Source organism: Ambystoma mexicanum, chromosome 2q, assembly GCF_040938575.1.
Source record: "Ambystoma mexicanum isolate Mex_15411 chromosome 2q, UKY_AmexF1_1, whole genome shotgun sequence".
Taxonomy (NCBI): domain Eukaryota; kingdom Metazoa; phylum Chordata; class Amphibia; order Caudata; family Ambystomatidae; genus Ambystoma; species Ambystoma mexicanum.
The window spans coordinates 1,339,246,731-1,339,535,088 of NC_090924.1; positions in this window are offsets into that span (position 1 = coordinate 1,339,246,731).

Below are 288,358 nucleotides of genomic sequence, written 5' to 3' on the forward strand. Positions count from 1 at the left end.
ACCTTATTTGATGTGAAGAAGCTGTGTTATCATCTAACATAGTGTGTGGACATTCCTTTGTGTGGGTGTGGGGACTCACTGTACTTAAGAACCTGCCTGCATCACCTTCTGAGTGCTTAAGCCTTGGTTGCTGGTCCAAGCTACCATATAGAGAACCTTGATGGGGCGCTCTGTGCCTTTGTCCCAACCAAATAGAGGACAGAAGTACAGATACTCCCCTCCAGTCTTAACATTTGTCCACCTTAATTATTTCTTCATTCTAGGTACAATAAGTAAGCAGTGTATGCTGATCCGAGGCCTCGTACAGGATGATACTTTTTTACATGGGTAGATACGATTGTTGGTCAGGAATTATATAACGCCTTGTGAGCATTGGATAGTGATTTGAAAAAAAATGTCTTCTATATATCGGGAGCCAGTGTGGCTATGCTAGCCAAGCCAAAATTGATTTGCATCTGTTCACTATAAGAAGCAGTCTTGCTGCTGCATTCTGCCCTCTCTGTAACACTGATAAATGTTTTCCCAGAGGCCAAGGTAAATGTGTCTATGGATACCGCTATCGGTGGAGGACGCAAGTGCCCAGGGCCCTACAAGCCTTGTGCAGTAAATGTCTATGGTTACAATCAGATTGCATAACCTGGACTGCTGCAAACAGCAATCAGGTCTGTCTCAGTGGTGCTTCTCCTGCTGTAAGCCAGAAAGCTTCACCCCGTTCTCTGCTTCTCAACAATGGAGAGTGGGGCATGGGCAAATTGCCCATTGAAGTGGTATATTTAGAAGATGGATTTCAAAGATCCTCCATAACACATAGGCTCACACACCCTCCACTCTACACATAACCTGAGGGTGGGTGATCTATACCCCCTGTATCCTCCCTTGGTCGCTTGTACACCTCTTGCTTCCAGGACAGGCTGCCTATGCCCCATTGTTAGCTTCCTGCTCCCTTGTATTGATCCCATGCAATCAGCTTCCCTCACTGTGTACTTTCCCCTATGACTTGTAAAGTGGAAGATTCGTCTCTCAGGAAAACAGAATTCGACGTGGGTATTTCTATGTTTGAGTTTGGTGAAAAATGCTCAATAAAAAGCTCACATTTCTCTACGAATTACATTTTCTAAAACATAATTAAAATAGTGATCCATTGGGTCTAGCTAAAGACATAGGGCCTCATTATAAATGTGGCGGTCACGGTATGAATGGTGCCGGTAAGGCACAAGCACCGTTCATACCGGACTGCTGCATTACAAGTTCTGCTTGCGGGTTCCTGGCAGCCCACCAGGTATTACCTGGCGAGCAGAACTCGTAATGACGCCGGCACCATTATTAACGGTGCCGGCGTAGCCATGCTCTCCACCCTCATTCTGCCCTATGGGGCAGAATGGGGATCGGTAGCCCGGCAATACCGCCACCCGCGAATGGGCAATTACAAGCCCAATCATCTCGTAATGGGCCGGTTATTGCCCAATTGCGGAAGGCAGTGCCGGTAGCGAGCATGGCGGTAGCCGTGCCATGCCATACAGGCACGACTACCGCCATGCTCGTAAAGAGGCCCATAGTTTATCACTAGATAAGCTTTAATACAGACCAAAGCTGTGGGTGGGCTGTTCTTAAAAAGAAATATGGCAATATGCCACAGGGTGGCAGTGGGTGATAGAGGATGGTTCTCTGCATGGACTTGCACCAATACTGGACCTACTGCAACGTTATGTTCTAGCTCCCAGCCTTTTTAAACTATATGGGTACAAAATCCCACTTGCTCCTAGGAAAGCTAATGTATTTTTCCTTAGTTCTCAGAAATTCCCCTTGCCTATACCTCTGTAAGCATCTGACTGTGTACCTTGACAAATTGTGGCTCTTCTGGAGGATTTAAATCGAAATGACAAGAAAACAAAGATTATGGTGGCAAAGATGGATATGAGAATGTTCTAATCAATTGCAATTATCTGGCTTCACCTGGTAAAGGAGTTTACCAATTAAGGGCATCTTTCAGATAGACAAAATGTCACTGGCTCTACTGCAGATGTCTGCAACCTTTGGATCACCAGATGTTTTGGGCTACAACTCCCATCAACCCTAGACAGCATAGTCAATGAAGCCACAAATTGCAGCCACTGCTCTACTGCATTAAATAAAGAACTAAATGTAAAGGTGCACTCTTTGGGCAATTTACTGTCACATATCGGGGATTGCATTGTTTGACATTTCCCAACATGAATAGAGAGAGGTTAGGTGATTGCAGTGCTAGTCTATGGAGCAGGGAGTTGGTATCCTCTGGGTAAACATGACCTGAATGGTATGGAGTCTAGGTCCTAGAAGCACACTCTGGGTCCTAGCCAGATTGTGCAGATTCAAATGATCTGACTTCAACGTGGGAAACCTTCACTGGACATAGCTGCACAAAAGGTGTATCTCATTTTCTTCAAGAACATGTAAATGATTATGCAAGAAGCAATGTGGGGTTAATAAAACAGGTGGCCATGAGTAACCCCTTCCTGGATTTGGCATGCCATATAAAGTAATATGAGGTATGAGAATAGACCAATCTAGAAAGAGTAAAGTGTATGGCTATACAAATGATGATTGGAACTATAACATGGTTGTTGACACACTCCCATGACAGGAAGGGAAACAGAAACAAAGACTGCAAGCAAAAGAGACAATGAGACAGAGGAAAAGACAAAGGGAAACATATGGAAGGGGAAAATAAGAAAAGACAGATGAAGTAACACAGAGTGGGGGCTAGAGCATGAAAGTCTTTGTCTGAGAATGTGCCTGTAGCAGTCTGATTAGGATAACGTCTAGGTACTGTGATGAAAAGGAATCTAGTAAAGGCGTAGGGTTGTATGAAATGACAAAGGGGAAGCAGTCTGACAAAGCACTGTGGTGTAATAAAGGAGAAGAACTGACAAAGGAAGACTGTGTTGAAGGAGGATAGTAACAGAGGTATATTATAAAGGAGAGTGTGTGTCACAAATGGCAAGGACTGTGATTAAGGACTTTGAGAAAAGAAGAAGCACTATGATGAAGATGAAGGACTATGACAAAGGTGAAGTTCTGGGATGAAGGAGAAGGACTAAGAAGGAGGACATATGGAGGAGGGAACATAGAATAGAAATATGAAGCGACAAAGGGGGAAGAGAAAGGACGCTTGTGACTGAATGAGAGACTGAGCATGAGACTGTATGATTAGGACCAGGTCTATTACAAAGTGTAAGGACTGTGACAAAGAAGAAGGACTGTGATGAAGGGGAATGACTGTGATGATGATGGAGCACTGTTAAAAAGGACTGAAGAGTGATGACAGAGAAGGGATGTTACGGGGAGAATGAATGTGTTGAAGGACTGTGGTGAAGGGAAAGCATGTTGAAGAGGAAGAACTGTGCTGAAGGAGAACAATTGGGTTGAGGGAGAACAACTGTGTTGAAGGAGAATCAAAAGAGGATTCTGATTAATGACAAGGAGCCTCATGGAGGAAAGTAACTGTGACTAGGTAATGTGACAAAACAAGAGGGACTATGACACACAAGAAGGACTATAATGAAGGAGAAAGACTAGGATGAAGGAGAGGGCCTACAATGAAACGGAAAAAACTAAGATGAAAGAGAACAATTAGAATGAGAGAGAATATTTAGAATGGCCATTACACACAAGAGTCCCACCTATCTCCTAGAATCCCTTCTAAAAAAAATCAGCCACTGGACTACTGAGATCTAATGAGAGCAATTTGCTGCTGGCTCCAAGAACTAATTCAGTTATAGTTTGCAAAGGTGCTTTCCTTGTGGCCCCACCCATTGCAAGGAACTCTCTCCGTCCCGACCTCAGGGTCATTGATTCTAAAGACCTATTTAAACAGAAGCTAAAGACACATATGTTTCAGTAATGTTTGCCGGCTATCCTAATATCTTCTAATGTCTTACGGTGTGCCCCGCCCTGCTTGTGCGTATTATGTTTGTTGGATACGTGCCCTCATGCCTTAGGGCCATTGGTTGCATGCTATAAATAATTTAACATAAAATAACATAACATGAAGGGGAAGGCCTTATGTAGGACTGTGATGAAAGGGAAGGGATTTGACGAAAGAGAAAGACTGTGAGCAAGGACTTAGACAAACAGAATAGAGTGTAATAAAGATTTGTGGTGAAGGAGAATTACTGTCATGAACACATTACTGTGATGGAGGACTCTGGCAAAAGAAGTGGGACAATAATGAAGGTATATGACTATGAAGAAGATGAAGGACTTTGGTGAATGAGAAGGTTTAGCACAAAGGATGACTGTGTGATGGACAATAATGAAGGGGCAGGACTGTAACAACTGGGAAGGACTGTGACAAAATAAAATGATGAAGAAGAAAGACTGTGGCAAATGATGGTGATGAAGCAGAAGAAAGGTGTTGAAGAAGAAAGTCATATGAAGAAGAAGAACCGCCGAAGGGCAAGGGCTGATGGAGGTCTGTGCTGAAGGAGAGAGAGAGACTGAGATGAAGGCAAAGAAGTGTGACAAATGAGAATGACTGAGGCAAAATGTGATGAAGGAGAAGGCCTTTTATGAAGGACAAGGGCTGTGATGACAAATTGTGAAAAAAGAATGTGAAGGAGCAGGGTAAATGAGAGGTACTAGAGGAAAGGAATACAGTGGGAAGGCACTGGATGAAGGAGAAAGACTGTGGCAAATTAGAAAGTCTGTAAAAACAGACAACTGTGAAGAAGAAGGATGATGACAAATGAATGTAAGGAAGGAGAAGGACTTGGAATACGAAGAAAAACTATGATGAAGGTGAAGGACTGTATCCATGGGCTGTGATGGAGAAGAATCACTGTGAAAAAGGAGGACTAGTGTGCATAAGGAAAGGTACTATGATGAAGGACAGTGATGATGGCAATGTAGTGTGACAAAGAAGGACGCGACAAAAGTCTGTGAACAAAGATAATGACTATGACTAAGATGAAAGTCTTTGATGCTGCTGAAGGACTGTGATGATAGACTGCGATGAGGAAGAAGCACTGCAATGGAGGATTTTACTAAATGCAGAAGACTGTTTGGAAGCAGAAGGACTGTGGCAAAAGACATTGATGAGGGAAAGGACTGGGATGATGATGAAGGGGAAGGGCGGTGAAAAAGGAGGACTGTGAAAAAAAGAACTATGACAAAGGAGGAGGACTGGCTGCAAAGGAATGTGAAGTAGGCTCTGAAGAACAAGAAGGGCTCTGATGAAGGACTATGACAAAGGTGAAGGACTATAACAAAGAAAAGGTGCTGTGATGAATAAGAAGGGCCATGACAAAGATCTATGATGAAGAAATTAAAGGTGATGAAGATTGGCTAAGACAAAGGACTGTTATGAAGGAGAATAACTGTGATGAAAGAGTAGGACAGTCACAAAGGACTGTGATGAAGTGGAGGTTTAGTGATGAAGATGGACTGTGATGAAGGAGAACTCAACAAAGGGGCATGACGAAAATGCATGACTATGATTAAGTTAACATCTAGGATGAAGGATAAGGACTATGGAAAAGGACAACTGTGATGAAGGACTGTGATGAAGAAGGACTGTGATAAATGAGACGGACTGGGATAAAGGTGAAGGACTCTGATGATGAAATGTGTTGAAGGAGAGCCATGTGATGAATGTAAGGAATGCAGGGTATCAAACAGTAAGACTGACACAAGTGATTACAGTTTAAGGTTATTGAACTTCAATTGGGTTTGAACAATGCCTATCTAATCCTAAATCTAAAGATGGGAGCAAGCTATGATCATCAAATAATAATAACGCAGTCCTAATAGAGTCTGTCACAATTAAAGGGCCTATAGTAATAAACCTATTGCCAATCCTTACTTCCAAATACAAATAGTGCGGGAAACAATGTTCTGCAAAGGAAAAGTGTTCAAGAAATGATATGTCAAGATATTCAAGCCGTTGGCCTCCCTTCCCCACATTTTCAGCACGGGAAAATATGGCACACTCGAGCTTAGCGTCTCTAGCATGAGGATGGAGCTCAAAACATCAACATCAGGGCCTTCTGTGCCAAAGTCTATTTGTCATTCACAGTCTCTTATTTTACAGGGCCTGATACAACACAACAAACATTAAAGTTCCGTTCTTCTTAGGAGCTCACACAGTACAATTTCTCAGGTGATTTTAGGTTCACCCCAGGTCCCCCTGTGCTGGGCTCAGACCCACTTCATCACAAAACCTTCAATTGTTCTCCTCTGCCAGGTTCGGACCAAAGTTAACTACTTTTCCAAATTTCTCTACTTCATCAAAATCGAAGACTTTCAACTGTGAGCAGGATTTTGCTCGACCCATTGCAGGACCACTTCAGTTCACAATTACACGTTCTCTTCTTGATATAACCTTGTTCTCACTTTCACTTTTGCCACTCCTCAGCTGGATACCGTAAAGAGACCTTCAATTGAGCACCCACATGGTGCCGGACCACTCTGTCAAAGGTATTGAATCTTGCTTTTAAAGTTCAATCACTCATCAGCAGTTCAACCTTGGTTGTGTCTCTTATCACATGTGTTTTAGCAATGTTCATTCCAGCATTTGCAATACAATGTTGCTGCTTGCAACCTTGGCTCCAACACGGACCAGTCATGTATCGTCTCCCCAACTCACCGGCTGTGTTGATTTCACTGATGCTATTTTGTTTTTGGAGCCAAGGACAGTACCACAGCAGCTGCTGCTTCTCCACGCCTTGAATATTGATGCAGGAGTGGCCCGGGTGTATCTCTGACACACAATGCACGATTCTTCAGCCTGGTTTCCTGGTCTTACGCTTTCTATTCCTGAGGTTTCTGGAAAGTAATAGTTCCTTGTGGAAAAGGTCAAGGGAACTCCCCTCCTTGTGATCCCCTTCTGTTTTGCCATCTTTCTTCTCTCGTTAAACTGTGTCTCAAAACTGCTGTTTCCTCGTGTGCTTTGTTTCGCTCAGAGTGTTCTCATGTTCCGCCTTTTATCCATGTGGGGAAGCTTAATGGAAGTGAGGGGTGTGTGATGCTCAGTAATTGCCTGACCTCGTCTGACCATTGTATTGGGACATGGCAGGTATGCTGCTCAGGTGATGTCCAGTCATACTTTCTAAAAAAAAGTTTCGACATACAAAAGTTCCTAATACAAAGTTTCGAATAAGAAAGTTTTGAATCTATTTTTTTCATGCTATGGTTTTTTTGTTTAGTATCGTGTAGAAAAAAAAGTTTGCTTAAAAAAGAAAATGGGGGTTGGTGGGGGGAAACCCCCCATGAACAAAAAAATGCATTCAAAACTTTTTGTGTATGTTGAAACTTTGACTGTCGAAACTATCACTATGAACTGCTCAGGTATTAGTCTGTTTTCTCTCATAGCGGGCGGTCTGTGTGAAAGTGTTTGTGTTGTAAAAGGGGACGGGGGCTATAGTTCCTAAATATCCTACCTGGTAGGATGGGTAAAGGTGTTTTTAGGAAAGGGGATACCGCATCTCACCATCCAGTGTCCCACTCCCCAAAGACCTCTCACCCAGGTGATCCTCCAGCACTGGTCCACCCTCAGGAACTGGATCCAAAAGCAATGGCTGTGTCCCGGTCACCTGGATGACAAATCCCTGGGGACTAGTGGGTGAGACACCTTTGGTTTCTCACATGAAGGACTATGCCAAAGTAGAAAACCTGTTGAAGCCCATGAAGGAGCAGGGCTTTGACACAGGAGAGTGATGAAGGGAAAGGACTGTGATGATGGAGAAGGACTATGACGAAGGAGAAGGACTATGAGGAAGGAGAAGGATTTTGATGAAAGACTATAACAAAGGAGATGGACTGTGACAAAGGTGAAGTACTGCAATGAAGGAACAAGGACTGTGACAAAGGACTATGATAAAGGAAAACGGTGGTGATGAAGACCTTCTATGCAAAAGTGTTGCAACAAAGGATTAGGACTGTGGTGAAAGTGATGATGGACTGTGCGAAATGAAAAGGACTGTGACAAAGGGCAGCGATGAAGGTAAAGGACTGCAATAAGGGAAGATGGTGACAAAGGAGAAGGACTAACGTAAACAAGGACACTGATGAACGAGAAGGACTCTGACAAAGGACTGTGATGAAGGAAAAAGACTCTGATGAAGGATTGTGATGAGGGTATGTGATGAAGAAGAAGGACTGTGATGAAGGAGAAGGGCTATGATGAAGGTTGATGAAGGAGAAACAGTGTGACAGAGTTGTCCTGTGACAAAGGAATGTGAATTATTTCTGTTATGACAAACGACTTTGAAAAAGGAGAATGCCTCTCATGAAGGGAATTATTGTGATAAAGGAGAAGGACTATGATTAAGCACTTTGAAGAAGTAAAAGGATTGTGACAAATTAAAATGACTCTAGTGAAGAAGTACTAAGGAAAATAAACAGGACTGAGATGAAGGAGAAGGACTCCAATCAAGGCGGAGGTTTGTGATGAAGGAGGAAAATTGCAACAAAAGGCTGTGATGAAGAAGTGTAAGAACTGATGGGGAAGGACTGTGACGAAGGTGACAAATTATGATCAAGGAATATGATGAAATGGAATATGGGAAGATGAATTGTGATGAAGAGGACTAATGAGGAGGATTGATGAAGAAGAGAAGGGCTTTGATGAAGAAGACGGACTGTGATGATGAAAAAGAATTTCATCTATGACTATGATGAAGGACTGTGATGAAGTACATGTGCTGCGACAACGATGAAGGAGATGGGCTGTGAGGAAGAAGGACTAATGAAGGACCATGACTAAGGAGAATGACTATGATAAAGGGCAGTGAGGAAGTAGAAAGAATTTCATGAAAACTAACTATTATGATGGAGAAAGACTGCAATGAAAGAGGGCAGTGATGATAGAGGAGGACTGATGAAGAAGGAGAAGTTGTCTGTTTTAAAGTATAATTATTATCAAGGTCTATGATGAAGGATTGTGTGAAGTAAGACTATAATAAAAGAAAAGGACTGTGATGAAGGATAAGCACTGACAAAGGAAGGATAATTACTATATTGACGAAGTGGGACAAAGTAGATGGAATGTAATCAAGATGGTCTATGATGTACAAGTACAATGATGAAGGAGATCTGTGACGTGGAAGTACTGTGATGAAGGAGTATTATGATAAAGAAAGACTGTGAAGAAGCAGGGGCTATGACATAGAAGGACTGTAACAAATGAGTAGTACCATGATGAAGGACCTAGACAAAGAACTGTGACAAAGGAGAGCAATTAGGATCAAGAAGTTCTATGTCAAAGGAAAAGGTCTGTGACAAACAACTATGAAGAAATATGACTATGACCAAGGACAAGATTTACAGTACAGCTCCACAAGTTCTGATCGCTACAATTAAACATGCACCACCCTCTGTGGGCCAATGGGAACATTGTGCTGTATTTCGGAAAACGCAGCTCATTTTGCAAGACATGCACATGGCAACTTTACGAGAGGACGACACAGTGGCGATGGCCAGGTGGGTTTTAGTGGGACATAAAATAACTCTCTAACGATTGCATTTATAGCCGATAAGAGAACACATAAAATAAGACAAGCTAAAGTGGATGCTGCAGCGATAACACGTCGCAGCAGATTAGACTCTGACGATTCCTAAAAAGGAAAGTGACAGACGCCATGTGCTTACAGCAAGATTCGTCCTTAATGGCTGCAATAACTTTTAGATGGATTGGGGATAAAAGAATGATTGGAACGCCACACATACTTTGCCAAAGAAGATACAAAGTGCACTTTATGCAATTTATTAATAAGGCACGCATCTATTCCGCAAACCCAGAAGATTTACAAGTCATCCGTTATTCACAACTGGCCTCTCTGCGATCAGACTGCGGTCGGTCGAGTAGAGCCCTCGCTTTGACATCCGTGTAGAGCCATGCGAACCAGTTTGAAATACCGGCAGGACCAAACTCAGCATTTCATACTTTCCGAGGTTGATAAAAGAGCACCACACACCGCGGGCGTGCATTTCCCCACACAATGGCAATTGTAAATCCCACACAATGGGCCTAATTATAAGTTTGCTGGTCCGGGAACTACAGTACCGGTAAGCTTGCCGGTACCGTAGTTCCCGGACCGGCAAACTATGAGTTGTGCTTGCAGGTGCCTTTTTGCCTGCACCCGCGAGCACAGCATGTCATATGCACCGGCACCGTTATAAACGGTGCCGGTGCATCTGACCTCCCCTTTCCCATTCAGCCCTATGGGGCCGAATGTGGAGCATCTTTTTTCCGGCGCCCGCGAATGGTCAATTACCGGGTCCGGTGGGGATGGAATGCCCCAGTAATTGCCCATTCGCGGGTGCTGGAAAATATTGCAAGTTTGGCGGCAGCCTGCCGGTTTTACCGGCAAGGCTACTGCCAAACTTGTAATGAGGCCCCATGTCCTTTTGCGGGAGGAGAGTGTAAATGTTTATTTCTGAGTCTCTTTGTATGGTGTGAACACAATTATCCAAGTTAAAGAAAATATAACTGGGTAGCGGCCCAGCCCCTTGTGGTATGTGATTATTGTACTAGAGCCAGAAGACACGAACTCTCATCACCATACAACTTAGACCTTGCAATTGCCCATCGTGCATTAGGCATCATTCCATTGTAAAGTTGCATGTAGAGAAAAAAAAAAAGACACCTTGTTCACCATTATAATTCCAGGACTGCAAGTCCCAGAATGTAAATACAATTGTTGCCCAACTTTCTCCCCATGCTGAAAAGGCAAACTGAGTGTTCCAGACTTGATAATGATATCATTTACAGAACACAGTCTGGGTGTTGGTGGGTAGTTGATGGCTGCAGTACTGTAATTTAAGAACTTTACTCATAAATCACATTGATTCAATCTTTTTGGATGTGAATACATGGAAAATAGGGAACTTGCTTGAGGTAATCTGTCGACCAGAGAGCGACCATGACCCTGTATGTGAATCTAGACAGGAATTTCTTCATTGACCCGATAGCCACAGTACAGCATAGTAGTGCTGATATTGATCTCACAAGGAACTGTAAGAAGATCCGGTCGGTCGGTTGTGATTCTGCCAGTAACTCTCCCCTGACCTTTGAGACTCTTTTTCCATATATTCAAATCAGCTTTCACTTTAGATCAGAACCCCCCATTTACAATGGGAGATCTCCATTCCGCGTTGATAGCATTGTTTACCCCCATTGTCAGAAAACCCTCAGCAACAATTATCACACAAGTGCAGTTTTGTTAGTCATGGTACGACTCACGGAGATAAAAAACAACAGGCAAACTGATCAGATTCCTGCCCTGAGAAGAACATATAAGGACTTGGTCAGTGAAAAAATGGGGCTGTTGAGGAATCAAAAGGGAAACCTCTGATGGACGCATCAGAGAATAACAATTCCCGTTCCTTCTGGAATCTTATCTTGGACATATGATCTGGCTCTCCAACAAACTGAGGAGTGGAATCTTTCATCCCTCAGGACGTTTGGCTCCAACACTTCAGCTTCCTGTTTACCTTGGCTGAAGAGAAATATATGATTCCATGCCCAGTACCGAATGGTCCCTGGGCTCCCTAGATTTTGAAGAAATCTAGTTAAAGAAACACGAACCACACTGGGCCCTGATCTTTGCCCGCTTCTTCAATTGTCTGAACATTGTTGACTATGTCCCCTCTAGTTGGTGGCAGGCAGCGATTGTGTCTATTTATAAACACAAATATGGGCTCTCTGGGGTATATGGGAAAATGCTTGTATCCCTCTTTGAGAGATGCGTGGAGGATGAGAGAATTATGTTAGATCTGCAAGCTGGCTTCAAAAGGGGCTTGGGCACAAATGACCATGCATTCTGCTTATTTTCCATCCTAAGTAAATATGATTATTAAAAAAGAACCCCTTTCTTTGTTGATTTAAAATCTGCATTTGATTTTGTGGGATGTTTCAGCAAATTTAAAATACACCACAAAATCTTAGACCCCATAAAAAACTTTATAAAACAACACTTGTATTCTTAAATATGGCAAGGAGGAGAAAAAACGAATTCATTTGATGTTGAGAAATCAGTGTCCCAGGGCTGTATGCTCACCCCCTTCTTTTTTTAAATGTATGTCAACAATCTGATTTTTAGAATTTTAAATATAGATGTTCTTAAGATAGCTAAACGTACAGTGGCAATTCTGATGTGCGCAGACAACACTGTCCTTATCTCAAAGACAAAGATGGGTATTTTAAAACAGCTATATGTACTAACAGACTTCTGACCACTCAAAAACAGTGGTAATGGTGTGCAACGCCTCAAGCAAAATCAAAACTAATATTTGCATTGAATGCATATTGTTCCAACAGGTCAGCTTTCATGATTATATGCAGGTTCGGTTTCAGGACAACGTGAAATAGTGGACAACTGTATAAGAGTGACCTCACCCTCAAAAGACAATTTGGAGCAATACACATAATAAACGTGCATACTGACCACTAACTTCCACTAGCAGTGTTAGAGGTTTATGTGGTACAAGCACGGTCTGCTGCCTTATGGGGCAGTGTAATTTGGGGGCATGATTCTGTCTCTACTAGGACTATAACTGAAAATAAATGTATGATGAAAACTCTAAGTCTTTCCACAAGAACATCAGCAGTTTAGTTAATGACGAAAACTGATGTTAGACCCATTTGTCTGGCCCTGAGCAGACTCCTTCACTTCTGGCTACTATTAGCCCTAATGGTAAAACATGGAATTCGTATAAGCATCTGACTATAGCCCAATAGTAAGAATAGGAATGACACACCTATTGGATGACTGTATATTAGTTACAGTTACCGAAAAGCCTGTGAGGGTAATCAAGTCAAAATTGGATACCCTGTTTTTAGAGTTAATGCTCTTAGACACTTCTAACTTAACCAGTTCCCCAGACTACAAAAGAAAACAACTTCCCCTTCAGGCACCGAGGGTTAGGGGACTGCTACTATGTTGTTGCTGCAGGGTTTGCCAATCTAGACCCAGAGTCCCTTATGGGCCTAACAAGTGGTATATCAACAAACAAAGTATTGGTTCAACCACTGCGCATAAACCATTATTCAGTCCTTATTTCCAAATCTTCCCAAACAAAAGTTTTCAATGAATTCTTCACGTTCAGTTGTAATCTCAATTAATGCAAAACAAGGGGGGGGGTCTGGGGAACTCTCTACCAGCACGAACACAGCCTATTGACTTGTTCTTGGGTGGATGGCCCCTGGGAGAGTCTCAACCAAGTCTTTAGATCACTGTTCTTTTCTCAAAGAAGAAATGTCCCCGCATATCAGTCTTTGTCCTGCCCAGGGGCAGTCCAGCTGCGAAATGCTAGGCAATTCTCCTCTGAACAAGGGTCCCACAGCAACCCCATACACGTGTTTCAGCTTTGCTGGGCATCATCAGTGAGGTGAAGCTGTGCCTCTCTAAGAACAGTGAGCAAGGGGTCCACGTCTGGATTGCCCTGGTAGCTTAGGGTTAGACCCAAAGTTAATGTATGCAAAACAAGGGGGGGTCTGGGAAACTCTCTACCAGCACAAACACAGCCCATTGACTTGTTCTTGGGTGGATGGCCCCTGGGAGATTCTCAACCAAGTCTTTAGCTCACTGTTCTTTTCACAGAAAACAAGGGGGTGTCTGGGAAACTCTCTACCAGCACAAACACAGCCCATTGACTTGTTCTTGGGTGGATGGCCCCTGGGAGAGTCTCAAGCAAGTCTTTAGCTCACTGTTCTTTTCACAGAGAAGAAATTTCCCCGCATATCAGTCTTTGTCCTGCCCAGAGGCAGTCCAGCAGCGAAATGCTAGGCAATTCTCCTCTGAACAAGAGTACCACAGCAACCCCATACACGTGTTTCAGCCTAGTTGGGCATCATCAGTGAGGTGAAGCTGTGCCTCTCTAAGAACAGTGAGCAAGGGGTCCACGTCTGGATTGCCCTGGTAATTTAGGGTTAGACCCAAAGTGAATGTATGCAAAAGAAGGGGGGGTCTGGGAAATTCTCTACCAGCACGAACACAGCCCATTGTCTTTTTCTTGGGTGGATGGCCCCTGGGAGAGTCTCAACCAAGTCTTTAGCTCACTTTTCTTTTCACAGAGAAGAAATTTCCCCGCATATCAGTCTTTGACCTACCCAGGGGCAGTCCAGCACTGAAATGCTAGGCAATTGTCCTCTGAACAAGAGTACCACAGCAACCCCATACACGTGTTTCAGACTTGTTGGGCATCATCAGTGAGGTGAAGCTGTGCCTCTCTAAGAACAGTGAGCAATGGGTCCACGTCTGTATTGTCCTGGTAATTTAGGGTTAGACCCAAAGTTAATGTATGCAAAACAAGGGGGTGTCTGGGAAACTCTCTACCAGCACGAACACAGCCCATTGACTTGTTCTTGGGTGGATAGCCCCTGGGAGAGTCTCAACCAAGTCTTTAGTTCACTGTTCTTTTCACAGAGAAGAAATGTCCCCGCATATCATTCTTTGACCTACCCAGGGGCAGTCCAGCACTGAAATGCTAGGCAATTCTCCTCTGAACAAGAGTACCACAGCAACCCCATACACGTGTTTCAGCCTTGTTGGGCATCATCAGTGAGGTGAAGCTGTGCCTCTCTAAGAACAGTGAGCAATTGGTGATTAATATGCTCCTTCCCCAGACTATCTAGTGTTTAAATCTAATTTAAATCCTGAGCCTATCCTCATTTTATATTCCCAGGCACTAGCAGAGGTTTACACATCAAGTTTTTTGACTGACCATTTTACCAAGCACACAATTAACTTGTACATTGTCCCAGGGCTCCACCCCAGTCTTGCCAATTTTCCTCTACCAAAGAGGAATCAAACATGCATTTTCTATTAACATGCGCAGCATACGTACATTTGCAGTTGAGATAGGTCCATCCCATCTTCCCTAAATATCAGGCCTTATAAGCATGTGATGCATATTTCCTATGCAAAAGGACTAATCATGAGGATACCATATTTGCAGTTTTCAGCTTTTTAAAAAGCCTGACGGTTTCGATCAATTGCAGTGACTCAGACCGAAGCCATTTAACCATGTTTACATATTTCCTATCTAACTTCTTTTGATGTGTTTCGTTGATGATTATGGTTGCATGTTGTTGCATTTTGTGATTTATTGTCTCATATTTGGCCAAACTGCTTTTTTCTTTCTGTACTTGTATGGACTTTTGACCAAAATAAAGTTGATTTACTGAATAACTACTGTTAAGATATATTTATACTGGAACATTAATGGTTATTATTAATAATAACAGGCAGAAGAACACAAAAGAATATTACATAGTTCCTTAGTGCAGAAGATATAACCCAAAGCGCCTGCAGCTACTACCTTCCCAGGTGAATGTTCCGACATGGTGACCACTAACGCTCTGGCAATGATGTGTGTCTAAGTGCATTTGAACCTTTTCTTCCAAGACTGGGACCAACATTACGGCACAGTATGTCCATGAGCACTTAGAGGGCTCCACTGATTAATGCACACACACCAGGTAGCACCTCACTTATCTGTATCAGCCGCAACTCGGGAGACTTTGGAGCGAAATGAGTGGAAACATGTGGATGAATCAACCATTTTGGTCAAGATCAAAGAACGACATGGTCAAATGTTTCTCTTAGGTACACAACTATCAACATAATCTGGTGGCATAGTATGAAGAATTTTAGCACCTGAACAGCATAAAATAAAGGTATATTACCAGCCGAAAGATATTTAAAGGGAAGTAAAGGGATTGTTATGCTTTCCTGACAAATTGTTATCAGTAAGCAATAACCCCAGCAGTGGCCAATCAATACAGGACAAGGTAAAAAAAACAAACATTGGATGGCTATTGAGAGAAAGCAATAACATTAACTCAGACAGTACTAAAGTGGGGCTGTCATAAAATAAATAGGCAATAAGCCCCAAGACTGCGGGCCATTACTGCATAAGGTAATGTCCCCGGGTCCATTACCATATGCGGTAATGGCCCGCAGTTGATGTGCTTATTGCCATTAGTTCCCCGGTCCGTTAGACCGGGGTACTAATGGTGTTTTCTCTTACAGCTGCAAGATGTGTTGGCAGCCATTGTGGGATGTTTTTACCCATTCATCCAAGCCCTACCACAGAACTGTGCATTACTGGCATTGAAAACATCATGATGGCCAGAACTCCCCAGGGAAAACATGAAAAATAGGTTGCCATCCATTTTTGCCTCTGTTAATATTAATACAAGAGACCATTGCCAGGCCCTATCCTTTGGCTACACACAGAGCAAAAACCAGTGCAAAGAAATATGGTGCTGTTCAAAATCTGAAATGTATTAATTCAAGACAGCTACCAAAAAGGGGTGCAGCACCGGTGCTCGACACTAACTGGCGCTAGCGGTCTAAACTCTGACAGGAGGCCTCCCTTTCAGGAGCTGACAAGGAACCTGAGTTAGCTGGAAACTTCAAAGCCTTGCTGGTTAATGAGAATTCTTAACACCTTCTGTTCCCAGGCCTCACATCAGAAGGCAGTCTGATCTAATTAAAATTCAAGAGGCTTCTGTCCATTGGAAGCATTCCCACCTGCCCTTACCAGCAACAGAACACGGAGATCACAGGTTTCTGTTAACCATATGCAGAGTGGCACCCTGCTCTGCTGACCTCAGTCAACACAATAGACTCTTCAGCTGAATAGGATATGCTGATTTGAGGTGTAATTGTCAACAGTTGCTCTGGGGCAAGGAAGACATTTGATCTCTGAGTCAAGCCAAGCTCCTGGGGGCGGGCCCAGACTTAGATGTGAATTCCATTAAGGGCAAATGCATGTTTTATTTAATTGCTTATAAAGTATTGTATTAAGCTTACAGAAATGTACAATTTGGAGATTCTTTATATGAAAAATGTACCTACAATTTGAGACTAAACTCAACTCCATACAATGTTCTGAGACCGAACCCTGTGATTTATTAATCTTGCAGACACTGGGTTTATGCTAGAGACATGATAACTTATATTAATATGCTCAGGGAGAGGGTGCAGGTCTGTGTAAATCTTGAGGAAAAACCAATATGGCAAAAGTCACTAAAAAGCGCAAAATGTTGTCGTTTCTAAACCCAAGCTTGTAGAAACATGTGCCTTGAACCAAACTGTACCTTAAGCAATCTGTGATGTGTACATGTAATTTCAACGACGTGTGTATCTGGGAAACCTGTTAGTTATGAAAAATTCATTTTCTAAGTAAAAGCAAAGGGGCGTTTCTTCAATAGATTGTAAATTGGTAGCCCTGGATGACTCACAACTCTGTTGCCCAGTCAGGCGACAGAGAATCCTATAGCCTATCAGGATCCTCAGAGGGTTAGGCATAGAAAGTCAGCCTTCCCACCCACTTTCACAAGACATAAAAAGACCCACTGAAACCCAGGTAGGGAGTGACTTTCCACTTTCTTGCGAAACACTTTGCCGGACCCGACAATATCCAGAAGGACCATAGACTCCAGATAGACTCCAGAACTTGAAGCAGAGAGGCCTGAACCAAAAGCTGAATCCTTCTCAGCAGGCCTCAGAATTCAGCCACCTAACCAAACTATTCAACAGCCAGGCTGTGCTGTTCGCTTCTGGCTAGAGCTTGTGCCGGAACCAGAGACCCAGACCAGACCGCGTTGCCAGTGCCAGAACCCAGAAAGCAGAGCTGTATCCAGACCTCCGTGCAGTGCCAATAGAAGACCAGACCCAGACCAGACCGCTGTGCAGTGCCAGAACTTTTGCCAGAACCAGAGATCCAGACCAGCAGAGCAGAGAGAACCGCAGCTAAACCTGTTGACCAGATCTGTGACGAGTCCCATTCCTTCCAAAATTAGGAGTGAGTATCCAGCCAGAGCTGTGCAAAACCAATCTCTTAGTTTAAACTAACCTAATTCAGACTATTTCCACCTATTTAGAACTGCATAGAAATCGTGTGTCCATTCTGTGATTTCGAACCTGTGAAAGTGACATTTGTCATTCTGAGCTTTACTTTAATTTTGAGAATCAACCTCCACTAAATTGTCCATGTCTTTTGAACCGCACGTGCTAGGAATGAGATTTAAAAGCTAAGATCCTCAGCTTTCCAATAAGCCCTAAACCGACTTTCTACTCCTTATAGTTTTTCCATAATCGCGCTTTACGCACTCGGAAAAAGTGCCACGAAATGAAAACTAGCTCAATCTCACCACACGTTAAAAAATGGCTGTCTCTTGCTTGCATTGCTGAAATTCGTTTTCAACCTGATAATCCCTCCTGAATCATTACTAGTGTTGACCTGGACTAATTCAAAGTAGCTGTCACCTACCCTGAATCTCCTAAAGGGAATTAAAATCATTTTTAGCATATTTTCACTTCATTGTAAATCACATTAAAAATATTTCTGCATGTTTTAAAAGCATACCGGTTGCTCTAAGCTTGCTAGGGGGGAACTGAATTGGTATTGCATTTGATTGTATTCCTGAAAATTGTGTCCTCCTCTTCCATCTCCTTATATTGCATAGGGTGGAAGTGAATTGTCAAAAGAAAAAGTGATCATATTATCTCTTGTGGAAACCATCACAGTTTATTTCTGTGCTGCATTCTTTTCCATCATTGCATTTCCTTGAAACCATAAAAGCATTCTCAGCTACTTTATCCTCTCTATACCAACTCCTAAGTAATTAAAAAAGTGTGCTAGTGTAATATTATCCATTGTTGATCACTGTCATATTCATAAGTGTGCTATCAAATATTAATTTATTTATAAAAGTGTGATATATATCTTGTTTAATTTTTCAAATAAATCTTTTAATTTGCAAAACAAACCTACTTCTTGGCTCAGTGAGGTCAGGGGGATTCAAAGAGAGGGGCGTTATACAAGGGTTTATCATCCAGATCTATGAACTTGTCATACAAATATATAATTAAGGGCTTCCCTTGGGCATCCCAGACTCAGCATTGACTTAGTTGGAGTGCTGAATTGAGGTCACTTAACACCATGGACAGGAAAATGTAGTCTGTTCTCTCTTTCCGTGGCTGCCATAGTAAACAATGAAAATGGCCACCATCCATGGAAGGGGAGAAGGGACTACATGTAGCCCCTTATCCCCTTCCATGGTGACCAATGACTCACTTGTAAAAAAAGGTAAACAAAAATAATTGCTGTCATGGAACGGGGAGAAGGACTACCTGTAGTCCCTTCTCCCTTTCCTTGCCGGCCTGAATAAACACGGAAGAAAGGCGAGGACCGGCACGAGGGATTCAGTGCGACGTGAGCAGGATTACCAGAAGGTAAGGCTCGCAAATTTACCAATAGCTAAGTGCCTTTCTTTTTTTGTCATTGCACCGGGCTGGTTACCAATGTATTATAAAACATTGAAGCATTTACCAGCGCTCTCTCATAGAAAACTAACAGACTTGCCGAAAAAAACGGTTACAAATCCCCAAAAATGGACACACGAGTTGGCTCCAAATCTTTTTTTACAAGTCTGTTAGTTTTCACCAAGGTGCCACTGGTAATTACTTCAGTGTTTACAAAAAACTATTCTATGACAGTTTCCCCTTAGAGGTACTCTCCTCCAATACCAGGAATGCATTTTACATTTCCCAAGTTCTGCTTTGCTTTTAAAACCTGTGCAGAGGAAATTTGTTTTCTATGTGCTAGTTGCTGCTTCAGCTCTCCCATGATTTAAAATGTCAAATGGGAGCTGCTTGTCCATGCCTGTTATTATAACTTAGGATTTTGGTACTTGTAGGTTTGATTTCTCCATTGTAAATGGTGGACAACAATTTCCAGAATGCAAAGAAGAAATTAGGGCGGTGTGAGCTACAGAGTATAAAATCAAGGACACTACTGTTCTTTTTGCTAAATCTGCAAGGGGTGGATCCAATCCATGGTATGATCCTTCCAATTTCAATAGCTTGCAGACAGCAGGCAGCAATCTGACATAGTGCGTAGACCGGGGTTACGATGGAAAAGGGGTGCTACCAAGATCCTGTCAAATGTACACCTGGGAGAGCAGATAATTTATAATGAAAGAATCATTAATGAATTGAAGGGGAATAGGTGGGAACAAACACCACAAAGACGCATTTGACCATATACCCAAAACACGTTCTGTGTACATCCACTCCATGTGTCGACCCCAAGGTGCTTGCGAGAGAGCGGGAGCTCAAGCAGCCTGCATTATCAATACCCAATCAGTTCACTTGGGAGTAAAAAGCAACCTCAAGCGTGGAGTTGCCGAATAACATGCAAGCCTCATACTACTCTCAAGTCTGTTATTTTACAACAATCCCCAGTCCAGGATCCATGCTGGGCATAGTTATAGGATTATAGGTTTTGATGCGACTCTTGATGGTTCCCTTTGCTCTGGTGGCTTTATGCCCTCCTTAGGATGTGCCTCAGACTGAGCTGGGCTAATACACGTTAGGATAGGTTGGGGTTGAGAGTGCGTTGCATTTGGTTTGCTTTAGTTTCTCTTTTATTCTAATATAATGGTAATGGTAATGTTTATTTGTAAAACACCCATACACAAGACAGTGTTTCAAAGCGCTCAAGGATGGAGGGAAAAGGGGAGAAAAACAACAGTCGTTCAGAGCCCTTGAATTCCTCAACATCACACATCTGCAAAGGCAGGGTAAGTGCATAAAGTACAGTTAACAGTGTAGAAACCAGCAAACACGTCTGTCGACGATTCTGCAGTTTTTCCAAGTGCATTTAGGTGCCACCATGCAAGAAGGGGAGACTGGGAGGATAGATAGATGATCTTCAATAAGGACGATACGTTCAGATTGTGCAAGTCACAGACTTTACAGTGGAGGGAGGGGGGAAAGGAGAGTACAACTGCAGGGGGGTGGGAATGGTGTAAGTTCACCCAGTCAGTCAGAAGCTGGGTTTGTGCTGAGGGATGACACTCTAGTGGGTCCTTGGCCATGTGCAGTAGTGATGAGGCAAGTGCAGGCTCAGATGCAAGTGCGAGAGGACTGGCGAGGGTGCCAGGGACCTGTGAGACTCTGAGGTACACCAGGGGGCAAGTCAGCAGGCTGTGTGGAAGGGGAGGGGGAGAGGGATAGAACATAGAGGGAGGTTAACAGGGTAGAGCGAGAGCAAAGGAAGATGAGAAAAGGAATGTCTTAAGGAGTTTCCGGAATTTAAGGAGATCAGACTCAAGATGGAGGGCGGAAGGGAGTCTATTCCAGAGGGAGGCCCCTCCTGAGGATAAGTATCTCCCTCCAAATGTCTGCTTGGCGAACCGGCTCACTCGCAGAAGGTTGGAGCAAGATGAGCGGAGGGCCCGGAAGGACAGTATTTAAGTTTGCAGCTTGCAGGTAGGTAGGTCCCAGGCCCCAGAAAGCCTTGTTTACAATGCAGAGGGTCTTGAACTTGATCTTTGCAGCCACGGGGGAGCTAGCGAAAGGATTTCAGCGGTGGAGAGATGTGGTCCCTGTGCTTGAGGCCAAGGATAAGTCTGTTAATGATCAAAGCTGTTAATGATGACAATGTTGGGCCCTGCAAGGGCTCCTCTTGTCTTTTTCTGATTTAATTGTTTTTTAATTATTCTGTCAGTGGTGCATTAGTAAAGGGCTGTTACTGCTTACTCTCTTGTCATTCTTATTCCACGTTCCAGTCCGTGTGTGTGTGTGTTTTATTGTCTCTTCTCTATACGGCAGTGCTCCTGAGTTTTGTGCATGCTGCAATAGTAGGACTTATATCACTTATATTGTCTGCTTGGCTTTATGGACTACATGATGAGTGATGAGTGTGATTTGGGTGACGATATATTTTATCCCGGGTTGGCAAGATGACAAACTGCTCGCATTGTTTGAGTTGGAATGTGAAGTCCTCTTAAAAAGGACAAAGTACTTACTTTTTTAAATAGGAAAACGCCCGAACTTTCCTTTCGGCAGGTAGCTCACTTGCAATTCCACAGGTGTAGCCATTTTGCTCAAGAGAGATTTAAGATATACAGTAGAGAGAGTGGATGTGGATTCGGAAGGTAGATACGTTGCAATTAAACTACATGTGGAGAATAGATGCTTGGTGCATTTGAATGTTTATGCATGAAATCTGGCGCAGGCAGAATTTTAAAAAAGTACTAGCTAGTATCTGTGAGGCAGAGGTCATAATTGTAGGAGACGTTAACTCAACTTTGCATGTAGCGTTGGAAAATTCGAGGGCAATTACCTACTGTGCTGAAGTTAGGGCTAGGAAAGGTAATGTGGAGCTTGTGCATGCATGGGATTTACATGAGGTCTGGCGTGATTTGCATCAGGGAAGTAGATAGTATATGTTTAATTTGATTCCTCATGGATATTCATCACAAATAGATTTATTTTTTTGGTTAGTAGGGAGATTTGTGGCAATGTGTGTAGTGAAGTATACATAATGTTGTAATTTCTGATCATGCTATTATTGACCTGGCTATAGATAAATGTTGGAAGCCTGAAAGAGTGGAAGCATTGGAGATTAAACACAAGCCTCTTATTGGTTTTGGATTTCGTTAAGTATATTGAGTGGGAAATTTTGCGGTATTTCACAAATAAGGGACGGTTGATAATGTATCTGTTGTTTGGGATGCTTTAAAAGCGACACTACGAGGCAAGGTGATTCGTTTTGGATCTTACAAGAGGCAATAGAGAGAGGCAGAACTAGTAAGGCTTGCAGATAAGTGTAGACTGACTGAGGAGCAATATTACTGTTCTCCTTCTGCTGTTACCATGTCTTCTGTGCTGAATGCTAAGTGCTCCCTTAATTGTGAGCTGCATTGGAGGGCATAGAGGGATTTGTTTCATACCGGACAGATTTTTTGGGAGTGGGGTGAGAAATCAGGTACGCTGTTGGCGAGCTGTCTGAAATTTAAAGATAAGGGGAGATGTCCCTGGTTTAGAGGAACATGACAACATATGTCTTGATGCGGAAATATCCACTCAGGAAGTTGTGGACTCTATGGAGATGATAACAGCAGCGAACTGCCCGGGACCAGATGGGTTCCCGATGGAATGCTATAACACTTTTAGCCACATTCTTGCTCCTTTTGTAATGCAATTGTACACAGAGATTGTTTCGGGATTTATTTATTTATTATTTGCTTGTTAGGCGCTTATACAATAAGAAAATAGTGTTTCAAAGTGCTCACAGGGCAAGGAGGGAGCAAAGGTGGGAAAAAAATTAAAAACACAATATTTAAGAGCAGGGGTGAGGTAGAAGGGACAAACCTACTATGCCTTGTGAGTATCCAGAACAAATGATTCCATTACTGATTCCATGCCATCTGCGTTGATTACAGTTATTCTGAAACCATGGAAAGATCACTCTGATTGTAGCAACTTTTGCCTGAGTTCGTTACTGAATGTGAATGTGATGTTTTTGGTACAAATGTATGCTAGGAGACCCAATGGTTTGCTGCCATATCTGGTCCACAGGAATCAAACTGGGTCTGTGAGTGGTAGGAATAGTTATGACAATCTGAGCGAGCGGTTCAACATCATTCACCACAAGAAACATTCTGTAGATGCTTATGCAGCTGTCAGTATTGATGACGAAAAGGCTTTTGATAGGGTATATTGAATTTATCTCCATCAAGTTTTACTTCAGGTGCTCTATGGCCAGTGACGTATGCAGCTTTTTAACTCCTTAAGTACTAAGGATGAGGTATCTCGTCCTTTTACACTTCTTCTGCAGTACGTAGGGCGAGATTACTCGTCCTTTTAAGCACTTCAGGTTGTGCGATCGCTGCAGCGCAGCAATCGCTCAAACTGTAACTCCAACCCCTGGGCTTTGTAGGAGGAGGCTTTAACGTTCGTAATGAGAGACGGTTTGTTATTCACACACTGCAGCCATGTTGGCTGTGGCGTGTGAAGGAGAAGGTAGGTTTCTCCTTCAACCTCTGCCATTTTCATGCTATTTTGATTTAGGGGGGGTCTCATTTGAAAGGGGAGTGATGCACCTTTCCATCCACACCTACCCACAAAAATGTGCTGAGCTCAGATCATTCGATTTCCACCCAGCAATATCACATGATCACCGGGGATGCCTCTTTTGAGGGGGGAGTGGTTTCTTAGCATAATAATAGTAATAATAATAATAATAATAATAATAATAATAATAATATTTTGATATGTATATAGCTCCTTGCTGCAAAGTCCTTTACTACATACATTATTATGACATTATTATTAATAAGTGGTCCTCTCCCCCTCCTGAGCCAAAAATGGTGGGGCAGTAGATTTTATCCTCCCTGGGGGCAGACTCGCAATATAATCTGCCGATCGGCCCCTAGAAAGGTCCATATATGCTATTTATTTATTTATTTTTTATTGTCAAGGCTTTTACTGGGAGCGGTGTGAGGATTTTTTAGTAGTGTGTGGGCAGGACTGGGGCCCGCATAGTGAATTGTGTGCGTGAAACTGGATGGCGGACCTATTTGTTAAATGATGTGTGTGCTCTGAATATTGGATGCTGGCTGCTTTGCTTAAAAAACAAAGTGCATTTTGGGAAGATAAGAATGACCACCAATTTATCAAACATCTCTGTGGTAGTAATGCACAAGTTAATTTCTTCTGAGCATTCAATGCCCAGTTGGTATGGTGCTCATTTCCTCTGCACACTATTCTGAGAGAGGAAAAGTGTGCCATACCAACGGTGCACTGCATGCTCAGAAGGAATTCATGTTTGCATTACTAGCACAGACATTTATTTATTTGCATTTTTTAAACGCTCACACAGCCCGGGGGCATCGAGGCACTATTACAGGAATATGTCTCTTAGTTGCATATTTATAACGCGCTTAGTACCCAGAGGTTTCTAAGTGCGGACCCGGGGATCGAACCTGTGTTGTTTCGTTTCGTCTTGTTTCCAAGGCGAGCACGTTGCCGCTGAGCTATCTTCCCGAGACATGTATGTGATTACCCCCTACTCCACAGCATAAACACATGAAACTATGTCTCATGCTTGTGCAAAGCATGATACATACTGTTCAATGTGTTTTTGATGTTTTGGTACTGTTGTGTTTGCCAGTGGTTGCTAATGCTGGGTGATTCCTGTCTTTCCAAAGCAGTTGGCATACTGATGATTTACCCTCTTGCGCTCAGGTGTTTTGCGAGTGTTTAGTTAATTTCCCACTGGGAAATGTGTGAAAGTATTGTATGTTATGTCACATTCAAAACTTTGCAGTGCATTCTGGGTGCATTCTTACATGATTCATGCAAGGGATGCCTCTTTGGATTCCCACAGGTGTCATCTTCTCAGAAATGCAGAGGGCTCCTTCTTATCATCTCTGGGTTGTCTACTGATTCAAACACAGTATGGAATTAGGTTGTCCAAAAGCATTTGGTGTACCAGTGTTTTAGCCTTTCCCGATTTTTCCCCAGGTCAGTACACCCACACATTTGAGGTACCTTTTTCATCAGGACACGTGTGGGAATGTGAGAATGTAGGACATACGTTCTTGCAAACGTGTTTTAGTGGTTTCCTGATCACAAATATCTCAGAATTGCTTGATTTTCTACATTTTGTACTTTGCTGGGAATTCAGGGTAAGAAATACTTGCCTGATCCTCGCCGGTTAGGTGTCTTTGGATTCCCATGGGTTTCTTCTTTTCCGAAATACAGGCGGTTCCCTGTTATTATCTGGGGGTTGTCCAACTAAAGTATATATTTAATCTTCCTGGGTCATTTGGTGTACCACTGTTTTAGCCTTTCCGATTTGCCCCTACATCAGTGCACCCACACATTTGAGGTACCCTTTTCATTGGGACACATGTGGGAACATGGGAAGGTAGAACATGCATTGTTGCCCATGTGTTTTGGGGGTTTCCTGGTCTCAAATATCTAAAAAGAAATTTGTTTTTTCCCTATGTTTTGGACTTTGCCGTTCATTCTGGCTAAGAAGTTCTTGCCCAAATCTTGCAAGTTAGGCATTAACGGGTGTCTTCTTTTTAGAAATGCGAGGTGTTCCCTGGTTTCCTTGATGGCTGTGACAACCCCAGGCCACAAGGCCAAAGGCTGGATGAATCTTGTGTTTTCAGAAAGTGTTGACATACCAATAGTTTTCGCTTTTCCTTTTCTGCTCAGTGAGTACACCCACACATGTCAGTTCTGGTTTACTCAGTACATCTGTGTGCATGTGGAAAGGTAGGGTATGTGGTGTTTTGAGGGTGTTTCGGTCATTTCCCACTGGGAAATTTGTGTAAATAGTGTATGTGTTGTCATTTAAAACTTTGCAGTGCATTCTGGGTGACAAATTCCAGCGCGATTGACACAAGTGATGCCCCTTTGGATTCCCAGAGGTTTCTTCTTTTCAGAAATGCAGGGAGTTCCCTGGTTTCGTTGGTGACTGTGACACACCAGGGCCAAATCTGTGGGGTGCCAACAAGGCCCAAGGCAGGATGCATCTTGTATTTTTAGACCAGTTGGCAGACCAATGGCTTACCTTTTAATTTTTCACCCAATGTGGGTACACCCACACATGTGAGGTCTGGTTTTCATTGAGACATCTGTGTGAATGTGGGAAGGTAGAACATGTGGTGTTTTGTGAGCGTTTTGGTCATTTCACAATGCAAAATGCATGGAAGTAGTGTATTTTTTGTCACATTTCCAATTCATGCAGGTGTTGCCTCATTAGATTGTCAAGGGGGTCTTCACTTCAGAAATGTAGGGGGTGCTACGGTTTCCTTTGTGGCTGTTACACCCCATGCCCAAATCTGCAAGGTGTCCACAAGTCTAAAAGCAGAACAGTTGACATACCAATCGTTTACCCTTTTCCACCCAGGTGCACGCATCCATGCATGTGAGATCTCGTTTTTGTTGGGACACCTGTGGTAACGTGGCAAGCTAAAATAATATTTTATTCCCCGGGCCTCATTAGGACCCAGGCGGAGTGGGTTTCCGCCAGCGCTAATCGCGGCGGACCCGTCCGCCGTACTACGAGTTCCCTTAGCGCCATGGAGGTTTTCTCCGCCTGGTTTTACCAGGCGGAGAAAACCATGGCGCTACGGGACCTCGTTGTTAATTACGCCACCGTATTTTACGGTGGCGTAATTAACTCCTTCCCCACTCCCATTATACCCTATGGGGCAAGAATGGGAATGGGGAAGGGCAGAATGGGGATTGGGGATTTACCGCTCCGCCGAGGTCGGAATGGGGCGGTAAATCCGCCAACCCCCATGGCGCTATCGACGGCTTTCCGCCGTGCTTCGCGGTGCATTTAGCACCGCGAAATCCGCCTGGGTCCTAATGAGGCCCCCCGTCTGTTGTTGTGCTTTCCAAATGGAAAATTCAGCGGTTCCGATTTGCTATGCATTCTGTCTAAAAAAAAAATGATATGCAATCAACAAAAGCAAGATATGTTTGGATTCCCCTGGGTTTCTCCTTTTCAAAACTGCATGGGGTTCCCACCTTTCCTTGATGGTTGTGATGCCAGAGCCCGCAGTGCATGAGCTTGCCACAAGGCCAAATATGCACTATATGGATCATCTCCATGCTGGTGGTATAGCCATTTGCCTTCATCCAAAGCCAGTGTACCCACACATGTGAGGCACCATTTTCATCGGGACACCTACGGTAAAGTGCAAGGGTAGACCATGCACTGTTCGCTGAGCATTTCATTGATTCCCCTGTAGCAAATGCCTCAAAATAATGTATATTTTCCACTTATTCAAATTTGCTTTGCATTCTGTGTAAGAGATGCACAGCATCTGGGTGTATTTGTAGTGCACGCTTGGTGTATTTGTAATTCCCACATGTGTCTACTTTTTGAAAATGTATGTGTTATGTGTTCCTTGTTTTGTTTTGTGGCAGTGATGCCACAAGGTCCAATACACTCTACCCAGAGCGTTTGCCATACCCGTGGATTAGCTGTTTCCTTTTAGGCCAGGGACAGTGCGTCCAAACATGTGAGGTACCATTTCTATCGGTACACTTGTGGGAATGTGGGATGGCAGGACATTCATTGTTTTCTCTTGGTGTTAATAATGTTTTTCATACATGTGCTACTGCTCTTTGTTACGCAACTCTTTTGTTTCCCCAATGTCCCATACATTCAGTTGTTGCTTTAGGCACTGCATGTTTTTGTGACATGCGAACGTCACACACCCTTCAAACTGTCAGCCTGTGTTCTTTCCAAAAATGTATGCTTCACATTCTTCACCACATTTTTTTCATTATTTTCAAATGCTAAGTAGGTCACTTAAGGCCGTCAGCATAAACATAATGTTTTCATAAACATTACACCAATGTGTGCTTTCCTAACTAGAAGAGTCAGGAGAATGTAGTGATGCATTGCTTTTCTGAATATTCATGGAAGGCATTACGTTACAAGTGCAAACATGTCCAGCACATACTTTTGCTTCAGTCAATTTTGCAATTTTTGGCAAATAATGGCAATTATGTGTAAATAGGTCTTGTCTGATCTGCGATCTGCGCAAATGACCCCTTCCTAAACCTGGAATTGTATCTACTTTTCAGAAATGTATGCCTTTCTGTCTTCCCATTCAGCTTGAATAAAAAGGGACGAATTGCCTACACACAACTGAAAGTACACTTATGAAAAATATTTTATTTTGTTTCTACTCAACCTGTTCTTGAAAGCTAGGAAGATGGTGTATTCAGAACCACAAAACATTTGCTTATAGCTCTTAAAAGAAAAAAGAAACAAACACAGGCTTCTTTGTGCATAATTTTATTACCATTTTCTGAAAAAGCACAACATTTTGTCACTTTCCTTTCTCACACTCCACTACAGCAAACCACAAATCCTTGGTGGAGTTATTTTGTATTTGTATTTTATTGAATCTTATATAGCGCTTTTGTCCAAAGCGGTGCACAAAATTAAAACCAAATGTGCAAAAATAATGAACTGTGGAGTAAATCAAACATCAATTCTGCTAGCGAACAATCATGGACAGTGGAGAAGATGATTTTTCAAAGAGACCCGAAAGAGAGAGTAGACCTTGGTAGACTGAAGAGATAGGGGAAGAGTGTTCCAATGAAGAGGAGTAAGAAGCTGGAAAGAACGAAAACAGGACTGGGAGCAGAGAGGACGGAGAACGGTCAACTTAAAGACAGGAGGAGCAAGTGATGCTGAGATAGAATTACGGTAGAAGAGAAGACAGAGTACACAAACAGAGGAATGGTAGATTTGATTTCAAAGATGAGAGAAGAGATAAGAAGTTTAGTTGCATGGAAGGTGAGGGAGTAGCAAACTTTATGAATATTATAAAGATGAAAGCAGCAAGAACGGGACGTGAAGGAAATATGATGAGTAAAAGAGAGATTAGAGTGCAGATAAAGACCACGATTGTGTGCAGTAGGGGAGAAAGAAAGAGTAGAAGGGGGAGCTAGACACTAGTGTGGGGTTGAGGAGGAATTGTGTTAACGGGGAAGAATAGGACCTCAGTTTTCCCAGCATTTAGAGTGAGGAAGTGAAATGCCATCCATGATTTAATGGCAGAGAGACAGTTACGACCACCTACTTTTGGGAAGAAAAGGGTGCGCATTTGGTCAGGATATCGTTTGTAACAAAAAAGCTACAAGGGATTAAATGCCAATATATTGGAATGTCTAAAAAATGGATTAACACTCGGAGTGAAAGCTCTTAGCAGTTAAGGGGGTTAAAGCTTTGTATAATGGTGCAAGGGCTTTGATGACTGTTAATAGCTGTGGGCCAGAATTCTTTGAAATTCAGAGTGGTACAAGTCAGGGTTGTCCTTTATCACTTCTATCGTTTGATTTGTTTATAGAACCACCAGCTGTTGTACTTAGAACACACCCAGGCATAAAAAGTATTTCAGCTGAAGATTGCATTTCCAAAGGGCTCCTTTATGCTGATGACCTTTTGATGACGATTTTGGATCCGGAGCGTTCCTTTGAGAGCTAGTGTCATTGCATTTATTTGGCGGACTCGGATTATGAGGTTAATGGGGGTCATTAAAAGTCTGGCGGTAACTTAATAGCCTCTGAGGTGGGATGAAAGAGGCATCTAATGGGCCAAACGTAGGTGTAATAGCTATTCAGCCTCCTGGGCTCAGAGGGCGGGGCGGTCAACAGCACAATGGGTTAATGGCCCTAGCCACAGCCAGATATAAAAACTGTCATGGAGCCCCCTAACCTCGAAACATTGGCTGCGTCCTTGTAAATCTTACACTGAACCTGCAGAGTAGCACTGAGTTTGTTAATAAAAACAGCAGCTATCATTCATAGCCCTGCCATGTTTCTTGTCAAGTATAAGCATTTTATCCAGCTATGCTATTGACTTTGCATCCGGGTTCTTAAAGTTGTCCCTTCCTAAGATTTCATGAGCACAAGGCATAATAAGGTAGGAGGGCACAAGAAACCATCGGGGATCAGAGGGTTATTCATGTTATGTTATGTTATGTTTATTGTGTTTAAATAACGCTTTCCGTCAAAGCACTTTACATTATAACAAGGATACAATAACAACAGTAGAAGCAATTACAAAATATGAATCAAACCAGTAATGCAGTAAGTAGAACAATTTGCCAGTGAAGATAAACGAGGTAGGAGCGGGTGGAGAAGGGGGAGGAAGTGGGAAAAAGGAAAAGGAATGAGCTGAGGACGACAGAGGAGGAGAGGGAACTTAAGAGGAACGGAGAAGGGAGGGAGAGGTAAGAAGAGGAGGGTAAATGGGAGGATAAGGTAAGGTGGAAGGAGGGGATAAGAGTGTCAGGGAGCGGAGTGGAGAAGCAGAGATTTCAAGGAGACACAAAAGGAGGAATAGGTGGGAATGGAACGGATAGAGAGAGGAAGGGACTTCCAGTGGAGGGGGGCAAGGAGCTGAATGGAGCGAAAACGAGAGGAGGCACATGGGGACGGGGGAACAGATGCTCTCTTAAGGTTACCAGCTAATTCTTAATAGGGCATTCCTTGTTTTCCTGAACAACAAATGACAACTACTATTGGCTTTATCTGCTTTCAGATCTCTAAAGCATGGTGCTGAAGCTTTGTATTATGAAATCAAAATACTTATTAATATTGACTATATCTCCTTTGAGATCTCTAGTATTATAAATCAAAATGATTGGTTCAAATAAATATGCCTTCTAATCATTTAAAAATATCATAATGTATCTTAAATGTGATATACATCCAAGGTAATTGTACCCTCGGTTTCATACGACAGTCTAGCACTCTCGTTCTGTCCATCTATCTCTCTCTCTTTCTCTCTCTCTCTCGCCCTCTCTCTCTCACAGAGAGAGAGAGGGCTGTCGTAGAGAAAATAAAAATGCAATTGAAAAGCGTCAGCAGCAGAAAGGCAGGATGCTTAGCTGGCTGGTATCTCTGGTGTCGCCGCGTTTGTGGCCTCCTGTCTCAGCTTGCTCTGCAAATGAAAAAACACAGCAGAAGGACACATGCATTTCTGGAAAGGTCTTCCAGGGCCGAGGGGGTCGGTTCAGCCCTGGATTAGGATCCATGTCTCAGACTGGCAAGGGAAGGGTCTGCCTGCCTCCAAGCAGGAGCTTCCTTGCTAGAGTGCCATCTAGTGGTGGAAAGTATGTTTTTAAATTAATAAACACAGCGTACATGGTACGCAGTAGAAACAAAAATCATCCGTATTTCCTATAATTGCATGTGTAAATGGGCACAATACGCTCCTTATCTAGAGGGCTGTATACAAGACCATACCCATTTACTGGTGTACTAGGACCACTGTATGCATTAAACCGTCTGTATAATGTAACTCTATTTTGGTTGGAAGAGCCCATGACCAGACTAGGTCCCTCTTCAGGCTCCTTTTGGTGATCTGTATGGTTATGAATGCTGCAGAGTACATGACTATCCTGTAACATTCTGCTCACATTGTGGCACGGTTTGCTACCACCTCGGGCATGGACTTTTCCTGACAAACCTGCTGCACATTTTAGCAAGGGGCAGGTCTTCCTCGTGATGCTTTCCAGGGAATCATTGGCTACTTAGTATCTTGCATCGGACTAAGGAGAGGGCAAATTGAGTTATTGAGCTCCTATAAGCTTAGAGCCTGTTTTTTTTGATGAACGCTCTGACGAGCTACTTTGTCACCAGTCCTTCCTGGTAAAATGAAGTAACACCCATGTGACACATTCTGTTTTGGGGGTTGTGTTCTAAGAGCACTAGGACTACAAGTCTGATCTTGTGCTTGGAAACCACACGTTGGTATTAAGCACGTTATAAAACAACAATTATAATAAAAAAGGTATAACTTGCATCTCCCATGCAATTTAGGTTTGTAGCCTGCGATGTACTGGCTCATTCTTCCCCCAGAGCTGCTTTTAAGCTCCTGCTGGTAAAGTCTGTTTTGATCCTTGTTAAGGATGCTTGCGATCAACATAATATTTCTTGTGATGTACGTAATCTCATCAGTGGGGCTGAACTGATAAATCCTACCCTCCTAAGACTTCAGTAACCAACCGTTCATCAGAGTTGTGTTCCTGCTCTGCCGACGACATGTTATCACATCAAGAGATTTAATGATTGTACTTGCCTCATTCGTCATGCTTGAGTTAATAATGCAGAACACATTACAGGATGTCCCACAGGGAGATTCGTCTCCCAAAAATCCCTCTGACACTAGTAGCCCTGATTGACACTTGGAATTCTCCTAAATGAGTAGGAAGTGTTCTCTGGCCTCCCAGGAGATTCCTTTCCCATCAGCCTACTTTTCTTCTGTGGGTTTCTACAAATGTGATGAGGAACAGCTCCTTAATTCTGGTGGGACTGCTCGTCTGCACTGGCTTTGGTCGTTTGACTTTACAGGGTTGTGGACTTTCCATTAAATACCATCTTGGTGCATTAGAGGGGAGCAATTCTCAACCCGACTCACTAGTTTTGGCCTTAATCTTGTTTTTTTTAATGTACTTGTCCACCAAACCCTGAGGTGAATTTGCAAGGTATGTTTGACTTCTGATACATTATTTCAGGGCACTGTAAAAGACCAGTGGTGATTCTTGCTCTTGTTTCATGGATCAAAGCCTCAACCTTCTCACTTGTGATAGCACTCTGGCAAAAACAGTTGTTCATTAGATTTGATCCAATAGCAGCACATATTTCATGGGTGGCTTTTTAGCACCTCCGGCTATCCAGGCGATCACATCTCATCTCCAAAGAACAGGCATAACTTGCACCTGCTCATAACATGTAGATTGGGGCAGCAGCTCTCATCCCAGACACCCTCATTGTTCCACCATAGATTAGCTTTATTGAAGCGGGGCATACCTATTTGCCAAACCTACAGATTTTGGTTGGCGTAATGGTGAACTGCCACCTGTGCACACTCTACTGCACATTTGTCTGCATCCAAGCTGTACACATGTTGCCTTCCTAGATTTTGTTGGGGGTGGGGCAGTGGAGTTAGTTGGGGAGCAAAGTAGGTGGCGGGAATACTTTCTGGCCAGTGACTGGGCAGCTCGTTTAGACTGCTTGGAATGCTGTACTTCCATACAGAAATGATCATGTGGAGTATGGCACCAACATTGTCTCTTACAAAGCAATTTACCTTGGCTATAAAAATACATAAAAGTACAACATAAAGAAAATGGTAGACTGCCACCATGCCCTCCTGGGTTACCTTTTAATGCGCCTTGTCCCTCATTAAAGAAAAAGGGATGCATGGTACTCCTGCAACACTTGGCTGTAAGGTAATGTGTGCTGCAGTAAAAACAATAGTCTTCATGCACTGGTTACCAGAAGGGCTGACCACTGCCCTGACAATGGGTGTCGAGCAAGGAAAGTAAACAAGGCTACCTTCAAATGTCACTGCAGGCTTCAAGCCGTACTAATCAGCTGGGGTTCCATTGAAGTCCATGGAAAGAAAGTTTCCAACAGATAAAATAAGCTATTTAAGATAGTCCAGTAGTAATGTACTTGCCTACCTAGCCATGAGGCCAACGTGTGTGTAAGAAACCTGAAAATGGCACCAAATGGTGGCGGTTGGGGCAGAGGTTGGTTGGGAAAGGAGTCTCATTCATGAAATTTTCCAGATTGCCAGTACTACCTTTTACAATTATTCCATGCCTATGGTATAAGGTTCCTGGAGGTACTTTGTGTTTTGCCTGAAACATCGAAATTTATTTACGATTAAAGGATTTGTAAAGTTTTTCGTTTCTTTAAAATGGTGTTGACTCTTTGTCCAGGTAAAAAACGTTTGTGCTTTCCACTCCTTGCTTATATTAAAGCTGATGTAACAGTACTGGTCAACTCCCACAATGCCGAAGAGAAGTCTGGGTATTTGCACAATTTTGGAGGATTAAATTCGACATGCAGCTATGGCTGGATTCCTTGATAACATAGAACACGACAGGCAGTTGAAACCCTGGTTCCTACCCCAAATCCTCACCACATCTTTAAGGAGAATCCGATAGTGTTCTGCTGTACCACTGCCCTTTCCATGCAAGAACTCGTTCATTTGGAAGTTTAACTTTTTATCATCACTCTTCTGTGCTTTTACCTTACTCAGCTGAGTTCTCATGGTTCATTTTTTTTGTTGCACAATGCATTTGCCAGTTTTGCATCGCATCTAGACAGAAATGTGACTGTTAGCATGTGCCACACCTAGACGAACTCTCAAGTTTAGTCTGCGCCAAATCTAGACAGAAATATGATTACTAGCATGAGCCACACTTAGATGGAATTTCTCAAGTTTAGTCTGCGCCAAATCTGTTAGCATATGCCACACCTAGATGGAATTTCAGAAATGTGATTGTTAGCATATGTGATTCTTAGCATGCACCACACTTAGAATTCTGAACCTAGCTTGCGTCGAATCTAGATAGAAATGTGACTGTCAGCATGCACCACACTCAGGATTCTGAACCCTAGCTTGTGTCGCATCTAGACAGAAATGTGACTGTTTGCATGTGCCACTCTAGTATGGAATTCTGAACTTTAGCTTACACGGCATCTAGATAGAAATGTGACTGTTAGCATGTACCGCGCCTAGATGTAATCCCACAATTGCAAGGACAGCAATGCCAACTAACCAACCAACTAACAATGCCATCCCTCTGCATACACCTCTCAACCTATAACCAAACACAACCACAAGCCTAAAACGCAGCAATCCGTACAAACTTCACAACAATGCAACAACAAAACAAACCACACATAGACTTGCACAACAGCACACGACGACTACGGACCATAAAACACCCCAAGCCCAGCCAACGGACCCACCGGGCTGAGGCTGCCAACAGCACATCACTGCTCTCTTGCACTTTTCCAGCTTATTCCCACTAACCCACCCCCTCTCCTCCCTTTTTTTCAGAGCCGCCAGAGCGCCAGGGGACCACTACGATGGTGATAGTGCACAGTACAAATGTCCTTCAACATTAACATTAACACACACACACACACAGACACTCTCTCTTTCTCGATCTATAACTATCTTCCCTTTCTATGTGGGTGAAAGTTGTGTTGTCAGGTGCACATTTGCTAAAGCCCCCCCAGACATTGCTGAACATTGCATAGCCACAGAATGACACAGCTCTCTTCAGTAAAGCAGCTATGAAAACATGCACAGCTTAATTGGACAAACAAGGGCAGCTGGCCAGCTGGCTATTTTCTTAAATTGTACCGTCTTACACCTGTCTTACTGAGTAAAATATAGTCATCACGTCATCAAAATATATAATAACCACGTAAATTATTTTCTGAAATAATGTTATGAGTCTTGCATTCAGAAAAAAACGAAATACAAATGTGCAAATCCAAATATCGCAATCCCATTTTGAAGAATGTCCATTTTGATCTTACATACTGGTTGAATTTCACAGGTAATGGTAAGTAAAAGTGTGGAAAAGGGGAAAAAAAGAGAAACAAGTGGAACAAAGAGAGAAACAAAAAGTTTAAAATGTTGGTAAAAAGTAAAATCATATGTTAAACACATTTTTCTGGGAGTGGCAAAAACGTGCAATTCACACCTCTGACATACAACCAAGTTGTCGTTCCAAGACGGAGTGGGCCTCATTACACGGAAGGCGGTAATGGTTAACGGCCACCGTTAATGGTAACGGTGACCGTTAACCATTACCGCCTTACTACGAGGTCCCTTAGCGGGTTGGTGCTTTAACGCCTGCTCTTTGCAGGCGTTAAAAACCAACCCGCTAAGGGACCTCGGAGCTAATTACGGCACCGCAAAATTGTGGTGCCGTAATTAGCGCCTTCCCCATTCCCATAGAGCCCTATGGGGCAGAAATGGGAATGGGGAAGGGCAATGACGGAAGGGGGATTTACCGCCCCACCAACCTTGGAATGGGGCAGTAAATCCCCTTTCCGCCAAGGTGGTGCCGGTATTTTACCGGCATGAGCCATGGCTCTAATAGCGCCATGGCTCACCGCCTTCCGTGTAATGAGGCCCTATAGGGGAAGGCGACAAACAGCACTAGTGAGGTTTCCGGTAGTGCGCACTTTTCTGAATAAGGTGTGTAGAAAGTGGGATAAGGGGGGCGGCCAGGCAAAGTGGGAGGTGTTCCAAGGCATTTTGCTGTAAAATAGTGTGGTACAATTCATAAAAAGAAAAACAGGACTGTATTTTGCCAAAAAAAGTCTGGAAAACCTCAAAGATCCAGGTATCCATAGTGCATTTTGGGAACATACTAATGAGAACAGATCTTTATAGTAGGCATATATTTAAGGGTTGGATGTTTAAATAACTAATTAAACATTGGACCTTGGGCTGACTGTTTATTTCATTTTTCACAACGTTTACCTTAATATTAAAAACTTCAGTCAGCACCAGCATGTGACGTGAAGATGGAATGGTTATGACGTCACTCCAAATGGGGTCCTAAAGCCCTACCTGACCACCTTCTAAAGTGCGAATATTGATTACTAAATTGCTTATCATGTGTAACACACTGTCCAGAATCACAAATTAATCGTATTAGGACAGATTATAAGATTGGTTGTATAACCATCAAACTCAAACTGAGCTTATATTAATTCATGTGGTGCTGGTACCAGATTAGTTTGAGTTTTTTCAGTAATTCTACATTTTAAAGTCCCCTCTGACCCCTTTGGGGACATGCAGTGGTACCACTGAGGTAAAACCGTTTGAGGCAATACTGCTATTGTAAGTGGAACTAAGACCACCACTCACGAGCAAATTGTGTTTAACACAAGTGTGTCAGATATAGGCCATGATGACAGTTTCCATAACTTCCTGTGAGTCACAGAGTAGTTTCTATTATCAGAATGGTTCAGAGTCACAGCTAGGGATAGACTTCTTGCTCTGTGAGCATACACTTTTTTTTATATATACAAAAAGAAAGTCCAGTATTTCAACCGGTGTTGCTTAACACTCTTCCCCCATCAACGATGGAGTCAAATATCCAAAATACTTTATTTAAATCTCATCTATTTCATAAAAACAATCATAAAAATGATCATAGTACATAAAACATATATCATATGTTAAAACCACACAAGTAAGAACACCATAAGTGAAAAATGTTATAATCATTTCTTTAGGATCATACACTCTGATTCCTATGCCACACAATTGATGGCCTATTTCCTATTGGTGTAATGTAAACAACCCGACTTGTACAAGTTTCTGTCCTTCAGATACAATAATGTAGGACATTCTTCAGGGGATTTTTGACTTGTGCCATGGATGAATCTCCAGATGAGGACGCAGACACAGTAATAGTGAGGCAGGAATAAGGAACTTTTGGAAAATACTAAACCTCAAAGAGTGGTGGAATGGGTCCAATTACCACGGGTGTGGAATAATAAGACACAGGACTGAGAGCGCTTACCTCACTATATTACAGACCAACAGTGAGATAGAAAGGAGAGATTAAGGAAACGCAAGAATTCCTCAAGAAATTGGGAATCTGCGGTGATTTACAGAACAGGCCCAGGATTTATCAATGGGATGAAAGGTTTCTCCCCTAAAGAAGAATTATTAATTCCGGCACAAGTCAAAAATCCCCTGAAGAATGTCCTACATTATTGTATCTGAAGGACAGAAACTTGTACAAGTCGGGTTGTTTACATTACACCAATAGGAAATAGGCCATCAATTGTGTGGCATAGGAATCAGAGTGTATGATCCTAAAGAAATGATTATAACATTTTTCACTTATGGTGTTCTTACTTGTGTGGTTTTAACATAGGATATATGTTTTATGTACTATGATCATTTTTATGATTGTTTTTATGAAATAGATGAGATTTAAATAAAGTATTTTGGATATTTGACTCCATCGTTGATGGGGGAAGAGTGTTAAGCTACACCGGTTGAAATACTGGACTTTCTTTTTGTATATATAAAAAAAAAAAGTCACAGAGCAGTGCCTGTTCCCTCTTTAGAAAACAGTAACTGGCCCACTGGGTTCTAACACTGGGGTGTGCTTCCTGTAGTGCAAACAGAAGCGGTTGGTGTAATGCAGTTCTTGTTAGGGGGGGCACTATTGATATTGCGGGCTGTAGCTGTGGGGTACAGATAAAAGAATCATGTTTTATTACACTTCATCTACCACAATCCCCCTTGTTTCCCTTTGCACAATTCCTTACCTAAACACTCTGCCCCAGAGCTCGAAACACCTCTGGTGCCCTTGAATATCCTGTGTTGTTCTCACAGTGGATGCAAAAAATAGCAGTATAAACACTGCTTCTATCAAACATGGAGAGTTCTACTGTTCGAGTCACAATGAACTCGTGAATCTGCACGGAGGACTAAATGTCAGGGAATACGAGTGTGTGCATTCTCTCTAGAAAGTGAAAATACACTGTCACTGATTTCTGTAGAAAGGTCTGAAATAGTCAATCTGTAGCTTCTCTGGAAGTAGCATGTGAAAGGGTTGCAAGTTGCAGCATGTGGAAGGGTTGCAAGTTGCGTGTTTCAGGTCTCGTTTTGTATGGGAGGTGATCGCGTAAGTCAGCCATCTTGGAATGGACCAAATGTCCATAATGGAGTGCAATCTTGAATGTACCATGTAGTTGCAGTGTTGCAAAGTGACTGTGAGCGATTGGGAATTTGACGATGATCAGTCAAGTTACCTATGGCAGTCAGATAATGTTGAGTCCACCTAGGTTGCCACCTGCGACCTGGCAACAACAGAGCATGTCTCGGAAGAGGTACATTCCTAATAATATGGATTACATAATAGTGCTGAGTGGTAAATATTGCAGCATTCTCAAATGCTGCCCATTTTTATATTACCACACATTACATAATGAGGTCTATGGTGTAAATGTAGAGCTCAGCTGTAACATTCCAATAGTACCCATTCTTCCAAGCTTCTCACAAGCTATCTTTCAGTGCCTAGGTCTATTTCTGGCATGGACTACCGTTAACAAATCAACATGTTTCTGTCTGTAAATTGCTTCAATAGTCAGCCATTCGTCAGGGGTCAAGTTAATGCTAAGCATTCTTTTTTCATTCAATGTGGCATGATATCTGGATTTTCATACCTCTTGTCATGCAACGTTTAAGAGGATTTAGTATGCCTTGGATTGTCTTCCCAGTCTTGACCTCCACCTGCTTTCACTGTAGATGAACACATGTACTCATTACGTCATGAATTTGGAGGATGGTTCATTACTTGTCACTTATCTTTAATGCATCCTCAGATCACTTAATACCACTCCCAGCGGTTGGTTTATATGTGGGGCGTGATGCAAGTGAAGACTCACCCTCGCTACACAATATAATGTTCATACCCATGCCAACAAAACATATTGTTTCTGGACAGAAAAAATGGTGAGAGGTTTAATGCTCTGGATGCTGGCAGTGCTTTGTTATAAGAATCTACAAGCAGCTTCCATTCTTGAGAGACCCCCAGCAGTTTTTCAAACCATTAAGAAGGCAGAAGCCAGCCAATGCAAGGTTTGTGAGGGGACACTTTCCCAAGAGATCTCATAAACAAATGCACTACCCCACAAAATGATAAAGGTACTTTGGACAGGCAACAAAAAGCCCTGTGCTATGTTGGAAACGAGCCCCATGAGCACAGGAAACTGCTGTAGTGGATCAGCTCTGACTAAGCAAGTCATTTCTATTCTTAGAGAGGCACAGTTCCACCCTACTGATGAGGTCCAACCAGACTGAAAACTGTGTCTGGGGTTGCTATTGGTACTCTTGATCAGAGGAGAATTTCCTAGCATTTTGGTGCTGGACTGCCCCAGGGCAGGACAAAGACTGATATGTTTTGGATATTTCTCCTCTGTGAAAGATAGTGAGCTAAATAATCTGGGTAAGGCTCTCGCAACCAGGACTAATGTCTGGCAGAGAGACTCCCAGGCTCCCCTTGTTTTTTGCATATGCAAGCAACTTTGGGTCCCACCCTAAATTACTAGGGGAATCCAGACGTGGACCCCTTGCTCACTCTTCTTTAGAGAGGCACAGCTCCACCCTACTGATGAGGTCCAACCAGACCGAAACATGTGTCTGGGGTTGCTGTTGGTACTCTTGTTCAGAGGAGAATTGCCTAGCATTTCGGTGCTGGACTGCCCCAGGGCAGGACAAAGACTGATATGTTTGGGATATTTCTCTTCTGTGAAAGATAGTGAGCTAAAGAACCTGGCTAAGGCTCTTGTAACCAGGACTAATGTCTGGCAGAGGGACTCCCAGGACCCCCCACCCCCTTGTGTTTTGCCTTGCAGTATCAGGCAGGTCTGAAATAGCAGATACCAGTTCCAGATCTTGGAGGACACCAGCAATGAGGGGGTGAAGTGCTACAAAAGACTGATATGTTTTGGATATTTCTCGTCTGTGAAAGATAGGGAGCTAAATAATCTGGGGAAGGATCTCGCAACCACGTCTCCCAATACAATTGAACAATATACTGTGTTGTAGAAAAGTGTATATTTAGCATTCATTTCTTCAATTAGATTAGCATTGTGTTCTCTGGGGATATAGTGATCTAAAGTACAGATTATGTTTCTAGGTTTTGCAGTAGACTGTTATGGCTAGTTCTGAGGGATGTAGTTATGTGTGCGTGAGTAGGTTATACAGTTGTGCTTTTATTTCTTTGAATTCTGGAACTTGTAGAATTAAAATAGAAGCAGCACAGCTACATGTTCCAAAATGCAAAGAATAATACCAGGGCTGGCATACTCCTGCATGGAATGGGGAAACGTGAAAGCTCTTTTGGAATCAGGTGTTTATGGCTGGTTGGTTTCCCATATGTGTAAATGTATCGTTTCTTACATTTAGTGGGCCAGCATTGCACTTTGAAATGAATATAGAGTTGGTCCAGGTTACGAGTTTGAATTTTGATTCCCAGATTCTGTCACCTTAAATATCACCGTGCGACTGAATCCCCTGCGGTTTAATGTTCTTCACCTGAACATTTTGCTATTTTTCTCTGCTGGTTGAATTGCCGGATTAGCCCTTACACACATCCTCTGATGTATTTAGGGGAGTTGCTGATATCCACACGCCGGTCGGATCGTGGATTGCAAATGCCGTTTCTCTCGCAGCTGCCTGTCACTGATTGCTCTTATCAAAGGCTGATGCGGCTCTCTGGAAATGACAAGGGCCTATTGCGGCACAGTTTATTAAGAGGTCAGCGAAGGCTGCTTCGGAGGAGAGTGTTTGCAGTTAAAGGCTCGGGACAGGGATTCTATTAAGCGAGAGTGGCTGGCATGATCTCAGCATGTCACTTCTCAGAAATCTCAGAAATAAAGAAGCATAGACGAGCCGTGAACCTTGCCTCCTCACCTCAATCAGAATTGGATCCCCAATATTTGCCTACTCGAGAACATGAGGGCCAATTTCGTTGGTTAATAATGATTGTGCCTACCGGAAGTGCTTAGAAGTCTAAATAAGGCACTTTTTAAATTGATGCCTATATGAATGGGCAAACCATCCTAAGTATCCTAAGTATCACCAGGTGTGTGGGTGTCCTGCCCTGTTTGTTTGGGGTGCTAATCTGTGGTGCAGGACACCAGGCTGGCGACAGCTGGTATGGGCAATGGTGGCCCATGACATTGTAGATTTCTGCACCTTTCCGGAATGGCTCCTGACATATACCATTGTGTCTTGGCTGTGGTTAAATTGCTTGGGAGGCTCCCAAGCCATCAGGGCTGTTGCACTTTTTCCCTCATGTGAAGTCTTAATCTTTCAAATGTGTTCACCTATATCGTTTATGTGCAATGATGCTTAGTGTGGTCGCCAAAGAATTGGTTTGGCTATCGCGGGCCAAAGAACGTCCGTGGCCTGGTATATTTCCCAGACATTTAGGAAGATAGCCAGAGATTTTGGGGCTGATAGAAGAATTTGAAAAGAGAAAAGAAAACACATGAGAAAATGGCTCCATAATAAAACAAATCAGTTGCATGAGGTCAGCAGAAAATGCATTGGTTTTCATTAGTAGGTCACTGTGTCGCCTTCTATGAAAGATCTGCATGGCTGTGGGGCAACGGAAAACCCCCCTTCCCTAAAAGCTGGCAATCTCTTCAAGTCTTCTTTGATCGAGTCAGTGCAACACACCCATCCATACCCCAAACCTACTCCCTTGTCATCAACCAATGAGAGTATTGGTGAGAATTTTGGGTCGGACTGGGAGGGCTGAAGTGTTCCCTTTATGTGCTGAGGTTCAGCATTCTCTCTTCTGCGTCAAAGGAATTATGGGATATGCAGTGAGTTGAGGCACCTCTACCATCTGCAAAGTTCCTCTTGGGATAGGTAGATAAGTGTCTCAGGATCACTGCGTGTAGCAGCAGAAGATGGACTCTTGTTTGTCAGTTCAGGAATGGAGAATTTCTGCAGCGGGTGTCGGACCCTAATATACAATAATATATTGAGCCATGTAATAGTTCAACCTTTCGTTTCTTCGTAGTTCTCACATCTTCCCAACTCCTCCCCTTAACGGTGCATCACTTAATTTCGCTCGTTGCAAAAAACAGCGAGAGATGATGCTGCAAAGTCAGCCTCCCCTCTCCCAAGAAGCCATCACCAAAATGTTGTGTCATGCTCAAGATAAACGTACTACAACTCCCAACATGCACTTTGTCTACTGCAAAACCTGGTACCAGAGTATTTACTTGTCAGCACCATCCCCCACAGTCTGAAATAAGCTTGCTAATAATTGTCACATATATTTAGTGCAATATGTTAGTTTGTTTCATTAAGCGGGAATCCCTGGTTAAATGCCCCTGACGTACCATTACACCCCACAATTCTGGTGACAGGTGAATTTAGGAATCAATATTTTATTTTATTAAAATGAAATCAATGGAAAGATAGTCCCCATGTTTTATGTAGGTGAAGTCACTACAATATTACACAATTAAAGCAAGCTTGTCTACACAAAATAATCTGCATGCATAAATCTCGCTATTACTCACACACATGCTTCCGTTTACATACGGACATCTCTATATGTTTAATTCCTGAATAGCAATAGTCATTCGAGCCATATTTCTGTCGCTTGTCAATCACTTTATCAAAACTCTTTTGACTTCAAAACATCTCCAAATTACACATAAAGTTATATTTACAAATGATACAAACAATTTGCCTTTCCCTCATATCACCAACAAATGTGTAAATCAGTGAATTGTTGCATGTTTGCCCATTTCGCATATACATATGATGCTGTGGTTTGTTAGTATGTGTATGCAGTTTAAAGTAAACTTATAATGAAATGCATCACAATTCTTCAGGTTTTGATTAGGGAAGCACTGCTATCGCGTGAGAATGCACAACAAGTCGGTCTCTTCAACCAACCTAGGGAAATAGTTTTGGGATATTCTAACACAATTAGGTGTGCCCTACCCCTTTATTTTTGCAGATTGAGGCTCACTGGCATTAGATCCTTTTTTTCTCTATTATGTAAAGTCAAGATTGAGGGGATGCATGGGATGAAGTTTATCATCATTTTCTATGGGAGTAGAAATGAGATAATTCAACTTTTTCACATTTCCCAACCATTAGAAAGCTGTGGCCTTCACAGAACACACATTATCAAGCAAATCTTCATTAGGCTATGGTGCGGATGTCTTTGTATCACAGTTTATTGTTAACTATCTCTGTGAAACCCCTCTGAGTACCATTTGTAATTGTAATTGGTTACTTATAACGCGCTTAATATCCAGAGGTTTCTAAGCACGGATCCGGTGATTGAACCTGCGTTGTTCCTTGTTGTCTTGCTTCCAAGGTGAGCACGTTACCCCTGAGCTATCTTCCCAAGACAAAGTTAATGAGATTATTATTTAGAAAGAGCTGTGTGCAGGCTAAATAGAAGTTCTATCTCTATCAATGCATACAGAACTGAGAAATGTATGTTGATTGGATTGAAATGACATCTCACTTTATTTTAAATGCAGTGAAAATGCACTGTTAATTTCCGATTACAAAAACACTTTATATTTGTGGAGTCCCCCTCCAAACCACACCTGTCTGGCCCATAACAATACAAATAGTTCTAGAGAGAATACGTCATTTCATTTAGAGAATTATCCTATTCCTTTGTGTAATTATTCAAAGGTTTGGAACAAGCAGAGACCCTCTCATGTTCCCAGGGAATTCCCAGTCAGCAGGCCCCTCCTGTTCCCTTCCTCCCTTTTTCAGCTAAGCCTCAGGTTAAGTTGGTTCCAACTCCTTCATGGATAAGGCTTAGTCATCTCCAGATAATATACATATTCAGCACCCATCCAATAGTAATGGCCAGTATTCATTCCTGTAGCATCTTCCAGAGTCAGAGTGCCCTTCCCTGTGTGTTCATGCTTTATAAAAAGTGCTATATTCCCATGCTTATGTCACACTATTTAATCTGTCATATTTTTCCATTGGCTTTCCCAACAGTCAGATACTCCCAGAAAATGCACACACCCAATTTCCATTGAATGTTCATATGTCTGAATATGAAAATTAAGGGGACATATTTTCTATGGGTAATACTGAATTCTAATTGAGTTTTTCTTTTATATCTAACAGTACCAATATGGTACAATAATGAAGCATGGATTTATGTAACCCCCTGGCCCACACGCTCATGTAGCTAAGCAATAGACATGTGGAATATTTATTCATAAAGCTATAATCTTCATTATTGTCTCATTATTAATAGACGTAAAAGATGTGTTTATACTCATTAAATAGAGAAGATGATCACTGTAACAACACATCCACCCCAATGTGTTAAAGTCACATGGATACAAAGGTATAGGCCAAATTATTTTCTGTATCTAAAACGTAATATTTTATTCATGCATAGGACAGGCTCTTGTATTTCAGCAAAATTACTCATGCAAATAAGTCTATGTTAATTGCTTCATTCAATAATTGAGTAACATGAAATAAATGGCACTCTCTCTTCTTCTACATTAGGCAGACCATCTATATGACTTTAAGACAATGCAAACTTTAAAAGGCATCACTGTAAAAAAAGAATTTCCTTTGGATGCTTGGCGATAAAAAAGTACAGCCTTTATTTAACCAGCAGATGCTAATCACCAATCGCACTGCAGTTCTCAGGTTGTTGGTATTTTTACATTGTTTTTTAAGAATCGTCTTAAAAGGTGATCCCATGGGTTTTGGCTAATTTGCTCTAAGGTGAAATTCTGGTCAACTGAAATCAGCACAAAATTAAAATTAGAGGACCACATTTGTTATTCAAGGTCAAGAAAAACCATTGCTTTTCTCTTCATTTACATTGCAAGGTATTATTTAAAGTCTACCATGTTATTATAAGCTTTGTATAGTAATCTGACAGAGGTTAGAGACATTAATACACTGTTACATTAGGAAAAACAAATAGAGTGATGGTTCATGTTGGCTTCATTTTCAGGTATAGCATGGAAACTTCACTTCACAGTGGAGATTTCTGTAGAAAAGGCCATGTTCTATTTTTGATATGCAGTAACATGATTTGCAAGGAATGAGTTTGGATCCCAACCTGCTGTTGATTTAAGGGCATTTAAAACTCAGACTCTGCAGTCAGTTTACATGGGAGTTCCTGGTGTATGTGTGAAACTCTGTGTAATTCATGGGGTTCTCTTTGCCAGTGGTGCAGGTAAGTATGTGTATCCCATAAGTGCACATTTGTCATGGTGGATAGAGAGTAGAGAAATCAAAAAGATTGTGATGCATTTTTCTGGTGCCTCTCTCACTTCAAATTGAGACAGTTTCCATGTCCCATTTTCTCCCAGCAATAAACCATTTGCCCCACACTTGGAAGAGACAGAGCAGTTTCTTGGCATTAGCTTACTTTAGGAAAACAGTCTTTCTTTACATTGATGTCGAATTAACACACCTTATACTGGAAACTGCACTCATCAGCACAACATCCACCGTAAGGCATTGTGGTGTTCTACAGGAAGACTTGAAGCCTTTTATTGAACACGTTGCCTCGTTGCATGTTAATACTCTCCTACAAGTGATATGGGAGTACTGCGCAGCAGATCTACCCCACATGTTTTGCAGTAAAATATGGTAATAACAATTTGAGCAAATGGGTTGCGAGGGAATGGCTGTGCGGAAATCACACGGATCCCAGATTGTTACCAGAATGTTTCACCAGAATTGTTCCCTGGCAGCTTTGCAATGCTGATTGCAGTCCTCCTTTCCTGTTACTCACTGTGCTTTCAGATTCCAGACCAAAGAAGTTATATTGGAGTTAAAGTGGAGGAGTTACTCCCAGAATTAAGCTGCAGGTTAATCTGCCACTTCACCCCAAAGTCAGCGGTCGGTGGTGTAGTTCAGCTGTTGACAATTTCATTACCACCAAAAAAGTGGTAAAGCAAGCACTTTCAGGCTCATAATGAGTCCATGTGGTGCCTGAATTCTCCCTTATAAAAGGTTTGACAATCTGCTCGTGGCCTCTTAATGAAGGTGGACGTATTTTCTATTTTCAAGGTACATTTTGTTTTCTTTCACCAAGCAATGCCAGTTCTCTGCAATAACCCAGTAGTCGTTTTTGCTGTCCATGGATAGTATGTTCTGATGGCAAAGATAACCCTTTACAATTCCCAATGTTTCCTTGTGATTTCCAGTCTCATTATTCCTTGGGCAGGTGGATTATAGAAAAAAAGTTACATTACAAGTACTAGAACCCAAAAACAAAACCAGGACTTGCGCAACTACTCACATCGACCAAGAGATGTAAAGTAGTGGTTCTGTGCATTATAGCTGTTTCTATTAACCTATAATATCAGTGTGGGAATCAAAGAACAACAGTGGTCTCGAGTTGTCATTTCCAGTGCTGACTTCTTTATTGTATTCTGGCAGCTCTAGTTCTTCAAAACCAGTAGCAAAAACAAAAGTAGCAGAAGGAACATTGATAAATGCAGCCCTTAACAAGACACTTGTGGAGGACATTGGGCAATTTAGGAAACCTTTACCAGAACACCGCACAAAAGCAGAAACTAAACTCTCTTTTCACAGGTCCTAGAAAGCAAATGCTGACTCCACTTAACGGCCCACCACCCGGAATGATTTTTACGTTTAGCAATTTGCTCTAAACATGTAGACAAGTTTAGCTTTTTTTAACAAGTATTTTCCTGTATTAATTGAGGGGACATGGGCTAATTGCTTAATTTCCACAATCTGTCAGAATTGCAAGCAGACCTCCGCCCACCTGTTTAGCTAAACATTGTTCTCCTGCTGGCGTGAGTTCATTTTTTGTCATTTAAATTGTACACGTTGTGCATGTTTTGCCACTGGATGTAGTTTAAATGCAATTGCTTGTTTAGTTTGACTCGTAGTCACAACTGTAATCAGCCCTCAAAATTAACCTTTGAAAGTAGCTGTAACATTCACGAGACCAGACAATTACTGCACACTACAAGTAATTTTGTTTCTTGCTGTGAAGTTTCAGCAATTTAAAACTAAGCATTTTTTTTTACATTTCAATAGCGAGTTTAGCGGTGCAAGTTGATAGGTTGTTGTCTCCAACTTTCTGACGGATTTCTGGCCGAACTGGAGCAAACTTTTCAATTTCTTTAATAGAAGATGCAAAGCCCGCACTGGGTTTAGAATTTGGCGTTGCTAGATGTGCTTTCCCATAATCGTACATCGAAGACGGCCCAATCCAATCGCAAGATGTTTATCCGGTCCTGTTTTTTTTTAGCCGTCTTCGGTTAATAGTAGTCCCGGATTTCTGGTGAGAAAATAAGAACCGCAAGTCACAAAATGCAAAGAAAATCCATGGAAGGTACCTATTTAAGAGTGTTGTGCCGCTTCCTACCAGGGCCTGATCACGAGTTGGGCAGTATCCCGGTGTGGGATACCGCCCAACTATATTAGCGTTAACACCCACCAGTCTGGCGGTATTATCTCCGGATCACAGGTTGGGCCCTAACTGTTAATCTCCATTCTCCATGGGGTTCATTGGACCCAATGGCGAATTTAAGGTGCAATTACTGTACGGTTATACCGCCAGCGGTAATTGCACCGAAAATGGGAAATTCTTCTGCAAATGTTCCCCCAGCTTAGAACTGGAGCTAAATAAGCCAGTCCTGTGATAGGGCCAGCCCTTAAATGCTGCAGTAATACAGTTACCACCGCATTTAAGGGCTAACACCCAACTCGAGATGAGGCATAAAACTGTTATTAAAATATATATATATTTTTTTATTGACTTTTAGTTTTGTAAAAGAAAACACACTTTTTGTCATTCCCATTTCCAATCCCATAACCCACGTCGTTATGCATTGCACTTCTCCACTTTGCAGACGTGGGCTAGTCAAGGGTTCCAGTTACAATTATCGTGGTAGGATCTTGTCCATGAAGTTAATCACATTACAGGTTAGTTGCACATTTGTTCCCATTATCAGATGGGTCCACCATTCTGCCATGTTGCCATTTTTAGGGTATAACGTTCAAGATACAGGGAACATTGGCCGTTTATCTGTGGACATTCAATTATTAGGTGTTTTTCGGATTCAGACTCCTTCTTGCAAAAGCGACATTTATCGTTCCTAGTCATTGGGTCTTTTATTCTCATCTGTCGCTCCTTTGTGTTATAAAGGTTAAGGCGTAGCCGCAGAAATTGATTCCGGTGGTAGTTAGATGGAAATTTGGCCAGATACTTTGGCAGTACACCCATTTGTTGCGCGCTCAGACCAAGATCTATTCCTGAGGTTAATGCGACTCGCTTTTCAGCATTTTTGATCCACTTCCATTGTTTGAATTTGACTTTTGCCAATTGCGGTATCTTTATGACCAAAGACATTTTTATGTTTGCTTCCTCCAAATTGTCTAATAGTTTCTCTTCCCAGCTGTTTATTAAAGAGGCAGATGTGTCATGATTCTTGGTGGCCAGGATTGAATATGCCTGTGATGCAGGAGATAATCTAATTTTCCTTAACAACGCAATGGATTTCCACAGTACTGTGGAATGTAGGGAGTCGAGACCCAATTTGTGCCTCAATGCCACCATTGGGACGCATTGTGGCAGGTGAAGAACTTTGCGCCAAAAACAGCCCTCTAGTTGTGTCCAGAGCCTTGCACTGATGTTCCACCCCGTTTCACTGCCGAAGCATACTGCTGGTGTCACTTTTTTCAGGTAAAAAGTTACCACTGGGTGAAGTGAAAATCTCCTGTAGTTTGTGTGCAGTTTTCGTCCTTGCAAGGCAAACATTTGCATACGTGAGATGATTTCATTGGCCCAACTCCATTCTCTAATCGATATATTAAAGGAGACACCCAAGTATCGAGTGGCATCTGTTTTGGATAGTATCTCATTGTCTATTTTCCAGTTTCCAGTGAACCTCGCTTTGTTTGATTTAGTGTTCCGTCCCAAAGCCATCACTTGAGATTTCTTCACATTTATCATTAGGTGATTTGCTGTTAAGTAGGACTGTAAAGCTGCCAGCGATCTTTGTAAGCCTATTTCGGTGCTGTCGAGCAACACTACGTCGTCCGCATAGATTATATGGCTTACATGAGTTCCATTTATTTTCGGAGGAAAACACTGTGTTAGTGAAAGAGCCTCAGGCAGATCGGCAATGAAAAGTTTAAACAACAGGACTGCAAGAGGGCAACCCTGTTTTACGTCCTTTGTGGTTTTTATTTCATCTGATAGTTTGCCTTCTGCATTTAGGCGCACGCGAATGCTAGTATTAGCGTGTAGTGCCATCAACGGTGATAGTAGCTCGTTTGGGCAGCCCCACCTCTTCAGTTTTTGCCACAGGAGGTTGCGATTGATGCTATCAAAAGCTTGTTTTAGATCGATGAAAGCCAAAAACAATCTTTTTTTATGTTTCAATGCATCTAATTTAGCCAGATTTAATAGCAGCAGATTGAGTTCCACACCAACACCTTTGGTGAACCCAGTTTGTCTCACGTCATAGATCATATACTTTTCTGCCCATTTTGAGATTTTCTTTTGCAGGAATGTTGCAAATATCTTCCCCATAGTGTCTAGCAACGCTATTTGCCGGTAATTTGCTGGGTCTTCTCGATTTCCTCTTTTGAACACCGGGACTATGATCGCTTTAGTCCAAGAGTCAGGGATCTTTGTTGTTTGGGCAATTTAGTCAAATAGAATTTTGATGAATTGTGCCCACTTTCCTTTGTTCATTTTTAGCATGACGTTTGAGACACCTTGCTTGTGTAATTTCCTCAACTGATTCAATGACATCCCAGTTGCACTCTTCCATTTTGGGCTTTAGAATGTTGTCGGCACTGTCATTGTTGAATACTGCATTGTAATGTTGCTTCCAAGTGGCTGCGTTCACACCATTTGCTAGAAAGCAGTCTTGTTTTAAATGGCCACTATTTATTATCTTCCATATGTTAGTGCTATCTTTTTGAATTAGGAGGCGCAACATTAGTTCTGCTTGTTCCTAGTCGCGTATGTTGTTAAAAGACTTTATCCAATTTCGGTACCATTGACGCCTTTTGGCTATTAGCTGAGACAAGTTGGTACCAACAATTGCCTTCAGTTTTTTCAAGTCTCTAGCTAATGATTGTTTTGCTTCACATAGTTCAGGACTAAAGGGATGGATGTAATCTCTAATCGTCCTTTTATTTGTGTTGGTATACTGTTTTAGTAGGGATGCATATTCTACATATAGGTTGGTAGAACATGTGTGAATAAAATCCGTTGTCAATGTGTCAATCTGCTTACTGTTTTTTTGCAACCGGTTTTAAGTATTATTAATGTCCAGTTGTGCAGTATGACTTGACTGAGTTCTTGTGTTGCTTGTATGCCAAGATAGAATAAGAGCATTATGGTCACTTGTGGATGATTTCTTCACATGTAGGTCTGAGATTAAAGCATGTAAATTCTCAGACACCCAGATGTAGTCTAGGGTTTTGTTTATGCCACCACGGTGCCACGTTGCGGCCGCAGGGATATCACCTCTGGTACATCCATTCAACAGTACACAATTTCGTATTGATAATTCATAGGCCCATTTCGTACTACGATCAGAACCTTCAGTTGGAATCTCATGCAGGTCATTCAGATTACATTTTTTTGTTTTGTCGAACCAAGTGTAATTTAAATCTCCACAAATGAGTATGAATGGATCGACGAACGATGCGTAGCAGCTCTCTATCTGCGTAGTTACTGACGTCAGGTAATCTACGTCAGAAATCATTGCTGAGTTCCAATAGGTGTTTAACAACAGAAGCTGTTGTTTTTGTTTATTTCCCTGTTGGTTGTGGGTTGAGGATTGAAGAGTGATCGCTTGTACGAATAAATTCGGATTTTGGGTTCTAATCACTTCCCATCCCGAGGAATTTTTTATCATTGCAAGTAGGCCGGAGAAAGGACGGCCCATTTGGTTTTTACCGGCATCATTTAGATAAATAGTATAGCCGTCACAAGAAGGCATTTTTCTGAGCCAAGTTTCTTGCAGGCAGATGAACAGGCTTTTAATTTCTTGGGATTTTCCTTCTTGGAATAAATGGGCGAATCCTCTGGTGTTCCATGACGTTAACAATCGGGTTGTGCAATTTAACCCTGCGTCATCCTATACGTTGCTTCTTCGTCTGTTAGCATCAGTAGCATACGTCGATGGATGTTTAAGTTGCTTCCTCAAAACTTCCCTTTTGGTAATGTTCGACATTTGGTGCTGGCCTTTTTCGATGGTCAAATGAGGAGTGGATTGTTGTTCTATTGCAGTTGTTAAATTGAAGCCAAAGAACAATAAGTCATCCTTTGCATCCAGTAGTGATCTCGCTACAGTTTTGGACCTCATGTGCAGAATTACCCAGTCTGATCTTGACTCATTTTTGTATTCCACAATTCCGATATCATCCGATCGGATGTTTCGCAATGTAGGTACATTATGCAGCAATCTGATCACATTGGCTCTATTTAGATTTATTTCATTTATGTCTTCTAGGATGTTTTTGAGTTCCAGTTTACACCTACTTCCATTAGTTGGCATCTGTTGCTCAGCTCTACTTTGAGTGCTTTGCTGGTTTAGATTTCTCATTTGCGCATTTGTATATTTAGGGTTGAGTTTCAATACTGGCTTTTCAGGCGCTCTGGAACGTTTTCATTGTGTATCAGACCTATTATTGGAAAATGCAACTTGATCCTTTGTGCGTCCCAACGACCGTACTCTGACTGGGCCCAATGGGAAACGTTCATGTTGCACAATTCTCTCATTAAAGGTAGGTTGTTTTGTCCCATCACTTTTCTTTGTCAGATCACCCCTCGCTTGTGAGTCACCTTCTAGTTCATTCTCCTCGTCAACTGTATAAGTAGATAAATCACACAGATCGATTGAATCATCAGTAGATTGGCCAACAGATGGACTGATGTCGTCGCATCCACGTTTTGAAGTTTCTCCACGGTTGCCGACTTTATCATTTGCTTGGTTGTTGTCGACGAATTGGTCAGCGAGTCTTTTTGGCACTACTGTGGCTTTTCCTGCTTCAGGGCGCGGCGGCGTGGTCAAGTTCCTTATGAATTTTTTGGCCTCATTTGTACGTGGTCATTTTGGTGCTGGACCTTTCCTTGATGTTTTCAAGGTATTAGATGGTTTTGCCTTCGGCATGGCCCGAGTCTTTGTTAAGTTTATTGATTTTGCCGTTCCGGTGAATATGTCAAAGGAGACTTTTTTATTCTCTGTTAATGTTGCATTATTTGATGAACCAGTCTGCGAGATTGAGTTCGTATGAGCCACATTGTTTGTAGTTGTGGTGAGATGGACATCTGTTAAGGTTGTGGTGAAAGGGGCATCTGTTAGGGTTGAAGCGCTATCTGTAGATCTGGTTTCGTTGGTTGTCATAGCAACGGAGGTGGGCACAATTGCATGTTCCTTGGTTATATTAATCATACTCATGATTTTTGAGCCACTGATCTCTTTTTCTGCTGCTTTTAGCTCGGTTTCATTAAATGGCAACAGAAGATGTTCAAGTTGCGCATTAAGCGGTGGCTTCGTACCTTGGTCGGGGTTGTCGTAATTGCAGATACAAGACTCTCTCATCATGTTGCCTCGAGGTTGAACAGCAACATTATGCCTAATCCACTTGGTACATTCCACGAGAGCCTCAGCAAGATCTATTTTTTCATGGGACTCCCTGCTTGTTATTTCATTTAGACGAGAGTGCCATTGGTGTGTAGATGCAGCTTCTAAGTCTAAACGACTGCTTAACTGCTCATAACATTTTTCCAGTGCCATCAATTTGTTATTTAGCCGTGCCAAAATTGAGTTTTGATCACGTACTGTATCATTCAGTGTTTCCTACAATTTCATGAATGGCATCAGTGCTATTGATGTTGCTGCTAGGACATTGTTATGAATCTGAATTCCAGCTGCGATAGAAATGTTTCCTTTCGAATTTGTGGAATTATCTACGGGTTTACTTGCACCAGTTTCAAAGTGTCCTCTTCCTGAAAGATTGCATTCATTTTGACCTAGTTCAGGTTCCTCGGAATTTTCTTTATCTGTTCTCTGTTTCCAACGATTTTTTTGCTGGGAGTCATCCAGCACGTCCAGGTTGAAAGCACCCACTGTTGCACTCAAGTTAAGCGGATCTACAGCTTTGTGGACTAGATGGTTTGCTTCTTTCCGCTGGGTGCTTGCTTTGCAGGCTGGGGTTCGCCCGTTATCGGGATCAATTAAAAAACTGTCATTTAGACGTTCACTCATAAGATTAAAGTCTGCTTTTAGGCGGGCAGTCAGCCGTGCTTCGCGAGCAGCAACATCATGAGACAATGAAGTGCTCGTATTAGAAATCGGCAACAGTCTTGGCAAGGACACCGCATTCTGTTTTATTTCCAGTGCGTACAATGTCGTTAAATTTTTCTCATTGATTGGTGCATTTCCTGCATCGTTGTTTGAGGTGCATGATAGTTTTAATTCTGTTGCACTCAATTGTAAAGCACCCTCTTGGGTGTCAAGCCCCATGACAGTCTGTGTAGTAATTTTTTGGTGTTCCTGTGTGTTAATGTGACCATGCTGTGCCACATTTTTTTTTTGTCAGTGTGTCAGACTGTTTGGGACAAGATTCCAGTAAAGGTGATTTCAGGCTTCCGACTGACGGGGACCGCATTGCCAGCAGGTCGGCATCAGTTATATCGAACGAAAAGGTTTCAGATGCATCTAAGTGTGCTGTAGGAGGAGGCCCCAAAGGGTCTTCTAAAACGAGTTGGGGATGATTTGTCGGTTCACACGTTGAATATTTTCTTTCACATCTTGATAAATGTTCCGTGATTGCACTTAGGTCCGAAGTCAACTTTGGCTTCAGTGCTGGTTGCAACAGAGTTTTTGCAATCGATTGGTGAGCCGCATCAGTTTCAATGACAGTAACCTCAGTGGCAGGAGCCACTTTACCTGCGTGCGCTGAGTAGTCGACGGTGGCTTCGACAATTTCAGCCCCAGCCTCAGCCTCAACCTCAGCAAATTCAGCTTATACCGCCAACGTATCGGTCATGTCTATCTGAGCGATACTCAGTCTTTCATCGATTCCTTTTGGAAGCGAGAGCGCATTCTTTGAGGATATAGAGCCAATTGCTCGCGAGTCGTCTTTCTGCGGCAGCACATCGGTAATAAGGCATTGCTCGCTTACCTTGCATTTTCCCGATTTGGAGTGCTGCTTCCGTAGCTGATGTAGACGATTACGCGTGTGTGCTCCCACTCCCAGTTGTGGTGTCTCCGCACCACCTGGAGACATTTCCATCGTCTTTGGCGTTCTAGGGTGCTCTGCGGGCGGTCTGAGGCGGACTGGGCAGACTGGACTCACTGCCGGACTCCGCGCCGCACTCCGCGCGGTAAGATGCTATATATAGTCGCCAGAGAAAGAGAACTGGAACATAGTAGCTGAAGCTCCTCTAGGAAAACCACCAGAGTTTCTGGGCAGACTGGACTCACTGCCGGACTCCATATACCTCTCAGGAGAAAAGCTTAACACCCTGGCTCCCACACAATTAACCATAGAACTCTCTCAACTGTCCCCGTCACCAGCCCCTGCCAGTTCCTGTTACAAGGTACCACCAGTTTACTCAGTGGGGGCACACCACATAGGATGGGGTTCAACCCATATCATGAATAAACACATGCCTTTCAAACAAACATGATTTCAATAAGCCCAGCGGCCCTTTATAGGGGCTCTTTGGACTCTGTCCTGGCGCCGTTGGCGCCAGGCTCATGTTGGACATCAGTCCTGGCGCCATAGGCGCCAGGCTCATATGGGGAAGTGTTTGGGTGCACTTACCTGAAGCAGACCATGCTGCACACTCACCTGATGCAGACCATGCTGCATGAAGAACCAAGCCAAATGAGGCTTAGGAGGGACTATTTTTCTGAAGGAACTATTTTGTTACTTGGGTGGGGCTGTGGAAGAACACTCACCTGGAACTTCTTCCAAGGCTATTTAAGCCACGCCCGGACAGCCACACGTGCTTCGCGTTGTTCTGCATCCCAGCAGCTGAACGCTCACCGTGTCTGCTCCTGCACCTGGACTCCAGCCACGCCCGCCTCGAACCTGGAACACCTGTAAGGAAAGAAGAGAAGAGAAAGGTGAAAACCAAGAACTTATTCAACCTTCTTACCTGCATCCGGAATCTTCACGCCAGCATTCCTGAAGGAAGACTTCCATTTAAAAGCACCGCGTTGCTCGCTGCAGCACCACGCTTCACTCACCTGTTCCCGAGACGCCGCCTGGCTCCATCGCGGCTCTCAGCACCGGTCGCCACATCTCTGCACCTAGGGGAGAGAAGAAGAGACAAAAGGTGAGCAAGGGAACACAGGAGGAAAGCCGAATTTTCAGCGTTATTACTTACCGGCTTCTCTTGGTGAACCATTCCACATCTCGGGTCGGCGCCGCATCTTTGGCAGGTACCGCACCCCGGCCCCTATGGGGAAAGGACAAAAGACATTACTGGGGAATTATAAAGACATTTAGAGGGGTCGCCCTCAGCACTAACTCACCAGATTTTACCACCGGCAATTTAACCCCTCAACGCATCGCCTTTGTTCTGCTCCTGAAATAAAGGACAGATCACAGGTTAGGAAAAACAACATAAAAGGAGGCTCACACTTGAACTTTTGCATCTTCATACCTACGACGTATCACTCAGAAAAGTCAAGTGGATTTGCCAGCGCCATTCTGAAAACCAGTGAAGTAACTGGACGAACGCGCGCCCCTGCACCAGAAGCAGGATGGAGAGTTCATCCTTCCAAACCATAAGGTGAGCTTAAACCGGGGGTTTGGAGGAAGTGAGAGAAGAACGAAGGGGGAAAGGGGGGAGCAAGCACACTATTCAGCAGACAGTTAATCCCCTTTCTCATCTGCAGAAGGATATTCCTACGGGCCAGACAAGCAAGATTTGGGGGTCCTGTTCAATCGATGGTCCGAATTCTGCGCATCACGCTTGAAGAGGCCACAGCAATGCAGACCAGACCAGCGCCTCCGTGGGAGCCAGGTGAGCGTTACATCAGCCCTCAAAATCTTCACAGTAGGTTTGATTCTAAAATTGGCTTCGATGGAGGTGGTATCTTAAGGACAGATCTTCTCTCCCTTGAATGACTGTGACAAATTGAAGTCTGCTGCGCAGGAGTATAAGGATGAGTAGGGGTACATGGCCGACTCATCCCTCACACTTCTACAAACCAAAACCCAATGCAATCATAAAGGTAAAACAGGGACAGTTAAGAGATATACCTCCTTCGCCTTTTGTGTTAACGTAGACCGGGGGAAGGCTATGCTCTTAGAAGGGGTGTGTATGCAATCCAGTAGTGACCGAAACAACACAGAAGCACAGCTCAAAATAAAGGGAATGTCCAATCAAGGTTCTGCAAACACATAAGTAATTTAATTTTTTTTTTATTTATTTTTTTTTTTTTATTTTAATTGTAAAAATTAGTTTACAAATAAACTTCAATTACAATAAACAATATACCATCCAACTTTCACGTATTCTGCATAGATATCTAAAACAATCCCCACAAAGAAACTATGTAGATATTGTACACCACTATCCAAGTTCCCAATGAATTAACTAACTAATTAATTAATCAATCAATCAATTAAGGCTGGTCCTCGCTTAGAATACTTTCTACAAAATCACACACAGCACATGTGAGCGACACGTTTGTTCCTGAAAGTATCCAGTACCATCATTTGACCATGTCCTCATCAACTGGAGCAAAGGAACCAAGATGATGAGTTTGTTGATGCGTAATTTTTGGACACTCAGTAATCAGATGTTTGATTGATTCCACTGAACTTTCACAGAACCTACAAAGATTGTTCACAATGTTAAACGCTCTTCGTCTCCATTGAATCTCCTTAGTTTTATGGGCGTTCAAACGCAATCTCATGAATTGATTTCGATGTTTTCTCGATGGAAATTTTTGGAGATATCTGGGCAGACAGTGTAAAAAGTTTGTTACAGGACCCAAGTCAATTGACGAAGATAGGCAGTTTCTTTGTTCTAAATTCTGGATCCAATTCCACTTCCTTCATTTCTTTTTGGCAATCTGTGGCGTTGCTATAAGCGTTTCCCACTTTATATCAGCCGAATCAAGAATCTTTTTTAAGCCACTGGACCAGTTTTGCATGATACTGCAACGCTGTTGTTGAACCATGTTTATGAAAATTTGATATGCCGGAGCCTGATCTTTCAATGACATCTTCCATAGCATTGCTAACGATTTCCATACAACTATGTTGTTCATCGATTCAATTCCAAGTTCGTATATTATGGCAGTCATTGAAACGCCCTTTGGTAACTTCAGGATACGTCTCCAGAAAGTACCCTCGAGGGTGGCCCAAATCTGGTAATCTAGATTCCAACTAGCCTCTGCTCCAAATGTACTTGAGTGAACCACCTTTTGTGAATAAAAGGTTACTACTGGTTTTAGTGAAAATTTACCATATTCAGCATGTAGTTTGGCCCCTTGCAGCGCAAAGGTCAACATGCACTGTTTGAGGTCGCAGATCCAGTCGTGTTCTCTGATTGAAGTGTTATACACAATGCCTAGATATCGTATGGATGGTGTATGTTGGATCTGTACAGCATCTAGGGTCCATCTGAAGTTCTTCGTCAGTCTTTTAGACGTGTTCCCGATCATCACAATCTTTGTTTTCTCAAAATGTATTTACAGCGAATTGACGCTCAGATACTTTTCCAATGCAGATAGAAGTCTCTGCAGCCCAATTGGTGTTTTGTCTATTAGGACAATATCACCTGCATATATTGTCCAACTAATGTTATTACTATCAATCTTTGGGGGAAAACATCGAGTCTGAGAGAAATCTTCAGATATATCAGATATGAATAGTTTGAATAGCAGAGCAGCTAAAGGGCAACCCTGCTTGACTCATTTGTTAGTATATATTTTCTCTGTAAGCTCGCCTGCTTCATTAATTCGCACCCTGATCGAAGTCTCATCATATAGAGCCATTATGGGCTGCAGTAGTTCAGGTGGACACGACCAAGTTGACAGTTTTTTCCACAATTTTGCTCTGTTTAAGGAATGAAATGCTCGTTTCATGTCAATGAAAGCAATGAAAAGATTTTTCCCTTGATGTAAGGCTTTTAATTTCAGCAGATTTAGTATCGTCAGGTTTACTTATGTTCCGACTCCTTTAGTGAAGCCTGTTTGGCGTATATCGAAGTGACCAGAGTTAGTCGCCCACTTGGACAACTTTTGCTGTAAAAAGGACGCAAAAATCTTACCCAGGATGTCTAAAAGGGCAATTGGTCGATAATTGGCCGGATCGTCACGGCTCCCCTTTTTAAAGATAGGCACTATAATAGCCGTGTTCAAAGATTTGGGGACCATCTTTGTTGTGGCTATCACTTGAAATAGATGATATATAAAGGTTGTCCAATGCTCGTTATTTGCTTTTAGTGTAACATTGGAAAGGCCATCAGGTACGGCCGCACAAGAGTTTTTTAGTTGTCTGATTGCTGTAGAAATATCTTCTCTTGATTCGACAACGTTCCAAAACTGACTAGTTTCCGGCGTTTCCTCTTTCAGCAGATTTGCAGTGCTTCCAAAGACTTTGGAAAAATGTTGTTCCCAACTAGACTTAGAGATGCCATGGTGAGTCTTTGCCTGCTGGAATATTTATTTATTATTTATAAAATTCCAAATGTCCTTTGTTCGATGACAGATCATCAACTTCAGGATTCGTTCTCCTCGTTCTTGGTCTCTCATCATTTTAAAGCTCTTCAGCCAGTTTCGATATTTCGCCTTAAGCTGTTTCATTTGCATCCATTTTTTTGGATCCGTCTCTTTTTTTTAGTTTTCGCAGTTCTCGTTGCAATTGTTTTTTTTAAGCGACGCTAATGGACTAAACTCATGTTTTTTAGTGTAAGAACAGGTATTTGGATGTTTATATTTGATGTGATAATCTGCCAACAGAGCCGTATAATTTATTTTGACACATGCCGCTGTCTCTTCCGAGACTATCATTTCATTTAGAGCCCTCAGTTGTTTATTTATTTTTAATCTATTTCCTCTTTCATTCACTTTTACAGTTTGATTAAAGAGCTCTACATTTCTTGATGAATGTGCCTTTAAAGTCAATTTAAGTGGAATATGGTCGCTACTTGATGATTTCAGAACCTTCAACTGTATGATCTCATTTAGCAAGGTGTTTGAAGCACAGAAATAATCAATAATTCTTTCAGATCCATCACGCTTCCATGTATAATTTGGTGGGCAGTCTCCTTTTGTTTGCCCATTGAGCATAACACAGTTTCTTGCAGTCATAGCGGACTGAAATTGAAATCCTCTACAGATTGAGTAGGCAAGGTTCATGTTATTTTTTATTTTCAGATTTTCGTCAAACCACGAGAAATTGAAGTCCCTGCAAACAATCACCTGCAAATCTGCCAACGATTCCATGTTATCATCAATTAAGTCTGTTATCGATCGAATAAACTTGGTTAAAGAAATCATGGCTGTGTTCCAATAGATGTTAAGAAGCAGTAGATGTTTGAATGTCGAGCTAGATCTTCCGTTGTTTAAAAGAAGTGTTCCTTGAACGAACAAATTGGGAGAAAACGATTTAATAATCTCCCATCCCGAGGAATTATTTATCATCGTCAGAAGACCAGAGAAAGGTCGGCCGAACTGATTTTTTCCGGCCGGATTTAACGTAATTGCATAGCCATCTCTTATTGGAGCCTCCCGAAGCCACGTTTCCTGTAGACATACTGCAATGTTGTTTCCCAGAGAGATGTCAAACTTCTGGAACAAATGCTGGAAACCTCTGGTATTCCATGAGATCAAGCCATTTTCCTCCTCCTTTTTGTTTTGCAATGGCTAAGATCTGTTTGAATAGTTCTGGATAGTAGCTTTCGGGGGGATATTTCGGTTCTCTGCTGGTCTTTCTTTGATGTTAAAATGTTTCCTTAGGGCTTCTCGATGATGTTCATGAGTTTGCTCTTGGTCAACTAACACGTCATTTCCGTTTTCTTCTCTCTGATTTTTTGTTTCGATTGTCAGGTCGAAGCCATATGACATCACCTCCTCTTTTGCTGCTAGGAGGGTATTTTCCACTGCTTGAAAGGTAATGCGCAGATAAACCATGTCGAGAGAATCCTCATTAATATATTCGACAATGGCTATATTGTTAGTAGTTATCGTTCTTAAGGAAGGAAAAGTATGTAATAGGCGCATCACATTACGCCGGTTTAGGTTTACTTCGTTTTCGTCAGAGAAGATATTCTCGAGTCTTATTTTCCAGAATTTTTGTTTTCGTACTGGTTGTTCAGACACCAGATCTTTTAAGTTCTTTTATTTTTTCCATTGTGCAGTTGTCATTTTAGGATTCAATTTTGTGGTGGTCAATTTTTTGTTGTTGTTGTGTACCCACATTAATATCCTGTTGATATGCCCTCAACCTGGGTTTATTTGTTTCACCATCTTTCTCTCTTTGGTCGTGGATTGATTTTCTCTGCTCTTGAGGAATTCTTGGAGCAGGACAAAATCCTTCCTCAATTTGTTGAGACTGCTGCCAATCAGCTGAATCAACTGAATAAGTCGACAGGTCACATAAGTCAGTGACACTTTGATCAGATATCTTCGAACCAGTGTCAGATTCGAGTCTTTGTCTTTTATTTGGATTAGGCGGTACCACCACCTTTATTTTTTAAATTTCTTGTGATGCCAATTTTCTTGTGGGAGCACCTTCAGGCTCATCTATTTGCATATTTGATTGATTACGTGAGAAGAGTCCCAGCTTTTGAGGTGTAGACAGATTTCTCACAAACTGTTTTGTTTTGTTTCTGGCGGTACTCGTTGGCATTTGCCGCTTGTTTGCTGTTCGATTTTTCACTTGAACTTTTGTAGATCTTTCATTTGTTTTAGGCTTAATCGAGGGAACAAACATTTTAGCTGCGCCAGTGAAGATGTCGAAAGAGGACACCGCTCCTTTTGCTAGCGGAGCTAGCACCTGATTTGTTTTATTTGCCTGCACCGTAGCAACCTCAGGTATGTTGCTGCACTCGTGCTTTCAAGTGGTTTGGTTAAAAGAGAGACACCAGACTGCTCTTCTAAAACGGGTCTCGGCTGAGAATCTGTGGGCTTAGTAGATTCAATATTTGCTTTTCTATGCTGCGGTGTATCCGAGCCCTTTGTAATGTCTATGCTAGGCGTAGTGGTGATAATTGCCTCACATTGATTTACACACTGCTTAGCCTCAGGGATAATTCTTCTCGAATGAGGTAGGACGCTCTCTCTAAACGGACCCTCTAGGTCACCCTTATTCCGGGAAAACGAGTGACGACACCACTTAATCATTTCTAGAATGGCCTCCATTTGATCATTTTTGTCTGTGTGGTCTTTCGATGCCAGATCTCCAAGTCGATTTTGCCATTGGAATGAGATTTCCGCTTCTCGTTCAACTCTTGATGTCAGCAGGGTATTATTTTCTTACAGTGAAGTCACTTTGTTTGTTAAATTATGCAGCAAGGCATTTTGATTCTTAACAGACTCATTTAGTGATTCAAAGAGTTTGATAAATGGGATCAGAGCTAATGATGTTGCGGCCAGAATGTTATTGTGGATCTGGATTCCAGCTGCCACTGAAAGAATTTCTTTACTATTGGTCGTCGACTCGAGCTCCGGAGTCGGAGTATCATCAGGTTTGTCAGAACATCCATCATTTCTTGCTGTTTATGTGGCGCTTTTGTGCTACAATGAAAACGTCAGTTTTCAATCAGTTCTTTTGAGATGCTCGATTGTGTTTTATTTGTTAGAGTTGTACTCATCTTTTTGACAATCTGTATATCTTTTTGCTGCGGTGTACTGGTCCAAGATTTCGGCATCTCATTTGGATTAAGAGCATCTTTGTTTCTTTCTCAGCGGCTTATCTTTTAGAGAGGATGCACTTTGGGAACCTGTAGAAAAGCTGTGTATAAGTTTGTTTTTAACAGCTTGATAGTCCGCAGTTAGCCTCTCCGTAAGCCGTGCTTCTCGCCCTACTAAATCTGTTTCCAAGCGTTTTTTATGGTTGTAAGTGGATAGTGCTGTCAAGGGAGGCAAAAGAATGGCAGTTTCCATTGAACATGACGTCACTCTTTGTTGTGAATGTGATTCCTTTTCAGGTATTTCAGTCTCATCTTCGACTCTGCTTCCTGATAGATTGCTTAATGTTTCGCCATATAACGGTGGAACAAAAGAGAAGTTTTTATGAATATCTGACCCATTAGGTAATTTTAGCGCCATGAGTTCAGTATCCGTTACATCAAACAGTGACAAAAAGGAAGCAGTCTCAATTTCAACCGTCATGGTTGAGTCACGAGAATACGGACTATTCGCCGTTTGTGCCACCAACCTTGAAACAACTGCTGGGAGAACTATGTTTTGGATCGCCGCTTCCACAGCTTGTTCACTTTTTTCACAGTCTCTTCCACACGCCTGAGGTTGCCGCCGAGTTTGATCAGCCGTTCCGGCTGCCACTATAGCAGTTATGTTTTCTTCTATCGGCAGAGTCATCTTCTGCGCTGCCCCACTAGCTGCTTTTTTACTCGCGACATTTGCCGGACAAAGTCCCTGTGGAGTCTTGTCTTTTGACTCTGTTGCTTCAGACTCAGCCGACTCCTCACCCACGCACACACCCACCGGTACCACAGCCTGATCGAAAGCAGCTGGTTCTGCCTTGCCCTCGTCAACCCCCGAGGACCGCGACGGGCTGCGAGGCGGACCCCCTGCATCCGGCCAAACCGCAAGGGCACAGGAAGAAGGAGAAGGAGGACCTCCGAGGCCACGGGCGGCAAGGAGCGGGGAGGAAGGAAACGGGCAGGTAGGTAGGGTACCCAGGGATGCGATGGGCAGGGAGGGGGAGGAGTGGGGAATGGTTTCAGTCACGTTCTGCGCAGGTGAGGTGACTTCGACATAAGCGGAAGGCTCGCCACGATTTCGGGCATTTTGAGTCGTTTGCCGCGTCTGCGGTCGAATGTCAATAACCATAGTTAGTTCTTACAGGTACCAGCCGTCAGCAGCCACGGATGCCGGTCTCAGATCTACTCTTTGTTTTTCACGTTCTCGATGACTTCCTCGACGTTGAGGACGTTGAAGGCGGACTGGAGGCAGACTGTACTCTGCTCCGGACACAGCGCCGCGCTCTGCGCTTTGGGAGCGTTTTTAAACAAACATGTAGTGCCAGTAGAGAGAGGACTGAAACTCTGTAGCGCGTCATGCAGCTCCTCTCAAGAGAAAAAAACACAGGGACTGGAGGCAGACTGGACTCTGCTCCGGACTCCGCCGTAATTTAATTAAACATATCATCTGTAATACAATGAAATAGAAACACTGTCCAAAAACCGTTCCGTTCGAAAGACAGAGAGGAAGTAATTGACTAGAGAATCCTTGAGGATGGTACAGAGTTGTAGGCAAATAGCATCCAAGAAAGGATATATTTTACCTGAAGAAGGTGCTGAGGTGACCAAACCAGTCTCAAGGGTCCCAGTGGACGAGTGGGCCATTTGTGGTCAACAGTGCCTGGTTTTGGTTCTTGGGTGGGTTGACAGTGTTGACAGTGTTGAACCCTGGTGTCAAATGTAGATGCAAGCAGATCAAGCTAAGTTATGGCACCTTGGATCGGGGAGGCCCATGCAGCAAGCTAGCATCGAGTAGGAGTGAATGTGGTCGCTTTTTGCAGTGAAGGAGGGCTCTCAACGATGGAGGTCTGGGCGGTCCCAGAGTTGGGCCAGGCAAAGTCAGGCTTTAGCTGATGGGAGGGGAAATGCATGATTTTCCAGTGGTTCAAGTCATTGGGTGATTGTCGTCAAAGAGTTGATCTTGGGGGTGTCCATGTACAGGTCAGTGAAGACACAGGTCCATGTGGCATAACAGAATGCTTCAGCTGATCTCGCCCTCTGGCTCCTGTGAGGCCCACTCAGGGGCACCTGAGGACACAATGTTTAAATTTTGGATCTGTTCTCCCAGCTTTAGGAGATTCTGGTGCAGAGTGACATGTCCTTGTCCTGGTCCACAGCAAAGGTCGCTTCCAATGTGCCCTGTGAATGTACAGGGGGCAGATCTCTCTTTTGACTTTGACGGTGTTCACCTCAGGCTGAGGACTTTGCAAAGTGGAACTTTTCCAAATGAAACTGTGCCTCAGAGCGAATTGTGATGTCTTGAAAAAATCTGAAGAAGGGCATGGAAACCCTTTCTTTTAAAAGCAAAGGTCCACAGGTGATTGGACTAAAGCTAGCATCACTAGTGGTCCAATCCCTGCTCTGGAATGGAGTCGACATTGCCATTCTGATGCAACACCCAAAGTGCTTTGCTCCAGAGGAAGTGGATGGGACAGGAAAGATAACTAGAGATAGAGAGAAGCAAAATTGTAGAAGTCTCCTTCCATTGAGCAGAGCACTCCATCCTACTCTAATACCGCCCCTTCCCACCTTGCTAAGAGCAAAGACCTTTAGAGATGCAGCACCCTGATGTACGGCTATTCCTTTTGAATGGGTCTGCTCCTTTGATGCCCTGGCCTAGGACAGCTGTCTGCTGTGCAGCTGTCTCTGGCAAAGAGTGTTAGCTACCCTTCACAAAGAGATTAAAGAAGTGGCACGGCCCTCCAGGTAGTCTCCACCCAGCTGACCAGAATACACATCATTTCCACAGCAGAACTGACTCACAGGAGCCGGCACATGTGTAAAATCAATTGTGAAGTGCCATCCATGATCAATAGGCATAGCTTTATTTTAGAATTTACTCTGCCACCATCATGGGTTGCCTATGCCCATCATAGTTTTGGTACAGCGGGCATATCTTAAATGCTGCTACTGTGGTTTAGAGTCTAGGCCATTGCTGTGGCTGTTGAGTGCGAATGTCTGAATCTGCTCTTCTGAAGCAGCAGGGCACAAGTACACAATGTTCTTCTAATGGAGCTGACGAAAAGGGGGATCTGGTTGGCACCTGTTGTTGATGGAAATGGCTACATCATTTTATTTATTATTAAAAATAAAAATGCCAGGGCTTTGCACCCTTGCTAGCAATTCCTCACAATGACAGACTGTAAAAGAAAATGTAAACCCCCAAATGACCACTCAAAACAAAGTAAGCAACCTCCCTTCCACATTCATAATAGTAAGGTAGGTGTGCATCATTTGTTTCTTCATATGCTTTGGACTACAACTCCCTTCAGACCCAGCTAGTATAGTCAGAGATGAGGTATCATGGGAGATGAAGTCCAACACATCTGGAGCACTGCAAGTTGTAGAACTCTGTGTTAAAAGCAGAGTACCACCAAAGGCTCATTTCCAAGATATGAGGAAAGGAGCATAGTCTTCTTAGTTGGACATCCAAACATAATGGTAAGGCAGGCATATACAACATTTGATTCTCTATATATTTGGGACTACCACTCCCATCAGTCCAATCCAGGATCGTCAGTGGATATCATGGGAGTTGAAGTCCAACACACCTGGGATACCACAGATCGCAGAGACTAGTTTTAAGAGCACAACACCCGTGAATGTTCATTTCCAAGACATGGAGACGGGATCAGGGTCTTCTTAAATGGAGATCTTTAAGCTTTAACAACACATTTCAAATAGATATCCCTGTTAAGAGGAGATATGAACATTTTTGTGACATGAACGATTGCTACCAAAGTTAAAACAATTCACCTTGAAATTGGGGTTTGCAAGCTGTGCCCTGGTGGAACGCCAGTAGCCAAGACTTTGATGTTGTTAGGTTAGATGCATTGGGCCCGATTCATGAAATATTTGCCCGCTGTCTGCAAACATTATTTTGCACGGATTTTGCACTGCAAAAATACACTTTGCACAGTTCCATGAATCAGGATTTGTGTCAGCAGTGCAAAGTCACTGTTCAGCAGTGCAAAGTCATTTTGAACTGTGCAAAAATGCATTGAATCAAGCCCTAAGTATCTGTAAAAGGAAAATGTGCAATTTGATTGTAAACTAAAAGAAAAGAAACAGGCCCTGTATAGGTATTCGTGTGGACTTGGAGAATTCCTCTGGCAATGACCCAACACAATTAATTGCTGAGCTGCTGACAGATGTTCATAAAATCAAGAGCAAGTGGCTAAATGAGATTGAAACAGCATATAGAGAGCAGAAAGAACAAACGAATCTGTCTCCCACAGACACATTTTGGCCAGCGTTGTTCAATTAAAGGTCAGAGTCCTCGCTCTGGGAGAAGTCATTATAAAAAACAATTTGAGAGACGCAGAGACCAAATTGCAATGTTTCAGTCCCTACCATTTCAAGTCTTAGCAAAATGAAAAGCAAGCAAGTTTTGCACCGGCAGTGAAAATCAAAACTGCCTATGTAACCCCCAGCAACAGGAAAAAGACACACAACAGCCAAACATAAAAATACATGTTCACCTGAGGAAGCTTCACACAGTAATAGAAAGGCGGGGGGCTCTCCAAGACTCCTAGTCAGATCTTTAACCATTAGAGTGTTGCAAACTCCATGTGGGGATTTTGGAGGTAAGCCAAATTACTTCCACTGTGTTTCAGCTCTTGCAATTGGCAGAGCAATTGAAGCATGTGTGGTGCGGAGTACCGGGGCCAGATTACAGAATTACAGAACCTGTGTAAGTGCAGATTTGCATGGTATTAGCACTAGGGCAAAGTGTGCCCTATTTCTAAAATCACTGGGACATATTAGGAACCCATTGCACTATGACAACTGCAGTTTGACTTGGTAGAAGCACCAGGGCAAACATTGACCTAGTGAAAAAAGATACATTTTCACTTAATTTTTGCACTTGGGCAAACGTTGCCCTGGTGCAAACATACATTGAATTTATTTTTTTTAATTTTTACAGGAGGCACATTTTTGCCCTGTTGCCTCCTGCCTTAGCTCTGCTAAACGTTCCTACTATTCTAAAATTCTCCACTAAGCCTCTCATCCTCACTATATCTTTCAAACCCTCTCTCGTCTTCCCTCCCCGCCCACTCCTGTCCCCTCATCTACATCTTCCCTCTCTCCTTCTGATTTCACTGACTTCTTCTCCTCCACAATTCTCTCTCTTCGCCAAAACTTCAACTGCTCTCCTTCATATTCCCCCCTCCCCCTTCCCCCACTCCCCTTCAGCTTGCATGTCTGACTTCTCGCCTGTCTCCCCTTCTGACGTGTGTCCAAATCCCATCCTACTGTGGCCCCTTTCGATCCTCTCCCCACCCTCCTTATCCCGAAGATTTACCCTCTTCTCATTCCTTACTTAACCTCCTTCTTCGACATCTGTCTCTCCTCTGTTACTTTCCCATCCACGTTCAAGCATGCTACTATCATACCTATTCTGGAGAAACCTTCTGCCGATCCCCTTCTTGCTTCAAACTTCCGTCCAATCTCGCTTCTCCCATTCCTCTCTAAATTACTTGAACTCCTAGCCTACTCCCAGTTCTCAGCTTTTGCCACTAACCTTTCCCTCCTTCCCCCCTCTCAATCTGGCTTCCGACCTAAACACTCCTCTGAATCGGCTCTCACTTATGTTCTCAACTCCCTCCTCACCACTCCCTACTCTAAGCAGTCCTCTGTCCTCATCCACTTTGACCTCTCTGCTGCCTTTCATACCGTCAATCACCCCTTCTCAACGCTCTTTCCCCCTTTGGTTTTAAAGACTCTGTTCTCAACTGGCTCTCCTCTTACCTCTCCTCTCGCTCTTTTGCTTTCTCTTGGGGTGGTCCTACCTCTTCTACTCTCCTCTTGGACTACGGTGTACCCCAAGGCTCTGTTCTTGGCCCTTTTCTATTCTCTTTTTACACCTCCCTTCTTGCCCCCATTATCTCTTCCTTCGGTATTTCTCACCAGTTTTATGCTGATGACACCCAGCTCTTCCTTTCGTCCTCTTCTTTCACTCCTGAGCTCCACATTAATCTCTCTTCTTGTCTTATTGCCATTAAAAACTGGATGTTATTCCACTTTCTTTCTCTCAACACAGTCTTATTATTTCCCTCCAACACTCTTCCCCATCCTTCTCCTCCTCCTTTTATTCACTTCCTCCCTCTAATCCCCCCATCTCTGCCCATGCTGGCAATCTAGGCATTCACTTTGACTCCTTCTTCTCCTTTACCCACCATATTTCTCTTACCTCTCGCGCCTATCGCTAACACCTTTTCAACATTCGTAAAGTCTGCTCCTCTCTCACCTTCCATGCCACTAAACTCTTAATCTCCTCCCTCATCTTCTCTCTCCTCTTCTATCCTCTTTGGACTCCCTGCATCTCATCTCACCCCCCTCAAATCCCTCTACCACTCCGGCACCCATACCCTCTGTCTCCTTACTCCTCACAACTCCATTGCCTCTTAGCTTTCTTACCTTAGTTGGCTTCCCTTTCACTCCCAACTTAAATTTCATTTCCTCTGTCTTGTCTTTAAATCTCTTCACGATCTTGCTCCATCTTATCTCTCCTCTCTCCTTTCATTCTACACCCTTCCCGTTCACTCCGATCTGGCAATCTCTTCCTACTCACTTTTCCCCCTCCCCCATGTGCCTCTTCTCGTTTCCGCTCCTTTCAGCTCCTGGCCCCCTTGCACTGGAACTTCCTACCTCTCTCTATCTGCTCCATTACCACCTTTTCCTCCTTCTGTGCCTCCTTGAAATCTATTCTTCTCCATTCCCCTCCCTGACAGCCTTATATCCTCCTTTCTCCTCTCTCTCCCCTCACATCTCCCCCTAATCACCTCTCCCTACCTGCTCCTTTTCCTCTTACCCTTACTTCCCCCTCCTTTCATCTTCACCCTAATCCCCATCCTGTCTCCCTCCTCCTTACCCTTCCTCACCCCCTCCTTCTCTTGTTTACCTTCACAGGCTAATTGCGCTACACACTGTTTTGTTGGTTTGATTCATGTTTTGTAAATTGCTTCTACTGTTATAATCTTCTATGTATCTTGTTGTTATAATGTAAAGCGCTTTGGAGTAAAGCGCTCTATAAAAACAATAAATACAAATACAAATATATAATAAAAAGCAAAAAGCAAACACAAGCAGCCCGTAAGTAGATGAGCACTTTAAATAATGTCCGGTACTGTTTCTTGTTTGACGTGACAAGGTCCGGCACACAAGTCTGCTCAGCTTCCACTCGGCTGGGCTGGAAGAAATATGCTGGAGAAATGCTTGTCAATCACGAGAGTAGTGAGGGAGCAGGCAGTGTGGCGGCCTCACAGCAGCATCATATCCCAAGGAGGGTTTGACACTAGTGACAGCACCTCCATGCACCAGAAATGACCCTCGCATGCATTTTGCTGCAGTAAAATCCTCCACCTTACAACCGAAGTTGTAGTACAGCATTGCAGTAATGCACCGATAATGCAATGGTAACATACCACTACATTATTGTACATTACCACTGGTTTTTCCCTGCAGCGTCACACTCACAATGAGGCTCAAAGTACTGGAAAGGGAGAGGAAAAATAGAGAAGTAAAATGCTCCATAGGTAAAGAAAAAGAAACGTGAACACACACAGCCCTGATTCATGGAATTCTTTGCACAGTTCAAAGTTAATTTTCACTGGTGCAAAGTGACTTTGCACTGCCAAAAAACACCCTGATTCATGGGACAGTGCACAGTGTGTTTTTTCCGTGTAATGTCACTTTGCACAGCAAAAATACACTTTGCACAGTTCCATGAATCAGGGTGGAGCAGTGCAAAGTGTATTTTTGCAGTGCAAAGTCACTTTGCAACAGTTAAAATTCCCCTTGCACCATGCAAACAATTCCATGAATGAGGCACAGAGGTCTTTGTAAGAGACGAGCACAGAAATGGTAGTTCCTCAGTGTATCAACAAGTGGTAGAATGTAATTACACCCAACTTTTTTGAGAAAGCCATAGCTCACAAGCACGCTACATTAACTATAGAATGAGGCTAAACATTCCTCTGCTAATCACAGTGAATAAATACAACATGGACACAGGAATAACTGTGGAAGAAACTAAGAGAGCGATTGTAGAACTCCACCCTGGAGCCTCCATGGGATTGGATGGACTGACAGTGAAATTGTTGAAGCACTTTCAACTTGAAATCGCTCCAATGTTATTTAAAGTGTACTCAATCGACAGATAAACTGTTCCACAGTGAAAAGATCCTGCTTGAAATACCAATCAGATGTCCACAGGAATTATCCAATTGTAGACAGAATGTGTTCATCAAGGTAGACTACACATTTGTGGGTATTACAACTCAGCTCCACATTTAAAACACAAGTAAATCCAGACCAAACAGGATTCATAAAACGTAGAAACAGCTCAAGAAACATCAGTCATGTATTAAACATAAACTTCCACATCAAAAAAATGGAAGACAGAATGATAATAAATTGAGATGCTGAGAAAGCATTTGGCACCTTGTCATTGGATTACCTGTCTGGGGTGTTTTCATCCGCTGTTTTTTGGGAACAAATTCTGCATCTCAGTAAATGCTCTGTATGAAGTTAGCTCTGCAATGATAAAAACAAATGGTCTGTCTACTCACAAAAAATGATAAAAATGCAAAAATACATGAGATATGCTGCCCTCTCAAACTCTTTATATTTGATTGCATTTTGGAAACTCTAGCGATAGGGATCAGATTAAGCAGGTGCACCATTAAAATAAAGATAAACAATGAAGAATGCAAAATATATGTTTGCTGATGACATGCTTTTCACAACCGGAAGTCCCCAGACCCTAAATTCCCTCTTTTTTCTAGGCAGTTAACATGGCTCTGTGTATGGATATGAAAGAAACTGCAACCAGTCAAGCGTAATGCCGCTCACGAAGACAGTGAAGAAGAAATACTTTACCCAGTTGTCAATTACATGGCAGGAGAGATCAATGAAATACCTCGGAATACACATACCAACGACCGGCTTCAAAGCACTACTAAGGAATATGAGGTGGCTATAGGACAGACCAAGACGTGGATAAATGTTGACTAAACTGTAAGCTGCGTGAAATGAATATAGTCCCTAAAATTCCTCATTTTTGAGTAATTTCTATAAACTCGGCATTGTCCCCAGTTACAATGTGATCATAATGACACTGAAAATATTGCTGTGTCAAATTGCATTATAAGAGGGGGAGGTGCGAGTCCTAATATATTCCTTCCCCTGCCTTAAAGTATACACTCAGTATTCCAAATAAACCAGATGGAAAGACTACCACAATTACCAAACTCGGAAACCCCAAAATGGGTGAAAAGTAAACAAAGCATATATATATATTTTTTTTTTTTATTGTTGCATATATAGGTTACCAGAAACCTTACACAACATAAATAACATTAGAAAATGGACAGAAAAAAGTAAAACATGTATCACACATAGATCACATGAAAACACATGTCATCCTTATTAAAAGGAAACATTGGCGCATAGAACATACATTTCATTGCAAATCTATTTGACAAGTTCCAATCTCTTTAAACTAACATCAGATTATTTCAAATTTTTCTTGTCCAATTCAGAATTAAGGAAAATAAGAACAAAATTCAAAGCTAGAACCAAATAAATACTAGTACCAAAATACACCTACACCAAAACAAATTCCTGGACACTTCTGAATTGCCAGCGATCTTCTTCTTAAAACACTTAGCATGTTCTTCCTCAAAATAAGGCCACACGACAACCAAGTGCCTCAAGGTTTCCAAAGAATCCAACACTCCGCAGATCCTACATTTGCTATCGGATGTATGAGTTCCATCAAAAGTAGAAGGCTCTGTACAAAGCCTGATCTTCTCGTAAACCGGCAATTGGTTGAGCCTGAAGTGCATGTAGGTCATGCGTATGATGGGACAAGGAAATCGCTGAAGGTACAACGGTAAATATTCTCTTGCATGGATAAACCTGGAGTAATCCTCATAGGTGGAATAAGAAGAAATGCAATCAACTGGCTCTGCCCAATCAGTCCTAATAAGATCTTTTTGATCTTCCCCGGTCTTTGCACGAGGTCTTCATCAGAGACCACATTCAAAACCGGTACTGAACTCATCCTTTATCTAAAATCATCTAATGAAGGAACAGTAACAGCCTGCATAGCTAAGTTTAAATTCACACACAGGGAATTTTTAGGGTGGTCAATCATTCTTCTATATAAGGAGATCTGTCTCCAAACATACCTAAACTTCAGAGACACGAGGCAGAACTTGTGTCTAATGACCTTATTTGGAATGGAATGGCCGTCGAAAGGCCAAAAACATCTTTCCAAAGCTTCCCTTGTAAACAGAGTGTATTTAAGAAACGCCCAAGAACATCTCTTCTGAAGAGAATTGACCTTGTTATTGCTATTCCTGAAAACCACAGATGACCCTAAGGAAACATTCAAACAAGCCTTGAAAAAATTGCATTAACAGGCAATCTCTGCATATGGTGGGACTCATAGCGAAACAAAAAAAAAACATACTTTCTCTAGCCACTTCCAGTGGGCGATGGGATACCAGGTCTGGGAGTTGTGGAAAATTATTTGCAAAAACCCTTCAAATGAAGACTTAACTCACATTGTACTGTTGTGCCCGCTTTACGCTGCTGCAATAAGAAAGTACTTAATTCCCCTTTTCAGAAGTGCAGGGATTAACTGGGTAGACCTGGCCTTGAGTTGTATACTCGTATCACCGGAGCAACATTCGGCAAATATAATGTATCTTTATATTACACATGCACTTTATTTAAGGAACAACATATGAATCATTAATACCTGACAAATCCGAAGTACGTACCTGCCCTTAGTCACAAAACGCTGCTTAATGTTAGTTTATATATAATAATGTATTCATCTTTGGAATATTTCATTCTGTATCTGATGATTTTAAATTTTTAGTATTTATCATTGTGCTTTGTACTTTTATTGAATTTGCTTAATTTTCATTAATAAAGATTACACTTGCAAAATGTGCTTCAACTGGTTCAACCTGTAAGCGGATTCAATTCAACACTACAGCTAAATCAATGCCTAGTCTGGGATGCTGAGGGAAACCCTTATTGATATATTTGTTTATGTCCAGGTCGTTTACTCTGGATGACAACCCTTATATAACACCCCTCTCTTAGAATCCCCCTGACCCCACTGAGCCTAGAAGTAGGTTTGTTTTGCAAATTAAAAGGTTTATTTGAAAATTAAACAATATATATCACACTTTTATAATAAATGAATGTTTGATAGCACACTTGTGAAGATGATAGTGATCAACAATGGATAATGTTACAGTGGTACACTATTTTCGATGGCTTAGAAGTGATATAGAGAGGATAACGTAGCTGAGAATGTTTTTATGGCTTCAAGGATAATGCATGATGAATGAAAATGCAGTACAGAAAATAAACTTGATATGACTTCAACAAAAGACAATGTAATCACTTTTCTTTGACAATTCACCACCCCCCCTTTATGCAAGGTAAAGAGATGGGAGGAAAGCACACAGTTCTCAGGAATGCAATCAAATATAATTCAGTTCCCCCCCAGCAAGCTTAGAGGAAAACAGGTAGGAGTTTTAAACACAGGCAATATACTTTGATGTGGTATGCAAAGAAGTGAAAAATATGCTAAAATGATTTTAATTCCCTCTAGAGGTTCAGGGTGGGTGACAGCTACTTGGTATTAGTTCAGGATCACTTTAGCAATGCTCTATGAATGATTGTCATGTTGCACACGAATTTCAGCAAGGAAAGCAAGGACAAATATTTTTACACGTGGCTGAAATTAAGCAAAATGTCAAATCGCGGCAAATTTAGTGGCATACATCGAGCGCAATTACGGAGGCACTATAAGGAGTAGGAAGTCGGTTCTAGGCTCGTTGGGAAGCTTAGAATCTTAGCTTTAAGACTCGCTTTAAAACTCACTCCTAGCACAAACGTTTCCGGAGATATGGCCGATTTAGTAAAGGTAGTTTTTCGGATTTGAAATTTTAAAGCTCAGACTGACAGATGACAGTTTTCAGTTTTAAAGATGACAGAATGACACGATTCTAGGAGGCAGTTCTAAGAGGCTAAAATAGTTTGGATTAGATTATTTTAAACTAAGAGATTGGTTTTGGCACAGTGCTAGCTGGGTACTCACACTAGATTTTGGACAGGAATGCGACTTCGTCACCGATCGGATCAGGATTGGCTGGACTTCTGATAGCAGTTCTTCACAGCGATCTGGTCTCTGGTTCTCTCTGGTTCTGGATACAGCACTGCTTTCTGGATACTGCTACAGGTTCTTGCAAACGTTCTTGGCAAAGAATTCAAACAGCTCGTCCGGCTGTTGAACAGTTTGGTTGGTTTTGAGGCCTGCTGAAGAGGATTCAGCTTGTGGATTCAGGCCTCTCTGCTACACATTCTGCAGTTAATTTCTGGTCTCTGGAGATTGATGGATTTGAAGTCTGGATCTCTGGATGTGAAGTCTGAAGTCTCCCGGCAAAGCGTCCCGCAAGAAAGTGGAAAGTGAATCTCTACCTGGGTTTCAATGTTCCTTTTATGTGTTTTGAAAATGGGTGTGTGCCTGGGCCTAGCTAAGCCTGCCCCTCTCACTTATCATTGGCCAAGTTTTCCTCTCTCCCTTGATTGGGGGAAAGAAATGGAGTGTCAGAGTGATGCTGTAGGTTTTATGGTCAGAGGAACCTCCCCTTGTCAAATTGCACACACATCTATTTCTGACCCAAATACATATTTATCTATGTACCATTTTTCTAATATTATAGGTCCAGTTAACATATTTTCTGGAGCACCAAACTATCCAATCCCTGTCTTTGTACGATGTTGTGTCCACTCATGACAGAATTCTCCCCTTTTCATCCAGATAACAACCTCTAAACCTTTCCAGATTTTACACAAATGTGCACCAGGGATATGGGTTTCAGATGATAAAGTGTCAGATTTTTAACATGCATACATTTGGAGTAACAGCCTTTTTTCCGCTACTATCCCCAAGAACATACCACAGGGTCCTAACACCTCTTAAAATGTGCACAGAAAAATCGCAAGAATGATGATGTTATTTATATAATTTTGACAAGTCCGCACTGTGAATTATCCATCTTTTTAAAATCATGCTCTGGCCCCAAAGGGGTGTGGTTTTCCAAAGCACATGGTGGAATTTCTGGTTTATCTACTTCCCCCAAGCTCAGCTGGCTCTCACAGGCACTGCCCCTCCCAGTTTCTCCCAAGAGGAAGCCATTTTACGACCCCCCAATATAACATTTGCCTGAGTCCAGGACAGGGCTTTGTTCAACTTCCTGCAGTCCCCAGGTGCTCCTCCCCTTTTCCAATCATAGAGGTGTCATCTCCTTTTGGCAGGGGCAGCAGGATACAGCTAGGCCTGGGAAGAGTGGCTGAGCTGGTTTCTCCTGTCGGGGGTAGTTGTCAGGCAGAATTCAGCTAACTGTCACTTTAGTTCCCAGTTTTCTACATTCAAATCCAACTTACAATTTTTGCACATGCAGCTAGAATGCTGATTCTAAGTTCAAAACTATGACATTTAAACAATTGCAACCTATGTGACACTCACAAGTAGGTCACTCATGTATTCTAAACATTTCGATTTTAGTGGCTTTAAACCCAAATTCACTTAAGCTGGTGTGTCGGATTTCTTTTCCTAGAAACCCATTAGCGGTGATATTGAAATCTTGGAGTTGTGTGGGACATCTTGAATACCTGATGTTGTGTTGGATTAATAGTATTTCTAGTTGCTGTCAAACTGATATTACGAGTCTGGAAGACTAGGAAAAAGCCATGTGTAGATTGGTTAGTTAAATTGCAAATTCTTTCTCGTTTCGAGAAATTGAAATTGGGTAGATTACACAAAAAAATTTACAATGAACAATGTTCAATGAGTTTTATGACTGATGCTCTGTCAATGTGTTTATTTTTATTTTTGTGTGTGGTGGGAGGGTAGGGTTGATGTTTGTGGTGTCTTTGAAGTTGTATTTTTGTTAAGTGTAAAAGTGCTGTTTAGGATAATTGGTTAGTGGTGAATTGGCAATTAAGGTTTGTAGAGATTTTTTTTTTCCTCACTGTATTTTCCTTGATTTAGTTATGTTATGCTCTATTTGTTCCATTTTTGATTGTCTGTTCTGAATTGTACTTATTTTTGAATAACCTAAATAAAGTTAAGAGGTTCACTCAATCAAATTGAAGGCTTCTTTGGGTGCTTAAAAAAAAAAAACAACCACTATGTTTTTAGATGGTCTAAAGTAGACTGTAGCAAATAGATGTCTTCTATTCAGTTGAGTGTACTGCAACTAACCTAGTCGGGGTGTATCATCTCGGGTATGTAAGACGATAACTATTTATTTTGGCTAATTTCTAATCTTGGACGATATGAACAATACTGATTTTCGCCTCATTCAACTATGGGAGATTGTCCCATTAGTGAGTTCTCATAAAATCACAAAATATGGGGTGCCATGTTCATCCACATCTTCCCCCTAGAAGTTGGCCGATCGCTGTCTGTCATTGTAGAAATCCGTTATTTTCCATATTGCAGTTTTAGAATGGTTTTGTGGTACTTTCAGAATAGAGTTGGTGCACCCACTCCATCTAGTTGGGATACATCTTAATTGAAATAGGTGATTTAATAGAAGTGTTTGAAAACTTTCGTTTGAGCGTGATCTGTATCTTAAGTTCAAGTAGAACAAATGTCTATTTCCCCTTTCCCTATTAAGCTAGCCATGCTAGTGCCCTACACTTTGTTTCCACATACCATCCCATGGTCTGACCACCACTGCATCAACTTTCACGTCGACACCTCACCTGAACCTGCAAGGCCCTCCATCCTTCTGCCGGCAGGGCTTTCAAGGAGCTCTAAAAAACTAACGAAGGATTCGCTCCTTCCACATCTGCTCACACCAGCTCTTCAATCCCCCTTCCCGAACGATCCCACCATCCTAGCCAGCACATTCAGCCAAGCGATAACCACATCGGTAGATGCCATTGCACCTCTCACCGCTAAAAAAGCTAAAAAAAACCAAACATTCCAACGTTTGGTTCACACAAGAACTTGCGGATCTCCGTACAAAGAAGAGAGCACTACTGACCACTTGGAAAAAGCACCCCTCCGAGACAAACAAAACTGCCTTCAAGTCTACTTCCGGAGACTACAAAATAGCCACTACACGGGCTAAGGCAGACTCCTAGAACACCAGGATTAGTAACGCCAATTCTGATACTAAGGAAATCTTCGCTATATTCAGGGAATTGGAATCCCCATCCGTACCACCCTCTACCATCACCAAAGATGAGACCTGGTGCAACCAAAGCTAGACACCCTACACTCCAAAATCCTAGCGCACCAAAAAGCACCATCCGCTCTACTTGATCGCACTAAAGCTCCTCCAGCCCAATCGCCAGACGTTCCCAGTCAAATACCTAAATTTGAATTCTCGAACATGACTGAACCTGAGGTCATTGCACTCATTAAATCCATGAAGCCCTCTAACTGCAAGGGAGATACTTGCCCCTCCCACATTAGCAAAGACTGCGCTCCAGCCCTGGCTCCTAACATCACTGCCTTCATCAACGCCTCTTTCCAATCATCCCATGTACCGACTTCTCGACTTCTCTAAAAGAAGCTTGGGTCAAACCTCTCCTAAAAAAAAAAAAAAAAAAAAAAAAAAAAACCTCTCGCCCCCTCCATCCCAGGGAACTACCGTCCCATCACAACCATCCCACCATCCCTTTTCTGTTAAAGATCTTGGACAAAGCAGCCTACCTGCAGGTTCAAAAGTTTATTGAAGACAACCACCTCCTCGGCCTACGCCAGTCGGGCTTCCGCCCTCAACTGCCCTCTAGCGACCCGCGGTAGCCTCCCTGCTTCCTTTACCATCAGGAAGCAGGTGAGTGCTACGCAGGGCAAGCCGACCCCAGATGCCCCCCCACAAAGTATTTTCTGTGCCCCCAGGCCCCTGTACCCTCTTTGCGTCCCCCTCTCCCCGCTCCTTCCTGGATCACCCTGCTCCCGCCTCCCATCCCGCCCCCCGTTCCCCATTGGCTAACTTGGCCCGTGGTCTCGGGTCTAGCGACCCGCGGTAGCCTCCCTGCTTCCTTTACCATCAGGAAGCAGGTGAGTGCTACGCAGGGCAAGCCGACCCCAGATGCCCCCCCACAAAGTATTTTCTGTGCCCCCAGGCCCCTGTACCCTCTTTGCGTCCCCCTCTCCCCGCTCCTTCCTGGATCACCCTGCTCCCGCCTCCCATCCCGCCCCCCGTTCCCCATTGGCTAACTTGGCTCGTGGTCTCGGGTCTAGCGACCCGCGGTAGCCTCCCTGCTTCCTTTACCATCAGGAAGCAGGTGAGTGCTACGCAGGGCAAGCTGACCCCAGATGCCCCCCCACAAAGTATTTTCTGTGCCCCCAGGCCCCTGTACCCTCTTTGCGTCCCCCTCTCTCCGCTCCTTCCCGGCCACCAATTTGGGGCTAGGAGACCCTTGCTGCCTCCCTTCTGCACGGCAGCTTTCCTCCCTTAGTGCCGCCCCCTTTGTCCTCCCCTGGCCCTGATTCGTCCACCTCCCCTTTATCCCTGACTCTCCCAGGGCAGCCCACTGCCCGGCAGCCCCTGTGGCAAAGGGCCCCAAGGCAAAGGGCGGCTCCTACAGAGGCGGCTCCAGGACGTGTCAGCAGGTGTCCACAAGGGACGCCAAGGAAGAAAACAAACGCCAACATAAACCGTGAGTGTGGCATGGGTGGGGAGTAGAGCAATCACTCTACTCCAGAAATCCCCCGCCACTCTATCTTACCTACCAATAACAGAGTGCCATAATACTAGCATGTCCACTCTTGGATGGAATTGTGAATGTTAGCATGTCCACTCGTAGTTGGAATTGTGAATGTTAGCATGTCCACTCTTAGACGGAATTGTGAATGTTAGCATGTCCACTCTTAGACGGAATTGTGAATGTTAGCATGTCCACTCTTAGATGGAATTGTGAACGTTAGCATGTCCACTCTTAGATGGAATTGTGAATGTTAGCATGTCCACTCGTAGTTGGAATTGTGAATGTTAGCATGTCCACTCTTAGACGGAATTGTGAATGTTAGCATGTCCACTCTTAGATGGAATTGTGAATGTTAGCATGTCCACTCTTAGATGGAATTGTGAATGTTAGCATGTCCACTCTTGGATGAAATTGTGAATATTGGCCTGCGTCGCATCTGGATGGAATTGTGAATGTTGGCATGTCCACTCTTGGATGAAATTGTGAATATTGGCCTGCGTCACATCTAGATGGAATTGTGAATCTTAGCATGTCCACTCTTGGATGGAATTGTGAATGTTAGCATGTCCACTCTTAGACGGAATTGTGAATGTTAGCATGTCCACTCTTGGATGGAATTGTGAATGTTAGCATGTCCACTCTTAGACGGAATTGTGAATGTTAGCATGTCCACTCGTAGTTGGAATTGTGAATGTTAGCATGTCCACTCTTAGACGGAATTGTGAATGTTAGCATGTCCACTCTTAGATGGAATTGTGAACGTTAGCATGTCCACTCTTAGACGGAATTGTGAATGTTAGCATGTCCACTCGTAGTTGGAATTGTGAATGTTAGCATGTCCACTCTTAGACGGAATTGTGAATGTTAGCATGTCCACTCTTAGATGGAATTGTGAACGTTAGCATGTCCACTCTTAGACGGAATTGTGAATGTTAGCATGTCCACTCGTAGTTCGAATTGTGAATGTTAGCATGTCCACTCTTAGACGGAATTGTGAATGTTAGCATGTCCACTCTTAGATGGAATTGTGAATGTTAGCATGTCCACTCTTAGATGGAATTGTGAATGTTGGCATGTCCACTCTTGGATGAAATTGTGAATATTGGCCTGCGTCACATCTAGATGGAATTGTGAATGTTAGCATGTCCACTCTTGGATGGAATTGTGAATATTGGCCTGCATCGCATCTGGATGGAATTGTGAATGTTGGCATGTCCACTCTTGGATGAAATTGTGAACGTTAGCATGTCCACTCGTAGTTGGAATTGTGAATGTTAGCATGTCCACTCTTAGATGAAATTGTGAATGTTAGCATGTGAAAGTTGCATTTAGAAAGTGCGCCCTACAGCCTCTGTGAATTTAGAAATGTACCCAATAGCCTCTCTGTGAAAGTTGCATTTAGAAGTGTGCCCAATAGCCTCTCTGGAAAACTGATTTTAATAGTGCCCCCAGTAGCCTCTCTGGTAAATAGAATCTAGAAGTGTTCCCAATAGCCTGCCCACTCCTGCATTTCAATGGCCCGCAATATAACGTCAACTAATGATTGCTAGCATACGCCACACTTAGATGGAATCTCTAACAACCTCTCTATGAAATTGAATCTAGAACTGTTCCCAATCGCATTTAGAAGTACGCCGGATAGCCCTCTGAGAAAGATACATTAGAATTGTTTGCATTTAGAAGCTGCCCCCAATTAGCCTCTCTGTGAAAGTTGAATTTATAAGTGTCCCCACCTGCATTAGAATTATTCCCACCTCCATTTAGAAGTGTACCCAACTGCAGTTGGAAGTTGCGCCGGATAGCCTCTCTGAGAAAGTTGAATTAGAATTGTTCCCTCTTGCATGTAGAAGTGTACCCAACGGCATTTAGAAGTGTACCCAGTTGCACCTGAAAGTTGCACCCAATAGCCTCCCTGAGAAATTTGAATTTAAAATTGTCCCCACCTGCTTTAGAATGGTACCCAATTGCATTTAGAAGCTGCGCCCAATTAGCCTCTCTGTGAAAGTTGAATTTAGATTGGTTCCCACTTGCATCAGAATTGTTCCCACCTGCATTTAGAAGTGTACCCAGTTGCACCTGAAAGTTTGCACCCAATAGCCTCTCTGTGAAAGTTGATTTTAGAATTGTTCCCACCTGAATTAGAAGTATACCCAATTTTATTTAGAAGTTACACCCAATAGCCTCTCTGAGAAAGTTGAATTAAGAACTGTTCCCACTCGCAACTGGAACTGTACCCCGCACCCTCTCTGAGAAAGTTGCATTAGAATTGCTCCCTCTTGCAATTAGAAGTGTATCCAACGGCATTTTAGGAGTGTACCCAATTGCTTTTAGAAGCTGCACCCAATAGCTTATCTGAAAATTGAATTTAGAACTGTTCCCACCTGCATTTAGAAGTGTACCCAGTTACACTTGAAAGTTGCACCCAATAGCCTCTCTGTGAAAGTTGAATTCAGAATTGTTCCCTCCTGCATTAGAATTATACCCAATGTTAATTAGAAGCTGCACCCAATTAGCCTCTCTGAGAAAGTTGAATTAAGAACTGTTCCTACCTGCATCTAGAATTGTACCCTGCACCCTCTCTGAGAAAGTTGAATTTAGAATTGTTCCCACCAACATTTAGAAGTGTACCCAATTGCATTTAGAAATTGCAGCCAATAGCCTTTCTGAGAAAGTTGAATTTAGGACTGTTCCCACCTGCATTTAGAAGTACACCCAACTACATTTGAAGTTGCGCCCATTAGCCTCTCTGAAAAGTTGCTCAACTCAGTAGTATACCCAACTGCATTAAGAAAGTGTACCCAATTGCATTTAGAACCGTACCAAGTTGCACTTAGAAGTATACCCAATTGCTTAGAAGCACCAATTAGTCCTTGACTAGTTGAGCCCAGAAGTGTACCTATAAGTGTGAGTCACCGACCCTAGAACTACAATCAGAAAACCCTCCCAAATCAACCCAAAGCTCACACCAATCATGAGCGCACCAACTCCACCAGTGCCCATCAGAAACCCAAGACCACTCATCTCCTGAACCCCACTGCCGACCCGCCAGCACTGCCCATGCCCGCTCCCCCCACTACCACACCCCACCCTGCAATCACCCACCCCCCGCCTTGCCATCATACCCCTGCCACCTCCCCCCCCCCTCTGACCCGCCTACCCTCTCTCACACCAATCGCAGCAAAGAAAGCGTGCGGACCGGACAAGTGTGCGGACTGGACAAGGGTGTGAACTAGACGATGATAATGACTGGACGAATGTGTGGAGCGGACGAGTATGAGGAACGGACGAATATGTGCAACGGACGATACTTAATATGCTTTGGAATGAAGGAAACACTTGAAAACATACATCATACCACACCCCATGCTTACTCTCCCCCTTACACCACCACTCATCTAGAACACAGAGATACTATGACACCATTCGGTATATCTGTTCTCATATCTACATTCTCCCGCTTACTCCACATCACTCTAAGTAATCATTGCTGGTTTCACACCCCCCAGCCAGGCGTTCTCCTCAGGCCTAACGCAGCCACACTCGTTCTGGGTAAAACCGACCAGAGCGAACACATACTCCTGACCGCTCAACCACCACACCTACAGCTAAGAAGCAGCTACCACTCGATTTCTGCACCAGCTGCACACATACCTGGTGCGCACACGCACTTTTGGACTCCCTCTACTCTCTCTACTGACCTGAACTTCGGTTCCCAAGGGCGTTCAACCTACCAGCACCTTCAGACCATACCAATGGTATATAAGGCGCTATATAAATGCAAAATAACAATAACAATAACAATAACATCCCCAGCTATTTTTTATATATACATTAAATAATTACTTCCTTCAAGTCATTTCAGAATAAAGTTTTACATTGTATCCACCTCTTAGCAAGTCTTTCCTTGGCCTGGTTTGGGTTCATTTGTTCAGTTTTACACAAAAGTCTGGTGATTTTAAAACGCCGGCTTTCTGATAGTGGTGAGCACCAGTATTGCATCCATTTTTGACATTAAAAAAATGAATTCCCCACAGTTCTGGGTTGCTTTTGGCAATCAGCATTGCCATTCCCAATGGTTTCAGGCTACCGTGTGTGTAGCCCAATGGTGGTTTTAGGCAGTGCCCTCCTGTGCTCACAACATAGGCAAAAATGGGTGGCAGCCTATTCTCCATGTTTTCCCTGTGCACTCTCTGGGGAGTTCTGGCCATCATGATATTTTCAATGCCAGTAATGCACAGTTTTATGGTAGGGCTTGGATGCATGGGTAAAAACATCCCACAAACCCTCACCTCACCCACTTAGCAAAAGCCCCAGGCTTCATTGTGGATAGCAATTTATCATTCCAACAGCACATTGTGAAAAAGGCTCAGAAGGCCCGCCATGAGATCCCACTACTCCTCAAGATCAAGCCCTTCTCCCCTCTCAATGACGTCTGAAAGGTGGTGATGCTTCTGTCATCTGGCATGTCTATGGGGGTAATTCCCTCTTCACAGGGCTCCCTGCTGCTTACCTTGCCCCCTTCAAAGCTGCCCACCACAATCATCTCATCACTGGCTGTAGCAAATATGACCATATCAACCACACCTGCGCAGATTGCACTGGCTCCCTATCCCGGCTAGGAAACGGCATACTTCATCTACAAGTATACCACCGCTGGCACCTACCTACTTGGAAGGAAAACTAAAATCATCATGTGGCACGCAATCATCTTACAGTAAGACCATGCATCGGACTGAAAACTAGACCTGCTCGCATGGAGAAACTAGGAGACAGTCCTTCTCATGCTATGCCTCGGTCCTCTGGAATTCCAGCCGAGCGGTAATACACACTGTTCCAAATTACCATCCGTTTATGAAAGGGCCACTTCCTGTTGACACAACATCCCCAATGATAATAGATATTGGCCCTCATTACGACCCAGGCGGAATCCGCGGTGCTAAATGCACCGCGGAGCATGGCGGAAAGCCGCCGATAGCGCCATGGGGGTTGGCGGATTTACCACCCCATGCCGACCTTGGCGGAGCGGTAAATCCCCAATCCCCATTTTACCCTTCCCCATTCCCATTCTTGCCCCATAGGGTATAATGGGAGTGGGGAAGGAGTTAATTACGCCGCCGAAAAGTACGGCGGCGTAATTAACAACGAGGTCCCTTAGCGCCATGGTTTTCTCCGCCCGGTAAAACCAGGCGGAGAAAACCTCCATGGCGCTAAGGGAACTCGTAGTACGGCGGACGGGTCCGCCGCGATTAGCGCTGGCGGAAACCCACTCCGCCAGGGTCCTAATGAGGGCCATTGTCATTGTCGCCAAATGATATCTCAGCAAATTCATAATGAATCCCTTAGAACCAAAGGTTAGCGTTATCCAATAAAGAGAAGGACAATGAAACTAAAGGAAAGAACCCAGAATAAATGCAGAATGAGGGAGTTAGAGGAAGGTGAGTAAAAGGATGGGAGACGTGTGAAAGGAAGGATAGAGGCTAAGAAAACAAGCACGGACAAAGTCAGTAATTCTGATTGTTGTTTGACAGGAACATGTTCGGAGGTCATGCACACAGACCCACTTAGGCAGACGGGTGACATGTTTGGAAGAAAGGAACCAAATTGGACAGAGGGTGGAGGAGGAGTGGATTCATGGATAGTAATTTAAAGAATAATTAATTAATACAATCGATGAAGAAAAGTTTTAAGGGAATACAAAAGTATGAGAATGCATGGGCAGAAAAATAAATAACTGTGATATAGATTGTAATTGGTTATTTATAAAGCTCTTAATACCCAGAGGTTTCTAAGCGCAGACCCTGGGATCTAACCTGTGCTGCTCCGCATCTCCAAGGCAAACGCATGGCCCCTGCGCTATTCTCCCGGTAAAATGAACTGGATTATTAAATCTGGATGGAGGAATAGATATATTTTTGTGAGTAAAGGAGAATGAATGACAGAGGGAATAACAGTGTGAGGCTGACAGCCGTGCCATGTCATATGATCCCACTGTTTACCGTGCAGCGGCCAAATCATTTGAGTGTGTGTGGCACAGCATGTGAGGATACAGCAGCGAAGGCACCTGCAACATAGTAACATCCCAGAACTTGATAGGATGCATGAAGTTCCTCAAACAGCTGCTCGCAGAACCTGTTTCCCCAGTTTAAATGTATGGAAGAGTGACGTGTGCAATCAGCTGCCCACTCTACCAGCATCCCGTCCCAGGGTGTATGGAATTGAGACTGTTGTGTTCTACCCACGCATTGATGGATGGAGCATTATGTGCCATGGAGGAACATGGCTCCTAAATAGCCATAGGCATTCTAAATGATTTAATAGCTGGCTGCTGATGAACATTTTCATTGGAGGTGCAATCATATTTCCTCCAAATTAGTATGGAGACTAGGTGCACCGATGGAACCGTAAGTAATTTAGGCAAAATCTGGGAGATTTCCTAAAAGAATCTTGCTACAATAGTGGGGTGAAATGGTGCACCATGTTGAAGTAAACAGGTACAAAGTTATACCATTTACAACAAGTACACTAGGGGAAGTCATAGAACAAATCTAGGACATGCCAGATCACTAACAGTATAGAATAGCATTTTAAAACGTGTTTATGATGCCTTTATCCACAATAGATGCCAGCTTTGTCACAGTAAGACACTGTCATGATGATGCACACACAACATATGCCAGCATTCCTACTGTAAAACACATGTAAGACACTGCTGCCCACAGTATACATCTTCACTGACACTGTAAGCCTGGCATGTTGCAGCAGCTGCTCCCATGAAATATGTCAGAACTGCAAAATGTACTGGGAATTATTTTAAAGTGTTCATACTGTACAGAAGGAGAGTGGAGTACTGCCCTTCAATGCAGTAAACAATCTGTTGTCTTGGAGGCTTTGGAAGGTGATGATTAAGTGGCCATCCCTGATGATCCTCTCTCACCCGCGTTCAAGTGTATTTCATAAAAGGTTCAGCATTGACACTGTTCTGCATTGAAGACATATGTACAGTACTGCTATAAACTGCTAGTACACACTATTCATTACCATCTTGAATGTAAGTGTGAACATGGATAGAAACATTACTTTGAAAAATTGAAACAAGTGGAATTCTGTGACTGCTGCAACAATATTTCAGACCAACCACTTCTGTTACCACTGGGACACTGGTATTTCAGCCATTAGGTAGATGTCTTTACATACCTCCAGTAATGGTGCTAATTACCAATGATGGGAATGCACTCAAAAAATCAACCCAGACAGTAATATAGGTGTAAAGAAAGTATGTTTTATCCTCTGTAGCCAAAGTGAATTTGCACAATATTCACTTTAGTAAAAGGTTAGCCTTACTTTATTTCTCAGGAAAACGCATTGGGATGTGACCAAGCAGTTCGGGCTGGACTGCCCCTTTTGTGGTGGGACCAAGCCTGATTTGCATATCGTCTTTTCTATTTTGTAATTGTTTGGCAGGTGAAGAACTATGGCCTTTAGAGTTGCCCAGAGCAATGCCATAGGTTTAAATTAATTCAAAACCTTGCAGTCATCACTCACCTCTTTTGTTTTGCTTTAGTTACCCTGAGTGAGAAGGGTATGCCCAGACGTGGGTCCTGTGCCTCTCAGGCCTAGAGACCCAAGCTACTCCTCACAGATGATGCCCAATCAGTCTGGAACATGTCTGGGAATGCGTGTGGTCTCGTGCAGAAGGGATGTGACCAAGCAGTTTGGGTAGGTCTGCCCCTTTTGTGGTTGGCCCAAGCCTGATTTGCATGTGGTCTTTCACCTTATGTAATGGCATGGCAGGCAAAGAACAATGGTCTGGAGGGTTGCCCAGAGCAATGCTAGAGGTTAAGATTAATTCCAAACCTTCCAGCCAATACCTCTTTGCTTTTGCTTTAGCCAACAAAAATATAGTCAGTGAAAAAGTTGTGGTGAAAATATCTCTGGAGTGAAAAAGTTGCCAAGCAAAAAGTAGTAACTGAAAAGTAGCCAACAACTTAGTGCTGTTAGGGTAACTGTTAGGGTTATGCAGGGTTTAATGGGCTTGTGATTGCCTGGTTTAAGGTTAGGATAGGGGTTAGGGGAAGGGTAGGGTTTAGGGTAAGTATAGGGGTATGGGTTAGAGTAAATATGTTGGGGTTTGGTTAGTGATTAGGGTAGATTAAGTGTCAGGGTTAGTGTTAGGGTTAAGTGTTCGGGTCAGTGTTTGGCTAAGTGTTAAAGAAAGGGATAGAAAGGTTGGAAATGGCTGGTGATATTGACATAGGACAATGGTTAGGATAAACCTAGTGGTTAGGTTAAAGTAAGCTTTAGGGTAAGAGTTAGAGTTGGATTTAGGGTAAGGTTATGTTTACATCAACGGTTTGGGTTACGGTAAGGTCAATGTAATTTGTAGCGAGATGGTGATGGGGTTGGACACAGGTTGACAGTTCATAATCTATTCATTTCTACATTCAGTAATATGCAAATAAAACGCATTATCACACTGAAGGGTTAGTGTTCTATGAGAGTTCAGGGTAGGATAAGGATTGTAATTAGAGTTGGGGGAAGGTTAAGGAATGGAGTTAGGGTGAATGTGGAGGTTTCATTACAGGTTTGTGACTTATTTAGGGTTGCAGTCTTGTGATTTAGTGTATTTAAAAATAGATTGTTTGGCAACCTTATTTCTGGCAACATTTTCACACTCTGCATTGCATGTACTGAATGACTACATTTTTTAAAAAAACTTTTTCATTATCCTGGGGACCTTTCTCACATAACCAGCAAAGTACTGTCTATCCTTGCATGAATCAGAAAGTACACACTATATATGCGATAATATTTTGGCAAACTTGGCTTCACAAACTTTTAGTCAAAGCTAAAAAAGGAAAAAGATACTGTGAGAACCTGAGAAGAAGAGCGCAAGAGTAACGCAGGTTCACATAAAATGACAGGAGAACAAATTAGGAAAAGAACAAAATGATAATGAGGTCTTTTTTAAGCAAAAGAATATTAATAAACAAAGCAAATATTGAAAACAGTCCAGTCATCATAACGACATACAAGACGGTGCTGTGTGTGATATGCATGTGGGAGTAATATGTTAATACTCACCCGAGTTCAGAAATGCCATTGACTGTCATTCATTCTACCCATTCTTGATGCCTCTCAGCTGCCTCGTTCACATACTGTGCAAGGTGCTTAGTAATAATAGTAACACCGCAGGATTCAGCAGAAATCCCCAGGCAGCATATTGGATCCCCATTGCTGTCTCGCTTGATAGTCTCTTTAATTAGGATTCAGTAAGAGGTTCCCTGGGGGAAGCAGAATTAATGAGATCCAAATGCATGCATATCTATCCGAGGAAGACTTGCTTACACAACATAATCTGTCCCCCGGAGACCATTTCATGAATGCCGGTGGAGATAATGGAAACAGTGTCATCTATGAATAGCGACATACCGAGGACAGCTCTGCATATTTCAGTCTGTAAACTGAAGACACTGTCTAGCACGCGTGATGCGCCCAGGCGGCGCGCTTGCGATGTGCTCAGTCTTTACTTTGGGGCAAAACTGCTGGTATTTCTTTGCGCCAGGGCCTTTAATGTAGTATTTGATTATATTTTACAACAAAAAAGATAGTTCGAAAGAATGGTCATGAAAAAATAAAAGGAAACAAGCATTGCAAAAGGCAATAGGTTTGACTTTGTAACTGGAGGCAGTAATCTTGTTTTTGTTTCAAGTCACCTCAGGTCAAAAAAGGATGATACTACTTTTACAAAGCCAGTTATATCAGCGTTGTCAATTTGTGTTGTCCCCATGTCTCTAGCACATTAACCATCAGGTTTAAAATAACACCCACGTTCATAATGCAGGCCAGATGACTAGTTATGTTTAAAAAGCCTATACAATCATCTTTTTTTTACAGAAATGGGCTCTTGGTGAGAAATATAAACCCACAGTAATACAATCAAATATTCTTTTTAATAGTAAACCACAGCAATAACTAACCTAGAGGCAGTTACAACTTGTTTGACTATAATTGCATTAAAGTTACGAAAACACCTGGCGCTGAACATTCATAAATGTTTTTCAAATGTATGCGATATGCTAAAGAACTAATGAGCAAACCGGTATGTTTACAGGTTCAGCTCCTTTAAAAACTAATATTTCACTCAGATGTAATGACATTATATCTGCACAATGACCATTCTCGTGCAGTTGTGAATGACATAATGGACACACTTAACTGCTTCAAAATGATTCCATTAATGAAATTCATTTTGGCTACAATCGAAAAAACGGCTGCAAAAATGTATCGAATTAGGAAATGTGGATTTTGTGGTGAATACTGTTTTTTTCGTCAGGTTCATCTAGCCAATCAGGGGCCACTCTGGTAATTCAGCGAGTTTGCTCAGCCAATCAGAGGTCAAATATCCCCAAAAGCAACAACATTTTAACACGTTCGCCTATGTGTGTTTGTAATGCACTGTTTTGTATAGTGGCGTTGTAGTAGTAATATATTAGTATTGTCTATATACTTGTCTGCATGCCTGATGTAGCCCCAGTACCATGAGGTGAGGCTGTCCTAGAGTAGCACACACACTAATGTTGCCATTACTCACCTGGCAGCCCTGCGATGTTTATGAAACCTATCTTGACTCTAACTACTTGTTTTCGCATATGCTTTGTCCGCACACCATATGTACCCCCATACCATGAGTGAGGCTTTCCCAGTCTGTGTACACACACATATGAAGTCTGTAACCTATATGCCTGTTCTTCCACTTCACTAAATGTACCATGCACTTTCTGTAACTAGCGCCTAGATGCCTCAGGGTTTTCTGTGCTGAAATAAGAGCAAACTAAATAAATAAATAAATAAATAAATAAATAAATAAATACATCAAATAAAAGTGTTTTAGATTCAGTTGTACTTGTTAGGAGTAGGATTATGTGTTCTCTTTTTTTTTCACTTAAGGTTATGCACTCATTCCTTCCCATTTCTGATTCTGTTAGGGCTGCATACTTATTGGGACTCAGGTTGAGCATCAAAACACAGTATTCAGCATTGCCATGTGCGGCAGCAATGGTGCTGAATCGCTGGGAGGGGCAGTAGAAGAAAGCTAGGGAGGGGTATGCGCAGCTGTTTTTCTCTTTGCAACTTAGTCCCAGTTGCAGTCAGTAGATTATACAGCCATTCATCATTCATTCTTTTACTCGATATACCACTATCCTAACTTGAGGGTCAGTTACAGTTCTCAGTTAAGTGTCCAGCATTACACAATATTCTGTTTCTGTACTATTTGTTTGTGGACCTAGACATGTTCAGACGCCACCGTGATCCATATTCTACTCTTTATCCTTCCACAGGCTGATCCTATATCTGTTGCTAAAAACAAAATTGTGGTAATTGGGTAAGCCCAAGAAAAGACATTGGGCCTCATTACTAGTCCGGCGGTAGCCTCGCCGGAAAAACCGGCAGGCTGCCGCCATACCCGTAATACCATTCCGCCTCTGTGATTGCCGGAATCACTGTGGCATTACAACCCCGGTGACCCGGTAATTCCGGAGGCAGATATCCGTAAATCCCATATCCCATGGAGTCCGGTAGGACTCCATGGGGATGGGGACAGTGGAAACACTGGCTCCATCTATGACGGAGCCAGTGTTTCCATTTCTGCCTGCAGGCGGGTTGTGTTACTACCGCCTGCAGGCGGGTTGTGTTAGACCTGGCGTGAGTGACACCTCCCGCCTGCAGAACTCGGAATCAGCTGGTCCGGAAACAACAGTGGCGGTGGGTTTAACGCCACCGTTGCTTCCAGACCAGCAGGGTCATAATGAGACCCATTAACTTTATGCGTGGCCCTCCGCTGAAGCCCCACAGAGATATTACGTTTCTTATTTCTCAAAGTAGGTGCTGGGAGAGGTAGTGGAGCGATCAGCAGCAGATATCACCATCTCACTGGGCGATAGCGACCCGAGGTCACAGCACTAGATTGTGGAGAAAAAAACATTCCGGACTCTAATTTACAATTCAACAGGAACAAAGTGAGTTTGATTTCATTGCAAGAAAAATATTAACAAATATACCATCTGAAAAAGGAATACCCAACACCTTCTAGTACACAGTAGTTAGCATTGTCCACACAATGGTACAGTAGGGAATGTTTAATTAGGTAAAACTTTTGCTGTAATTTTCATAGATTTCTTGTCCTAAGAAATGTGACTATCGCATGAGCGTCTTCTCTAATGATTGTTCTGCACAGTCTAACATGTCCAATCCTCCATCTTCCCAGCTCCCACCTGCCCAATCTCAGTGGGTCATATACTAACACCTTGCAATAGTCTTCTCATTTACCATCCATATCACATGTGTATGGCTTTCTCACTCTCGTTAAGATGAAACCTCATTCTGACGACTTGCTACTTCAAAGCCCTGGAGTCCACCCAATAACAGCCCTGTATGGCTCTGCCACTTATGATGTCACAGAATAAATATGTTTGCCGGTGTTCCATGCGAATGGCAGTTTACAGTGACAGCATCATCTGAATGGATGCTCATAACTGATGTAATTCACATTTTCCCAACCACATGCAGCATGAAATAACTCCATTCCATTTTCATTATTTCAACAAGTCTTCATCACTCAAGTTGGTTGACCGTCTGTGGGTAGAGGTTGTTCCTTGGTCTACTATAAAGAAGTGTTTTTTCATTTTTATGAATGTTGATTGCAATTAGCAACAATAGCTCCAACAGCATATAACATGCCCTCGGACGGCAAACTTGTAGTGGAAAGTTGAGCAGTTCTGCAGCAACTGTTGTCACTGGGCAGAAGGACTGCTTCCTGTACCAATAGAATGATGGGTCATCAACCCATACCAAGGGTGAAGAGTTCAGTAGATAGGCATCAAGAACCTGTTCACCTGGTGATCCGCTTCCTATTCCTATTGATGACCTGTCTGTATTCAAGATGCCACCAAGGAGGGTGTCCCACTGATTTCCTCCCCATATGCTGTGCCCACACAACTCGCAAAGCTTTCAGCTGGTGTTCAGGATGAACTTACTCATTGATGTTGCCGTCTTCCATGAGCTTGACATGCCCAGTGTTGTTGGCAAAATTTAGGCTGGTCAGTGTTTTTCCTGCTGCCTGCGTTCTTGTATGTATGTATGCATGCATTTATTTTTGTATAGCGCCGATAGCCCGTGGGCATCAGGGCACTTAGGCAAACAACGAAAAACAAAACAATACAATAGGAACTTCTGCGCTAAGCCATGAGGTGGTCATAATCCCCCGTATCCCAGTTCATCATCTGAAAAGATGAGTCTTCAAACCTTTCCTAAAAACAGTAAGGTTGGTAACGGTTCTGAGTGTTTCTGGAACACTGTTCCACAAGCTGGGGGCCTGCACCAAAAAGGAACTGCCCAGCCCTGATTTCAATTTAAACTTGGGGACGATCAACAGGCATTTACCCTTTGAACGAAGGTTCCTACTGGGGGTATGAAGCACTAAGCCCTTTTTCAGATACTCAGGAGCAGAGCCGTACAGGCATTTATGCACCAGGCAGAGAGCTTTGAATTTAATACGCTCCTCCACTCTGAGCCAATGCAAGGCTATTCTCTCTGCAGTAACATGATTCTTCATCCAATTGAGGTGGTAAGCAATGCAGCAAAGCATTCTTGTCCAATTACACAGTGTCTCCTTTTCCTCTTGCAGCTAAGCATGTGGATGCAAAGTTGGGAATTTTACTTTGAAACATCGGTCCACCAACCAAGCCAGCAGTTACTCACGGTTACCTGTAAATCCAACTACTGTGGGGTGAAATAGCCCTGAATGCCACAACCAAAGGCCGGAGTCAGTATGAGGGCTCCCCAAAATGAATGGCCTGCGTTGAAGTAACATGTCACTTAGACTCTGCAATTTCAAAGCAAAAAGGAGAAAAATTAGACATCAAAACTTAAAGATGCCTAAAAAAGTTCATTTTCTTACAGAAGGGAAAGACATGAGAAAACATTTGCCAAAAGTCTTGGAGAGCTGATGTTATCTTGTCAGAAATAGCAGTGTCCAGAATGTTAAAGGAAAATGCAAGATTGTGTGGAAGCTTGTGCAGCAAAATGGAGCTTTTTACTATGACAAAAAAAATCAATGCAAAATCAGTTGTTCCCTTTCAGTTAAAGATATGCTCCTCAAAATGGGTGCAAACTTGTGATAAAGGAACTGGAATTCCGTTCATAAGGAGCCCATTACAGAGGAAGCCATAAGTCATAGAATCTACAAGGAGATGTGAATTGCAGCAGAATGAAAGGTTTCACGGTTAAAAACTTCACCCATTGACATTGCAATTGTGCCTTTAAAATTAACACTCTAAGCATTCAGATGTACAGCTAAAGTATTTAAATATATATTATGTTGCCCTTCTGTAATCACTGTTTGCAGAAAGCCACGTTTGCAAAGGGTTACATATTCAGAATGTGTGCATTTGCTAAGGTTGGTTAAAAGTAAAATGTTTTTCAGCCGAGGCAGGCCCCAAATCTTGGTTGCTGGTTTCATTTCTCTGCTGTAGGTCCCCCACATGTGAAACCAGATTTCAAAGCTCCTTTGTCATGGGGATGAAAGTCTGGCCCTCCTTCAGACAAAAGCCCATTCTGGTAAAAATACAAATCAAGGCTGGTAAAACCACTTAGGCCATCATAAAACTGGCCATTAGCCCTTGAAACCTTGTCATAATCTAAGCACAGGAACTCCTCTTGACGTCAGAGCCAGCAACAGATCCCTTCCAGGGGTGGGGTCAAGAGCTAAGGAGTAGTTTCATAACCATTGTACAGAATGGGGGATTTGCTGTATATCGGATAACTTTGGCAATATTTATTGCACACTATTCATGTTCGGATTTCTGGAAATCTGTCAGTGAGCCGCACCTGGTTAGATAAAAACGATTTTGGTGACATCAATATACCAAATGTTATGAGTAAAAACTTGATGTGGATCTCAATATAAATGTGAGAATCATAAGATTTTGAGGAAAAATGTAAAATATGATTCCATATTCCGCCCACCGAGTTCCATATTTTTCGTTAATATACATCGGGAGTAGACGAGAAAATACTGTGGCTTCGCACCAGTAGGTTGACAGACACCTGATAATGCGATTCAACAAAAAATGTATTATTCCAAAATGCTGGCATATGTTTCCAAATATGATGAGAAAGGGCATTTGTCGTACAGTGAGATTTCCATGTGCAGAAACCAGCCCCAGCCCCCTGTCTCTGCCCTATCAACCCACAAAGGGGAGGGAACCCTGGAAAACTGCCCACTCCATTCTGTGAGAACTATAACACATTTTTGATGTCACTTGCCTTATAAATAAGTCACTCTGCCACAAATCAGGACTCTCCCTACCAAATCTTGAGATGTGCAGCTGACAAAATCTGGAACCATGCTTGCAGAGTGAGGCCTAAATCTTGGAGTGAAGCCAGGAGCTGTAGTAGCTGGAGTGAGACCCTTTTGGAGGACAGAGAGAAGCCTTGACTGACCCCTTGATTGTCAAGGTAGTGATGCTCTGGTGCAACCCTGATGTCCATCAAGCCCTCTTCTGTAAGTATATACATCGGAGCAAGAGATCTACTAAACAAACCTTCTCCAGATCCAATGACACCAGGGAACTATAGACCCATCACCACGGTTCCGTTTCTATTGAAAATCCTGGACAAAGCAGCCAACCTGCAAATTCAGAAATACATTAAGGACAACCACCTTCTTGGGCTTCGCCAGTCTGGCTTTCGTCCTCGCCATGGCACAGAAACGGCACTACTAGACTTGAAAAACAAAATAGATGACCTTAGAGATGCAGGCGAACCTGCTCTCCTCCTGCTACTTGACCTCTCCGCTGTCTTCGACCTCGTTGAGCACAAAACCCTATGTCACCATCTCACCTCCACGGCAAACTTCTCTCCTAAGGCCTGTGACTGGATTAACTCCTTCCTTCAGGAGAGAGTAATGAAGGTCTTTTCCGAATCGGCCAATGCCACCCCGAGTCCTATCAAATGTGGGGTCCCACAATGCTCATGCATAGCCCCTACGCTGTATAACCTTTTCACTAGACCCCTATTCAAAATTTTAGACTCACTGGGCATCTCATATACTAATTATGCAGATGACACCCAGGTGCTCATACCTCTCACAGGAGACTATCTAGTTGACTCTAACACCCTCAACCTCATCTACTCCACAATACAATCTTGGATGGCAGACAATTGGCTTTGTTTAAACAGAGACAAAACAGAACCCCTGCTTATAGGATCCCCCTGACTCCAAATAAACTTGCCAAGGAATACCATACTTTCACAATCAACAATATCCATATCGCAGTATCACAAACGATCAAAACACTAGGCGTACACCTTGAACCAAACCTCACCATGGACAGGCAGGTCAACGCCATCGCGTCCTCGGCAGCTTACCACGCCAAACTGATCAACGCTGTCAGACCATTCCTTACCCAACAGAACTGTATCACCATAGCTAGAGCCCTCATCGGCTCTAGACTTGATTACTGCAATGCCCTCTTCATTGGCACATCTCAAAAGAACTTGGCCAAACTTCAGATAGCGCAGAACAACGCCTTAAGGGCAGCCACTGGCCTTTCACGCAGGGAACACATCTCCACGATCAGAAGACAGGCACACTGGATACCTATTGAGGAAAGGGTCGTCTTCAAAACACTAGCCATTACCCACAAATGTATTCACGGCTTTGCCCCCAGATACCTTATGCAAAGGATCTCCAGACAAACAGCCTCCAGACCCGCAAGAACTGCATATGCTAACCGCATCACAGTACCCCATTCACGCAGAGTGCGTGCTGGAGGTTCTAGCTTCCCAACTATGGCTGCCACTCTCTGGAACAAACTGCGAGACCAGATTAGATCCATCGAGTCCCATGCTGCCTTCCGCAAGGCCCTAAAGACAATGCTGTTTGTCTAAAGAGCCTTTCTGCTTTCTACTTTATGCCTCTACCACTGCCATAATCTGTACTCAACACACTCTGTACTGTAGAACATTGTACTCTGTAATTCAACTCTATAAGTAACTGTATGTTGTTAGGTTTCACACATTGGGCCGCTTATTGTAACCCACAAGCAAGCCTCCTTAAGTATACTTATAGCGCCTCGTTGCCTAGAGGGCTGCAGTGCGCTTTACAAATCCAAAAAATAAATAAATAAATAGATTAAACAAGCCCTATTTTCTTCAACATTGCCATACAGAGTCCCCCATGGAAAAATCCCCTATCTTATTGGTTTGTGTAATTCAGTCATTTTCCTATTGAAAATCCTTTAATTGTTTGTGCATTGTAGTAAGTTTCCCTTTGAAAAATCCTTTGTTTGCCTGTGCATTCCAGTCATTTTCCATTGAAGAATCACCCATTGCTTGTGTAGATCCCTAATAAATTATTGCAGTAAATCAATTAATTTCCACATTTATTTCACAAATTGGGATAGTTGGAATTCAAATAAAACTATCTCTTCCCAGTGTCTTGTGAGTTGTTATAGTTATAAAGTGTTCCCCAAAGAAGTCCTTTCATTGTGATCTGAAAAACAAATGTGTCCATGTGTTTAAATGGTGTCCTACAAATAAATTTCTATTTGCATCTGTCATTTTAAACCCAAACCGATTTCCTATTGAGTGCTGTCCCATTGCCCAGAGCCCACCTCTTATTTGTCTCTGTCATTTTAACTGAAAACAGATTTTCCTATCGTGAGTTCCACATTGCTTAAATATTGCCTGTCATTTGCAGCCTTAGTAAAAACGAGTGTCATTTGCATTTTCTTTTCCCTGGAAATTTAGCCTCTTCCCCTACTGTACTGTGATAATGGATTTCCAATAGCATTCCCTTTGCCCATGTGTTGCATATACCAAAATCGATTTTCATATTGTGTGCTGGTTAGTATGCTCTAAAGCCCTGTTTGTCATCTAGTCTAAGCAGCACAACATACCTTGTGTGCTGTACCATAGCAGTTGTCTTAACTAAGTAAAACCCATTTTTCCTGGTGCAGAAAAACAAAATTGCCCCATTCATTGCTGGCTCACCATATTGTTTCTGAAAACCCCACTCAAAATCCGATTTGAATTTTGTGTTCCCATTCCTTGCCACTGACTTCCACCCAAAGCTGACAAGCCAAGTGGAGGTCTATGGGGTGAGGGTTCCTGGGACTCAAGAGTCCTCTGTGTGCGCCTGCACTTTTCTGTGAATTGCATTCATGTTCATGGTCTTTTTAACTGTTTTGATGGTATTGGTGAGATAAGTTAAAAAATAAATCCTTGTGCTATACATATTTGAGTTGTCTCAGTGTGCCACTGACTAAACAGACTCTAAATTTGTGTTGGCATACCTTGGTGGCCATTGTAACTGTTTATTCAATGTTCCCATTAAATCATACATTAATAACATATTAATTGATAACAAACTGGCCTGGTTCCTAGTGTACTGTGACACAGGGTGCTTGTGGAGGTTGGGTGGGAGCCATGTTGGAGGCCTCCTTAAAAACAAATTGGGATTGTAAAAATAAAAATCAGTTTTATTGTGCGCCACATTCATTGTGGGTGGGGGAGAGATACCTGACTTGCTTGTGCTGTATAATATATCGGGACACTGCCCTTGCATCATGGTGCAAGGCTAGAAGCAGGTCCCTCACCAGCCATGCTGCATCCGCATCACGTGCTAAGGCTTGGGCCCTCGACATGCTGGTCAGGTTGAGTGCAAGCAGGTAGAGCAGAGGCAGAACTTCACTCATGGATGCTTTGGGACAGCTACATGCTTTGTTACTTCCTCAAAAGGTAACGGCACTGTCTAGATATTAGACAGCAATTGCCACTTCAAATGTTAAAAATGCCCCATCTAGAGTTCCACTGTAGGTTTTGCAGTATCTTTTGAAGTAATACACTGCTCAAGTAACCGGTTCAGCATGTGCAAAGTAGAGTGCCAATGTGTCACCACTGAGGTCTCCAGGTTGTGCAGTCACAAATTGTGCTGCACTCACAATTGGTGCAATTCATTTTTGGAAACTTAAGCCCAGCTGAAATGGTGTGGTGGGCTGATCTTCTTACGCCCAGTGTCCATTTCTTATCAAGGCTCACAATTGTTAATAAAGTATTATTTGACCACAATTTGAAGGAAATGCAAAAAGGAAGGAACAAGCATTGTCATAAGACAGCAAGGACTTGTGTTCCATTTTTTGCTGCAACAAAGCCCAAATGCAAACTATGAAGCCGTAGCCACTGCGCTTCACCTCCTCTCCATTCTCCCAGATGAAAACTCCTCAGGGGCTTCTGACCTTAAACACATGCATGGGTGAAATTGCCAGGTACAAAATTGCACACACCTGCTGATCCCTTCAATTACTCTGTGATCCATCTTTGCTGTCAGAGGATGGAAATGCCAGCCACCAGGTGCGCTTAATGCTTTGACCACTTGTCCACATGTCCATGGTGTTGTGGACATTTTGCCGCACTGACTGCTGGACTACCCACCAGACTGTAGCCATAACCTTGTTGTATAATTCTGGTACTGCTTTGCAAGAGAAAAAGCATTGGCCAGGAACTTACCAGCGCAGATCGACATTTCCCATAAGGTTCAGCAGTCCAGCATTTTCCACTAATGAGTAGGGCAAGAGATCTGTTGCCATAATGTTAGCCAGGTTAGCATTGAGCAGGAGTGGTTTGCTATAAGACCTATGATTTGTGACTCAAACACTCCTATTGCACTGCCCATACAGAATGGGTGATTGCTGAAGTATATCAATGGGGTTTCAGTGGTAGAGCTTGGAGTCCCAAACAGTGAATCAACTGAAGTATGTTCAGGGGTAATTGTGCAGGTTGGTGGAGGTATGCTGCTATTCTGATGCTACAGGGAGGGATACACCTTTTATCTTTTGAATTCTTTCCATGTCTGTGCATCGTGCTGCTGCATATGTGTTATCAGTGTTGGGGTTGTCAGGGAACGTCCCCATAAGCAAGGGTGGTTTATGTTGTGCACGCCATATTAATGTCTGGGGATCGGGAGCCGGGGAGCTATGTTATAATTGTATATGTATCCAGTATAGTTAAAAGTGAATGGGATATGTTACTGTAGTGTTACTTTTTTTTTTTAAGAACGGATACATCTTAGCCTTACACGTGCACAGAAAGATAAAATGTTAAACCACCAAATGTAACATAAACATGATTCACACATGAGGTGCTCTGAAGTATGTTGAAACTAAGAGACAGGGAGGGTTTGTTATGCAAATGCAAGTAAGAGGACAGTTTATAGAGAACACATTGTGAAGAAAATGTGACAGTTAATAAAAGATGCATGCACACTGATACAAATATATAGGGAACTTGCAAATCTAAATGTAGTGGGCTTTTTACAAATGGATTAAAGCACAGCAGTAAGGGTTCTTTCCAAGGTGAACCTTTACATTCGAGAAACTGAGCCTGCAGAGTTTCAGACACCAGTGGACAGGTAAATAATTAACTTCAACCTTTGTGATTGTCAGCTCAGCTGGGGGAGCAGGCCAGGGGTTTTATGGTCTGGTAAGTATAACAGAAGGCAGATATAATCTCTTGAATGCAGGGGAGCTTGACAGAGGGTTTTCGCAATATGTTCTGACCAACAATAAAACCCTGGGGTGAATCAATGCACAAGGCTACAAGTGGTTGTAACGCAGGAGTTTTGATTGTATTTTCAGATGTGCTGTGTGTGATGAAATGACAGTTATTGAGATTAGAATGTTCCCCAGTAACCCGGGGAACTTGTTTACTCAACCTTCTTCATATCGCTTGAAATATTTATGCGAACCATGTGCAATTAAGATAAGGTTAAAAGGACTAATGCCAGTTATTACTAGTAGTGAACTATGTTTGCATACAAATGTTTAACTGTAGTTAATGTCAATATGCCAAGAACTCACCAATCCAGATGCAGTCTCCACCTCTCTCCTTCCTTCTCAGGCTCTCTCCACTGCTTTGGCCTCCCATTTCACATCAAAAACTCAGGACATATTGTCCTCACGCTCCACCAACCCCATCTCCACTCCAGCGCCTGTTAGCCTGCATTCCTTGGGCCCCCTCCTCCAACACCACTCACTCTCCTCCCTCTTGTCCATAGCACTGGTTGAGGTCCCTAAAACGGTCCGTGCTTTGATGTTCTCTTCCAAACAAGTTCTCCCCTGCTATTCTAGAACCAATAAGGACAACATCTCCTCTCTTGCCCCTGCTCTGGCTAACTTCTCTAACCACTCCATCACCACTGGATCTTTCCCCTATCCCTCAGGCACTCCCTTGTCAACACTCTATTAAAAAAGCTGTCTACTGCCCCTCCTGCCTGGCTAACTAAAATCTGTTTCCATTACCCCCTTCATGGGTAAACTCTTGGAGAAGCTGGTCCTCCCCAACTGACCGTCCACACTTATCCTGTTGGATGCCTTCATGACCATCAATCTGGATTCAGGCATCCAGAGGCATGAAAAACGCTCTCCTGAACACCTGTGAAACCAGTAGGATGGAGATCCCTCTAATTGGGACACCTGCACCATCTTTTCCTCCTAACCTCTGGCCACCCTCATTGGGCCCTCTACCCCAACAATCCTTTGAGGACAAAACCCTCGGGGGTCATCTTTGATTCCTCTCTCTCCTTCACCCCTCATATCATGGGTCTTACTAAGAAGTCTCATTTCCAGCTCCACCTCCTCAGAGGCATTTTTCCTTTCCTCACCTTCCCCCAGAAGCTCAATGTTTCCAGATCTCTGGTCCTCTCCAGGCAGGCCTCTTTATCAATCTGCCTCTTTCCTCCCTACTCCTCCTCCAGCTAATACTAAATAGAGCTGCAAGACTATTCCTTGGCCTCAAGCCCATAGACCATATCTCTTCAGCCCTCATATCTCTCCATATGCTCCTGGTGGCTACAAAGGGCAAATTCAAGACCCCCTGCATCACCCATAAGGCTTTTTGGGGCCTGGGACCATGCTATCTCCAACTTTCCTTCAAGAAATTGTCCCCAGCTAGAGCCCTCGCTCCTCTAACTCCAACTCTTTGACTGTCAAACGCTTCTCCAAGCAGAGAGTGGGGGCAAGTCTCTCTCCTCTTTTGAGACACCTGCACTAGCACTTAGCATGAGGTTCTCCTCCTTGCCTCCCATTAGCACTCCCTCCCGGGACCTTCACCAGCACCTGTCCACTCCTCTGCCCTCACTTCTCCCTCCCTATCTCCTGCACTTCTACTCACTGCACTTACACATCCGATTGCCACAATGCCTTGTAGGACCATGACCATATATTACTGTTTTTGCCATTGTTATTATTTCCCTTGTTCCCTTTCTATTAAGCCGTGTGACATTTTGAAACGCAATTCTGTTGAATAGGTGCCTAACAAATGCTCAATCAAATAAATTAAATTAAATTAAATGGCACACCACAGACAAGTCCCAAGAAGGGGTGTGTTATACATATCATCTGAAGATGGCAATTAAGATAACACTGGCCATTTAGAGTATAGGGATTGGAGAAAGATGGGATTTCTTTGAAGATGTTTCTTTTCAATTACATGTGGGAGATGGATTGTAATAAAGTATTTGGGAGTGTTTTAACTGATGCAAAACTGTATATAAGTTGTCAAATTATGTGGTTCATTGAGACTTGGGTTTGTTTGGTTCCACTGCAACATCTAACTGCTCCCCGGATCTTTGTGCAATAAACTTGATTTATGTATAAAACATGCACTTGTTCCTCAGGTGGTGGGCCCGCTCGGGCTGAGCTAATTAGGGGCCCATCCCCACAGCAGGTTGGCCACCATTCACTAGTGGCACAATTAGGCTGCAGTTTATTCTATGTGATGGACTGCCACACATTTGTCTAACGTAGCAGGTTATCACACAACCTGGGTTCATGTTGGCATGCTATTGATGGTGATAGTGTTGTTCTCGATGCCACATAATGGTGTGATGTGCTTTTTGTTCTGAGATGGAGCGCCTGTTTCTCAAATAGACTGTAGGCGAGTGGGCGTTACATATCTATTAATACTATAGCTTCTGCGTCTAAACAGCAGTAATGCTGGTTTCCATCAGGATTCTGACAGAATGCATTCTTTGTCTTGATCATCTATCTCATTTTCACTACTGTCTGACTGGTGGATATAGGGACCAGATATTTTCAACCTCCTCTGCCTGTTGATCCTCCATTTTGCTTTGTAGCAATGATCTGCAGACCTGTTCATTTCTGCAATATTCATGCATTTTCTTGGGCTGGCGCATGTGCCTCAGAGTGACTTGTGAGACAGAGTGTTGAACGTGAGCTGGATGATATCTTCCACTTGCAATTCTAACCTCCAGAGTGTACACAGCAAGTGTGACAGCAGGAGTGAAAATCCCACAAGCAGCACATCCCCCTGCCTCTAGCACATATTGGTGATGACATGTTCTTCCAAATGTGTGTCACCATCGTTGCTGAATCTATTTCAGGTGATCCACACTCTTCCAGTATTTTCTTCTGTGTGTCACTTGTCTCGTCCATTTGCTTTTAGAGACAGACATTGACTGGTGTGTCATCCGCCACCTGCCCAAATCCCTGATGCTCTCTCCCAGCAAAGTTAATTGAGCCAGACTCTCCCGCAAGCTGCCATCTGGGGTTCCTGGTTCCTAATGCATTTCTGCCCATGTGCCAATGTATGGCATGTGTTTCATCTACTTGCTTCAAGGGCTGGGCACTGACTGGTGTATTGACCGCCCAGGGTTGTCCCTGGAAATGATTTTCAAAGTGGCTACATATAATTTAGGGAACCAACCCAACCCCTCTTAGTAGGGTTGAGGAGGTTCTCCACCCAAGAACATTTGGAAAAATAGGTTCAAATAGTGAATTTTTTTTAATTCATTTGTTCCTTATAGGGATTGCAAAATAGTTAAACGTAACAAAAAACGGACATAAAACATTTGTTAATAGCGAGGAATAAGTCAATGGAAGCTTAATACAAAATGTGTTACTTCTTAAGGGTTCAGGAGGTGGGATAGATTGAAGGACAGGGTTGGGGTGTCAGAGAGGGTAAGAGGAGCAGAACACTAGGCTACCCACAAAAGAGGCTGATTTTGTAGAGGCCCAGCGGGAAATCTCCAGGGTTTCCTGTAGGTGAGTCCACCTCTGCACCCACCCCCCAAATCTATTGAGATTACACTTGTGTTAGACTAAGTAAGGCACTCCAGCCACTTGCCTCCATTTACGTCATGTAGACAGACTTCAGACAAGCATTTAAAAAATGTATTCAAGGGTTGTTTTTTAATAAATCGTCCAAAAATGCAGGGATTTGATTTCATTTTGGGAACATTCATCCAGGCGTAGTCACAACACTAATCTTTCACACATCACTGACAATGACTTATCTCCAGTACGGTGTACATTTTTGGTGCCATAATCTTAAGGAGGGTAAAAGTATACTGTATTGGAGATTGTCCAAAGACGGATTGCAAAAATATATACAACAAATCCTAGGAAGAAAGGCACGCAAATGGAGACTGTCCGAAGAAAGCCACAGCATTGGGGACTGCCCAAAAAAAGATTGCAGAAATAATATGAAGCTCACATCTTATAAAGTAAGCATGGAAATTGAGACTCTCCAAATATGGATTGCAGAATTAATATGAACCAATAATCTTAGCAAGTAAAGCACAGAATGTGTATATCATATCTCTCCAATTTGTTCATCCACATACAATGGACAAATTGATGAGCGAGGTCTGAAATACACATTAAAATTCCTAAACAAAATTAGCAGAGGGGATGCTTTGGAGGAAACAGTGGGTATGATAGAGAATTTGTAGAATAACTAGTCCTAATGTAGAATTAGTGGAGATAAATCAATGAGTTCATTCAAGAAGTGGAAGGAGACACACCAGAGCAGCAGTAGCAAAAGCTACATTGAACTCTTCAGATCAAATAGGGTGTGTTTGGTAAGAGAATGGCTACATGTTGATAGAATAATAGGCGCTAAGGACAAGACACGTCTGCATGGATGTGATCATGGAGTGGTAGGCCGCACATGGAAGGACATACCAATAGTGAAATCTTTCTCTTTTTGTTATTTTTAAAACCAATTTTCAACAAATTTCACCCCAACTTAAAAACAGGGTTCGAAAATGAGGGAAGCTGGGAGCCATTTAGCTGCTGCTTCTAGCACGGTAGAGCCTGGTTAGTTTGGAACCTACCGCTAGCAGTAGCTACTTTTTGGCTGTAAATGTGACATTAACTTTAAGTATTTGAGATGTCAATAAAGAAGACTTAGAACACATCTAATATACATTTAAACACAATAGTTCATACAAATTGGACCAAAAGTTTAAGGAGCATCTTTGGTAGCTCCTGGTTCCCCAGAAGTAGATCCTGCCTACTGGGTGATGCCCGACATCCAGGAGCTGGTTTTAGCTCCTGCTCATCGAATCTCAATTTCGAACCCTAAAACAGTTCCACTCACTTCTACAAAATCGCCAAGTTTCACCAAGGCATACTCTTTCTGATTCCCAGAACAGCTATTTGAATCTAAGTGTTATGTTGGTGTTTTAACTGGCCATCTTCTGTATGCTGAATAGAAGCTTGTTCAGTGATGACACCATGTTCGTTCTTAAGCATTGTTGTTAGAATGTTACTGTTTGAGTTAATTCAGTTAATGCTGCCCTGTGGAGATGGTTGGGGGTCTCTACTATTCAGCTTACCCATACAAGCAATAAACCAATAGTTGAACCCATATGGGTGGTTCGTTGCTTCTACATTGGCGACGAGGATGGGATGTGCTGCAGCAGAAGAGCAGCGGCTGGAGTGAGAGCAGATTCTGCATCCAGTCTGACAACCCCAACCGCCAGGCCTGCAGGAGAGGAGCTGCCCCCCTCGAAACCCCCCCTGTGTCATCTGGATCGAGGGAGAGCGCCTGCACCCATCCGCGCTTACCTGTGATGATTGCATATGGTCGCTGGCCGTGGCCCAAATAGACTGCCTGCACACACCGAGGCTCTGTCTAATGTGGCAACATCACTCGCGGTCTGCCTGTGAGCGGGGTGAGTGAACCGTTCCCATTTGGCATTTGGTGCCGGCGGCATATCTTTTTGGGGAGGAGAAGGCGCGCGCACGCAGAGAGCTCGAGGAGGGCACCTGGGTTGAAGACACGTGACACGTCACGTGTGCGGAAGGTGTCCACTGTGCGAGGGCTGCCGCTCGAGGGGAGCTGCTGAATAGCGTCTGAGCGGTCACGTGCCCGGAGAGCAGCCCGAGCGGTCACGTGTGCGTGAGGTAGTCCAACGTCCACAAAGGTCTTTTGCGCATTGGAGGGCAGCCGGGTGCACATCACGCGCAGCATCGCGTGGGCGGAAGTGTGCTGCATCACGTTTGATGTCGGATCGTGAAGTCGAATTCGGATCGTGAAGTCGGATTCCGACGCTGCCATCGCTTACTGTGAGCGTTATCCAGCAGGGTGGATTTTCGACTAGAATCGTGATGGAGGTGAGCATTGACGCACATAGGGACCGTGCATTTATCATAAATGCAATTTTTTTGAGAACGTTGACTCCATAGAAGGTGAACATTTACTATACATTCATCTGTGCTTGGTGGTCTGGTGGGCAGACTTGGAGCGCTCTACAGACAATTGATAAGCGCCATGGCTTTGTCTGGAGTTCCGGGGCCGCGTATGTTCTTACCGACCCCTGGCCCTACACGAATTAAATGGGGGCCCTGGAAGAGAGGGTTCCTACATTACGTGAAGGCTACATGTGGTAATGGCATGTCAGTAGAAAGAAAAGTGTCTATGCTTATGCATCTTCTTGGGTATGAAGGGCAGAGAATCTTTGAAACATTGCCTGAATTGAGTGAATTGGATATTGAAGAAGGTGTGAATGATTTTGATTTGGCATTGGCAAAACTGGACAAACATTTCGAACTAAAAATAAGTACTGTGTTGGAACGCTATCACTTTGGCATGAGATCTCAGCATGAGGGTGAGACAGTAGAGGAATACATTACTGCGCTGTGGCATTTGTCACTGAACTGCAAGTTTGGTGAAAGACTGGATGAACATATTAGAGATCAGTTCATGTTACACTGTTCCAATGACAAGATTAGGGAGGAAGTATGGCTAAAAGATGACCCATGCTTAGATGAAGTAGTTGGCATTGCAAAAAGAATTGAGCATACTTTGAAATGTGTGGCGAAGCTTCCTGTGAAAGAATCCAAAACTGTCCAACAGATCGAAGTCCTGAAAGTTGGTGACAGAAAAAGAGATGCGGTCAGGACCAAAAGAAAAGGAAGGGCAAAACGTCCAAACGGGGCGACATGTATCAGGGGAAGGGTGGCAATAATGCCCAAGTAGCGAATAAGGCCATGCAAAGAGAAAATGTACAAGGGGGAAAAAGGAGAGAGGAATGTTTAAGTTTTAGGTGTGGGAGTGCCGGTCACCTATCTAACTCTCCGATATGCCCTGGGAGAAGAGCTTTGTGTAATAATTGTAAAAGATGGGGGCATTTTGAAAATTGTTGTGCCAATTACAGTGTCGGAGCTGGGAGTAGTGTCATGATAGTTGAGGAGGCTGATGGACCATCCTCAGATGAATAAGAAGGTTCTGAAAATGAAATTGTTACTGTAAATATGGTTCAATGTTCAGAAATTGATGAATGCAAGCACCCTTCAGCTTGGGTTGAAGTGAACGGTTGCCAGGTTAAAATGCTGGCAGATTCATGTTCCAAAATTACCTTGATGTCGAAGGCTGTGTATGAAAATGTGGTTGGTGGTAGAATGGATGATTTAAGCCCATCGGACAAATTTCCGGGGGGATATAGTGGCAGTAGAATTGATGTGTTAGGATGCTGTCCTGCAACTTTCAAATTTAAAGACAGGGCTACCTATGGTAAAATATACATCACCAAGATAGGTGAGACATTGATGGGATGGAAAGAGCAAAGGGGACTATGTATTAATTTAGATCCAAATAGCAAAGAACAGGTATTGTAGAAAGAATATCTGTGGACTGCGGTTTGGATGATGGTTCCAAGAGTTTGATTGCCAAATATCCTGATGTATTTAACAAGAGTGTTGGTTGCTTAAAAGGGATGATCCATAAGATTGTTTTAAGGGATGGTTGCAGGCCCGTGGCAGCAAAACTTAGACTGTTGCCTTTGTCAATGCGTGATGCTGTGAGAGTGGAGTTGGAGAAATTAGAAAAAGCTGGCATTATTGAACCAGCGAAGGCTGTTGAATGGATTTCTCCTGTAGTGGTTGTGAAAAAGTCTGGTGGGGATTTGAGTGTATGTATAGATTTAAGAGAATTAAATCGGTGTGTAGTAGCTGACCGGCATCCGCTCCCGAATATGGGGGAACTTTTGACTAGAATAGGAAACGCCAAATACTTTGCCAAATTAGATATGGCGAGTGCCTACCATCAGATTAACGTAGATGTTGAGTCACGAAAGCTGACGGCTTTTATTACATACTAAAGCATCTACCAGTTTCGGCGCATGCCGTTTGGATTAATATCAGCTTCATCGGTTTTCCAAAAAGTCATGGATGGATTATTCAACGGTATTACAAATGTCTGGTGTTTCCAAGATGATGTGTTAATTTGTGGAAGTACTGAAGAGGATCTGAAAAGGAAACTGAATATGGTTTTGGAAATATTCAGAGCACGAGGTATTACTTTGCGAAGTGAGAAATTTGTTTTTTCTACTCAGGTTGTGGATTATTTAGGACACGAAATATCGGAGGAAGGTCTAAAGCCTAAGAAAGTGCTAGTAGATGGAATAAAGAGAATGCAGTCTCCAAAGAATAAGGCAGAATTACGATCATTTTTGGGAACAATAGAGTTTTACCACCATTTCATAGAAAATTATGCTTATAGTGTGAACTCACTTAGAGCATTATTGAGGAAAGGGGTGGAGTTTGTTTGGGACGGAGAATGCGAAAGAGAATTTGTTGAGATTAAGTCCAAAATCGATATGGCCAAACCTTTGGCCATGTATGACACCAAGAAGAGGACAATATTGTCTGTCGATGCGAGTGAAACTGGCATTGGAGTGGTTATGTCACAAGTAGGAATTGATGGGGGAGAGTCAGTGGTGTTTCATGCATCACGCATGTTGAGAGGTCCCGAACTAAACTATTCAGTGTTGGAAAAAGAGGCTTTGGCATGTCATTGGGGAATAGAAAAGCTGAAAAACTTTGTGTGGGGTCAGGAATTTGTGTTGAGAACGGACCACAAACCGTTGAAGGCCATATTTGAAAGCAAAGGTTTGGACAAGGTCTCGAGAAGGGTTGCCTGTTGGGTGACAAGATTGCAATGTCACAAGTTTAACATTGAAGTAGTGGCTGGTAAGGACAATGTGCAGGCTGATCATGCATCTAGAGTAAGAGTTAAAGATGAGGATGATGAGAAAGGGTCTGTTGAAATTGAGAACATGGTATTTGCCACGGTTGAAGGTGTGCTTCACAAAGAGGAATGGATTTAAGCATCAATGTCTGATGAAATGTGGAGGTGCATAACACGCTTCATTAAAGATGGTTGGCCGGAGAAAAGACTGTTATCTGGTGAAGAGCGGGCTCTGTGGGAGGTGAGAGTTGAACTTTCAGTGAAAGATGGGCTAATATATCGATGGGACAAGCTTGTTGTTCCTATGTGTCTAAGGAAAAGACTTATAGCTATTGCTCATCAAGGTCATATTGGTACATATAAGACCAAAGGGGTGATTAAGGCCGACTATTGGTGGCCGGGTATGGACCGCGAGATTGAGAAGGCAGTAGGAGGATGTGTAGACTGCATAAGGTCGGGGAAAAGTATATCTGCTGTAGTGCAACCTGTGAGAGGAGTTGAAAGTCCAAAGGGTGTCTGGCAGGATCTTGCCATGGATGTTTTGGGCCCAGTGGATATGGGCAGAGGTCGAGGTAGGTTTGTGTTGGCCATAGTGGATATGTTCTTGCGGTGGACGGAGTTCAAAATATTGAGAGAAGTCACGGGTCAGTCCATCGTGGCATTTTTGGAAGAAATATTCGAGAGGGAAGGGTTGCCAAGGAGTGTGTTGACAGATAATGGTCCACAGTTTACTGGAGGTTTCTTTCAGGAGTACATGTACAGATGTGGCGTCAAACATAAAAAGACGGCATTGTATTATCCTCAAGCCAATGGTATGATCGAAAGGGTCAACCGCTGTATAATGGAAGGCATTAGGAGTGCAGTTGCGAGTGGGTTAGACAGGAAGGTTGCGGTGAAAGAACAAATGTATGCTTTGCGGATGGCTCCAAATGCTGAAACAGGAGTCAGTCCATTTGAGTTAATGAGAGGACAGAGGAGTAGCACGGTGTTGTCCCCGGCTTGGCTAGGCCGGGCGAAAGAAACGGATAAGGTGGTGGAGGAAGTGAAAAGGAGTATGGATGAGCGAAAGAAGAAGTGGGTCAAGAAGGTCAATGAGAAATTTCCAAGAAAAAGAACAATAGTTGAAGTGGGTGATCTAGTCAGGATAAGGAAAGTGGTCATAAAGAAAAAGGGTGATCCGTTGTATTCGGATCCTGTTAAGGTTGCACACGTTTTTGAGGGAGCTGTGAAATTGGAGAGTGGACAGGTGTGGAGTCTATCGAGAGTTGCAAGGGTGAGGAGGTAAGATCTGCTGAGGAGATGTGATACGCTCCATTACACACAGTGCATTTTTAAGTGTTCATGTCCTGCACTATTCATCTAACTGAATAGTACATATAACTGAACTTCATTTTGTGTAAATAGTGTTTTTTTATTCAGATAAGGGAGGGGTGTGTGTTATGTTGGTGTTTTAACTGGGCAGCTTCTGTATGCTGAATAGAACCTTGTTCAGTGATGACACCATGTTCGTTCTTAAGCATTGTTGTTAGAATGTTACTGTTTGAGTTAATTCAGTTAATGCTGCCCAGTGGAGATGGTTGGGGGTCTCTACTATTCAGCTTACCCATTCAAGCAATAAACCAATAGTTGAACCCATATGCGTGGTTCGTTGCTTCTACACTAAGGTCCTTCCAGTAAGTATCTTCAAGGTCCCTATTACCAAACCTAAAAGAGAGCATTGACAACTCCTTTTTTAAAATGTTCTTTTAATCTCTCCACTGCAAGTGTTCTGCTCATGACTTACATACAAGCAAATATTAGCTTAGGTTCAGTACAGTACATCACTATGTGCACAGATCCCATCTTGACCCTGGCACTGAGCATATAATGAACATGGCTAAAACCTTGGATAGGCAAATGACCAGTGAGGCTTGCATCAAGTGCCACAGTCTGAGGAGAGTGGATTTGTGCATTACGTTTGCTTGCAGAGACTTAGGGCATCATATCACTGCAAAGAGTACATAACATGTCAGACAATAGTACAGAGGTTGGTGACAAGTACTGTTACAGGTCAATTTATTACTGCAGTGGCTGTGTGATCTGAAACTATTTCTCAACTTTCCAAATCCAGTCAGAATGTATTGTGTGAACCCAAATTGAGAGCATGCACATTGATATGCGCACTGTTTACGCATTCATCAAGTGCCTCACACAGAAAATGAATGGATGAGCAGCAATAGCCTTAAACTCAAAATGGATAAAACAGAAATCATCATCATGCCCAACTCTTACTGAGTCTTAGGGGGAGTCTTGCTGCTGCATTCTGGATCCATTGCAGTTGTTGGTGAGCGAGTCTGGCATTCCAAGATATATACTGTTGGCGTAGTCTATTTTTGACATGACTAGAGAGATAATGGCAAGTGTTCTGTGTGGGAACTTGAGAAAGGATAATATCTGCTTGATAGTATTTAGGTGGAAGAAACATTTATTTGCTACAGTGTTGACTTAAGGTTGCAGTGTAAAATCATAAATTCCAAGATTTTTAACTACTTTGGATGCTTGAGTTAGGTTTCCATTTCAGTAAGCCATAGTATATGCAGTTGTATAGAGAGGTTGTTGGGTGGGATCATGATTTCAGTGTTGCCCGTGTTGAGTTTACGGTTGTTGTTCCTCATCTATGCTTTCATTTGTGAGAGGCAGTTCACCAGGGTGGGATCCATGTCCTCACTGGTAGCAATTTTGTAGATGATTTCAACATCATTGGCACAGTTGTAGCACGTGTGGCAGTGTCCCTGAATGACTTTCATGAATGGATTCAGGTAAATGTTGAAGAGTAGTGATGCGAAGGATGAGCATTGTGGAACGCCACAGGTGAGTGTGTGTGATGTTGCTCTGAAGGGTCATTTCTAAGTGTTGTCCGTTCTTTCTGTCAGGAAGAATGTCACTCTACTGCTTGTCCCTGATTCGTGTGTCCTTTTAATGAGGGTTATATAGTTGACTGTGTCTGGTGTACTGCAGCCTTCAATACCAATATAATGCTTGGGTATGCATTTCACATGCACAAGTCCGCTGCTACAGGTGAGTTGTAATGCATGTGAAATCGTTCCAAGAAGGCATCCATAATAAATACTGCTTCAAATGAATGTTATAGATTGGGACACTACCTGTTATTACCAGCCAATCCACTCCCACTGACATAAGGTGTGAATGGGCAGTGAAAGCCCACGCTCAGAGTGAACTGTTTGCTTCTGCATACTTTGAATATCATTGTCTTTCCTGGCTCATTTTTCTCCTGCACCCTCTTCATGCATATTCCTTGCCCCCGCCATCCTCCCTGACCACACACCTTCCTTGCCCCACTCGCCCCTTAGCCTCATGCTTATCATATCCACTTGCCACTGGAATCTGCCTCCTAATGCCCTACCACTCACCTGTTGCATCTAAAGTGGCCTTCCTTCATGTGCACCGTCATCAAAGAGAAGGTTATTTAATTTTTTATTACAGAGTATATGCTTTCAGCACCCCAAGGGCCAGGCTGTGGAGCTAATTGTGTTTACAACCATGTTCACTGGCTAGCTTGGCCATTAAAGGCTGCAGGCTTCACAAGGCCCTCACTTCACTCGGCTTACTTTGGCTCGGGTTGGTAGATTGTTAAAGACAAAGGGCCTCATTACACGGAAGGCGGTAATGGTTAACGGCCACCGTTAATGGTAACGGTGACCGTTAACCATTACCGCCTTACTACGAGGTCCCTTAGCGGGTTGGTGCTTTAACGCCTGCTTTTTGCAGGCGTTAAAAACCAACCCGCTAAGGGACCTGGTTGCTAATTACGGCACCGTAATTAGCTCCTTCCCCATTCCCATTATGCCCTATGGGGCAGAAATGGGAATGGGGAAGGGCAATGGTGGAAGGGGGAATTACCGCCCCACCAACCTTGGAATAGGGCGGTAATTCCCCTTTCCACCAAGGCGGTGCCGGTAATTTACCGATTACCGCCTTCCGTGTAATGTAGCCCAAAGTCTATCTACAAACATGGATTTATTGATGTATTTATTAATTTATTTATTTATATGCAGGACGAACAATGCTCTTTTGATCGCAAAAGAACATACAATAGATATGAAATCAGATTTGATGGGAAGCATTTAGGTTCTTGCAATGGGGTGAATTTGAGGGATATTCTAACCGTGTTGTGGAGTGGAGTAAATGGAACAGTCACCGAGGACAATACATAAGCGGACATACATAGATTGAGGATCACCAACATTCGACATTTTTAAATGTAGGTAGGTGCTAAATCCAGCTGTGCTCGGCATATGAACATGGGTGAAGTGCTAGAGTAGTGGCAGAGGATGTGAGTGACAGTGGCAGGTTGGAGGTGAGGGACAAATGTTAGCCAGCAGGCAGTTGAGAGGTAGGTTGAGGGTAAAATCATTGGACAAATTATTCCCCATAAAGACAGTTCACCTTGCAGAAAAACGATTAAAAATAAACAATGTGCAAGGATTATGGAAACATAGTCTAAAATGCATAATTCAAAACATTTTTCCCCAATATGGGCAGTTTAGGGTGACCAAAAAACCCTGTCCCGGTTTTGGGCAAAGGGCAGGTGACAACAATTGTAATTGTTTTTCACTATACTTTCTGGATTTTGAAGTTGGAGGATACCCCCAACCTTTCAGGTACAAGTCACAACACTTACTGACTGTGCCACAGAGAATGGCTTGGAAATGACTGTGCAGCAAGTCATGTAATAACATGCCAAGATTCACAGACACAACTGCACAATTTAGATCATATATAATTTACAAAAATGAGAAGTGCTAGAAATAGGAATGGGTGGTGGTTGTGGAGGCGTATTGGGGCAGGGGCGGTAATGGCTGGGCTGCAATGGTGTAGTCCTTTTTTATGTCGTTGGCAGCCCCGGTTTTTCGTTTTGGAAATCTGGTAACACTAGGGCAGTTCCACTCACTCATACTCCCACAAAATGGCTGCTGATTCAACAGAGCTTATTTCCATTCTCACCTTAGAGTATGTTTGATGTTTTATTTATATATTAAAATGGGTCATTATCCAGAAGTCAGATGACTACTGCTTAGTGATTTCCATCCCTGGTGTTAAATGCACTAAAGATACATAGAAGTGAATATAATTGCATTACTTTGATCAATGTTATCATTGTGAGGATATCTGTTGGCTGTTTGGTGAACTTCACCCTTCTATACCTATTTAATCCTTATTGAAAAATGTTCTCTCCAATGTGGATAGTTCCACTTGCTCCTACAAAATGGCTGTCGATCTAACAAAGCTTTGTCTAGGATGCATTTTGCTGTTTCACAAAGAAGCAGACTGACACCAGGATCCAGCCCTACTATGTGTCTTCATGAGCTCGGTGGAGTGGGGGAGCTAAATCTCTCTCTCACTAGACCTAAAACGGAGTTCAAGGTTGACCCCCCATTTTGAAAAATAAAAATAAAAAAATAAACTTACTTCAGGACATTACTACTGATGCAAAGAACACCGTCAGTCTAGGCGTGCATGCATCTAACAAGGATACTATGCTAACTGAATTAAGGCAGCCCGTGTAACAAGCATTGGCACAGCCAACAATGTTGTCTTTTGATTTTACATGGTATTAGCATTTTGCAGACACAGTCATAATGATACAATCGTGCCATAAAATGGCAACAAATGGAAATTGTGTGTGTGCCTCAGCAAATGATGGAAGTGCCTGAGAAATGCCGACCTAATGCATATGCAAGATTCAAACTGTTGGCTTTGCGAATACTTGTTTGTTAGGTCATTACGTCATTTTAACTTATTTTTTGCAGACAGGGAGACCTCTACAGTAGCTGGGGCGGCAACTGTATGTTTATGTGCTGCCCGAAGTAGCCCACATAGCTATCAGGTCTGTCGGAAATGCAGTGCCTCATGTTGTCCCATTATGTCTCTCCTAATTCGTTTCAAAGGTTTGTGGCCACTTTGTCCTTTCTTTTGGCTCCGGAGCGTTGCAGATTTTGTACCGTGTTGGTTTCCACTTGCTCGCAGACAAGGAGCAAAGTCACTAACATGGAATTTCTAAGCCCTGTGACCTAGCAATTTTTTTGTGTTATGGTTGTTATTTGTGTGCTTCACCATGAAAAAGAGAGAGAGAGAGAGAGAGAGAGAGAGAAAGAGAGAGAGAGAGAGAGAGAGAGAGAGAGAGAGACTCTACCTGTGTGGAACCCAATCAATTACTCAGAACCCTACCCAGAATCACACCTGTTTTATTCAAGAAGTTGCTGTCCTAAAGATCTTTGTTCTGGGCCTACATTCTACATATTCTTATGGTAAAGCTCTGCTCCTGTCTATGCAGGAGAATACACCACTCTGGCTCTTGCTCAATCTGATCCAATTGACTGTATCCTCCTCCGGTGTAGCCTGCTTTGATCCTGTTACTCTCCTGCCTTAATTTGTGCAACATTCGGACCCAGACATGTCCAGATGTCCTTCTGCTAAAGGCCACCCTGCATTCTGCTCTTACTGCAGTGCAAGAGTCATCTCTTGGGACTCCTCTGACTTTGTATGGGCCACTAAAAACCTCCCTCTGTGCCCATGCGTTTGGTGTGCAGTCCACAGATGAGGTGTACGGCCCCAAATCTATCACTGGTGGCCATCTCCGATCCTTAAATTTTCTGTGTGCAAACCATCTTCCAAGTGTCCACCACTGCAACTGCCTGGTTCTGATCATCTTGTGCCACCTGTGCCCTCTTCTTTTTCCCTCCATCTCGTCGTTGCATCTGTGTGGAACTCATTTGGTCAGGTTCTCCACCCTTGACAGCCTGAAACGTATTGTTTAAAGCACCCAAGCAATGCTGGTAACAATTACCTACCTTTTTCCTATTGCCGGTCGCTAACTATAGACTTTATCCATTATTATTATTATTATTATTATTATTATTATTATTATTATTATTATTATTATAATATGTATTGAGTACAGACCTAGCATTGAGATGCAATAGAGCGCTTTACAGAGGTATACAACAATACAGATACACAACAGAGTGCTTTACAGAGGTAAACATCAGTGCAATAGGGAGGATGGCTTCTAGTGAGTCTGGTGGAGCTGGGGTGGCGTAATGGCCTAGATGTTGAGGAGGGGAGGCTCCTTGAAGTGGTGGGTCATGAGTTCTTTTCTGAATTGTAGCAGCATGAGGGTGAGTCTGATGCTGACCGGGAGGCGGTTCAATAGTCTTGGGGCATAGGCAGAGTAGGCAAAGAAGGCTTGTTTTCCAGTCCTTTTCATTTTGTAGCAGCGGATTTCAAGCCTGCATGTGTCCTGGCTTCTGGTGATGCACTGTCCACCGGTGATAATAAGTTTCTCCAAAAGGTAGCTGGATGACTTGATGGCGACTGCCTTATAGATGATGCAGCAAGACTTGAAGGTGATTTGTCCATGCAGTGGTAGCCAGTGAAGGTTGATGAGGGCCGGGGTGATGTGGTCATATTTGCATAGACTGTTGATTTGGCGGGCAGCCACATGTAGGACACTTCTCAGGGGCACAAGGGAGGACAACGGGAGGTCTTTGAGGAATGCATTGCCCCCATCCAGGTGGGATAGGACCAGTGCTTGAACGGTGGATCTTACACTGGCCGGAGTGAGGAAGGGTTTGACTTTACACAGGAGGAAGAGCTGATACCAAGCTGTATGAGTTTTCTTATGTGTGTCTTTAAGTAGATGTGTTTGTCTATGTGGAACCTGAGGTACTTGGTGCACATGGTGAGCTTGGGTGTGAAGCCCCCAGGGTTCATGGTTGATAATCAGGTCTGTTTGGCTGTTCAGTGTTGTTGGTGAGGAGTAGGAATTCAAACTTAGAAGTTTTGAGCTTCAAGTATGCACTGGACATCCAAGCTGGATCAGCAAGAGGCAGGTGTATATTTCTTTGGACAAACTTTTCTGAACTTCCTAAAAATACTTGAGACATTTACTTGCCTGTAAAACTGCTTCAGCTATTGCTCCTGTTGTGTTCAAGGATTTTTTGAAACACCCAGTCGATTTCTACTGAATGCCTGATATTTGATATGCATTTTTATGTGTTAAAGCCCTTTAAAGTAGTTAAATGTGTAATTAACACAATACTCGTTTTCCTATTTATTTAACATTATTTGGTTCTTGCCTATTTGTAGTACTTACACGTAAATATGTATATATCTCGATGCTTTACTTTACACTAAAGTGTGTATTTTTTAGTATGTATGCATAGATGTCAATACAGTGCAGCATATACAATTGTGATGTTCTTATAATTGCAGAGGTTGATAATGCTAGACCCATGTCTGAGGGTTTTAAGGTTGAAGAGGTGCATTGTGATCATACATCTTGCCACTCCGATATCATCCTCCAAAGCAAGTGGAAATATTACAAATATAATCATAATATCAAAGCGCATCAAGTCAGAATACTCCTGTTTCTAGGCTCTGCATTATTACCCCAGAGGGTGCCGAACAGTCAGTAAAAGCTAACGCGATAGGTCCAAACTCGGGCTTTACCTGACAAGGAAACCCTCACTGTATGTTCCTCGCACCACAGCTGTGAACGGTCTTTGCAGCTTCCCCTCGAGTTTGCATTCCGAAACGCCATAACTGCAAACTGGTGACATGCAGCTGTTTTCTCTGTGAAACTTCAAAATTCATCACGCCACATACTTTATACAAGGTCCTGATGGCACAGCAAAATGAGCATAGTGCTGCAAGCCATATTCAGAAGGTGACAAAGGTGAGCACCATACATTTCAATATCTTTGGTTCTCACACATTTGAGGAGTGGCTGGAAACAAGTGATTCAGAAACAAAGGACAGCCACTTCGGTAGTACTGGTAACAGTCCTTCCACAATTTTTACTAGTGAGTCAACAGCAACAAACAGACATGCTACTGTGGGCAATGTGGATTTAGATGCAATTGAAGTGAACAAAGCAGAAACAAACACCCAAGTTGCGACCAGAAGGGCCATTGACACATTTAAAAGCTGGCTTTGTCAAAAAGGGCACAGTACAGTCTTTGGCAATTCTCCTTTCACACTTTTATTCAGAAGTTTGCACTGCAGCAGGAACTGAGTACCAACCACAAATCCCGATTTTGTTATGTTCTGGCATCAGTCGTCATCTAAACAATCAACTATTCAGCCGTAACATCAACATAATGCACAACCAGGCCTTTCAAGTGCCAAGAAAGTATTTGTCAGTATTACAAAACATTTACGCAGAGCTGGCAAAGATACTGCTGCACTCAAAAATGCTATCCCTCACCTTCACCTACAGAAATTACGCACTTTGTGGGCATTCATCATTGATTCTCCAGATACCCTACAATTCAAGGTGTGGTTTGACATCCAGATATATGTTGTCAGAAGCGGGCGTGAGAGTGTTACCCGCCAATGCATTTACTGTCATGACTGATGAGAATGGCAATCAGTATGCCAGCCTTACATTCAACGAGCTCACCAAAAACCACTATCCTCTTTTTGAAAGACAACAAATCAATCTCTGTGGGGGTATGTATGCCATTCCTGATGCCCCTGACTGTCCAGTGAATTCACTGGTCCAATACATATCCAGGATCCCTCCTGATGCACCTTGTTTCTTTGTAGCCACCTGTCGTCTTGCAAAACAAGAGGTACTAACAGAACAAATGTGGTAGTCAAACAAACACTGGGTAAAATACTCTCAGCAATTTCATGGTGACAATCAGTCATCACGCACATCTTCAAGGAAATTACACCAATCACTTCATTCATGCCACCACAGTACAACTGCTATCCAATGCAGGACTAGAATCTCATCAAATAATGCCTGTCACTGGACATCGTAATGCTTCTTCAATAGAGAGTTATTGGCAGCCACAAGCAGCGGAAAGATTAAAGTGGTCATCTATTCTCCATCATGGATCCATCAACCTTTCTTCTTCAACATCAACTTCCAATGTCACCTGCACAAACAGTGTGCCATCCATATCCAATTGCGTTCCTTACTCCTCTGCAACCTCATCGGTCACCTTTGAAAATCCTGTTTCTGTATCGAAGTCCATTCCACAATATACCAACTGTTCATTTTCTTTCCTTAGTAACTATAATAAAGCTGATTTCTTAGACACATTCTCAGGTTCCTTCAGTTAAGGTTTTTTGTAGGTTACTTTAAGATGGTACAGAGCAAACCACTGGGCAAGGACATAGGAGACCCATAACGTCCTGGGGGGGGGGGACAGGGGACACATTGGGTACTTTGTTTTTTTTTAATTTATTTGTTGTGTTTTAGTCAAAGAACATGACTTTTCACAAAATCAAAATAGCAGTATGTATTAAATTACATATATCATCACTGTATAAAACAAGAGGAAAGAAACAAAAAATGGAAGAAAATTAAGAAAAAGAAAAGCAGTTCAAAGTATAAAATCCTCCCAGCGATGGACCTTTAGAGAGATCTTTTATAATACTCTCACCTGTGCTTTAAGCGCAGATGCTTTATGGAGTTTTGCCAACCTTTCCTATCCTATTCCAGCTGAACCCTCAATGATGGAACACTTTACAGCAGTGTATGGGCTGCAATCATAGCTTGGCACCAGGGTATTCACTGGCTTTTCATGGATAGCGGAACAAGCACTGTTTTAATCTCAAGGCTCGGCTTTATTTTTTTCTGGGTCACCCAGATGGCTTATGGTGGCCTCTATTAAAACTTGTCTACAACTCATTATTCAGCTGGTGGTGGGTACCAAAAATGCAGTTGCATCCCTATTTTAAAACAAGCGTTGTCAACACCAACCATTTGGGCTTTAATGTAGGCATGGAAAAGACCCTTGCCAAGCACTGCCATAGTGGTGTTAGGTACCCACTGATGGTAGCAGCTGCAAAATAGTGCAAGAACCTGAACATGTAATAGCAGTGCCTGGCAAATGCCCAATACGTATAGACAAGAAAACACTTGCCATTGCTGGTTTTTAGCAGGGCTTCTGTGAAGGAAATGCATAGTGCTAATAGAGTGATTGATTGATTTCTGATTGATTGATTGTTTATTTGTATAGCGCCTATACACAATGTGTTTCAAAGTGCTTCAAGGGAGGAGGGAGCATGGGAGAAATACAGTTTCATTCTTACAGGTCCTTGAAACAATTAAGAATAACTATCATAATCAGCCTGGCGACATTTCAGATATTGCAAGTGAAATTAACAATTAAGGAGAAAAGGAGTGGTTGAAGGCATCCCTGGATACGACATTTGTATTACACCAGTAGTATGTTCCCAGCTCCAATTAAGTTATTAACTACACAGGGTTTTGTAGTAAACATTCCTAAATCAGTGGTTTTATCTAAATCAGAACTGGCACTTTATGTGCCCTTAATAGATCATTCCAGTGTTTTTTTTAAAGGAATAGGTTATGGCGAAAAATGAGTCTGCGGCCCGCCTGGCATCCATCCACCAAAAACCCATGAAAGTTGCCAAGATAGCCCAAATAACATGATGCTGTCTCGCAAGGCAAGATGCCACACACCCTGGCACCAGCTCCCACTACAAGACAGGTCAGAGGTGAATATATACCTCATTTAAGGTTAGTCCTGACTTCAGACCTAGGCTGCAGGTAGGATTGAGTGAAAAGGGAGTTGATGCAGGAACAGCCTGCTGTGAATGTCTCTTCCTGGAGAGGAACCAGACCGGAGCGCAGGTGACACTACGGCAGTGGGAGAGCGCCAAGCCCGAGCTCCCATGTTCCCTCTAATAAATCCTCCCCATGCCGGCCTGCATTTGTGACTACACCCTTTATCTGAGAAAATGAGACAAGGCACCATTCTTCCTTGTACAAATCTCCCCTCTGTACCCTTTTCTACTCCACATTCTCGTCTGCTGTACACCCTTTTCTCCAAAGTCCCTTCCCTCTACCCCACACCAAGTCACTCCTCTGACACACTGCCCGCTGCACTTTCTCACTTGTCTGTACTTCTCTCTCATTTGCAAAACCCGAAGCACCTCCTATGCCATTTATGCCCTACACCACTCTCCCTGTTTTCTGGTCTTTCCTGCACCCCTCCCTCCCCTGCACACACTGGTCACCCTGTGCTGCAAACCATCCCTATCTTTCATCTGCACTCCATTCTTGTTCCCATCTCTCCCCTCCCTTCCTCCTCTTTGTCTGTCCTCTGCACCCTTTCTACCCTTTTTCACTTTGCAGTCCCACACTCTACTGCACCCCAGTCCTTCGCTTCCCATTCCCCCATAGCCAGTACCCCACAACTCTCATCTACACTTACTCAGCACTTTCTCCTCAGTCTTCAGAGCACCCTCGATATCCTAGCTTACATTTCACAGGTTTCACAGGACCTTACAAGGGCCCATTGATACCTGCAAGCATCAAGCATTAACTCTTAAGAAATAGTCAGGAGCATGGATATTTGGAAGTGGGGACAGCCACAGAAGTCACTAAATCCACATACTGCCGAGGCTCTACCCCCAAAATCTGATCACACTGCGACCACTCAAGTATGCTGACAGAAACAGCCAGGCTGAATAAAACAGGGTGAAGCTTAGCCAAGACCTACAGAAAATTAGCACTTGGTTTCTTTTAAGAGATGTGCAGGATAGGCACCAACAAATGGTTTATTTTGGGCAGGAACAGAGTTCAGGTCTGTGCTGGTAAAAGTCTGTTTTATGGAATATAATAACACTTTGGTCATAGCGCTTCATGCTATATGCTTTCAGCTTCTAGGCAATGTAATGACAGGTATTATTGCCCTCATTTGAACAGCACTGAATTCATGAAAGTTTAAGTGGACCCTGCTGCTGCGTTTCAACTAGCGAAATGCAGGTAGCCCTCATGTCAGAGACCAAGCTTTAGGTGTGGTACCATCCAAACCTCAAGCATGTGTGAGTTGGTGGGAAGAGGTGGAGAGGTGTGCCTTAAGTGAGGCCTACTGATATTAGAGTATACATCAAGTGCTTTCCCTTGCCTACCTTAGACATTACTATGGAAAAGAGCACACATCCAACTTAGCGGTCCTTCTTGAGATGAGCTCATCCTCATTTTACTTTATATGGTTTCATGAGGATTTCGTATAAAATGTCAGGCTATCTCAGGCAGTGTCTGCACTTTGCAAGCCAGGCCTGGGGTACAGTGACATCCTGGAGAAAATCCACTCTTCGCCAGATTGTGTGATCCTGAGTGAATCGTGTGACCCTCCCACTGTGCATTATTTTCGATATATGTTTACGTGGGATCACTTAGAAGTGACTCAGTTGGCAGTGTACACTATAACACAATCCTTAATCGTAAATGTTCTAACAGAGTTTCTTGTTGCTCCATGTATGCTAAGCATGTTGAGTGAGTGTGAAGAAGGACAAAGTGTCACAGCAATAGATGTCCCCTCCATCTGGGGAGCCAGGTCTCATTTTGGGAAGTAGTTATAGATATATAGAATTTGTAATGTTTTTTTGCAGAGAAACATATCAGGTGCCGTCAGTGTGATCCAACTCCAAAGGAAATAAATTAGAATCAATCTCAAAGTAACCTGACGGTTTAGGGGCACTAGTATAGTGTACGCAGAAAAAACAATTGTCACGCCCTTCTGCTTACAAAAGGCAATACATAATATATTAAACAGTGTTGGGGCATTTGTATAGAAACTGGATGTACATGTCAATATATACCGGCTCCCATTGTGCACCCTTGATCCTCTGCTGTATAGGTGAATGTCCACTGTATGTTTTTGTGCAGCCTTGCAAGCCCGTGTTGGCCAATGCTTGGAGCTTAAATGTGAGCCCTGGCTGCCCATCAGTAAGGAACAAACAAAGAGCTGTCCAAATGCATACTTGCCAACCCTACAGATTTAAGCAGTAGGCTACTTCTTTTGAAGCAGCCCTACCGCCTACAGATTTCAGTGACAGAGTCTAATGCTTTTTACAGCGGCAAGTAATGTATGTGATTCTAAGGCAGGCTCCAGGACAGAACATGCAACACATTAATTAGTCTGTCTATACAGTGGACTCGTAGGTGATTACTTTGATTGCACTCAGACCAATCCACTGACCCGACACCTGTCCTGTACTCTTGCCGGTAAAACACTTAGGTGAACCAGCAGTGAAAGCAAGTGGCAGAGTGTAACACCATCACACATCATCTGATGACAATTTGGTGTTAGAATTCAGAATTATACATTTTTAACATTTCAACATCTTTCCATGTTGTGCTGTTTGTATGTTTTGTATTTTCCTGTGACATTGTTATGGAATTATTATTTTTCAAACTTGAAAAATCCTACATCTTTTTGGTCACAGAAGGTTGGCAAGTAATCAAATGTGATGTTCCTCTTTGGAAAGGGCTGGGGCACTCTTTCATGAATTGAAAAACATGAGGGCGGCAATGGCAGGCCCTCAGGTTTTTCAATTCATGAGAATATGCCACTGCTAATGTCTCATATACAGTTTGTAAACACGCGCGGCACGTTGCAAACTGATCAGGGAATCCTGGCCTCTTAATATTTCATTGAAACATTAAGAGGCCAGGATTCCCTAATGAGTTTTGCAATGCACCGCGCATGTTTAGAAACTGTATATCTGACATTAGCACATTGAATTCACCCCAAATAAATCCACTGCCAACGTCAGATATACAGTTTATAAACATGCGCGGCACGTTGCAAACTGGTCAGGGAATCCTTGTCTCTTAATTTTTTATTAAGATGCCAGAATTCCCTGATCAGTTTTGCAATGTGCAGTGCCTATTTAGAAACTATATCTGACATTGGCACAGCCACACATTCCCTCCAATAAATCCTCCCCATGCCGCCCTGCACCTGGGAGAGGAGGGGCCGTGGGGGCACTTGACTGACTTACCTTACAGTAGCTGCTGCCTGCTCAGCCTGTTCTCACTCGATAACACACACGCTGTCACGAGCACCGAGTCACCACAGCACGCGTTGCTGCCTGGCTTCTCCTTTGTTCTGAAAAACGAAGGCTGAGGCTGCGCAGTAGTGCACTGCGCAGGCAGGGCATGTGCAGTTTGTTTGTTCCCCGGGCTGGGCACGCAGGCGTGGGGCAGCAGCAGAAGTTGCAGACAGTCTGTCTACTGTAAGCTTGCAAAAGTAAAAGTAGACTCTACTTTAACTTTTGCAAGCTTACATGACAACTGCAGCTGCAGTCGTATTTTATAGCAAATACACAAATAATCTGGGGGGGATAAAAGCTATTTTATTTCCTCACTTAAAATGTTGGGGGGATTTGTCCCCTCCATCCCCACCATGTCCTACGCCCAGGCCTGGTGTAAATGTTCCCGCCTCAGTGCCAGGTGCTACATGGTGCGGCTCACCTGCACTTTGACTTTGAGACATCAGCGATGGGTTGTCATGCATGAGCACACGCATTCCCCTTCATGTAGGAGAGTTGTGTGGCATTAAGTGAACTGGGGATTGTATAGTACACATAGAATCCCATAAGGGCACTGAGCAAAGTATACCATATGTACGCACCTTCCCCAAAAGTATCGCATGGTAATGTGTGGTACACAGAGCCAAACATGGGATTTCCAGCAAAGGTTTGTGAAATACTTTTAGGGCTGAAAACCAATCCCCTCCACATTCCAAATGTCACCCACTCCCTTTAGGCCCTTTTACCCCCAGTGCTCCCCAAGGTCTCCCTCCCCACCACAGAACCCAAGCACAGTATAACCTTTTTTTCTCTATTTTCAGTGAAAGGAGCGGGAAATAGAAACCACGTTTACTATGACCCAATGTGCCCAGCTTTCAAGGGACCTGCTAAGCACGATTATGAATCTTGAGCATTTTATAGGGCTCTTTGTGACGTGGCAGGAGTTTGAGCTCCCTTGCAGAAATCTAATCCCCCCTCTCCCGCCCCCTCTGGTGACCTCAAACTCCTTCTTTGTGTTAATACCACTCAAATTGGCACCATAATTCACCGCCTTTTAGATTTTATTTCACTTTTGTAGCCTGACGTCGCTTTGAGAAACGTGTTTCTTTCAATTATTTATTTTCTGTTATTTTTCATTACATGCCTTATCGAATTATGTGTGTGTACAATTTGATACAGAGCCTCTGCGTGTTCGGAATCAATCTGTCCTTTGCTACTGATCCAATTAACGTCCTGTTGAAGGGAAGGGAGGTGTATGAAGTTACAGTCTATTCAATTAAGTGTATTTGTTGCGAGAAGCATTCATTTTAGGCTATGAACCCTATAAAGCTGCCTGCTGATTTGAAACATGTTTGTCTATGAAAGTCACGGACGAATTTCAACAGTATTTGCAGCCCGCATCCTTTAACAGTAAGAACCTTGTGCATTGGCAACATGCCTTAGAAGGTGCTAGGGCAGTGGTACCCACACTGTGTTTCACCGAGCTCCCCATTGAGTGAAAAACGTTTTAACCGATACCCCCCTCCCCCGCAGCCGCTTCGCCCCCCACCTCCTCAAACCCCTCTGTGAGAAAATATGTTGTTGCTCGTCCCCGGGATATGCCATATCTGCTTGCATTTTCTATTAAAAGCAGTGCCCTTATCCCCTATTGGAAATGCCTCATGATCCCCACAGTCTCCTTTGAGCCCCAAAGTGTGAAGACCCCTCTAACTCCCAGCAAAGTGTGCACATTTAGAGGTTTAATACTGTCACCTTAATTGTGATTTTCAGCCATTTTTAAAGTGTGCATCAGCAAAATGAGTGAGCCTAACATAACTGGAATTAGTTGAGACAATTTTGAGAAATGTGTCCTTAAACGGGTTCTACCAAAACCATACCTTTTTCAAAAACTCGTTCAAGCGTGACCTGTTTGAAACTACTGCAATGCATGCTAAGTCATGTTCATATGTGTTTTAGATTGTGCTAAATCACCAGTGTAGTAGACCCAGTGTGCTTAGGCAGGTTTGACGGTTGGTGCATTGTGCCCTCAACAGGGTTCCATGTCATTTCTTCGACACCCGTTTTTTCGACTGGTGTTTTGCCGTGGATGTTTTTACGAAAAAACAAATCGAAATTATTTCAACATTATTTGGGGGGAGGGGGGTGGGTCCCGGGGGGGAGGGTCCCCCTGGAAGCCCCCCTTCATTTTACTATTATTTTTATTTCCCTTCCACCAACTCTTTATTTGCCCTACCCCGAAAACATTTCGATGAGTTTTTTCATAATTACTCCTGCGGCAAAAGACGCGTCGTAAAAACGCGTGTCGGTGAAAAGACGCCATACCCTCAACAGACCTCGACAGACCTTAACATACAGTAGGATAAGGAGAGGGGCAAATGAAAAAGGATGAGCACCCAAGCCCCTCAGACAATTTGGTGTATGTGTGGCTTGGAATGTGCTGGGACATTCCTACAAGATTCAGTGGTAAATTTACCATGGCCCTCCTTTAGCGTATACCACGGTCGAAATCCAGAATATTAATTCTGGGACTGCCCATCCTGAATATTGTGTGCAGCCTTTTTAAGGAATACATTGTGTGGGAAGTTATCCCCTGCAATAAAAGACATTACTACTTATAAGACTTTGCAATTGCAAATACAAGACACACATATGAGAGGATGCATTGAAGACATTGGTTAGAGATCAGTAAATCTATGCAATGCATGCAATTTATGAATGTACCTCTGTCCCTGACATGTGAGTTGAATATGGTTTGCATGTTCAAACTCAGCATTAAATTCCATATGATATTATTACTAAACTTCAAATGTGGAATTCGGTATAGGCCCACATTTGCCATGCACACTTTTATGACGTGCTGTACAGAATTTCAGAAATGTATAGACACAATGCATTGCTAAATTCAGTGCAAGTGAGCAATAGTTGGGTAGTGTTGACCTATAACTTAGATAAGGTGGGATGAGGCTCTTAGTCCATGCCATTGGCCATGTGCAAAGGTTTGCATGAACAGGCTGGTGTTCATGAAGAACACCTAAAATTTAGGAAATCACTAAAAACCTGGCTCTTCAACACTTCAGACCCAAACTGAAACAAAAAGAGAAAAAGGATTACTAAACTGAAAAGGACACAGCCCCAGAAATGACAAGGAAGCTCCTGCGGCTCATGGACGGCTGACACCGGTTAGACTGGAACACAGGCGACATGCACGGAGACAGAGTTCAACCACCCCAGCCAATCGCCACCCGCCCCTTAGTTAACACCAGATGCCACAGTGCTGTGGAATGGTCGAGATATTGGCAATTCACCACACTACCTGACTTCTGGACATCGTCCGGTGCACTGGCCACAGGAATATGTAGGGAGGACAGGGTGGGATATGAGCGAGCCGGATAGAGGTAGGGGCCAAAGAAGTAAGGAACATCGGAACGTCAGGTGGACCCAGATCAGGACAGAGCCGAATCAGGGGAGACTACGTAAGCCAGCACTTCAATCCAGTATAGAGATGCCAACTAACCAACTCCACTAACAATTTCCCCTCTGCATACACCTCTCAAACTCCAAACCAAACACAACCAAACCTACAGCACAACAAACCGCACAAACTTCACTACATTGCAATAACAAAACAAAAGACACATAGACTCGCACAACAGTACACGACGACTACCGGCCGCAGACACCCCAGGCCCAGCCAACGGACCCAACGGGCTGAGGCCGCCAACAGCACATCACTGCTCTCTTGCACTTTTCCTGCTTACTCCCACTAACTCAACCTCCCCTCCTCTTTCAGAGCTGCCAGAGCGCTAGGGGACCACTCCGGTGGTGTGTGCGGTACAAATGTCCTTTAACATTAACATGTATTTCCAGGTAGGATGGTTGGGTTCACGCGATCAGGCCCAGGTTGTTTGTGAGCATAGGTCTCTACATTGCAATCAAGATTCACAATTTCATTTGCTGTGCTGTGCTTTGGCATGTCAGTGTTGCATTCCTTGATGAACATTTCCTGGCGTAGAGGCAGATTTCAGTGCCAGGATGACGGACGGATCCAGAGGTGGCACTAGAATTCTAAAGTATACAAGGTCAGTCACGGTTGGTTAATATTTCCATGGAGGAGCCTAAATATTTCACCCAAATTAACCTGAGCAACCGAAGCAATCAAGAGAGACACACATAATGTGAAGGGTTTTCCTGGGGTTCTCCCCCTGAGAATTCCTAAACAATGTGTTGAACCGGTGCATGTTACAGCACACGTTCTGGAAAAATGGGGTAAAAAGCCATTCAATTTACAATTGTCTCTCTATGGTAATGAATAAATAAACCATAAATGCCATGTGCCATGTTCATGAAAGCTGTGGTAACAATCTAGCTAGGCTAGTGCTGGTCCCTGTAAATCACGAGCATGTAACTGTCAGAGTCTATCTATGCCAGTAATGGTCACTGTAAACACTTGCGCAAAGCTGTTAGAATAATCAATCTATGGCAAAAGTGGTCACTGTAAATCACTTAGATGAAGCTGCAGACACAATCTATCTATGACAGCGTTGGTCACTGTAGATCACTTGCACAAAGCTGGGACCATAATCCATCTATGTCTGCAACAGCCCCTGTAAACCACTTGTTCGAAGCTGCAGCCTCAACATATCCATACTAGTAATGTTCACTGTAAATTAATTACATGCATCTGTGGCCACAATCTACCTATGCCACTAAATCTAGCATTACATCACTTAAAGCTTAGCCCACATACAATATCAGCATTGCGACTAGTTCATCGTGTTGTGTCCTCATTATATGCCACCATTGTTACTGTATATCACTTTGATTATGCCTGCACACAATATAGGATGGCAGTCACAGCTTTCATGATGTGCCCTTCCTCCTCGCCGTGCAAACAAATGATGCACACATTGCATATATTCGCACACTCATGACTAGATATCCACAAATTGAGACGCCCACACACCCACACAGACAGTAACATAACACATGTATACATGCATAGACTCACACATAAACATTGCCTGCGAACAGACACACACAGACACACACTGCATGTGTATATTAAATTCTAGCACTCATAAATGCATACAGTACAAGAACAACTTTTTTTAACAAAATGGATGTTCAGGTCTGCTCTTCCCTTCAGCAGAGGAGGGAGTGCATATGAACTGGCAAACAGGCAGTACCCCAGAAGGACTAGTGCTTGTGTGGTTTTGGCTGGTATTTAGCAGAGTGACACGTGGTTGATTCGCAATATGGCACAATGTTTTAATTAAACTTATTCAGTGCTCTGTGTGAGCAAAGCGCAGCCCTGCAGGAGCTGAGGAGCCCACCAGGCATTAAGGAGTGGCCCCCGTGGTGGGGAGAGTGCACACCCCCTGCCTTCTTGATCCAACAATGTCTTGTGGAGGGCAGTCAGTGTGGAACTCTTTCTGCACCTATTTAGTAGCCTTTCTCCACAAAGGTATAGCCATGGCATTTTCTGCCTTAAACCTGATCCCTTCTTCTGCAGAAACCGGTGTAGGCCTGAGTGACAATATATTATGCAGGTGCCAATTGTAGCTTTTGGGTTTGTTACTCCGGCAGGCTGGTGTATACACTGCTGACGTAATCCTGTTGTTTGTGGTTCAGCAGTATGTCCCTTTTGCTGCTGTATTTATCTGAGAACTGCAAGGCAATTTTGGAAAAACAACACACCAATATGTTTTGGCCTTTTGCACTGGGTGCGGAGAAGTGTCTGGGATCCATACCTGAGAGGGGTAATGCATTGCAGGAACTATTTCTGATTAGTAGCACCCCTGTTTTCACTCTCTTCAGGCATAAGAAACCTTCATATACTGAAAGCAATGTGTGTTCCAGACACTCACAGATCTCAGGTTTCTTCATAGATCTGCCCTGCTGCTGTATGTAGATCTGGATGTCATTTGTGTTAACCTAGAAAAGGAGGTGATGGAGTGCAAAGATCTGAGCGCATTGACACAAATGAACATTGGAAAATAGGACACATAAAACTCCCTATGATCTGACACCCAGCACCTGGGTTAGATATAGATGATGGGGGTGAAACATGTGGCTCTCCAGATATGTCACACTATGACTCCCATGACCCCTCACCAAGCATTACACTGGCTGGTGAAAGTGGGAGTTTCAGTGCACAATATCTGGAGAGCAAATTCTTGCAGACCCCTGGACTAGAATTAACTGATCGCAGTCTGTTTGCCAGCAAAGATTGGATGCACTCAATTGCAAAGCTTGAAACCCAAAACAATATTGCAAGGGAATGATCATTATCTGGTGCTCAAATGTGTCCTAAACCCTGCTAAATCAAAGGTGAATACAACCATGGACTGGCCCTCAGCTAGAGTGATGCGATGGTCCTTGTGAATGTCCTTCATCTTCGATCAAATTTCCCTACCGGGTCCAAAGCCTGGCAGCCAGTCATGGAGCAGATTGATGAACTGAGCATTTTCAATAATTTTCTTTCTGAGTTCCCATGTCCTTCCTTATTGTCCTGATTTAAGGTAGTTGCTAGGAGGCCTCTATTATCTGAGAAGGCCAGGTGGGTACTGTTGGGATGCATGTACAGTGTCCCAGCCAGGCAAAAAGGTTCTGGCAGAGAAAAACCTTTTATCACGTGCCACCCTGTGAGCAGGATGAGTTTCGCGTGGCTGAAGGTGCACATGTTGCTTGTAGTTAGCTTTGACACATATATCAACACAGAAGAAGCAACACATGTATTCATGTTGAATTTGTAGAGGCTATAGATAGGGCAGTGTGGTATAGGCCCTGTGTTCAGAAGTACTACAAAAAGCAATGTTTCCAGTTAGGTGTTAGATGGGAGCTGTGGAAGGTGGAAGATGGAGTCAGGAAGGTAATTTGTTAGGAGCGAGATCAGCGTGTTAACATGGCAGGAGTGTTGCCATATTGGATCTTAAGGCCTAGTACATAAACACAATAGAATGCAGGTCCTGTTTTGGAGCTGTGGCTCCATTTAGCTCAGCCCCAAGACAAATCCCTTTTCCACTCCCCACAAGAGAAGATGAGAACAGAGGCACCCTTGATGCACAGAATAACACGAATTGTATCCACTGCAGGGCCCAGTGCCACTCCACTGGCTCTCCCTGGTGCACAGTGTACCACCCAGCCTCCCGCTGGCACCCTATATTCTGCCCCCCCCACCTCTGGCACCAAAAGCAGCCTCTGATACTGCCCGGGCCTGAACGCAGTGGGAATGAAATGCTAGGTGTGGGGAGGGACGCTAGGGATCCACAAGTGGAAGGACAAATTCATGGGAATAGGGCATGAGGTTTTGTGATGCCAACAAGTCAGGCGAAGATTTAGAGCACTACTACATCCCTGAAATCCAGACTCAAGAGTGGTGCCCTGTTCACGTCATTACTGGGCACCTGGTGTTTGAAGAAGATTAGTGGGGAGCGTGTCTTTAATATACTGTGATTTGGGATAGAAGGACAATAAATTCAGTACAAGGGAGGGGGTGCGGCTCATGTGCAGCTCATGTGTGCTGCAGTTTCTTGTATAATGAGAAGGCCTGGTAATGTGTCAATATATTCAATGGCCAATCCCATACCTGGATTTAATAGTGATGGTTTAATAGTGATTTAATAGTTATGCACTTACAAGTTCTCAATGACACTGGGCCTAGTAAGATTGCTGTTTTGGTCCCCCCTTTTTTCTATCCCTTGCCTAGTCGCGCTCTGAACCACTTGTGCATGAGCACGATAGAAATAAAATATCAATTCAGTTAAATTCAATGGTGTAGAGGGCCACGTGTCTAGGGGAATGGGTTTAGATAAGGCGTGGCCAATCAGTCAAGGGACTGTAGGGTGGCATTAGCATGTTCTATAGGTGGTTGTCAAAGAGGGTGAAGAGATAATATTCTAACCTATGTAAATGTGCAGTTCTCTATCATATAACCTGTAACATCTTGGGGTGTGATGAACACCATGTCAGTTCGGTTCTACGGGCCCGTCTGAAACCTTTTTGCATGTGATAAAACTTGTTTTCCTTTGCAAAGAGGTGCAGTGATTAGTTGGTTGTTTGGATTACTTTTATCTTTCGGGTTTTGGGTTGCATCTCTCTTTACAATATTATGCCCTGGAAAATGTAGGGATTTTGAAGTTCTGCTACATGAGATACTTGCTGGGACAAACTGGGGATGACTAAAGTAAGTTTGTGGGGGAGTAATGCTTGCTTGATTTTGGTGGAGGTAGCAGTAGATATTCTGGGAGGCAGCAGTGACATACTAGTCAATGTCCATCTATTGAAAGAAGCGGATAAGAAATGTGCCATCATGCAATTCCCGAGAGCAGCATGTGGGAGATGTACGCTGACCTGATTTTGCTGGGATGGAGAAGCAGAGATTTGGGTTGGCAGTGGGTGAAATAACAGTCAATGTCCATCTCTTGAAGTGAGGGGACAAAACACTTGCCATCGAGAGACATCTAGGAGGAGCACCAGGAAGACATGCCAAACACCAAGAGCTGCTTTGCTGATATGGAGCCTCTGAGATTTGGATAGGCAGTGGGTCACACACAGTTGGACACATTTGGAACAACATGTCAGCATCCAAATGAGCGAGACACAGGGGGAGATGTGTTGCTCATCATCCTTTCACTGCTGCAGCAACTCTGTGTGCCATGGCGAGGCAGAAATGTATGTAGTCAATTGTAGGTATCCTTATGTTCAACATCCTGTCACAAGCCATGCTGGGGGTACATGCCCAATAAAAGAAAATGCACAGGTATACCTTGACAATGAAAATCCATCAAGACCAACAGAGAAGGTTGCACTTGCACTTCCTCCGTGTATCTCTGGAGCAAAAGTGGGGGGTTGTACTGATATTATCTAATGAAAATCAGGAAATAGCACCTAGAGTAGTTCAGCAATGGGAATGGACTGAAAAAGACAGGTCTTTATCTCCACTGCCCCGATACAGTAATGAAATAGTAATGATGATGAGGTGGGCGATTATCTGCACAAACATTATGCTCCATCAGCATCCAGATGCACATACGTATTGCTGTTGGAAGGAATAACACTACAGATGGAGAGCCTGTAGTGTTAGTAGAAGATCAGCCCCCACCTTTGTACAACCTCTTTGAGAATCAGCCCTCCCATTGTAAATCAGAAGGCACCATAACACCACCAGCACCACTACTGCCAGCACTATCATGCCCACATGAACCCAGGCGGTGTGTTGTATCAGCCCACTACACAAATGAAATGTGTGTACTTCACAACAGTAACAAAATCTGGCCATGTTCACAATCTGCTGGTATTCAGCTGTATCAGTGTTTGGCATTTGGAATAGGACCCCAACCTCTACTCACTGTACACGAGCAGCACACAGGAATTGCAACTGGGCAGTGTTATTGAAGGTTTTGAGCAAGGCCAGAAATATCACAAGTCCCATGACAAATGGTGCACACTTGATTCTAAATTGCCAATAGTGTTGAAAATCGATCACTTTCCCTCCCCAATTGTAGGAAAAGCTGAATTCCATTGCTTTATCAGAAAAGTATGTCACCGCTGGGACGTTCCCGGGCAACCTTTTCTCTTTAAAAAGCAGTCACTGAATGATACAAGAAGGTTATTGCTACAGTGGGGCAGGTACTATACCAGTCAATGCACCAAAAAGTCTACTTCACTATCATGGTGGAGTAGACTTTTCGGTGCATGGACATGTGGACCAGTTGTCAGGGTATTAACTGCAATGCTGTCACGGCACACATGGTTGTCTTTCCTTTCATATATAGCCTACAAAACATCTCCCAAAGTAATTCTAGAGGGCTTTCCTTTCATATTTAGCCCACAAAATGTCTCCCAAAGTAATTCTAGAGGGCAGAAAGTGTATGCAGTTTCACAATGTTGGAGATGCAAGTATTAAGACGGCCCAACAAGTCCCTAATAACTTTGAGGACCTGGAGTCAATCCAAACCGGACTGAGAGATGAAGTAGACAACGTGCAAGGCAAAATCCAGATTTATTATCAATCAAATAAAGCAGGGACAGCATATAAGCATTAGAATCACACCGCTCTCAGCACATTCATTATAAACAACGATTTAAGTAGTACAACTAGGTCATCAATGATGTCATCAAATATTATCAGTTTATGAAAACCTATGGGGAATGAGGAGCAGTTAGTGGTGGAAGCTGCATATACACTCTATAGGGTTCAAACATCTACTTGGGTAATACTTGTCTGATGGCTTCCCCTGAGACCGCCTCTAAATTAATAAAGGTAGAAGTACATCATCTCTACACCAGGTAACTAGTTGGCACCTTAATCCATGGGCAGCATAACATTGGGATGTCTAATTGTTTTACTTCTTGCTAACCAACCTTGGATACTTCACAGGCCATCAAGATATGAGCCAGAGAGGGAGTAGGGGGAGAGAGGCCTATGGACTGTTTGTTGTTCTTTAAAGAAGTTACCATCCCTTATCCCTTATTCCTAGGATGATCTCTTTATACTTGGCCCGTGTGGCATCTTGTGTCTGTGTAGCATGTGTAGGGAGTATGGCATTTGTCCTATCTGTGGTTGCTTCTAATGAATAGACAAGGGGTAACCTGACTTTCCGGTGCCACCGGGAGATTACAAGTCTGACAACCTGGGAAGTTAGGCGCCAGCAAAATGTAAGTCCCCATTCCCATAGAGTTCCAATTATGGGTCACGTGTGATGAGGCTGTGTTTGGAATAGATTTATTCTGTATTTATTGTGAATTTAGCAAATTTTACACCTGCCTTTTAAAGACTGGTTGAGTGTATACTGCTTGCGCCCTTGGAATTGCTCTCTGATAAATTCTCTATGCTTTTCCTATCCTTCCTTGTTTCTCTGTAACCTTGGCTCAGGTTGTTAGCTACTGTCTGCGCTCTGAACGGCTCTGTATTTCTGTGAATTTAACATTTAAATGTCTCTAAATCATACATTTCTTTAACAGCATGCTGCGGTTTCCATTTTGGAGATGATGGCTGCCCCATTATACTTGGATTTTCTATGTTAACTAACAGTATTTTCGTCTCTTTCATGTTGCATTCAGCTTATACATTGGTTACTGTAGTGTTCTTCATGTCCAGTTGATGCTAGGTATGTTTTCTTCATGTATAAATTCATATATTACCTATCGTATGTGTTCTTCTTGTTGAGTGCACATTTGCTTCATATCTAATGCATGCACATGTATTATAACAACTTTAGATTGATTCTTTTTACCATCTTCAGCCTAAATTGTCTCTATGTCCTGCTGCAATCCGCCCGAGATAAGGGTGGTATGGTTGTCTTAGTGATTAACGTTTCTCTCATGTGCTATATTGGGTCAGGGGAGGGGCAAAAGCTATAGATGATGTATTCATCTGCCTCCCAACATTCCCCACTCTGGCTGATTCTCGACCACAGTCTCCCTTCTGCTCTCACTCGCATAGAGCTCCTTGGGTAGCCATATTTTAGTCACCTCCTCAAGCTGCTTGCATGTCTCACACGGTCGTCCAAACTCCAGGCTATATCGCCGCATTCCCCTTTGGAATCACAATATATTCAGTGCTCGGTCTAATTCTGAGGATCCTGAGGACATATAAATGTTGACCCTCGAGGGGCGATAGGGCTTTCCACTGCTTAGGTACATGGTAAGTCCTCCATTAGAGTTTACTTGTGCTCTTGTGTATGCAAATGTGTCACTATTTTCATTCCTACTGCCTTCCTGTCCATCTTTTTGCATTGGCTTATTGCTATTCTTAGAACACACAAGGCTAGTAGTACCAGTATGCCTATGGCTACTAGTATTTTGAAGGCTTTCGCCAACCAGTTTGGCATCCATGAGAACAGGTTGTTAAATCAGTCATAGTCTGCAATGGCTTCCACCTCCTCCACCATTATTGTGTGTATTTCTGTCAAGGTGGCCATTGCTTGTGTGATGGTCCCATTTTCCTCACTGTGGTTAATATGTGCAGAAAGAAGGCCCGATTTTTGCACACACACCCCCTTCCCATGGCCGCTATCAGATCAAGAATGTACATGTTTTGGAGCGTCATGAGTATTATTGCCTGGGAGAAAAGAGGGATGTAAAGACCATCTCTGTTCTACTGAACTATGTATGCTCATCTGGTATGTTATCAGAAGCCTTTACCATCTTTGCCCTTCTTGGGCATCTAAGGGTAAGGGACCTCTTGTTTATTATGTGTGCATTCATCTTGGAGAAATCACCAATCTGCACCACACTCTGGGGTACAACTAAAGCTGGCGTACTTATTACCACCAGGGAGCACAGGCCTCCCCAATTTGGGGGAAGTTGCATATAGGCCTTTGAACCACAAGCCCAATAGTGGTCCATTAATACAGCCGTGCCTATTGTAATGCCATGCACATCAAAATTGCATTTGCACCCTTCATTTTCCCCTACTTTTACTATACCCTTATTTTCTGAAGCATAAAGTGTCATTCTTCACGGGTATTATGTTAGGGGGGGCTGCTTTGTCCTCTACCTATGTAGGCAATTTGAAATGTTCTGTCCATTCTTTGAGGCATATATCATTTGCATTCTGCACAAACTCTGTTAAGGAGTGCTTGTGTTTTAAAACCCATCATCCCTTCGCCCAGCCATCTGAGGTGTATATATCTCTGTATATTTATAACTGGCCAGGTATTTCCTTCCCTGATGAATCAATGCATTGTAGCAACTTATGGTCTGATATGAAAGTTAAATAAAGGAAGTGAATTGAACACGCTCCAGGATCAGAGAGAGTTGGAAAAGAAAAAGAAAGAAAAAGTGAAGCTACAGATCCTGCCTGGAGAAGAGGAAGGGTGAATAATGCACATTTGCATTTGGAAAAGTGACGGTGCATACTGTGAACAAGAGTGTGTGTTTGCATTCACTGGGAGAAATCAAGAAACAGGAATGTGGGTCTGCGTTACGTGGTAGTGTTGTGACTCCAACATGGAGTGTGTGTGCACCCTAGGGCCCAGAAGTTACTTCTGCTCTAAAACGGTAGTCTAGGTTTGATCCCTGTTCAGTGGAACCCAGCAGTCCAGAGTGAGTTACATTTTACAAGACAGACTACACCATCTGATCATCGCTATGGGAGATGGAGAGGAGGGTGCCCCTGAGGTTGGCAGAGCATTCCATCAACAAGGAGAGCAAGCCCCACTGAGCTTGGGCCTTGGTGGACCTCATGGGTTGAGAGATTTGAGATGTATTGTGAGGCTGTCGAGGTCAGTTAGTGCAAGAAACGACCAACCATGCTATATCTGGATGCTCAGGAGTCCAAAGGTTGTTCAGGACACTTCGCCCAGGGATCTCTCCTATGTGGCTGCCATTGAGGTATTAAACAAATACTTTATGATGATGGTCAACCTCGATTATGAGAGGTTAAGACTGAGGTCAGCAAGACAGAATGAGGGTGGATCCTGGACACATTTCATGGAAGCCTGAGGCACCTGACACCGTCCTGTGCGTTGGAGAAACAATGAGATTGATGAAATAAGGCAACAAGACATCTTTGCCTGTAGCTCTGCCAAGTTGAGGAGACAGGTCCTCAGGGAGCCAGGCATAACGCTGGTCAGGATCTTGGAGATGGGGCGGTCTCACAAGCTTGCAAAGATGGGAGCGTCTGTCATGGACGTGTGATTGCAGAGGGAGAAGCTGGAGGAGGTCTGTGTGGTGGAGAAAGGGCAGGGAGGCAAGACATTCAGGAAAGGTGAATGGCCTAGGAAGGACGCTGGCGCAGGAGATGTCCCATCCTGCCCAGAGTGTGGAGAGGACCTACCACACGTACGTGAGGGTCCGGCCTAAGGACACACATGTGGGAGGTACATAATGGCGGACCATTTCACAAGGTCTGTCGAGCCCCATCACCAGCTGCTCCCTCACAGGAGTATACCAGACCGAGAGCTGGATCACCACAGCCCTGACTGTGGCTCAGCTTACACCAACAAAAATAAGAGGGCCCATATGGGAAGAAGAAGAGGAGGTGGATGTTTTCTTCCTGTTTAGTGTGCGGGAAGATGAGCAGGAGTCTTACCATCAATCGAAGGGAAAAGCTCCATCAAGAGACTGGAAGAAGACTCCACAGTGTGAGCGCAGTGTGAACTTTGACTCAAGAATCTAGTACCACCATTTAATGAGAGGACTGTCATCCCCAAACATCAGAAGGGGTGCACGGGCTGGAATGTATCCATAATGTTCAATGTATATGGTTGTTCTTATGTTGTTTGTTTTAAACAAGGAGTGTGGTGGTGTTCCCTTTAAGCTCCCCAGTCATGACTATGCCATGAAGTACCCTTAACAAAGGAAGCCTTTTGCCAGCACGTGAATGAGTACAGTGGCAGACTCTTTGACTGGCAACTATGTGGCATCCATTGTGCCTGGGTGATCCCGGGCAAGCGAATAAGGCTGTGTGACCACAGCACTCTTGCCTGCTGCGTGCCTGCAGCTCTGGTCCGGCTTGCCTGTGTGCCCATAGGTCCAGCCTCTCTTGCCTGCTGCGTGCCTGCTGCTCAGGTCCAGCTTGCCTGTGTGCCCACAGGTCCAGCCTATAACAATGTATATGCCCAGGAAGGAAACCAGGAACAGTGATGCATGCACCTATACCCAGTAAAGTAGGACATCACAGTCATTCATGTGAATAGACCCAGAAATGTGGGCAGGCCCAGTGGTGCATTCACATGTACCCCGTAAAGCAGGCAAGCTCCGTAATGCACACGCACATGCCCAGTACATCAAGCAAGTGCAGTTATGTTTATATATCAAGCAGGTCAAGTGGCACAGCGAGTAGAGCGCTTGCTATGACATCCGTGCAGAGCTTGCTAACGCAGGTTCAAATCCATGCCAAATTATTATTGTTATTATTATTATTATTACATGCACCCAGTAAAAGCAGGCAAGCTCAGTTATTCGCATGCATTGAACCTGTAAAATAGGCAAGCTAGTTAATGCTATTGCACATGCCTAATAAATAATCAAACCCTAGTAATGGCAGTGCATATACTCAGTGAAAACCAGGCAAGTTTATTCATATACCCAGTAAAAACCAGACAAGCTTATTCATATACCCTGTAAAAACCAGGCAAGCGTATTCATATACCCTGTAAACACTAGGCAAGTGGATTCATATACCCAGTATAAACCAGGCAAGCTTATTCATATACCTTGTAAAAACTAGGCAAGCTTATTCATATACCCAGTGAAAACCAGGCAATCTTATTCATATAACCTGTAAAAACTAGGCAAGCTTATTCATATACCCTGTAAAAACCAGGCAAGCTTATTCATATACCCAGTAAAAACTAGGCAAGTTTATTCATATACCCAGTATAAACCAGGCTAGCTTAGTCATATACCCTGTAAAAACCAAGCAAGTTTATACATGTACCCTGTAAAAACTAGGCAAGCGCATTCATATACCCAGTATAAACCAGGCAAGCTTAGTCCTATATGCTGTAAAAACTAGGCACGTTTATACATATACCCTGTAAAAACTAGGCAAGCTTATTCATATACCCAGTATAAACCAGGCAAGCTTAGTCATATACCCTGTAAAAACCAGGCAAGTTTATACATATACCCTGTAAAAACTAGGCAAGCGCATTCATATACCCAGTAAAAACCAGGCAAGCTTATTTATATACCGTGTAAAAACCAGGCAAGCTTATTCATATACCCAGTAAAAACCAGGCAAGCTTATTCATATACCCTGTAAAAACCATGCAAGCTTATTCATATACCCAGTAAAAACCAGGCAAGTTTATTCATATACCCAGTATAAACCAGGCTAGCTTAGTCATATACCCTGTAAAAACCAGGCAAGTTTATACATATACCCTGCAAAAACTAGGCAAGCGCATTCATATACCCAGTATAAACCAGGCAAGCTTAGTCATATACCCTGTAAAAACCAGGCAAGCGTATTCGTTTGCATGTAGCATGTAAAGCAGGCAAGCTCGTTGATGCTATTGCATATGCCCAATTAAGCAGGGAAGCGGTAATGTGTGTGAACTTCCATGCAAGACCCAGTAAACGTCGGTCACACGTCGGTGCACTCGTTACATGTACACAGTGCAATCATAGTGACAGCACGTTTGGCGTGCACGCACAGAGATACCAGCAAGTCCCGTAGCAGCCAGCACTGGCATATGCCGGCAAAAGGCAGAGTCCAATTAGATGCCATCGGGCGCCACGCACAGCCGGCATGATCTATTGTGAGGGACAGGGGCCAGGCCCACGCTGGTCTATTGATCTCCGCAGAAGCGGCTGAGCCTCTCGGTAAACAAAGACGAATGAGGCCCAAGAAATCATCCCCTCTGCAGTCAATCTCCGTTAAGCAGCTGCCAGGCGGTGTGCGGCGGCCTGCACGCTCCATTCCACCCGAGATGGAAGCGAAAATAACGCGGACACTTTCATCCAGCGCCGCGTGGATCCTCGGGGCTTCGAGTGGAGGCGCCGGCGGCTTATATTCCCTAAATGGCATTGTCGAAGCGCAGGTGGTGGCTACGGGCGGGCTTGGCTTCTGAGGCTCGGGGCGTATATGTGAAGGGGGGACATGATGATGCCTTGACGTAGGGAAAATCCACAGGCATCAAGACCTGGGAGAATGCATCAGTCGTGGTCACCCACCTTGCAAAAGGCTGACAGGTATTATTAGTTACATCTAAAGAGTGTTCCAGCTTGCAGCTGCGCCCATATATTTAGGAAGACAGGGTCGGTTTTAAGAAATAAGAACGAGGATGTCAGAGCTGCCATCTGGCCACTTGTCATGAAGGTCACCTTTATCCAGTGTTTTGTATTAAGCAATAGTGCGTTGCATCATGGGATTTGTACCAGTTCTTCTATAATATAGGCCTACAAGTCCCAGCAGGCAGCGTGATGTTGCTGTAAAAGCCGTGATTGTATATATGTACGTGTTTTACTATAGTGCCGACCTACCTAGGAAGCAACACGCAGTTGTACAATAGAGGGGATTGTTGCACAGCCAAGCGGGGAAAGAGGGAGGGGTCCAGTGAGTACTGGGGTCCAAAGCGCGCCCTGGAATTTTTTTTCAAGTTGGCCCTATGCTACACTATGTGATGTAATACAGTGAGCAAGGGCAGCCCCTCTAAGTATGGTTTTGGGGGTTCTAAGCTCGAGAACATTTGGAAAAGAAATTGCACATGCAGTGAATTTTAAAACACATTTGTTTCAGTATAGGAATTAGTAAGTAGTAGCAAAAACTGACATAAAACATTTTTCAAGAGTGACAACTCACTGGGAGTTTAGTTTAGTTTGGCTTATTAAATGTAAAGCACCTTAGGCCCGGTGACAAACAGGCAGTACAACAAAGAAAAAGTAAACCAACAACATAAGATACATTAAGCGCCAACAAAGTAACACAATAACAATAAAATACAGACAAAGGCTCAAAAATAGTTTATCCAAAAAAAACACAAAAATATTCAAACCATAAAATCAAACAATGCAGATAAAAGGTGGCAGAACCAAAAGAACCCTAAAATACAACAAATAGATAGCAGAAAAAGAGCATCACATAATCAAAATCATATAATTGTGGGGTGCATTTAAAGACCCCAAACAGAAGTCGCTTCCACATGAATGGCAGTCATTTAAACACTGCAACAAAAACGGCCTGGCTTTGCTTTTGTTTTTCACAAAAAGTTAAAGAGCCACGTGAAAGGGGGCCTACCTGTCATTACCAATGGACAGGTAGAGGGAGAGTCATTCCAAACGAGCTATTGTATTGTCGCTTTTGTGAAAACAAATCCATGAAAGAAAACATAGAGCATTGTCTAACTGGTTCCCCGAAACTAGCAAATCTGAGGAGCATATAATTCAAAAATGAATTTGTAGTTTTATAGAGTACTATGGAACCAGGATTACTCTGGCATCATTTATTTAACAATATCAAGCTAACAGTTCGCATAGCGATTATTCATTCTTTGTTGGCCATTTCTCCGGATATGCTTGTTTTTTGATTGATGTATGCTTTGATGTCTTGAAGTCTAAATGTTTTATTTTGTGATGACAAAAATGTGTGAATTGGTGTTTTATCTTTTATCTTTTAGGCATTTTTTGCAGCAACCATACTTTGGATTGATTTCATTTTTATACAATTTTTTATGTAATTTCCAGCCGATTTCAGGGATGTAAATGCATCTACCTGTGACTCTGGGAACTGTAATGGCCAGTTAGAGTAGGTTTCTGGCTGATCTGAACATGTTCCAAATGTGAGAGTGGGTGAAAAGGTGGAAAATGAAATTAGGGACATGCTTAATAACTTACATCTTCATAACTGTTGGGCATTTTATGGAAACAACAGAAATGTGCCATATGGCTGTGCTGCATCATACAGATTTGGTGGTCGGCTTATCTAATTCTCCATGATCAGCTGAAACAGAAAATATGTTTGGTATGGCAGTTGCTAGTAAAATTATGAAGTTATGATACATAATTATTTTTTGTCAAAAAGTTGAAAGGAGAACAAAAGGGCGATTACAAATAGCAATTGCCATATGTTGTTCAAAACCCATAAACCAATCCTGACTTGGAGGCCGGGTTGGGAGGAGAGAGAGGAGTAACTGTCCAATCCTAGTGGCAGGGATTATTTCAGGGTACTTCCGCAAGATTGTAAAATTGGTGATGTGATTTGTGCTATATAATGGGGACTGCACTAGGACAGGTGACAGAAAAAAAGGGAGAAAGAAAAAGAAGAAGAGACAGACCATCAGGATGGCTGCAGAAACTTACCATCTGACTGCTGTAAGGAGACACCGGAGGAGATTGCTGAGAGTGCATCTGGGTGGAGCTGTCTATTTCTAGGAAGGCCTCAACGCTGATTGGGTCCTGTGGTGCAGAGGGGAGGCCATCTTTGAGAGTGTAGTGACCAGACCCCAGCCCTATCTTTCCAGAGTGTCTTTAGATGCAGCTGGCGTTCCTGAACCTTAAACAGAGGCTTGCTATGTAAGTAGAACTCAGCCCTGGAAAACCAAAAGGTGGGTGTCTGCTTGCCTAGAATCCTTTCACTTTATAGTGGATGGGGGTGGAGCAAAACTGTGTAGATTGTTAGCCTTTGTAACCAAACATATGAATTTAATCAATTCCCCATTTTTCAGAACACTGCAGGGTGAATTGTGTAAAGATTTGAAATAAACAAAGCTCATTTTCCAGTATGCGCTGAAAACTATAGCCTATAATTTAATTAGGTAATCCTTGCTGTCCAACTGACCCCTACTTCTTAAGGAAGAAGGGTGTCTTTGTTCCTAAATCAGCCCAACCTTTTTATCCAGCTCCTCCAATACAGGGCTTTCAGTAAAGGGGGGTCTAAAATCCCAAATTCCCAAAGCAATCACATTTTTCTCTCTGACTTCCCAACATAGACCAAAGCAAGGGGGGGGGTCTAAAAAACAAAGTGATAAATCACCCTGTGTTTATTTTAAACCAAAGGTTTGGGGTGAAATTATAGAAATTATATTATTGATCAGTGTAAATATTTTGTGAAGTGAGATTTACAGAAAGGGAGGAATTGTGTATGTGTTCTTTTTAACTCACTTGTGTGATTTATTTATGCTGAGCAAAATTGATTATGTTGTGCCACGGATAAAGTTGTGTTTTTGAGGTTTTCGTGCTAATTTCTAATACTGTTAAATTAAATGAATAACAATATATTTCATGTACATCGACCTGGTTCTTGGCTCATTGTTAGCTCAGGGGAGAGGGATCCAAGGGGCATGATACGTGTCTGAGATAGGGCTAAAAAAAAAAAAATCTGTTAAACAGTTTGTTGAATAACCACTTGAGTGCGGAGAGAGGGGACTCCCTGTGTTGAGGGTGCCCTCTCAATAAACCGTTATATAATCAAGATGTAAGGCGGCAAAGCCAGTAAAAACCATACAATACATCAAATCAGAAGGCAGCAGTTAAAACAGTATCCAATAAAATTATGTAAAATAAAAAAAAAGTTTAAAGACATTTCTTAAAAAGAGCAAGAGAATGCTCTGATTGCAAATTGACAGGCAGATCATTCCAAAGATGGGGAGGGGACAGAAAGTTAAAAGCATGCCTGCCAGCGACCTCAAGCTTGACTCGGGTGGGAATAACAAGTTACTCTGACCCAATCGTAATGTCAGAGTGTGCTGTTTCACATTGAGGGCCGATTCACAGCAGCATTGTATAATGGTGCAATCCCATTGGAAAATGCTCTGTGAATCCGACCCTAAGTCTGTTTAAGATAAGCTGGATTGTGGCCAAAAAGGCACTTGTGAACCATGGTAATCACCTTAACTTATGACATTCGTTAGATGGCAGCCAGTGTAAGGCCCACCTAGCATAAATCACATGCTCCTTGCGATTGAACCGAGTAACAGCCCTCACCGCATTATTCTGCACAATATGGAGCTTTGATATATTGTTATGTCAGATGTCTAAAAATAAACCGCCACAGTAGTCTATCCTTGTTTCTGATAACGGCGTAGCCTAGAATGGCACGGTTTAGTAACAAATGTGTTGTTTCGACAGGATGCAAGGTATTAGGACCGATGGAAGGAAGGGGGTGTGGTGATTGGGAGTGAGGGTAAGAGGAGCAGAAACCAGAAGCCCATATTGAAGCAGCCCATGGTGAAGAGACCAGCTGGGAAATATCCAGAGTTCTCTGCAGGCCTTTCTACGACTGAAGGGGGCAGTAAAACAGGGTTCGTCAAGGGTCCTAGATCAGTGGCTGGTGTGTTGTGCTTGGAAGGCAAGGGTCTCCATTTGCTTCCAGAAGTGGGTGAATGAAGTAGCCTCTGTGATGTGTTTCAGGATGTTGTTCCAAACTCTGGAATGAAACGCCTTGTTTTACACTTATTCTGTCTCATATGTCTTTGTTTGCCAGCCCGGTGATGGCAACTATGTTCAGCTGTCAGAGGATAACATTGACCCCAACGACATGGTGGCAAGTGGCAGCTCTGCAATGTGATACCAAGGAGGGGCTCTGTGCTTGAAAATCCAGGTGCCCTGAAGAAGTGATCTCGTTTCAAAAACAACACACATAGCTTCCAGAAAGCGAGTTATATATTATTTTGATACAATAGATGTAGCACACTGAATGGGACTAATAGAAACTCTGCTGTGGTGTCTGTCTCTTCCCCTATAGGGCACTTGGACAACACAGGAACTTCACTGAGAGCTTCACCAAGGCACCATATCATCAAGGGCTTCTTTGCCACTCCTAACTTTTCTGATTTTCATTTTGTTTGCTGTAATTTTAAATTGTGCTTTATCTTTTATAATTATGGCCCTAGTGCTGGCATGCAAAGCGCTGCTCACTAAATGATCAAACATGTGGAATAATCTTTTTATAAGATTTTATCAAAAATATAGATAAGGAAAAAGATCACAACAAAAAGTAAACAATTGGCCAGTGAGCTCCACGGGTGATAGCCATGTCACAATCAAAAGTATGAAAAGGAGACAGACATGGGTTGGCAGATTCTTAGAATCTGTAGTTGTGTTAGGGAGAATTCTCCAGAATGGCTAATTTCCCTTACCTGCTGAGTCTGTCAGCAGCTTTGCTGGATGTCTAGGGTTTATTTTTTTTCACCTGGTAAGAGTGTGAGCCTTTTTCCCACTCTTACATGTGTTTTGCTGTGTGTGTTTTACATTTATTGTGTGTTCTTGGGCTTGGAGCCACACCTACTCCACAGGCATCATCTTTTTACTGTGTGTTACACAGCTCCTTCAGGGCAGTAACACAGGGTTGTCTTTTAGACTTTTCAAATCAGACTTAATTTTCTGGGACTGACTACTGTCTCCCAGAACATGTAAAGTTGCCATTGACTTTATTAATCTTTTAAATCCTCAGACCCAGTACAAACCATCTTACATGTATTACTGGAAAGGATTACTACTTATCCCTTTTTATCTGTTTCCCTTGGATTACTGTTTCGCTTCCTTTTCATCAAGAAATGGCTGGCGACAGTGGTAACTACCCTATTTTCCCTACCGCGGTTATCTTAAATAACCACAGTAGTGTTTTAAGCTATCTTGGTAGATTTTATAGATTTTTATACGGTTCCAGCTGGGTTTAGTTGCCATTTCTTTTTGAAAATGTCTTTCTCGTGTTTCTCTCTGTTCCTTTGTTCACCGTCCTTTCGCGGGCTTCTACACAGAAGCCCTCCTTAAGGCACCTGAAAGTCTGGGTAGGCAGTATGTTAGGGAGGGGTTTTAGGATCCCTGCCATGGGTCGCACTCCTGTTTGATTGGCTAGGTGATTGTCCCACCAGGACAGCCACCCTGCTGTGTGATTGACAACCAGGCTGTGTGAATGGGGGAAAACTGCATAAAAAGCAGGTCTCTGGGATTGGAAAGGTAGAGTCACCATTGGAATGAAAGAACCGATGAGGAGCTGACAGAAGAGGACCACTACAATGACTGAAGTGCCCAGTGAAGCCCTGCTGCAGGTCTGAATCTTTAGACTCCAACGACAGAGAAGGAATCTTCTTCCCCTGAGCTGGAGGGACCAACCAGTTCACCCAAACTACAACCCAGGACTTCCTCCTCTGATCGAATTTGCTGTACAGAGCTACAGTGGGCCGGATAGCCAGGAAGGTCGGACCCTGCTTCGGTTTTAAGGAGCACACCTTTTATTTGTTGCTTTGCTCTGCTGCTGGTTTCTCCTTGGGTAGTGCAGGACCCTCCAGTTTTCCTACTTCGTGTCGGTCTGACAGTTGCTTCAGGAACCATGAGCCTGCAGGAACTAGCAGGAACGTCAGCCTCAGCTACAGCTTCTCCATTTAAAGTTCCTGTGAAAATCTGGTTGTTTGTTTCGCACAGCCGCAGTGAAGGTGTGTGAAACCTTTCGCCAATCCGAGGGTTTGTCCTTCTCTTCTCTTAAAACTAACTTTTCTGCCGACCAACTTCGTCCGGAACTCTTGACAAAGACAATATGGGTAGTAATACTACCCTGAACTGTGTGATCTTGAGCAGCAGAATTTTGTCCTATGGACTTTGGCCCTAAGCCTTTTTGATTTGCTTCCAACATTGTAATTCCTCTTTCTAGATTGCCCTGCTTACTTACCTGTTGGTGCTGCTACTGGAGCGCCATTTTGCTCTTACTTCATTTTGAGTTTAAACTTGTCCAGAATCTATTGGGAGTGGTGTGGTGTATTGGTAACGTTATTTTTCAACTGTTTTTACTTAGTGAAATGTTTTATAACTGATGTGTAAATAAATGTATATTCTTTTACTCAGAAACCTTGAGTCAGTGTTTGTTTGAATCATACTAATTGCTGTCCTTTGTGTAACTATTGATACTGCTCACTTGCTCTTGAGATAACTCAGGCTACTCAGCCATCGCTACCACTTTACTGTGTAGTACAGGCTTGTACCAAAGGTGAATTTGTACTGTCAGTTGTAGTCGTATTTGTGTGTGGTGTTCCCAAAGGGTACTGCATATAATTCTGCCTAACAGTTTCTTGAACTTTTTTTCGGTTTAGAGACTGGGACATCAGTTCAACAAGTCTCATCATAAACCCCTCTGCGTTAACATGACCGGTGCTCCTCTTGCATGAGGATGTGGTGTGGGGGAGACAGAAGTTTCTGCCTTCCACATTCACTTTTAGAGTAAATATGGGAGGTGGAGCTTAGTCCGCAGAGCATGTGAAAGCTCTCGTTCTGGTCTGCTTCCTCACAACATTTCCAGACGACTTGGTGGGAACCACTGCCGAAATGTGGATGGGCAGTAGAAGCAAGCAACCATGTCACCTGCGTCCATGCGTCCCATGTGACCTGCGTCCAAAGAGTCAGGCAACAGTGGGTTGTTGTGTAGACATGGCCCACAATAAGGAGTGCCACAGGATTGTGTAGGATTGTGACGTGGCACAGTGCCAGTATGTAATCCTGAAATGATTTTCCATGGGCACTGACTCCCGTGTTTTCCATTTCTCTTTCTTCCCATGTATCTTGGACTGACACAAGACCATACATCTAAGCCTGGGGCAGGCAGCAACCAGTTAGATGAAAATGTAGAAAGTGAGTGCAATTAGTATATGCACCATTGTTATGTATTGAAATTGACATTGAATCGTGGTATATGATTTAATCATTTAACAATAATATAGACAGAATTTATAACATACATTATACCATAGATCAATCTGTTTTTGTTATAGACATCCTGAATACTGAAGTGTAGTCTGAGTGGTACATATTCAAATACCATTCCTGTCCTGAAGAAGGCCGGAGCAGTATTTAGCCTTAGTGTTTGTCTAACAAGAACCGGCAGAAACATGTGTCGATGAAGAGTCAAACGGAATAGTCACATTTATGTCATTAGTGTTAGGTGGACGTTTACTGTGTAGTGATATGATATGATATGAAATTTATAATCTGCCTATACACAAGTCTTGCAAGGTGCGACGAGGCAAGGGAGGGGGAACAGAGGGCTGACAGAGACAATGATCTTACTAGGACAGGTGACATTGAGATTGCGCACAAATGGAGGGAAGAGGGGAAGGGGAGAAGGGGAAAAGTTCTGGGGGAAGGTGGAAGGGACAGTGCAGTACATAGGATAACAGTAAAATTAATAAATAAATACATAAATAAATAAACAAATAAATAAAGACCATAAATAAAAGTGTGCCCAGCTGGTGGCAAGCACAGGGTAAGGGCAGACAACAAGGTATCAAGTGCTGGTAGGGGCTATATGGATACAGAAACAGTCCCCGAGTGTAAAGGTTGCAAGGGGGGCAGTGCAGGTGTGCAACTGGCGTGGGGGGGGACTTGGGCCCGAGATCAGAGGGCAGCCAGGTAACCAGTGCAATTTCAGTTTCAGCCAGGAGATCAGCAGGGGAGAGGAGGAGAGAAAGCAGAAGCAAAGAGATATGTCTTGAGGTGCTGCCGGAACCGGAGATGGTTCTTCTCAAGTTTCAGAGAGGCAGGGAAGCTGTCCCAGAGGGAGGCCCCAGCAGAAGAAAGGGATCTTCCACCAACTTGTTGCTTGGTGAAGCGTCTGACCCTGAGTAAGTTGTAGGCATATGAGTGAAGGGCTCAAGAAGGAAGATATTTAGAAAGAGAGAGTGGAAGGTATTGAGGCCCCAGGCCCCCGAAGGCCTTGTGGAAAATGCAGACGGTTTTGAACTTAATCCTCGCTGCCACTGTGAGCCAGTGCAGAGATTTCAGTCCTGGAGAGATACGATTCCTGGGCTTGAGGCCCAGGACAATCCTGCAGCCCTGTTTTGGATGAGTTACAGAGGGGGGAGAGTAGAGACAGCTAGATTTAGAAAGAGGCCGCTGTAGTAGTCCAGTGTAGAGAGCACCAGAGCTCTGGAGACAGTGAGCTTCTGGTGGAAGGAGAGGAAAGGAAGAATACCTCTGAGGAGGTGCAGCTGGTAGCGGGACTTCTTAGCGACATCAGAGATGTGAGGAGAGAAGGATAGTGTGGAGTCGAAGATTAGCCCAAAGTTTTTAGCCTCAAAGGTGGGAGCAGGAAGAGGGCCAAGAGAGGCCAGCCAGAGAGTGACAGGAAAGGAGGGGGAAGGTGAGCCGATGAGGAGAATCTCGGTCTACACCACTCCTGAATAGCAGACAGAGAGTCAGAGATGAGAGAAGGAGCCTGAAAATGAGTTGGGTGTTATCCGCATAGCACTGAAAGTGGGGGCAGAGAGCAGCAATGCGGTGGGCAAGAAGTGCAAGGTATTGGCTGAACAGCCAGGGAGAGAGGCTAGACCCCTGGGGAAAACCACAGGTAGAGATAGAGATAGAGGAGAGGAAGGACCCAAGTTGGACCTCGGAGGGTCGATCAGAGAAGAAAGAAGTCAGCCAAGCCAGGGCCAGGTCAGTGATACACAGGTTATCATGGAGATGGTTGAGCAGGATGGCATGGTTGACCGTGTCGAAGGCAGACGAGAGATCAAATAAGATGAGGACACAGGGCCTGTTGGAATAAAGGTTGGAGAGCAGGTCTTCACTGATGTTCAGGAGAGCAGTTTCCATTCTTCTGGCAGCTCTGAAGCCAGACTGATGGTCATGGAAACAACCAACAGATTCAGTGTGAAGATTAAGCTGGGACATTGCCAGCTTTTAGAGGAGTTTGCCCAGGAAAGGTGTGATGGAGATTGGGTGAAAGTTAGCCAGGAAGGAAGGGTCGGCAGAGGGTTTCTTAAAAAGAGGGTGCACAAGGGAGTGCTTCAGGGGTGAAGGGAAGATTCCAGTGGTGAAGGAGTGGTTGCAGAAGTCAGCCAGAGCAGGAGCCAGAGTGTCAATGTGGTCCTTGATGGTTTTGGAGGAACAGGGGTGAACCTGTTTAGACGAGACTTTCATAGATCAGACTTGTTTAGCAACCTCATCTGGGGAGAACAGGTCAAAGGCAGAGAAGGTGGGAGGAGAGGTAGCCAAAGAAGGGCCAGAGGAAGAGCAGGAAGTAGAGGGAGGAGGGGGAGAGGAAGAGAGAGAGGACAGGATGTCCTGAGTTTTAGAGATAAAATGAGAAGCCAGGGCCGTGCACTTGTGTTTAACTGGTTGTGTATAGTGTGTGATCTGGCTCAATTGACTGGATAGGTTATTGTTATCTCGAAGGTGTGTTTTGATTGTGATGCTGGAAATGCATTGGAGGGAGAGGGCCTTCATGTCCTTGTCCTGTAGTCCTTTTATCATGTGTGTTCTGTATTATTTTCTGAACAGGAGTCCCTGCGGGAATCCTGGCAGTTCAGCTCTTCCTCTTTTTAGTCGTGGTGAAAAGACCCTTGGGATACCCTTATGGCACCCATGGGTGGGGGTACAACCTTGTACCCCTAGTGTATGTTTACGCGCACCTCTGTGTGGCCCACAGAGCAGGGTATGGGCTGGTGGCAGCTCCATGCTGAATTTGACAGGTGCTCTGAGTATCCTCTATTTTGGGATACCCATGCCCTTCCATTTGAACATCCTATCATATTCATCAGTAGACAACTCAAGGGTAGATAACTTATGTGGGCTACTGTTGAAAAGGAATGTTTTAGTATAGTTTGGAGCCTTAGGCGTTTTAGGCCCTACCTTGCGGGGTCTACCTTCAAGGTCCAAACAGACCATAAGCCCTTAAAATGGCTTATGCAGATAAAGGGCGAAAACCCAAAACTGCTTAGGTGGTCCATTAGTCTGCAAGGGCTAGACTCCACCATTGAGCATAGGCCAGGGAAGAGTCATGATAATGCAGATGGCCTTTCCAGAAGGTATGTTGACTGTCTGGATGACGGTGTCAATCTCATGTGAGATTAGACCATCCTAACCTCAGTCTGGGGGGAGTGAGGGTGATACTGGAAATGCATTGGAGGGACAGGGCCTCCTTGTCCTTGTCCTGTAGTCCTTTTATAATGTGTGTTTTGTGTTATTTTCTGCATAGGCGTCCCTGCAGGATTCTTGGCAGTGCAGCTTTTCCTCTTTTTAGTCTTGGTGAACAGACCCCTGGAATACACTTATGGCACCCATGGGTGGTGGTAAAACCCTGGACCCCTACTGTATGTTTTTGGACACCTGTGTGTGGCCCACACAGCAGAGTATGGGCTGGTGGCAGCTCCATAGTGAATTTGCCAGGCGCTCTAAGTATCCTCCATTTTGGGACACCCAGGCCCTGCCATTGGAATCAGTTGATTCCTGATAGGAGACAAGATGGCCCCTGCAACCTCTTGCTTTCTATTGCCTGTCACCTTGTTTTCTCAAAGTCCTGGGAAGCCCTGACACTGTCTCTTCCCCTGACTGGCTGTTGGGTGGAAGTTCAATATATAGTATTGTGGGGAAGTCCAGGCCAGACTGGCTGGAGCCTTCCCAATGACTGTATGTTGTGGGTACGCCCTTGGGGTGGGACCTGGGTGAATGTAGTGTGTGACCAATATACATTTCATGTTATGCGTGTCTGGTTTCTAGTGTGTGACACAATGACTGAGACAGCCCTGCAAGAAACTGGAATGAATGCAGTGTGGAGTGCTGAATGGATGGGTGCTTGTCTCAATCCACATTCCGTGTTGTGAGTGTCTGGATGGAGAAGAATGGCCTGAATTCACAGTAAGCCTGACTTGCTGTCTGCCTGCATGAATGCCCTTCTGAATGATTGGTTGCCTGAATGTGACCCAGCAGAGTGAATTAGAGACCAAACAGTATATCTGCAGACCTCTCACTGATGGAAATCATTCAGAAGCTGAAATCAAAACTTGATGCTTACCTTCAAAGTCAGCTAGAAGAAGAAGGCTTTGCTGCTGCATTCCTTCGCCACAATCCAAAAGCTGTTGTGTCTCCAAGAACTGATCCAAGAGAGACCTGGCTAGGAGACCTCTTCCCGAGCTACAAGGGAACATCGTGCACCAGCTAACCTTCACCAAGGCTCCCTGGAAGTCAGTCATCGAAAGGCTGCCGACCGGTGACGGGGACCACCGAAGAATCTGAAGCGAAGCACCCAGACATTAAAGTCCATTGCCATTGCTGACCATCATTGTCAACCAGAGACGCAACGCTCCATTGCCTAAGACATTTGAATCAAGGACTCCCTTGCTCATCACCGTCGACTGCTTTGACCCGCCGGAGAAAGTCAAGGTCGCCGCCGAACCGAGGAGAATCTGTCGGTGGGTTTCCCGCCACCTGAAGTCCTCAAAGATGCTGATGAAGATCCGGAAGCCAGCCGTGCTCGAGTCCTGATCACCGACACCATCCGCCAACAACCCGACGCCCTTGCTGGGCATAGGTTCTTCCTTGATCTGATTTGCGGCAACAAACTATTGTCATTGAGGTTCACCGCACGCCTCATCTTCGCAGGACATCAACAACTGATCTTCGGCAAGCACCACAAGGACCGAAGCTGCTGCCTCAATGCAATTGTTCACCGAAGCTCCTGCCTTAAAGGGAGTTCACTCAAGAAGGATCCGTCCACGACCCATTGTCGAACTCTGCTAAACAAGGTACTTTGGGATAGTTGAACATTAGTAGAAGGAAATAAGTCTCTGCTAAACAATCTATGGACTGGGCTTGACAATATACTTTATTTACAGGTTGCCCAGGTAGGGGGAGCCTCACACAGAACTGTGCCTAGTGGTAGGGGCCCAGTATTCTGCCAATTGTTTAACCAACTTGTTTTCCTCCCAAGTCTATGGTTGATACAGTTTGTTATTCATTTGTATGCCATTTGAAACTGTCAGCTGTTGGTGCACTTTAATGGAAACAAAGATTAATTGTGGTACCACATAGAATGTGTACATGTATCATTATAGTATTGCCTAAGCACAAAGTGTGTTATTGTGTATATGTATAACTTGAAACTTATTTATATAACGAACTGTGTTATCACTAACATAGGGTGTGAACATTCCTTTGTGGAGGCTTGGGGACTGCACTGTACTTAAGCACCAGCCTGCATAATCTCCTGAGAGCTTAAGCCTTAATTGCTTATCCAACGTTACCAAATAGAGAATCTTGGCTGGGTTGCTCTGTGCTTCTACTCTGCCATATAGAGAGCAGGAGTACAGATACACCCCATCCAGCCTGTACTCCTGCTCTGTATATGTATGTGTATGATTTGCTAGATAGGCATGCATTCAGGAAAATGAATTGTAAAGTATTGTGACATCAATTATATTTTGTATATATTAATGACTTGGTATTGTTGTATTGGTTTTTAATTTCATAAGATTAGATGATATAATTATTGCTTAAAGAATATAGGTGTGGAGACATTATACATGACTAGTTCTGACTTGTACTACTGGTATTGATCATTTTTGAAGATTATGTTATGAGAGCCTGGCATATCAAGACCCTTTCAGGTAGCCTTGTTTAGCCTATATTGGGAGAGATAGGTAGCCATTCCCAAAGACAAGCGATGAGACGACATGCTGTGCTTTGTACTAACTGAAGCCTTTTTGTTTGGTGTGCAGGAAGGTTGGTGTTGGCGTAGTTTAGATGGAGTTTATATGAGAGGCAACAACTGCACCGTGATTCTCTTGGGGACAGGATGTGTGTACCACCTGTGCCGGCACTAGTTGGTCAATGGGTTTGCCTCTATTGAATCCTTTGCTGTCTCCTATGGCCTCTGGACCCACACTTGTGAGCTCCTAAGGCGGTGCAAGCAGTACATGTGTGCATGTGGAGTGTGAACGGCTGCATGGTGAGGCTGCTGCTGGCCCACCGCGGTCTCTGGAATGCCACGACCGGTCAGGTAGGGACTAATGCAGCGCCCAGGGATGTGTGAGGAACACCACGTGAGGGATCAATGTGTGCTATGCATAAGTGAATGAGAGCACAGGCCTTTTCTTAGATCACCCTGTGGGATAATGAAGAAAATGCACACACAGTAAATGTGCCTTTATGATCTTAAATGTTCTTTGTAAGCAAGAGCACATACTCGCCTCGTACAGTGAATGCACCTTTGGGAGTAGTTACAATACTCTCATTTCGCGTGTAGAAAAATAATTTTGATTTTACTGAGTCGTGTTTTACTTTTTAATGCAAGCAAAATATATATATGTATATTTTATCCGGAACAAACTAGAGCCGATACATGTGTTGGATAATCACAATAGAAATCCGGCCTTGTATTTTATTAAACCCTAAAAGCAAAACAACCCTCAGACTCTAAGACTCCCGATAATGGACCTTAGACATATATGTTCAATGCAGCCATGGCATTGCTGAAAGTTTGCTTCGGTATGCATGTTAGTTGGTCATCAGATACGCTCCATGTCATCACGGTCACAAGCGTCCAACACTATCCATCCTTGGCTTTCTTTTTATTTAATGTATGTAGTTAATTATCTTTTTGTTTGTTTATTCTGTGTTCTGTAATGTGGCGCATGTATGTAGGATACCTCATAGCACATTGAAGGCACGAGAGTGAGTAGAGGAGTGTGGGGAAGTGGTGGTGGCGGCGTAAGACGGGGTGCATGCAAGGGTAGACACAACCATGCAAATTACATCAATATTTCAAGGCATTCAAAGCACGAAGTACAGAAACGTCCGTTGGCTACATTAATTATATGGGCTTAGTGCATATCTAGGACTTAAGGTTCAAAAAGCAGTGGGCCTCATTACAACTATGGTGGTAAGGCAACAACGGTGCCGGTATCGCTACTGGCACCGATGCTACCGTACCGCCATACTAGGAGTTCTGCTCGCGGGGGCCCTTGCAGCCACCAGGTCTGACCTGGTGGCCGTACCGGCACCCGCGAGCAGAACATGATGGTAGCACCGGTACCGTTTTTAACTGTACCTGTGCGACCACCCTCCCCATTCCCATTGAGCCCTATGCGGCTCAATAGGAATGGGGGATGTACCGGGCCCGGAACCCGCGAAAGGGCAATTACCGGGTCTGGCTGGGCCAGAATAACTTGGTAATTGCCCATTTGTGGGTTCCGGACCTGGATGCGAGTTTGGAGGTAGGCAAGGCTACCTCCAACCTTGTAATGAGGCGCACTTGTGTATGAAACGTAATTCTGGGAAGGCCTTCCTGAAAAGGAGAGCATTTAAAGCTTTGATACACTTCCAGTGATTAGGTCCAAGTCTCAAGTCTGGTGGGAGTTCAAGACGCGGCCCATCACTTCACTGCCTCCCCTTTTCCCGAATCCTTTCCGCCTGTATGATGACCGGGACAGATTGCTTCTACAGCTGGGTCTGATGAGTCTTTTGGGAGCATAGTTGGTGAAGCACGTGGAGGGCGAAGCGTGGAGGGCGAAGTGGCAGCTGTTTACAGGAGAAGAGAGGTGCTGAGAGAGGTATTGATCAAAGACGCGCCAAGCCTCTTGGTTTTGATAATGGAGGTTGGGGCCAGGTTTAATCCATTAGACCACATCTTAGAGACAACAGAAACTGGATCATGGCCTCAGAGGAGAATTTTCATTTTCCAGGGTTTTGGAATTGCTGACTCTCTGTCATCCAAGCTTGCATGGCAGGGCGACAAGCAGCAATTTTTGATGCGTACTGTGAAGTATAGTGGCAAACATGATCCATTCCAAGATGTAGGTGATTATCCAGTCCTGATTTTTGTGCTGCGTTCTGGGCCTTGTAGTTTGAGTTTTCTAATGTGAAAAGCAGAACTACAAGTTACGGAATGCAAAGACAAAAACAGGACTGGATAAGCACCTACAGATTGAAATCACTCATGTTGGCAACTATGGTGTGAGGGCACAGCATCTTGGTGGTGTCTGAGAGTTTGCTGCATATAAAACAATATATCAAAAGCTTTATTCATGCAGAGGTCTGTTAAGGAAACGGTGTATACCTGGAAGAGTCACAGAGAGACTGATGAACCGCATGGCACTCCGTAATTAAGGGTTGTAGGCTTCAAGGTGGCTTTGCCCTGTTTTAGCCAAATTATGCAGTCTTTCAGGAAGGAAGAGATCCACTTCTAGGCTACTCCCTTGACGCTCATACAGGATTCCTTCTTGACAGCATTTTATAGTGTGCACCACAATGGCATACGCTGCTATGAAGTTCAGGAGCACGGTGGCCATTGGACAGTCAGAGTCAACATGCAGAAGGGATACCTCCACTGGTACTCAGCAGTGAAGTTACTGTGGTTCTTCCTGGTGCGAAGCTAGAAGGTCTGTAATGAACTAGAGTGGTGTTCTCACTGTAGGTGTTTAGTGGCAGCCCTTTCGAACAATTTTGCCATGAAAAGTAGGGCAGAGATAGGATGGTATGCCTGTAGGGAGGCGAGATCAGTGCCTTGGGAAGAGGGCGATGGCAGACTTTCTGGGGATGAGTTGGAGAATCCATGAAAAGGGGTATGTGTTGTAATACATTGTTTGAGGCAACTCAGGAAGACCAAGAGAGACTCAGTTAGATTGGTGGAACATGGATATGCTTGTGTCTTTGATGGCTTAATTTTTTGTGGTGTTGAAAGTGCCTTCCAAAGATAGCAGGAGGAACATTTGTGTACGAGCGCGATATAAATAAAATATCATATATCATAAAGGATGTTCTTTGTTTGTGCACTTGATCTGGAGTGAATATTTGGCCACTTGATGTTGGTATAGAGCATCTGATGGCTTTATCTTTGGATACAAAGGACCCATATTGTCTGCTACGGCTCATGTTGGTTGCAATACAGGGACAGATTGGATTTTGTTTTTTAAATTATTGTAGATGGTACACTGCTGTGACTACTCGTTCGGGTTGTTTGCTGATGGATAGATTTGTTGGTGGACAAAGGAAGCTTTTTCTGGTTAATCGTGTATTCATAGTTTCTGGCATTTTGGGTACATTCCCTTATGTTGTCACAGTTCTGTGATTTGACTCTTGATCATTCAAATATACGACTTTTCTCTTTCATTGGGGATTATTGTTGGTTGAGCCATTTATTTGTCGTCTTCTGTATCGGCATTGGTCGTTTATACAGAGGGTTGGGAAAAACATGTTTTTGTTGGCTGCTTTGCAGATGTTTTCTGGGCAGTTAGAATATATGTGGATGTTGTGGTTGAAGGTGAATAAATAAGTAAAGGCCTTGGGCAAGAGGTATTTCCCTGTCTGAAAATAGCGGGGCCTGTAGATGTATTGATTTGTGTTGCATTCCTTTACGATGGCGTGAGGTAACCTTAGAGCGGCAGTAATCTGTCCAGAACAGTGGCTCAATCCTGATGTTAGAAAGAATATAATTATGGCAGAACAAGTGGCCTAGAGATTGTTCATGTCCATGCGTTAGGCATTGGATAAGCTGTTTGAAGCCAAGTCCTTCCATTCTATCTTGGTAATCTCATATAGTGATGTTTTTGTTAACGTTGGCCCAGGTGTTTAGGCCGCCATCATCAGAATATTATCTACTGTGTCACCATTTCTAACAACAGATTTGTGCATTCTGCAAGAAAAGTGAGGATGTAAGGTGGTGGGCTGCTATGATTAGAATGTAGTTACTTGTATTGGGGCAGGCTTTCACAGATAGGTGTTCAAAGGATTTGAAGTTACAGCTGTACATTTTGTCGCATTTTTAGATTCATGCCACACCCCTACCCTGTTTTTGGAGATGTTATTTCTTCATCAAGATTTTGGACTCCTTGGGGATGAGTGTGTCAATGATAGGGGTATATAACTCAGAGAACCAGGGTTCTTTTAGAGCCACCCAAGACAGTTTTTCTGATTCTATTGTGTTGTCATGTTTGCTGCATTCATATGAGCTGGTTGTGTGTTAATACATGCAAATAGGAGCTTGTTCAGTTTGACTGTTGGCACAAAGTCCTCTAAGACCTCTTGCATCACTAATATGTCATGTTCGTTTAGCTCTGAAACACTCGTGTGCGAGTGCAATATAAATAAAATATCAAATAAAAAAAACTGGTGGGTTCCAACAGAGAGATATGGGGTGGGCTCCAGTTAAGAAGAATTTCGGGATTCACTGCAAGTGAGTTATGTGGAGTTTGAAGGTTGGAAGATCCATCCCTTTCTTGGATGTAGCCCGTTCCTGTGTGCAGGAACGGTTAGCGAGACTAAGCATGCATGGGGTTGGGCTGTCGGGTAGACGGCGTAGACTATTCATCCGAGCAGAAAGATAACCAGGCAGTACAGATACTGAAGATATTAGCAGCAAATGGAAGGTGATGTCTATGGATCATTACCAGCCACTTCTTGTTGCAGCTGATGGTATTGGCTATTGAATTGTAGGATGACTTTTTCACAAAGAGTATGTGAACACCATAGATTATTTCTTCAGATATCTTAAAGAACATGGTATGTATGAAGCGCATATGTCTGTTTTTACAATGAGTCCAGAATGGTAAGTCCATAGTTTGATTGACAGTTTTAGGGAAAGGGAGCAGTCAAAGGACAGTTTATTAGAGTGATATTGCAGGATGCATGTTTTGCATTCCTTTCTAGTACTCTCACTTAGAAATGAGATGGGTTAACCTCCTTGATGCAACTCTGACTGCTCTGGTAGTATTAGACATTTTGGAAGTTAAATGGGGTCAGTTTGAGTAAGCTGTGCTAGTACACTTTTGTGGGACCACTGGTCTAGGGTTGATGTTGCCATAGAGGGTGTGGAAATGGTTGATCAGGCTTTTGTGCTTAGATGGGGATCGCGGCTGATTCTTACTTCACATTTACAAGACCTCTAGGTATATAGGCATCCTTCCAAGCACTTGAAGTACGTTTAATTACCAATAGGTGTAGTAGTTATGGTAGGTTGCAATCTGGGGTGAGAGATCAATGATCCTGATCAACTAGAACCTTATTCACATTCCACTAATCACCACTTGCAGGCCACCTCCAAATCACACACACAATCTCATGTTCATCAGTGCTCACTCTGCTTTAATACATGCAGCAGACATTGCTGAGCACAGCCAAACTCATAACACAGACACACTCTTTATCACAGAGGCAAGGCTCACACCCTCTACACACATCCTGCATATGCTCATTGCCACGGTCTACAGTATCCAAAAAAAGGATTGAAAGGGAAACGTAATGGAGACCTCACTCTTATCCACTGGATCTGCCAGACATGCACCCTCTAGGAACACACCACACCTGTATCGATGGAAAACCTAATTGGCCACTTCCTACTCACCCAAGCTCAGACAGCATTACACCTGACCTACCGACTATCACAGATCAACATAGCCTTTCTCAATTAAATCATACACCTCACCAGAACAGCATCCACCAACAACAGAGCTAACATCTTCCTCAAAGACCCAATCTACCTGGGAGCCACGCTACGAATAAAACCATAAAGACTCTACTTGAACTGCTCAAATCCATAGACATCAAGCAATTCATCCCAGAACAAACCTTCAACAAAGACATCATCAAATAAACCAAAAAGACGAGGTATGCCGGTAAGGGAAAAACGATGCCGGTATGCTAATACCGGCATCGTTCACCGTTCCGTAGCATTCCGACCTGGAACCCCGGTATTAACGGCATACTAAACAACAGTGCCGTTAACAGCGGCATAGGGGCGTACACGCGCCACTTCAGGGAGCATATACCGGCATGCCGGTAATAGGGGGTCATTCCAACCCACGCATGCATGATAATACCGGCACCGCAAAGCCGGTAATAACGGCCAGCACGATGCCGGCAAAACAGGCATCGCGGACCACCCGCAAACAGCAAGCAAGATACAAGGCAGCTGCCACAGGTGAACACAATCCCCACAGGTGGAGTCAAAGGAGGCTGTGCCAGTATAAGCTGAGCACACCCACACACCACAACCCCCCACCACAGGTGTAGGCAATGTAGAGTTGCCCAATACAAAAGGAGCACAACTAAACACCACACCCCTTCCTACACCAAAATGCTACCACTAGCATTTGCAATCATGGCACAGGAGGACATGGCCATACTGATACAACTACAGCAACAACTGCAACAACAACAACTACAGCAGTAAGAACAGGCAGCACAGAGGAGACACAGGAGGAGAAGGAGGGTGAGACAGGCCCAAACATTACCACCAGCGCAGCAACTAGAGCCTCGTAGGCAGCCAGCAATCCCTCACACCAGACCAAGCCCATTCAACCCAACCCCAGAGCAGATCCACACCCTGTACCGGTTGGACCGTGACACCATCACCACCATAGTGGACATGATATAGAACGACATTGCCAGCCACATACAAATACGCACTGCCATCCCCCCACTACTAAAGGTGGTGTCTGTGCTTCACTTCCTAGCCACAGGCACATACCAACACACAGTGGGCCAGCTGCATGGCATTTCACAACCACTATTCTCACGCATGCTGAACCAAGTGCTGGAAGCCCTCCTGAAGAACGCAAGCACCCATATATCCCTACCACAGACTTGCCAGGAGATAGCCGAAACCAAAGTAGGCTTCCATGCACTGGCAGGCATGCCCAATTGTGTCAGTGCCATTGACTGCAACCATGTGGAATTGGTAGTCCACCATGCTTTAGAGGTGGTGTACCGCAATCGCAAGCAATATCACTCCATCAATGTGCAAATCGTATGTGACTCCATCAAGATCATCAACCGTTGCTGCGTCCGATATCCCAGATCCACACATGATGCCATGCCACTGCGCAACTGCACGCTACCCCGTCACATGGAGTGACATGCTGGACCACGTGTCTGGCTGCTTGGTGAGTTGCAGAACAGGGCCATGGCCATGCTGTGGGTTACTGATGTGTGCAGATGCAGAAGCGGGGAGACTACTGAACCAGGGTGGGAAAGGGGGGTGGGGGGAGTTCACCTGGGTGGCAATAGCCAGTGAGTGGAGAATGCATGCAAAGCTAAACACTCCTCACCTGAACCAGCAAAACGGAACAGGAGACATCACTGGGCCGGATATCACAAACATTGCATATGGATGACAACAAGTAACAGGCACAACTAGGGCACCATGGTGATGGCAGGCAATGCATGACTGAATCGGATGGCAACTGTGGTAATGCGGCTAGTGTGGCCATGCATACCAATCAATATACAGCAAGAATTTGAGACTAAACATTGTCGCACTATCACAGCACATCTGCCTCAGCATGCAGGATTACACCCTGCATTATCTAGTCAACCCCACCCTGTGTACCATACCTCTGTAGAGTATACATTGCATATAGGTGACTATTTTGGACATGTACAGGGACATGTGCATGCCCACACCAAATAGTTGCTGCCATGACCGTGCTCCCTGAAGGTGGCAGTTCAAAGTGACACACACCTATTTGTATCTTCTTGCAGTTGATGGAGGATATCCCTTGAGGCCGTGGCTACTTACCCCTGTGCGGAACCCGCAGAACATCCATGAAGAGGAGTACAATCGTGTGCACACTCGTACCCGTGTTGTGATTGAGCAGACCTTTGGTCTGTTGAAGGCACGTTTCCGCTGCCTAAGCAGGTCTGGTGGGGCCCTCCTATATAGGCCCGAGAAGGTGGCAAAGATCACCATGGCCTGTGTCATGCTGCACAACATGTGCGTCCGAGGGAATGTACCACTGCCATCTGACATTGACATGCATGGGCCGGGTAAGGATGAAGGGGATGGAGACAGAGGCGAAGGAGACCCCCCGCCATTACGTGATGCACGGGATGGCCATGCTGTATGCCAAGCACTAATTGACTAATACTTTTGAAACGCAGGGACAATGTAAGTAATGTGTCTGCAACACACTGGCTGAATCTGGACATGCACACTGTTTTTGTTAGAATTGGCCAACTGTACACCATCACACAAGAAATGTACATGTACAAAAAGAACAATGTCCAGCCAATGATTTGCTTGCACACAACGGTGTATTTTCAGCAGACGTGATATGGTGAACATAATCCCCTCACAACCCCCAGTAAACTCCCACTCACACCCCACAAACCCCCAAAAATACCCCAGTAAACTCCCTCTCCCACCCCAAATGTCCCCATATGTCCAACAAACAGTGGTCCCTTCACCAATGTACATTTTCAAAATGTCATTGCCTGTCCTGTTATTTCTTGGCAATTTTTGGATCCGGGGGTGCCATGGTCAAGCGCCGTGCACTCCTCCGCGTCAACCACACAGGGCTCGATTGGGCCGAGGTGGAAGGGGTTGTTGCAGTGGATGTGTCAATGGTCAGTCCCATGGCTGGCCCAAGGTGTGGGCGTTGCATTTGCGGCAGATTTGCAAGAAGGGCCTTTGTAAGTGACCCCATAAACTCCCTAAAGGCACATGTCGATGCCTCCACAGCAGCAGTATTGGCTGCAATGGCCATGGCAATGGCCCTCATGGCCTCATTCCCAGTGGTCACTTGTTGCCGCATGAGTTCCAGCATGGACTCTTGTCGGGCCTCAACCGTTGCCAGGCGAGCCTCGAAAGAGTTGTCGGCTGCAGGAGTACTGCAGCCGACAACGTGGCCAGGGTGGCGGTGGACAGGGTGGTGGCTGGCAGGGTGGTGGCTGGAAGGGTGGTGGCTGGCAGGTGGGTCCCGTGCCTGCTGGGCCTAGAGACCCAAGCTACTCCTCACTGATGAGCCCCAACAAGGGCGAAACATGTTTGGGGATGCTTGTGGTCTCGTGCAGAGGGGATGTGGCCTAGCAGTTCGGGCTGGACTGCCCCTTTTGGGGTGGGGCCAAGCCTGATTTGCATATGGTATTTCCCTTCTGTAATGGCTTGGCAGGCGAAGAACGGTGGTCTGGAGGGTTGCCCAGAGCGTTGCCAGTGGTTAAGATTAATTCTAAACCTTCCAGCCATCACCTCTTTGTTTTTGCTATGTCACCCTGAGTGGGACGGGTATGCCCTGACGTGGGTCCCGTGCCTGCTGGGCCTAGAGACCCAAGCTACTCCTCACTGATGAGCCCCAACAAGGGCGAATCATGTTTGGGGATGCTTGTGGTCTCGTGCAGAGGGGATGTGGCCTAGCAGTTCGGGCTGGACTGCCCCTTTTGGGGTGGGGCCAAGCCTGATTTGCATATGGTATTTCCCTTCTGTAATGGCTTGCCAGGCGAAGAACGGTGGTCTGGAGCGTTGCCCAGAGCGTTGCCAGTGGTTAAGATTAATTCTAAACCTTCCAGCCATCACCTCTTTGTTTTTGCTGAGGGTGGGGGATGGCACCTGCGTGGGGAACCATGTCCAGGGCACTGTCCTCCTCAAAGATGCCAATGTCAGAGTCTCCTAGGTCCGAGTCATGGAGCCACGGATCGTCCATGCTCACAGACTCTGTAGGGGGGGGGTGGCTGGTGATGGGGCTTGGGGTGGGTGTGCCGGACATGATCTCTGCCTCATTATCCACCTCTGTAGACACAACATCCGTGGTGGCTGGCGGAGCATCAATGGAAACGCCTCCCACTGTTGTGGGTGGCTGCTGCTGTTCTGTGGCTGCAGGTGTCCCCTGCAGGGTTACTGCCTTGTGTGGTACACTGGCTGTTCCTCTAGGCAGTTTCTTGGGCTTGGGGGTGGCGGTGGCCCTGGTCCCTTGGCGTGCAGTGGATGTCCTGCATTCCATCTTCCTCATCAGTGCCTGGTGGAAAGAAGAGATGCAGGTCATCAGTGATGGTGTCAAATGGCAGCTATGATGTATTGCGGTGTGATATGTTCATACATTCAGGCATCATTTCATTTCTGGGGTGTGGCATTTGGTGTTCTGAGGGGGCACGTGGGCAATCAATGCATGGCTGGTGGCATGGCATTGGTTTGGTGTCTCTGTGGTGAGTTCCATGGGCATATTTGGGTCATGTTGCACCTCTGTTGGGATTGGTATTGGCACTCAGCATGCGTGTGGTGCAGGGTGTGGCACACATTCTTGAATGGATATGTTGATGTAGCCTTGGGACATGCATTACCTTGCCTAGTCTCACTTCCACATCACTTGTGCCACATCATGGTTTAGTCTACATGGATGTGATGGTTCACTCACCTTCCTCTGTGGATGATGCGGCACCAACCTCCTGGTCTCCAATTCCCTCGATTGATTCAGGGTCGATGAAGGAACTTGCGGTCTCCTCCCATGCCGTCAACTTCACAGGGGAGTGTGGGCCCCCGCCTGTGGCCATTGCGGCCCTCCTGTTCTCCGCCAGGATCTTCCTCACCCGGAGGCGGAGGTCGTCCCACCGCTTCCGGCAGTCACGCACACTCCTTGGGGTGCTCCCCACTGCCGACACCCTCTGTGGGACCCTGCCATACTTCTTTTTTTTTTGTTTGGGCCGCATGCTTTAGGTCAGTGCTCCTGATCGTATCTGCATGCTGTGCAAGGGTGTTGGCAAGCATGGTGAGTTCTGCGTCTGAAAAACGCTGCTTTCTCTTTCTTTGGGTCGACTTCTTGGTAGCCTTAGATATCCTGCTTCTGTTGTGGCACACAACAACACGAAAGAAGTGGTGGTTATGGAGGATGGCAATGGATTGTGTTTTTAAAGATGGCCGCTGGCCCATTTCCCGTTCCTGCGCGATGACGTAATTTCCAGGTCCTTTTTTGCGAACACGTATTACCATGCCGGTATTTAGGGGTTGTTATGAGGCGGTTACGTAATGGTCGGCACCCGCAATGCCGGTATAGGGGGGTTGGTGGCCCTTTACCGGCATGGCGGTTTTGCCACTAACGGCATGGGGGAATGCGCATGCTCGCGCACTCGTAATCAACCGCTGTTAGTGGGTTCATACGGGCACGGACTCGCACGTTACGGCATGCCGGTAATGAACCCGCTGTTACCGGGCTACTCGTAATGAGGGCCATTGCTCTTTAAAGAACCTCCCTGTGGCCACACTGGAAGAAACCTCATCATTTTGGCCTCAAAATCCGACCCCTCCGGGAGCGTCAACTCCAAGATCAGCACTCCCAACCACACCTTGATTGAGACTATTAACACACCTCTGCCATGGAAAACTTGACAAACATAAACCGTTCAAATCATAGTATAGGACCTCATCGACAGTCAGCACACCATATACAGAGAAGAAAAGTGCTGAGACATTCAGCATGCAGGGCACACATCTTCATAGCCAAAGCAAAATACAACACAGCAACCATCATGGAAGCATCCAGCAAGAGAAAAGCAATTTACAAGATCCGAAGCACTGCATCAACCACCTGCCAGATCCTGCAAGAATATGATACACTGAAAAATGGAACACCATAAACAACTTCTTCACAGACAGGATAAGGCAGCACATTGACAATTGCAAACACATAACAGACACCCCACTCATACCAGCCAGAAACATATCAAGATAGAGATTTTAGGGCAATTACTCCAGAACTCCCACACAATGCTCAGGCCGCCCACAAAACCACCATCTGTGAAGGCAGCATCCTACCCTCCTCCGTTGTTGAGGTCATCACATGGGAAACCTTCACACCTCTTTTTTTAATTAAATATTTTTATTTTAATATTTTCTAATACATTAACATCATGGCCGATTGCAGTTGCTGTCAAAATCAAATGAACACATTTTATCAATACAACAATGTGCCCCCCACACTTACCTGCTGAGACTGATACACAAACCCTATATCCTTATGTCCCTGCCCTCCCTCACGTCTAACCCAGTTCTCCCCTTTATTCCTTGTCAACTCTGGATGTCTGACCGCTTCTGTCATCTCTGCAACTCCCATTTTCCCCATATCCTCTGGAATTTCCCTGTTTTCCAGTGTTTGCAATAATCCATCCCCTCCTTACATCTTTCCAAAGTAGGCATCTCCTCCAACTCTCATTTTGTGGGCGAGTCCCTTTTTGTCATTACAAGCCCTGTGTTAAGTAGGCATCTACCACCTGCAGCAACCGTTACAATCTCCCAGATATGTAGTAGGGCCACCTTGGGGCATCTGGGTATCTCACCCCATTCCACACGGGACAGGGTCCATATCTCCTTCTCCCAGTACCCCTTACATTTTGGACAGTTCCATTTCAAGCATAGCTCATCCTCCACCCTTCCCATTCTGTGCAAAGAGTCCCTGGAGTAATACAGTGCAATATCTTAAGCTGTACCAGTCGGAGCCATGTGGACATATTGAATTCCTTGACCACTAACTGCGCATCTACCTATCATCCTCCTCCAATTCTCCCAAGTCCCGCTCCCACCTGGCCCTGACCTGATCTAATTTATGTGCCGTAAAACTGCTAATCAATTGGTACAAAATCGAGATAGCTTTGTTCCCCAGTCTTTTGAGAAAAAGATTGGCTTCTAGTGGTGCATACCCTGGTACATCCCTCACCCCCCAAATCGGGATTACACCGGATGCATAAAATTCTCTTGCAGTTCTGGCACCAACCTGGACATCTCCCACCCTGTCGATACCCCAGTCCCTCTGTCTACTTTGTTTACCTAATTTGTGGACTAACGGTATATATGAATTTTCCCATAGTGGTGCCTTCCTGATAATCAGGCCTCTGCCGCCCCTTTGCCCAAGTCACTTCTTTCGTTATTTCTATGATGCTTTTCCCCACTAACAAGGACTTTGCCCACCTGTGCTACCATATAATGGACCTCATTATAAGTTTGGTTGTATCTCAGCATTAAATCCGCTAAAATACCCAAAAAACACAATTACCATTACCACTGCTTGGACCGGAAATATTATCGCTGGATTACAAGTGGCGGTGGCAATATTAGTCCACATATAATTGGAGTCCATAGATTATTCCACTGGTGGTAAATCTGCCGAAATCAGACTGAAAATTGGTGAAATTACCTCCAGCTCATAGCTTGAGGTGGATCCTCAAACCTTCTGTGCAATTCATAGTTGGGCTGTACAGTAATGTGGCCGTATACGGTAATACCACTGCATTTAACCCACACCGCCCAACGCGTAATGAGGCGCATTTGTAGCAGAGATCGGTCCTTCATCAATTCAACGTCAAGCTGTGTGTTCGCTGCATTGGTCCCCCAAAACACCCATTCATTAGAGACAACCAACTGTGAAGCCCAGTAGTACTTGCGAATATCCAGAATCCCCAACCCACCCTCCCACACCAAGTTTTACAAGTACTTTAACGCTATTTGTGGATTACTCTGTTGTCATATGATTGTTATCTTCATAGAATACATTTTTGCAAAGGTGGTTTTGAGCACTTTAACCAGAGTGTTCTGCAATACATACAGCAGTCTTGGAGTGTTATATTTTTGAATAAATTTGCTCTCCCTATTAGGGTCAGGGGGAGCGTTGCCTAGTGTTTTATATTGAGCTGTTGCAGAACTGGCACTAGGTCATTCTGCAATAATGAGTGCATCCCTCTATATATTTTATCCCCAGATAAGTGAATGGTTCATTGGATATTTTCAGGGGAACACTCACACCTCTTATCAACATCTTAAATGCATCTCACACCCAGGTATCCTTCCCAGATGCACTGAAAAGGGAACACATCCTCCTCCTGATGAAGAATGTCACATTCAACCTGGATGATCTGGCCAGTCACCCCATCTACACTTGGTTGGCAAAGTGACTTTGAAGACCATCCACAATCCAAGGATCACCAAGTACATTTTCCTTCAGGTAAACCAATCTGTTTTCCATCCTCGATGCACCCATGAGAGGCAGCACCTTTGCTTTGGGAAGACTTTGCACTGCCACATTTTGATCAAGCACTTCGAGTCATCAGCATATTTTTCTTCAACCTGTGATAGAAAATCAAACTGGCTCTACTGGCCCCTTTGACCCACTCCATGCAGTAGTGAATAGCATTGCGTCTCTCTTTAAACCCAAGACAACGCCTGCTCCCTGTCTGGATCAAGGCAACTCGCAGCAACCTAACCTGATTTGAAACACACAAAAATCCATAAGAAGCCTGGTTTGATGTAGTCAAACTGCCATGAACAGATTCATGTAATGTTAGAAGGCCACAGCACCCCTGGTCTATTTGTTGGGCCCTTAGAGATTGTCTAAGCCCCCTGTTTCACCAAGAAGCATATCCTCTTTGAAAATGGTGATATTCTATTGCCCCTTTCCTCCCAGCTAAGTATTCAGAATGCTTGCACCTTTAATTGCTGCATTTCTCTGTTTTCCTCTGCAGGGATGGATTTTTTTAAAGTGTTTTAATAGTTAGCTGTACATTGATGTGCTTAAGTAAAGGATATCTTTATATATAGGACCTTGTTTGGATATTTCTTTATTATGGACTGTGTTATTACTACACCCTTCTTAAGAGTATAGCCTACCCTTGGCCCAAGTTACCACTAAAGGTGAAGGAGGTATATCGCTTTCCTGTGCATGTTCCACCTTGATGATTGGGATCACTCTTGTTTTGTAGAAGTGTGAGGGCTGAGTAGGAGATTTAGCCACTACTCGACCTAATATTCTTGCAAGGCAGAAGTCATGTTGTCACAGTGACAATTACCAATTAGTGCCCTAGACCTCTCTCTTGGTATTGAAACTTCATAGATTGTAGTTCAACGTGTAGCCCTCTATCATCTGCCACAATGTGTTTGAGTCTCAGTTAAGGACTGATAATGATGAGATGATTGCACAGAAATTGGTTCTTTCCAATTACTTCCCCAGCAACAATTGCTGGCACCAAGAATACCCAGAATGATCCCTTCTTCAAATGTCATCATTACTTACTTGCAACAGAGTTTACACATTTCATGTGTTATGGAAACGATCTGCAGAGCTCCTTGAAGACCCTCCTACGTGTGTTCATAAACATAGTAGAACATGACAAACTCTTTCCATTCAAGGACATATAGGCATTATTATGTCCTTCAGTTGAAGGACACTTTCAGTGTTTAAAATGCCAACATATCAAAAATGTGTTTTTAACCACCCACATTTGGAAAAAGAAATTCAGCTAAAGACATTTGACTCTTCTACATTGTTGTGTAGACCATAGTGTGCCCTGGTAGTTAATATTATGTTGCTAAAACTACGAGAAATACATGAATATGGTGGAACAAACACCACTCCACTTGAGGCAAGAGAGATTCTAAGTCTTCACTGGTAAGCCATTATTTAGAGAAAGGACATACAGTGGCACAACTTACATTTCAATTGTATGAGTTAGTCATATACCCACGTTTATCATTAGTGTTTCTAATGTTTCTTTATTTTCAGGGCATAATTCAATTTTGCAGATTATTACATGTTATGGTGTATACATGTGTCTTTGTTTTTAATTACATTTGTAGAGAAGAAGCTAAGTACCCCCACCTCAATCACTTCACCCATATTGCCTATCTGCTGGACACCAGAATGCGCCACGTACAAAACTCTTTGAACTACAGATACCAAGGAGAATCCTGAAAGCAAGGTTCCCATTGAGGCAACCATACCCGCATATGGGACAGTATGATGGCTGTCCGAGTGATAGTCTGGAAGAAAGCAGGACAAATTGAAGAAACAAAGAGAAATAATGACATCGTACAAATGCAAATCTGACGTATATAGAGAAGAGATGCAGAAACCACAGAATGTAGATGATTCTATAAGGCATCAAGAAAGTATTGAGATGAATGACATCTTGGGATCAAGAGGAAGACACATGTGCTCCAAAAATGAAGATACCAAGCAATTTCACACGTGTAAGTATGCAAAGAAATGCAAGCAGATGGAGTATTCTTGAGGTTAGCTTTATAGTAAATAGAGTGTGGCATGCGTCAACATGTACATATTTATATATTCAGTAAAAAAACTTTGTTAAAGGGACGTTATGGTTAAGTTGCGGTACTAAATACATGTTCTTTCCAATTACTTCCCCAGCAACAATTGCACGTTGTGGTTCACAATATAAGCGAAAAACCCCTGAAATTCGCTAGTTATGGTAAGCTAAGCAACCATAACTTGTGCCACCAACGTGCATTGTTAAGACTAACACCCAGGACATCAAAGATGATGTCAAAAACGTCATTGATGACATCACTGATGACATCACATGTGCATGGACTTTTCATGAAATGTCTGTGCAAGGTATTCTTATTATAATGTTGACAAAAAAAGTGTTAAGGATCATTGGAATAGATGTCATGAGCTATGTAGTGCATTAAGCAATGCATTGATATAAATAGCATTCTATTATGAAGTTCTTTACAGTATAATAATGTACTCATGTATAAACATAAGCATTGTGTGCAGCATACATGCAGGAGGTGCAATAGTCATAATTTTCCCATGTTAAATAGTGAAATGCTAAATGCTTTTTATTAGAGTTTTGTGTACAGTGCAACATGTTATAAGTAGCTAATGAAAACAATCTTCCTCTATAATTTCATTATTACATTCAAAACACAAAAACACAACAACACATACAAATATGAGTATATATAGTGAAAGTGAAATACGCAAAAAAAGCAGCAGTAGAACCAGAAACTGTCCATAATCTACCTGATTATCTTTATGCACAGAAATGATTGTTCTGCTTCAAACCTACTACTTACCTATGTATACCTATCACATGATGTGACTGCACCCTAAAGAGAGTAATGTGAATACAAATATGAGCATATCCAGAGAAAGTACAGTAATAAAAAAACAGCAGAACAATAAGAAAGCGTTGATAACCTTACTGATTGTCTTCATACACAGAAAACATTGGTGTGCATTCTCCTTATGCATGTTTCATATGCTGTGAGTGAACCCCAAATGAATTACTGTAAGAACATATTTGAAGTATAAGTCTACAAATATAGTACTTTTTGATTTCTTTGTTCCAAAGTATTACTGGCTAAGATATGTCAGTAAAGGAAAAAAGAGGGAGCCAGACATGTGATGTCACCAGTGATGTCATCAATGACATTTGAGATGTCATCTTTGATGTCCTGGGTGTTAGTCTCAACAATGCACATTGGGGGTCCAAGTTATGGTTGCTTAGCTTACCATAACTAGCGAATTTCGGGGGTTTTTCGGATTTACTTTGAACCATAATGTCCCTTTAAAAAAGTTTTTTTACTGAATTTCATAGGTTTTTAGTAGCGCAACTTAACCATAACGGCCCATTACAACATTTTTTTCATGAATTTCATAGGTTTTTAGTAGCGCAACTTAACCATGACTTCCCTTTATCTAAGTTTTTTTTTTTTACTGAATACACATATGCATAGTGTGAATTTGACATGCTTATGGAAAATGTTAATCTTTTGAAACATTTTGTGGAGGACCACATAAAAGAAAAAAATAAATATCATTGTCCCACATGCACCTATTCCCCCTCTCCATGTCCCAGTCAACTATCCCCAAACCCTCACACCAAGAAAAACGTTTTGATGAGACTTCTATCCCTTCATCTCCTCCCATCCATCCTCTCCAAGCCCCTAATTCTCCTGTATTTGTGTCAGTTTCTGCTTCCCCCTCTCTTTCATAAATTTTGTATCTGTATATAATAAAGAAAAAATGTATGTGTCTTTTAATTCAATCCCTTGTATCTATTTTTTTCAAAAATTAGTTAAGGTGTCAGCAGACAGCGCGGGTGTCCTGGATGTCTGTAATTGGGAAAATGGGTGTGTCCTAAGTACACTATACTTGTCCGTACAGTCTGTAGAACATTCACGCACATGCGCACCACACCCATAAGTCCTGCGAACATCGCGCCTGTCCGTAACTGTCCTTCTCACTTGTGTCACACTTTTAATTTGTTTGAGGACCCGAACACTGTCCGTAGAACACCCGCACGCATGCGTACGACCATTCCTGTGCATTTGGTGTCCTACAGACACCTGTTCCCTTCGCGGACGTGTTCCCAACATAATTATGTGACCGCACCCACGCTGAGCGTGTGCCCTGATTTGCGTACACTGCCGGGTGCCCGAACATTTTAAAAGTACTTTTTCAGACAATCCAAAGTATTTTACAGTAAAAATTCACCATTGCACATGTCCCAGACAATGACCGTGGCTTTCCACACACTTTTTGGAACTTTTTGAACCTTTTTGGGGTGTTCGATATGTCCGTGAAGCGCACCCCTCCACCCCTATAAAAGGCCACGCCCCAGAGCTGATCTTCATTGTGCTTCTGGCTATTGCAGATTGACTTTTGCTGCCTTTATGTGATTATAACATCAACCCTGATGGCATCCATGGCTACTGCTGCTCCAGCTGGTGCTACATCTGCCTCAGCACCACCCCTAACCCCTCCACCACCACCACCTCCCCAGTGGCCTGCAGAGGGGAACAGGCGTCAGGATGTAGAGGAGGATGATGAAGAGGATGAAGAGGATGAGGTAGTGGAAGTCCCTACTACCAGCACTCGCCGGGAGTCTTGGGTGTGGCGGTTGTTTACCATTCATGTTAACGTACCAGAAGCACGTGCGAACAAGGTCACCTGCAACCAGTGCAAAATGGGAGGCGTGGTTCATACAGCTTTGGTACGACATCCATGAAGCGACACCTAACGACATTCCACGGTGGTGCCATTCGCAAGGTTGTACCTTGTGATGAACATAGTAGGTTGAGTTCCTCTACCACATCCCCCGCTTCCACTCCTCTCACCACAAGAGACACTCCTGTGGGAGAGCGCATCCCTCCAGCCGCCTCACAGGCCATTCACGATGCTGTTGACCCTTACCTTTCGAGAGTCACAATATTGTGGATGTACTGCAACGCAGTACTCTGCAGGGGGGAGAGTCTTTGGAGTGCTTTCTAGACTGCAGTCACGCAGCATGACAAGGTGTGCTACCTACCTAAATAATGCCCAACCTACATCTTCCTCTCTCCACCTGCCCTTTCTTATCCCCGTGGTTGGTGTCCCCTCCTTACCCTCCTTTCCCCTCCTCTCCTAGTGTGTCCTGTGTAAAAAAACAAAAAAGAATATAAAAGAACAAAAATAAAAAAAGGCTCTTTTCAGAGCCGCCTTTCACAGTTTAAAATAGAAGTGGCAAATAAATAGTGCAGGGCCCTGTGCAATTTTTAGAAGTCCGCGGACAGTTCGAGGACATATACAGTTTTGGGGTGCTGCCCTAGCAAGACCAATGCACGTTTCTCTGGGAGGAATTGGTGGGTCTGAAAAGAGCCTTTTGGTGGTGTTTTTGTGTGTTTGAAAAACTTGAAATTGTCAACATCTACTGCAAAATAGTTGAGTGTAATTCCAAAAAGGTCGCAATGCATTTTGTAAATTTCTCAGAAAAATCTGATTGCCAGCATAAGTAAGATGGACTCCATCTCTGCGAAAAATGTATGTGCTACGAAGCATAATATTTTCATTATGAAAAGAGGACATGCCAACATCTCTTAGAAAGGCACAAACAGCCTTATTGACATTGTGCCTCGCTTTCTCCATTTGTGGACCAAATGAAGAAGAATGCAGCCATATTTGTCTTTGCGCAATATGAGAAAAAATCACTTGGGAATTTGGAAACATGTCCATGACCATTCCAAGTCCTTCTTTCATTGCAAATTGCAATGAAATTCAAGACACATTTCCTAAACTGTTCCCTCCACAATGAATTATAATTATGTCTGGATGATGCTCTGTCTCTAAAGTAGCAGAGAGAGAACCAAGTCCAGCCACTTCATTCCACGCACTCCATGCCAGTGCACTTCCACATGAGGGAATCCAAGATCTACAGCTTCTTGACACCGTTCTGCATGCACCTCCAACCAATGTATCCATGAGTCTCCCAAAATCCAGATAATCTGTTTTCTGAAACACACAGCTATAGCTATCTGTTCTTCTCTCAGGAAAAAGACTTTCTGACAAACTCTCTCCTTACACAACACACCCATTAAACTTTACTGACCAATCCCTTGCTGTGCTCATTCTCATTTGCATGCCTCTCCATCCCAAAACCCCTGTATCTAATATGCGCTCTCTGCGGACTACCGCCATGTCCGCGGACATATCAAAAATCTGAGCGTGGTGAATGTACATTTAAATAGTGTGCCCCATTTCCCCTTTGAGGTTGGCTCTGAAAAGTGCTGTTTTTTTTGGTTTTTTTGCAGATGTTTGACAGACACCTGTTATTTTGTATTTTTTGTTTTTTTTTTCTTCTTACTTTACTACTAAAATCTTCCCATAACCTTCTCCAAAGCAATCCTTACATTCCAAAAAAGCATAGCATTTCCCAAAAAAGATAAGGAAATGGCATCTTCTTTAAAATAAACAGAATTACTGGAATCAATATTCTCATTATTACAGAAAAAACATACCAGCTCTAAGCATGAAAGCAGATATGCCTCGGTTGATTGCACACCTACCAATGTTTGCTGAGGACAAAAAAAAGAACTATTGTCCCATATTGCCCTAGGTAGCAATCCAGAAAAAAATACTTTGGCATTTGGAAGGATGTTCATTACTGCTTGAACCAAGTGTTCCAAATCTGCCAACAAAGTAGGGGCACTGACATAGCCCAAATGGAAAGCACCATAATGCAAAACTACCACATTGGGACTGTTCATCCTGCCCATATCTTCACAAACTTGTACAATTCCCTGTACATTGCAATCAGGCACAGTGCTCCACACCACCTCCATTCCTTTAATATCAAAATTGTTTGCCACATGCCTGCATTGAGCATACTGCTGTAACCATGCACAATCATATCTCCAACACCCTGACTTTCTCCACCGCTGCCATCTTCACTACACACAGCCTCTTTCAACACAAATCCACAACCTCAACATCTGATTGGCTGATCCCTACAGTCCCCTTTCCATGATGGATTTGCTGGAAAACCCCGGATGTAGCATGCCCTGTCCGTGGACAGCCACGATGTCCGCAGAGCGTGTAACTCTTGGACAGCTCTTCTACACTTTCCACTTCACTCTTTGTGCCATTCCCTCATTGGATACAGATAAGCAGTCACACAACCATCCACCAATCACATCCAAGACCTCTACATCTAACTCCATCATCAGAGTTCAGCACTTCAAATGTACTGTTGATCACTCTGAGTACAAGTCTCATATCAATGGAAAGCACCTACTACAAAAACTACTGTACAAGTCTCCAAGATTTCTACTCACAGCTGCATGCATATCCACAGGTATGCATATTTTATTCACAGTGCATGTACAACTCTTATGATTGCATATAAACAGAGTAATGCCACTAAACCTGTATAACCTATAAAATGAACTTATTGCAATTTTTCCCATCTGCTATAATCAACTGTCACTTCCAAACCTGTCTGCTATCTACAACACAGCTTTAAAAAACCAAGTGAATTTCATACACTTACTATTCTACTCATTTGCAAAGCATGTCGAACTAACATATTGTAAATAAAATATAATGGCTGCACATTGTCAAATGAAATGCATACATACACTATGTTCTGATATCAGACTACTAAAACATAAAAATCAGCGTCTAAATTAACGTCAGTGCTATAAACACACACAATTACAAACGTATTTCTTTTACAATTGCAGTGAAGACCGCTCTCCTGAAAATCGGCAGCATCTGAACTACAAACAACATCTCCGAAGAAACCCGTTTTTTGGAACACAAATAACATAACTCAACCCCTAGAATGTTAGTATTACAAAACAAAGAACTGTTTTAATTTTAATTTTATACCATTAGATTTACTATTAGTGCTTCTCCTCACCACTAGCCCACTTTCTACAGTCATCTGAACCGCAGTATAGTAACACACAAATAGAAAAATAGCCTTCCCAACTAATTGTAGCTGCCCAATGCACAAACACACACAACCACATACATCGTTACCTTCATACTCAGACACTCATGCACACAGCACACATACATTGCATAACGGCCCAACCCATACCTTCTTTTTTTTTTTCAACAGACCCCAAAGAATGCCTACCAAAAAGCAAGTCCGTAGAAAGCAACGCAGAAATAGAGCAAATGAAAATAAAAGTGTCCAAAATAAGCATCCATCTCTAGCAGAGTTTGTACAAAAAGTTCAAACAAAACAGCTAATACAGTCATTTATCGAAAAAAAACAAGCTTCCAGTACAGAAACTTTGCCTCCTCTATCAAAATGTAAAATGAAACAGAAATTGATTAACAAGAACTCAGCTACCACTACTGCTAAAACTGTTCCTATTAATATTAAGATCGTGGTAAGTAACCATACCAAAAAAGTATTTTAGCAAAAATGTTCCGCCAGAGAGTCCTTCAGAATCTTATAAAAACAGGAGACAAATCATGCACAACCCTTAAAACCTACCGTAGAAAATTAATGTTAGAAGCTTTGATAGACAGTGCAATCCTTCTCAAAAGAAAGTTATTTATTTTAGTGTTAAACAGAATGAAACCACTAACAAAACTAACTACTAAATTACAAACATGACTTCTCAATAAACGGAATGTCAACAAAAATAACTTCTTAAATATCTCTGGAGGTTAATGGAGTCACACGACGAGCACAGAACTATATTTTAATGAAGAAGCATACAAACAAAACCAAACAAACACAATTGCCATACATAGTAGTGGACGAGTTTATGAAAAACTTAATAATACCATAATGCAACAAGAAATACTGCTTGCAAAAATATCCCCAGAATACTCAGTATTACCTATCCATTCAACTGAACCAGAACGTCCAGTATACAAATGGCCATGCACATCAATGTGTAACATTGCCAAAAAATCTTTCAAGTCTTTACGCCAGTTCCTCAATCAGTATGTGAAAGGCAAAGACAAAATCAAAATCAAACTGCTGCAAAATATGGATACCTGTCCAGTGCGCAAATACACAGGACAACAGGGACATTCATTAGCCTGTATTTCCGGACCTATTTGCAAAATCACCTTCCATCATATCAAAATGATATCAACACATCATTCAACTATAGGAAATCTAGTCTATAAACTGTACTATCCTAAAAGTCCTGCTTTAGCACTGGCCATTTTAAATAATCTTCTACATGATACAGCCAAAGACCTACTGAAAGAAATCACCCATATCCAGAAACATATTTTGGATGTGAAAGCCACTTACAAAATGCAATAGCTTTACAACAGACTAGCAACAATTGTACAGATGGCAACCTTCTACTACACACATACATAAAAGAATTACTAACATTTAAAAGTACATCCGCCGAAGTACCAAACCATGTGTGCGTGTGTTGCTGCAGAACTTTTTATAAAAGTAACACAAAAACTACAGACGTAACATACAAAATAGAAGACAATGAAGATTCCAAATGGTTTGAATTAGCTCTCTACCTTATAGCAGAAAACAAATATGAAATAACTGACCCTTAATAATTTGCAGTTACTGCACTACAAAATTTGACAACAACCAAACTCCTTCATGTGCCATCGCAAATAACTTGGAATTGTTCCCACTACCAAAACCCCTGCAACCACTCAATTTATATGAGAGCATCATAATTCAAACAGTGCACCCATTTCAAGCAATAATACGCCTTCAACCAAAAACCGCAAAATTACCTCCCTCTGAATTGGTGAAAGGCATTCATGGCAAAGTAGCTTATTTACCATTAGAGCTAAAAGAAAATGTGCACAATCTGGGAGTGCAACGTCCAATAGAGCAATCTTTAATTATCTTAGTAAATAGTGTACCAACAAAAGACAAAAAAAATTGGCAACTTCTCGTAGACTTACATAAAGTTAGACAAGCCTTGCAATATCTAAAAAACAATAATGAATACTACAAAGAAATAAATATTGAAGAAAACTTAAGGGAAACAACTGAAATAATTCAAGAGTCACCAGAAACTAGTCAATTTGAACTTCTAGATCTTGCTACAGTATCCAATATTTTATACCATTATACAATTCATCCATTACACTCTAATGATACCATAGGTGATGGACTAGAAACGTACCAAATTTGACAAAGGGCCAATCAGCATATGGGAAAAAAGTATAGAAGCACGTACTTTTCCTCTACTCTTTCCTGCTGGCAAAGGAGGAAGGTACAATGATAGACCTATTCAGATAACAGCATCAGAATACCACTCATTACGTATGGATTCTGAAGAACCCAGATTTAGGGAAAATGTGGAATACATATTCCACTTACTCTTTGAAAGTGAACTAGCAACTCTATGCTACGGAGTTGTACACATTGAAATCAGGAACCCACTTTCAAAATAAGTCAGCTACCCAATTAATATAAGAAGTGCAAGAAAAACCTGAGGTTTTACAATCAAGAATTACAAATCTGTTAGCAAACATGCGTGGTACTAAAGAGTACTGGTTCCAACGTCACGGAGATGTACGTTGTATTATAAGAAATCTTGGCCCACCCACTTGGTTTGTTACATTAAGTTGTGCAGAATATGCTTGGGAAGATTTACATGATTTCCTACGCATATCAAACAAAAACAAAACAAACATAGATATACTAACACCTGGAGAACTCAGCTCTCTAGATCCTGTTAATGTTTCAAGATATTTCCATCATCGTTTCATTGCTATACTACACTTTATTTGTAATAAAACTGTTCCTCCCCTCGGAGATGTGCAACACTTCTTTTGTAGAAAAGAATACTAAGCCAGAGGAGCACCACATATCCACATGCTTTTATGGATTAAAGATGCTGCTAAATTTGGTCAAGACAGTGATGCCACTGTTTTACAGTTTATTGAAAAATGTGTCACTTGTGAAATTCCATCAGAAGCGACAAATAGTGATCTTCATGCACAAATTGTAAAATTTCAAAGACACAAATGTGGCAAATATTGTCGTCGCAAATACAAAAACAAAGGGGAAATGCTGCTTTGGTTTCCCTAGATCAGTTACAGAAACAGGTGAAGTGAACAACTTCATGTCTTCAGATAGACATAGGGCCTCATCACGAGTTGGGCGGTAACGCCGGCGCTATTACTGCTGGCGTTATTAGCTCTACCACCAAACCCCCTGGCGCCATTAGCGCCGAATCATGGGTTTGGCGGAACGGTTAGAGCCCATTCTCCATTGGGCCCATTTGGGATTTCCTCATTCCCCATTGGGCCCAATGGGGAACATTCGCACTATTACCGCCAGCAGATTTCCTGCCGGTGGTAATAGCGTCAAAATTAGGCAAATTTGACACGGATTTCCCCCAGCTCAGAGCTGGGGGGAAATCTACCAAGGCCATGATCTGGCAGACCCTTAAATGCAGCGGTAATAGCGCTACTGCTGCATTTAAGGGTTTCCGCCAGACACGTGATGAAGCCCATAGTGTTAAAGGTAAATCACCTAAGAACACATATTACATAACAAGAACACAAGAAGGAAAATATATCAATGATTACAATGCAATCATTGCCCTCTTATGGAATGCTAACGTAGATGTGCATTACATTGCAGACAATTCCACTGCAGTTGCACAATATGTCACAGCCTACTTAACAAAAGCAGAAAAAACAGAGCTTCAAGACCTCTGGAATGACCTATCATCGGACAAAACACTAGCTCAGAAATTGTACAGCTTAGGCATAAAAATGCTCTCTTATAGAGAATGTGGCTCCTATGAAGCTGCCCATTTTTTTAACCAGTACTGCTTTGTATGGGAAATCTGAACATATAGTATGGCTAAGTCTTGGTCCTGCTAAATCTAGAAAAAGAGTTCACAAATCATATGACAACATAGAACCAATAGCCACAAATGATCCCAACAGCCAAGCCATTTTGAAAACAATTTACTAGACGCATACTACCCAAACAGGAGTACCACACTTTGGAAACCATGTGTCTATACCACATAGCCCAAAACTTCACATAAGAAAATAATATAAAACCCAATTAAAAAAAGGTAGATATAGAGTGACAAATTGTGAAGGCAGCTTAGTGAAACTTGCCAAACCAAGCTTAATTAATCATATCAAATTGTCATTAAAAACTCCTCAACATAAAGAACTATATAACATGTCCCTGCTACAACTTTTTAAACCATGGAGAAAGGAGGAAGAGATACTAGATAACTATGACTGCTATGAAGAGGCTTTCAAAGCAAATGAAAGCACTATAACCGATGTACACTTTACACAGTACAAAACAATGTTGCACAATGAACAGCAACACAAAGAAGAACTCCAGGCCCAACTAGATAAGGACACTCCCGACAGTAGTCAACCTTCTGTAACAGGAAGCCAAGAACCACTGGGACAGCCACTAATAGCAAGTGAGGCAGAATTAGCTATGACAGAAGTAGAAAACACAATGTGTCACTATGAAGAAGATACAGAAGACTTAACTGTACTGCAATCAAAAAGGAACAAAGAGCAGCGTACCATTTTTCAAGAAGCAACAAAACAAATTGCACATGGTGTACAACATGAAAATAAAGAATGTACCTACCAAAATTACAAACCTATACTACTATACGTCACTGGTGAAGCTGGTTCAGGCAAAACATTCTTTAAAATCATCAGCAAGTTCCTCAACAATTGACAAACAACAAACTCTCAGCTGTTGTAACTGCCACCACAGGTTTAGCTGCCTACAACCTAGGCGGTGTCACTTTACACCGATTACTACTCCTTCCAGTAGAACACCAAAACAAATTAGAATATTACAAACATTCTACAGAAGGTGCAATGGAACCACGCAGAGTGTTAAAACAAATGAAAATGCTACTAATAGATGAAGTGAGCATGGTCTCCAACCTAATGTTGGCTTTGATTCACCTCAGATTACAAGAAGTACTGAAAACAAACTACGAAGAGCTCTTTGGAGGAAAACACATTATTGTTTTCGGAGATCTTCAATTGACACCAGTGAAAGGTGAACCTATTTTTAAAACCTTATGAAACAAACTCTGCCGTAAAACTGTTGGCAGCATAGGAAATGTCAACCTTAGGCAACATTTCCAATACAGAGAATTAACAGAAAACATGCGCCAATCTGCAGACCTCACTTACGCCAACATTTTAAAAAGTATAAGAGTTGGTGTACTATATCAAGAAGCACAAGCAATATTAGAAACCCGGCACATCCATGCAATTTATGGCCATGAATCATGTGCTACTGATGTCATGGAACAATTAGCACACAAAAATGTCAATTGTATGTCCTTAATGCCAACTCTTGCAAGCTGTTCCAAATTCAATGAAACAATGTTGAAAAAAGAAATGCAACCAATAATTGAAATTTGCTCCACAGACAAACTGGATGTACATGGTATGACACTACCCATGCGTCAACAAGCCACAACAAGACTAAATACCTTAGAAAATTCTATCTCCAACACAGTTGGTTTGGAGAAAATATTAAAATGATCCTTAAACTGTAGAGCAATGCTTAAACGTAAACTTTCCGTAGAGCAAGGACTAGTTAATGGAGCACTGGGTAGAGTTGTTGGCTTTCAAACCTACCTATGTGACAACAACATTCAGTTTGTCAATATTCTCTTTGACAAACTTTCAGAAGTAAAAAGGATAGGCCACTCAACAGCTCGATTCCTTGTTTTCAAAGACATGTATGTACGCAGAGAACAATTTTCTCTAATTCTAGCGTACGCAGTCATCATTCACAAATCACAAGGTCTTACCCTAGATAAAGCATTGATAGATATTGGGAACACAGTTTTTAAAGAAGGCATGAGCTACGTAGCACTATCACGCTTACGTTCACTTGATGGTCTATTTATAATCAACTTTGATGCAAGTTAAGTAAACGCTGATATTCCTTGCATTTTAGAATACAATAGACTACGTTCACTATACACCCCCCATCTAAAAACATATCCTGTTCCACAAAAAGGAAAACGTTATAAAAGAAAACTACTTCAAACAGAAATGCAACAGGATCTCACTGCAAATCCTCCAAAGAGAGTAAAAGAAGCTAATACTTCATCAATTACCACAACCAAAGAAGAATCTATTACTCAAAGTAACTCAGGTACTTCTTCAAAGAAGCAACACACACTCCAAAAAAATGACTTTGACACAGAACTATCTGGTCCATTCACATTTTCAAATATAACTGGTGTAAATTGCTATGCAAATGTAGCAATCAATATTCTGTTTCAATTGCCACCAATTGCTGACAACATTTACTTACACAGTACAGACCAATTGTGTTTGCAAATGTTAGTCCTTCATAGAAATGCAACCAACAATCCTGACAATACATAGGGCCTCATTACGACCCAGGCGGTAAGTTACCGCCTGGGCCGTGACTTTACCACCATGGCGTAAACTACGTTTACGCCATGGTGGTTGGCGGACTTACTGCCCCATTCCGACCTTGGCGGGGCGGTAAGTCCCCAATCCCCATTTACCCTTCCCCATTCCCATTTTTGCCCCATAGGGCATAATGGGAGTGGGGAAGGCGTTAATTACGCCACCGTGAATTACGGTGGCGTAATTAACTCCATGGTCCCTTAGCGCCATGGATTTTAACACCTGCTAAAAGCAGGTGTTAAAAGCACCATGGCGCTAGGGGACCTCGTAATTGGCGGTAAGGGGTCGGCGCAGCTAACGCTGGCGTTAACCCCTTACCGCCAGGGTCGTAATGAGGCCCATAGTGTTTATGGAGTACGACAAGAATTGGACTACTGTGCTGGAATGGTGAAATTCACTATAAACTCACAGGAATATCCACAAGAACTTCTAATGTACTTACTACAAGTACTGGAAAACAAAAACATAGCCACAAATGATATTTTCCAGATTTCATACATGTGGAAACATACATGCACTCTCTGCAACAATGTAGCAGTAGCATAGGAACAAATCCCTAATGAGCGCTTTGTGTATGTATCCATACCTAATTGTGAATCCGGTCCATTTCAGCAACTTGTACAAAATGCAAACCATGGCAGATTATGTACTACCTGCAATTCAGATAATCGCTCCACCTTACTAATACAAACACATAGTAAATACGTAATACTAATGCTTCTACGTTACAATGCAGATGGTACCAAAAACAACTGCAAGCTGACTGGATTCACACATGGTCAAGTATCACTTGGTGGGAAAACCTTCGCAACAACAGGTATAATCTACCACGCAGGAGCCACAACCAATGCAGGTCACTACACTGCATATAAAAAAAAAAAGTGGATGGTTTGAATGTAATGATTGTACCATTACTCTAAAGCAGAGATTACCAGCAAATCTTACAAACGCTTATTTAATCTTCTTAAAACCAAAATGTAATAACTAATCTGTAATTAAACATTAACAAAACTTCAATTAGAAAACTATAAACAGTTAGAATACGAACTGCTCCAAGATTTTTTAACAACCAAACAAATAAATCAATACCACTAATAACTAATCTGTGCATAAACATAAATAAAACATGAATTAAAAAACTATAAACATTTAGAATACGCCAACAGGTATCTGATATAGATAAATCAATACCACTAAATTATAAGAAGAAATAAACAGTTAGAATATGCCAACAGGTATCCAACTGCCCCAAGATTCTGCAACAACCACTAAATTATAAGAAGAAATACACATTTAGAATACGCCAACATGTATCTAACTGCTCCAAAACAATCCAACAGATAGATCACCAACTTGAGAATATAAATAAAAAAACTATAAGAGTTAAAATTCAACAACAGGTATCTAACAATCTGCAACAAGCCAACAGATGGAACATTCGCCAGAAACACAAGTGAAAAATGAAAACAAGCAAACAAATATACTGTAGCATAACAAAAAAAGTTTTTTTTTAATCCAACATGGATTTTTTTCCCACAGACCCAATGATTTAAAAAACAAACACAGAAACTGAGCAAATTGCACAGTACACTGGTTTGTAAACTACTAAATAAGATGGTCGAAAAAAAGCTGAAATGTCTATTATGCACTGTAATAAGTCTTTATAAAATACCTACACTAACATGCTCTTTTCTTTTATCACAGAAATTGAAAAAGAATATCTGCTCCAGTTACCCAAATCATGAAAAAATATATCCAATCACAAAAATCAAACAGTAAGTATATTTAAATAGAACGCATAAATACTGCTACATTTGTATAAACAGTGAAGTAAACATCCAACCATACACCACAATACAAAATGTTTACTTCCATGGATATGTTATACTGCAGTGCCTGTTACCAAACTCTGCAATCTTAATGACATGACGTTGCAATCTTAATGACATGACGTGGCCAAAACTTCACATACAAACTATACAAACTATACAAATCAAACAGTACACAAACTGTAGATTTGCACAAATTTGATAGATATTCGATTCTATGGGTGTGATCTATGGGTGTGATATGCTGCAGTGGTTGTGGCCGGGGCCTAGAGTCTTGGGTGCATGGCCTACGGCCTACAGCCTTCGGCCATGCACCCAAGACTCTAGGCCCTGGCCACAACCACCGCAGCATATCACACCCATAGATCACACCCATAGAATCAAACATTTTAACTATGCATTATGAGCATTTTTTATGTCCGCATACACCGGGCGTGTTCTAAGAACAGTTTCAATTTCTGTGTGGACAGTACGGAAAGGAATAGTGTCCTTAGGACACCCCCATTTTGACTGATTACGGACATCCCGGACAAGACAAACACAACGGGGGTGACTGCCACCTAAATAAATACAGCATTTGACCCATCTCTTACTCCCCACCCTCCCCAAACACTCTTACACACCAACACACTTGCCAAAGTTGTATTTCTCCCCCATTTGTCACTGCACTGTCCGCAGATCCAAGGTGGCGGGCGCATCGGAACAATCTGACGCACTTCACCATCCAATCAGCGAATACGTCACATGTCCGCAGACATGACGTGAGCCGATCAGCCAATCGGTTTCCTGTCCACGGAGCGGACAGGGAAGTGTGTCCGCGGAGCGGACATAAATATCACACATTTTTTTAGACCTACTTTTTGATAGTTTTAAAAAAAACTACTAGACGGATTTTCACCAAATTTACAAAAGCACACTTTCGGGACCAAGCCACCACTCCTGCTCCAAATTTGGTGATAATCCATCCAGCGGTTTGGGCTGTAGGTGTGCGCAAAGTTTTTTCCCCATTCAGTCTATGTGAAAAAAAGAAATGTTGGGTCCCCCCCTATAACTTTTCTCCCCCTGGACCAAACCTCACCAAACTTTGCAGAAGAACTCAGAGTGGGCCATATACTTTTTTTTAGCAACGTTTGGTGAGGATTCGTCCAGGGATATCGAAGTTATAAGCCACCCAAAAAGTGCTCTTCCTATGGGATTAGCAACTTAACCATAACTACACAGCCACTACTGTGGCTGTGTAATATTGAAATCAGTAGAAGATGAATGTTCCCACTACGTACGATAGCAGTGCTGAGCAAAAGAAGAAGGCCACTTTTCCCAGTTTTCAAGTGTGGCGCAGTTAGAAAACAAGTGAATTACAGTTGAAAAGTCAGAAAGGCGAGGTTGGATGAGCCAATAAACCAAGGCCTTATCAGACTGGGGTGAGCTGACATTGGATACAAATTGTGTAAAAGAGTGAAGCTTCCTGTTCAGAAGGCATGGACGAGAGCAAGAAGATATCAGATTGGAAAATAGCATTTTGATATTCAGAAAGCTCAATTTCATGGTCTTTAGTCACATGAGGAAGAGAAGTCGGACGAGCAAGATGGTCACACTTACGCACAAGAGCAGAGTGTGCCTTCACTCCCCTGAATTCTTCAGTAGGAAGGAAAATTTCCAAGGACGAGTTCAAAGCCATAATTGACAGTAGACCACTGAGGTGATGATGGATGGCCATGCCAATTGGTGAGAAGCTATGGTTAAGATGAGCTATTCTGCATCTGGACGCTGAGTATGCTTGCTGCTAACGTAGTTTGGTGGAGTACTGACAGAGTTTAGAAAGTAACCGATGATTTGGGACCGCATGATCAAGGGTCCTATAGTTCTGTAGCCAATTAGATTTATATTTAGTGACATTCATAGTGACATATTTCAGGGAAGGGCTTAGTTGCCTCACCTGATGTTAAGAAGCCTATCACTTTATTTCACTACCCAAACGAGTGTGGATCGTATACCTAGATGATCCGTTTAAACCCTATCACATTCACCCATAGGTTTTTAAGTTTTGCCACGTAGGATGCCTTTAGTGATATGCAGGTTAATGTCATTAATGATGAATATTTACTATAAAAGTGTGATTTTTTGTGAATTGCTTTGAGATTGTAAAGATCATTGATATTAAAACAGTTATCATTTTGTCAACTACCTGAGTTGTTTTGATTATTGATGTTTGAATACAATTCTGCATTCCCATCTATCCCAAGGGTATTGCTATCTCATCTTAATGGGCTGGAAGGTCCAGTTCACATTTATTGTGTTTGTTCTATGATATAGTTATGTTAATCATTGGCAATCACTTTTGCAGTCTTTGATAGTTTTTCACCACAATAGGTGTACATGTTATGTTATGTTATGTTATGTTATGTTATGTTATGTTATGTTATGTGTGCTTGTATTGCGCCGGTAGCCCGCAGGCTTCAGGGTGCTGAAAACATACAACAAACTAGACATACATTAAGCCAAGCCTAAGGGCAACATTGCAGGCTCACTATTTCCTGAATAAGCCGAATTTACTTGAACAGTAATGTCTTCAGACATTTCCTAAAAATTAAATAATTCTCTTCCAGACGCAAGTGGACGGTAGTTTATTCCACTGTTGCGCTGCCCGGACTGGAAAGGATCGGCCCAGTCCTTCTATTCGATTGTATTGTGCTACATTGAGCAGTCCTTTATCCGCTGAACTTAACTGGCTCAGTCTTTTCTGTTAGATGTGTTCTTTTTTCTCTTGTTCTTTCTCCATCAAATTTACCTTTAATTAAATCCTGTTTCATTCTTAATTTACAGCCGTACCATCACATTTATGACATGGTGTTGTTGTGTTCTGAAGGTTTTGGTTCCTATGGCTGTGAAATTATTCTTTGACTTTACCTCTTACAGCACACCTTGTTTTAATTGGCTTTCTTGATCTTTTTCTGATATGTTGAGATATGAGCACTTTTAGTTCCCATGAGCATGTGTTTAATCATTCAGCGTTAAGTGATTGTCATTTTCTTTTTTGTCTTAACATATTTGCTTATTTTCTCTATTCTGATTCATTCTTATGGTCTATGATAATAACTAGAATTTGGCATATTATCTAAAGGTTTTGCTGTTGTCTGCTTCTCTGATTCAGAATTGTCTTGTAGAAGAGCAGATGTATATATCATCTCTAGTTCCCACACCCTCATCTCCATCATACTGGAATAGCAGCAAGAAAGCACTATGCGTGACACCCATTATTCTCCCAAAACATCGAAGATACGAGAGACGTTATGCACTCAGGCAACCATATTGAATGTGCCCTCCACTGACACAGTGGAAGGATGTCTTCATACACCATTGGGCAGTGAGGAGCTGTAATTGAAAACATACGAGGGCAGTGTGATGTCATGAAGAGAAGACAAAGGGATGCACTGAAATGATATGCAAATACTTAATGAATAAAGATGTAACTGAAATAATAAGAGAAACATGTAATCCAATATAAAGAAATCATTCAAAAAGAGACGAAGTGAATACACATATGCAGAAACGCAAAGGTAGATGATTCATTTAGAAGCTTGCTGCAGCAGAAAATATAACGCGATCTGAATTGCCATGATGACACGATTGATGCCGGACTCGTGTTGAAACCAACCTCAGAAATAGATCAGGGCTGCAGAGCTAAGAGGTGCTGGAAACAGCTTCATGCGAGGATCAAGGAATATCTATTGGCCTGGGATCAAGGATGCCACATCAAGTAATAATTGCAAGGCACATAGTGAGTCAAGAAGATAAGCCATGTACGTAAGACATATTTCTCTTAGATTAAGCAAAGAAGAGAACATCTGCAAGTGCCAATTATTGGACAATCAAAGATGCAGAAAGCATATGTGAGGTAGAGCAACCAAGTCTCCAAATCCCAAGATGAGTAATCACACACCCAGCCTAACTGAATTAATTAGCACTAAATAAAAGGTCAACATGGACAAAATCGTGGTCTGCTCGCACGTGATTCTGAGCTTGAAAACAAGGCCTAGATAGTTGTGCACCCACACTTCCTTAAAAATCCCGGAGAAGCGAACAGTCCACAAGCTCAACTATGAAGAAGAGTCCTTGGTTTAGGGCCTGACCAATGAGAGATGATGGACTAATTGGGTGAGTGGGTAGTAATCTGACGTTTCTTTCTGCACCTGAGGTTTGTTATGCTTATGTGCTGCTAATGAGCCGAAAGTCAAAGGTTGGTAGAGAATGCCAACCAATCATGAGGGTCTATGTAGCAGTATGTTATACATTTTTGCAGAGCCAATCCGCTGCAGTTATTCTGCTAATAATCTGTGCTAAACGTATTTAGAGGTAGTTCAAGGCATGCCTACCAGATAAGGGTCATCCGATAATGTTACTAACAAATAAACAATATATAAGTATATATGTTGCTTAACCAACCCCTCCCATCAATAGCTTTTTGTAGTTTGCCACGTAGGATGATGTCATAAATAAGTGACGTATTATGAGGTATAAAGCCTTCATATAATTAAATTATTAGCCCTACTTTATTGAGCTGATAATAAAGTAGCATTTTGCCATATTCTTTGAGTCTGTCTGGATATTTGGATCTGAGATCGTTATTGGTAATTCCATCTGGCACGTGGAACACTCCAGGTGCTAATGCACAGTCTAATAAAGTTTGTTTCTTCAAATATATTAGTTATATCTTTGTTTTCGTATACAATGTACTGATTGCTGCACGTAGATCATATTATTCATGAAGTTTATTAGATTTTCATTCCTTTCCAGATTATTGCATCCGATGAGGCTCTCTTGTCAAAACATTTTCAACATTGTTTCCTTTATGAAGACTGCTGTATTTGGAATTATTTGGGATGCACATTGAAGGGGTCTTCAGTCCTTGGGCAATTTTCTGTTGATGAACATCTAGATGGACAAATTCATCAGTGGCTTTTGTTGGCTGTTACCACATTGGAATGTGATTGTCTAATATACAAATAATGTTTCTACACCTGTTTTCATACATTACTCAAGATCATTGAGCAATACATTGAAGTTCATCCCGGGTTTCATGGGAGATTGTATTTGTTACTTTATATGCAGGTGGCTTGGAGCATTTCCCATCAAAAATAATACTTTGATCACAACATGCAACATACTGATATAGAAAATGTCTGCCTGATCTCCTACCCCCAAGTTGATCACTTCTAATAAAGTACCTCGCTTTTCAAGAGCCATAAATACCACAATGTGTAAGATGCTAAGCATTGATGAGAAGTTTCACATCCCCTATCGGCCTAGTCAGCTGGGAAGGTCGAGGCATTCAATGGCAACATTTGGAAGTGAATGAGAAAATTCATGTACAGCTCAGGTGGAGACTTGGGCACCCATTTCACTTTTGTTTTGCAGAGGTTAAGGAAAGAGAAACATACAATTAAAGGGAAACGTCCATAGGAGGTGCTGATAGGGAGAGCAGTGCATGGCTTTCCCAATTAGAAGCTACCAATAGAAGTGGGGATCCTAAAGGAGTATAAGCATCAGACTAACATTTGAAAGAAACTATACTATAAATTAAAAATCTTACAGGGTACATGGGGTCTGTGAAGGGAGAGCAGTACAAAAAGATCAAAGAGTGCAATGATCAGAGTAGTGATGTAAGGAGCTGCAGGGATGAGTGTGTGCTTACTTGCTGGGACAGGTATGTCCTGTTTTCCCATCCTTGCTACTTTGGGATAATATCAGACTGTCGATAAATGAATACCCACAGTTTACATATACCCGAGTTGAAAGATAGAAAGGGGGCCACCCAAATGAAGCCAGTTAGTGCCAACAGAGCAGTAGCGTGTCCAGACTCTTTGGACTGGGGTGGCCCAAGTGGGCACTGACCTATGCAGGGGTGGCATGAAGTATGAGGGCACACACACACACAAATAATGGTCAAAGTTTAAGATAATGGGGTGGCATCTGGGGTGGCCAAGCAGATTCCAGGGGCAGTATGTGCCACCCCATGCTACTCCCTGGACACAGCACTGCAACAGAGCTGTTCAGGGTACCACCAGAAGGGCCATTAAAGTAGAAATAAGAGAAGACAGGATATGGATGCATCTGTCACAACATGCCATAGGTAACTTTTCAATTCTGGTGCAGATCTACAAGAGGTTGTTGGGTACTTTGGATTCAGACAGTAATAGCCAAGATGTGAAAAGAAGGATCCAGCACTGTAAAAACAAAAATGTTGTGCCAAAATGGTGTCATCATTGTTTCAATTCAAGACTGTTAACAGCAAGTTCATGTGTGAATTTGTTGGCATGAAGTTTAATTTGCAAAATAGGGTGTCATGAATTGCTGTTTTTCCTTCCAGATGTTGGTGTGCAGCAACACAGACAGTGATGGACGAGTGATAAGAAGGCTAATATGTCCCCACCTCTGACCTTTTCCTGCCATGGGCATTATGGGATTCTTGCTGACCTCTGCATCTCTATGTTTATTGTGAATGTGTGTTTTGGGTGAGCCTATGAGAGACCGCCATTGGCATGACAGATACCCCCACCTATGTCAGGTTAAAAAATAGACCACTGTCCTATCTGGAAATATCTTAATCTTTCATGCCAACCAGTGATTTGCTATTTTTTCAAGGATTGGCTCCTCCCTACCACCGAGGTACACATCCTCCACTCCCCACCCTACCTGTGACGGGGTTTCCTCCGCTGGTTGCTTGTAGATGCCTTGATGTGAAATTGCTCACACTCCCTCATTATTAGCTCATCGCTCCCTTGTATCTCTGCTTCCCGCACCTGGTTCTTCCCTCTATGGTTTATAAAGTGTTCTGTTGCTTCCTAAAGCTAGGTCCACGCTCAATAAATACCCTAATAATTATAATTATTGTGAAAAGGATGGCGACATGTTGCGTGTAATATTTGTTCACTTTCGTAGACTACAGGATAGATTGCGCATTGATCAGAACTGCGCAATACGGTTGCAAATTATACCCTTTACTCTTTCTGCTTCACCTGCTTGATGGTGCCTTGTTAGCAAAGGGATATTAGTAAGAAAATGTCAGGGCTGAGTGATTGTACTCTGCTGGTGTGAGCTAAAGGTTACTTAGTGAGACCGTTTTGCACACACATTTGTGCGCACACATGTAACAAGATTTTGCTGTAATTGGGTGGCCGTTTAAAAAGAGACTACAAAGGGAGCATAAAACATAGTGGGCAGAAACGGATGACTTGAGGAGACCTAGCTGAGTTCCTCTTGTGTCAGCTGAGAAAGAAAATAAGGGCTGGCAATCTCTACTCCTGCTTTCACGGAGGCCGATAAGATTGCTCAGTTGGGTTCAGCACTTGCTGTTGCGATCTGTGGGTGATCTGCAGGTCGCAGATACGAATCTCAGAACGGCTACCTCAGCCATACATATAGTCGCTGGGAAACGGCATAGGTGACATTATTTATGGTAAGAATACATGGGGTAAATGGGAGCAGGGTTTGCAGGGGTGTCCCCCGCTCCCTTAAAATACATATGGGGTTTGCTGGGGTGTCCCCACAGGTTCCATATGGTAATATCGCCACATAAAAACAGCACCATTCTTGCATGGCAACATTTTTGCAGGGATATTATCACATGGAACCTTCTCATACGTCTGAGATCTGTACATGAGTACCAACTTCAGTTGGGTAATATATATGTACATATGTTCTATGTAAAACACTTTGGTGAAAGCGCTATATTACAGCCCATGTGTACAGTCCAGTGCTGCTATGACATTGGGGACCAATGCAATGGCATAAAACCATGCCTTTGCAGCTATATTAATAGCTTATCATTAGTAGAAAGGGTACATAAGTCTCTGGTCCGGTGGGAACCATAGAATGTCCACCCAAGGGTGCAGGTTTTCAAAATCCTAAACTATACAGACTAGGACGTGATCCTCCACTTTGTGAGAAGGAAGGGTCATATCAGTTTTGTCAGAACTAAATTGCCAAGCTACCCGGAATACTCTCATACAGTGCAGAAGGCTCAGAACTCTTATTATGGAGTGACACCCAGAATACTCTCATACAGTGCATAAGGCTCAAAACTCTTATTATGGAGTGAACCCCAGCATACTCGCATACAGTCGAGAAGGCTCAGAACTCTTATTATGGAGTGACACCCAGAATACTCTCATACAGTGCATAAGGCTCAAAACTCTTATTATGAAGTGGAACCCAGCATACTCTCATACAGTTCAGAAGGCTCAGGACTCTTATTATGAAGTGAAACCTAGAATACTGTCATACAGTGCAGAAGGCTCAGAACTCTTATTATGTAGTGAAACCTAGAATGCTCTCATACAGTGCAGAAGGCTCAGAACTCTTATTATGGAGTGAAACCCAGCATACTTTCATACAGTGGAGAAGGCTCAGAACTCTAATTATGAAGTGAACCCCAGAATGCTTTCATACAGTGCAGAAGGTTCAGAACTCTTATTATGGAGTGACACCCAGAATACTCTCATACAGTGCATAAGGCTCAAAACTCTTATTATGGCGTGAAACCCAGCATACTCTCAGACAGTGGAGAAGGATCAGGACTCTTATTATGGAGTGAAACCTCGAATACTCTCAGACAGTTCAGAAGGCTCAGAACTTTTATTATGAAGTGAAACCCAGCATACTCTCATACAGTGCAGAAGGCTCAGAACTCTTATTATGAAGTGAAACCTAGAATGCTCTCATACAGTGCAGAAGGCTCAGAACTCTTATTATGAAGTGAAACCCAGCATACTCTCATACAGTGCAGAAGGCTCAGAACTCTTATTATGAAGTAAAACCTAGAATACTCTCATACAGTGCAGGAGGCTCAAAACTCTTATTATGAAGTGAAACCCAGCATACTCTCATGCAGTGCAGAAGGCTCAGAACTCTTATTATGAAGTGAAACCCAGAATACTCTCATACAGTGCATAATGCTAAGAACTCTTATTATGACGTGAAATAGGCATTTCAATGATGCAATAAATAATACATGATGCATGTTGTTGTTCCTTTCCATATTGAATGTGATTAATAACTCAAAGGCACATATTTGAAGCACAAGTTGGTGACTGGTAGGAGCGCCAAGGCCTGCAACCAGAACCAGATCGGAGGTAGAACTTTGCAATTATGATGTGGGGGTGCTGAACATAGGAAGCCCTCTTCTGTTGATTGGAGTTTCCGGGGATGCTCTTCGTTACGTCTTGCCCGTTAGGGCAGAGCTATTCAGCAGCACGCATCATGGGTGTACAGTGATGTGTGCTGCTACCAACCCAAGCTCATCATGTGTATAATATGGAGGGAGTGGGAACACGTGACACTGCGGTCTACTCACACCATGGGCAAACTAAGCAGCGGCCATCTTTGTCGAAAACTGTTGCCAGTCAACCAGATTGGAGTTCTCTCCATTGAATTGAAAAAGCAAAAAATACAAATGCAAACGACGCCTTAATTTAGTTGAATGACTTAAAAAACAGAGAACAGGTACCTGGCTTACTCGCAGCTACTTTCACCAAGCACATGTTAACAGTGACTCCACACAAACCTTACTGGGTCTCACAGCATTTTCTGAAAAACTGGAAACATAACTATTAATGTATTTGCAGTGTGAGCATTCTAGGAACAGAAAACATACCCTTTCAATGTCCAGTCCTGCATTTCTTTTGCGCTCAGGGAGTCCTGGTCATGCTGCAAGTTGAAAACACGTTTCCTATGTCCACGTGGGAGGGGGGTCTTGTCCACCAAGAAAGATTGTAATTTTCCATTCATAGCATGGCTGCCATTTTTTAGAAAGCGAACTACGTTTTCATAAGGGAGAGGAATGCTGGATACCCCAGGGACTTAAGGCTTCTCCATGGGTTTGGGGTAAGGTGAGTAGAGTAAAGTTGGTTCACCCCCAGTGCCATTCATGAACGTTTGCAGGTCACTGTGGGTCAGTATGAGAATACTTCTATGCAGTGATGGACTCTCTGGACACTTCCGCCAGGTAGTTACTGCTGGGCTAAAGTTCGTATCATTAGGCCTCATTGCAGAGATGTGATTACCTTTACCATTCCACCAAATTAGAGGTCCCAGAAAATGTGCAGTAATTCCTACAAAAGAATTAGCCCATTGAAGACCTGCTGGCCCTGACTGAGGCCAATTTTCAGAGCGCCCACACCATCAAAAATGCCATCCCACCCCTGCTGAATCTTGTGTGCATCCCCAACTTCTATGCCACGTGCACATTCTAAAACACTGTTGGGATGCTGCCTGTCATAATCCCAGGCAACATTATCAAAAGTTCATGGCCATAAGCACATCTCCCTGCCCCCCACCCGGCCCAGGTGCATGCTGCAAAGGCATGGTATTATGCCATTGCCCAGGTCCCCAATGTCATAGCAGCACTTGACTGTACACATGTGGTGTAAATGCCACCCAAGGCAGTGGGGCTGGCATATCAGAACCAGAAACATATAATTCCATGAACAATCAGATGGCATGTGATGCAGATCTCACCAGCTGCCACTACTGTGCCTGATTTTCCACCCATGATCCCATGGTCCTGAGGAGCAGCACCCATCGCAACTTACATGAACACACACATAGAACAGTTGGCCTGGCTTCTAGGTAAGTAGTCAATCTGACATGATTTGGCACAGAGGCCCACATGGAGACAGATATGAGACAAATGTGAGCAAACAAGTCCCATAATGGCTAGAGTAAGTTTCATTAAATAGTCCATGGAGCATTACCCACCTCCCACTGGCCACGTAATGACCTAAGAAAACTCTATGTATAAAAAAAGGCACATGATTCTGTTAAACAGAAATCATATAGTGCCTCCTTTTGATTTATATTGGCCTAAGCCTAGTTGCTCTATGGGGAAAACCGCGTTGCAGAGTTCCGATTTTGGATCGACTTCGCCGCCATTTTAGAGTCATTCGCCATTTTGATATCTGTTCGTATGATTCTCTGTTCTAAAATGGTGGACTGTGTTTTCAACTTGCAACCAAGCCTCCCGACCTTTGAGTTCTGTTAAGTCCAAGAGCCGACTGTTTAGACTAGGTAATGAGGCCTTGTACTACACATGAACTGGTGTCCTAGCATTGTCTACGCTAACAAGCCTCATCCGCAAATACACATCTGGAACAATGCAGAGTAAACCTCAAAAATGGACACAGGCCGAACTGCATTGTATAGGAATATAGACTAAGGGCCTCATCACGAGTCTGGCGGTAACCCTTAGATGCGGCGGTAGCGCTATTACTGCCACATTTAAGGGTCCACCAGATCATGGCTTTGGTGGATTACCCCCCAGCTCTGAGCTGGGGGGAAATCTGCGGCAAAATTGCCAATTTTCAGCGCAATTACCGCCAGCGGGAAATCCGCTGGCGGTAACAGCGCAAATTTTCCCCATTGGGCCCAATGGGGAATGAGAAATTCCCGAATGGGCCCAATGGGGAATGGGCAATAACCCTTCCACCAAACCCGTGATCCGGCGCTAATAGCGCCGGGGGATTGGCGGTAGGGCTATTAGCGCCGGCGCTAACAGCGCCGACATTACCGCCCAACTCGTGATGAGGCCCTAAGGCTTACCGTGGGATCCGAGAATATACATCGCCATTGTAACTTGATGGAAATGCAAACTTATGTAATCCGTCTGCATATTATTGTATAAGCTGTGTTTGAACTAGGCACAAACTCTACACCACAAATTATTAACATGTAGAGGGGCAGGACAATATTTCTGAAAACTGCGTAAAAGTATGAATGTTTAGATGCCCAACACTCTCTCTCCTCTCTTTGATGGACTGGTACTCATTGCGGGGTGTTGAGAGCCAGATAGCTATCTGTATCTATGTTTCTTCGTAAACTGTGCAGAATAAAAGATCTGTGAATCTTTATAGCCCGTGTTTGGTGTATTTCCTTTGTGGTACTCTGCCTCGATATTTCTTTGCTTTTACAGATGGCGCCCGAATAGGGACCCTCAAGATTGGTGCCATCTCGTTGAAGAGTTGACGCGGCTATCGGACCGGGATCGGATGGTGAGAAAGGGGGCCCCTTCTTGGATGAGATGCAACACCTCAACAGTACTGCATGGCCCGATCCCTGAATGGTGATCATGCGATCTAAGAAGGCATCTTGACGAGGGTCCATATATCGAGGCAGGCAGTTTTGACGAAATCACCAACCACGAGGGTCGTTTGTTGTCTTTAGCAATCCGATCGGACCTCCCTGTGTCCTTTGATCAAGTGAGTCGTGCCCCGATTCCTAAGTATCCTGATATTTGATTTGGCACATTGTCCTCGCGAGTACAATAATTGCCTGGGAAATTGTCTGTCTGTTTCAGGGCGTTATTCCACAGAGACAGACAATTATTGGAATTTGGCTGCCCAAAACCACAGGAGGGATTGCCGGCATATACTATTTACTGTAAGTACGGCATTGTAATATAGTGATTAACGATATTTGGCAAAGACAAACTAGACATGCTTCCGAACTTCAGTGGCCAATCAATGGTAGCTTTGAGATTTCTCGTATAGAGTATTTAGAATCTATATTGTTAAATATTAAAGCTAGACCTGCGGCATTTGATGTATTACAATATTGGAAAAAAGAAGCTATGCAGCAACTTGAAACATGCACGCCGTACGATCAACACAGTCAGAGTCAGTTAGAAACATAGATAGGGCTTTTCAACTTGGTATACAGAAAATATATCCATCTAAAGATTTTCATGCATAAGATGAATTGATCGATAAGCTTTTAAATGAATGAAGGCCTGGTGCCACTGCGCCACCTCCTTATGTACCTATTCCTGTTGCTTTACTTCTTCCTGCTGTTGTTCCTCCTCCCATAGTAATTCCTGCACCTCTTATTAGACATCTTATTACTCCTCTGCCACTACCTATTGCTCCACTTCTTATTATAGCTCCTCCACCTGTACCTCCACCTTTGCCTGCTGCTATGGGTCCGGTAGATTTGTCTTTGACACCAGTGATAGCACCTTCATTACCTATTGTACAAGATTCGTCTATTCTTTCTCTTCCAAGTGGTTCTGATCCACTTGTAGTTGCTAAGGGAGTGGAATCAAAGATTGTAACTCGCAATACAGTTTCTAAAGAAATAATCGAGATCTGAATGCATGGGCTAGACAGTGCACAGAAAAAGGTGAACAATCTGATGTTTTTACTACACTCTCTAATCTAAAAAGTTTTCCTGAGAAAACTGTTTTTATTGAATGGATTGGAATCCATTTATCCATAATGTGGAACAGACTGAATGATGTCGATATCCCACAAGGGTTAACAGATCTGAATGTTTTAGCATATTCAAGAGCTACTGCATAGAAGTATATGAGCACGTCGAGAGGGTATTTGAGTTTAGAAGGGAGTTAGAAAAGTTACGGAATGGTGAACTATATCGTGATAGTTTGGGCACTATTTTTGTACAGAAACGGTTCCTTCCTCTTAATAAATCGATGAGTGAAGAAACGCAAATTTGCACAAATATGCACTAAAATGGATTTCAAATATGTTGATATCTCCCGTAGAAGTATCTGGGCCTCATTATACGGTAGGCGGTAACCATGGCGCTATTAGCGCCATGGTTGCTGCCGGTATTTTACCGTGTCCGCCTTGGTGGATGGCGGGATTACCGCCCTACTCCAAGGTGAGCGGGGGCGGTAATTCCCAATTTACCAAGGCACTTCCCCATTCCCATTTTTGCCCCCATAGGGCTCAATGGGAATGGGGAAGGCGCTAATTACGGTACTGCAAATTGCGGTACCGTAATTAGCACCAGGGTCCCCTAGGGACCTCGTAGTAAGGCGGTAAGGGTTTACCGGTACCGGTGCCCTTACCGGTCCCGGTAAACCCTTACCGCCTACCGTGTAATGAGGCCCTATGACACATATAGTCAGTATATGCCAGAAATGCAGAGGAAAGTGATACAGGTAATGGTAGAGTACCTGCAGGATGAATGTATACAGAGAAATATTTGTTGTCCTGCAGAATTATTGAATATCTATAAGAGAGCTTTTACGGATGGCACTCCTTCAACTGCTTTAGCGCTCGATTTACCTTTGTTGCTTAGTAAGCGTTCGGAGTTACCTGTTACTCAGTTACCTATGAGAGAGGGTCCTCCGACATTCGTCCCTAAAGTCGAGTTTCCGGCTAATGCCGCAACAGTCGTTGCCGCCTATGATATTGATGCACATTATGTATCACAGTTTGTTCACGTCCCTTTCTCAAGACAGGAAGTGAATACCAACAGACAATCTATCCCAGATATTAGAAAGAATCCGACAGGGCTTTATAAGACGATAGAATCTGTCTTGCAGTCGTCAGTGTTCACCTTGGGTGATATAGATTTGTTATTTCCTGTGCTCCTAGCTTCTGATTTGTGGAAACAGATTAGGACTGTAGACAATGCAGCAGGGTTGAGTGACACATGGGATAACTTAGTCAGCAGACAAGATAGAGGTAGGCCAGCTGGTGAAAGACCACCACAAGTAATACTGACTTTGCCTGATAGAATAGTGACACAATTGAAAGCCTTAATTCCTGAAAGAAGGATAGTCTGGGACAAACTCACTGCTTGTATCCAAGGAAAATATGAGGGTGCTACTGAATTCTTTAATCGGTTTGAACAAGTATTTTCAGATTTTTGTGGACTGGATTTAAGCACAGAGTCTGGAAAAAGATTATTTGTGGACAAATTTGTGCGTGGATTGTTACCTGACATCCAGTCACAAATTATGACTTCTGAGAGCACATGGCAAGCTAAGTCTCAGTCTGAAGTGTTGCATATGGCTCAGTATTATGAAAACCAAGTTAATAATGAGAAGGAAAGGATTGAAAATAAAAAGGGAGACTTGAAATCTAAGGTGTTGTTGCAACAGATTGTTAGAGGACCTAGAGGGGGTAGTAGACAGTTTCGGGGACAGTATGTTCCACAAAGTAATGTACCGTTGGGTCCTGTACACGCGAACCAATGTGCTTATTGCAGACAAGAGGGTCATTGGCGAGCACAATGCCCGATCCTCCAGCAGAGGTCGAATAATACATATGGTATCATGGTAGACGATCCAGAGGCCCCCCTGGGGCAGGTGGTCCTGGTTGCGGACAGTTTTCTCAGAATCCTCAGTCCTTTTTGCAAGACAATCAGCCACTGAGTGTGGATAATAGAAATATTTATGATCATCCTTCTACTGCTATCTCTCTGAAGACCTTCCCTTCGATGATATATTGTTTCACTAGGATTACCCAAGGAAGGGTTTGGAACCTACACCTATTCCCGTTAATCAAAATGGTCCCTACATTGAGATGATGGTGGGAAATAGGAAACATCTATTTTTGATAGATACAGGAGCACAGAGGTGTTCCATTGACCATTCACGGGTTCCAGACATTCCACTGTCAGGGCAAACTAATGTTTCTGTAGGGTTTTCCGGTTTCTTTGCCGGTACCGATTTCACTGGGTCCATTCACGGATAACTGTCCGTTTCTTTTGACATCAAACTGTGGTGAGAATTTGTTGGAGTTGAATCTGTTGAAGGAATTAAATGTGGTTATTCATTGTTCTTCGGATGGAGTGTGTTTGACGATTTCACCACAGCAATTTTCTATCTCACAGTTTCTGACTAGATCTTTGCCGCCGGAATTTAGTGGCGTTCTGGAATGTGTATGGTCAATTGATGACAATGACGTTGGTATTTTAAAAATTGAACCTGTTAAAATCATTTTGAAACCTGGAGTAAAGTTGCCACGTATTCCTCAGTATAAGATTTCGATTGATGGTGAGCAAGCTTTGAAGTGTATAGTTTCCTATTTTGTACACCATGGGGTAATTGAAAAAATTGCAGGTAGTTTGTGCAGTAGTCCAATTTTACTGGTGTATAAGAAAGTGGATAATGCAATTCCTTTCCAGTTTATTATCGATTTACGCACTATCAACAAGATTGTCTCTCCACAATTTCCTATTGTGCCTGATGTGACAATGACATTAACAATTATCCCAGCTTCTGCTACTCATTTTAGTGTCGTAGACCTTAATAATGCCTTCTTTAGCATCCCTATACACAAGGATAGCAGATACCTGTTCGCGGTCACCCTAGGGAAAAGCTTGTTTACATTTACCCATGCGCCACAAGGGTACACGGAAAGTCAGAGCATTTACAGTAGGGCTTTGAAAGAACAGCTGGACACATTTGAGTTGCCTTCTACTTGTATATTGCTTCAATATGTCAACGATCTTCTTTTGGCTGCAGATTCAGAAAGTGCTTGCAAAGAAGGCACTGTGTTATTGCTTATTCATCTAGAAAACCATGGACATAAAGCTTCACTGAAATAGTTTCAATATTGCTGACAGGAGGTCGCCTATTTAGGCTATCTCCTGTCAAAGGAGGGAAGAAGATTGACACCTCAACGATTTAAAATCATTTCTAGCATGTCTGTCCCAAATACACAGAAGGAAGTCAGAGCCTTGATAGGAATGGCTTCTTACTGTAGACAATGGAACCCAAACTTTTCGTTAGTGATCAAGCAAATGTAGGTTTGACAAAGAAGGGCATTTCTTTGCAATTGCCATGGAACTTGGAACACCAGAAAGCTTTTGATCTACTCAAGACTGCACTGTGTTCAGCACCAGTTTTGGGCACACCAAATTATGAAAAGGCCTTCGAGTTGTATGTGCATGAACGTGATGGATGTGCTTTGGCTGTGTTAACGCAGGAACATGGGGGGAAGAATAGGCTGTGCGCTTACTTTTCCTCCACCCTTGATCGTGTTGCATGCGCTTTTCCGAGATGTCTGAGAGCTGTCGCTGCTGCTGCTGCATCTGCAGAACGAGGGGATGGTCCTAGGCCATGCTTTAACCTTGTTGGTAACTCACTCTGTAGACGTTCTATTAAACAGAACGCAAATGCAACATCTTACCTCTGCTCGATTAACGAGATACGTATTGATGTTGTTTGCACACCATATCCAAATTAAAAGATGTTGTGTATTGAATCCGGCTGAATTATTACCTCTTCTGCAAGATATTGCTTGAATGACGAAATGTCACATGACTGCCTTTATATCACAGAGCATGAAACTAAAGGCAGGATTGATTTGAAAGATACACCTTTGAACGACCCACAAGGAGAGCTGTTTTGCAATGGCTCTTGTTTCAAACTTCCGGATGGTACATCCACTGCTGCTTATGCCATCACTACAGTAAGCATGATTGTGGAAACCAAAAGAATTTCACATAACACTGCGCAGGCCACAGAGATTATTGCATTGACCCGAGCTTGTGAACTTTCTGATGGGCTTAGAGTGAATATATATACTGATAGTATGCTTTTGGGGTGGTACACAACTTTGGTAAACTTTGGGCAGAATGAGGTTTCTTGACCTCACATGGAACGAAGATTCAATATGGCACCTTGATAGTTCAGCTACTCTCAGCGCTTGCACTTCCCACTCAGCTAGCAATTATGAAGTGCGCGGCACATCAGAAAATCATAGACGATGTAGGAAAATGGAACGCTTTCGCTGACCAGATAGCCAAACAGACTGCTACTGATCTCTATTCAGATATGTACACTACAAACGAAGCCACAAATGTCTGTACTATAGATGAAGGAATCAATTCCATAAAGAATATCCAAGCAGATGCCACTCTATAAGAAACTAATCAATGGGCAGAGGGCTTGGAGAGGATGGATGATGATGGGTGCTGGGTGGATAACTTAGAGGGAAAATGGATGTTGCCAGATACGTACATCACTATGATGGTTTCAATGGCTCATGGTCCCACCCACATATGCGCTATGAACATTTGCAAAATGTTAGAAACTGTCTGAGTAAATGTTAACATCCCGAAAACTGCAGAGCGTTTTGTCCAGAGTTGTATGGTCTGTCTACAACACAATGTGGGAAGGGTACATCAACACCAAGGGGTAGTTTTGGTCCACCTTCTGTCCCATTTGAGGTAATTCACTTTGATTTTATTGAAATGGAGCATTGTAACAACCTCAAATATGTTCTGGTAGTTATTTGTGCTTTCAGTAAATGGGTTGACGCCTTCCCTGTAAAAGATGCCACAGCAATGACGACGACAAAATCCATGCTCAAGGAATATTTTCCTAGATTTGGTTTGCCGAGGGTCATCTGGCCGGATAATGGTCCACATTTTATCGCTGCTGTTATTCTACAAATATGCGCGGGATTACAAATCGATAAACATTTCCATTCGGCCAGACATGCTCAGAGTGCTGGATTGGTAGAGTGGCACAACGGAATTTTGAAGAACAAACTCGCTAAGACATGTGCTGGCACCAATTTTGAAACGCCTTACCGATAGTGTTACTCTCTATGCGAACAACCCAGCAGACTAGGACTGGGTTCTCCCCATATGAGGTGGTGATGGGGAGGCCAGCTAACATTTGGAACCTTCCTAAACCTAGGGCTTTAAGGGATATAGAGCATGTACTTCTTTCTGAATATTGTGAATGGTTAACTGAAAATCTGTGTTTGATTCATCAACAGGTGCGAGAAGCCCTCCCAGCCAAATACGAGGGACCAGGTCACAGCATCCGACCTGGTGAGTGGGTGCTGACTAAATCATTTGAGAGAGCATCCTGTCTCGCACTGCATTGGAGAGGGCCCTTTCAGGTCCTATTGGCCACACAGACTGCAGAACGAGTAGCTGGAAAGAAACACTGGGTACATGTGATGCATGTAAAGAGGATACTTTTCCCTTTGCCACATGACGAAGAAGATAAGGAGAAACTTACTTGCTCTGTTCCCAACGATCGATCAGCATTGAGCAACACGAAGGTGTTTTGGGGACACTCCCTGAGCTTGCGGGGCCTAGGGAAATTGCTGCTTCGTCTCCACACGCTTCTACAGATCCTTTTGCACCTTTGTCTGGTTCTGCTGCAAATTCATTACTTCCATCAGGAAGCAACGACACACTGTTCGCAGATCACACGGTAATAGGAGTCACAAGGTACAATCTGTTTCCACGGAGCTAGACTTACTGCACGGTTCGGCTCTGCCCACAGGGGAACAACTACAGAGCTTGTCCTTCGCCACATCTTTTGCATCTGAAGGAAAGTAGGTGTCTGGGGATATGGAAAGACTAAGAAAACGTGTGATCAGGAGATCACCAGCAAACAGACTATGGAAATTTTCGGAGGAATCTTTTCGAAAAAGAAAAAAAAAGATCAGCTTCAAAGGAACAATGCCTGTTATTTTCTCTACTCGTGCAGAACAAACAAGTGACTATGTGGCCGACAATGACGATGGACGATCAAATACATGGTCCTTTAAAACGTGTTGTCTTCTTGTAATTATGTTAACCAGTTTCATAGTATTAGCTGCCTTAGGATTTTGGTATATGGAAGAAGTACGCCCACTTGAAACATTCTTGCTTACTGAGAATGTTCCTACTGTATCTACACCTTTTGTGCACCTGCACACTCTATCTGCTAGAGACTCTCAACATAGACAGACCTATCATAACAATACACTACTGCTAATAATGAATGCAAATCATGCCATATTGAACTGGACAAACTGCTGGATTTGCTCTCACTTACTGCAACATGGGGAAAAAGGGTTGAGCTGGTATATTCATTCTGTGCCTTCAACTATTGCATGTTATGCTTCTCTATGGGCACTATTCTTTGGCCGGGGGAATGATATTATCTCAGGGTATTTTGATGGGACGAACTTCAACAAATTTGAAAAGCAAGTTTTAACTCCTCTGGGATACTCACTCTTTGCAAATAGGAGCAAGCTCAATGTTGCTTCTTTTAGGCCTTCTGATAGACTGTCCCAACCTTTTCAATCTTTGATTTCTTTTAAGATGGCTCCTATAGGTAATAGGGATGCCATGCCACCTTCTTATACTGTTAACCATAGCCCCAACTATGTTCCTTTCTGCATACAAAGGAATGGTACTCAGTCAATGGGCGATTTCAAGGGTTGCACCAATGTTGCAAACTTGGCCAGTGAGGACAGACCTTTGTATTTAGGTGAACCTGTCTACTTCGTTTGCGGTAATGAAGCTTTTCCATGGCTACCTATGGATTGGCAGGGAACTTGTTATTTAGGAATTCTGCTACCAGGGGTATATGTAGCCAGTACCACTGAAATCTCTAGGGCTCTTCCAAGGCGGGACGAGAGCGGTGATACTCCTCCACAAATGCTGGGCGATGTAGCAAAATCTTTTGTACCATTTTAGGGGCAAATTATGAATTCCGAGGACATTAGGAGACTAGCAAGAGTACTGGAGAAAACCATCAACCGGACCACTGACATACTCTATAACATGACTCTAGAGCAATGGGCAATCAGATTAGTGGTGCTACAAAACCGGATGGTATTAGACATCATCCTGGCTGAGCGTAGTGGAGTATGCAAATTAGTGGGGTTTCCTTGCTGTGTTTTTGTACCAGATTCCTCCCCGATCATCTTTAAGGCAATACAAAATCTGCACGTCCTGAGTTCTGAAGTACACATTTCCGAGGGGAATTGGGATCTTAGTACTTGATTCTGGGACTTCTTACGATCTTGGGGATAGAAGCGTCTCTCGGTCTTATTGATAATTCTGGGCATTCTGTTGTTCTGCTGTATGTTCAATGTTAGGGGGATGTTGTGCACAGACTATTGGAATGTTAGGACCAAAGGTACACGCACCGGGAAGAATGACCAACAAATTTGTAATGAAGGTTTCTTCTTAGCCACTGATTCAGAGCCATTTCCAGAATTGAAGGGTTTTCATCTAGCCTCCTAACTGGTATTGAAATGGCCCATCCTTCAATCAAGACAGTTCTACGGTTTTGATTCTCCATTACTTTCAATATCCGTTCAGTCTCCTCGGCAGTGGTAGCCCTAAACATTTCATTTTAGGAGGCAAAGAGTTTGGTAGTGATATCCCCCACATTCTCCCGGGTAAACTAAGATTGTTGCTTTGCTTTCCCCATATCTGTGCATTCTCCATAACATCTGATTCTTCCAACTGACCCTTCCTTTTGTCCAACCTGCAGTTAGTTTTCCATGTTGATCAAGGCATTGGGCCTCATTATGACTCTGGCGGTAGCCATGGCGGTAAAAACAGCATGGCTGCCACCAGAGTCCTTTTTTCCGGCGTCTGGCAATGGGAACTTACCAGGGCATTACAGCCCCGGCGGTCCCAATAATTTCCCATTGCCTGACGCAAGAAAATATTACTCCCCATTCCCATTTGAGTCCCATTGGACTCATTGGGAAGGGGGAAGACGGATGCACCAGCACTGGGCGCAGCAGTGCCGGTGCATCCTTCAAGGTCTGCGAGCAGGTGCCGTTCCGTCTGCCAGGTCAGACCTGGTGGTCGGAAAGGCACCCGCTCGCAGAACTTGGAGTAGGCTGGTCCGGTAACAACGGTGCATACTCGTAATGAGGCCCATTGTTACTTCAGGTCTCCTTCCAATCAGGATTAGGAAAGCCTGAGTCCTCTAGATGTTCACAGGCAATCTGGGTAGAGCCTTCGGGAATTAGATTCCATTTTAGTTACATTTGGGCCGACTGGGCATCTGACGGTTATTGATGGTGTAGGTATCTTCATCAAACTCTAGTGCATGGGTAGTGTCATCCCCATGGGCTGAGGTCAAGAGTGTTCATCTGCTGATTAGCAACCTGGCATCCTCCAACAACTTCACTTCCCAATATATATGACGGGTGGGAGACAATTTAGGTTCCGGGTTAGGGGGCAGCGAGTGTTGAGTTCAATCATAATCAGTTGTTTGACAATTCCAAACATGTATTTTCTTTATGAATGTTTTTGCACAATGTTCAGCATCTTATTTTTGGACAATGTTCAGCATCAGTGTTTTCATGTATATGGAGGCAGCTCTGCTTCAGGCTTCCTTCAATAAGGTATGCATGGAACAAGGAAGGGGGCTAATGCCCTGATTAAAAATGGTCATCAACATTACCCCATGTCGTTCTCTTCTTCATCCCGTGCGTCACTTCCCTCCTTCTGGCCCAGTAAGGAGCTCAATGAGCATTCTCTTAAGCTTGGATATACACCGCATCTTGATTGGGGGAAAAGGGCCCTTTGTGTGGGGTCGCATTCGAAGAGGTTGATTTCATAGAGAAAATGTATCGCCTTTGCCATTAAGACATTGATGACATTTGTTGAGTTATGAACGGCACTAGGAAGATCTGGGCTTACCTTGATGGGGATTAGCATGGGTCAGTGATCTGCAACCTTAGGCTCTCCAGATGTGTTGGGTTGCAACTCTCATTAGCCCTAGACAGTATAGTTTATGGTGAGGGATCATGGGAGTAATAGTCCAAAACAAACTCTCACAATATGTAATCAGGTGGCTTTTAGTGCACAAATAAAATGATAGGCAAGAAGAAAAAAAAAGGTTTCCGTTTCAGCCAAGAGGAAGACAATTGGGTGGAGAGTGGGGAAAGTCCTGGTCCAAACATTCACATAGGGGCCTCCTGACAGTTTCAGAGAGTTCTGAAGAAATGCATCGTATGAAGTCCTACTCCATAGTAGCGTCAAGTCAGTGGGTGCAAGTCAAACCCTAAGCACACGTGCCGTATTACTTTCAGTTAGTTCTTGCTTAACTAGTGCCGTGGTATATGTTCATTTGTGCAGCATCGAAATGATGCATTGAGCATTGTATAAATGCTCATGTTTTAGAAGCAAGAGATTGCAATGTACACTGCCAGCATATGTTTTGCCAGGCCTACGCGCTGGCTGTTAAAAGAAGTCTGCTTTGCCCCATACACTGTCAACATGACAACATGGTGCCAAGCTTCTTTCACCAGAAATGAAAGACAGCGAAATCTCGGGTTCTACAGTAATACTAAGGGCACTAAGGGGACATAATACAGGACATGGGGAAAGGTAGTGTTTCAAGGGATCATGGGAAATGTACTGGATTTGAAGCATGCACTGTTTTACCTTTGCAGAATCATAACATCAGTGCTTCATCAAAGCAGCCAGCACAGGACCAGTATTTCTGCAAAATACGAAGATGATATTATGGTGCAACTCATACGTAAATTGCTTTTAGATTGAGCCTCTTTCAGGGGTCTGCAAGTTTGTCTCTCAGGGTTTTCACAATTACATCTCCCATCAGCCCCAGCTAGCATAGTGAATGGTAAGAGATCATGGGACTGTGGTCCAAAATCAGTGACGTAGGTGGAGGAGATGTGAAGCAGTGGGGGCAGCCACCTGCACCCTCTTCACCACATCTGGCTATTTGGCTGCAACCCCCTTGCTGCCGGATTTACTTCACGACTCTACCGTGAAGTAAAAGGTGTACATTTCTTTCTTAAAGTTTGTATCTGCATGTGCCTGTATGTATGTGTGCCTGTGTGAATTGAGTGAGTGTGAGAGAATGGCGCAGTGTCAGAGAAAGTGTGTGTGGATGCATGCGCTTCAGGGGCAGCAATGGAGTGGGTCACATGTTGATTGGTGACTTTTATAATTGGAGGGGTGTGGTTCTTTCCTGAGAAAATGCGTAAGCGACCGAGCATAGCAAAGGAACCTGCACCAACCTCTGCGAGTTAAAAGGTGAAAAGGGTGCATTTTTCTTTGAAAAAATGGGTCAAAATCCACATAGTTTATATTTGGTTTTGTAGGGTAATAAATGAAAAAAATACAATAGATGCAAATCACCAGCAGCGCACAGCATTGTGCAACTCATTTTCTTGATGACATTACCCACAATATATGCCAGTATAAAAACATTTTCATGCTGGTTGTGTCCTTCCAGGTTGCAATAAAACATGTCAGCATTACTACAAAAGAACATTCTCTGTTGGCTTTGCTAGCAAAAGATGTCATGCCACAGTTAGTAAATGTATCCAGACTAGCTCCTACAATGGTGTCAAATCTGGCCACGTAATAACACTGACCATGTTTAGTTTACCATTGATGTCTAGTCAAAATGCCTTGCCTCAGTCAAAAAATTTAGCCAGCCTAGCTGCACTAATATAAGCCAATCTAGCCACATAATAACACTTATCATGCTGGCTTTAAACATGATGCCCAGTAGAAATGCCATGCCAGAGTCCCAAAACTAAACCAGACTGAATGCAGCAATGTAAGCCAGTATAGCTACATAATGATACATATCTTGTTTGCTTTTACCAGGATGCCTGGTAAAAAAAAAATGCCAGGGCAGATGCAGAATATGTAACCAGAGTTCCTGCAGCAATGCAGACTAGTCTAGCTATGTAACACCAGATAATATGCATGCTGCAATCTGTATGGTTATGTTTTTCTGACTCTGGCATGGCATTTCTTTACTGGGCATATCTGGGCATGGCACAGGACTGGATCGGATCTGCCCTTTTTGGTTCTGATGACAATTCCTTCAGCAGGCAAGCAGTACAGCACAGCCTGGCTGTAGTATGATGGTTCAGCTATGCAATGGGTTCTGCTTTGCCAAGTTTCTGGAGTCTGGAGCAAGGAAGATGGAAAGTTCTGCAACATGGTGCTCCACCAGCATTCGGATTGTGGGTGAATCTGTCTGTCTGTTTGAGGTGTGAGCTGCCTCTATTTATGCTATGATGAAGGGGTGTGTGGGCTGGTTTAACCTAAGCTCACCACTTTGCTTGCCTATTGGGACAGAGTCTCCTCTCTACCTTGATAGGAGGAGAAGAACAGTGTGTCACCTTGATGGTGTGGGTTTATGAGGCTTAGAGTCCACCCCATGCCTCTTGAACACAAAATCTACTTTTGACACAATACATATTGACACATGTGCAACCTCTATAACAACCACATATATAGATTACATATTTTGTACAGCAGCTACTCCTCCAAAACCCATAGCTGTGGGATCTTGTGTCTGCTTTTCACAGAATTTTGCCCTTTTCATCCGGAACACAATGTCCACTTTATCAGCAAATTTCTACAAGTGTGCACGTATAACCTGGGCATAAGTGTATACAGTTTCATACTTCTAGCAGCAATACATTTGGTGTAAAATCACATTTTCTGCAGTTTCCTTCCAAAATATGTCATACGATTTTGCCTCTTAAAATGTGCAGCCAAAATTTAGATTTACAATTCTGTTATTTTTGTGTTTTTGACAATTTTAAGTGGCAAATTATATGTATTTAAACAAAATGTTCTTGGTGAATGTTCAGCCACAGATGGCTGTTTGGGTCCGCCTCTTTTTCTCTCCCTTCAGTCCGGAAGCAGTCTCCTCCCTATTCTCTTGGCAGATGCCATTTTACGACTGTCTTCTCACTTTGCATTTCCTGCTTTGCAGTTGTTCATTGTTTCCTTCCCCACTGCAGACCAGGTTCTTCCCCCACCCTATAATTATCGCTTTGGTGTGATTTCCTGGTGGAGGGAGCTGGAGGGAGAGGCCTTGCCTCTGTGAGGAAAGCTGTTATTCCAGTTTGGTTGCTTTAGCCAGGCTTAAATTTAAATGTTAATTCTGTTGCATTTTTCCTTAGCTTAAAACAAACTTGTGATTTCAAAATAGCAGCTAGAATTTTCAATATGGGTTTTAAACCATGGGATTAAACAATTACAACTTAGGTTACTCTCAGTAACAGGCCTCTTAGATTGCAAACATTTGATTTCGGTTTATAAATGTTTAAAGTTTAATCCTGCAGGTTACTGCACCCAGATGTTGACAGATTCACATACAGGCCCCTTTTGATGCCTTCAACTTTTCAGGACATTGTAAGTTCACAATGGCTTCTTGCACTAAGTGAATTGTAGCACCCAGCAAGAATTGTGATTGTTTGAGGGTGCTTTGTACCGACATTCTGCAGTTTCAGCAACAAAGAAAAAAAGGGTTTAAAACAAGATTTTGGGGTTTCCTTTGGCAAAGCACTGCTTTTCTTTCTGTACTCCATCTTCACTTGTTGTGGAGCCCAGTGACATGTTTCAGGAGTGAGATCTCTGTTCCACCACTGACAACATGCATGGCAGATGGAGCAGCCATCTTTTTGTGCTTTGAAAAGCGAGATTTCCAGAGGTTTTGGCGCGCACAAGGGTTTTGCAGCCATTTTACTATTTTTGGCACCATCAGAACACAGTGATGCCGCATGGCAGAGCAAAAGTGTGTTAAGACATCCCACAGAACCCCCTCTCACAACTTGAGTTTGACCGCCCGTCAAGGAGAAGTCGGGAGATTGGGTTGTTCTTTCTTTCTTTGGTCCAGGTGGAGAAAGTCGTCTGCTTCTTCCATCAATACTGGATTGACATGCTCTCCTCGCCAGTTCTGGATGGGAGTATGGAGTGATACTCAGGGCTCCTTGGGTCTTTCCTCCTGGTCCCCGAGTGGTCCTCCTTGGTACTTAGAAATTCTTGGTTCCAATGCTGTGAGACAGAACAGAGCATGGTTATGGAAATTTCCCCACTACTATTCATGTAGTGGGGCAGATGCATACATTGAATATAATTTACATTGTTCCCTGCCTATATTTAGTAATGGTTTTAACAGGTGGAATGGTTTTAACAGTTGGATTCTTCTAGGTGTCCGGAATGTCCCCCTCTGGGTTTCCAGTTGGCTCTTCTATTTGCCACAAAGTATACCTTGGATGGCAACTCTTCAGCTGGTTTATGTGGACCCACTTGTCTTCCCCTTCTGCCAAACTGCCCTTGGGGATGTGGATTTTGTAGGCGCCTAGTGAGATTTCGTCTACAATTTCAAAAGGACTGGGGAGAAATTTGCGCTTTTTGGCATGGTTCCTTTGGATAAGTAGACCCGGTCTCCTACTTGATATTCTTTTTTAGTTGTTTTAAGGTCATAGTGGGTCTTCATACTGTCTGCAGATCTTTCTAGATTCCGCTGAGCGTAGGCAAAAGCATGTTGAAGGTGTTTTCTCAGATTCTTAAAATACTCATGAGTTGTGGAGGCATTTATCAAGATCTGCTCTTGGGTTCTGTAGAGCAGATGCTGGGGTAGCACCATCCTTCGTCCAGTCATCGGCTCAAACTGAGACATTTTTGTTGCAGAAGAATGGGTAGATCTGATGGCCATCAGGACAAGAGGTAATCAAACTTGGCCCAGAATCTGCCACAAACTTTTTTAATATGCTCACAATAGGCTTGCTGTATCTCTTAACTCCACCACTAGAGGCCTGCCGGTAGGCAATGTGTAGTTTCCTTTTTACCCCAGGAATCTCCCACATCTGTGTCATCACTTCGCTAGTAAAGTGGCTACCTCGGTCTGACTCAATCCTTTGGGGTAGTTCAAAACGCGAGAAGATGTGATTGATCATAAGGGCAGCTGCTGTTTCTGCCTTGCAATTTGGAGCCGTGAGACATTCCACCCATTTGGTGAATGAGCATGTTACGGTCAACATGTACTTGTTCCCCCTAGAGGAGCAAATCACAGGCCCGATAAAATCAACTTGTAAATCTGACCAAGGCTGTGTCATACCCCTCTTTTGGAAGGGAGCACGGTGTGTGAGTGAAGTTGGCTGAAATTGTGCACACACAAGACACCCCTTCAAGTATTGGTCGAGGTCCTGCCCCATGTGTGGCCAATTTGCAACCTCTCGCAAGATTTCTAATGTTGTATGAAACACCTGATGACCGGCTGTGGCCGCATCCTGGCCGTGACTTAGCATCAGGCTTCGGAATGAGGTGGGGACCACCCACTGGTCATGGCCAGCTATGGATCTCCTCACCAACAAACCGGCTTGGATTCGGAACCTATTTGGACATTTCATGAACACTCTGAGGTCCTCTTTCCCAATGTAATCAGTATCCGTCAGGGGAAAGTTTTCAGGGTCCTCAATGTGTTGATAAAACGTATCAATTATTGGATCCCCTTTTTGAGCCGTAATCAAATCAGCATCTGGGGTCTCCTTACTACATTGTGCAGTTGAGAGTTAATTGTGAGCATTTGTCTGGGACCTAGTGATAGCAGCAACCTCGATCTCCCCCAACAGGGACTCGATCTCAAGTACATCCCCTTGGATGGCTCCGGTTTTGGCCAGCTGATCAGCTAGATCATTTCCAGTTTTGTATGGTCCCTCTAGCTTAGAATGACCCTTGATCTTTTTCCAGTAGATGGTCATCCTATTCGAGGTGACCAGATCATCAATATTTTGTATTAATTTTCCATGTTTCAATGGTTTGTTATTAGCACATAGCATGCCTCTGGTTTTCCAATTAACCAGGTGCAACACAAACCCGTTCCGTACATAATCTGAATCAGTGATTATGACCAGTTTGTGGAGTTGGTGTTGGACAGCAGTGAGGATGGCTTGATGCACAGCCATCAGCTCTGCCACTTGACTACTTCGGGGACCAATTTTGTACCCAGCGGAGGGTTCTGGGGCATCATTCATCCATGCATTCCCTACGCCGGCCACAAGTTCCTTTTCCCCATTGTTGTCAACATGGTAGGAGCACCCATCCACATAGGCAGTGGGCATTCCCTCACACTGGTCTTCATAGACTTTGTGTGGGGAATTAAGGTGGGCCTCCATGTTGTCCTTGATTTTAAGACTTTGGTCCTCGAGACATTTTTCTCTGGCACAATCATGCAAGTCAGCCAGACCCTGCGCAGGGGGACTCTTCTTGTTTTGGCCATATCTGACCTTCACAGGAAAGCCTTGCATTGACAGAATCCAGGAAGTAATTCAGGAATTACTCACATTTCCGGCCCGGATTGTGCCACTTTGAAGATATTGCAAAGGTTGGTGTGGAGTCTCCACTATGAAGTGTTCCCCCTGGATGAATGGGCTGTACTTCTTCAATGCCCACACCGTTAACAGGAGTGCCTTCTCACAATCGTTGAATTTTTCCTCCACAGAAGATAAAGTTTTACTCACATAGGAGATTACTTTATTGACCTTGTCATGCTTTTGGTATAATACTGCAGTCAAGCATGTATTTGAGAACCCTGTCTCCAAGAAGAACTCCTTATTTTTGACAGGGTAAGCTAGGCAAGGCGCTTGTGAGAGGCTTCTTTTGAGTTATATTACTGCCGCAGCTTGTTCTGGACCCCACTTGACCCCCCCTTCAAAAGATGGATCAGGGGTCTTGTGATCTCTGCGTAGTCCTAAATGAACTTTCTGCTATAATTAGTTAGTCCAAGGAGGCTCCTTAGTTCCTGCAGAGTTGTGGGGTCTTTTATTTTCTGGAGTGCTTCCACTTTCTTTTCCTGGGGACAGAGACCCTGAGGAGTTCTCTAATGCCCCAAGAAATTGACATGGGTCCTGCACCACTGTGCCTTTTGAAAGGAGAGTTTTGCTACGGCAGCCCTCAACTGTGTCAGGACATAACGGATCTCCGCTATGAGCTCCTCCACAGTTGAGCTTTTGACTAGAACATCATATACTTAGGCCAGGTTACCCCTCTCACCCCGGTCTGGCATGGCCTTGTGTAGAAAGATATTAACGTCATTGCCGGAGTTGATGTATCGGAAGGGAATCCGGGTCCAAGTGTACTGCTGCCCCCCGAAGGTAAAGGCCAGCTTGCATTGGTCCTCCCTACTGACAGGTACAGTCCAGTACCCATTGGTCAGGTCTATTGCAGTGAATACATGTGACCCCTGGATCTGGGCCAGTCCTTGGTCAATGTAGGGAAGAGGCCATCAGGAAGTATGGACCCATTTGTTGAGCTCCCTTAGGTCAAAACAGAGTCTCCACTGGCCGTTTGGTTTCAAAATCCCCAGCACAGGATTATTGAAGGTGCTGTGGACTGGACAAATTATTCCACGTGACTTAAGGTTCATAATTATTTCAGTAGAGACTCAATTGATGCGAGAGACAAGCGATATTTCTTCACAAACACTGGAGTCATGCCAGGGTCTGTGGGAATTGTTGTGTGTATGTCGGTGCAACCACAGTCATATGAGTCCACTGTAAAGAGATCTTGAAAATCTAAGAAAACTTGTTTAAATTTTTGCTTTTGCTCCAGAGTCTCGAAGGCATCAGCTAGGTTGACTCTCTCTTCAACCATCTGCCTGTAGCATGGAAAGACTTCCGGTTTGGCTATCTCAGTGGCCTCCTCCAGCTGGGTGGAGAAGTCCCTGGTCACAGTGCTGATTTGGACTGATGGGTTCGGGTGGGGAAGGCAGTCCTTATGGACTTGAAATGTCACCTCATCCCTCCTGAAGTCACAGGTCACATCTTCCTTACCACAAGGGCAGGAAGAGTACACCAGGAAATTCCCCCCATGCTGTGTGAAGATCCTGTCTGGTGTGGTGTCATCATCAGTATTACGGTCAAAACAGTCCTTGGGGATTGGTCCTAACAATTAATTACCTAAATCTATGGAAAAATGTCAGTCATCGACCGCCATTCCAATAATAGTGCCTGCGCCCAGAGTGATACTCTTTAGGTCGCTGTTATACACCTCTGTTGGATTGGTGTTGTGTTCTATGTTGTCTAGTGGTGTTGGGTTTACCCCCAACCCTTGCTGTTGGAAATGTGCAGTAAGATAAACATAGGCGTCAGGATTTCTCAATTTCTGGCCTCTTTTAATTTTTACTTCCAGTGAGAATCATCGGGTCCGTTTTGGGATGGTTACTTCCTCTCCAATCTGAATTTCAACTGCATAGGGCAGCAGTTCAGCTGCCCAAAATGCTTTCTCTGGGTCATAAAAGTCCATGGGATTACCCGCTAATTGGGACCAAGCTTTGAAGTTTATTAGGTCCAAACTAATGGCAAAGAGATTGAGAATATTACTGCCTAAATAAAATGCAGCAGGGACATCTCGCACGACCCAACCATTATGGACCATGCTCTTGTTGCCTATGGACATTTTGAGCATATACCTGCAAGGCACGAGATGTTTGGAATTGGGTGTTTCCAGGTCCATTTCCCAATTGCCTAAAATAAATGTGGGAAGGGCTGGATCTTTTGGGAGTTTGCGGAACATGGCCTCGCTGATGAAGCTCTTAGCGTTCTTCACACACACTTGGGCGATAAAAGAGTCCTTCTTATCATTTAACTGAACAATGATGAACAACTGCTCTCCAATTTTCTGAATATCATCCAAGATTTCAGCTGATTTCTCATCTTTTTGGACTATATGAATGGCATTTTCTGATTGTGAATTTGTATAGAATTTCAGAGTGGTTCCTTCCAGTGTGGAATGCCACCTTAGACTGGAAGGAAGGTTGATTTTCAGAAATAGAGAGGACCCCCCATCGCCAATTTGTTGTCCTACTGCAATTACTGTCACGTCTGGGATTTGATTATTCTGGAAGTGGAACTCAATTTGGTCAGGTTTTTGTTCAACCATGTGGCAGGTGCCATTTAAACTAACATGGTTGACACTCTGTTTCAATTTTATTGGTTGGTTAGTCTGGGTCCAGAGGACCTTGTTTACACAATCTATGAGGGTAGACAATCTATGCAGGATGCCATTCCCTAATAAACAAGGTGTGCCCTATGGAGTCACAACTATGACCGGGTGCTTCACCTTGTGTCGCCCAATTTTAATGTCTTAATCTGCAGTCCCCTATATGGGAATTTCCTTCCTGTCGAAGTTCTGAAATTGTCCAGGAAGAGGGGTGAGAGGAATTTGGTATTTCTCCCCCCTTCCCAAATTCAGCTGATCAAAGGCCCTTTTTCACAGAAGGGTAGCTTGGGATCCAGTGTCCACCAGTGCCAACATTGTACATTGCCCCTGTATTTGGACTGGGGCATAAAATCTTCCCTCCGTTTCCGCAAGGGAGCAAAGATAATGCACATTTTTGGCCAACTGGTGGGTTACTTTCTTTGCTTTGGATACTGACAGAGAGGTGATTTGGGCAGGATTCTGTTTGGGATCTTGGGAACCTGTAAGAAAAAGGTGACAGCTAGATATGGGGGAAGTATTGGGCTCCCCTGGTTCTGATTCTGGGCTGCCCCCCCTTTTTGGAGGCAGTCCCCAAAATGGGTTTGAACAGGGGAATTTTCATGCTGGTCATTCTGGGGGTTGATGATGGGCGGTTCTAACTCGGTCCCCACATCTACCCAGTCTGGATTGGGATCTTTTAGGACCCATGTTTCTTTGGGAGGAGTTCCCCCATCCCTGAAGGAGAAGATCCTTTTCCCAGGATCCTCTGAGGACCTCTCTCGTTCAAACTGGAAGATTTGCACCTCCTCCTCAAAATGGGCCTTTTTAGGCTCTTTATTTCTCCTACCCGCCCTCTGCTCCTTGTGTTGCAGACTTTCGGGGGCAGGAGATTTGGGTTCCAGTTCCTAGGTTTCCTGGGGCTTTTCACAAGTGGGGAAGGGAGCTTCCTCTAAGGCATTACACCCCCCTTCCCCTTGTGCCTCCTCCCTGGGAACCGGTGGGTTGTCGGGATTCTTCCCCCGTCATTGTTCTGGAGCACCAGATTCTGGATTTGAGGACTTCTGAGCTGGCATACTCATCTGAGGGTTCTGTTGAGCCCTCAGCATGCGACCCAGATCCTGTGCCATATTCTGTGTCTGGCGCTATAATTGGGACACCCGCTTTGGCTGGTACGGGGTCCTCAGATCTAACCTGGGTGCATCCCAGGAGGGGTAACTATCCCTTCTTGCAAAATACCACTGGTTAGGAAAGTTTGGGTACCCCACCACCCTTGGCCTCCCCTCTCCCGCATTGGGCTGTCTGGGCTCAGGAAAGTGGGGAAAGAAAGAAGGGTTGTTTTGGGGGTTGAAGTTTGGTGGGTACCAGGGAAAGTAATTTGGTCCGGCATTTGGGGGATTACTGCCCTCCTGGGTAAAGTGAGGAGGGAAGTTCCCTGGGTTTCCTGCTGTCTGGTTGGATCCCCCCTTGTGCTGGAGGAGTCCACAGGATGGGTCTATTTCCCTTGTGGCGTGGGATGATGTAGTCAGGGGATTTAGGGGTCCCATTTGTGGGGTTACCTCTCTGGCTCCCCATTTGGGATTGGCCCGAGGGCCTTCTGGGTTTGGGGTTGGTCGGATTTTGCCCAGGAAGGGTTTTAGGACCCCCATCTCCAGATCTAAAATGGGGGTAACCTTCACCTCTGCCACCTTGGCAGCAGCAGGGGTGTTGCGGTAGGTTTGGGGCCTTTGCCAATATTTTTACTTTCCAGCGGCTTCTGTACTTCATAGATGCACGTTGCTTGTTCAATGAACATGTCTAGTGATCTTTTCTCATGAAAGTCCCTCACTAGCAGGGTCATAATATACTTAGGGAGAGCACAAAAGAAGATGTTCACAAATTCCTTACTGTCAGTGTGCACCATTCTAGTGGTCTGTGCAAAGATGCGTTTTAATTCCTGAACAAATTCTTGCGGGTCTGGTCTTCCCCACACTGTAAATTGTAGGCTGCCTTGCGAGCCTCTTGAGGGTTCCTATGAATGGAAACATGTTTCAGGATGGCCGCCCTATAGGTGGACCATCTGGAATGGTTCTGATCCTCCAGCTCTGCAAAGAAGCTGGAGTACTCAGGAGAAAATGTCCACTTTACATACTAAATACAGCTTTGGCTGTCCTTCAGATGGAAAGTTTCCATCATCTGCTCAAATAGTTCAAGGTGCTCCCAAACCGAATATTTGGCATTTTTGTGGTAGGGCGTGATGACGCTCCTAATAGCTTTAATTTGTTTCAGGGGATCCTTGAGTAAGGCCCTCTTAACTTTGTTAGCCTTTTTAGTTCTTGTCACCCTGGTCCACTCATCCTCTGAGTCAGAGGCACTGCTACCAGAGGTGGCTGTCTGGTCTTCTAGACTCTCCCAGATTCTGTGAGCTTGTGAATGGCTGGCAGAATGTGGGGGCCTAGTCTCTAGGGACCTGTGGCACTCAGAAGAGTCTTCTGACGCTTCCTTGCAACCAGGATTGGTTGCGTACCCTCCCCCCCCCACTGTCCTAGCTGGGAAGAGGTTTTTAGTATGCTCTTAGTGGGCCTAGTCGCATGGAATTCCCCACCACATTTTACCACCTGATCTCTTGATAAGTTATATTTGATAGGATCCATTTCTCTGATTCTCCCCTCACCGGAGTCTCCCTGATCAGAGAAGATGGCCCTATGACTTGGGAACCTGTACATAGATGCCTGCCCATCCACATCCATTTCTGGAAGGCAATGACCTATTAGCCCCATATTCCCCATTGGGTTGTAGTCTACCATCCCCCTGGCCCTTGTTTCATGTGAGCCAATTGACATGGGGTTGGCAGAGTCCATGGAATTGAAGAGATTAAAGTCTCTGGTACCAGGGTTCCTGAGGTTATGCTTGGGGGTTTCCCTCTCCCATCTGACCTCATCTCTCTCAGCCTCTACTCCCTGATGACATGCAAGAATCTGACACTTTTGTTCTTCTATTAAGGCCTTACTGGTCTCTATTAGTTGTTCCTGCAAGGCTGTCTGTCTATGGAGCCTGTCATTTTTCTCACAGAGAGCCTCGTTGTCTCTCTGTGCTTCCTGCCTGCTTTGGGAGGATTGGGCCAATTTTTGCTGCAGGAGACTCACCTCCTGAGTTCTGTCCATACTGGCCTGATTATTCTTTTCCAGAGCATCTTCCACCCTCCTGGTGTGCTCTAACAGCTTTTCATAGTCCATTTTGAGTTCACCCAGTCCTTGAAGGGCCAGGTGATTTTCTTCCACCTTGGTTTTTAAATGGCTGACTTCCTGGCCTAAGGCGTCCCTTTCCTGAATTAGAGTACCCCTCTGTGCAGCCATGTCGTCCCTTTTTTTTCTAATGGCACATAATTTCAGGCGCTCTTCATTAAACTCTGTTTGTGATTCTAGGTCTTTGATAATCAATTTATTATTTTCCTCTTGTAAGGATTCTAGGCGGTTTTGCAGGGTGACTATCTGCTCTGCACAGACTCTATTATAGTTCAATTGCTGATCTAGCATTTGTTGGCTCTGTTTTAAGGAGTCCAACCTTTCTTGACACTCTTTCTGCAGTGTCTGTATCTGGGCATCTTGGTCTACCTTCTCTTGATGCAGGAGATGCAGATCTTCCTTTACTTTTGTCAGGTACTGTCTGGTTTCTCTCTTTTGTAGCCTTTGCTCTGCAGAGTCCAGATCAGTTTGGGTCTTCTCTAGGGATTGTACTTGCCTATTTGCAAGGTCTAGGTTGTCGGCATTTTTTTCTTGTATTACTCCAATATGGAGGTACAGGTACGCTGCTATTTTAGCAATTTTACATTGCTCTTCTTTTACCCTTGGGGCCATATACAGTTCACTAAGTGCCTGGTGTAATGGACCCTGGTCCTGCCATATATATATATATTCTGTGACAGTGGTTTGTTGTTTGATTTCCTGCAGCCAAACATTCTCATCCTGCTCAACCCATTCATCCCAGACAAACAATTTGTGCAGTAGGTGTTCTTTTGCTATATTAATGTCTACTGGGGTCGCCATTCCGAAAATATTAATTTCATTCTGATTTATCTCAGGGTTACTTTTACTTTTTGCAAAACAGGCCCAACTCCTTTGAGTATTTCTATTGAAGGGTGTTTTTACAGTGTAGCACAGTGTGGTAGCCCAACAAGGTGTATGTACCCCGTCAGTTAGCACACTGTGTTAGACTGTCACAAGTGGTATGTCTAATTCAGGATCCCGCGACAAGCCCCCGAGCTGTAAGTGATTTCAATCCAGCACACACCTAAGTCAACGCCTAGCATGTAATGCACAATTGAAATCCTTATTTATTTTTGTCTAAAAGTTCTTTTATTCTGAACGATGTACCACTCATATCACGTCCCTCTCCTGGAACCCACCCCCCCCCCCGTCAGACTGAACCAGGAATCAGGCTGGTTTGCAAAGCTAAAGTATTTATTGATATATTTATAATTTAATCACAATATGTTTTAATGGGTACACAATAATCACCAATGGGGTGATGTAACAATAAATAATCTCTTTAATACACAAGGAGTAATAGTGAACAAAACAATTCAGCACAGAAATAATACTTGTGTGTGTGTGTGTGTGTTCAGAACGAATAGCACTGTGGTCAGAGCTTCCCCCTGCACACCCCTCAACCCCGCAATATACAATGTAAAGAGATAGGAGAAGAGAGCAGGTATTCAGGAAAGGCAAAATCAACAGAATCTCAACCCCACTTTCCCCCAGCAATCACAAGAGAAAAACAGGATTGACTATCAAGCTGTCAGAATGGCTTTTAAAGTTATCCTTGAGAATGGACTGGGCAAAAACACTAAATATGGTATAAATTGCGGAAATTGTTATAATTCTTATGGGAACTGCTTTGGATGGTTGCACACAAATGCAAGCAATGATTCAATACCAAGAAACAATTTGAAATCCTAAAATTGAAGTTGGTAGCAATCAAAAGCTGTTTACACGTGTCAGACTTTCCCAAAAACAAAATTTGTGGAAAACTTTTCACTGTGCGATAATCGCGATAACGGGAAAACTGTATGGATTTGGGATGCAGTTATAGATGCGATTTAAAGCTGTGGATGTTAGCTACAAGCAGAAGTTTCTAGCACAAAAACTGAGGGCATTATGGACGTTTTAGTGGAGGTTGTTTTTTCGAGATAGGCGCAAGGATAGAAAACAGGAATGCACTTTTAAAATGACAAAAAGGATCTCTTACAATAGAGGATGACTATGAACAAAACAAATACCACACAAGAGCCTTCTTCAGATGAGAAAAGATCAGAGCAAAGATAGTTTTAACAATGCTAGCACAGGAGGAAGATAGGATGGATTGGATAGAGAGTTTAGACAATTCAAAAATACTCCTAACAATGCAGGTTCTGAATACAAGATAGGATGGGTTTAAGATAGGGATTGACTATGGACAGTACATATGCTAGTGACACAGTTCTATCTATAGATACTTACTAGATATGTTTTTAAACGGAACCGTCAGGATTCTTGTCCGTCAAGATTCTGGTCAGGGAAGGACATTTGGTTCTGGGACAGACAGCTGAGCACATCAGATTTAATCTGCAAGGCGCTCTGGTCACAGCACGGCACAGGACTGGATCTGCCATGCAATCTGGTCACAGCACGGCACAGGACTGGATCCGATCTGCTCTTTTTGGTTCTGATGAAAATTCTTTTAGCAGGTAAGCAGTACAGCGCAGCCCGGTTGTAGTATGATGCTTCCCCTTAGGTTTATGAGGTTGGTTCTGGTTTTGGAAATTGAGGCCTAGCTGAAAATGGTTCAGCTATGCAATGGGTTCTGCTTTGTCAAGTTTCTGGAGTCTGGAGCAAGTAAGATGGAAAGTTCTGCAGCAGGGTGCTCTACCAGCATTCGGACAGTGGGTGAATCTGTCTGTCTTTTTGAGTGGTGAGCTGTCTCTATTTATGCTATGATGAAGGTGTGTGTGGGCTGGTTTATCCTAAGTTCGCCCTTTTGCCAGTCTATTGAGTCAGAGCCTCCTCTCTGCCTTGATAGGAGGAGAAAAACAGTGTGTCACCTTGATGGTGTGGGTTTATGAGGCTTAGAGTCCACCTCTACCCTCTTGAACACAAAATCTACTTTTGACACAATACATATTTACACATGTGCAACCTCTATAATAACCACATATATAGATTCCATATTTTGTACAGCAGCTATTCCTCCAAACCCCGTAGCTGTGGGATCTCGTGTCTGCTTTTCACAGAATTTTGCCCTTTTCATCCGGAGTTCAATGTCCGCTTTATCAGCAAATTTCTACAAGTGTGCGCTTATAACCTGGGCATAATTGTATACAGTTTCATACTTGTAGCAGGAATACATTTGGTGTAAAATCACATTTTCTGCAGTTTCCTTCCAAAATATGACACACGATTTTACCGCCTCTTGAAATGTGCAGCCAAAATTTAGATTTTAAATTCTGTTATTTTTGTGTTTTTGACAATTTTAAGTGGCAAGTTATATGTATTTAAACAAAAATGTTCTTGGTCAATGTTCAGCCACAGATGGCTGTTTGGGTCTGCCTCTTTTTCTCTCCCTTCAGTCCAGAAGCAGTCCCTTCCCTATTCTCTTGGCAGAGGACATTTTATGACTGTCTTCTCACTTTGCATTTCCTGCTTTGCAGTTGGTCATTGTTTCCTTCCCCACTGCAGACCAGGTTCCTCCACCACCCTATAATTATTGCTTTGGTGTGATTTGCTGGTGGAGGGAGCTGGAGGGAGAGGCTTTGCCTCTGTGAGGAAAGCTGTTATTCCAGTTTGGTTGCTTTAGCCAGTCTTATATTTAAATGTTAATTCTGTTGCATTTTTCCTTAGCTTAAAACAAACTTGTGATTTCAAAATAGCAGCTAGAATTCTCATTCTAGGTTTTAAACCATGGGATTTAACAATTACAACAAAGTTTTATCTCAGTAACAGGCCTCTTAGATTGCAAACATTTGATTTCAGTGTATACATGTTTAAAGTTTAATCCTGCAGGCACCTGACAGCTGTCATTCAGGCAGCCCAGGGTACTGTGCCCAGATTTTGACAGATTCACAGACAGGCCCCTTTTGATGCTTTCAGCTTTTCGGGACATTGTAAGTTCACAATGGTTTCTTGCACTAAGTTAATTGTAGCACCCAGCAAGAATTATGGATATTTGAGGATGTTTTGTACCGACATTCTGCAGTTTCAGAAACAAAGAAAAAAAGGATTTAAAGCAAGATTTTGGGGTTTCCTTTAGCAAAGCACTGCTTTTCATTCTGTACTCCATCTTCACATGTTGTGGAGCCCAGTGACATGTCTCAGGAGTCAAATCTCTGTTCCACCACTAACAGCATGCATGGGGGATTGGGCATTCATCTTTTTGTGCTTTGCAAAGTGTGATTTTCAGAGGTTTTGGCACGCACAAGGGTTTTGCGGCCATTTACAATTTTTTGCACCATCGGAACACAGTGATGACGCATGGCAGAGGAAAAGTCGGTTAAGACATCCCCAAACACATTCTTTTTATAAAAACATATTGGCAACAATCCTAAAACAAAGAAGGGTTTCTGTGGATGTCAGTGGAGTGAGCCCCTCATCAGCTCTTGGGCCTATCCAGATTTCCCCTTCAGACATGTGGTCTGTATCTACCACACTAAATACTGCATGGCCATGCAGTTCCTGTGCTTTGACTATTCCTACTGATATCTACAAAAATGGCATTCGCTTCTTTACATGCACTATGTCTAAATGTCTGAATCACATACAAAAGAACGCCCCCTACACCCTGGGGGTGGGATGGGTGGGATGGGCTTGCTCCCTTGCCAACACACCTAACCACACTTATCATGCAAAATTGTCCAACTCATTTTGATAATGATAAGTGGTGTTATGTGGCTAGACAGGACTTCATTGCTACAGCTAGTCTGGTTATCATGTATGCCTCTAGTTACTTTTCATTGGGGTTCATAGTTAAAGCAAACAAGATGAGCAGACCTCTGATTTATGTTTATCTTTATGTTTATTATTTATATTGCGCTCCAGGTACCCATAGGCTTAAGGGTGCAGACAAACAGAAAAAACAAACAATACAGACAATTCTTACATGAAACAAAAATGAGCGAAAAAAGTATCCACAGCAATATGCACGACCAGGGAAACCTCCTTAGGCCGAATGAATAGTCAAATAATCAGGTTACATCTGGTGGATCCCCTCGAGATGTATCTGCATAGTCTTAAAAAGGCCGGTAGGGAACTGGTCCCACATCCCACTAGGACGCAGTCCTTATCGTCAAGTGAGCTCCAGTCTCTCAAATCCAACCTGCAGAGAATTTTAAGATCTGATAATCTCACCACACCCGGCCCAGTTCTCTGTCTGAGCCAGGCTAGGACTTTAAATTGCAGGGCTTCTTTAGGTTCATGGCCAATTACCTTACTGATGTTGGTGATAATGAAATTTCTCTGGTCTGAAACAAAATCCTGAGTACTTGTGTCTTCTATTTTGGGCATTCGACACTTTCTAATACACAGGTTATGGGAGGAGCCCAACTTAGAGAGAACATTCGTCTGTATGGGGAGTCTGTAGACCTCTTGATCTGGTTTCGATACGACTGTTGCAATAGCAGAAGAAGGTTCCAAGGTGGAATTAACGAGGTTGGGCCTTGTAATTATGCTAGTTTTATTTCTATGGGGAGTGTATGGTGCCAGAACTACCTTGCTACGGTAGTCCGATTGTGAGGCTTCATCTAGTAGCTCTTTTTGAGGGTTGAATTGACAAGCCTTGTCCAGGTTGCTTGTCCGGGTTCCAGCATTAGGACAGGAGGATTCATTATTTTGTGAGGCCATATTCTTGCTGGGTGGGCTAGAATTTGTCACAAGTTTACTTAGTGAGTCCACTAAGAGTCCCAGATCAAAGGGGCTTGTGCATAGCAGCAGCTCTTTGGCAATATTGGCCATAAAGTCCGGCCAGTGATCGAGAACAGCTTGATCTAGGGAGGCTGGAAGAGATCCATTCTCCTCTTGCGGGGCTCCCATAAATGCCTTCGGATACACCAAATTATTTCCTAAAAAATTCTCACCCCCCTCAGGGGCAGGCGGGACAGCGGGATTGCTAGTATGCTCTAAGGTGATATAATTCTCTCGTTTTAGCACACTCTCTGGTATTATGGGGATTATGCAGTTTAGATTCAGAACGCATGTTCTTCAATCTTCGTCATCTCCGGGTACAGAGGGTTAAAACCTCTTGCACCCGATCTCTTATAGGTGAGGAAAAAGAGGTTGCGAGGCCAGCCTTTCCCTTTTCCATTTCGGTCTGAAATGTGGGAACTTTATCAATCCACGACTGGGAGTGAAGAGATCTTCTCCTGGATCCTTGGGCGTTGATTATAAAAACACCCTTTTTTTACTGGTGGCCAAAAAAGAAGTATTCCTTACAGCAGAGTAAGAAGCTAAGCGTGTGTGCAGCCCCTCTTACCATGGGAAACGAAATCCATAAGAGCGACCGCACACCTCCTCTCTATCTGTCTCGTATTTTCCACACTGAGCAGCCAGAAGTGGGGATAAGCAAAAACAAAATGCAACAAAAGATGCCAGAATAGCTTTTTGAATCTTTCTCCCCCGAGTATCGTGCCTTACGTGCCGTATCAATACTCACTGAAATACGGCTCCCGATTTGGATCTATTAGAGCAGTTAGAGCAGTATTTGCGCAGAACACCTGCAGTTCCCCGTACTGGACGCCGTTCCTCGGTGCCAACGGCTCTGGAGACTCTCGGCTCTGGAGTCCCACAGCCGCGGCCTCCGCAAGGAAACTAGAAACTGCACAGAGTTGCAGCCAGCACGCCAGCCAGAACGCGTTGTTTAGAGGAAGCGACCTAGCATCAACAGTGAACGTCAAGCCGCACGGCCGTAACCGCCGCTTCCGACGCTTATCCGCATAATAGAATACATGAACATTTAGGGGTGTGCAGGGGAAGGATATGTCCCAAAATCATAGGCCCGCTCACCAGCACAGGGTGTGCCGCTCACAGTGCTGGAGAGCGGCCTATGATGTTTCCCCAACCAAAGACCTGCTCAGAATGAGTGAATGTGTATGAATGTGTGAAAAAAAACACCCCCTGCCCCAGGGCCCTAAATCAGATGCCGGCTCACCAGCACTGTTGGTGGTCCTATGATTTGGTGGAACCCCATTTCCTCACAACCCTAAATCAGAGGCCCCGCTGACAGTGCTTGCGGGTGGGACTCTGATTTGTGGGCAGGGAGTGGGGTGCATCGTTCACACATTCATACACATTCCTTCACACACATACACATTCACTCATGTACCCATACACATTCACTCACACACATACACATTCACTCATGCACCCATACACATTCACTCATGCACCCATACACATTCACTCACACACTTACACATTCACTCATGCACCCATAAACATTCACTCATGCACCCATACACATTCACTCATGCACCCATACACATTAGGAGCATTCAAAACTCTTTTGCTCATGCCCATACATAACTCTCTCATTCTCAGGCGAACCCACATAACATATATTCTTGTTTTCACGCACACACCTAACCATAAACTCTTGAGTACACATGTAGCCATGGACACATTCACATACATATTTGGCTTTTCTTATCTGCAACGCCGGTCCAGAATTCATTGGATCTCTTTGATGGCTCTCTGGCTCCCATGCAACATGAGCAGGAAGCAGGGAGAGCTGGTACCATCTACATTGTGCCGCAGAAGCTCTGACTGTGCAGGGAGTTTACGAGCACTCCCTTGCGCATTCAGAGCTGCAGTCCTCCAGTCTGGAGTCCCAATGGGCCATGCAAGTCTGGGTAAGCAAAACAAACTAGCCTTGCTTGGCCCATTGGAGATGTGCAAGTGGTTGAGAATTGTCAAAGGGAAGCCATAATGGAAGAACGCCCCTATTGGTATCAGATTCCTAATTGCAATGACCCGACCCTGCAGACCTGCATGCGCAGTTAAAGACGTTACCCAGTGATCAAAATGGCAGAGTGAGACACCCTCCCAGCCGCGTGCCACAGGTGCCACTGTGCAGTAGTTGGTTTTCGACAGTGAGTGTGCAGGGGCGCAACTGTAGTCGGTGGCAGACCTGAGGCCCAGGTATATTCAGCAAAAGATTTTTTAGAAAGTCACGTACAACGTCTGTTATGAAATTCAATGAAAAAGTCCAGCAGCAAGGATGGGTCTTCCAGACGCAACAAGTACAGGCCTGAGCACTGTCAGACATGGATGGGCTGGTGGCGTGCATGTGGACACATTCTAGAGACTAAGAGATGTGCCATGTTTGTGGGTCCCACTCTCAGTCATGCAGCTGAACTGGTAATAACTCGAGTTTCAACGCTTGCTTATCTAATACATCACAATGTGCTAGAACTCTCTGGCCCGTTGTTTTTCCCTCTCGAAAACGGTTCTGTTGCTGCCAGATGACAGGGAAGGGACACAAGGATGGAGAGCGAGACAAACGCAATAGAGATTCGGGGGCGTGAGAGGCAGGACGCAGAATAGAAAGAGGAGGCATGGAAACGGGCTAGAATGCAAAGAGAAATAAGAGGCAGTGAAGGAGACAAAAAAAGAAGAGACAGAATGGGAGTGAGATAGAACGGGAGTGAGCGAGCTGAGGGAGAGTGTAAATGAAAGGGAAAAGGAAGACAGCAAGAGAGAGATAAGAGATACGAGCTGAGAAGTGCCAGAGATAGGATAGCAGTGAAAGAGGGAGCCAGGGCAGAGATTAGCAGAGGAGATAGATAAGGCAGCAAGGGGGTCGAAAGAGAAATGCGCAGCTGAATGCGGGAGCGAAAGAATAGGAAGGGCAGCAGTGAGGCAGTGAGGTAGAAGGGAGGATGATATAAGAAACAGAACAAGAGAGAGAAAGCAATAGAGAGGAGGTTGCACGAGGATCTCTGGTGCTTGACATAGATGTGAACATAGCTCAGTGTTAGTAACTCACTTATTCAGCTTGCTCTTCTCTGTCCAACAGTAACATGCAGTCAAAGTCGTTTTATAAAATGGAGACAACGAATTGTCCCTTTTTCTCACTTTACACCACTACTCTGTGTGGTGTACACTTTGATTTCATAGAAAATATACAGACCCGGTGGGTTCAATCATGTTCTTGTTTTGTTTTATCTTTTGGTGTTGGTTCTTATAGAACCTTTAACGAAAAGGGAAAAAGCATGTAAAAAAAAATGCATACAAATAGCACACTGACAAAGTAGAAAAAATACATTAAAATAAAAGTGTATCCCTTTTTCACAGTTTTTTCCCATCCTTTACAATTCATTTCAATGCAATATCCTGAAAATCCACCCACGTAGTAAAAATGAAAGTAGAAGGTGGGAAAAAGATTAATACATAATAAAATATGTTTCAATACTACACTTTGTTAAAAGAGAGATACAGATATTAAAACGAAATTCATGTTAAGCTATTTATTAAATTAACTAGGTTTTACAATTGCCGAGAACCCATTAACCCCATATGTTAAGTTGCACTGCCCCTTAGGCATCTTTTCCAAAAACACTCTTTATAGCCATAGTGTAAAAATAGAGATTAAAATATCTAAGGCGAGTTTTGTATAACAGGCTGCTTTTTCAGATTAAAGAGGCAAAAACGTGCCGAGGACATCGAGCTTGCTGTGGTCTTCAACCAAACGGGCTACTGAGTCATAACTATGCATTTTGTCAAGTTTTAGTTGCAAGTCCCATCGTTCCAGGGGCAATTTGGTTGGATTGGGCCGGTGCATCAATTCTTCCCGACTAGATCTAATGTCGTTCAGCAATTGATCACACACAATGCAAAGATGATTAACAGACTTGTGTATTTCTAATTCAGTTTGTGAATTCACAATTGCTTTCAAGCCATCATAGAATGTTCCTGGAGAAGCGGTCAAGATCTTACCGAAATTAAAAAGCGCCACATTCCGCTACATCTCAGTGAGCTCCACCGCAGATCATATCGAATAGCAGCGACTGGCAGAGATCTAGGTAGTTGTAATAATATCCTCCAGAACGTATCTTCAATGTAAGGGAACATTTTTAAATAACTGAAATCAAACAAATCCACACCATGTATGACCTTTGGGACTACCTTTCCCAAAATAAACCAAATTTCCCATCAATTTTTACAAGTTGATTGCTCAGTCCCTTTAATTGGTCGAATAATAAGTCCCAAGCAGCAGAGTTAGATGGTATATTGAAAATCTGGAAACCCAAATAAATAAAGAGTGGTTACAGATCTAGTCTCTTCCCTCCACAATGGAAAACACATTTCGTAGTTGACGCTTGTGTTGTGCAATGCATGACCTTCATTTCCTTTGCATTGATTTGCAACACATTCTGGCTTGCGTAGGGTTAAATCAAGTAATGAAAAGTCATCTGCATAGGAGAGCCATTGAAGTTTGTTTACTTTGGGTGCGGCGAGCACAGCCTTCTCTAGCGAATCTCCAATCTCTGAGACATATCCATTAAAAAGACCGGGGCAAGAACGCGGTGGAAGCCGGAATCTCCTGCGTCAGCCCTCCCTGATTATTAAGTCTGACCCTAATTTTAGAGACAGACTACAAAGCAATTATTGGGCTAAATAAATGCCAAGGAAGTCCCCATGTAGCTTATTTCATCGACTGGAATTTCCTATTCACCTTGTCAAAGGCTGCCGTCATATCAAAGTGCACGACCAATAGGGAATAAACTTTTTTGTTCCCAACCCGGTTTTGGGTAGATCGTAGAAGAAAGCCATTCCGAGTGGTGCAAGGCCTTTTGTGGAACCCAGTTTGCCATTTTTGTAACCTTCCCGTTGCCAGGGACCATGTCGTTGGATGTTGCAAACATAAGGCTGCAAAGACCTTACTATCGGCATCTAAGATAGCGATGGGTCTGCAATTGTTAGGGTCAGAACAGTATCCTCTTTTAAAATCGGGACATCATATGCCGTATGCCATGAATTAGGAAGTACTTGGGAGAGAATAATTTGCCTAAAATAAATCATTAAAATACAAGCCCACGTGGAAGGGTTGTGTTTGAAAATGATATTCCATAGCTTATTAGGGCCAGGTGCTCCCGAGCAACTACTACCCACAATAACTTTGTGAACCGTGAATTGATAAAAATAAAAATCCCACTTACTAATCAAGATCTCTTCTGGGATAGCTAGTGTGGCAGGTTCTTCACATTGGAGCCCAAATATTGTTTTAAAGTGAGTCACCGAGAGGGCTTCACTAATGGGGTTCAACAAGAGATCAACCTGTAGCCTAACGCAATGTTAAGGAGTCTCCAAAAGGGGGACGTGTCACCTTTGCATAATTAGTCTAACATAACTTCAGCACCCCTTTGCAGTAAATGATCATGATCATTTTGAATCCAATAGCGGTAGGTTTGTCTAGCCTTTTTTAGTTCTTCAATTACCCAACGTCTATCACCCCCATATTTAATATTGAAGGCTTTAATTTTTGCCCTGAGTTTACGCTTTTCCAGGGGAACCTTTTCATCAAAACAATGTGTATGATTGGCCCTACAAGACATTGAAATCGAGCCTTTCAAATGGCAAGGAATACAATTCACAAAGTTAAATAGATTAAACATGTCAAATTTCCACTCCAAGGTTGTGGATTGCATTGTTCCTTTCACTTTCATGATCGGTCCACTCACTACTCTTGATAGAAAATGTATTATAGCAGCAGTGCAGAGCTTCATTGGAGAACATGTAGTCCAGTGTGGACTGCTTGCCGCCCCTTGACCAGTTAGGTTTACTTGGGACGTGCCCCGATGCAGCCCCATTAAGGCAGTGTTACCCCACCTCCTTCATACATGACACCCATTTTCTATTATGTGTGGTCTCGATAATCTGACCCCTGTCACCCGGGTTAGCGTTTGAAGGACCCATCGCCACACAAGTGGAGTTTAGATCCCCACCTAAGCAAATGAGACCAGAGTTTACACTTTCTCTCCAATTCATTACACAAGCAGAGAGATTTGCAAGTATAGTTTCAATAGAACAGATGTAGTAATGCCAATACACATTTATTAAAAGCAGTATTATAGTGATACCCGTAAACAAAATAGAGGCCTGCAGGGCCAAAATGCCCTTGTCCGAAGGTGACAAGTGGTCAAATGAGATACCAGAAGCCTTTTTAATGGTGATCAATAGTTCCTCAGAGGGTCTGTCCCGAGCAACTTTCTCAGCCGGTTGCACATAGGTGATGTACCCATTAACAACCCGGGCACTCCATTAACCAGGTCTCTTAAAGTAGAATTATAGAGTACCCCTAGAGAGTGGTTCTGAAATAAGTAATATGACCACAACTATTCCAGGAGAGAATGCTTAGGAAAGAATCATCAATATCGAGGCCAACGTGAAGAGGGATTGTTGAGAGAGGCTGCCACCCAAGACCAGCTATGCAAGTCAGCCACACCGTGTGTGTTCTCGCTCACCCAATTCACTTGCCTCTGGACAAACGAATCTTGTGGTAAGTGCATCTTCAAGTCAATATTCTGCCTAGTCCCAGGGGAAAACTGGTCTTGTTTATTAAATGACTTCAAAGGTTGAACAACAGGGGAACACTCATACCCGCACTGCCCAAGATGCATGGCTTCCTTCAAATCATGTTCTGTAGCTGCTGGAATTATATTAGCATGGCATTTTGCAATCCTCTAACTCTTATTCGTGCCACACTAGAAGCATGAATGGGTTTTACAGTGAAATGCTGGCATATTTTGTACGGGTGCTGCAGAATGCAATAAAGTGAGTCCAACTGCCAGAACTTGTTGACTAGTTTACACTTAAGATGTGGCAAGTTTATATCTGCCCCACTTGTAATCTTTGTGTGACACATAGACTTGCAGGGTGTTGTTTTGTATGATATGTAGAGCATTTGCAGTGTCTCATATAATGCCAAAATACCTCCTGTCTGTAAGGATGCCTCTTGTCCGTAAAGATATAATTGTCCATACCTTTCATTTAATTTAATTTCCTGCAATGTCATTGTTATTCTAATTACTAATTTTTAAACTTGAACCATCTTCACTCTTTTTGTCCAACACATGTTGGCAACTGTGAGTTATTCCGTTTGGACTTGGGGCACTTCAAAGAACTAGAGCCATGCATCTGCTGCAGTGACAGCCACTGCTAGCCATGCAGTATGATCCATCATCAAAATCTGTAGTCGGTAGACCTGCATGAAAAGAAGTAGCCTACTTTCTAATTACATGGGATGTGTGTGTGTGTGTGTGTGTGTGTGTGTGTGTGTGTGTGTGTGTGTGTGTGTGAGAGAGAGAGAGAAAGAGAGAGAGAGAGAGAGAGAGATCAACGTGTGGTGTTTCTTTGGCAATGGAAATGAGCCAAAAAGGCAGCATACGTGTGTTGTACAGTGGCAGTGCTAGAATATACCATAGACACAGTAGATGAAAGTCTTTTACAGTGGCAATTTAGCGAATATTGTGGGCATGGAATCATGAAAGTTGTTTTACAGTGGTAATGCATGACTATTTATTGTGCACAACATCATGAAAATATTTTACAATGACAATGTTGGCATGCATTGTGGGCATGCCTTTATTATTCATGTTTTACAGTGTCAGCGAAGGAACGTTTTGTTGACACAGGCATCGTGGAAATGTTATGAACATATCTTGTGTACTAGATAGCATCTCTTGGTGTTTTCATATTACCGTACAGAACGAACTGTACATTTTCTTTAAAAATAATGTGCTGTTAAATGCATACATTCCAGCCCCAATTATGTTACGACGCCCTTGCTATGCGTGGGTGCTCGTGCAAAACCGGGGGTAATATTGACACCCCTCCACTGAAAATATATAGAAGACACCACTGTACTTGAAATTATTAGATTGCCCTCTCAGGAGCCCCCTTGCCACCCAAAGCTGCTCCTGTCAATGCCAGTGTCTCAGTTTTCCGATCCATTGGATTAGGTTGACGTAGAAGCATGAACACATGCATGAACTGTTTCAGTGGGTCTGGAATGAATTAAAATCAAAACATAATTTATACGATTTAACCCACCATTATATCATAAAATTAATTATCAATTTACAGACCAATACATAACAATCATTTAACTAAGCTTAAAGCCCGATCTAAAATTCCACCTTCAGCTAAAATAATCAGAGATTGCAAATGTGTCTTTAATTTTCTGAAGCATGCTTACTTTTGGCACAAGTTCATTAATGTAAAACATATCACATATCTAATATACATCGTATTATTAATATTGTCAAATGTATCACAGAATAATAAAATTGACTGGATACAAAAACCTTCATCTAAGTGTCCACGCTCCCCAAAGTTAATTTGAAGCAGCAAAGATCTCAGTAGTTTGTGGGACCTTTTACTTCACCTAAGGTTTGAACCATTGCGTTGCACAAAATCGGAAATAACCACCGTTTTCCTCAATGCGTTATACAGAGGACTTTTAAAAAAGAAAATGCATTACAAAAATCGATTTCTTTTATAAAGAGAGAACAATACACTGCACTCAGTTTGAGAAGAATTCCGCTAAGGGAAGTACGTTCGATCTACAATGAATATACAAAGATCTTGTGGGTTGGGTTTCAATAACTTTCAGGTGGACTTCTGAAGGGAAAGTGTCCTTAAATTGTAAATACCAGATCAATTTAATTGAGCTTTGACATCTCCTCATCAGACTGCCTAGCTGTCCTCCACCCAAGGTCTCTTTGACAGATGTCTTGATGGGAAGGTATAATCGAAACTTCGAGCAAACCAACAAACCCTACAGTATCCAAAGTGGTTTACACGTGTTTACAACATGGCCCGGTATTTCCCCACCTGTTCTAAATATGTCCCAAAAGTCCAGTCTTCATTTGTTTTTGTTTTTTTCTGTGTTCACACAACCATATAGCACTGGGTTCGGAGCATTTCTATAGACATAACTTTACTATCCGGTGGACCAAAATGATATTTTTAAAATCGTTCGATATCCCAACACTTCACTACCATATTGCGCCACTGGTAGCTCCTGGGTTTTATAGACATCAGTCATTATAAGTGGAGTGGCATTGTCTAGTCTGTTACTAACTGAAAGCAAAGCCTCACTATGTCCCCGTAAGACCATTTCAGTTTTAGAGAGGACCAGGACAAATGTTTTGAAAGTTGAATACCTAGGTAACCAAACACATGTACCTCTTCATAAACACTTTGGGACCTAGCTGCAGATTTTTACTGCATATCAACACAGATGTTTTAAATGAAATTACGCCCAGATTTCTCTCTGTGCAGAACTGTGAAACTGCCTGCACTTGTCTGTTACACCCAGAAAGGGTTTCCGACATTACAGCCGCTTCATCTGCACAAAGGGCGATGCCTGTCTTCCTATTACCAATCGTTGGGGCATCTGCATCTAGATTGAAAATGCTTTCGGCCAACTGATTTAAATAAAAAATAAATGATATATGGGTCACGGCCCAGCCCTGGCACACTCCATTCTTGATGGAATAGGGTTCCATAATTTAACAACTCCCCCCGCCCCACCACCTTACCACAGCTCTTCTGAGACTATACAGCCTTTTTATATCACTTATCAGACATGTCGGCATTCAGATTTGAGCCACAACGTACCAAATATTATGACTCCATCAACCTTGCCAAAAGCTCCTTGAAGTTCAATACAGGCAACATACATGGATTTTGTATTTAAACAGACGTGTATAATGTCAAGTACCTGAGAAAGGTCTGGTCTACCATGGCGTTCTCCCTCCTTTAACCTGCTTGTAGGCCTGGTTTGATATTATGCATTCAAACCCAGCTTTCAAGGTCATTCAGCAGGGCAATCACATACATTTTGGATATCCAATCAATTAGAGAGATTGGTCTGTCGTTCCAGGGTTGCTTTCTGTTACCTTGTGTAATATAAGACAGAATACACCCATATTCGTTAATAAGCTCAAACAATTGCCTTAGTACAGAGACCCAGGCGTGAGTTTTGCTCTTGAATAAATCGATTGAGAGTTTGTACACTCTGGGGGCTTTACCCTGCCTTTGAGATTTTAAATCCCTATTTTCTCCATTATTGGCCAAATGGATCTTCTTACTGTGTGTGGTTAAGCCCCCCTATTGAGACATTTCACTGGCTGTTGCCAGGTCAGACGACCCAAAATCTATATATCTTCGTAATCTTTATACAACTATTGTTTCTCATAAATTTTATTTAACAAAAATAAAATTGTTCTACGAGTTGGAAGCTGAAGTAGGCATATGCAGATTCTGGATTTAATTGGAACAGTCTTTAGCTGATTCCGGCGCTCCTCAATGTGTCCTGATGAAGTAAATGCAAAGCAGCGAAACTAAAGTCTATTACCCTTAGACTGTAAAGGGAAATGAATGTACACACTTGCCTGTTTAGACCTTAAAGGGTTTCACGCTCTGCAGAAAAGAGGATTATGTACTCAGTCAGCAAGAAAAAAAAATATTTCACATAGTGGTTTCTAGATCTTTTGCAATAATAAGTTGGACCAAATACTTTTTCTGTGGTCTTAGCCTTGGTTTTATTCCAAACAGGAAATGATTTAAATTTTAATTTGCAGGCAAAATAAACACTGTTGCATCACAGAATTTAGCTATGCCAAAAAGGTACAAGTTCGTTTGTGGTATAGGTACTGTTACTTCACAGTTTTGGTTTTGGTTCCATTCAAAATCAAAGTTGTTGCTAAACACTGTTACATCACAGAGTTTGGTTATTCTCAAAAGTGCAAATTCGTATATCCTTTTGTTCTGAACCCTTGCGATATATGTATTGGTACTTCACAATTTTGGTTTTGGTTCCATTCAAATTCATTGTTGTTGCTAAACACTGTTGCATCACAGAGATTAGTTATTCTCAAAGGTGCAAATTCGTATACCCTTTAGTTCTGAACCCTTATTGACTTTAAAGTGGTTCAAAAAAGAAAAAATGTCAATTCAGCTGTTGGTATTTGTATAGTTGTACTGGGGTGCTTGAGCAGCCAGTTTCACGTGAGTATTGTGAAGAGATCTGGTAGTCTAATAACAATGCTGTGAGTGGCTGCTTTCAATGAAGTTCCTTGGTGTGAAGCATGAGGTTTTCAAAGATAGCGTTGCGCGTCTAATCTCCGGGTCGATTGCCGACCGTTCGTGTATGCAGATTATGGTCCCTGTGTGTGTCCTGTGTTAAAATTGGGAAATTAAACTCGAAAAATATATTTGGTCATTAACTGATGACACTTTCTTTAATGATGGCTATTCATTGTCTATAGCCTGGTGTTTCATGTTGGCATTTATACTCCCTTCTCAAATCCCGAACTGCATCTGTAAAATTGTGACCTCCTCCCATCAATGCTGGCAGTGGTCCTTGTGCAGGGTCTCTGTATCTGTAATATTGCCACCTCCTCCCATCAATGATTGCCTTAGTCCTTGTGCAGGGTCTCTGCATCCTCCTCCTATCAATGCTGGCAGTAGTCCTTGTGCAGGGTCTCTGCATCTGTAAGATTGCTACCTCCTCCCATCAATGTTTGCAGTAGTCCTTGTGCAGGGTCTCTGCATCCTCCTCCTAGTCCTTGTGCAGGGTCGCTGCATCTGTAAGATTGCCACATCCTCCCATCAATGATTGCCGTAGTCCTTGTGCAGGGTCTCTGCATCCTCCTCCTATCAATGCTTGCCGTAGTCCTTGTGCAAGGTCTCTGCATCTGTAAGATTGTCACCTCCTCCCATCAATGCTTGCAGTAGTCCTTGTGCAGGGTCTCTGCAACTGTAAGATTGCCACCCCCTCCCATCAATGCTTTTAGTAGTCCTTGTGCAGGATCTGTGCGTCTGTAAAATTGCCACCTCCTCCCATCAATGCTTGCAGTAGTCCTTGCGCAGGGTCGCTGCATCTGTAAGATTGCCACCTCCTCCCATCAATGCTGGAAGTAGTCCTTGCGCAGGGTCTCTGCCGCTGTAGGGTCTCTGCATCTGTAAGATTGCCACCTCCTCCCATCAATGCTTGCAGTAGTCCTTGAGCAGGGTCTCTGCATCTGTAATATTGCCACCTCCTCCATCAATGCTGGCCGTAGTCCTTGTGCAAGGTCTCTGCATCTGTAAGATTGTCACCTCCTCCCATCAATGCTTGCAATAGTCCTTGTGCAGGGTATCTGCATCCTCCTCCTAGTCCTTGTGCAGGGTCTCTGCATCTGTAAGATTGCCACCTCCTCCCATTAATGCTGACAGTAGTCCTTGTGCAGGGTCCCTACATCTGTACGATTGCCACCTCCTCCCATCAATGCTTGCAGTAGTCCTTGTGCAGGATCTCTGTATCTGTAAGATTGCCACCTCCTCCCATCAATGCTTGCAGTAGACCTTGTGCAGGGTCTCTGCATCTGTAAGATTGCCACCTCCTCCCATCAATGCTGGCAGTAGTCCTTGCGCAGGGTCTCTGCATCTGCAAGATTGCCACCTCCTCCCATCAATGCTTGCTGTATTCCTTGTGCAGGGTCTCTGCAGCTGTAAGATTGTCACCTCCTCCCATCAATAATGGCAGTAGTCCTTGTGCAGGGTCTCTGCAGCTGTAGGGTCTCTGCATCTGTAAGATTGCCACCTCCTCCCATCAATGCTTTCAGTAGTCCTTGTGCAGGGTCTCTGCATATGTAATATTGCCACCTCCTCCATCAATGCTGGCCGTAGTCCTTGTGCAAGGTCTTTGCATCTGTAAGATTGTCAACTCCTCCCATCAATGATTGCAGTAGTCCTTGTGCAGGGTCTCTGCATCCTCCTCCTAGTCCTTGTGAGGGGTCTCTGCATCTGTTAGATTGCCACCTCCTCCCATCAATGCTGGCAGTAGTCCTTGTGCAGGGTCTCTGCATCTGTAAAATTGCCACCTCCTCCCATCAATGATTGCCGTAGTCCTTGTGCAGGGTCTCTGCATCCTCCTCCTATCAATGCTGGCAGTAGTCCTTGTGCAGGGTCTCTACATCTGTAAGATTGCTGCCTCCTCCCATCAATGTTTGCAGTAGTCCTTGTGCAGGGTCTCTGCATCCTCCTCCTAGTCCTTTTGCGGGGTCTCTGCATCTGTAAGATTGCCACCTCCTCCAATCAATGATTGCCGTAGTCCTTGTGCAGGGTCTCTGAATCCTCCTCCCATCAATGCTTGCAGTAGTCCTTGTGCAGGGTCTCTGCATCCTCCTCCTAGTCCTTGTGCAGGGTCTCTGCATCTGTACGATAGCCACCTCCTCCCAACAATGCTTGCAGTAGTCCTTAGCAGGATCTGTGCATCTGTAAGATTGCCACCTCCTCCCATCAATGCTTGCAGTAGTCATTGCGCAGGGTCGCTGCATCTGTAAAATTGCCACCTTCTCCCATCAATGGTGGAAGTAGTCCTTGCGCAGGGTCTCTGCCGCTGTACGGGCTCTGCATCTGTAAGATCACCACCTCCTCCCATCAATGCTTGCAGTAGTCCTTTCGCAGGGTCTCTGCATCTGTAATATTGCCACCTCCTCCATCAATGCTGGCCGTAGTCCTTGTTCAAGGTCTCTGCATCTGTAAGATTGTCACCTCCTCCCATCAATGCTTGCAGTAGTCCTTGTGCAGGGTATCTGCATCTTCCTCCTAGTCCTTGTGCGGGGTCTCTGCATCTGTAAGATTGCCACCTCCTCCCATCAATGCTGGCAGTAGTCCTTGTGCAGGGTCTCCGCATCTGTACGATTGCCACCTCCACCCATCAATGCTTGCAGTAGTCCTTGTGCAGGATCTCTAAATCTGTAAGATTGCCACCTCCTTCCATCAATGCTTGCAGTAGTCCTTGCGCAGGGTCTCTGCATCTGTAAGATTGCCACCTCCTCCCATCAATGCTGGCAGTAGTCCTTGCGCAGGGTCTCTGCATCTGTTAGATTGCCACCTCCTCCCATCAATGCTGGCAGTAGTCCTTGCGCAGGGTCTCTGCATCTGCAAGATTGCCACCTCCTCCCATCAATGCTTGCAGTAGTCTTTGTGCAGGGTCTCTGCATCTGTAAGATTGTCAACTCCTCCCATCAATAATGGCAGTAGTCCTTGTGCAGGGTCTCTGCCGCTGTAGGGTCTCTGCATCTGTAAGATTGCCACCTCCTCCCATCAATGCTTTCAGTAGTCCTTGCGCAGGGTCTCTGCATCTGTAATATTGCCACCTCCTTCATCAATGCTGGCCGTAGTCCTTGTGCAAGGTCTCTGCATCTGTAAGATTGTCACCTCCTCCCATCAATGCTTGCAGTAGTCCTTGTGCAGGGTCTCTGCATCTCCTCCTAGTCCTTGTGAGGGGTCTCTGCATCTGTAAGATTGCCACCTCCTCCCATCAATGCTGGCAGTAGTCCTTGTGCAGGGTCTCTGCATCTGTAAGATTGCCACCTCCTCCCATCAATGATTGCCGTTGTCCTTGTGCAGGGTCTCTGCATCCTCCTCCTATCAATGCTTGCAGTAGTCCTTGTGCAGGGTCTCTGCATCTGTAAGATTGCTACCTCCTCCCATCAATGTTTGCAGTAGTCCTTGTGCAGGGTCTCTACATCCTCCTCCTAGTCCTTGTGCGGGGTCTCTGCATCTGTAAGATTGCCACCTCCTCCCATCAATGATTGCCGTAGTCCTTGTGCAGGGTCCCTGCATCCTCCTCCTATCAATGCTTGCCGTAGTCCTTGTGCAAGGTCTCTGCATGTCTAAGATTGTCACCTCCTCCCATCAATGCTTGCAGTAGTCCTTGTGCAGGGTCTCTGCATCCTCCTCCTAGTCCTTGTGCAGGGTCTCTGCAACTGTAAGATTGCCACCTCCTCCCATCAATGCTGGCAGTAGTCCATGTGCAGGGTCTCTGCATCTGTACGATAGCCACCTCCTCCCATCAATGCTTGCAGTAGTCCTTTTGCAGGATCTGTGCATCTGTAAGATTGCCACCTCCTGCCACCTCCTCCCATCAATGGTTGCAGTAGTCCTTGTGCAGGGTCGCTGCATCTGTAAGATTGCCACATCCTCCCATCAATGCTGGCAGTAGTCCTTGTGCAGGGTATCTGCATCCTCCTCCTAGTCCTTGTGTGGGGTCTCTGCATCTGTAATATTGCCACCTCCTACCATCAATGCTGGCAGTAGTCCTTGTGCAGGGTCTCTGCATCTGTAATATTGCCACCTCCTCCATCAATGCTGGCCGTAGTCCTTGTGCAAGGTCTCTGCATCTGTAAGATTGTCACCTCCTCCCATCAATGCTTGCAGTAGTTCTTGTGCAGGGTATCTGCATCCTCCTCCTAGTCCTTGTGTGGGGTCTCTGCATCTGTAATATTGCCACCTCCTACCATCAATGCTGGCAGTAGTCCTTGTGCAGGGTCTCTGCATCTGTACGATTGCCACCTCCTATCATCAATGCTTGCAGTAGTCCTTGTGCAGGATCTCTGTATCTGTAAGATTGCCACCTCCTCCCATCAATGCTTGCAGTAGTCCTTTCGCAGTGTCTCTGCATCTGTAAGATTGCCACCTCCTCCCATCAATGCTGGCAGTAGTCCTTGCGCAGGGTCTCTGCATCTGCAAGATTGCCACCTCCTCCCATCAATGCTTGCAGTAGTCCTTGCGCAGGGTCTCTGCATCTGTAAGATTGCCACCTCCTCCCATCAATGCTGGCAGTAGTCCTTGCGCAGGGTCTCTGCATCTGCAAGATTGCCACCTCCTCCCATCAATGCTTGCAGTAGTCCTTGCGCAGGGTCTCTGCATCTGTAAGATTGTCACCTCCTCCCATCAATAATGGCAGTAGTCCTTGTGCAGGGTCTCTGCATCTGTAAAATTGTCACCTCCACCCATCAATGCTGGAAGTAGTCCTTGCGAAGGGTCTCTGCCGCTGTAGGGTCTCTGCATCTGTAAGATTGCCACCTCCTCCCATCAATGCTTTCAGTAGTCCTTGCGCAGGGTCTCTGCATCTGTAATATTGCCACCTCCTCCCTCAATGCTGGCCTTAGTCCTTGTGCAAGGTCTCTGCATCTGTAAAATTGTCACCTCCACCCATCAATGCTGGCAGTAGTCCTTGCGAAGGGTCTCAGCCGCTGTAGGGTCTCTGCATCTGTAAGATTGTCACCTCCTCCCATCAATGCTTGCAGTGGTCTTTGTGCAGGGTCTCTGCACCGTCCTCCTAGTTCTTGTGCGGGGTCTCTGCATCTGTAAGATTGCCACCTCCTCCCATCAATGCTGGCAGTAGTCCTTGTGGAGGGTCTCTGCATCTGTACTATTGCCACCTCCTCCCATCAATGCTTGCAGTAGTCCTTGTGCAGGATCTCTGTATCTGTAAGATTGCCACCTCCTCCCTCAATGCTGGCCTTAGTCCTTGTGCAAGGTCTCTGCATCTGTAAGATTGTCACCTCCTCCCATCAATGCTTGCAGTAGTCTTTGTGCAGGGTCTCTGCACCCTCCTCCTAGTCCTTGTGCGGGGTCTCTGCATCTGTAAGATTGTCACCTCCTCCCATCAATGCTTGGAGTAGTTCTTGTGCAGGGTATCTGCATCCTCCTCCTAGTCCTTGTGTGGGGTCTCTGCATCTGTAATATTGCCACCTCCTACCATCAATGCTGGCAGTAGTCCTTGTGCAGGGTCTCTGCATCTGTACGATTGCCACCTCCTATCATCAATGCTTGCAGTAGTCCTTGTGCAGGATCTCTGTATCTGTAAGATTGCCACCTCCTCCCATCAATGCTGGCAGTAGTCCTTGCGCAGGGTCTCTGCATCTGCAAGATTGCCACCTCCTCCCATCAATGCTTGCAGTAGTCCTTGCGCAGGGTCTCTGCATCTGTAAGATTGCCACCTCCTCCCATCAATACTGGCAGTAGTCCTTGCGCAGGGTCTCTGCATCTGCAAGATTGCCACCTCCTCCCATCAATGCTTGCAGTAGTCCTTGCACAGGGTCTCTGCATCTGTAAGATTGTCACCTCCTCCCATCAATAATGGCAGTAGTCCTTGTGCAGGGTCTCTGCATCTGTAAAATTGTCACCTCCATCCATCAATGCTGGCAGTAGTCCTTGCGAAGAGTCTCTGCCGCTGTAGGGTCTCTGCATCTGTAAGATTGCAATCCTCCTCCCATCAATGCTTTCAGTAGTCCTTGCGCAGGGTCTCTGCATCTGTAATATTGCCACCACCTCCCTCAATGCTGGCCTTATTCCTTGTGCAAGGTCTCTGCATCTGTAAAATTGTCACCTCCACCCATCAATGCTGGCAGTAGTCCTTGCGAAGGGTCTCTGCCGCTGTAGGGTCTCTGCATCTGTAAGATTGTAACCTCCTCCCATCAATGCTTGCAGTAGTCTTTGTGCAGGGTCTCTGCACCCTCCTCCTAGTCCTTGTGCGGGGTCTCTGCATCTGTAAGATTGCCACCTCCTCCCATCAATGCTGGCAGTAGTCCTTGTGGAGGGTCTCTGCATCTGTACGATTGCCACCTCCTCCCATCAATGCTTGCAGTAGTCCTTGTGCAGGATCTTTGTATCTGTAAGATTGCCACCTCCTCCCTCAATGCTGGCCTTAGTCCTTGTGCAAGGTCTCTGCATCTGTAAGATTGTCACCTCCTCCCATCAATGCTTGCAGTAGTCTTTGTGCAGGGTCTCTGCACCCTCCTCCTAGTCCTTGTGCGGGGTCTCTGCATCTGTAAGATTGCCACCTCCTCCCATCAATGCTGGCAGTAGTCCTTGCGCAGGGTCTCAGCATCTGTAAGATTGCCACCTCCTCCCATCAATGCTGGCAGTAATCCTTGTGCAGGGTCTCTGCATCTGCAAGATTGCCACCTCCTCCCATCCATGCTTGCAGTAGTCCTTGTGCAGGGTCTCTGCATCTGTAAGATTGTCACCTCCTCCCATCAATACTGGCAGTAGTCCGTGTGCAGGGTCTCTGCATCTGTAATATTGCCACCTCCTCCATCAATGCTGGCAGTAGTCCTTGTGCAGGGTCTCTGCATCTGTGAGATTGCCACCTCCTCCCACCAATGCTGGCAAGAGTCCTTGCACAGGGTGTCTGCATCTGTAAGATTGCCACCTCCTCCCATCAATGCTTGCAGTACTCCTTGTACAGGGTCGCTACATCTTTAAGATTGTCACCTCCTCCCATCAATGCTTGCAGTAGTCCTTTTGCAGGGTCTCTGCATCTGTAAGATTGCCACCTCCTCTAACAATGCTGGCAGTAGTCCTCATGCAGGGTCTCTGCATCTGTAAGATTGTCACCTCCTCCCATCAATGCTTGCAGTAGTCCTTGTGCAGGGTCTCTGCATCCTCCTCCTAGTCCTTGTGCGGGGTCTCTGCATCTGTAAGATTGCCACCTCCTCCCATCAATGCTGGCAGTAGTCCTTGTGCAGGGTCTCTGCATCTGTACGATTGCCACCTCCTCCCATCAATGCTTGCAGTTGTCCTTGAGCAGGATATCTGCATCTGTAAAACTGCCACCTCCTCCCATCAATGCTTGCAGTAGTCCTGGCGCAGGGTCTCTGCATCTGTAGGGTCTCTGCATCTGTAAGATTGTCACCTCCTCCCATCAATTCTTGCAGTAGTCCTTGCGCAGGGTCTCAGCATCCTCCTCCTAGTCCTTGTGCGGGGTCTCTGCATCTGTAAGATTGCCACCTCCTCCCATCAATGATTGCCGTAGTCCTTGTGCAGGGTCTCTGCATCCTCCTCCCATCAATGCTTGCAGTAGTCCTTGTGCAGGGTCTCTGCATCCTCCTCCTAGTCCTTGTGCAGGGTCTCTGCAACTGTAAGATTGCCACCACCTCCCATCAATGCTGGCAGTAGTCCTTGTGCAGGGTCTCTGCATCTGTACGATAGCCACCTCCTCCCAACAATGCTTGCAGTAGTCCTTGTGCAGGATCTGTGCATTTGTAAGATTGCCACCTCCTCCATCAATGATTGCAGTAGTCCTTGCGCAGGGTCGCTGCGTCTGTAAGATTGCCACCTCCTCCCATCAATGCTGGAAGTAGTCCTTGCGCAGGGTCTCTGCCGCTGTACGGTGTCTGCATCTGTAAGATCACCATCTCCTCCCATCAATGCTTGCAGTAGTCCTTGCGCAGGGTCTCTGCATCTGTAATATTGCCACCTCCTCCATCAATGCTGGCCGTAGTCCTTGTTCAAGGTCTCTGCATCTGTAAGATTGTCACCTCCTCCCATCAATGCTTGCAGTAGTCCTTGTGCAGGGTATCTGCATCCTCCTCCTAGTCCTTTTGCGGGGTCTCTGCATCTGTAAGATTGCCACCTCCTCCCATCAATGCTGGCAGTAGTCCTTGTGCAGGGTCTCTGCATCTGTACGATTGCCACCTCCTCCCATCAATGCTTGCAGTAGTCCTTGTGCAGGGTCTCTGCATCTGTGAGATTGCCACCTCCTCCCACCAATGCTGGCAAGAGTCCTTGCACAGGGTGTCTGCATCTGTAAGATTGCCACCTCCTCCCATCAATGCTTGCAGTACTCCTTGTACAGGGTCGCTACATCTTTAAGATTGTCACCTCCTCCCATCAATGCTTGCAGTAGTCCTTTTGCAGGGTCTCTGCATCTGTAAGATTGCCACCTCCTCTAACAATGCTGGCAGTAGTCCTCATGCAGGGTCTCTGCATCTGTAAGATTGTCACCTCCTCCCATCAATGCTTGCAGTAGTCCTTGTGCAGGGTCTCTGCATCCTCCTCCTAGTCCTTGTGCGGGGTCTCTGCATCTGTAAGATTGCCACCTCCTCCCATCAATGCTGGCAGTAGTCCTTGTGCAGGGTCTCTGCATCTGTACGATTGCCACCTCCTCCCATCAATGCTTGCAGTTGTCCTTGAGCAGGATATCTGCATCTGTAAAACTGCCACCTCCTCCCATCAATGCTTGCAGTAGTCCTGGCGCAGGGTCTCTGCATCTGTAGAGTCTCTGCATCTGTAAGATTGTCACCTCCTCCCATCAATTCTTGCAGTAGTCCTTGTGCAGGGTCTCTGCATCCTCCTCCTAGTCCTTGTGCGGGGTCTCTGCATCTGTAAGATTGCCACCTCCTCCCATCAATGATTGCCGTAGTCCTTGTGCAGGGTCTCTGCATCCTCCTCCCATCAATGCTTGCAGTAGTCCTTGTGCAGGGTCTCTGCATCCTCCTCCTAGTCCTTGTGCAGGGTCTCTGCAACTGTAAGATTGCCACCACCTCCCATCAATGCTGGCAGTAGTCCTTGTGCAGGGTCTCTGCATCTGTACGATAGCCACCTCCTCCCAACAATGCTTGCAGTAGTCCTTGTGCAGGATCTGTGCATTTGTAAGATTGCCACCTCCTCCATCAATGATTGCAGTAGTCCTTGCGCAGGGTCGCTGCATCTGTAAGATTGCCACCTCCTCCCATCAATGCTGGAAGTAGTCCTTGCGCAGGGTCTCTGCCGCTGTACGGTCTCTGCATCTGTAAGATCACCATCTCCTCCCATCAATGCTTGCAGTAGTCCTTGCGCAGGGTCTCTGCATCTGTAATATTGCCACCTCCTCCATCAATGCTGGCCGTAGTCCTTGTTCAAGGTCTCTGCATCTGTAAGATTGTCACCTCCTCCCATCAATGCTTGCAGTAGTCCTTGTGCAGGGTATCTGCATCCTCCTCCTAGTCCTTGTGCGGGGTCTCTGCATCTGTAAGATTGCCACCTCCTCCCATCAATGCTGGCAGTAGTCCTTGTGCAGGGTCTCTGCATCTGTACGATTGCCACCTCCTCCCATCAATGCTTGCAGTAGTCCTTGTGCAGGGTCTCTGCATCTGCAAGATTGCCACCTCCTCCCATCCATGCTTGCAGTAGTCCTTGTGCAGGGTCTCTGCATCTGTAAGATTGTCACCTCCTCCCATCAATACTGGCAGTAGTCCGTGTGCAGGGTCTCTGCATCTGTAATATTGCCACCTCCTCCATCAATGCTGGCAGTAGTCCTTGTGCAGGGTCTCTGCATCTGTGAGATTGCCACCTCCTCCCACCAATGCTGGCAAGAGTCCTTGCACAGGGTGTCTGCATCTGTAAGATTGCCACCTCCTCCAATCAATGCTTGCAGTACTCCTTGTACAGGGTCGCTACATCTTTAAGATTGTCACCTCCTCCCATCAATGCTTGCAGTAGTCCTTTTGCAGGGTCTCTGCATCTGTAAGATTGCCACCTCCTCTAACAATGCTGGCAGTAGTCCTCATGCAGGGTCTCTGCATCTGTAAGATTGTCACCTCCTCCCATCAATGCTTGCAGTAGTCCTTGTGCAGGGTCTCTGCATCCTCCTCCTAGTCCTTGTGCGGGGTCTCTGCATCTGTAAGATTGCCACCTCCTCCCATCAATGCTGGCAGTAGTCCTTGTGCAGGGTCTCTGCATCTGTACGATTGCCACCTCCTCCCATCAATGCTTGCAGTTGTCCTTGAGCAGGATATCTGCATCTGTAAAACTGCCACCTCCTCCCATCAATGCTTGCAGTAGTCCTGGCACAGGGTCTCTGCATCTGTAGGGTCTCTGCATCTGTAAGATTGTCACCTCCTCCCATCAATTCTTGCAGTAGTCCTTGCGCAGGGTCTCTGCATCCTCCTCCTAGTCCTTGTGCGGGGTCTCTGCATCTGTAAGATTGCCACCTCCTCCCATCAATGATTGCCGTAGTCCTTGTGCAGGGTCTCTGCATCCTCCTCCCATCAATGCTTGCAGTAGTCCTTGTGCAGGGTCTCTGCATCCTCCTCCTAGTCCTTGTGCAGGGTCTCTGCAACTGTAAGATTGCCACCACCTCCCATCAATGCTGGCAGTAGTCCTTGTGCAGGGTCTCTGCATCTGTACGATAGCCACCTCCTCCCAACAATGCTTGCAGTAGTCCTTGTGCAGGATCTGTGCATTTGTAAGATTGCCACCTCCTCCATCAATGATTGCAGTAGTCCTTGCGCAGGGTCGCTGCATCTGTAAGATTGCCACCTCCTCCCATCAATGCTGGAAGTAGTCCTTGCGCAGGGTCTCTGCCGCTGTACGGTCTCTGCATCTGTAAGATCACCATCTCCTCCCATCAATGCTTGCAGTAGTCCTTGCGCAGGGTCTCTGCATCTGTAATATTGCCACCTCCTCCATCAATGCTGGCCGTAGTCCTTGTTCAAGGTCTCTGCATCTGTAAGATTGTCACCTCCTCTCATCAATGCTTGCAGTAGTCCTTGTGCAGGGTATCTGCATCCTCCTCCTAGTCCTTGTGCGGGGTCTCTGCATCTGTAAGATTGCCACCTCCTCCCATCAATGCTGGCAGTAGTCCTTGTGCAGGGTCTCTGCATCTGTACGATTGCCACCTCCTCCCATCAATGCTTGCAGTAGTCCTTGTGCAGGATCTCTGTATCTGGAATATTGCCACCTCCTCCCATCAATGCTTGCAGTAGTCCTTGCGCAGGGTCTCTGCATCTGTAAGATTGCCACCTCCTCCCATCAATGCTTGCAGTAGTCCTTGTGCAGGGTCTCTGCATCTCCTCCCAGTCCTTGTGAGGTGTCTCTGCATCTGTTAGATTGCCACCTCCTCCCATCAATGCTGGCAGTAGTCCGTGCACAGGGTCTCTGCATCTGTAAGATTGCCACCTCATCCCATCAATGCTGGCAGTAGTCCTTGCGCAGGGTCTCTGCATCTGCAAGATTGCCACCTCCTCCCATCAATGCTTGCAGTAGTCCTTGTGCAGGGTCTCTGCATCTGTAAGATTGTCACCTCCTCCCTTCAATAATGGCAGAAGTCCTTGCGCAGGGTCTCTGCATCTGTAAAATTGTCACCTCCTCCCATCAATGCTGGCAGGAGTCCTTGCGCGGGGTCTCTGCCGCTGTAGGGTCTCTGCATCTGTAAGATTGCCACCTCCTCCCATCAATGCTTTCAGTAGTCCTTGCGCTTGGTCTCTGCATCTGTAATATTGCCACCTCCTCCATCAATGCTGGCCATAGTCCTTGTGCAAGGTCTCTGCATCTGTAAGATTGTCACCTCCTCCCATCAATGCTTGCAGTAGTCCTTGTGCAGGGTCTCTGCATCTCCTCCCAGTCCTTGTGAGGTGTCTCTGCATCTGTAAGATTGCCACCTCCTCCCATCAATGCTGGCAGTAGTCCTTGTGCAGGGTCTCTGCATCCTCCTCCTATCAATGCTGGCAGTAATCCTTGTGCAGGGTCTCTGCATCTGTAAGATTGCTACCTCTTCCCATCAATGTTTGCAGTAGTCCTTGTGCAGAGTCTCTGCATCCTCCTCCTAGTCCTTGTGCAGGGTCTCTGCATCTGTAAGATTGCCACCTCCTCCCACCAATGATTGCCGTAGTCCTTGTGCAGGGTCTCTGCATCCTCCTCCTATCAATGCTTGCCGTAGTCCTTGTGCAAGGTCTCTGCATCTGTAAGATTGTCACCTCCTCCCATCAATGCTTGCAGTAGTCCTTGTGCAGGGTCTCTGCATCCTCCTCCTAGTCCTTGTGCAGGGTCTCTGCAACTGTAAGATTGCCACCTCCTCCCATCAATGCTGGCAGTAGTCCATGTGCAGGGTCTCTGCATCTGTATGATAGCCACCTCCTCCCATCAATGCTTGCAGTAGTCCTTGTGCAGGGTCGCTGCATCTGTAAGATTGCCACATCCTCCCATCAATGCTGGCAGTAGTCCTTGTGCAGAGTCTCTGCCGCTGTAGGGTCTCTGCATCTGTAAGATTGCCACCTCCTCCCATCAATACTTGCAGTAGCCCTTGCGCAGGGTCTCTGCATCTGTAATATTGCCACCTCCTCCATCAATGCTGGCCGTAGTCCTTGTGCAAGGTCTCTGCATCTGTAAGATTGTCACCTCCTCCCATCAATACTTGCAGTGGTCCTTGTGCTGGGTATCTGCATCCTCCTCCTAGTCCTTGTGTGGGGTCTCTGCATCTGTAAGATTGCCACCTCCTCCCATCAATGCTGGCAGTAGTCCTTGTGCAGGGTCTCTGCATCTGTACGATTGCCACCTCCTCCCATCAATGCTTGCAGTAGTCCTTGTGCAGGATCTCTGTATCTGTAAGATTGCCACCTCCTCCCATCAATGCTTGCAGTAGTCCTTGCGCAGGGTCTCTGCATCTGTAAGATTGCCACCTCCTCCCATCAATGCTGGCAGTAGTCCTTGCGCAGGGTCTCTGCATCTGCAAGATTGCCACCTCCTCCCATCAATGCTTGCAGTAGTCCTTGCGCAGGGTCTCTGCATCTGTAAGATTGCCACCTCCTCCCATCAATGCTGGCAGTAGTCCTTGCGCAGGGTCTCTGCATCTGCAAGATTGCCACCTCCTCCCATCAATGCTTGCAGTAGTCCTTGCGCAGGGTCTCTGCATCTGTAAAATTGTCACCTCCTCCCATCAATAATTGCAGTAGACCTTGCGCAGGGTCTTTGTATCTGTAAAATTGTCAACTCCACCCATCAATGCTGGCAGTAGTCCTTGCGCTGGGTCTCTGCCGCTGTAGGGTCTCTGCATCTGTAAGATTGCCACCTCCTTCTATCAATGCTTTCAGTAGTCCTTGCGCAGGGTCTCTGCATCTGTAATATTGCCACCTCCTCCCTCAATGCTGGCCGTAGTCCTTGTGCAAGGTCTCTGCATCTGTAAGATTGTCACCTCCTCCCATCAATCCTTGCAGTAGTCCTTGTGCAGGGTCTCTGCACCCTCCTCCTAGTCCTTGTGCGGGGTCTCTGCATCTGTAAGATTGCCACCTCCTCCCATCAATGCTGGCAGTAGTCCTTGTGGAGGGTCTCTGCATCTGTACGATTGCCACCTCCTCCCATCAATGCTTGCAGTAGTCCTTGTGCAGGATCTCTGTATCTGTAAGATTGCCACCTCCTCCCTTCAATGCTGGCAGTAGTCCTTGAGCAGGGTCTCTGCATCTGAAAGATTGCCACCTCCTCCCATCAATGCTGGCAGTAGTCCTTGCGCAGGGTCTCTGCATCTGCAAGATTGCCACCTCCTCCCATCAATGCTTGCAGTAGTCCTTGCGCAGGGTCTCTGCATCTGTAAGATTGTCATCTCCTCCCATCAATACTGGCAGTAGTCCTTGTGCAGGGTCTCTGCATCTGTAATATTGCCACCTCCTCCATCAATGCTGGCAGTAGGCCTTGTGCAGGGTCTCTGCATCTGTGGGATTGCCACCTCCTCCCATCAATGCTGGCAGTAGTCCTTGCACAGTGTGTCTGCATCTGTAAGATTGCCACCTCCTCCCATCAATGCTTGCAGTAGTCCTTGTGCAGGATCTCTGTATCTGTAAGATTGCCACCTCCTCCCATCAATGCTGGCAGTAGTCCTTGCGCAGGGTCTCTGCATCTGTAAGATTGCCACCTCCTCCCATCAATGCTGGCAGTAGTCCTTGCGCAGGGTCTCTGCATCTGCAAGATTGCCACCTCCTCCCATCAATGCTTGCAGTAGTCCTTGTGCAGGGTCTCTGCATCTGTAAGATTGTCATCTCCTCCCATCAATACTGGCAGTAGTCCTTGTGCAGGTTCTCTGCATCTGTAATATTGCCACCTCCTCCATCAATGCTGGCAGTAGGCCTTGTGCAGGGTCTCTGCATCTGTGGGATTGCCACCTCCTCCCATCAATGCTGGCAGTAGTCCTTGCACAGGGTGTCTGCATCTGTAAGATTGCCACCTCCTCCCATCAATGCTTGCAGTACTCCTTGTACAGGGTCGCTACATCTTTAAGATTGGCACCTCCTCCCATCAATACTGGCAGTAGTCCGTGTGCAGGGTCTCTGCATCTGTAATATTGCCACCTCCTCCCATCAATGCTAAGGCCTTGTGCAGGGTCTCTGCATCTGTAAGATTGCCACCTCCTCCCATCAATGCTGGCAGTAGTCCTTGCGCAGGGTCTCTGCATCTGCAAAATTGCCACCTCTTCCCATCAATGCTTGCAGTAGTCCTTGTGCAGGGTCTCTGCATCTGTAAGATTGTCATCTCCTCCCATCAATACTGGCAGTAGTCCTTTTGCAGGGTCTCTGCATCTGTAAGATTGCCACCTCCTCTAACAATGCTGGCAGTAGTCCTCATGCAGGGTCTCTGCATCTGTAAGATTGTCACCTCCTCCCATCAATGCTTGAAGTAGTCCTTTTGCAGGGTCTCTGCATCTGTAAGATTGCCCCTCCTCTAACAATGCTGGCAGTAGTCCTTGTGCAGGGTCTCTGCATCTGTAAGATTGTCAACTCCTCCCATCAATGCTTGCAGTAGTCCTTGTGCAGGGTCTCTGCATCCTCCTCCTAGTCCTTGTGCGGGGTCTCTGCATCTGTAAGATTGCCACATCCTCCCATCAATGCTGGCAGTAGTCCTTGTGCAGGGTCTCTGCATCTGTACGATTTCCACCTCCTCCCATCAATGCTTGCAGTTGTCCTTGTGCAGGATCTCTGCATCTGTAAAACTGCCACCTCCTCCCATCAATGCTTGCAGTAGTCCTGGCGGAGGGTCTATGCATCTGTAGGGTCTCTGCATCTGTAAGATTGTCACCTCCTCCCATCAATGCTTGCAGTAGTCCTTGCGCAGGGTCTCTGCATCTGTAAGATTGCCACCTCCTCCATCAATGTTGGCTGTAGTCCTTGTGCAAGGTCTCTGCATCTGTAAGATTGTCTTCTCCTCCCATCATTGCTTGCAGTAGTTCTTGTGTAGGGTCTCTGCATCCTCTTCCTAGTCCTTGTGCAGGGTCTCTGCATCTGTAGGGTCTCTGCATCTGTAAGCTTGCCACCTCCTCCCAGCAATGCTGGCAGTAGTCCTTGCGCAGGGTCTCTGCATCTGTAGGGTCTCTGCATCTGTAAGATTGTCACCTCCTCCCATCAATGCTTGCAGTAGTCCTTGCGCAGGGTCTCTGCATCTGTAATATTGCCACCTCCTCCATCAATGCTGGCCGTAGTCCTTGTGCAAGGTCTCTGCATCTGTAAGATTGTCACCTCCTCCCATCAATGCTTGCAGTAGTCCTTGTGCAGGGTCTCTGCATCCTCTTCCTAGTCCTTGTGCAGGGTCTCTGCATCTGTAGGGTCTCTGCATCTGTAAGCTTGCCACCTCCTCCCAGCAATGCTGGCAGTAGTCCTTGCGCAGGGTCTCTGCATCTGTAGGGTCTCTGCATCTGTAAGATTGTCACCTCCTCCCATCAATGCTTGCAGTAGTCCTTGCGCAGGGTCTCTGCATCTGTAAGACTGCCACCTCCTCCCATCAATGCTTGCAGTAGTCCTTGTGCAGGGTCTCTGCATCTGTAAGATTGTCACTTCCTCCCATCAATGCTTGCTGGAGTCCTTGCGCAGGGTCTCTGCATCCTCTTCCTAGTCCTTGTGCAGGGTCTCTGCATCTGTAGGATTGCCACCTCCTTCCATCAATGCTGGCAGTAGTCCTTGCGCAGGGTGTCTACATCTGTAAGATTGCCACCTCCTCCCATCAATGCTTGCAGTAGTCCTTCTGCAGGGTCGCCACATCTTTAAGATTATCAGCTCCTCCCATCAATGCTTGCAGTAGTCCTTTTGCAGGGTCTCTGCATCTGTAAGATTACAACCTCATCCAACAATGCTGGCAGTAGTCCTCATGCAGGGTCTCTGCATCTGTAAGATTGCCACCTCCTCCCATCAATGCTTGCAGTAGTCCTTGTGCAGGGTCTCTGCATCTGTAAGATTGTCACCTCTCCCATCAATGCTGGCAGTAGTCCTTGTGCATGGTGTTTGCATCTGTAAGATTGCCACCTCCTCCCGTCAATGCTGGCAGTAGTCATTGCGCAGGGTCTCTGCATCTGTAAGATTGCCACCTCCTCCCATCAATGCTTGCAGTAGTCCTTGTGCAGTCTCTGCATCTGTAAGATGTCCACCTCCTCCCATCAATGCTGGCAGTAGTCCTTGTGCACGGTGTCTGCATCTGTAAGATTGCCACCTCCTCCCATCAATGCTGGCAGTAGTCCTTGTGCAGGGTCTCTGCATTTGTAAGATTGCCACCTCCTCCCATCAATGCTTGCAGTATTCCTTGCGCAGGGTCTCTGCATCTGTAAAATTGTCACCTCTTCCCATCAATGCTTGCAGTAGTCCTTGTGCAGGGTCTCTGCATTTGTAAGATTGCCACCTCCTCCCATCAATGCTTGCAGTATTCCTTGCGCAGGGTCTCTGCATCTGTAAAATTGTCACCTCTTCCCATCAATGCTTGCAGTAGTCCTTGTGCAGTCTCTGCATCTGTAAGATTTCCACCTCCTCCCATCAATGCTTGCAGTAGTCCTTGAGCAGGGTATCTGCGTTTGTAAGATTGCCACCTCCTCCCATCAATGCTTGCAGTAGTCCTTGCGCAGGGTCTCTGCATCTGTAAGATTGCCACCTCCTCCCATCAATGCTTGCAGTAGTCCTTGCGCAGGGTCTCTGCCGCTGTAGGGTCTCTGCATCTGTAAGATTGCCACCTCCTCCCATCAATGCTGGCAGTAGTCCTTGCACAGGGTCTCTGCATCTGTATGATTGCCACCTCCTCCCATCAGTGCTTGCAGTAGTCCTTGTGCAGGGTCTCTGCATCTGGAAGATTGCCACCTCCTCCCATCAATGCTTGCAGTAGTCCTTGCACATGGTCTCTGCATCTGTAAGATTGCCACCTCCTCCCATCAATGCTTGCAGTGATCCTTGTGCAGGGTCTCTGCATTCTTTGTCAACCCAAGTAGTTCCACTCTATGAATATGCCCTTCAATTCCTAGAGGCTTTTGTGATGTAGTCGGGCACTACTTTCAAGATCCCTTGATAATTATCGTCTTACGCTTCCCCAGTAACAGTTTATTTAGTCGAGGTAGCCGTATTGATGGCTAACCAGCCCAATATATGACATTATAGAAGAGATAGAGGAGTGCAAACTCTTAATGTATGATAAAGGGTTTAAATCCTCCAGGTTTGAGTGTGGACAGAGTCTAAACTCACCCTAGGCCCTGGCAGCTTCATCTGAAGTTGATGCAACACCCATTATAACAATGAGAATTGCCCCCATGTATGCAGGCATCCAGATAGTATTGCGATCTGGATTATGTCACTGCCCAGTTTGGGATATTGAGCCCAGCTTCTAGTCTTGTGGTTTAGGACTGATGTATGGGACTCTCACCATTCCAAGGAAGGTTGTTTCATGCCCCTTACTGAACCAAAGTAAGGTAAGGTAAATGGTCTTGTATTCTACCCTACTACCAATAATTTGGCCCTTACTTTGCATACGTGCTGATCAGAAGTACTCATTACCTGTGTGCCTGTATGAAAAACCTGGTGTTATGGGGCGGGGGTTACAATGGGGTGGGTTAGCTGTATGCTAGTCCACCAGTAGTGTATTTTATAACGCACGTAATAACGGGGACCACTTTCTAAGCGTGTTCCCAGGATTATAACCTGTGATGCTATGGGTGGTCTTGATTCCAAAACAAACGCGTTTCCCCTGAGCTATACTCCCGGTGCAAGCAGCGATGAGTCTGATGGGGTTGCTGATAGAGGAAGGAGAGGTTACGAGTTTATCTTTAGTGATCTACAGAGCCAAGCTATAACTCCCCCAGAATTACTAGGCAGAACATAAAGTCACGTGCCATGCAGATTCAATGATAGGCTCTCAGTCATCATCAGTTCAGCCACTTGGCCTAGTGCTCTCATCCACAGCTGCCAGTTTTGAACACATAGAAGCACACGTCATGCAAACTACTGCCCCATTTTAAGACCTACTTTTCCACCTCTCTTGCCTGTGAGTCTGCAATAGCATTGCACTGTAATGCAACGGGTCCTGGATGAGCATTGGAGTATGCATAGCATTTTGGGGCATCTGACCTGATGGCAGTCCGCTTTCTCCCTGCATTCAGTGCCAACCCCACTCTTCCCTTCCCTATCTCCTTTCCTCAATACCACCTCACTCCATCATGAATACATGGGGTACGCTTTCACAGTGAACCTAAAGTAAATCACTTCATCACTGTCACTGTTATGGCACTATAGAAAAGATCACCATTTTAAATAAGAAGAACCTGCCCTCACCATCCACCCACCTGCAAATCCAATCTTCACACTTGGCCTTTGAACATGATTCCTGCTCTAGCCTGCTCCAGAGACACACACTACACAATGTACCTGAAGGAACTATTCAGAGTTTGTCACACACCATCTGCAGCCTCTCTAGATTCTAGATATACATTGTATCTGCCACGCAAAGTGGCTCTCAATGCATTATTGCACCCTCTTCAAGTTTATATAGCTTGTCTTTAACTCTCTCTGTAGACGGGCCCCACACTACCTAGCTGACCACATTTACCTCTACTGTCCTACTCAGGCTCTCCACTCCTCAACTCTCAATAACCTCTCTCTCCCCACCCATCTTGGGCCCATCCTGCCTTTGTGCCTTCTCTCTATTGTCCCCTCACCACTAAAATGCGCCCTCTCCCCATCTAAGGAGTTCAATGTGTTGAATTATTCAAGATCACACTCAAGCTTCTTCTACTAGCCCAAATGTATTAATGTCTCTCCATCACCAAATATCCCACTTATAGGCCCCAAGAAAAGAGTTCTAGTTCTCAAAGAGCGATCAGACTATCAGGTTAACTCTGAGATGCGTCTTCAGGAGGATCTTAAAGTAGCCACCTTTACCCACCCGGTCTGACACTCTCCACTCACACGAGTAGTGTCAACATTCTACCCAGTTGGCAAAGGCATTGATGCTATTTCCATGAACCTTCAAGGTGTCGCCGAGACTGCAGGGTGGACCTGAGGCAGAGGTGGAAGATGCATAGCTCCTCTGCCAACCGGGAGTCGAAAGTCACCCAACAGTTCCTAAACCCTGCCGGGTGGTGGCATCTGGTGACATTAAGGAAGGTGTGGGCCATCGGCTCGAATACTATAGACAAGACTACAGGGGATTCAACTGGCGTCTAATAAAACCCATCGTCTTTAAGGATGTCACCAATTAATAACTGGGGAATATGACGTTAGAAGATGTTATGATCCTTTTGGCCTGGACACGATTTACTAATTCCCTGACCCTGTACTTAGAATCAGTGGTCAGACAGGTTTTATCCATCACGTGAAGACTCCAGTCAGACTGCCCTTGGCTACCAGAGAGCTCTTCCTCCCTCCTACCCAGTGACGACTCCTCCTACAAATAAAGTTTCCTCTGGAGGAGGAAGGTGGGGAGGGACACATTTTACACACAGTACACATTGTACAGAGGCTAAAATTGAGCACAAAAATTGGATGTGCAAGCTCAATCTTAAGCCATTCTTTGCCAACTATACTATCACTTCAAACAGTCACCAGGCATTTTCCAGTCATCATGACCTCAGAAACACATATTAAAGACCTTAGCTGAATTCAGGGCCTCAATGCCTTCAACGGAATGCTAAAGCAATGTTAACCTGTGTAGTTCCATTCCATCTAATACAAATCCAGGCTGGGTTTCAAATGTGTTTTGCTAGTGGAGGCGGGATATCTGAATACTATTGCGAACCGTTGTAGGTTCGAGTAGTCTTACCAATTTTAACATAAATGAAGAAAACCGAGGTGTCTTAAAAGTCACTTAACTACACCATCCAGCCATCACCGCTTTTGTTTTGCTTTCACTTGATCCCCTATATTCACCCACCAAGGAGCAGTGCAGCCCTGACATATAAAAATGGATCCCCTTTATTCACCCATGAAGGAGCAGTGCAGCAGTGGAAATACAATCGAATCCCTTTTATTCTGCCACAAAAGAGCAGTGCAGCAGTGGCATCTAAAAACAGATCCCCTTTATTCACACTGACGCAGCAGTGCATCGGTGGCATATAAAACATGAGCCCCTTTATTCACACAGAAGGAGTGGTGCAGCAGTGGAAAAAACTAATCACATTTATTCACACTGAAGGAGCAGTGTAGCAGTGGATTATAAAAATGGATCCCTTTTATTCACACTGAAGGAGCAGTGCAGCAGTGGCATATAAAAATGGTTCCCCTTTATTCACACCGAAGGGGCAGCGTAGCAGTGGATTATAAAAACAGATCCCTTTTATTCACACTGAAGGAGCAGTGCAACAGTGGCATATAAAAATGTATCCCCTTTAGTCACCCACAAAGGAGCAGTGCAGCAGTGGCCTATAAAAACGGTTCCCCTTTATTCACAATGAAGGAGAAGTGCAGCAGTGGCTTATAAAAACCGAACCGATCCCCGTTATTTACACTGAAGGAGCAGTGCATCAGTCGCATCTAAAAACGGATGCCCTTTATAAACCCACGGAGGAGCAGTGCAGCAGTGGCATATAAAACAGATCCCCTTTATTTACACTGAAGGAGCAGTGCAGCAGTGGCATCTACAATCTGATCTCCTTTATTCTCCCATGAAGGCGCAGGACAGCAGTGATATATAAAAACAGATCCCCTTTATTCACACTGAAGGAGCAGTGCAGCATTGGCAAATACAAACTGATCCCATTAATTCACCCACAAAGGAGCTGTGCAGCAGTGACACATAAAACTGATCCCCTTTATTCACACTGAAGGAGCAGTGCATCAGTGGCACATAAAACAGGTGCCATTTCTTCACAGTGAAGGAGTAATGCAGCAGTGACAATTAAAACTGATCCCCTGTATTCACACTGAAGGATCAGTGCAGCAGTGGCACATAAACATGGATGCCCTTTATTCACACTGAAGGAGCAGTGCAGCAGTAGCACATAAACATGGGTGCCCTTTATTCACACTGAAGGAGCAGTGCAGCAGTGGCACATAAAAACGGGTGCACTTTATTCACAGTGAAGGAGCAATGCAGCAGTGGCACATAAAAATGGGTGCCCTTTAGTCACAGTGAAGGAGCAGTGCAGCAGTGGCACATAAAAATAGGTGCCCTTTATTCACATTGAGGGAGCAGTGCAGCAGTGGCATATAAAACGGATCCCCTTTATTCACACTGAAGGAGCAGTGCATCACTGGCATATACAACTGATCCCCTTTATTCACCCACGAAGGAGCTGTGCAGCAGTGGCATATACAAACTGAGCCCCTTTATTCACACTGAAGGAGCAGTGCAGCAGTGACATATAAAAACATATTCCCTTTATTCACACTGAAGGAGCAGTGCATCACTGGCATACACAACTGATCCCCTTTATTCACACTTAGGGAGCAGTGCAGCAGTGGCATATAAAACTGATCGCCTTTATTCACACTGAAGGAGCAGTGCAGCAGTGGCACATACAAATGGATGTCCTTTATTACACTGAAGGAGCAGTACAGCAGTGGCATATACAACTGATCCCCTGTATTCACCTGCGAAGGAGCAGTGCAGCAGTGGCATATAAAAACAGATCCCCTTTATTCACACTGACTGAGCAGTGCAGCAGTGTCATATAAAACATGATCCCCTTTATCCACACTGTCGGAGCAGTGCAGAAGTGGCATAAAAAACAAGATCCCCTTTATTCACACTGAAGGAGCGGTGCAGCAGTGGAAAAAACGAATCACCTTTACTCACACTAAAGGAGCAGTGCAGCAGTGACATATAAAAATATAACCCCTTTAGTCACCCACGAAAGAGCAGTGCAGCAGTGGCATATAAAAATGGATCCCCTTAATTCATCCATGAAGGAGCTGTGCAGCAGTGGCACATACAAACTGATCCCCTTTATTCACACCAAAGGAGAAGTGTAGCAGTGGATTATAAAAACAGATCCACTTTCTTCACAATGAAGGAGCAGTGCAGCAGTGGCCTATAAAAACCAAATCCCTTTATTTTATTTGTATTTTCTATTTGTATTTTATTTATTTATAATGCACACCTAACCCGGGGGTAGCCAGGCGCAGAGGCAGCAAGAGGGTTGCAAAACTTAGTTACATACATACAGTAGGGTTAGGTCCAGCTGCGCTTACAGTGCCGGACAAATCACGCCGAGTAGGAATGGTAGAGCATATACACTGTAGGCAATGCTAAATACATATTTACATGCAACGAGGTAGGGAGCCATGTAACACATCTGGGCATTGGCAAGGTCGTTATGAATCAAGAGTTTTAAGCCAGTGGGTAGTCTTGGCTCTGAACTGATGGCAGGTTAGGTCCTCCCTGCAGGTAGGAGGAAGGGAGTTCCAGAATTGCGCTGCTTTTACTGGAAAGCTGTTACCTCCTGACATTGTACGTTTGAAACTGGGTACAAGAAGAAGGTTGGAGTTGGCCGTTCTTGAGGGGCGAGAGAGGGTGGGTCTAGTAAATCTGGAGATGAGGTATTGAGGGGCTGCTTGGTGGAGGCATTTATGAATCAGAGACACCGATTTAAGGAATATCTTGTCCTTGGTGGATAGCCAATTGACCGATCTTCTGGAATGAGAGATATGGGCTTTCTTCGGGATACTAAGGGCCGCTCTGAGGGCATTATTTTGGAGAATTTGGATTTTGTTTGAGATATATTTATTACAGCCTACATATAGAGCGTTGCAATAGTCCAACTTGGACAGGATCAGTGCCCTGGCCAAGGTGGTACAGTTGGTGGGGGAAAGAAAGGGTTTGGCTGCCCTAATGAGTTTGCAAGTGTAAGAGGTGGCAGAGGCCATTGCATTCACTTGTTTGTTGAAGGTAAGGGTGGAATCTAGATAAAAGCCGAGGGTTTTAACCTCCTTAGCTACCTTAATCTTGTTATCGTCAATTATGAACGCTGAGTATTTTTGGTCCAGCTTGTTGAGGTAGTGTGTAGAACCTAGAATAAGGAGTTCTGTCTTGTCATCATTCAGGCATAGACCGTGTGAGGCCATCCATGCCTGGATGATGAAGTACACTCTATTAACGAAGGCCATATCCTTGTCATAATCCCCCGACAAAGGGATGAGGATCTGGGTATCATCGGCGTAGTTAGTGTAGGTGATACCCAGGTCATCTAGATCATCGAAAAGGGGCTTTGTGAAGATGTTATAAAGTGTAGGGGAGATGCAAGATCCTTGAGGCACGCCACAAGTAATAGGTGTAGGGTTGGCTGATGCTGACAGTGAGAAGACTCTCATTGTACGGTTGTTAAGGAAGGATTGGATCCAGTTGGTTGCTTCTTGAGAGAAGTAGGCAGCTGTTTGAAGGTGGTTGCATAAGATCTCATGGTCGACCAGATCGAAGGCCGCTGAGAGATCAAGGAGTAACAGTAGTGCTGTCTTACCCTGGTCTCTCAGTTCGTCTATCTGTGCCTTAAGATCTATAAGTGCAGTTTCGGTTCCATGCTGTGGCCTGAAGCCCGATTGTCTGACGCCTAGGAGATGGAAGTGCTCAAGGTAGTATTGGATCTGTTGGTATGCTATTTTGTTGAGAATTTTAAGAAGGAATGGTACTGTGGTAATGGGGCAGTAGTTAGTTGGAGTGGATGGGTCTAGATTCGGTTTTTTAAGCAGGGGGAGGACCCAGGACTGTTTTAAATTATTAGGTACTGTGCCTGATGTGAAAGACGCATTTATTAGTTTGGTAATAAATGGTGCGAGATCACGGGCTGCGTCCTTGATCAGTTGTGCAGGGCATAGGTTTCCGTGACAGTTTGAAGGTTTGAGGGAGAGAATAGTATTTTCTACCTCTTTGGTGGATACTTTATGGAAATTAAAAGGGGGGATGTGCGCGGGGGGGGGACGATTGAGTTGGGTGAACCTTTTTATGGGTGACGTTGCTCGGCTTAGTGGAGGAGAGCAGAGATTCTTTTTTGATGCTTATCTTAGTCTTAAGGGAGGAGATTTTGTTCGCTAGGGCATTTTGTATGCCCGTGCACCAGTTTTTATCTTTGATACATGAATCGGGCACTTGGATCGGGGATTCAATCTCTTTGAGTATTGTGAAGAGCTCTCTAGTGTTAGATTTAGCTTGTGAGATTCGCATACTATAAGATGTTTGTTTGGCCAATATAATTTCTTTTTTGTAGTGGGAGGCTAGACTACTCAAGTTTTTTTTGTTATTTTCTGAGGGGTGGGCTCGCCAGATTTTTTCACAGCGCCGCTTTTCCTGTCTGAGGGCTTTAAGATGGGGTGAGAACCAGGAGTTGATGTGTTTCCGGGGTTTGCTCTTTTTTTAGCTTCAGAGGGGCGATGGCATCGATGGATGAAAGCATAATTTTGTTATAGGTGTCCACCATCGTGAATGGATCGGCGTGATCCTGGATGGGATCAGGTTTTCAGGGGTTATGTTTTTTTTATTTCGGGAATGGACCGCTGGAGCTATGCTGTTAGCTTGTGCTGGGGTTGCCTCAAGGGACAACGAGATCAGGTAATGGTCTGTCCAGGGCTGCGGACGTATGGCCGAGACCAGGACTGGGCAGTTGTGCACTGCTAGCCAGTCCAGAGTTCTCACTTTGATATGGGTGGGCTCAGTGATCTTCTGGGTGAAGCCCAGTTCCTCTAGGGTGTTGTTGATGGTGCTGGCATTGGCATCTGCGGGGTCGCTAAGTCCGAGGTTAAAGTCTCCTAGTAGGATACGTTGTGAGGAGTTTTTAAGATTGTTTGATAAGATGTCTGTGAGGTCTTCTTCAAATGACCCTAAAGGGCCCGGTGGCCGGTAGATGAGGTGAATGGAGATGGATTGGGTATTAGATAGTGCTAACTTGGCGGTTAGGGATTCACAGGAGCTAACAATGGTGGGGGATTCAATGGTGATATGGAATTTAGTTTTGGCTATAATGGCAAGACCTCCGCCTCTAGAGGTGGTCCAGTCGAGTCTTAATAGCGTGTAGTCATCTGGTACCGCTAGCATAATTGCAGGGCCTGCCGTGGGGTGTAGCCAAGATTCAGTGACCGCTAAGAAGTCCAATTCTTCGTTATGTAACAGGTCGGCAATGTCTGATGCGTGGGCTACCATGGAGCGGGCGTTTATTAGTGCACCCTTGGTCTCAAGTTCTACTGGGTTTACGGGTGGTGGCACCGATTCGTGCGTACTTTTACGGACACGGATGGGCTCGCGGTTGAGTCTGCTGTTCAGTTGAAGGGGGTGTAGGGAAGGATTCCTAGTCACCTTGTTGTGGGCTAGTTTGGATAGAGGGTCATAGAACCTAGGGAGCCTGGCGCGTGGTCTAAGGTTCCTCATGAGAACAGGGCAAGGTGAGGAGGTCATATCAGTTAGTTTATGTAGGTGGTGTGTGGGCTTAAGTGCTGGTAAATTGGGTAGCATGGTTGAGTAATGGCTGTTCAGAATATACAGTATTGATCTCAGTAACACTGTGTAAAGCGCATGGATATGCATTGTGAAGTTGGGCAAGGAAGGGCTAGTACAGTATAGTTGTCCGTTAAAGAGGGGTCTAGTGTCATCTAGGTGGTGGGTCGAGTGGTGGCGAGCGACCAAAAGGATCTCAGATAGGTACAGTGGCGAGCGACCAAAGGGTCTCAAATAGGTGCAGTGGCGAGCGACCAAAAGGGTCTCAAATGGGTGCAGTGGCGAGTGATCAAAGGGTCTCAAATGGGTGCAGTGGCGAGTGACCAAAAGGGTCTCAGATAGGTACAGTGGCAAGCGACCAAAGGGTCTCAAATAGGTGCAGTGGCGAGCGACCAAAAGGGTCTCAAATGGGTGCAGTGGCGAGCGACCAAAAGGGTCTCAAATGGGTGCAGTGGCGAGTGACCAAAAGGGTCTCAAATGGGTGCAGTGGCGAGTGACCAAAAGGGTCTCAGATAGGTACAGTGGCGAGCGACCAAAGGGTCTCAAATGGGTGCAGTGGCGAGCGACCAAAAGGGTCTCAGATAGGTACAGAGGCGAGCGACCAAGGGTCTCAAATAGGTGCAGTGGCGAGCGACCAAAAGGGTCTTAAATTGGTGCAGTGGCGAGCGACCAAAAGGTTCTCAGATAGGTACAGAGGCGAGCGACCAAAGGGTCTCAAATAGGTGCAGTGGCGAGCGACCAAAAGGGTCTCAAATAGGTGCAGTGGCGAGCGACCAAAAGGGTCTCAAATGGGTGCAGTGGCGAGCGACCAAAAGGGTCTCGAATAGGCTACAGGATCTAGTGGTAGGAGACCATGTTTATGCAGTAGGTGGTAAAAACACAATATAGTTTGGGCTGCTCAGCGGGTGTACTTACAGGCAGTCAGGTCTGTCCTTGAGGAAAAGCCCTTAGGCTTCGGTCGCCGTTTCGGATGGCGTGAAGACTCCTCGGGGTGGGGGGCACTGCTCCAGTAGTGATTGGGAGCTCCAAATCATTTGAGGGGCTGATATGCAGGCTCAGGACAGGTGAGGTGGTGCCGTTAGCCAATCGAAGAGGTGGGCATATGGCCGTCGGTGGCGAGTTTGTGCATAGGCGGCTTACCCTGCATAGTGCGAATGGCTCTTATGGGAATGCTTTATTAACACAGAAGGAGCAGTGTAGCAACGGCATATAAAGATAAAGACTGATCCCCTTTATTCACCCACAAAGGAGCAGTGGAGCAGTGGCATATAAAAATAGATTCCCTTTATTCGTACTGAAGAAGCAGTGCAGCGCTGGCATTTAAAAATAGATCCCCTTAATTCATCCATGAAGGAGCTGTGCAGCAGTGGCACATACAAACTGATCCCCTTTATTCACACTGAAGGAGCAGTGCAGAAGCGACATATAAAAAACATATTCCCTTTATTCACACTGAAGGAGCAGTGCATCACTGCCATATAAACACGGATCCCCTTAATTCATTCTACGAAGGAGCAGTGCAACAGTGGCATATACAACTGATACCTTTTATTCACACTGAAGGAGCAGTGCAACAGTAGCACATACAAACTGATCCCCTTCATTCACACTGAAGGAGCAGTGCAGCAGTGGCATATAAAAACAGGTTCCCTTTATTAACAAAGATGGAGCAGTGTAGCAACAGCATATAAACACTGATCCCCTTTATTCACCCACAAAGGAGCAGTGCAGCAGTGGCATATAAAAATGGATTCCCTTTATTCGTACTGAAGGAGCAGCGCAGCAGTGGCATATAATAATTGATCCCCTTTATTCAAACACGAAGGAGCAGTGCAGCAGTGGCATATATTAATTGATCCCCTTTATTCACCCATGAAGGAGCAGTTCAGCAGTGGCATATAAAAATGGATCTCCTTTATTCATACTGAAGGAGCAGTGCAGCAGTGGCATATAATAATTGATCCCCTTTATTCACCCATGAAGGAGCAGTGCAGCAGTGGCATATAAATACGGATCGCCTTTATTCATACTGAAGGGGCAGTGCACCAGTGGCACATTAAAACAGGTGCCCTTTATTCACCCATAAAGAGCTGTGTACAGTGGCATATAAAACCTGATCCTTTTATTCACCCAGAAAGAGCAGTGCAGCAGTGGCACGTAAAAACGGATACCCTATATTCACACTGATGGAGCAGTGCAGCAGGGGCACATAAAAACGGGTGCCCTTTATTCACCCATAAAGAACTGTGTACAGTGGCATATAAAACCCGATCCTTTTATTCACCCAGAAAGAGCAGTGCAGCAGTGGAATATAAAATCTGATCCCTTTTATTCTGCCACGAAGGAGCAGTGCAGCAGTGGCATATAAAACAGATCCCCTTTATTCACACTTACTGAGCAGTGCAGCAGTGGCATATAAAACATGATCCCCTTTATTCACACTGAAGGAGCGGTGCACAAGTGGAAAAAACAAAACACCTTTATTCACACTGAAGGAGCAGTGTAGCAGTGGATTATAAAAACGGATCCCTTTTATTCACACTGAAGGAGCAGTGCAGCAGTGGCATATAAAAATATACCCCCTTTAGTCACCCACGAAAGAGCAGTGCAGCAGTGGCATATAAAAACTGTTCCCCTTTATTCACACCAAAGGAGCAGTGTAGCAGTGGATTATAAAACAGATCCACTTTATTCACAATGAAGGAGAAGTGCAGCAGTGGCTTATAAAAACCGAACCGATCCTGTTATTTACACTGAAAGAGCAGTGCATCAGTCACATCTAGAAAAGGATGCCCTTTATTCACCCACAAAGGAGCAGTGCAGCAGTGGCATATAAAAACAGATGCCCTTTATTTACACTGAAGGAGCAGTGCAGCAGTGGCATGTACAAACTGATCTCCTTTATTCACCAATGAAGGCGCAGGACAGCAGTGGTATATAAAAACAGATCTCCTTTATTCACACTGAAGGAGCAGTGCAGCAGTGGCATATAAAACTGATCCCCTTTATTCACACTGAAGGAGCAGTGCAGCAGTGGCACATAAAAATGGATGCCATTTATTCACTGTGAAGGAGCAGTGCAGCAGTGGCACATAAAAATAGGTGCCCTTTAGTCGCAGTGAAGGAGCAGTGCAGCAGTGGCACATAAAAATAGGTGCCCTTTATTCACATTGAGGGAGTAATGCAGCAGTGGCATATAAAACTGATCCGCTGTATTCACCCGCGAAGGAGCATTGCAGCAGTGGCATATACAAACTGATCCCCTTCATTCACACTGAAAGAGCAGTGCAGCAGCGACATATAAAAAACATATTCCCTTTATTCACACTGAAGGAGCAGTGCATCACTGGCACATAAACACGGATCCCCTTAATTCATCCACGAAGGAGCAGTGCAATAGTGGCATATAAACACAGATCCCCTTTATTCACACTGAAGGAGCAGTGCAGCAGTGGCACATAAAAATGGATGTCCGTTGTTCACACTGAAGGAGCAGTGCAACAGTGGCACATAAAAATGGGTGCCCTTTATTCACAGTGAAGGAGCAGTACAGCAGTGGCATATACAACTGATCCCCTTTATTCACCTGCGAAGGAGCAGTGCAACAGTAGCACATAAAAATGGGTGCCCTCTATTCACAGTGAAGGAGCAATGCAGTAGTGGCACATAACAACGGGTGCCCTTTAGTCACAGTGAAGGAGCAGTGCAGCAGTGGCACATAAAAATAGGTGCCCTTTATTCGCATTGAAGGAGCAGTGCAGAAGTGGCTTATAAAACTGATCTCCTGTATTCACCCGCGATGGAAGCAGTGCAGCAGTGGCATATACAAACTGATCCCTTTTATTCACACTGAAGGAGCAGTGCAGCAGCGACATATAAAAAAAACATATTCCCTTTATTCACACTGAAGGAGCAGTGCATCACTGGCATATTACCACAGATCCCCTCAATTCATCCATGAAGGAGCATTGCAACAGTGGCATATAAAACTGATACCTTTTATTCTTACTGAAGGAACAGTGCAGCAGTAGCACATACAAACTGATCCCCTTCATTGACACTGAAGGAGCAGTGCAACAGTGGTATATAAAAAACGATTCCCTTTATTAACACAGAAGGAGCGGTGTAGCAACGTCATATAAAGACTGATCCCCTTTATTCACCCACAAAGGAGCAGTGCAGCAGTGGCATATAAAAATAGATTCCCTTTATTCGTACTGATGAAGCAGTGCAGCACTGGCATATAAAAATGGATCCCCTTAATTCATCCATGAAGGAGCTGTGCAGCAGTGGCACATACAAACTGATCCCCTTTATTCACACTGAAGGAGCAGTGCAGAAGCGACATATAAAAAAACATTTTCCCTTTATTCACACTGAAGGAGCAGTGCATCACTGGTATATAAACACGGATCCCCTTAATTCATCCACGAAGGAGCAGTGCAACAGTGGCATATAAAACTGATACCTTTTATTCACACTGAAGGAGCAGTGCAACAGTAGCACATACAAACTGATCCCCTTCATTCACACTGAAGGAGCAATGCAGAAGTGGCATATAAAAACAGGTTCCCTTTATTAACAAAGATGGAGCAGTGTAGCAACAGCATATAAACACTGATCCCCTTTATTCACCCACAAAGGAGCAGTGCAGCAGTGGCATGTAAAAATGGATTCCCTTTATTCGTACTGAAGGAGCAGTGCAGCAGTGGCATATAATAATTGATCCCCTTTATTCAAACACGAAGGAGCAGTGCAGCAGTGGCATATACTAATTGATCCCCTGTATTCGCCCATGTAGGAGCAGTGCAGCAGTGGCATATAAAAATGGATCCCCTTTATTCACACTAAAGGAGCAGTGCAGCAGTGGCACATAAAAATGGATGTCATTTATTCACACTGAAGGAGCAGTGCAGTTGTGGCACATAAACATGGGTGCCCTTTATTCACACTGAAGGAGCAGTGCTGCAGCGGCACATAAAAACGGGTGCACTTTATTCACAGTGAAGGAGCAATGCAGCAGTGGCACATAAAAATGGGTGCCCTTTAGTCACAGTGAAGGAGCAGTGCAGCAGTGGCACATAAAAATAGGTGCCCTTTATTCACATTGAGGGAGCAGTGCAGCAGTGGCATATAAAACTGATCCCCTGTATCACACACGAAGTAGCATTGCAGCAGTGGCATATACAAACTGATCCCCTTTATTCACACTGTCACACTGAAGGAGCAGTGCAGCAGCGACATATAAAAAACATATTCCCTTTATTCACACTGAAGGAGCAGTGCATCACTGGCATATAAAACTGATCCCCTTTATTCACACTGAGGGAGCAGTGCAGCAGTGGCATATAAAACTGATCCCCTTTATTCACACTGAAGGAGCAGTGCAGCAGTGGCACATACAAATGGATGTCCTTTATTCACACTGAAGGAGCAGTGCAACAGTGGCACATAAAAATGGGTGCCCTTTATTCACAGTGAAGGAGCAGTACAGCAGTGGCATATACAACTGATCCCCTGTATTCACCTGCGAAGGAGCAGTGCAGCAGTGGCACATAAAAATGGGTGCCCTTTATTCACAGTGAAGGAGCAGTACAGCAGTGGCATATACAACTGATCCCCTGTATTCACCTGCGAAGGAGCAGTGCAGCAGTGGCATATAAAAACAGGTCCCCTTTATTCACACTGACTGAGCAGTGCAGCAGTGGCATATAAAACATGATCCCCTTTATCCACACTGACGGAGCAGTGCAGCAGTGGCATAAAAAACAAGATCCCCTTTATTCACCCTGAAGGAGCGGTGCAGCAGGGGAAAAAACGAATCACCTTTATTCACACTAAAGGAGCAGTGTAGCAGTGGATTATAAAAACAGATCCCTTTTATTCACACTGAAGGAGTAGTGCAGCAGTGGCATATAAAAATATACCCCCTTTAGTCACCCACGAAAGAGCAGTGCAGCAGTGGCACATACAAACTGATCCCCTTTATTCACACCGAAGGAGCAGTGTAGCAGTGGATTATAAAAACAGGTCCACTTTATTCACAATGAAGGAGCAGTGCAGCAGTGGCTTATAAGAACCGATTCCCTTTATTAACACAGAAGGAGCAGTGTAGCAACGTCATATAAAGACTGATCCACTTTATTCACCCACAAAGGAGCAGTGCAGCAGTGGCATATAAAAATAGATTCCTTTATTCGTACTGAAGAAGCAGTGCAGCACTGGCATATAAAAATGGATCCCCTTAATTCATCCATGAAGGAGCTGTGCAGCAGTGGCACATACAAACTGATCCCCTTTATTCACATTGAAGGAGCAGTGTAGAAGCAACATATAAAAACATATTCCCTTTATTCACACTGAAGGAGCAGTGCATCACTGGCATATAAACACGGATCCCCGTAATTCATTCTACGAAGGAGCAGTGCAACAGTGGCATATACAACTGATACCTTTTATTCACACTGAAGGAGCAGTGCAACAGTAGCACATACAAACGGATCCCCTTCATTCACACTGAAGGAGCAGTGCAGCAGTGGCATATAAAAACAGATTCCCTTAATTAACAAAGATGGAGCAGTGTAGCAACGGCATATAAACACTGATCCCCTTTATTCACCCACAAAGGAGCAGTGCAGCAGTGGCATGGAAAAATGGATTCCCTTTATTCGTACTGAAGTAGCAGTGCAGCAGTGGAATATAATGATTGATCCCCTTTATTCAAACACGGAGGAGCAGTGCAGCAGTGGCATATATTAATTGATCCCCTTTATTCACCCATGAAGTAGCCGTGCAGCAGTGGCAGATAAAAATGGATCCCCTTTATTCATACTGGAGGAGCAGTGCAGCAGTGGCATATAATAATTGATCCCCTTTATTCACCCACGAAAGAGCAGTGCAGCAGTGGCACATAAAAATGGATCCCCTTAATTCATCCATGAAGGAGCTGTGCAGCAGTGGCACATACAAACTGATCCTCTTTATTCACACCAAAGGAGCAGTGTAGCAGTGGATTATAAAAACAGGTCCACTTTATTCACAATGAAGGAGCAGTGCAGCAGTGGCTTATAAGAACCGATTCCCTTTATTAACACAGAAGGAGCAGTGTAGCAACGTCATATAAAGACTGATCCCCTTTATTCACCCACAAAGGAGCAGTGCAGCAGTGGCATATAAAAATAGATTCCTTTATTCGTACTGAAGAAGCAGTGCAGCACTGGCATATAAAAATGGATCCCCTTAATTCATCCATGAAGGAGCTGTGCAGCAGTGGCACATACAAACTGATCCCCTTTATTCACATTGAAGGAGCAGTGCAGAAGCGACATATAAAAACATATTCCCTTTATTCACACTGAAGGAGCAGTGCATCACTGGCATATAAACACAGATCCCCGTAATTCATTCTACGAAGGAGCAGTGCAACAGTGGCATATAAAACTGATACCTTTTATTCACACTGAACGAGCAGTGCAACAGTAGCACATACAAACGGATCCCCTTCATTCACACTGAAGGAGCAGTGCAGCAGTGGCATATAAAAACAGATTCCCTTTATTAACAAAGATGGAGCAGTGTAGCAACGGCATATAAACACTGATCCCCTTTATTCACCCACAAAGGAGCAGTGCAGCAGTGGCATATATTAATTGATCCCCTTTATTCACCCATGAAGGAGCAGTGCAGCAGTGGCAGATAAAAATGGATTCCCTTTATTCGTACTGAAGTAGCAGAGCAGCAGTGGAATATAATGATTGATCCCCTTTATTCAAACACGAAGGAGCAGTGCAGCAGTGGCATATATTAATTGATCCCCTTTATTCACCCATGAAGGAGCAGTGCAGCAGTGGCAGATAAAAATGGATCCCCTTTATTCATACTGAAGGAGCAGTGCAGCAGTGGCATATAATAATTGATCCCCTTTATTCACCCACGAAGGAGCAGTGCAGCAGTTGCATATAAAAATAGATCCCCTTAATTCATCCATGAAGGAGCTGTGCAGCAGTGGCACATACAAACTGATCCCCTTTATTCACACCAAAGGAGAAGTGCAGCAGTGGCATATAAAAACAGATTCCCTTTATTAACAAAGATGGAGCAGTGTAGCAACGGCATATCAACACTGATGCCCTTTATTCACCCACAAAGGAGCAGTGCAGCAGTGGCATATAAAAATGGATTCCCTTTATTCGTACTGAAGGAACAGTGCAGCAGTGGCATATAATAATTGATCTCCTTTATTCAAACACGAAGGAGCAGTGCAGCAGTGGCATATAAAAATGGATCCTGAAGGCAAGCGTCCCCAGATAGCACGATCCTCCCCACACCGAGAGACAATAATGGACTCTCCCAGGATGGGAATAAGGCCAGGACAAAGTGCGGGTGAGCTTAAATGGGAGTTTATCGATCAGAATAGGGCATGCAAAGAACTCTGCAAACTCCCAGAGCGCTCTGTCTGACAATAGCAAAGACAGGCGTATATATTTACAAAAAGCGTCATAAGAACCTACATGCTATAGGGGGCACAAGTTAGTGGGGATTGGGTGGCGACGACTAGCTATAGGTGCTGCTGCGATGTGGTTTGCCGTGGCTGGAGGACGTCACTGGTTACCCTCGTGGCTTGGGCTGGGCCTGGCAGGTCAGCTGGGCTCATCCGGACGGTGTTGTTGTGCCAACCGTGACCAGTGTCAGAGATGAATGTCTTTCCTGACTTTCTGCCCTAGGGCCACGCACACCGCAGTCATTCAACATTGCAATATTATCTTCCCTGGTAAATCTTCCAATAGGTTATTCTACAGGTTAATGCAACACAGTAGGAATGCACCTAGAGGGGGGTCTTGTGGCGATACATCAATACATGGTTACCATTGTCCTGTTGACCGGGTATCATAGGTCGCGGGGTTGGGTCTCAGGGCATGGGACAAGTGGTCCGCGTTATCATGTCTTGTTAGAAGTCATTATGGATGTGTTCCTGTAGTGTTGCCATAATAGTGGGTGTCCTAATTTTACAGGGGCCATTAACCTAAGGTGAGCCGGTGGGTCGTGGAGCCTAAGAAAGGGTGCCTTTGGATCTGTGTTTTAAGGCCGGGGTTTACTGCTGGGTTGTAAATAATTCAGGTGGCAGGCCGTGGCCTTGGGTACTGCGGGGGAATGTTAATGCTTGAAGCGGCTCCAGCCGAATTGGGGGAGGTGGAGCAGGGCAGCACAGGCCTCTGCTTTTCCGTCTGGCAGGCTTCACTGGGGGAAAGGGGGAATGGCCTTGCATGTGCTCGCAAAGGTATTTTCCTCGTGTGTTGCATATTTTAGGTGGAAGAGACATAAACATTCATATAATATACAATACTCATTGAGTCTTTTCAAAGCTCACGTTTTGACGTTGCTAGTGCCATCCATATGGCCAATTCGAGCATATTACGTATACACTAAGTTTCTAACAACTACAACATTTTGTTATATGCCTATACATGCGCGGTAAGTGAGGTAGTAGTAAGGTTGGTGGAGCACGCAGGAACAGCCCGCCAATGAGACTGGCGGCAGTGGCACATGGTGAGCTTGGACATACATATGGTGCAATTTAGTGCACCCCTTGCGTGAGCTCTCAATATGGTTACATTTTTCTTCCTTTGCACTCTAGCAGCATTAGTTCATTTATGGCGCGGGACCGTGTGGTGCAGTCTTCTTGATGAAACACATAACACAAAAAACCCCTGGGACACTTTTATTATTTGTGCATCGCTACAGGGATATGGGTGCTTCCTCCCTAATGTCATGTAAACACACACTCTGCCATTTTTATGGAGTTTACAGGTTTCTAGTCAGAGAGGCCGTGGAGAGAGACATTTCACCACAGGTGGTTTGCTCATTAGTATTTGGGGATTCTGCTTTTGTCAGGGGACCGTTTTACAATTCTTTTCCACCCAGGCCCTGCTGGCCGGGTCATGCTGGAAACAGCGATACACTGCGGAAGGTGAAATGTTACACTGTTGGTATCTAACACTAGCTCATGTCCGTCTGTTCGTGGGAACGGGCTCTCAGCAGATCCACCAGAGAGCTGCGGCCACAGGGATAATTGAAACTCTCCAAGGGTGGGGGCCGCGCTGCGGTGCACAGGGCTCAAACCATCTTTATTAGACAAAATGATTTCCAGGGCCTAGCTAAATTCAGCAGGTTTGGTCAATGTCTTCAGCCAGTGGCCCATCCACCACCTGGGCCCTAGTGGCAGGAAGGACCCCTGACGAGCCATGGACCTCACCGGGGGAGAGGATGTAGGGGAGGGGCGTCTCTTGAACCAATCCTCCCATACATTTCCCCCCTTTCGTTACTTAAGTAACAAATTCTTTAAATCCTCCAATCTCCTGCACTCTTCCTCGTCAATTATTGCGTCATCCCATGCAGGTGTGCCTTTTATGGGCATCCATGGTCCGCACACCCCTCGCAGGCTCTCACCTCTCCTAGCATATTCATCTGGGGTGCAGGTCAGGTAGATACATCCACTCTCCCCTTCCAAGTCCACCCACACCTCCTCGTACCATTCCACTATACGGGGCTCTTTAATTATAGTATGCCACAATTTATCTACTATATCCTTGTCGTGGTACCTGGGCACTATCTGGTATCTTGACGTGTCATCTGTTCCTGTTTGTACCTGTACTTCCTGCATGGTTTGTATTGTACCGCGGGCGTTGCCCATTGTCACCATCATCATTGCACCATTCGGTACTGCGATGGCACAACATCGAACACCCACCTGGCACAGGCAAAAAATGAAAAGGAGGAACACTACAGCCGGCATCAAAAATTTGACATTCATTCCCAGCCACAATGGGACCCAGGAGAAGATATTGTCGAACCACGTACTTTCTTCTGCTCCACCTTCCATTCTCATTCTTTCTCCTAGGTTATGTACTGCTTCGATCACATGGGACAGGGAGCCGTTATCTGCGTCTTCGGAAGGTACAAAAGTGCAGCAGGCACTTCCAATTTTTCGGCAAACACCTCCGTCCATTGCTGTCAACAGGTCCAAGACACACCTGTTTTGCATGGTCATTAGCCGTAGTGGTTAAACGCTTCTTCAGTATCATTTGCCAGCTGGATCAGTTCCCAATGTGTGATTTGGAGCCACTTCGCATTTGCTCGCGCCTGGATGCTTGGGAAGAGTGAGGCGAAGAACGTTTCTGCAGAGCTGAACAATCAATATTTATCCGGGATCTGTGCCAGCAGTTCTGATGATGCTTTCGATATGTAGTTCGATGATCGTCTGTTTCGGGACAGCACCCCTTCCTTGTTCCCGGAAGACAGGACATATATTTGTGACTCTGCAGTTGGCTGGGCCTCACTCTGTTGAGATTTTCCTCGCGTCTTCTTGCCCCCATCAATGTGGCTTTCCGGGATTACCATTAGTGCGGAGTGTAGGGTGGCCAATGAACAGCTGCCACCCCAGGATTGTGGGGGGTGTAGGTATGCCTGGTTGCCACATACCCAATAGGTTTCCATTAGGGCCGCTGTCCCTTTTCTCATATCTGGGATGGTGAGGGTCTTGTTACAGTTCTTGTTTGCCCCCATGGTGGTTCTCTCGTCTCCCTTGAAACACAGTTCATAGTTTATTTCTTTCTGCAGCTTGAAGGGTTTTTCAATGGCCGTTACCCAAGTCAATTTTGAGATGTGTTCCTTCCATACTGGTGTGCATGTCTCTTCTATCCATTGCAGTTTCTCTGGTGCCACACCCCGCAGTGCTTCAGCCTTGCACATTATTTCTTCGTCCTTCCACTTGTTGTCTGAAAAAAGTGTCCCTTGTATTATAAAAAATGGCTCCTCCAGACATACCACTCCTACTGCCTTTGGATAACAGGTCTTCTCGTTCTGCAGCATTCTAAAAGTTACCTCATGTGCCTGGAAGGTGTTCTTAATTCTGCACAACGTGAGATGAAGGAGACACTGGGCATCGACAATAGGCAACTCTTTGGGTAACAATACTTTGGGTGTACCTGAAGCATGGGGAATGAGGGAGCAGACATAACAGCTCTCATTTGTTGTTTGCTTAGCCGTTGCACTCATGTCCGCATATCATTTATTTGTCTGGTGGGGGTGTCGTGGGTCTTCCATTTTGTCTAATCCTAACCCATAATACTCATCATACTTCCTCCTCCCCGCCTCCCTTTTCCGTCTGTTATTTCTTTTTCTAAGGTATTTCGTAGCTTCATGGGCGATGGACAGTGTGGGCCCCCCTTTCTCCCTCTCACCCCCCTTTGCCCAATCATCATATAATATTTCATATCTCGCTGTCATTTCTTCATTTTCTTTCTTCATGCTATCTAACAGTGTGTTTTTTGTTACGGGAGCGGGCCGGTTGGTGGGGGTGTTATATAACCAGGATATAGCAGAGGGGTTACGATCATTTAGACTGCGGGCATTGTAATTAGATATTTTTGGTGGGGAAGTTGTGCTGTTTTGCATTTTTCCCTGCAGACCTTCATTTTGCGAGATAGCAACATTGGATGGTGTCGTGTAATATCCCCATACCAGTTTAGTTCCATCCCATACCAAAAAATCACCTTCTTTAGTATTTACAATTGCTGTTTCATTTGTCACATTAGTCCCGTTAATCCCTCCCCCATCGTTCATCTCGATAGAGATGAACGCTATGAACCAATATGTAACCAGGCCAAACATAATTGTAAAGAATAATGTAATGCAAACAGACAACCCACACTCATACGAATATCCACATCTCTCAGCTAAAAATTCTCTATATCTAATAAATCTATCCGTTGCAGGCTGCCCGTTAGTTGCCATGGTAGTTCCTGTTTGAGATATAAAAGTGCTTTAAGTGCATGCATGTAAACATTTTTGTTGGCACTACCAGTGGCAAGATATCATGGAAGGGGAATAGGATTGGGTAGGGGAGGGGGGTTGGGATGTGCAGAGAAGGGAGCAGACAACATACGTATTCTTCACATTATTATTTACACATAAATTCATTTTTTATTTCAATCCTTCATCTTTATAGATAACCTGTAATATAATGTTTCTCGTTAACAATTTTCTCTGTCAGGTACACTTCTTCCACTCACATGTTCACATTCACTCGTCATTTTCATTAGTATTGTTTGCTGTTGTCTGTGCCTCCTCATCCACCTCTTCCTGCACACTATCATATGCCTTTCGCACATCCGTGAAATGTATCCAATATTTGAGCCCCTTACCTTTTACAGCCGTAGGGGTACAAAATACCACTTCATATGGTCCGTGGAACCGTGGCGCATTCCACCGGCGCACAAAGCTTTGGACATAAATGAACTCTCCCGGCATCAGTTGTACCAGTGTTTCAGGTTCCGTAAGGGACTCCGTTGCGTTCCCTTCTTCCCTTGTGAATGGTGGTGAGAGCTGCTTTGATATAGCGCGTGCTGCCCTAGTTAGCTTTTTCAGGTATTCTGTGAACTCATCTCCCAATATCGCGGCGCTTCTGTGCGCGTCTGAGTGTTGGCGCAGTGGGGAGTGTGCTGTGTGCATTCGTCTCTCGGTCACAATTTCGTGCGGGAACAAATGGTGGTCCTTGCTAGGCTGATTCCTCAGCTCAAACAACGCAATTTGGACAATCTCCCTTTTAACAGTCCGTTCATCTTTTCTACCACGCCATTACTTTGAGGATGATAAATCGAGCACAATTTATGTTTTATTCCCAATAATGTTGTCACTTCTTTGAAGAGCTCGTTCACGAAGTGAGTGCCGTTGTTTGAGCGAATTACATCGCAAATTCCCCAGCGCGGGAATACTTCCCTTACTAGGATCTTTGTAGCGCTTTTAGCATCAGGTCGTGCACATGGGCCTGCTTCCACCCACCTCGAGAATGGGCATACAACCACAATCATTTAGCGTGCCCCATTACACCTTTCCCCCATATCCGCGTAGTCTATGTGCAATTCCCTGAAGGGTCCTACTGGTTTTGGAATTGTTCTCCTGAGTGTACGTAACGTCATTCAGAGTTGTATATCTGGCACGTTGTGCACTCCATTGTCAATCTTGATACGTGCTCCTGGAGACAGGGCACAAACCAGTCTTCTTGTATCTCTGCTGCAATGTGTTGTTTGGTGTTGTGTGCTGGAAAGTGTAATTGCTGAAATGCTATTTCTAATAGCTTGACCGGCATTTCCACTTTCCCTGAGTTATTTTGTCGCCATAGTAAATCTGTTGCTGATTGGCTGCACCCTCGTTTTACCCACATCATCTTTTCATCACCACTTGCTCCTTCCTGCAGCTCTAGTATTTGTGAGATGGGCATCACATTGTATCCTTCTGGGAGCTCTTCGTTTGTCTTGTGCTGTAGCATGTACTCACCTGTTTCATGTTTTTCAAAGTATGAGGCTTCCTTGGCAGCAGCGTCCACTGCCGCGTTCCCCAAAGACACAACGTCTGTGTTGGACGTATGCGCTTGGCACTTCACTATTGCTACCACTGTTGGATCTTTTAGGGCCTCAATTAACTCCTTCAGTAATTCTGCATGTTGCACTGCGTTCCCATCTGCTCTTCGAAACCCCCTCCACCCCCATCTTGCCAGACCTCCATGTACTGTTGTCGTCATGTAAGCTGAATCTGTGTATATTGTTGCTGCACAACCTTTAGCTGCATGTAATGCTTCTATTAGGGCAATGAGTTCCGCTGCTTGTGCTGAGAAATGTGATGGAAGGCGATACTACACTAGTGTCTCATACTCACCTTCTTCTAACCTCACCACTGCCAACCCCACATGTTTCTCTCCCGTGTCCATGTCAATCGATGCTGACCCATCCACAAAGTACACCTCCCCCTCGCTCAGGGCATTCTCGCACACCACCGTGTCCTCCCCTGTTTCCCCTGTGTAAGTCGCACAATTGTGTTCCTGCAGGTCCTCCAGTGTGCATGCTTCTGTAATGAATGTTGCCGGATTCAATGTCCTGCATCGTACCTCATGGATATTGGCGCTGGACAATATTATTTCATAGGCAGTTGCTCGCTGTGTGGTCAGTGTACTTTTTGATCTCTCAAGTATTGCAAATAACGAGTGTTCCACAAACAATGTGACAGGGCATCCCATTACTATTGTGGCACTTTTCTCAATGGCGAACGCGGCGGCGGCGAGTGATTGCTCGCACGCGAAATGTCCTTGCATCACCGCATCCAAAGTGCCACTATAGTAAGCCAACGGTTTGTGTCCTAGGGAAGTCTTTTGTGTCAGTACAGCTGTCATGAGTGTTCCCTTACAATGTGAGAATAGGTAAAACTCACGTTCATAATCAGGGTTGGCGAGTACTGGAGCACTCAAAATCAATTCTTTTAGTGACTTGAATGAGTCACTCATCTCTTCTGACCATTCTATTTTCCTGTTCTCTTGTTGTGCTTCCTTGAGTGTTTGCAGTAATGGTCTGGTGTAGGCTGCATAATCTAATATCCATGCTCTACAATAGTTGCACATTCCCAAGAATTTCTGCATCTCCTTCACTGTTGTGGGTTCTCTTACTGATCTTATTGCTTCTACCCTGTCAGGGATTATTCTTTTTCCGTCTTTTGATATCAGCTGCCCCAAGTACAGGACCTCTTTCTGACAGTATTGTAGCTTTTCCTTGTCCACTTTGTACCCTTTATTTGCCAGCAGTGACAAGAGTGTTACTGAGTCTTTTCTGCATGTTTCTTCATTCTGTGCGCAGACGAGCAGATCGTCTACATACTGAATGATTGTGCTTTCAACTGATAATTTACCCAGGTCTTCGTGTAGTATGCGGTTGAATATGCTTGGGCTTTCACAATATCCCTGTGGTAATCTGCAATGTTCGTATCTCTTTCCCCCTAAGGTGAATGCCGTTAGGTCTCTGCTTTCTTCGGCTAAGGGGATGGAGAAGAATGCGTTTTTTAAATTGACCACTATGAAATGTGATGCCGTTTTTGGGATACTGCATAATATTGAAGCAGGGTTCGGGACCAAAGGGAACTCTTTCTGTATGACGTAATTTAGGGGCCGTAAATCCTGGATCATCCTCCAAGCCCCTCCCTTTGCTTTTTTGATCGGGTAGATACAGGTGTTGCATGGTGAGTTTGAAGGCACTATTATTCCCTGTGCTAATAATGCATTTATTGTCTCTTTTATCCCTTCCTCAGCTTCACGGGACAATGGATATTGCTTTACTCGGGGCAGGATTGCCTCTTGTTTGAGTTTTATGACCACTGGCGTCACTCCATGCAGCAACCCCACATCATGGGGGCCTGTTGTCCACAAATTGTTTGGCACCAGTCGCATGTCATCGTCAAAAAATGACGGTGGTGTTCCCACTACTGCCATCAACTGAACGGGAATTTGTCTAGCCTGAATCAAAATGTCACAGGGCATTGCTATTTCCATTATTATTTCACCATCATTGTCTGAATCAGAGAAGAGATCCTCATCAGATAAGTATCGCAGGGCAATGTTAGCATTGATGCACAGTACTGTGCACCATTCACACCCGTCTATGTACATCCCAATTACAGCAATCCTTTTCGCTGATACCTGTACAGCATGCAAGTCTAAGGATACCACTGACCCTGGTGCTATGTCTGGGTGCACTATTGGGCGGAAGATGAATTCTGCAGGTATTCTCTACTCCAGCTTTTTTAGCTCAGGAACTACTTGAGCCAGTGTTTTCAAACCTTCAATGAACATTCTTTCGTCCACTTGCAGGCCGCGTATTTCCGGAGCAGTTGTTTGAGCCTGTACTACCAGCATTACACGTAATGTGCATATTCCTGGTGTCGAACACACTATTCCTCTTTCTGTGAATGATATTGTCATGTTAAGCTTGCTAAGAAGGTCCCTTCCTAGTAAGTTTATTGGCGATTGTTCATAATACAGTAAGGGTGTTTTTACAGTTTTACCCCCCACTGTCACATCCAAAGCTTCTGTGTAAGGAACTTCAATTACAGCCCCAGAGAACCCCTGCGTCTCTAACTTCTGGTTAGATAACGGAAACCGGCCCTCCCTAATGCATGATTTCTCCGCTCCCGAATCCACCATGAATATGAACTGCTTGTCTCCTATCTGCGCCCCTACCAATGGTTCTTCTGCTGCATCGTAGGTTGTAGATAGAACAGGACACGCAAGTGTTCTCTGTGGGCTGTCCTATGCGGGGTGTCTCATTGCCCCCACCTGGTTGAACACACTCCCTGAAACTACTGAAACCCCACTATAGGGTGCTGGTACTGGGGCCCCATTTGCTGTTGTTGCGAAAGGGTTACCTGGGGCGTAGTGCATAGTGTCGTTATTCTGTGGGTGATTCTGTGTTCTGTATTGGTGTCCCTGCCTTTGCTCCGGCTACCCCTGCCCTGGGTCCCTTTGTTGTTGTCCCATTGGGAGACCATATGGGCTCCCCGGATGAGGATGGACATATAGTTCTACCTCCGGAAACCCATTGTTTGTTCTACTCCTGCACTCTCTGGAAAAGTGTCCCCACCTCCCGCAGTTCCAACAACTTCCTTGCGCACCCCTGGGACCCTGCCATCCGTTTCCTCCCATTCCCCCGTACCCTTGTCCACCCCCTCTTCGGCCCCTGTACCCACCTCGTCCCCCTCGAGGGGCCCACTCTTGCCACTGCGGACCTCCACTCTGCTCCTGTTGGTTCCACTGCCATTGCCCTGCTCCTGCCCAACTCGTTGCCATCCTCCCCTGTATTGCTACCAGCCCCTCCTCCTCCTCATCTCCCTCCCTGCTGTGTGGGAGCGCGGCTACTGCTGTGGCAACCTTCACCAGCTTTGTTTGTACTAGTTTCGCCTCGACTGCCAATCTTCTCTGCGCCACCTCCTTTTCCCTCTCTTTTATTCGTTTGCAGTGGTGAACTATTATGCTCTGAATTTCGGCCAACCTTTTGCTTCAATACCTGCTATTTAGTCGAGTGCTTTTTGCACCTCTTTTGGGATAAAGTAGAATAATGATGTTGATTGATACCAGGGCATGCCCGTTTCGGCTCTCCACATCTCTTGGACCCGAAAAATGTAATCCATAGCATCTTCCCCGTCATTCATTGTACATTACATTACTGACTGCAAATCTGGGGTATCTGGAAACGTTTCCTGCAAGGCATCCCACAACCTGGCACGTACTGTATTAAAAGAGGCACCATCATGACGATCGCAGTCTAACGTTACTCCCGGGAAGCCAGCTTTTACCCATACTCTGTCAGCTTGATCCCCAACTGCTGATACTAGCAAACTCTTCACGTCGCCTATTGCTAGAGGTACCCCGGCTGTGTGTTTCTCAAAGGCATATATCCACTTGCTTGCCCCTCCTGATAGCGGGGGCAATAATTTTAACAAATTGGCCTTATCCATCTGAGCCCAGGGTATGTAATTCGGCCTCCCTCCTCCTCTGTGTATTAATGGGAGTTGTAACTTCCCCTTTGTCGTTGTATCTGCACTCACCTTCACTCCTGATTTTCCTAATGGTGCCATTTTTCCCAACCTGTTCCTTAGTCGCCCTGTCCACTCCTCATCCATCGTTCTCCCTGAACATACGCCGTCCAACCCCTTGCTTTCTCCTCCCACCGCCATACTTAGCCTTTCACTTTCTTCTAAATCTTCTGATATATCACACAGTAGCTCCTTTCTGCCTCCTGTGGTCCTTATCTCATCATCAGTGCACCCCTCCCTTCCCTCTAGTTCAATTATTCGTGTCAGTTCTTCTTGTATCCTAAACAGTATCTCTCCTTTTTTCCACCCTTTTTCAAATGTTCTATTCTCAGTCTGCGCTCTTGATGCAGGCTCTGATCTAGCGGCATTGATTGCAGTCCGCTCACATATGCTTTTTATTCTCGAGAGCTTGTGTTTGGCTATAGAGAGCCTGGATTCTAGGTCTCCTGTTAATTTCTCTATATCCACCCTTGGTGTACTTACCTGCTCTCGCTCCCTATGACTTTCATATGGTGGGGGTGCTGTTGGCCCTTGAGTGGTAGTGGTTGTCGTTGGGGGTACATAAATTGGGTCACTATATCCCTCTGCGGGCACTGGCTTACTTAGTATTGGGTACAACCTAGTTACCTCTATCGGTGGCTCCCCTTCTGGAAATACCTTGTCATCTTTTGTTATCAGTAATGGATTGTCAGTGGTAGATGGTAGATCAGTATCTAATTCCCTTTTCTTAGGCAGGGGTATTTCTTCAAACAGTCTCCATAGGTCTAATATTTCTCTCCTATTGTGTAGCTGCTTCCCTTGTATTTCAAACAAATGCATGTGGCTACCATATCTAAGACACTCTTGTCAAACGATCCCCCTTCGGGCCATATCTGAGGTAATCCCTCCCCCTTCAATTCTGTGATCCACTAGTCATGATATTTCTTAATCCGTTCTGCGTACCCAGGTAGGTTCTTACAAATATGTGATAAGGGTGTTTCTGCCCCCATACTTTGTACTTGCTCTATACAAATGTATCTCTCTATGTATGTCTGTCTCTTAATATGGATGTATCACCATATGAATTTACGTATTTATGTCTTACTGAGCGTGGGGACCTGCGTGTTTTCCCGCCACCTGTACAGTATGAGAATGGCTGCACACAGCCTCTATTCTATACTCTTTAGGGGGCACGTACAAGAGCAAACCATCAATAACTTCGACAAATTTAACCCAACAAATCAAGGAAATGAACACTCACTTTACCACATTACACTCTTCTTTGAGATATTTCTTCGGGTCACACTTATGGTAACCATACCATAATTACGCATTTCTGACCACCTTTACACACTCATTATAACAAATATGTTCTGACACATACGATGCTTACACACCCATAAGCAGCACTCTATTCACAGCCCAGTTTGTCCTCCCTTTCCTCCCTTGCCAGCTGTCCCTGTCCGTCTTACTCTGATATATATTTGTCTCCTAATTTTGATGTAAAATTATCTTTCTACTTACATTATATCTTTGTTTGTACTAACCCACTTTTATCTTCCCGTAAACCCAGAGAGAAGAATAGAAATAATAGCAGTCACTAATGTATTTTCCGTGTCTTCCTTTACCAGACACCTTTATCTCATATTCCACTTCTTCATATATTCCCAGTACTAGTCAAGATAGCACTATGCGGCGCCGCCTTCCACCCCCTCGCGGAGCTAGGTTCCCGTCTCTTTATCTCTGTTCACCTCTTAATCCTAATGGCCATATGCGAAGAAAAAGCAAAGAAAGTTTAGAGTGGTCCTTATTAGACCCAAAGTGTCCCTTTTCAACCAGCCTCGTTCCCTGTCCTATATTTCCTCACCTACTCCCTTTATGGTCGCTCGCACTCAATACTCACGTGCCTGTCTTGAACCGAGAGTCTCCGAAACTGGGTCTGTCCAGGAAGTGTTGCCGTTCGCTCAACGGTCAGCCCCGGCTCCGGCGAGCGGTACTCAAAGGGGATTTTTCAACCGGTATCCCGTACCCTCTCTCTGTTGAGTGCGCACTTCTGAGCGTACCGGTCGCCGTTGGCGGGCAGCCTTCCGGAACCGGTGCACCATGCGTATCTCTTTTCGACCGGAGATTTTCGTGCCAAAGGGGACGGTAGGGATATATATATATGTTAGGAGAAAAATAAAAATAACGCTTTCGGGGTCACCACTGAAGGCAAGAGTCCCCAGATGGCACGATCCTCCCCACAACGAGAGACAATAATGGACTCTCCCAGGATGGGAATAAGGCCAGGACAAAGTGCGGGTGAGCTTAAATGGGAGTTTATCGATCAGAATAGGGCATGCAAAGAACTCTGCAAACTCCGAGAGCGCTCTGTCTGACAATAGCAAAGACAGGCGTATATATTTACAAAAAGCGTCATAAGAACCTACATGCTATAGGGGGCACAAGTTAGTGGGGATTGGGTGGCAACGACTAGCTATAGGTGCTGCTGCGATGTGGTTTGCCGCGGCTGGAGGACGTCACTGGTTACCCTCGTGGGTTGAGCTGGGCCTGGCAGGTCAGCTGGGCTCATCCGGACGGTGTTGTTGTGCCAACCGTGACCAGTGTCAGAGATGAATGTCTTTCCTGACTTTCTGCCCTAGGGCCACGCACACCGCAGTCATTCAACATTGCAATATTATCTTCCCTGGTAAATCTTCCAATAGGTTATTCTACAGGTTAATGCAACACAGGAGGAATGCACCTAGAGGAGGGTCTTGTGGCGATACATCAATACATGGTTACCATCGTCGTGTTGACCGGGTATCATAGGTCGCGGGGTTGAATCTCAGGGCATGGGACAAGTGGTCCGCGTTATCATGTCTTGTTAGAAGTCATTATGGATGTGTTCCTGTAGTGTTGCCATAATATTGGGTGTCCTAATTTTACAGGGGCCATTAACCTAAGGTGAGCCGGTGGGTCGTGGAGCCTAAGAAAGGGTGCCTTTGGATCTGTGTATTAAGGCCAGGGTTTACTGCTGGGTTGTAAATAATTCAGGTGACAGGCCGTGGCCTTGGGTGCTGCGGGGGAATGTGAATGCTTGAAGCGGCTCCAGCCGAATTGGGGGAGGTGGAGCAGGGCAGCACAGGCCTCTGCTTTTCCGTCTGGCAGGCTTCACTGGGGGGAAGGGGGAATGGCCTTGCATGTGCTCGCAAAGGTATTTTCCTCGTGTGTTGCATATTTTAGGTGGAAGAGACATAAACATTCATATAATATACAATACTCATTGAGTCTTTTCAAAGCTCACGTTTTTGACGTTGCTAGTGCCATCCATATGGCCAATTCGAGCATATTACAGATACACTAAGTTTCTTTTTGTTATATGCCTATACATGCGCGGTAAGTGAGGCAGTAGTAAGGTTGGTGGAGCAGGCAGGAACAGCCCGCCAATGAGACTGGCGGCAGTGGCACATGGTGAGCTTGGACATATATATGGTGCATTTTCGTGCACCCCTTGGGTGAGCTCTCAATATGGTTACATTTGTCTTCCTTTGCACTCTAGCAGCATTAGTTCATTTATGGCGCGGGACCGTGGGGTGCAGTCTTCTTGATGAAACACATAACACAAAAAACCCCCGGGACACTTTTATTATTTGCGCATCGCTACAGGGATATGGGTACTTCATCCCTAATGTCATGTAAACACACACTCTGCCATTTTTGTGGAGTTTACAGGTTTTTAGTCAGAGAGGCCGTGGAGAGAGAAATTTCACCACAGGTGGTTTGCTCATTAGTATTTAGGGATTCTGCTTTTGTCAGGGGACCGTTTTACAGTTCTTTTCCACCCAGGCTCTGCTGGCCGGGTCATGCTGGAAACAGCGATACACTGCGGAAGGTGAAATGTTACAGTGTTGGTATCTAACACTAGCTCATGTCCGTCTGTTCGTGGGAATGGGCTCTCAGCGGATCCGCCAGAGAGCTGCGGCCACAGGGATAATTGAAACTCTCCAAGGGTGGGGGCCGCGCTGCAGTGCACAGGGCTCAAACCATCTTTATTAGACAAAATGGTTTCCAGGGCCTAGCTAAATTCAGCAGGTTTGGTCAATGTCTTCAGCCAGTGGCCCATCCACCACCTGGGCCCTGGTGGCAGGAAGGACCCCTGACGAGCCATGGACCTCACCGGGGGAGAGGATGCAGGGGGGGGGGGGGTCTCTTGGACCAATCCTCCCATACAATCCCCTTTATTCATAATGAAGGAGCAGTGCAACATTGGCTTATAATAATTGATCCCTTTTATTCACCCACGAAGGAGCAGTGCAGCAGTGGCATATAGAAACGGATCGCCTTTATTCATACTGAAGGAGCAGTGCAGCAGTGGCACATAAAAACAGGTGCCCTTTATTCACCCATAAAGAGCTGTGTACAGTGGCATATAAAACCTGATCCTTTTATTGACCCAGAAAGAGCAGTGCAGCAGTGGCACATAAAAATGGATCCCCTTTATTCTCCAAGAAAGGAGCAGTGCAGCAGTGGCATATAAAACAGATCCACTTTATTCACATTGAAGGAGCACTGCAGCAGTGGCACATAAAAACGGGTGCCCTTTATTCACCCATAAAGAACTATGTACAGTGGCATATAAAACCTGATCCTTTTATTCACCCAAAAAGAGCAGTGCAGCAGTGGCATATAAAATCGGATCCCTTTTATTCTGCCACAAAGGAGCAGTGCAGCAGTGGCATATAAAACAGATCCCCTTTATTCACAATGACTGAGCAGTGCAGCAGTGGCATATAAAACATGATCCCCTTTATCCACACTGATGGAGCAGTGCAGCAGTGGAATATAAAACATGATCCCCTTTATTCACACTGAAGGAGCAGTGCAGCAGTGGAAAAAACAAATCACCTTTATTCACAGTGAAGGAGCAGTGCAGCAGTGGATTATAAAAACGGATCCCTTTTATTCACACTGAAGGAGCAGTGCAGCAGTGGCATATAAAAACGGTTCCCCTTTATTCACACCAAAGGAGCAGTGTAGCAGTGGATTATAAAAACAGATCCACTTTATTCACAATGAAGGAGCAGTGCAGCAGTGGCTTATAAAAACCGAACCGATCCCGTTATTTACACTGAAGGAGCAGTGCATCAGTCGCATCTAAAAAGGATACCCTTTATTCACCCACAAGGGAGCAGTGCAGCAGTGGCATATAAAAACAGATCCCCTTTATTTACACTGAAGGAGCAGTGCAGCAGTGGCATATGAAACGTATCCCCTTTATTCAGCCACGAAGGAGCAGTGCAGCAGTGGCATGTACAAACTGATCTCCTTTATTCACCCATGAAGGCGCAGGACAGCAGTGGTATATAAAAACAGATCCCCTTTATTCACACTGAAGGAGCAGTGCAGCAGTGGCATATACAACTGATCCCCTTAATTCACACTGAAGGAGCAGTGCAGCAGTGGCACATAAAAATGGATGCCCTTTATTCACAGTGAAGGAGCAGTGTAGCAGTGGCACATAAAAATGGGTGCCCTTTAGTCACAGTGAAGGAGCAGTGCAGCAGTGGCACATAAAAATAGGTGCCCTTTATTCACATTGAGGGAGCAGTACAGCAGTGGCATATAAAACTGATCGCCTGTATTCACCCGCGAAGTAGCATTGCAGCAGTGGCATATACAAACTGATCCCCTTTATTCACACTGAAGGAGCAGTGCAGCATCAACATATAAAAAACATATTCCCTTTATTCACACTGAAGGAGCAGTGCATCGCTGGCATATAAACACGGATCCCCTTAATTCATCCACGAAGGAGCAGTGCAACAGTGGCATATAAAACTGATCCCCTTTATTTACACTGAAGGAGCAGTGCAGCAGTGCCACATAAAATGGATGTCCTTTATTCACACTGAAGGAGCAGTGCAACAGTGGCACATAAAAATGGGTGCCCTTTATTCACATTGAAGGTGCAGTACAGCAGTGGCATATACAACTAATCCCCTGTATTCACCTGCGAAGGAGCAGTGCAGCAGTGGCACATAAAAATGGGTGCCCTTTATTCACAGTGAAGGAGCAGTAGAGCAGTGGCATATACAACTGATCCCATGTATTCACCTGCGAAGGAACAGTGCAGCAGTGGCACAAAAAAACGAGTGCCCTTTATTCACAATGAAGGAGCAATGCAGCAGTGGCACATAAAAACGGGTGTCCTTTAGTCACAGTGAAGGAGCGGTGCAGCAGTGGCACATAAAAATAGGTGCCCTTTATTCACATTGAATGAGCAGTGCAGCAGTGGCACATAAAAATAGGTGCCCTTTATTCACATTGAGGGAGCAGTGCAGCAGCGACATATAAAAAACATATTCCCTTTATTCACACTGAAGGAGCAGTGCATCACTGGCATATAAAACTGATCCCCTTTATTCACACTGAGGGAGCAGTGCAGCAGTGGCATATAAAACTGATCCCCTTTATTCACACTGAAGGAGCAGTGCAGCAGTGGCACATATTAATGGATGTCCTTTATTCACACTGAAGGACCAGTGCAACAATGGCACATAAAAATGGGTGCCCTTTATTCACAGTGAAGGTGCAGGACAGCAGTGGCATATACAACTAATTCCCTGTATTCACCTGCGAAGGAGCAGTGCAGCAGTGGCATATAAAAAGAGATCCCCTTTATTCACACTGACTGAGCAGTGCAGCAGTGGCATATAAAACATGATCCCCTTTATCCTCACTGAAGGAGTGGTGCAGCAGTGGAAAAAACGAATCACCTTTATTCACACTAAAGGAGCAGTGTAACAGTGGATTATAAAAACAGATCCCTTTTATTCACACTGAAGGGGTAGTGCAGCAGTGGCATATCAAAATATACCCCCTTTAGTCACCCACGAAAGAGCGGTGCTGCAGTGGCATATAAAAATGGATCCCCTTAATTCATCCATGAAGGAGCTGTGCAGCAGTGGCACATACAAACTGATCCCCTTTATTCACACCAAAGGAGCAGTGTAGCAGTGGATTATAAAAACAGATCCACTTTATTAACAATGAAGGAGCAGTGCAGCAGTGGCTTATAAGAACCGATTCCCTTTATTAACACAGAAGGAGCAGTGTAGTAATGTCATATAAAGACTGATCCCCTTTATTCACCCACAAAGGAGCAGTGCAGCAGTGGCATATAAAAATAGATTCCTTTATTCGTACTGAAGAAGCAGTGCAGCACTGGCATATAAAAATGGATCCCCTTAATTCATCCATGAAGGAGCTGTGCAGCAGTGGCACATACAAACTGATCCCCTTTATTCACATTGAAGGAGCAGTGCAGAAGCGACATATAAAAACATATTCCTTTTATTCACACTGAAGGAGCAGTGCATCACTGGCATATAAAACTGATACCTTTTATTCACACTGAAGGAGCAGTGCAACAGTAGCACATACAAACGGATCCCCTTCATTCACACTGAAGGAGCAGTGCAGCAGTGGCATATAAAAACAGATTCCCTTTATTAACAAAGATGGAGCAGTGTAGCAACGGCATATAAACACTGATCCCCTTTATTCACCCACAAAGGAACAGTGCAGCAGTGGCATATAAAAATGGATTCCCTTTATTCGTACTGAAGGAGCAGTGCAGCAGTGGCATATAATAATTGATCCCCTTTATTCAAACACGAAGGAGCAGTGCAGCAGTGGCATATAAAAATAGATCCCCTTAATTCATCCATGAAGGAGCTGTGCAGCAGTGGCATATAAAAATGTATCCCCTTTATTCATACTGAAGGAGCAGTGCAGCAGTGGCATATAAAACAGATCCCCTTTATTCACACTGACGGAGCAGTGCAGCAGTGGCACATAAAAACGGGTGCCCTTTATTCACCGATAAAGAACTGTGTACAGTGGCATATAAAACCCAATCCTTTTATTCACCCAGAAAGAGCAGTGCAGCAGTGGCATATAAAATTGGATCCCTTTTATTCTGCCAAGAAGGAGCAGTGCAGCAGTGGCATATAAAACAGATCCCCTTTATTCACACTGACTGAGCAGTGCAGCAGTGGCATATAAAACATGATCCCCTTTATCCACACTGACGGAGCAGTGCAGCAGTGGCATATAAAACATGACCCCCTTTATTCACACTGAAGGAGCAGTGCAGCAGTGGAAAAAACAAATCACCTTTATTCACACTGAAGGAGCAGTGCAGCAGTGTATTATAAAAACAGATCCCTTTTATTCACACTGAAGGATCAGTGCAGCAGTGGCATATAAAAATATACCCTCTTCAGTCACCCACGAAAGAGCAGTGCAGCAGTGGCATATAAAAACGGTTCCCCTTTATTCACACCAAAGGAGCAGTGTAGCAGTGGATTATAAAAACAGATCCACTTTATTCACAATGAAGGAGCAGTGCAGCAGTGGCTTATAAAAACCGAACCGATCCCGTTATTTACACTGAAGGAGCAGGGCATCAGTCGCATCTAAAAAGGATGCCCTTTATTCACCCACAAAGGAGCAGTGCAGCAGTGGCATATAAAAACTGATCCCCTTTATTTACACTGAAGGAGCAGTGCAGCAGTGGCATATGAAAAGTATCCCCTTTATTCACCCACGAAGGAGCAGTGCAGCAGTGGCATGTACAAACTGATCTCCTTTATTCAGCTATGAAGGCGCAGGACAGCAGTGGTATATAAAAACAGATCCCCTTTATTCACACTGAAGGAGCAGTGCAGTAGTGGCATATACAACTGATTCCCTTAATTCACACTGAAGGAGCAGTGCAGCAGTGGCACATAAAAATGGATGCCCTTTATTCACAGTGAAGGAGCAGTGCAGCAGTGGCACATAAAAATGGGTGCCCTTTAGTCACAGTGAAGGAGCAGTGCAGCAGTGGCACATAAAAATAGGTGCCCTTTATTCACATTGAGGCAGCAGTACAGCAGTGGCATATAAAACTGATCCCCTGTATTCACCCGTGAAGGAGCATTGCAGCAGTGGCATGTA